The 288,358-nt window shown below is 36.4% G+C and overlaps 4 protein-coding genes and 1 pseudogene across 4 annotated transcripts in view; 4 read left to right on the forward strand and 1 right to left on the reverse strand.

The window, feature by feature from the left end:
• Positions 1-70,300: 70,300 nt before the first annotated feature.
• Positions 70,301-207,286, reverse strand: GLRA3 (glycine receptor alpha 3). Its single transcript, XM_036424940.2, has 9 exons — positions 207,201-207,286; positions 178,488-178,615; positions 168,276-168,343; positions 144,979-145,202; positions 136,879-136,961; positions 112,208-112,345; positions 108,603-108,817; positions 92,334-92,477; positions 70,301-73,324 (listed from the first exon to the last, which is right to left on the reverse strand). Exons 1-9 carry the CDS (start codon positions 207,269-207,271, stop codon positions 73,052-73,054), a joined length of 1,344 nt encoding a protein of 447 aa, XP_036280833.1. The 5' UTR covers positions 207,272-207,286; the 3' UTR covers positions 70,301-73,051.
• Positions 207,287-249,500: 42,214 nt separating this feature from the next.
• Positions 249,501-251,929, forward strand: ADAM29 (ADAM metallopeptidase domain 29; the record flags this gene model as incomplete). The annotated part of the gene is made up of 1 exon (XM_036425203.2): positions 249,501-251,929. A coding segment is annotated over one exon (2,331 nt), but the record flags the coding sequence as incomplete, so codon positions are not given.
• Positions 251,930-265,871: 13,942 nt separating this feature from the next.
• LOC118711815 lies at positions 265,872-268,292 on the forward strand (annotated as a pseudogene).
• A 14,571-nt stretch (positions 268,293-282,863) lies between these two features.
• Positions 282,864-285,071, forward strand: LOC118711816 (disintegrin and metalloproteinase domain-containing protein 20-like). The gene has a single exon (XM_036425204.1). The coding sequence runs from the start codon at positions 282,864-282,866 to the stop codon at positions 285,069-285,071; it is 2,208 nt and encodes a 735-aa protein (XP_036281097.1).
• A 2,160-nt stretch (positions 285,072-287,231) lies between these two features.
• LOC118711817 (disintegrin and metalloproteinase domain-containing protein 20-like) overlaps positions 287,232-288,358 on the forward strand; it is a 2,184-nt gene continuing 1,057 nt past the window's right edge. Inside the window, 1 exon segment of the mRNA XM_036425206.1 lies at positions 287,232-288,358. This exon segment is cut by the window's right edge and continues 1,014 nt beyond it. Within this exon segment, the coding sequence (XP_036281099.1) occupies positions 287,246-288,358 (1,113 nt within the window). The 5' untranslated portion in view covers positions 287,232-287,245.

Here is a 288,358-nt window from a genome sequence, read left to right on the forward strand (position 1 = left end):
CAATCAGGCAAGCAGGTGAGAGGTTAGGGTTGATTAGGCAGGCAGTCAGTGTGGTTAAGGGCCATCAGGCAGACAGGCAGGTGAGTGGTTAGGAGCCAGTGATCATGGGTTGCAAGAGGGTACAGGCCGGGCTGAGGAATCCTGCCCCTCCCCCCCATGCACAAATTTTGTGCACCAGGCCTTTAGTTATTGGATATTTTCCTAGCACTTTTCTTAGCATCCTTTCTAGATCATTTTTTTGATTCACTATTACTGACAACTCACTGTCCTTCTTGTATAGAGATTGTTTTCTGTAGAAGAACCTTCATTATATACATTTTGCAATTTTCTTTCTATACGTTTTTTTAAATAATTTTTTGAAATGTATGCAAAGGTGACCTGTATGAAGAAATGATTTTCAGTGTTGTTTCATAATAAAAATAGGAGCAACATAAATACCAATAATAGGAAACTGGTTTCAAACTGTTATGCAGCCACACAATGAAATAGAATGGTACTGTTAAAAAGTGTATTATCTTAACTTGTTGGTCTCAAAATTCTTTGACCCTCTTACAAACTATAGAGAATGCCAAATAACTTCCTTGTGTGTGAATTATATCTATCTAGTCAATCAATCTTATTGTTCCAATGGTATAGTTCAACTCTGCTTCCTCTTTACTGTACCCTGGGGCCAGGTCACCAGGCATGAAATAATGGTTTCTTAAACTTGCAGATAAATACAGAAACATACCAACATGTACTTTCTAGAATGAGGAGAAAAAAAATTAGTATAAAGGTTAAAAAACTTCCTACACAACTTACTACCAAAAGTTGACTCTTGAGAATTCCAAATAGACTGTATGAGTTAAACTGCCTCAAAACCTCAAAATCAAAATGTAAAATAATATACTCTATTTTCTTTTAGAATCTACCAAGGTGGTTCTGAGGAATTTATAAGTTTTTACATGAGAACCTATTTCAGAATAAGGACAGATTGTAATAAACGTCCTGTGTTTGCTATTTTATTGTGGTATTTTTGTTTCTTGTTTAGCAATAGCTTAAGTAGGTTTTGCAAGCTGCAAAAAAAAAAAAAAAAACAACAACAACAAAAAATTGTTTCATGGGTGTAGGGACAGGCTAAACAGGAATGCAGAGCAAAGAACTACAACAGGCCCTGCTGGTTTCTTATAAGTGGCCCTGAATGTTGTAAAAGACCTTCTCATTAGGAGACATGCACCTCCATTCCAATAAACTAACTATAGGGCCAAACTTGCTTCCAACTCATTCCTCTACATGGCAGGATTTAGTCAAATAGTCTTGGCGCTGTAAGGATTATCTTAATGCAATCATCCTGTACAATTTTTCATCTAATGCTTAATCTCTTGGGCAGCATCCCTCAATATCATTGCCTAGGCTTTCTTTAACACCTTTAATAATGTACCTAGTCAGGTAACCCCTTCTTTTGTTGAACAGCTCAAACAGTTATAAAGTTGTTTGTTATGTTGAATATTAAAGTATCTCCTAAATAGAAAATAATCTTTTGTTCTGATTCTATATCCTGGTATGACATAGAAAAACTTTGCTTCCTCTTCCTCATGTCATTCTTTCAAATACTTGGAAGCAACCATGATATTTTGCCTAAATATCCATTCATGTCTTTTTTGTTGTTTAAAATCTCTTACAAATAGTAGTATATATGTCTCCTTTTATTTCTCTATTGACCTTCCCCCGGTCTCTCCTACCCCCTGGCACATGCCCATCCCCAACCTCCCAGTGTCTTGTGTCCATTTGTTATGCTTATATGAATGCATACAAGTCCTTTGATTGATCTCTTACCATTCCCTCCAACCCTACCCAGCCTTCCCTCTGTAATTTGACAGTCTGTTCAATGCTTCTCTGCCTCTGTATCTATCTTTTTGTCCATCAGGTTATAATGTTCTTTATTATCCATAAATGAGTGAGATCATGTGGTATTGTATTTTTCTTTCACTCGAGTGGCTTATTTCACTTAGTATAATGCTCTCTAGTTCCATCCATGCTGCTGCAAATAGTAAGAATTCCTTCTTTTTTACACTGAGTGGCCAGATTATTATGATCTCTGAATGCATAATAATCTGCCACTCAGTGTATATCCTATATAATAAAAGGCTAATATGCAAATTGTCCCCTTGTCCAGGAGTTTGACCAGCAGGTAGGCTGGCCAACTGCTCATGTCCCTTCCCCCTTGGCAGGCTGGCCAGACCCCACCCATGGACAAATTCATGAACTTGGCCTGTAATACACACACACACACACACACACACACACACACACACAGTGGTCAGATTATTATGTGTTCAGAGATGATAATCTGGCCACTCAGTGTATAGCATTGTAGTATTGTGTAGATGTACCAGTTTTATAATCCACTCTTCTGCTGATGGGCATTTAGGTTGTCTCCAAAACGTAGCTATTATAAATTGTGCTGCTATGAACATAGGGGTTCATATATTCTTTCTGATTAGTGTTTCTGTTTTCTTGGGATATATTTCTGGAAGTGGTATTACTGGGTCAAACGGTAGTTCCATTTTTAAATTTTTGAGGAAACGCCATACTATTGATATTTTTCATAATGGCTGCACCAGTCTACATTCCCACCAGCAATAAAGTAGAGTTCCTTTTTCTCCACATCCTCTCCAGCACTTGTCTTTTGTTGATTTGTTGATTTGTTGATTATAGCCATTCTGACAGGTGTGAAGTGGTACCTCATTGTTGTTTAGATTTGCATCTCTCAGATGATTAGTAACTTTGAGCATTTTTTCAAATGTATCTCGGCTTTCTGAATGTTCTTTTTCAAAAAGTGTCTATTTAGGTCCTTTGCCCATTTTTTGATTGGATTGTTTATCTTCCTTTTGTTAAATTGCATGAGTTCTCTATAAATGTTGAATATTAAAACTTTATTGGAGATAACATTTGCAAACATGTTCTCTCATGCAGTGGGCATGTTGTTTTGTTGATGGTTTCTTGTACTGTGAAGAAGCTTTTTATTTTGATGTAGTCCCATTTGTTTATTGTATTTTCTCCTTAGTCTCTCTTGCCCTAGGATCTATGTCTGTAAAGATATTACTATGACATATGTCTGAAATTTTGCTGCCTATGGAGTCTTGTAGCATTTTTATGATTTACTGTCTTACATTCAAGTCCTTTAGCCATTTTAAGTTTGTTTTTGTGTATGGTGTAAGTTGGTGGTTTAGTTTTTTGGTGTTTTTTTTTTCATGTATCTGACCAAATTTCCCAGTGCCATTTATTAAAAAGACTGTTTTGACTCCATTGTACGTTCTTGCCTCCTTTGTCAAATATTAATGGAGTATAATGGCTTGGGTCAATTTCTGGGCTCTCTATTCTATTCCATTGGTTTATATGTCTGTTCTTGTGCCAGTACCAGGCTGTTTTGAGAACTGTGGCTTGCTAATATAGCTTCATGTCTAGTATTGTTATCCTTCCAACTTTGTTCTTCTTTCTCAGGATAGCTGTGGCTATTCAGGGTCTTTTTTTTATTCCAGATGAATTTTTGGAGAGTTTATTCTAGATCTTTGAAATATGCCATTGGTATTTTAATAGGTATTGCATTGAATCTATAGATTGCTTTAGGTAGTATGGACATTTTAATGATGTTGATTCTACAAATCCATTAACATGGTATTTTCTTCCATTTGTTTATGTCTTTCTCTCTTTTTTGAATATCCTGTAGTTTTCTGAGTACAGGTGTTTTATACCCTTAGTTGACTGAAACGGATCATTGTCTCACTAATAGAAAGATGTGGAGAGAAAACCCACAAGGCTGATCAATCAACCTTAATTGCTATGAAAGGTCAGAGCTAATCACTCACTGTTTAGTTGAAACATTGTTAGCTGAAGCAGCCTCCACCTGTTTGTCTTATGTAAATTTCTGTTATTGGAATTTCCTACCTAAAGGCTATGAGTATATCCCATAGTCTTAATAAAAAGGGGTAGCAAGGCTAGAGAGGGGTGTAGTCCTCTCTTGGGCTTCTGTCTGGTCCCCAATATTCCCTAATTTATACTTTTCTAAGTCTCTTTCATTTGTGTGCAGCCTTCTCCAAAACCCAAACCCTGAACCAGTACCCTGAACCATTTTGGATGTGAAAGGGGTTCCCACACTTAGTTAAGTTTATTCCTAGGTATTTCTTTTGTTCTTTCTCAACTTGCCTTTAGTTGTATTTACACAAGAGTCAATTTGTGATTCAACCTCTGGTTGGCAGTGTTTCTGTATTGACATCTGAGGCTATAAGTCCTCTCTACCCAGTATTTAGATTTTGTTTTCCCTGCCACACTTAATACTTGTTTGGGGAAATGGACTGCCCCATAGCTGGTTTTCTGATTATTTCTCCCTCCTCTAATCTCCAGATTCCACAAAAACAACTTCCCCTGCAGTCTCTGAGAGTATTTGTAATTGGGTGATCCTATCTACTGGGCTTAGTAGTCAAAAGCAATGATTTAAAGAGAAATAAGAGCCAGAGTAAGCATGAGAAGTCACAACTTTTTAGCCCTGGCACTGCACGCAACTCTGTTCATGTCTCTGAGCATGTCGTCTTCTCCTGACATAGCGCAGCTGGTTTACTGGTAAAATTTCAGGCTGCTTTTTGTGCCCAGTCCAGCTATGGGTTAATTTCTAGATCTCCCTCCTGCCAAAGCCCTGTGCACCCCCTTCCACATTCGCAGGCTAGGCTGGCCCAATGGCCACAGATTTTTGTGGGGCACAGACTTTCTCTGAACCTCTAGATCCCACTGTACTCATTTCTCCAGCCTGGATCACAGACCTCACCTTTCTCTGGACAAAATCTGACCTTTCTGTGAGAAGGTACAGAGCTCGTCCAAATCTGCATATTCTTGTTGCTTAAGACCCAGTGTTCCTGGGTTCACAGCTGGTCCCTGGGTGTTGGTTGAAGGGTCCCAGCAGGTATCCGGTTCTTCCTGGTTGAAGGTAGGTTAGGCTTCTGATCACAGCCACTCTCCCCTTCAAGGTGGCATGGTCTCTGTGGCAGAGCTGGTCACTCCAGGAGAGATTTCATCAGCCGTGGAAGCTGCCTGGTCAGGGGAGCCTGGTCCTGCAGTCCCCAACAGTCCCTTGGAATATAGCTGTCCCTCACTCACAAATAGACACTCCCTGTAAGTCCACAAACTCTCCTTTTGTTCCCTCACTCACACACTATCCTGCAGCCTGCCTTCCCATCTGTAGCCATCTTCCACATATCTCATTCATGTTTTCATCATAGAAATTTATAGCTTATTCATCACAAGGTTTCAAGTCTCTTTACAATCCTTGCCATTTTTCTCTGGACATATTTTAAATTGAATAGTTTTTAAGATCTCATTGACAGAGTGCAGGCCAACAGCTGTGTGGGGAGGGGAACTGGGTGAGGGAGAATAGAGGGATTGAGCTAAAAAGAAAAAACAAAGAGAAAGAATTCATGGACCCCGGCAACAATCTGGTGATTACTAGAGGGAAAGGGGTGAGGTAGAAAAGGGTATGAAGGACATAAATGGTGATAGATGAAGATTTGACTTGGGGTGATGAACACACAGTATAGTGTACAGATGATGTATTGTATAACTGTGCCCCTGTAATCTATGTAATTTTGTTAGCTAGTGTCACCCCAATAAATTCAATACATAAATAAATAAATGCATAAATATATAAATAGTTTCCTAGATCTGAACAAAAATTTTTAGTTTGTGCACTGTATGTAGGAATGAGTAGTCTCATCAAATTATGCATTTCTCTGATGCTTATATTTAAATATATTGCAAATATTTTCAGATATATTGTTATCTTACCTCCTTCTCTGAATTGTACTCTTTTTGGTACTTATTTTTACTCAATATTTGAATTTTATTTTTAGCCCTGTGAAATCTAACAGTTGATACAATATGACAACACAAGGATGCTTTTTTGATTTCAGATTTTTCATGCAAAACCTATCTTGACCAACTCACAGAAATTTGTTTTTCCTTTGTATTTGAAAATAGTACTGAAAAAACACTCTATCCATTTTTCACGGGTAAAGTTATGTTGCAGGCTTGTGGTTGGTGCCTATTCTGATTTCTTAATGCCCATAACATCCACTCCTGTGTTTAGATATATGTCAAAGGGATTGAACATACTAAGAAATAGATTTATTATAAAGCACTAGAATTTTACCCATATGTGCCCTCCTCTCAAACAATAGCAAAAATAAGCTCATAAAGCTAGTTTGTCTATAATATACTCCTTAATGAAAGACTTGAAATTTTATTCTAATTAATCAATATCTCTATTTTTGGAATGGTGATAGTTACAAAAGCCAAGTATTATCCAATTTTTAGGAAAATATCTATTAGGTAATTTTTTAAAGTTTATCTCTTTTGGAAAATCTTAAAAGTAGCAAGAGAAAAGTAATTAAATACTATAAGGGAGCTCTTGTAAGACTGTCAACTGATTTCTCAACAGAAACCTTGTACTTCCTTCTCTGTATTGTACTCTTTTTGGTACTTATTTTTACTCAATATTTGAATTTTATTTTTAGCCCTGTGAAATCTAACAGTTGATACATTCGACAGGAAACAAGTGATTAAAAACAAGGACCTACAACCAAGACTACTCCATTGAGCAAAGCTATCATTTAGAATCAACACCACCAAACCAATATTATATGAAATATTAAAGGATCTTCTTTAAGAAGAAGAAAAAAAAAAGATTAAAAATATGAACAATAAAGTGGCAATAAATACATACCTATCAACAAGTAAATCTCAAATAAATAAATAAATAAATGAACAAACAGATTCATAGATACAGAGAACATTTGGAGAGTTGTCAGTTGGAGGGGTGTTGGGGAATGTGTGAAAAAGGTGAAAGGATTAAGTATAAATCAGTAGTTACAGAATAGTCATTAGGATATAAAGTACAGCATAGGGAATATAGTCAATAATATTGTAATACTTAGGTATAGTGTCAGGTGGGTATGAGATTTATCAGGAAGATCACTTAGTAAGTTATATAATGTCTAATCACTAGGCTATACACCTGAAACTAATATAATACTGTATGTCAACTATAAATGAAAAATAAAAAAAAATTATATTACCCAACTGGTGTGATTGAGCATTGACATATCGATGAGAAACATTAATTGATGTCTCTTGCATGCCCTCTACAGGGGATTGAGCCCACAGCCCATGCATGTGCTCTGACAGGGAATTGAACCAGTGACCTCTGAGTTCATGGGTTGAAACTCAACCACTGAGCCACACCTGTGGGGTGCTAGCTACTTTTTCATTATATCATCCTTTAATTCCTACTAAAGAAGATGTTATCTATAATAATAAAAGTGTAATATAATATGTTAATTAGACTGGAGAACCTTCTGGACCAAGCCGGGGCTGTGAGGGAAGCCCAGGTCATGAATGCCAGAGGGAAGCCAGTGCCGGCAGCAGAGGGGGGAAGGAAGGCCTACTTTTGCATGAATTTTGTATTTTAAGCCTTTAGTATTTTAATAATGTTCCAGAAATCTTAATTAGTATAATTAAGTAAGAAAATAATTTAAGAATTTAAGTACTTCTTAAGAAGAAGAAGGAGGAGAAAAAGATGAAAAGGAAGAAAGGAGAAGAAGGAGAAAGAAGAAGAAACTGTCCAGAAGTCACAGAGTCCACAAGAGGCTCTGACCCAAGCAGAGAGGTCAGTGGAGCTGTGTCTGGAGGGGTGCCTTTGGAAGTAGATGCTTTATAGGTGAGGAAGGGGCAAAGGAATTCATCTATCTTGGCTCTGATTACCCTGTCACTCTCCCTCTTCCAAATCCTTAAAGACCTTGCATATCCTGGCCAATCATTTAAAATTCACTAAATGGTCTTTGAATTTAAAATATTACCAGCCGGTACCAGATTGGCTCAGTGGATAGAGCTTCGGCCTGCGGACTCAAAGGTCCCAGATTCAATTCCGGTCAAGGGTATGTACCTTGGTTGCGGGCACATCCCCAGTGGGGGGTGTGCAGGAGGCAGCTGGTCGATGTTTCTCTCTCATTGATGTTTCTAACTCTCTATCACTCTCCCTTCCTCTCTGTAAAAAAAAAAATCAATAAACTATATTTTTAAAAATATGTAAATTCACTTATAGTCTTTTAAGACATTTCTAAGCATGACACAAAACCCAGAAATCAAATGAAAAATGATTGATTCATTTGCATCAAAATTAGCAGATTTTATAAAATACCTCATACATGTGATAATAGTATCATAGTTCTATTTTTTAAAAGTTTTACATAGTGAAATACTTGTAGCCAAAATATATGATGTCTGGGATCTATTTCAAAATGACTTGGAGCGGCGTGGAGGTGAAGCTTGGAAATGAGTACATGGGGTACTTTTCTATGTTTTTCTATGTTTGATTTTTCCAAAATAAAATTGTTTTTATATGCCAATCTTATATCTTTAGATCCCTCTTTATTTTACATGCTTCCTTAGATGGAGTTTGCTCACTAAGTTATAATTATTTTTTAAAAATACATGCAGTTTATCTCTTTTAAGGAAAATGTGCTATTTGAAATGAGTCCTTTCTATATAGCTTGGTCAACATGTAAAACAATGCATTGTTCTCAGCTTCAATGGTTCTCTGTGACTGTCTTCTTTGGATCTCTGTCCTTCATCCATGAATCCGGATACAAGACTTTCCTGCCAGAAGTTAATGTTTATTTCTCATTTGTTTTCATTTCCTGTTGCCTTCAGAGCTCCACAGAGGGAAGGTGCTGATTCTATGATATCCAAGGTATGTGGCTTTCCCAGGCAGACTGCTTATTTAATAAAAAAGATAGAAGAGAGGTGCACTCTATTTGTTTGGAATTATATAAATATTGTTTAAAAAGAGGATTTCCTCACTTATTCCCCTTTAGTCTTCCTGTTCAGGGAGAGTTTTAAGTGTACCTTTCATCACTATATGATGACAGTTATAATTATACCAAATACATTAAAGACATTGAAAATAAGTAAAGAAAAATGAAATAGCAATTTCTGAATGTCTCTTCATCTATATTTCAAATGTAGGATTACTACATCTGTATGTATTCAAAACCATTGATCATTGTAAACCCAACAATTAAAGCAGCAGACATAGTGGTGTGCAATAGCTCAACTTGGATGGAAATTGTGAAAGAAGAGACTGGTAACTAATTGTTTTACATGTCGATCTTATAATTTTATTTCCCTCTTTATTTTACATTCTTCCTCAGATGGAGTTTGCTCACCAAGTTATAGCTGAAGTTGAAAAAGTCTTTAAAAGGTAGCAAAACATATTTTCAATGAGAAATAATTTGTTTTATATACACCCTGACAACATCTTGTGATTCAGGTTTTAAAATAAACATAGAATTCAATAACATTATTAATAAACCTTACAATATTTTACATGATATTAAACATAATTAGTTCTCAAATATATACCTATGGTGGGACATGTGGTAGCACAGAGAGAAGAGAAACCGCAATAATTAAAAAATAATATTAAGAATAACCTATTAGCTGTAGCCAGTTTGGCTCAGTGGATAGAGTGTTGGCCTGCAGACTGAAGGGTCCTGAGTTCAATTCTGGTCAAGGGCACATGCCCAGGTTGCGGGCTCAATCCCCAGTAAGGGGAGTGCAGGAGGCAACTGATCAATGATTCTCTCTCATCATTGATGCTTCTATCTCTCCCCATCCCTTCCTCTCTGAAATCAATAAAAATATATTAAAAAATAAAAACATTTTATAATTAATGTCAAAGATTAACATAAATGTGATCCATAATATTTCTATAAATATATTACACATTATCTATGTTGCATATAACATTACATATATATTTATAATATATATGCTGTAATTATATTACCTCATATTTTAATATATATGTTTGTTTTGTGTAATACATAGTATTTATAGAACATACATATTTAATATAATAAAATGACAATAGTATTTTATTTTTATTTATTTCTTTTTAAATTGCCCAATAGTATGTCATGTTTCATGTTATTATCTCACTCATGTTTGTGCCTCTCAGTGAGGTCAGTCCTACTTTATGTCCATTTTCGCATAAGGAAACAGGAGGAAAGCTATCAAGCAATATGCTCGTGGCAACAGAGATAGTAAGTGGTGCACGTGGGGTAGAGCCTACTTTACTAGAACCTCCATGTTTGTGTATTATATAACCCCATTATATTAAAAAATGGTATAATAATACTGACGTTGTAATTTGTCACAGGACTTTGATTTTTGTATTAGATTTCCCTTAAAATTATATTTAGCCTAGTATTATAGAATGTTGAAATGGTTCTGCTATTTCCAGAGCAGAGACTTAGCTGAATGACCAGCACTAATCGTGGCTGGGATTTTTTAAATTTGTATGGGCTATCTAACCTATAAAGTAAGTGACTGTGTAGTAGACAATAACAAAGACTCACATTAAAAACATGAGGAGAGGATATTTTGAAAGATTGTTTTCACAGGACTTCCTTGGTCCCTATTAAAATGTTATTTGATTTTATTAGAAATGACACAATATCAGTTAAAACAACTTTCTCTAAGAGTAAATCAAATTTACTATAATTATTTACTATACTGTCTATTATTATTACTATCTATAAGAAGAAAAATAGAAAAGAGAATAAAGTAATAAGCAAGCAGAAGTTATATAATGAGATCACTGTTAGTTTAATAGACATCAATAGATGCCATGTTTTCTTCTTTATTGCAAAATCTCTACATTGACTGATGGCAAAATTCTTTAATAATAAACTTGCTTGAAAGGATAGGTGTTAAATCATTATGCAAAACCCCTATGAGTTACTTACCAAACTACATTTACTTTACAAAAAAGCAACTATAATAAAAGCTAGCATACAAATAACTTTGATTCATCATTGGGTAGAAAGAATAAAAAAGGAGACTGAGTCAAAAGAAGCAATTCAGTACTCACAAAATTATATCTGGTTTCTGTTATTTAATAAAATGCTTAACAATCTAGCATCCCAACTGATAGTATAAACACTGCTTAGACAATGTTTTTATTACCTGGTCAAACTTTAACTTCTACTTTTTCATTATTGAGGCAATAAATGTAATTGAAATTTCTATCCAAATTGAACAATTACAATGAACATTGGAATTCTTAAGAGAATAAAGACATGTATCCTTTTACATCAGTTTTGTCGAATTTTGAGGCTAAAATGTTATGGTAGTAACCTGGATGTGTGTCAGTTGGGGCATCGTTTCATATGATAGGATGAATATTCATACATCAGTTACTGATAATTTTTTCTCAGAATACTTTTATAGTATGGTAAACATTTCTGTATAAAAGTAGTGAAGTAGCCCAGCCAGAGTGGATCATTGCCGGTCAATGAACCAGGAGATCTTGGTTTGATTACCAATCAGGGCCCATGTCCAGGTTGCGGGCTCAATCCCCAGTAGGGGGTGTGCAGGAGGCAGCCAATCAATGATTCTTTCTCATCATTGATGTTTCTATCTCTCCATCTCCCTTCCTCTATGAAATAAATTATATATATATATATATATATATATATATATATATATATATATATGTATATATATAGTTGTTGTTAATAAATAAACAATAAAAAGTAAAACCATCAAAATGACTATTCTAGATCAACATAATTACTTCAAAGAAGGCAAGATTAATATAAATTCCTATCTAAATCATGATATCTAAAAATATAGATGACCTTATTTAAGGAGAAAATAAATGTATTCAAATTACAATGAAACAGCAGAGAAAGAAAATGTCATAAATTCAATGTTATGCAAGGGACACATCATATTCTTGAAACAGTAAGAGGTTATCAAGTATTTAACCACAGCTTCTTAAAGTTGATACTTGACCTTTAGATTTGTCATGCATACTACATGATTTTCTTGTTTGGAGTTGCACTGGTTTTGTTTTGAGGTGAGGTGCATTAAATATTCTGCTATTATTTTTTTATTTAGAATTTTGGATATTATTTCCAGGAGATTCAGAGTTGGAAGTGCCTCAACACCTTTGAACTCAGAAAAGTAAAGGAAGTTTCTTTATGCCAAATATTATGATAAAAGCAAAGTTAAAAAGCAAACAAGCACTGACTAAATGTTGGATAGACTTGACTGGTTTTCTTTGTCTTCACCTTAAGCATACATTGAAAGCTTATTAAAATGTATCAACTTGTGTAACAAATGTTATAAAAAAAATCATAGCTCTGGAATCTTCTTGGGTCCTTTGGCAGAGCCATCTAGGAAACAAACTCTTGAAAGGAAGTATTATTGTGCAAAGGAACAAAGAGTTCAGAGTATTACACATTCCCTCAACAATGGTTCCTATTGTGCTCAGCTATACTGTCAGGACATCTGTCAGTCTTTTTCAGTTTCTTCCTTTTACTGTAAGTTAAGACAAGCTATTGCTTTCTCTTTTGTCCTTGGTTTTGGGTGACATTAGTTCACCACTGTTATGTGCCAGATATGTCTTCGACCAAGATGCCTGGTTCTTCTGTTTTTCTCTTCTAGGCGAAGAATTGTAATTGTCTGAGCCTGTCACCATAGTTCTTTTGTGTCAAAACTTTCATCGCCAGGAAGACTCCCTTCTCGGGCTTTCTAGAGTCCTCTACAGCATTCAGAAACCAGAGTTAGTTATCACTGATATAATTCACTGTATTTATTTCCTAGTTAGGATTATCTCAGTAAGATTTTTTTTCTTTACAGCTTTATAACTCCTTTGATATTATGACCAAAAAAAAAAAAAAAAAAAAAGGATGCATGGATGAATTGAAACAGTGTAGAATAAAGCTAAGAGTGTTTTGTTTTAATTTAGAAGTCTTTTTTATTTGTTTTATTAATCCACACTGAGGATATTTCCATGATTTTTAGAGATTGGAAGCATGGTGGAGAGACAGAGAAAGAGACAGAGAAAGAGAAACATCAATGTGATAGAGACACATCGATTGGTTGACTGGGGCCAGGGATCAAGCCTATAACTAAAGTATGTGCCCTTGACCGAAATCGAACCCTGAGACCCTTCAGTCCAAACGCCAACACCCTGACCACTGAGCAAACCTGCTAACGCTATTTTTAAAATATATTTCTTATTGTTGATAGTATTAGAGGGATCTCCCATTCACCACCTCCCCCCCCCACCCCCACACACACACCTTTTCTCCTCCCAGCCCCTACCCACCATTACCCCCAGGTCTTCACTACCCTATTGCCCATGCTCATGGGCTATGCATGTAAGTATATAAGTTCTTTGATTTATCTCTTCTTGTTCGCCCAATCCCACGTTGAGGTACATCCGTCTATGGCTGTTTGTTCTTTTGAGAGAAAGAGAGAGAGAGAGAGAGAGGAGAAAAAAAAAAAAAAAAAAAAAAAAAAGGAAGAGGGAGAGAGAGATAGAAACACTGAATTTGCCCTGACTGGAATTGAAATGGTGACCTCTTCAATTCTCGGTCGATGCTCAACCACAGAGAAACACCAGCAGGCAAGCTGAGACTGATTTTAAAGAGAAGGCTTATACACTGCTGAGCTTCTCCGTAGTCAGAATACAAAGAGTCTATTCTTTCTTTTGAAAATCTGAGATCATGGGATTTTCATTACCTCAGTAAACCTCAACTTAACAAAATATTTGCAACTTACTGCTATTCACAATCAGAGTATCAACAAGATAGATTAATGATTGTTGCTATATAGGTAAATTCAGAGGCTTATCAGAAAACTCCAATTTCAGATCCAACTTATTTTGTCCCAAGGTTGCTTTGAAAATTTTGTTTAGATTTCCTGTTCTTAATGGATCTGTGAGTGGTGTTTATCTCTATAACCTATAGCCTCAGGGAATAGTGGGGATTCCTTATAAACTGGTTATCCTCAATCAATCAATAATAAGATTCACATTTTAGGTAGGTGTTTTGTTCTGTAATTAGCCCATAAAACAAAAGCCAAACACACTGAAAATTACTGAGAGTATTTTACATAGTCCTTGACGTACACTGAACATGGTTTCGTGTACAAAAATGCCACAGAGTTTTAGTATACATACACTAAAAAAAAAAAGGAAACTACTAAGTTAGACTAATTGTTGGATATCAAGAAGAAATCCAAAAAAAGATCTATGAAGTGTATTTCTATTCATTCAAAACAGTCATACTTTAAGACAGTCATAAAATTTCTAGCAGTGAATTAGAGATGAATGGAAGAATCCTGCTTCCTGGTACATGTTACTGTATTCTGTTTTCACAGTAAGCCTTATTAGTGCCAATAGTGTTGTGAAGAATACAGGAGTTGGTGATGCATGCAAATGAGATGCTGGTCAGATTTTAAAGTCAGGGTGGAGATTAATTGGGTAGTTACAACTTTAATTTCTCTTCTGAATTGTCATATCTTTTTATTTATAACTCCTATATGGGTTACTATAGTTTCTCTTTCAGTTATTCATTATTTTTGTATTTATATAGCTCTTCTGTAGAGTCTAGATCATATATATATATATATATATATATATATATATATATTCAATAAAATAATTGTTCCAACTGGCATAGCTCAGTGGTTGAGCATCAAGCTATGAACCAGAAGGTCACAGTTTGATTCCCAGTCAGGGCATATGCCCAGGTTGTGGGCTTGATCCCCAGTAGGAGGTATGTAGGAGGCAGCTGATTAATGTTCCCACTCATCATTGATGTTTTTATCTCTCTTTCCCTCTTCCTTCCTCTCTGAAATTGATATATATATATATATGTATATATATATATATATAAAACAGGTACCAAATAAATGCTTGCTGAAGTGCTGAATTAATTTCTTACCCACAACTTTCTATTCTTTTGCATCTTAATCCAGGTCCACTCAGGCAGACTGCTGATTTCTTCCTTTCGTCATTTCTATTTTTTTTTTTTGGTCATATTCATACATGCCACCTCTATCTTTTCACCCTCCCTCCTTACCACTTGTGATCATCATTCTAGCTATTTATAACAGCCTACTTGTGGATGGATGCCTGAATGAATGGACAATGACACTAAAATCAGCTCCAGCCAACACTTGCTGGTACTGTTTAAAATGTTTTCAATTTATGTTTATTTGATCCTTTCTCTGAAGTCATGATTATTTCCATCTGCATTTTCCAGGTGAGGAAATCAGGATTCCTGGAAGTTTAGCAATTTACCCAAGGTTCTGTTGTATTCTTTTTGGTGCATGGAATAATGCTCCAACCAATTGAGCTGCCACACTGGCCAGGACTTTTTTTTTTTTTTTTTAATAAATTACTCTTAAACTATTTTTAATTGATTTTTTTTGAAAGAGAGAGAGAGAGAGAGACAGAGGGAGGGAGAGAGAGAGAGAGGGGGGGGGAGAAACATTGATATGAGAGTACAACATAGATTGGCTGCCTCCTGCATGCCCCCTACCAGGGAATGAGCCCATAACCCAGGCATGTGCTTTGACTGGGAATCAAACAGTCAACCTTTCAGTGCATCGGATGATGCCCAACCAATTGAGCCACACCAGCCAGGGCACAATGGCAAATAATGTCATCTGTTTTTAATGCTTATACTCTTATGTCCTATGTTTCTTTAATAAGAATCAGACTCTTAGATTTTAAAGACTCTTAGAACTTAAACTATCACCGAAATTGAGAACTGTGTATATTTTGTTACTGTTTGATTAAATATTTCTCCTTTCATTTCAACTGGTTGTTTTGGCATCAATTCAGCTCTGATACTTAAATATGAAGAGCTGCTATTGACTCGAAATCGAAGAGTTTGTTTTTCAGCCTTACCCTTACCTTATCAGGGAATTTAATCAGCTAGGAGCTTGCTACTGATTACCATTAGAAAATTGAGTACTTTTTTTTTTTTTTGTCAGTGGTGAAGAGATTATTTTCTGAATATATGTACATAAACAAAGAATAGACTTCCAATTTAGCTTTACAATTGCTTTGAGAATAAATTCAAATGCACTTACTAGAGGTTTATTTGTTTTAAAAATTAGTTTTAAACTTCAGCTATCTATATTTAGTTATTCTTAGTTTTGTTATTAGTTATTTATTTATTAATTACAAAGTTCAATTGGAATTTAAGTCAAATCCCCTAGAGGCAAGTGCAGCAAATGTGTGAAATCAAGAGAAACTACTAAGTATAAATTATTAACAGTAATTATTCTAGAAACAATTCTCTAAAGACCACGTTCTCCACAGAACTATTTATTTTAGAAAAAATTAAGTGGAAAGATTAAATGACCTAAAATTACCTCAACTTCTTAACTTCCCTATGGCATTTTCTTTTATAAATTATTTATATATATCAAGACTAAAGACTGGGTAGGAAAATTGCTGAAGTCAGATAACAGTGTTTTATGAATCTTGTGATTACAAAGGGATAAAAATAACTGTTAAAGAGGTTGTATTTATATATCTTCAAGAATATCACCACCCTTTTTGAAACAGACTTGATTCCTCTCTAGCAATTAAAATAATACAACTCTAATTTGCTTTATAAATAAAACGTTGGAAGACAAGGCTCCAACAATGATAAAGTTTACTTGAGTTAATGAATATCTTGTCATTTATTTAGGACTCTTTAATGTCTGTAGTCTGCACATGTATTACACATGTGTCAAATAATCATTATAATAGGAATATAAGTGTACAAAACAAAGGCTGTTAAATTGTTCTGCAGGGCTCAATCTCCAGCCCTTGTTGGGATGCATGTGGGAAGCAATCAATCGATGTTTCTCTCTCTCTCTCCCCTTCTCTTCCACTCTCAATGGAAGAATGTCCTTGGGTAAGGATTAACACACAAAAAATACCATATTTTCTGGCGTATAAGATGACCCCTTAATTTTACAGGTTTAGGCCTATATTCGCTGTATAAGACTACCCCCCACTTCCGAGGCAACACCAGTTCTTTTTTTAATAGACCGCCTCTCTGACTCTGGCCAATCTGAGCAGGCTTTTTTTTCTGTTTCAAAAGTCGTCTTATACGCCGGAAAATACGGTAATTGTTTTTGAAGTGTCAGAGACATTTTTGAAGAGAAGGTAAGCTTTCTTCTGACTTGAAGTAAATAGGCAATCATTAGGTGAACAAGTGATGTCAAAGAGAAAAGAAGTATAAAAGTACTGGGGTGTGAGTTAGGATAAAACATTTAAAAATTTGCAAGTAGTTCTGGTTTGACATATTTGGTTTGACATTCTGGTTTGAAATCATTGATGCATATGAAGACAATGGAGGAAAATATGTAGTTAAATCCAGGTTTTTTTGTGCTCTTTGAAGATAATTGGTCTTTTTCCGGTGAGTAACAGGGGCCACTGAAGGATTTTAAGCAGAGGTTAACAAACATGTTTTAAAGGTTACTCTGATAGTTGGATAACTTGTTTAAAATTTTTACTTTTCATTGTATTTACTTATTTTTATAAATGATAAACATGCTTTCATTCTTTAGTACTATGTATTAAGATGAAAAGGAAGAGAGAAAAGGAATAACGCGGGGGGGGGGGGGGGGGAATCCCAAAATTTTCTCTGAAAAATACCTTGACTTTAAAAATGGATCAATAACTACTTCCAGAACTTGTTAGTAAATGATATTTGGATTGGAAGCAAAGACATTCTTGAAAATTTTCTCTTGTATTAGTGACAGTCTTAATTTATTTAATATTTCATTTGTTTATTTATTTTATTTAACAGTTTAAAAGATGTGTATATTTTAACCTGTATAAATTCCCGGGGAGGGGTTATCTTCATATTTGTGGACTATCATGTGTACTGTATAAATATTTAGCTTTGTTTTGTTAAATTTATCTCTTTTTTTATAGCATTACAAAATGCATTTTAGTTTTATTGACATCAGGCTCTGATGAGCAAGTTTAACCCAATCTTGTATACCTGAGTCTAATGGTATCCATATGTGTTTTTTAAAATATAATTTCTTTTCACCATATTCTCTATTTAACTCAACAAAAGAATTTCATCATTTTTCTTTTCTTATTATTGTTGTTTTTGTTATGCTTAGTTAAATGAATGTAAATGAGTTCTACAGAAACTAATCTCACAGATGATCTGATCGTGAATTTGTAACTGGGCTGGTCATGGTGGGTAGGCACAGTAAAAGGCTTATCTTTTCCTTAAGCAATCTCTGTCCATTCTTCTGTGCACGTAGGTAACACACTTAGGACCATACTCAAGAGAGCACATAGTCTTAACTCTCCTGTAATTTCTCCTACCTTCATTTAATCCTTCTTATGTCCTCAATATGGGAGAGGAACAAACTTTTCTCTATATGCAAGGTTCTTCTGGCTTGTCTAATAATCAAATAGACAAATAGACATGAAATTAAAGAAACACACAACTAGGCATAAAATAGATTAGCAAGAGAAAATAATCAAATTTAATGCATATGTATGTATTGGAACCCTGCATACATGAGAAAGTCAGAAACCCCACATGCAGGAGATGTTCAGAGATAGAAGGGAGATCAAGTACATAAGACATCCTGAGCTAGGGATGAGGTAAAGATGCCTTGGAGGCTTTCAAGGGTCATTTGTAGGATGATCAGAAGAGCAGATACTTTAGTAAATAGAAGTGTTTTTTTTTTAGATTAAAGAGGTTATCTCTAATAACCTTCCATCATGGGAAAGGCCCTAATTCAAGTTCTTCCAGTTAGTCAAGGGAGGGGTGGAAGTTTCTCTTGAGTCTGGGTTAAAGTTGCCTTTAGTTCAAAACAATCTTCATGGCACAGAGGCACATCTTGGATGACTTGGTCTGAATCCCTACATTTCCAGCCTCTGAAACTTCTCTGGAAGTTTCATATTCCAGAAATTGGGTTGGTTAGGTTGTTCTATATCTCATTAAACCAGCCTCCGTCTTGAAAAGAGTTCAGTTCAGTTAAAAAAACTGCATTTCAGTCTCAGTGGTTGAGCAAGAACCAGAAGGTCATGGTTTGATTCCTTATCAGGACACATGTTTGGGCTGGATCCCAAGTGGGAGCATGCAGGAGGCAGCTGATCCATGTTTCCCTCTCATTAATGTTTTTATTTCTCTATCCCTTTCCCTTCCTCTCTCTAAAATCAACACATACACACAAATTATATACTAACCACCAGGGGGGCAGATGCTCAATGCAGGAGATGCCCCCTGGCGGTCAGTGTGCTCCCACAGGGGGAGCGCGGCCCAGCCAGAAACCCTGAGCAGAACTCAGGACTGGTGTGCACAGTGGCAATGGCGGGAGCCTTTCCTGCCTACACAACAGTGCTAAGGAAATGCTAAGCCAGCAATTAGACATGCCCCAAGGGCTCCCAGGCTGTGACTCCCGGAAAGGCTGGGCTGAGGGCCCTCACCCCATACACCAATGTTGTGCACCAGGCCTCTAGAATATATACATATACATTTTTTTTTTTTAACAGCTGTGTTTCATTTCAGGCGGAAGTGATGCATTTTGACTTCTGAAGTTAAGCCTATGGTGCAAGCAGTGGTATTTAAGAAGAGGCATCTCTATAGAGGCAAGGAAAACAAAGATTAATTGTTGGAAGCAGACTATACTCTTAGTTACTGAGTTCTGAAGGCAAGCAGTCAAGGTTTCTAGATGTCTATCTCAAATGATTTTCAGATGGGGTGAAGACAGTCAGGTACAGTCTGATAGATTCTCCTGGTCTGAAGTTACAATGTCTCTGGTGATATTTCTGCAGCAAGTACAAAGATTGTCCAGAGATGATCTGTTGTGATGATTTCTCTGAAGTCCTAGATCAAGTTGTCCAACTTTACCCTTCTAGCCTTTGTGGCCTTGGAAAGGGCAGTTTTGGTTCTTAAGTCCAACCAAAGGATGAAAAATGAAAATGTTAGTTTGGAGGGTTGCAGCCAAATATTTAAGAAAGGTATAAAAATTCAGGATCTAGTCCAGGTTATAGGTAGAAAATTAAAAAAAAAATCAAAAGACAATCAAAGCCCTAGAATATAATATCCAGAAAGATCTATTATTATGGTTTCTATTGGAATATTTTTCTCTCTAAAATTATCCCCATCTTTACCAAAGATAACCAAAGTAAGACTAATTTATTTGCAAAATAGTCCCAATAAACTTGACCTGATTATTTGAATAAGCCCAGTAAGAATTGTAACAAATTAAATAGGCTCTTTTAAATCTGCTTTACTGGAATTTTTCATAAGAAATCTTCAATCTTCAGTCTTGAATTTAAAAAGGCCCCTTGAGGCTAAGAAGCTAAGTCACAGAATTCACCTGAATACCTATGTATTTAGGGTTACTTCCTCTCTTCTTGAGGCCCCCAATGTATCCAGAGATAGAAAGGGGATGCTGACATGTAAGCAACCTTACCTTCTGCCAGTCTGTGTAAGATGGCCCAGAATCCCTTCATCTGCAGCAGCCTCCTGGGTAAGTGGTTTCAGCCCTCTGGAATTATTTAGGTCTAAAGAATTCTTCTGCTTATATTATAAACAGTTGTGAAGAGATTGAAAAATATAGGCATGTGTGTAAAGGAAATAAGCAGTTCAGTGTTTTTTTTGTGTTTTTTTTTTCCTTCATGGTATTTTGCATAAAACTCAAGCTAGAGCGCTTAGTTTAGTGAGTTCATAATCAGAGTAATATGATATTTGTTGCAACTTATAACTAAATGAGACAAACTAAAATACAGAATCAAATATTGTTCTACCTAAGACTAAAAAAATCCAGGTCAATAATAAATCAGCCCTTTTCTCTTGATTATATGTTTCTAAACATTACATTTTATTCAAACAGATGTATTATTATTATAGGGACCCAGTCTAAACATAATAGGAATATATGTTTCAGAATCTCTTGAAGTATGCAAAAACATTTTAGAGTCAATTGCTTAAAACATAATCAAACCATGACAAATTTCTACTATGAATACAAAACCATTTTAAGTGAATCAACATTTTATGAATCACAACAATACCCTAATATATTTAAAGTCATGACATACCTAAATGAATATGTATAAAGCATACATTTAACCATCAATGGGCAATGTTTGGAGCAAATGTAAGTTCCGAGATACGCAGAAAACGCTGTGGGAAGGTGATGCATGGCTATGTATTCTAACTTCTACATGTGAATTCTTTGGTCTCTGGATAGAACCAGGGATTGCAATACTCCTGGAGATCTGTTATAAATTTGATCGTATTTTACTGTTTTCTCTTCTTGGTGGAGCTCTTACTCGCCTTAGCCCCAAAGAATTGCAGCTAACCAAACTGACCACAGATGACATTTTGCTACAAAGAGTTCAGGGTATGGCTCAATTAATGAAAATAGAGTTGTGGCGCCTCCACATAAATCCAAAGAATTCTAGAAACCAAGCCAAGTCAACTAATATGAGTGTGAGCCAATGATAAGTGAAAATAACTCCTTAGACCATTGAGTACTACTTGGCATTGAATAGCAATACTTTGATTTATATTGCCTTTCTGCTTTTACAAGATCAAAACTGCTTTTTCAAGAATTTGTTAAAATATTCTTTGAAGAACAATTAGCAATTTCTTTAAAAAATAACTGAGGAAATGTTGGGAAAGGTATTGTGCCAAATTATTCAAGGCAAAGGGCATATGTTTTTTTGTGTGCTGTTGGCTGTTTCATGTTTTGATCCCAATAAGCCATCTATTTTTTCCATTTTAGGCATTTAAGTTAAAAAGATTTAACTATTTCATAGTAAATAGTGTCCCTACATCCCTGAAATGTTCAGATACTATTCCTTGTCAATTTATTCTTCCTAAGATCAATCTATTAATTTTGATTTGCCCATCACCATGCATTTAAAACAAGATAATCAGAGAGAGATTAGAGCAATTGAGATCAGGATAATCTTCACAAATACTCTTATATTCATAATATATTCTAACATACATTTTGAGGCACTCTTAAAAACAGGTATTTTTTTCAATAATATAGGAGCATAGGAAATACTCTCTCAAAATATTTAAGTTCTAGGAAAAAATTTTATTTAAATAAGGTGAATAAGATATAAAACAAATATAAAGCAGTGCAATGGGCTTTAAGGAAAAGGCAAAAGTTAAGATTATATTTATGTTGTTTATTGTTTTGCAAAAAAAGTATAAATTTTAGGAATTGCTAGGGTTTAAAAATGTTAACAATTTGTTTTAGTCAAAGCAACATGTGTACAAATTAAAAAAAAAATCAGGCAAGTACTATATAATAAATAATGTCTTGCCCCAATATTCTTCTCATACAACTTTGTCACAGAAACACACTGTCAAGGTTTTCAGCTATTTTCAAAGCTTTTCTTTTGTGTTTATATATATGCTAGAGGCCTGGTGCATGAAAATTCATGCACTGGAAGGGAAGTCCCTCAGCCCAGCCTGCCCCCTCTCACAGTCTGGGAGCCCTCAGGGGCAGGAGGTGACCTGGCAATCAAGAGAAGGCAATGACCCATCACACCTCTGCTGCTACCACTGCCAGCAGTGCAAGCCTCAGCCAGCCCTAGTTACTTGAGCCTCAGGTGGTGTGGGCAGCTGGGCAGCTGCCATGTGAGGCTTGCCTGTGCCTTGGGCAGACCCTAGGCAGCTGGGCAGCCAACATAAAGTCTTGCCTACACCTCGGGTTAGCCCTAGGTAGCTGGGCAGCTGCCATTTGAGACATAGGCAAGCCTTGAGCCAGCAGTAGGTGGCTGGATAACCAACATCCGAGGCTTGCCTGTTCTTTGGGACAGCCCTGGGCAGCTGGGAGCTGAGGGTAGGTCTTTCTGCACCATGTGCCTGCCACCTCCCCAGTGGGGCTGAAAGGACTGGGGGACTCAGGCGGGGCTGAGGGGACTGTGTGTCCCCATCTTGTGGCTATGGGTGTTGCCATATTTGTGATGGTGTGATGTTCAATTTGCATATTCCCTCTTTATTAGATAGTATATACTAAAGCATGAAATCTGTGAAAAGTAGGCCTTTCTTTCCCCAGCTGCCAGCATTGGCTTCCCTCTGGTACCTGGACCTGGGCTTTCCTCACAGCGCTGGCTTTTTCTAGAAGGATAGAGGGACATGTGGAAGGATGTCTGGTCTAATTAGCATATTGTGCTTTTATTATTATAGATGTATATATATAGAGAGAGATATATATGTATATATATGTATACATATATATCTATGGACAGAGAGAGAGAAAGAGGAACTACCTCTTATGATATTAGGTATTTAGATGTTACATATTTCTTCATGCTAGTGGTGTGCTATCCATAGCACATTGATAAAGCTCTGAAACGCAATGCTGAATGAAAAAAGACAGAAACAGACTAGTACATTTTAGATGATTCCATTTGTATAAAGTTCAAAGACAAACAGAACTAACTACAGTATTAGAAATCAAGGTGGTGGTTACCATGAGGAAGGTAGTGACTAGGAGGAGGCACAAGTGGCAGATCTGATTTGCATGTTGGTTACATGGGTGCATTCATTTTGGAAAGTCATCATGTATAGCCTTTTGATTTGTACACATTTCTTCGTGCAAGTTATATGTTAGTAAAGAGGTGTGATTTTTTTTGTTTTTGTTTGTTTGTTTTTAATCCTCACCCAAGGATATTTTTCCATCGATTTTTAGAGGGTAGAAGAGATAGGGAAAGACAGAGAGAAAAATCTATGTGACAGAAACACATTGATTGGTTGCCTTCTGCACGTGCCTCGACCAGGGGGAAGACCAGGGAAGAGCCTGCAATGTAGGTATGTGCACTTGACTGGAATCAAACCTGGGACCCTTCAGTCCACAGGCCAACGCTCTATCCACTGAGCCAATGAAGATTAAAACAACAACAACAACAACAACAACAACAAAGTAATTCACTACAGCATAGGGAATATAGTCAATAATCCTATATAATAAGCCGGACCGGTTTGGCTCAGTGGATAGAGCGTCGGCCTGCGGACTGAAAGGTCCGGGTTTGATTCTGGACAAGGGCATGTACCTTGGTTGTGGGCACTTCCCCAGTAGGGGGTGTGCAAGAGGCAGCTGATTGATGATTCTCATCGATGTTTCTAACTATCCCTCTCTCTTCATCTCTGTGAAAAATCAATAAAAAAAATATATTTAAAAAAAATAAAAATAAAAAATAATAATCCTATATAATAAAAGGCTAATATGCAAATTGTCTCCTCTACCAGGAGGCAGGACTGGCTAGCCAACCACCCATGGCTCCTCCCCTTGGCCAGCCCTGCCTGATCGGCACCTATAGGGGTAGGCCAGCTGGGACCCATCCCTGCACAAATTTGTGCATCAGGCCTTTAGTATTGTAATAACTATGTATGGGCACAGGTGAGTACTAGACTTATTAGAGTGATTACATTGTAAGTTAAATAAATACCTAATCATTATGTTGTACATCTGAGACTAATATAATATTGTATGTCACTGTATTTTAAAAATAAAAATTGTTTGTGATACACATGATGTCTGATTTTAACTGGCAAATCATGAATGCCTACATATTTGAGGTGAACTGCTGTAAATAGCACTTGTGCCTGTGCTGAGAACAGTGGGTCTCAGCGTTCTTCCCATCACACCTAGGGAAGGAAAAGCCAAAGCTAATGTTCTATTTTTAAAATACATTTTTTATTGATTTCAAAGAGGAAGGGAGAGGAAAAGAGAGGTAGGAACATCAATAATGAAAAAAAAAATCATTGATCGGCTGCCTTCTGCATGCCTCCCACTGGGGATCGAGCTGGCAACCACGGCATGTGTCCTGATGGGGAATCGAACCATGACCTCCAGGTTCATAGGTCGATGCTCAACAACTGAGCTATGCCAGCCAGGTCAAAATGAATGTTCTGGGCAAACTCGCTGGGCTACACATCAATCTTATTGAAAACAAGTGTTCCGCAGCTCAGGGCATTGCATTGAAATGTCTCCTTTTCTCTACTTTAATCATCCCTCTCTGGTGTGCTCTCTCCAGTTGTGTCCTTTGCCCATCCTCCTAGAAGTTGGCTGGGATTTGGCTTTAGAGTTGAACTGTTTCCTCTTTTTATGCCTCAGCTTCAAGCTTGCTAACACTTGGGGAGCATCTGAATCAATACCCATAACCTTCCACCATCATGTGCCCAGGGGTTACATGATCACCTCAGTCCTCTCTGTAGAATTAGAAGAAAACTTCCAGTTCCTTTATAGGCAGTGTTTGTGCCCCTGGCATAATAATTTTCATTGCACTTAAGTAATTAATGCACCCTTCAAACTACAGATGAAAATAAAAAACACTGGCATATCTATGAGTCATCCAATGTAACAGTTCCCTGGGCTATTTGAGTCAAATGTGTCTGGTTCATTTTGTGTGAACAGGGTGAACAGGTTGTATTTGTTTCAGGGACCTAGTGTTTTTATGGCTGAGCCTTATGGTCCATCATATTTATATATGTATATAAGTTCAATAAAAACTGCGACATTGTAAACAGATAGTTCTGAAAGCAGAGAACAACATTTTCTCAAAATGTATTGTCTCCCTTGATGACATTTTCGGTTGTTTTTGACCAACAAAAATTCCTGGAGCAAATTTCGTCTGATATTTTATAGAATAAGCGTCTTTTCACTCTTTTTGTAATTTCTGTTATTTGAAATGTTTTGTTGTTAACAGTGCTTATGTAACCAGTTTATAAGATCAGCAGAATTAAAATGGGCACAAACATAAAACAACTGTGTTCCTTCTTCCTAAATGCTCTTTTTGACTAATCCGTCAAATTGTTCTATTCTATCCTTGGATGAAGATTCCAGCTTTTCCACAACTCAGAGGATTGAATGGTGCATTTTTTCAGCTAGCAGAAAGTGCAACCCAGCCCAGTGTATGATCATCAATCTTTCATCAGATTTAAATCTCTCTTTCCCCAACTCAGACTTGCTGTAGAAAATCCAACAGTAGGAAGAGGGATACTGTTGGTTTTAGCACTATTTCTCTAGTCTCTTCTTTTACTTCTTTCCCCTCACACAACGCCCCCCCCCCCGCCCCCCATCCACCAATCTCTGACTCTCCAAGGGTTGCATGTGAGAATGAGGATTGGATAGTGAAGGAGTGTGAAGAACACAACAATTCTTACTTGAGTGAGGCAATTATCTATATAATGGGGCCCTCTGTTGTGGCAGAATCCAAATGCTGGTTATTTCTCTCATAAGCCATCTTGTGTGTTCTCTGAAATTCCCCTGTTGGGGAATCCCACGAGCAGTTTCCTGAGGGGGCAATATTTATTTCAGCTGGCCCCTTTTGTCACTGGCCTCAGTCCCTGGCTTCTGGCAGCCACCCTCTATTTATTGGGTCACTTAATTCTAGCCAGTGCTTTTGGATACCTTTTTTCAGGGTGACACAAGCTCATACCTTTCCATTCAGCCCATAACCACAGCTCTGGAAGAACATGTTCAAAGCATCCCATCTTTTTTTTTCCCCACAGCTTGCTCTAGTGAGCTTCTTGCCTCTAGTCTCCTCAAACATGAGTCAGGTACCAGACCCTGCTTTCCTTAGTTTCCCAAGATCACTGCATCATCCCCAATTCACCCTCCTCACTTGTCATGGGGGTTTGGGCTAGAGGTGGGAAGAAAAGCATCTATGTGTTCTCATACTGGAAACTGTTTCTATGAAGAAATCCATGCTCTGCTCTCTCTCAAATTTCATGCTCCTTTTTACATACATATATTTGAGCTAACAATGACTTTTAAGGATCATGAAACTTTTTTTAAACATTCTACCATTCTTTAGATGGTATGGATCCTTGAAATCCTTTATTCTCTTTGTGGTGGCTCAGCTGAGAGTAAGACAACAAAAATACACTGTACATTTATAACAAAATGTATGCTGTGCATGGCAGAAAAGTCTTAAATTTCTGATAAGTAAATAAAACAGTAATCATAATATATCTGAAGTTTCAGAGACAGGGAAGCATTGATCAGACTATCAAACCACAGAGGAAAGGTAGGGGAGGGTGGGGGTAAGTTGGAGAGATCAACCAAAGGACTTGCATGCATGCATATCTGCCTAACCAATGGGACTCAGGCACCAGGGGGTGAGGGCATGGCTGGGACAGTTGAGTGGGGTAACAATGGGGGGCAGGGAAGGACATATATGTAATACCTTAATCAACAAAGAAAATTTTTTTAAAAAAGTAATGGTATATCAATTGACTGAGCTATACTGTTTTTTCTTTATTTTTTTTAATATTTGAAGATCCTCCCTTTTTATTAATGTTACCATATTGATGTGGATGTCTCATAATTTTCCTTTGTAATGGAATAAACAGCAATAAGGCAAGCCAAGCTGTAGTTATCAATTGAAACACTCATTCTTGAACAGTATAAAAATGTCACTTCAAAAGTTATTTGTAATAACACTTAAAGTAGATTTGATTATAAAAATAATAAATGTAGATTATAGAAAATTGAAAAATATAAAATACATAAAGAGATGGAAATCATTAAGAATTCAAAAAATCAAAGATACTTAAAATTTTTTGATATATATTTTTCCAGTTTCTACTTTTATAATATGTGTTTTGTTTCTATTAATGTGGTCATATTGCATATGTGCAGTTAATCTTATTTTTTAATTTAATACTACACATTAATATTAAATAAAAATATCATATAGTTCTAATATCATATTTTTATCACATCTTTACTATTAAACATTTATGTAGTTCCCAAGTTTTACTATAGTAAGCACATCAAGAAATTTCCTTACACATAAATCATTGCATATAGGTATTATGATCTGCTTAGAATATATACCTATACTAGCTAAATCAAAATCAAAGTGTGAACATTTTTAGCTTCTTTAATTAACGTTCTAGATTCCACCAGCAATGGTGAGTGCAAATAGTATCAAATTCTACTAGATTGCATATTGATTTAAAAAATGATTTAATCCATTGAGGTAAGATTGTTAACAAAATCATATAGGATTCAAGTGTACACACTCTATAACACATCCTCTGCTTGTTGCATCGTGCACTCATCACCATACTGTTTTCACGGTGGCTGCACCAATCTGGATTCCCACAAACAGTGCACAAGGGTTCCATTTTTACCACATCCTTGCCAACAGTAGCTGTTTGTTGATTTATTGATAATAGCCATTCTGACAGGTGTGATTTTTAACTTTGGTTTTAAGTTTCTTTCTTCTAATGATTAGTGACATTGAACATCATACTACCTGATATCAAATTATACTGTAAAATCATAGTAATCAAAACAGCATGGTACTGAGATAAAATCAGGCATCTAGATCTATAGCCAGAACAGAGAGCTTAGAAATAAACCCCTTCTTAATGGTCTATTCATATTTGACAAAGAAGGTGAGAACATATAATGGGGTATGGATAGTCTACTTAATAAATAGTGTTGGGAAAATTGGACAGATACATGCAAAACAAAACAAAAACTAGGTTACCTCCTTAAATCACACACAATAATAAGCTCAAAATAGATTAAAGACTTACATGTAAGCCAGGAAACCATAAAAATCCTATTAGAAAATATAGTCAGTAAAATTTCAGACTTTTTATATAGCAATATTTTTTCTGAAATATCTCCTTGGGCAAGAGAAACAAAAGAAAAATTAAACAAATGGGACCACATCAAACTAAAAAGGTTTTGCACACAAATGAAACCATCAACAAAATGAAAAGATAACAGCCCAGCCGGTGTGGCTCAGTGGTTGAATGTCCACCAATGCACCAGTACTCAGGAGGTCATAGTTTGACTCCTGGTCAGGGCACATGCCCATATTGCAGGCTAATCCCCAGTGTGGGGCATGCAGGTGGCAGCTGATCAATGATGCTCTCTCATCAATGATGTTTCTATCTCTCCCTCTCATAGTCCCTTCCTCTCTGAAATCAATAAAAATAATTTTTTTTTAAATGAAAAGACAACCTGCTGAATGGGGGCATATGTTGGCCAATAATACATCTGGTAAGGGGCTAATTTCCAAAATTTACGATCTATGTTTTCAACCCCAAGAAAAACAGCAACTCAATTAAAATAAAAATGGACAAAGGACCTGAATAGACATTTCTCCAAAGGGGACATACAGATGTCCTATTGCTTTTTAAATTTCAATAATTTCACACATGAAGATGGTATTTTATTATTTGTGGTGGGTTTTCTCTCTGATAATTATGCTTTTAAAGTGGCTTCCATTTACAACATTTAAAAGTCTGAACCATTTGGAATATTCAATCTGAAGCTTCCTTACTTGAAACGAAATAGTTACTGAGAATTCTTTTCTAGTAGTATAAAAAAAATTGACCATTATGGTGGATAACTGTGTCTGAAAATCTGAGCCAAAACCATGTCAATTTTGATGTATATTCCAGAACTCTGTGGCCTTTCCTTTTTGTTTATTTTATGTGCAGGAGAGAACTAAACTACCTTCTAAATGCAATTCTGGCTGAACGGTGAGCCCTACTAAATCACTTCCATATGGCGGCAACCCTGTGCCTCCCATCAGCCTCTCTTTCCTGTGAGTGTCATCCTAACAGCAGCTTTTACCTCGGGGGGGCGCAAGTTCTTCCTCAAAGCAGCAGCTGAACCCACTTGGCTGCTTTTCCAAAACTTGAAGAAAGAACCAGCTCATCACATCTCATGACATTGATTTCAGTACATCAGGAGTCCAGGCTGCAGAAGTTGGGCTGCCAGCCCAGGAATCTCTTCTCCGAGCTCACAGGCAGTGCCATTAGTCAAGCGGCAAACTCTGTTTTTGAGAAGTGTCACCTTCATGAAATACCTATCTAGGTTAAATTTTAATAATGCCAACCTATCTTCTTTATTTTTTAGCTTTTTCCTGCTACCCCCATGGTACCTTCCAATTCTGTTTTTACAATTCTGTTAACTACTTAACAACTTCACATCTAAAAATTATGTATGTTAAAATTATTTTTTTTCTTTAAATAAATAGTGAGATTTCTCTCTCCAGACTAGACCCTGACTGATGCATTCAGAAAAAAAGCAATAGCAGAAAATATGGACATGTTCTCTTGAAAATAAAGGGCCAAATGTCTACATGAAAAAAGAGCCAGGTAATTGATATTTACTAATGTGCAGAAACCTTTGAGTTAGATTTGGATTTTATTTTTAAAATGTGTTGAAGTTCAGAAGATAAAAACGACAAAGGTAAAAATCAGGGTCTTTAAAAAAAATTATATATATATATATTATTAAAATATATATATTACTGACTATAGAGAGGAAAGGAGAGGGAGACAGAGAAAGAAACATCAATGATGAGAGAGAATAATTGATCTGTTGCCTCCTGCACACCCCACACTGAGGATTCAGCCCGCAATCCAACCGGGTCATGTACCCCAACCAGGAATCCAACCATGACCTCCTGGTTCATAGGTCAATTCTCAACCACTGAACCACACCAGCCAGGCAAAATCAGGGTTTTTGATGGTTCTATGGACTGAATTGTGTCCTCTCCATCTTGATATGTTGAATCCCTAACCCCCAATGCTATGGTATTAAAAGATGGAGTCTTTGGGAAGTAATTAGATGAGGTTATGAGGGTGAGATCTTCATGATGAGACTAGTTCTTTTTAAAGAAAAAACACCAGAGAATTTTCCTTCCCAGTGGTATGAAGGCACAGTTATAAGGCAGCTGTCTGAAAGCCAAGAGGAGAGCTCTCACCATGCTGAAAACTACCATGCTGACTCTCTGATGTTGGACTTAGCTTCCAGAACTGTGAGAGAATAAATTTCTATGGCTTAAGCCACTCAGTCTCTAGCATTTTGTTACAACAGCTTAAACAAACTGTAATTACGGGACAGAACAATTTCCATTTCATTTGAAATAAATTATTAATGTTTGATGGCGTGTGAATGAAAGCATTTTTAGGGGGAAAACCAAAGGCGAGGAAATGTTCTCCATGCTCATTGGGAAAGAAATTCCATGGTCTGAGATGCCAGAACCCCAAGTAATTCTTACAACAGAAAGTTATTAATTTTAAACAATGATGTTTCTTTCTTTAAAAATATATATATATATATATATATTTTGTTGATTTTTCACAGAGAGGAAAAGAGAGGGATAGAGAGTTAGAAACATCGATGAGAGAGAATCATCGATCAGCTGCCTCTTGCACACCCCCTACTGGGGATGTGCCCGCAACCAGTGTACATGCCCTTGACCGGAATTGAACCTTGGACCTTGCAGTACGCAGGCCAACATTCTATCCACTGAGCCAAACCGGTTTTGGCTAAACAATGATATTTCATTCACCTATAAAAATGATAGGTATCATTTGCCTTCTGATAAAGTTTTCCAGGAATAGTGTTTAATTTTCCCAGACCCACTCTCATTCCCTCATATGAATCAACTCCATGACCAAGATGCCATAAAAACTTTTTGGAGAACAAATGGAAGAGAAACTGGCCAAGCATTGGAAACCATCATGGCAGCTTGGCAGAGGAGGGTAGGATTACATGGATGAGTGATGAGTAAATAAACACAAGAATATAAAGGTCAGGCTTGACCACTGTTGTTTATCTAGAGCAAGTAAGCAAAATGCATTCTACTTATTGAAAACTTTTGTGATTATTCCTCTTAAATGAAATTTTTAATTTTTTGTTTAAATTTGATCTACAAATACATAAAGTGAGTTGTGTTTTCCTACATTCCTTTGTTTATTTCCAGTAAAATGACACAAAAGGATGCTTACAAACTTGAGGGAAAATTACCTGCAATCCCAGGAAGTAACCTACTTCTTTATTCCTTTCAGGTTGCTTTGGTGTATTTTTTTTCTTTCATAATTGTAATTTTAGTGAAAACAATTTTTTTTCATTGTACTATTTTAAAAATTATTGAATAAACATCTTATGTAAATATTTTAATGATATAACATAACTATATATAATATTATACATATAGTATATGTAGTATATATTTGACAATAATTATATACTCTATTCAACTGTTTTTTGTTAGAAAATAAGATTTTTCACTTTTTCCTGTTGGCAACAATATGCCTATGAATATCTTTGTTCATATACTTTTTGGGTTTATGTTTTTTAATTGTTACCAAAGATAAAAGGAATGGAGCCTGTAGTGTGAAACTCATTAATGAAATTAGTCAATATAAATTAGCCAGAGTTGCTAATGTATTTTCATTAGCGGAGTCGGTGCTTTCTTTATTTAATTTTATTTATTTACTTATTCATTTATTTATTTTATTTATGTAATCCTCATCCAAGGATAGTTTTCCATTGATTTTTAGAGATAGTGGAAGGGAGGGAGACAGAAAGAGAAACACTGATGTGAGAGAGACACATTCATTGTTGCCCTGACAGGGCTGAGTATTGAGCCTGCAACTGATGTATGTGCCCTTGACTGGAATGGAACCCAGGACCCTTCAGTCCATGGTTGGATGTTCTATCCACTGAGCCAAACCAACTAAGGCAGTTGGCGCTTTCTTTCATTCGGTCGTGGGAAACTGGAAATAAAGCAGGGGCACTTCAAGGTGGTTCTACTGCCTGACTTCACTTTCTGCATCTGGATCGTTTCATCTCAGCCTGGTTGGGGACCTTTGGAGGAATGTGGTAATTTACTGTTGTGGATAATAAAACATGGCAGTGGGGGCTCTGAAGTCAGTGGATTTCAGGGGCAGGATACCAGTGCACTCATTTTATGAACTGAATGTGTTTGGGAAAGGAAAATGTAAACAAACAGAAACCAAGAAATTCCAGTAAAGGTAGAGAGAGCCTGTGGTAAGAAAAACAAATTCTTTGAAGGTTTTCCTCAGAGACTCTTAGATTTCATGACCAGAGTGGTACAAGGAAGACAACATTATTGGTTGCATTTTATCATCTCCAACTGTATTGAGTATGGAAAAGAAGTGTATTTTGTGAAGTCTAAGAAAAATTAATTTTGATTCAGTAGGGGCTATTTAAAACAGACATTTGCCTACTTTGTAGTGACCTGGGATTGACACAATCTGTTTTTTGCCAGTTTATCACTAGCTCCATTTGAATCAAACTGCCAAAATATTATTTTAATGGACATTATTGGTCAGCTTCAACTCTAAGTTAAATACAAACATATAAATTAATTTACTTTCAATTTGGTCTTATTTATGATATATCAATACATATGATTCACACAGATTTTTTTCAAAAAGGCTTCCAGTTACTAAATATATTCTTAAGATAAATTGAACTTGTTGACTAGATTTTTCCAAGAAGGGTTTCCATGGATTTTTTAAAATAAATTTAAATGTGCCCACAAAAATAGGACTTATTAAGATATTCTTCCTGATCCTCCTCTTGACTCTTTCCAAAACAAAAATTGAAACTTAGTTTGACCTCTGGTACCATGGTGCTTGCCATGTATTCCCAAACAAAATTACAATTATCATCACAAATCAAATAGCAGCCATGGAAAACTGATTTTGAATGAGGCATACCAGAGTTTAATCTTTAACATCAGCATCAGATAATACTGGAGCTCTCATAGGGTGTTTGGTATGCTAATTGGCAGTACTCTAACATATATATATATATATATATATATATATATATATATATATATATATATATGTATTACAGTGTATTTGTGGGATATATTACAATTTTTGTGTTCCCATCTTTTCTGCAGTTGCAAACAAGAGATTGCCATTGTGCCATAGGGTACTTCCCTGTCCATGCTTTGGCCTCAGGGTGCTCACATGGATGGACTGGACAATGGTTTGGACACCGATCCTCCATTGATGGCAAGTCAAAAGCCAGGGGAGCCATTCACTGAGGCAGGGTTATATTCTTTCCCCTTTTCAATGATGGGGTAAAGTTATAAGCAAGAATGTGTTTTTTTTGTTGTATATTCCTAGATATAATCAGGTCACTATCTTATTAGACATTAGACAATATTACTATAGACATTCATTTAATCTAGGAGTATCAAATTTATTCTAAGTCAAACAGTATCAGCTACCATGTTTTTTCATGTATAACACACTATTTTTTCTAAAACTATTAGACTGAAAATTGAGGGGCCTCTTATACACGGAAGCCAGCCAAGGAGGTAGCTGTCCATACCTTGTCAAATAGACTTCCTCCAATCAAGAGCCTTATTGTTACTGATGTTAGCTGATACTGACATAATTAGAGGTGGAGGTGGAGAGTGTGCAGATTCCACAGGGACTGGAATGTTCTGAGTCTATAAAGATGTCAAAGAATAAAAAAGATTATACCAGAAAGCAATAGTCTTACTCTGCAAAATTCAAACTAAATGCAATCAGCTATGCAAAAGAGCCTGGAAATAGAGCTGCCCAGAGACAATTTCAACTCCTCCCACTGAGTGTATGATCAGACAGTGGAGAAAACAGGAAGAACTCCTTGAGTGCCAAAAATGAAGAAGGTCTTAAGAAGAAAACCAGCAAATGCTTAAAATATTGATTTCTTAATTTTGGGTTGGAAAAGTGGGGGACATCTTATGCATGGGGCATCTTATACATGGAAAAATATGGTAAGTATGTCTCCTGGAAAGAAGCATTGTTACTTCATTTTGTACTTGAAACAGCTGAGGCTCAACTTAAAGAGATTTAAATAACTTCTCCAAGATCCACAGAGACTAAGTAGCAGGGAAGAGATGCAAACACAGATAGTCAGGCTTTAACCTAACACATTGTGAAGATCATTACTCTTTAGTAGTATAATATATCTCTCTGTCACAAACAATTTCCAAAATAATCTCAAATTTTCTGTCTTTGGTTTTCAAGAATTTAAAACTATGGACTTTGTTATTCAGGGCTGGTTCAGTCTCTTAAGCCAAAAGCATGATATAGTCAAGGCTGTCTGAAAGCTGTGCCCTCCCCAAGAGAGTATTTATTATACATGAAGTGATTTAAGAAGCTATAGTTGAGAAAGAAAAATGAAGAGGCAAGTGTGGTATTTGATCTGTGATCTATGGATTAATGACTGACAGATCTGATCTATAGTTAAAGGTGCATTTCCCTTGATTTCTCAGTGGAATAGTAGCTATTTATCTGTATTTGCTAAATGCCAGGCATTGCAGTGAACCTTTGATAGTAAGATATCATTTAATCATTGCACTTTGATAGTAAGATATCATTTAATCAGAATTGTTTGAAATTTATAGATGGAACAGCAGAGGGTCAGAGGGTTATGCAAGTTGCCAACTCCTACACAGCTAACAAGCGGCATAGACAGGATTTAAATCTTGGGCTGTCTGAATCTAGAGTTTGTGGTTTTAGTAATTCTACCAAAGGTTTTCACAGCATAGATCTGATTCAAGGAAGACAATGTAATGGGCACTTTGGTGCATATGGATCTTAGAGCTTTATAAGCTCTGGGATGTTACACTTATGGAATGGTAATATTTTCCACAAAGATGTTGGCAACTTAAGCCACCAGCCTTATGTACTTTGCAGTAACAGATTCCAGTGTGTTATAGGAGGGAGGAAAGCATATATGAAACTGTCCAAGGTAATTAGGCCTTTTCAAAGCATTTTGTTGATTTCAGAGAGAAAGGGAGAGGAAGAGAGAGATAGAAACATCAAGGATGAGAGAAAATCATTGATTGTCTGCCTCCTGCACGCCCCTTACTGGGAATCAAACCCACAACCCAGACATGTGCACTGACTGGGAATCGAACCGTGACCTCCTGGTTCACAGGTTGGTGCTCAACCACTGAGCACACCGCCTGAGCTCAAAGCTTAATATATTGAAGTGAGAAGAAGGAACACACACCCTCCTAGTTGAAAGCCGGATGCGAAGGCAGATTAGCAGGACAATGATAAAATCTTCTTTACTATTTCACTTTTTGGGGATTTGTCACATTCACATATTATTAATGAATAAGAATGATATAATAATACTTTTACTTTTTAAGTAATTTTTTCATAATAAGGTACTTAAAGGAAGCTTGGCACCTAGTGGCATTCCTTCCCAGTTGGGGGGACCCATCTAAGGGCATTCCTCATAATGAACAAGAATACGCCTGGGTCAAGGGCTGTGGCCACCACTAACTAGGTCAGCTTCCAGCTTTTATTTTCAGCACATGACTAGAATCACAAAGTAATGTTGTAAGTCTGGGTGAGTCATGGTTCACTAGCTGATAGTCATTCCTTTGCTACAATTTTCCGTCCTGTAAATGTCAAAACTAGTGCTCAAAAGTCCCTAGAGATTTAAGAATGAGTTCCCAATTAAAGTTTAGCGTTCACATGGGTTAGCAAGAGAGGAAGCACTCTCCAGGGAACTAAAATGCTCTCATTTGATAAAGTATAGACAGTTTGAAACAGCAGACATGTGGCATTTTCAATCTTTTTTCTTTGTTGTAAAACGCTAAGCCCCAATATCCAGATTGCCTCCCTGCTATGTAAATCTGCCATGTTAAGCCATTTCCTCACTTATCTTAAGTGAAATTATATATTCAGCTATTTCATAAAGAAAAAAAAATCATTATTTAAGACACTTGCTCTCACTTCAGTGTCTCTAAAATAAAAAGCACTAATTTTAAAAAGACATCAAGACCTTCCATTATTGATCATATGTTATACTTAGCCATCAAATTAATATTGATTAAAAATAGCTTCCAGACTGATTACTCAATCATCTATTATATTCAATAACATTTACCACCTATATAATTTAAGCTCTGAAAGAGACAGACATTTGTATATGTAAGCTTGTGATAAAATGCCTGTATTATTCTCCAAATAATACAGAAGTATAATTCTCATCTCTGACCTTAACCAAGAAAATTTTGTTTTATTGCTCACGATTGTGGAAATATTCTGGGTTCTGGTTTTCCTTAACTCACCCCTTGAGTACATCATTTGCTTAGGAAAAATGCCCTTAACATGAAATAACTTTGCTCAAGATGCCATCACCTGAAAAACCAGCTGTGCAAAAACTATCAACATAGACTTCATTAAGTCACATGTGTGAGGTCCATATCTTAGTGAGCTTTATTGAGACCATCAGGAGCAATACGGAATGGTCACACTCTCTTTCGGGCTTCTGGGATAACTTCCCTAGCCACCGAAGTTGACTCCTTGGTAGCAAATCAGTAGAAGAGACAATGAGATGTGCACACCCTGTCTTATTGACAAAGGGTTACTTATATAATTTTCATTTAGTCAGATGAGAGCATATTTTTTTCATTGCATGTGTTGTCACTTAAAAGAGGGACCAGAGATAATCCAATAAGAACTCGGCCACTCTTTGTGACTCCAATGTGGCAGGTAAAGAGGATATAATTTTTCTGTCCATTTTTTCAGCCTTTTCTCCATTTGTAGTATCCTGGCATGTACATGTCATGTAGATACATGCTTCCATCATAGCTATGTCATAATCAAAATTCCTTCTGGAGGAAATCCTCCCCACCCCCTTGCTGATTGCATGGGAGATGGAAACTGACAATCTTAAACATGACACATAAAAATTAAAATCAGAAGGATAGCTTATCTGGGTGATCTCTTTGTAAGTTATATGCATGTCTAATCACTATGATTTATACCTGAAACAAATATAATACTGTACATCAATAGTAATTGAAAAAACAAGCAGAAGGATATCAATTTCTCATTCATCTTTTTAAAAAGTAATGTAAAGCAATTGAACATTATTTTACTTTTAAAATATATCAATAAACTAAAGTATCCTAAGTAAAATTTTTATCTTTACATTCATTTTCATCATTTATCCATATGCAAAAATATTACATATAATTAGAAAAATGCATATTTCCTTATTCTATAATCATTTTTAATCAGTTCATAATTATTTTTATATGGAATATTTTAACTAACTGATGAACCATAATTGGATTTGAACATTCTCATAGAGATGTGTAAATTTGTAATGAGATTTTGCTCTAATGGATACTGCTGATATTAATAGCTTTATACATGAACCTCTTTGGCTCCCATAAAATGAAATTTCCAGAAGGTTTACTAAATCATAGTGAAGATAATCTTAATTTCTTTTGATACATATTTGAAAATAATTACTTCATTTACATGCTTCAAGCAGTGTGTGAATATTCTGGTCTCACCACATGATGGTTAATATTTGAGTATTATGATTTTGCAATCACTCACCAAATATTTATTTAAAGTCTGGGATACATTAGTGAACAAAAGTAACCTAAAACATATGCCTTATTTAGTATGGGCTAAAACAGTCCATATCATTGTTTTAAGTTTACATCCTTTTAATTGTCCATGAGGATGTACATTTATCTATGTGTTTACTTATAATTTTCATTTTTGTGTGTGTGAATTTTCTGCTAAAATATTCTGGAGTCAGTTTTCAAAGCAGAGATTCCATGGCCATGTGGCCTCAGTGACTTAAATAAATTGTTCTACCATTTTAGATGAGTCAGGATGATCGACAATCTTCTCAGATTCTTATGTTCTCATCCAAGTACCTGGTAGCAAACATTTCTAGTAATGCCTCACATCTAGTTGTCACTTCTGGAAAACATTGCCACGGCAATCTGATAAGGAATGTTTGTTGCCACAGCTATCAATCATCTGGAAGAATCCACAGCACCAGGCTTTCATAACCTGTTCTGTCAACCTGTGGAACTCACCAAATACGTGGAGAAGGTTAAATAGATGAAGCAGCCTCCCATAGCTTAAAAATATCCAATTCTGCCACATCTGCTACCTTTCCGATTTGTGTTGAGTTATTTAGTTGTCATGACAAATGAGTTTGAACTATTCCTCTCCTGAGTCATGATACAGCCTGGGTGTGGCTTGTAAGGCAAAGGGCACTGCCTCAAAAGCTGTATTATGCAATGCAGGATCTGTATGGACTGAAGGATAGCAACACTTCCTTGTCAGATGGCTTTGCTCAGTTGATTTCACTGTGAGCACCTAAAGAGGAAGAAATAAGTGCCCAAGGCATAGAACTTAAAAATGAGGACATCATATTAGTACATTATGACAGAAAAAAAAATAGAGATAATCCCAGGGGTCAATACTCAAGTTAAGGCATGTGGTTTTGCTCAACACCTTTCTCAGTTTTCAGCACTCCTAGGCTTATAGATATTTTATGAGATAGCAAGTCCTTGGGAAAATCCACTATGATCTCTAGAATTAATTTCTTGCAGAAATGCAGTGACCATCCACATGACAAATACCTTGCAAAGTCAAGACAAGAGACCAATATATAGAGTCTGAAGCGATTTCCCTAGCCTTTGAGAGTGTGTTTACATTGGATGGCTGAGCATTGTTCATATTTGTTTTGTTTCTAATTGGCAACATGTGATCTTTGAAAGTAAAAGTTTAATAATGTCTTTGACAAGCCCTGTAACAACATTTTCTGCCTTGTACCATGTCCAGCTACTTGTGATTCTCGGTTGCCCCTCGTTTCCTACATCTTTGCCTTTTATTCTGCCTGTAACAATGTCCTTTTCTTCCTTTGCTGGGTAGTTCCTGATAATTCTCAAGTTTGGGAAGGTTTTTCTTTCTCCAATTCCAACCCCCAGCTTTATTGAATATACCTGACATATAATGTTGTTTAAGATCTAAATGTAATGATTTGACGCATGTATGTATTGCAAAATGGTCACCACCATAAGATTAGGCAACACATCCATCACCTGACCTGGTTACTACGTTTTTGTATTATTTTGTGTGGTGAGAACTTTTAAGATTTACTCTTTTAGGAACTTTCAAGTATGAAAATACCAAATTGTTAACTCTAGTCACCATCCTGTACATTAGATCCCCAGAACTTCTTCATCTTACATCGGAAGTTTGTATTTTTTTTTTTTTTTTTATCCAACATCTTCCATATTTCTTCAACTCCAGCCCCTGGAAACCACCAATGTACTCTGTTTCTATGAGTTTGGCTTCTTTAGATTCAGCACACATGGGAGATCATACAGAATTGATGTTTTTCTGTCTGACTTATTTCACTTAGCATAATGCCTTACAGTTTATCCATGTTGTCATAAAAGGTGGGATTTCCTCCTTTTCTCCTCCCTCATTTAATGGTTCTATAATACTCCAGTATACATATATACCACATTTTCTTTATCTATTCACCAAGCATTCAGGCTATTTCCAGGTCTTGGCTACTGTGAACAAAGCAGCAGTGAACTTGATATCTAGTTTAACAGTGATTTTTTTTTTTTTTTTTTTTTTTTTTTTTTTTTTTTTTGTAGATACATACATTAAGTGAGGTGCTAATGATAGGGTAGTTCTCTTTAATTTTTTGAAAAAGCTCTGTGCTGTGCCAGTTTACATTCCCTGAAAAGGTTTTTCAAATTCTTTCCTCCTTGCTCTGTCCTTGTCAGCTACTTTCATAGAATTTAATAGAGCATACTTTAATATTTTATTTCCTTGTCTCTTTCCCTTACACTGAGCAACTTGAAGGAAGGTAATATTTGTTTGATCAGTATGCTTCCAATAATGCTTGGCATCTACTAGATTCTTGATAACAATTAATTGAAGGAATAAGTGACAGATAAAAAAACAAAAGAAGTAAGAATTTTCTGACAATAGAGACATTTGCACAATTGAGGGAGCAGGGGCACAGTAACAAAAAAGAGAGCACAGTGTGCCCTTTCCAGTGTTCTCAATGGTTAGAGCATCAGCTTGGACACATTGGGGTAGCAGCCAATTGATGTCTCTCTCACATGGATATTTTTCTCTCTTTCTCCCCACCCTTCCTTCCACTCTCTCTAAAATGCAGTGGAAAAATATCCTCAGGTGAAGATTAACAAAAATAATAAGAAAGCACAGTGTAAAATGATTGGCAGTTCCTATTTGAATCTTGTCTTAATTTTCTTAAGGACCTTTTAAAACAATGTTTCTATGCTACCATCATTCATGACCTGCTTTATGAGTCTACAATTTAGCACCGTGGTTAAAATGAATAGGGAGTCATATACAGTAATTTTTGTTTGCTGTTTTAATAATTGATCTGTCCATTTTTATGCAAATGAGATCCAAATTTGCAGTTTGATTGCTCAAATAGCACTGTCCTGATTGTTTGGAATCTTGCATTCTCATTGGTCATTATGGAGCCGCTCTGATGCTCTGATTGGTTGGTAAATATGTAAATGAGAATATAGCTGTGCAGCTCTGATTTGATGAGGCAGTTCTCAGCCCAGTGGTCAAAATATGGTTTCTTCACAAGGTCGGGGTGGGATGGGCAGGAATCAGTGCAGGAGCCTCCACAGCTCAGTCTGCTGCTCCCCTGATGTGCAGTGTGCGAGAGGCCTCTGTAAACAATGGTTGCTGGACTCTGAGTATGAATCTGATTAACCAGAAGGAGTCCTTTTGGCAGGTATATTCCTTCTCAGAGTCAACAATGGGAAATGACAAGTATACCATATCTGTTAGTAAATACACAAATGCCTGTTAAAATTGTGGTGGACATATTGAACTGCAGCTGATTTATAATACAGTGATGATGGAATGAAAACTAATAGAAAGTGATCAAGAAATCTGATCAAGTATTTTAAAGGGAAAAATACAAAAGACTAATAAACATTAAAAAATGTTCAACCATTCCATCAGTAAATGTAAATATGAAAACAACTTTTTTTTTTTTAACTTCCAGATAGACAAAACTACTGAGATTGATGATTTACTTATTTAACTGATAACTTGGTGAGGATGTTGGTGAACAGGCATTCTGATACCTTGATGGTGGGAGGCTAACGTGGTGCCATATTTCTGGTGAACAATTTGGCATTAGCTATAAAAATAAAAAATGTACATTCCCTGTCATGTGGCAATCTCAGTATTAGAATTGTTTTCTGTGTACATATATGGAGATGTCTTCCAATATACATGTATTTTATAGGGTGAGTGCTAGAATGACTGTCAAAAAATAAAAGTTGCTAATTGATGAGCATTGATCATCTGGGTCACCACTTTTTCTGGCCAATCTTTGTAATAAATATCCTGGATTTATTGGGCAAGCTGCTGCTCAGCCCTGACTTCCCACATATCTGTTTATGTTTTCTCTGAGAAGTGGGAGGTGCCGGAGCTGTGTTTTCAGTATCCAGGACTCCTTTTCAGAGTACTGCCCTGAGGCTACTAAAGCTGACTTGCCAGCAGACACGGAGAAGCGCCTTGAAAGGTACTACTGGGTGTGCCCGCTGCTGGTAAACAATGACTGTTGGTGAGAAGAATTCATTAAAGCCTGGCTCCCTTACCTCTGGTTGGAATGCCTCTAAGGGGTAACTTAAGTTCAGGCTGTTAGATGGGGTCAGGTTGAAGCCTATCCAGTTGTGGGACACATACCTGTGGGCACATCCTTGCTTATCATGTCATTTCATATTAAAGTTGTTTGTAAGCATTCTTGGATGTTAGACTTTTGAATGCAGGACTTGTGATCTATTTACCTCAGTGGGGCCCACGGAACAGAAGAATAATTTTACAAACAAAATTGATTCCATAAACACGGAACTGACAGAGTTCTTTTTGTTTTACTTTTTCTTTCCCACAAGGATGGCTGGATGGTTTTTGTTTTGTTGTGCTTACGCCCATCCCCCCCCCCCTCCCCGCTTTGCTTATTCCTTTCTGTAAACTAGGGCCTGGATTTGTTGGCCAGCTTGCTAAAAGGAGTGGTGCACCACTTTGCCGCAGGTGAACATATGTCCTGAAACATATGTTCTCAAATAGATAGAGCTACCTTGTCATAGTTGACAAAGATTTTTCTCCCTCACCAAACTCCCACATGGCTTCTAGCAGCCTAAGGCAGTGTCCCTGGGATGACCCAGGCCCCTGGAGTTCCCATGTGGAAAAGCACCAGGCAGCCAAAACAATTTATCATGTGTCCCAGCTAACACCTGAGGATAGGCCCCAGACCTCCCAGTCTGAGAGCACTTATTAACCAAAACAAACTTACTATTGTAAATTCTTCCTCTGTCCCTTGGAGGTGTGTATGTATCTCCTATAACCAAGGACTTGAAAGCCATTCCTTTGAAATACAATCATCAGGAAGGATAGGGGCCCTGTCTCCTGGTCTCTGTGGGAGGAGCCTGGCTTTAGTAAGTTGTTAGCAGGCACAGATAGCCTAGAAGCATTGACCTCGACCTCTTACCTAGCTTTTTTGTGATTTTTCATCCTGCACCTTTCCCCCTCCCCCCAACACAAACATACTGCGAGGGCCTCTGCTCCCTTCCTCTCCGTCTCTGCTTACTTCCCCTCCCTCTGCACACCTCTGCACATCAAAATAAAGCGCAGTTTACACTGAACTCTTCCTACTGCAGTGCTTATCACTAAGCGAAACCTCTCTTTATGCCTTTAACTAGGCTCCAGCTTTATCTTTGACAACGCTTCAGAATCTTGTGGAGAGCAATTTGCTTTATTGTTATTAGGCTAAACTCTAAGAGCCATTGAGAGTTAATCTGCATTGTTTTGCTTTCTAGTTATGGTCCTTCACAAACTAAATGTATACATAATTACCATAGTTTTAGATCTGTCCTGTTGTCCAAACATTACTCTGGTTACTGTTATGCCCAGACTTTGTGATCCCCAAGGACCAACAGGGAGCCGAGTCCAATGCAATAAACAAAAGAACCTTTTCCATGCTAGCATGGGCTCTCTCTCACTCACCCTGGCAGCATGGCGGAAGAGAGCAAACTTCGCCAAACCCTGGGGTTTTACTCCGGTCGGTGGTGATGTCACTGCCTCAGCTAACCCTGATTGGTTGGGTGAGGGCTAGGGTTCAGTTACAGAATGGAGGATAACTCTGCCCTGCCTCACAGTGGAGTCAAGAGTCTGTCCTCTCAGTTACCTTCCAGTGACAGATTTGCACAACGCTGAAATATTGGATGCAAAATTATGTTCTCTCTCATTGAATGAGCATCTGAACCATCATCTCACATCATTTAACAAGTTGTTCTGTCCATGGTTTTATGGCCTGTACATATTTCCTATTTTAAAAAAATATATATATATCAAAATATATTATTGATTTTTTTACAGAGAGAAGGGAGAGGGATAGAGAGTTAGAAACATCAATGAAAGAGAAATATTGATCAGCTGCTTCCTGCACACCCTCTCCTAGGGATGTGCCTGCAACCAAGGTACATGCCCTTGACCGAAATCAAATCTGGGACCTTTCAGTCTGCAGGCCGGTGCTCTATCCACTGAGCCAAACTGGTCAGGGCCACATTTCCTATTTTTAAAACCAATTGTTTATGTGCTCATAGCATGTTATGTATTTACAGGATATTTAGGATGACTATTTCGTTTCTAAGACCCAATATTTTCTAAATGTAATAAACGTAGATTTATTTTATATTATTATTTAGATTATTATTAAAATGCAATAAACACTATTTCAAAATGTAATAAACTTAGATTTGCTTTGCCAGCCTAATACTTGCATTTTGAAATATTTATAGCATGACCCAAGAGAATATTTATATAGTATTATGTAAGTATATATGTTTGAATGTGTTTTCGTTTGTTGTGGATATAAGCAGAAAAGAACTTGTTAAGTGTTGGGATTTACTATAATAACATATGTATTTATTATTTACTTACTATGTGTTAAGAAGTTTATGTTCATTACTACAAACTTCAAGATAGGCAATATATTTCCAATTTCAAAATGAAGGAAAGGAAACTCCAAAAGGCTTTGTTTTATGAAATTTAAACCTAAGTCTGTGTCATTCCCAAATATGTGCTTTTTCTTGAGTATATACCCCCCAAGTATATACTGTACTTCCAAGGTATGTACAGTTGATGGTTTGGGGGAAAAAATGTTTTTGCTGAACTATTCTCACAAACTGTCTGACAGCAGACATGTACAGGAAAATCTCCAACTCAAACTTAGAGATAAGAAAAGTGAGTCTTCTAGAATGAGGTTGTTTACTCCAAATTTAATAAATTACACAAAGGAACTGTATAGAAAGATGGAAACTTGTCTGTTTTGCACAAGTTAGAATGAATACATTGTATAATGTTTTTTAATGTTGTGAAGAACTTTCCTGGGAGGTACAATAAATTTATATAAACAAAGGAAGGACAGCTGCACAAAAGGAAATTGGCAGGAAAATATAATAAAAACAAAAATATCCTCCAGAAATACAAGTTAAATATTCAAACATATTAAATTATAACTCTTTTATGATTTGCAATTTGTTTTTTATTTATCTTTTTTGTCTGATTTTTTGCTAGGGTGGAAATAACTACTTTATGACTTTTTAAAATATATTTTATTAATTTTTTATAGAGAAGAAGAGAAAGGGATAGAGAGTTAGAAACATCGATGAAAGAGAATCATCAATCAGCTGCCTCTTGCACACCCCCTACTGGGGTTGTGCCCGCAATCAAGGTACATGCCCTTGACTGGAATCGAACCTGGGACCCTTCAGTCTGCAGGCTGACGCTCTATCCACTGAGCCAAACCGGTTCCGGGTACCTTATGACTTTTTAAAAATATTTATTTTTATTGATCTCAGAGACAAAGGGAGAGAGAATTAAAAACATCAATGATGAGAGAGAATTATTGATCAGCTGCCTCCTGCATGCCCTCCCTGCACTGAAGATTGAGGCACAACCTGGGCATGTGCCCTGACCAGGAATTGAATCTCTTGATTCATAGGTTGACGTTCAATCACTGAGTTACACTGGTCAAGCTGTAACTGCTTTTTTTCTTTTGTGTGTGTGTGTGTGTGTGTGTGTGTGTGTGTGTGTGTGTTATTACCTATTTTTGCCTCTGCTGTGACTTCCATCTGTAGTTAAGCTTCACTAACATTTAATATGCACTGTATCAGAGTATACTATATAGTTCATCAGGCTCACAGTGACATAGCATTTTTCAAATCATGAACTAGATTTTTTATCTCTGAAATTACAAATTCCTGCTAAAGAGGATATAACCTTATGGATCAGATTACATTTAAAATCCATAGTAAGACCCTAGCCAGTTTAGCTCAGTGGATAGAGTGTTGGACTGTGGGCTGAAGGGTCCCAGGTTCATTTTAGATAAAGGGCATGTATTTTGGTTGCAGGTTTTCCAGCCCTGGTTGGGGTGCATGCAGGAGGCAACCAATCCATGTGTATCTCTCACATTGGTGTTTCTCTTTGTCTCTATCTCTTCCTTCTACTCTCTAAAAACCAATGGAAAAATATTTTCTGATAAGAATTAATAAAAAAATTTAAAATAAAAAATGCACAAAATTCATAGTAAGCTCTTTTCTACCTTCGCATTAAACATAATTGCGGTGAAGGCCTGGGGAGGATGGAGTGGGTAGAGAGGGTCAATGGGAGAAAAAGGAGGACATATGTAATACTTTCAACAATAAAGATACCTTTTTAAAAAAGAATTGAGCATTCTTCTGTATGATTGTGGAACTTCTCATTTTAGCTTTGCAGGGAAGGAAAAATGTAGTTTTCTTAGGTTCATTGGCTAAGGCCCTATACATTTTGGCAACAGATTGATTATCAAGTGAAAAATTAACAGGCATGTTATCAACTCGTGCATCACGTGTACACATGGGAGCTTCCAGTGGTAAGTAACGCAAATGGATGGTTAGAATTGGGTTTATATATCAGCTTAGGCTAAACAAAGGGAAAGGGCTTTCCGATTTGGGGCTTCTGGGTGAGGGACACAAATTATGGGAAGGTGACCGGAAAAGTAGTGTAAACAAAGGTTGTTTAGCAACTTCTGGTATGCAGATTTAAGTCAGAGCCTTCTCCTCTGGTAAGAGTTGTTTAAGAGCCTACTTCTTCCTGGTCTAGAGGAGAGGGAGACATCTTTACAAATGTAAGTTTCCTCCTAAAGCTTTTCCAGAGTTTGCTGGTGCTTCTTTGCATTTAGCTCAAAATAATCTATTTCCCAAGGAGGCATATTTTAAGGTGGCATTTACTGGTACACCTCAGTGTCTACTTTTTATGTCAAACTCTTTAAGTCTATCTTTTGTCTTTCAACAATTTGGTCCAAAGAAAGGTTTTAATATCCCCAATTATTTAAGAATAAATCCTAAGTCGTTAATTCATATATTTTAGTACCATTTAGACACAATAGTACCATTTAGTTTCAGAAACAAACAAAAAAATTGTTAGGGATTAATCTTAAATCTTCAGAAAAATCTAAATCAGTTGTTATTGTCCCTTTGTGTACAAAGTTAAAGGCCTGGAATAATGGGACTTAATGAGGGGCCCTTGGTACCTGTCAATGCTCCTTATTATAGGGCTCATGGATTAGGACATGCAGCTTTGGTTTGAGACCAAAAAGTACAATTGCACATTTGTTTGCCTCTTACTTCAATAATAACTTTTAAATTTTTATTGTTAATAAAGAGCTTCTGCTTCGTCTCAGAGTTCCTCTCCTGATGCTTTTCTTTGTTCCTTAATGCTTTATATTTTTACTGTATTTTCCTATTAACCTCTAACGTGAAACAATATGGTTGATGCTGAAAAGAAAACCAAAAAGCTTAAATAATTTTCACTTCCAAGAAGATTGTTTTCTCAGTCTGGTTTTCTCCCTCCCTCCGTGCCTTTTCTCTCCCTTCTGCTCTCCATCCCTCTTCTGCTTCCTTTCTGGTTTCTTCCCTTTTGCCCCTCCTTGCTTCATTTCTTTCCCATCCCAACAAGTTTAAAAATATATTTAAATATATTGAATATTGGCATCTCCTTCCCCATCCCAGGAATCTAGTTTACTCCTGAAGATTTCTTCCACTTATCCTATTTCCACTTATAATATTTCTCCTAGTTCTCAAGAACACATGATAAATATAAGAACTAAAAATTGGGAGAGCAATACAATAGAAATTGGCACTTAGTGATATATGTTAAAAAAAAAGCATAACTGATCAATGTTAACATGGTTAGAAATTATCTAGGTCTTCTAATTGATTACTTAAAATATTACCATTTATCTTTGTCCTTGAAATGTTTTCTCTCCTGCCCTTTGGACCTATTCTACTTTTCTTGTTCTGTGTTCTATATTAACTATAAACCTATTTTAAGAATAAAGCTAGCTGCTACTGAAATCTAAATTATAAAACAGTTATTTTAATGAGCTTTTTTTTCATATTTTTTTTTTCATTAGTGTGGTTTCTCAAACATGGAAACAAAGTTCTGGTCCAAGTTTCTGAGTTTGGCAGTATGGGGGCAGCAGACTTGTGGGACTCTGGGGGTACACAGAGGGACAAATTTGACAGAGTATGAAGAATCATATTCTTTTCCCTCCTATTGGTTTCTATGGGAATTTGTTCTACTCAATTTCTACTCTATCCATTTCAGACTGTGTGTTCTTACACTTTCCAGAACATTGAAAGTAATTAGAGATGAAAGGGAGGGAAAGGAGAGCACTGATAAACATGATCAGGGCTAAATTACGTCTTGAGCAGAAGACATTGTGTGGAGCTCAAAATCAGAATTCTATTGATTTTGAAATGTTTAGCTTATTTTTTCTTTCTCAGACTCTGAGGAATGATGTAATTTACTTCTGCTCCTTCAGGTATATATTTTACTTATTTTTCCATTACTTTTTTTTAAATGGGACATATTTGACTTTATAAGGTTTCTTACTTCACCTAAACACAGTTTCATGAACTACAAAGAAATATATTTCGGTCATATCAAGTTACTATGTAGGAGGAAAACACCTAGACACCTAATTGGGGTCTTTATAAACCTTCAAAATTTGACCTCCAGTCTTATCATGTTTTTACCAGTTCACTTAAAGAAAAACTTACTATCTGTTTGAGGAGGCAGAAGATGAAGAGAGATTAATTTTTAACCTTAAAATGTTGGCTTGTGCTATTATAATTTTTTTTTTGTATCTAAAAAAAAAGAGGCTATATTTGTATGGGGCTTTAAAAGATGGCTAGAATTTCAATAAATCTTAGTAGCTGAATACTCTCTCAGGTGGAAAAAGCAATATGAGCAAGTTTTTTTGTTTTTTTGTATGATATTTTGGCAAGATTTAAAGTTTCCTGGTCTAATTTTTTTTTTCCAGGGTGGTTTTGGAAGAGGAGTAAAGAGAAGTATTACTTAAGGTGAGTCATAGAAAGCCTTACTGTGAAAACATGCTCCAAAGTTATTTTTTTTGTTTCCAGAAAATCATCAAATATCTAGAGTGAATAGAATAATATGATAGGTCTGCCCTTTAATTTTTGTTTTTTTTTTCTTAAACCCTATCACCTCCTAAAAGACTAGGCAGCTTATTTACTATGGCTTTTGGTTTTCCACAAGAGCAGGATTTTTGTTTGACTTTTAAAATAATGTTTCCAAATGGCTAGCATGTGCCTGGTACAGAGCCAGTACTTAATATTTATTAATACATATTTGGTGAATGGATGAATGGATGCATACTTTGGAAATTTAACTCTGGTAATAATACAAAGCATACCTTGTTGAGATATCCTGCTTTTATTTAATCTCAAACTTCACTGGTCCACTCCTAAGTCTTACACACACATCCTACCTTACCTTTCAGTGAATCTCTCCTTTTTACATAGGGTATTTTCTGTGAGCCAACCTTTCTCTTCACCTGTTTGAGTCTCACCCGTGAGAAGGAATGGCATGAGCATCACAGACCAAGGTCCAAATGAGGTTTCTTTGGCTTCGTCAGGACAGTTACCTCACCGACTTATGTGTAAAATGTGCATGAAAATACAACTTCATAGAATGCCTGTAAGACTAAAAGGAGAAGACCTATAAAATTCCTGGGACAGTGCCCACTGTATTATGGAGGCTTACTAAATATTAGTTTCCTTAACTCTCCATTCTTCAAGACTCAGGTTTCTATCAGGCCCTTAAAGTCTTTTCTAATCACCAGAGCCCATAATAACTTCTCTCATTTTTGAAATGCGTACTCTTTCATATCCTCTGAGATTTTTTTATATGTCACTTGGCTTACATCTGTACCTCTCTTTTTGATGCACAGCCATGCCCTGCCTTGTATGTGTATTGTTCTGGAGGTGTATGGCTTCAAGATGTTGCCACATCTGCTTCTTACAAGGTCATAGAATAAAGTTTTGTTTTGTAACAAGTTACTCCTAATGCAATCACTTTGTATTATATACAAAAGATTCTCTGGAATGCATGCCTTGAGATTCCAATAAACTTGAACCTTGCTGAGTTTTATCTGAATGACACTGTAAGAGAGTTGGATTGTGCTACTATAAATTCCTTTGTATCTACTTTCTGCCCTTATTATGTAGTTTTCAGATCTTTTGGGCTATCATATAGGTATTCAATGGTACTAGTTTTACTGTCTCATAGATGTGGGATTATTATGGCTTTTATTAGCCAAGTCTTAAAAATATTTAAATAAGAGTATTTGCCAGATTAATTCTGTCATAGTAAGTTATTCTCCTTTTTTCTAGATACTAAGTTAATATATGTATGTAGCTATTTAAGCATGTTCATATTATATGAATTTGTACATATACATATTTTATATTGCATGTTTATAATTTGTTATTTTTCTTTAAATTATGAGCTCTTTAAGAAGTCTATTACTTATTTGATAAATTATTTTAGTTTTCTGCCTAATGTTCTATTTAAAATGGTTTGTCATTTCTTCTTAGAAGTTTATAATGAAAGCTAACAGAAAATTTATCTTTTCTTTAGAATCAGTATTTTAGCTCTGTACTTGGGTTTAGGAACATGAAGATGAGTATGAATGTTTTTTTCCCCAAAATATGCATTTCTCAGAGTTAATTTGGAATCTACAATTCCAAGTTCACAAGTCTCCTTTATTTTATTTACTTGTGTATCTGAATATTTGCAGAAATATTCAGAAATATTGTGTGGCACCATTCTCTAATTTTTAATAAGAGAAGAAAAATTAGTCTCTTCCTCTTTTAAAAATATACTTTTATTGATTTCAGAGATGAAGGGAGAGGAAGAGAGAGATTGAGACATCAATGATGAGAAAGAAGCATCAATTGGTTGCCTTCTGCATGCCCTCTACTGGGGATTAAGCCCATAACCTATAATCAGGGCATGTGCCCTTGACTGGAATCAAACCCTGGACCCTTCAATTTGCAGGCTGACATTCTATCCACTGAGCCAAACCAGCTAGGGCATCTCTTCCCTTTTTTAACCAGGTTGTAACACATACAAAACTATGCTTTGAAGCATCTTATTATATGTTAGTGTTAATATCCTAATTTTCTCAATTACCTTTTAATAAATCCAAATGAGAGAATTATTTTAATACTTGAATTGTATTTTTAAAACAAATGTAATAAAGCTCTCTAAGAAATAATGATAGGTGTTTTTAATCATAACAGTGTATACATCTTTTGACATGGCAGATCTATCAATTATTTATGAGGAAGTTAATGTAAGATTACATTTGATGACTTTTCATACCAAATATTTATTTAAATATTTGGAAAAAATGACAGTGTCTTAAAAAAGAATATCCTGTTAATTGACTTCTCAAAATTATATATACTTTTCCTGTGTGTATATGTAACTATGTGTTTATGGGTTTGTTTAGAGATTATATATATATATATATATATATATATATATATATATATATATATATATTATATAAAAATATATATATCTTTTGTGAGCTGGCCTTTGGTTTTATCAGACCCTGAAATAAATTATAGAATTCTGAGGCCTATTTGCCACCTCCTAAGTAAAAGTCTACTCTGATTTTGCAGGTGGTTAGAATCAGGTGGGCCTGCTTACATATTGATCATCAATATATTTTCAGATATGTTCTTGCTGTGTTATCTTAAGCATTTTAGTTAACTTCTCTAATAGCTTTCATTTTCTTATATATAACACTGGGATCTGGATATCTATCTCATAGGGTATCATGAAGATTAAATGAGATAATGTTTTTAAATAGTAGTACAATATTTTTCAATAGTAAGAATTAAAAAATGGTCACTATTATTGTCATTATTTCTTACCTTTTTCTACAGAACACTTTTAAAGTAGAATTCATGACAATCACAATAGAGGTGGCTGGGTTTTCTTCCAAGTTGTTCTTTATGTAAAATTATTTTTGATTAGTATAGTTACTAGTGGCTCCCTCTATCTTTAGGTTATCAGTTTCTTTCTGATTTATAAAAATCATATTGCAGAAGCCACAGTGACTAAAGAGAAAAGAGAAAAAAAATGTTGGGGCCACTTTCTCATAAAGTGTCAGGGCCCATGGCAGGTACCCGAACTTCATGAACTCACTGATGTTCACATCATTGGTAAAATGGTAAAAAGAAGGAACACTGGGCATTATACTGCTTTCCAGTAACCATCCAAACGTCATTTTTTTTTCATTGGCTTACATGTAAAGTCATCTAAAATACACCAAGTAAAACATTTATAAACAATTATTTGGAGCAGCAGAGGTAGTCTGAGTTGTCCAGTTAATCTGAGTTGCTTGATGTTAACTTCCCTTTCAGCAGATCCACTCCTTCACCTGAGCCAGGTGCTCTCATCTTCTTGCTCCGAGAATCATGACTTGGATTAGCCCTTCTAAAACTTTCTTAAGAGATGAGAAGCAGAAGCAGAATGGAAGTGGGAGCTCAGCTAGTGGAAGATTCTGGACATTTTCTCTTTTTAAAAAATTACAGTTGACAGGAAACACTGGATTTGTCAGGGTGATCACTTTTGAATTATATAAATGTGGGAACTCTTTTACAGGAAGAACTACATGGGATGTTAAAGCCTAGAAAGGTGAAAGATACCTGGAACCAGAGACACACAAGAATTGTTGAAAGCGTGTGTTCAAAGCCAAGAATTGTAGGACAAAGGAGGCAAGGAAAGAAGCAAGTTAAGGTGTCCCAGTCTATATCTTGGAACAGATTTTATTGTTTTATTACTTCCTTTTATGTGTAAGCAAAAGTGGTATGTGTGTGTGTGTGTGTGTGTGTGTGTGTGTAAGGAGTGTTGATGTGAGGTGTGTTCATTACAAGAACCATGGATGAGACAGACACTTATCCCAGCAATAAACAAATGAGGTAAATCAGATGGAAGTGCACAGGGAGAGTCATCTCAATTATTGATATCTTAATACTAGTGTTACGCACTTGTTTGTTTTCCCAAATTTTGTGCATTTCCCATTTTTCTTACTTATTTACATTGTCCTTTATTTCTTTTTATCTATTTGTTTACTTTACTTCATGTCTGCTTATTTGACATGTCTTTCAGGGACCAACTTCACTTTGTGTTTTTATCTGATCTATTATTCATTCACACTATTGTCTATTTTTCAGTTTAATTGTTTTCACATTTTCTTTTGTTCTCATATTTGTCAGATGTTGATTTCCTGTTCACCTTAGAAGTTGGTTTCAGCCTGTAAGGTTGCCTGAGTGATGACTCACTTCCTGGATCTTGGCACAGGGATTGGTGTACTTTTCAACCCCTCAGTAGGCAGCCCAAAGAAGTCAAGAAGTAGCATGCATAGTTCCTGAGGAGAAAGAGGGAGAAAGTGCTGAAGGGAATAACTGTCTACAAATATTTGACTTTTATATAGTTTTATCCAAATATAGCCTAGCTGATGGTTTTAATTGTGCACTGACCTCTTAAGTGGTTTCTCTGTCACCACTCTTTCTAATTCATTTACCCACCACAAATAAGCCCTGATTATCTTTCTTAAAACAAAGCAAGTTATACTGGTATTACTATATATATATATATATATATATATATATATACACACACACTGAGTGGCCAGATTATTATGATCTCTGAATGCATAATATATATATATATATATATATATATATATATATATATATATATATATATATATATTTATATTTATATATATATATTATGTAATATAATATATATAGAGGCCTGGTGCATGAATTTGTGCATGGGTGGGGTCGGGCCAGCCTGGCCAGGTGGTTGGCCAGCCTGCCTGCTGGTCAAACTCCTGATTGAGGGAACAATTAGCCTTTTATTATATAAGATATACACTGAGTGGCCAGATTATTATGCATCCATAGATCATAATAATCTGGCCACTCAATATATATATATAAAGGATCACCTATATATATAAAGGATCACTATATATATGGTGATCCTTTATATAAATATATTTATACACATACAGGGTAGAGCAAAAGTTGGTTTATAGTTGTAAGTACATAGAACAGTTTATTCTTGTATTATTTATTAATTATTGAATTATTTTCTATGTGAACAACATAAACCTTCTTTTGCCCCACCATATATATAGTATACCTTCCCATTACCTAAGTGAAAACCCTCTTATCTCTATGAAGTCCAAGCTTGACTAGGAAGATCTTCACAATTTTGCACCAATAACATCTTTCAAACCTGACCGCTCACTATCCATCACTCTTCTTTATACTCCATTCCAGCAGCATTTCCTAGATTTTGTGTGTGTGTGTGTGTGTGTGTGTGTGTGTGTGTGTGTGTACGTGTGTGTGTGTGTGTTACTTAATGATTTTACAGCATTGCATTTATTCCCTTGGCCTGGGATAGTTTTCTTTCACTCTTCACCTCATCTTTTAAAACCCACTTTTAAATATCATCTCTTCTTCCCAGGCTATTTGAGATTTTCATTCTTTAAAAAAATTTTTTTTATTGTTAAGAGTATTATAGATGTTTCCTCTTTCCCCATATCCCCCAATCGCCCCTCTCTACCTGGTTCCTATCCTGCTGCAGGCCTTCACTTTAGATGTGTTTTTAAATGTGTCTTCTTTAATAGTTGTTCTCATTCTCTCTTCTTTTCCCTTCTTTCTTTCAACAAATATTTTTGGGGTATGGACTCTGTGCCAGATAGTGTTTTAAATGAAAATATGTGGTCTGTGTGCTTAAGGAGTCACAGTTACAATGCAATCTCATTGTTTGTGACTTATGTTCTACATGAATCATAAACTACTGGGAATGAAAACTCACCTGTCAACAAATTTTCAGTAATTTTATATAAATACATAGGAGAGGGCATAGAACAGGTTTCCAGAAATGTTTTTTAAAAAGAATGAACAAATATGGCAATAACATTTTTAAATAAAAATATTTTCTACCTATTATACATATTTAATTTGTCTCTATAATCTATCTGCTAAAACAAACAAACAAAACAACACTACCATTTCTACAATAGACTAAGTTCAGTATATACATGATCTCATTTATTCTTCACAACCCTATTTTATAGCTGAGGGAGCTAAGGCTTGGAATGGTCAGTCATAGAGTTACTAAGTAAATGGTGCCACTGAGTCTGCATCAGTCCTGATGGACTTTAGCATTTGAATTCTTATTTCTTCTCTCAACTCTCTCCAGTTGTAGTTGCTTGGTCTCTCATAGTAATCACTGGAATTATAATAAACAGATTTTTTCTCATGTTTATACATTAAAATTAAAATGGCCTATTATTGTTCATTCAATGTATTATAATTTTTATGAAAAAAACAAACACAAAACAACCCCCCGCCCTGTTCTATCTCAAAAACAAAAAAAGTAACATAGGATGTTATTGTAAGGAACATCACATTTAATTTTTAATATTAAAAACAAGTGTGTCATAGTTTCTTTAAGGTATATATCAGAGTTTGCTTAAGGCTTTCTCAACTTGGTACAAAATGTCCCTACTTTACATTTCAAACAGAATCACAATTAATTTCACAATAATTTGTCATCATGATTAAAGTATGAGCTTCTGGAGGCTTGCACGCAACTGGGTATGTCCTAATGAGAACGAAAACCTCATGGAAGTAAAATAAATATCTACCAATAGAGGTTGTGTGTTGTGGAAGTGCCATCACTAGGAGATTGGTTTTATAATTTATTCTGCATTATATTCTCTTTAAATTTGGTTTGCACTTTGGTAGAAAGGTAAACAAAAGCCATATACTCATTTGTAGCCTGCTTAATGTTTTTAAATAGTCAAATCAAAGTACGAAGAACATTGTTTAAAACATATTGAAATTTTGTTCATATATATAAAGTTTTTTAGCCTTTTTATTGAGGTATAATTTGATATACAGTAAACTACACATATTTATTATTTTTAAAATATATTTTTATTGATTTCAGAGAGGAAGGGAGAGGGAGAAAGAGACAGAAGCATATAGGTCAGATAATTATTGAGTATTATTAATCAACATGTGTGAGTCACATACATACAGAAATTAAAAAATAATTTTAAAGAACTCAGTAAATTTTGGGAGGCAATCAAGGATAAAATAATAATAGCAAAAGGAATAGCTATTATGATAGATGTATACAAAGAATATTCTGGAAGAAAAAAGAGTCCAGAAGAAAAGCTCGAGTTTATTATAGTTAGCATGCTTCCATAATCTATATGGTAATGTTTTCCAAGGGGAACTAAATATTGTAAAAATGGTACGTAGTGTTAATCGCATATATTAATCAGAAAGAATGTTATGTACAGAGGTACCCGTGAAATACGATAAGGTTTAGAAATTTGTAAGTAAATATGTTTGGAGCAAAAAATATTAATGGGCCCAGGTAAGAGACAGTGCGAGAGTAGTAGATTTCCAGACCATCAAAGGCTTTCTAAGGACTTTGTCAGTCATAGAGTTCCACTGGGAAATTTTCAGGAATGATGGGACATGATTGAACTGTGTCTTTCTTTTTAGAACTAACCCTTTGGATTGAGTCCTCAGTATGGAAACAGCTTGGAATCCATGACATCTGATGTTACTTCCATACAGTTTTACCTGATTCTATTTTATTTTGGGGACAGACTGATGAATAATGGGATAACTCCTCCTAATGAATATTTCATCCCTCTTACAACTACTCCTGGTGGTTGAACTATTTATAAACTACTAGAGTCCTGGCGCCCTCTCACAGTCTGGGACCCCTCAGGAGATGTCTTCCTGCTGGTTTAGGCCTGATATCCCTGGGGATTGGGCCTAAGCCTGCTGGCGTACATCCCTCTTGCAGTCTGGGATTCCTCTCACAGTCCGGGACCCCTCATGACTTATCACCTGCCTGCTCACTGCTCTTACCACTCAGCTCCTTGGTCCTTAGCACTGCTGCAGAGGCTGGAGAGGCTCCTGCCACCAGCACTTCGCTTGCCAGCCATGAGCCAGCTTCTAGCTGAGTGGAGCACACTGACCATGAGAAGTCAGCTCATGTATTTAGCATCTGCCCCCTGGTGGTCAGTGCACATCATAGCAACCTATCATTCCACTGTTGAGTCAATTTGCATATTAGGGTTTTTATTATATAGGACGAGTGGTCCAGTGCACAAAATTCATGCATAGAGGTGGGCTCCCTCAGCCCAGCCTGCACCTTTTCAATCGGGGACTCCTTGGGAGATATGGGGCCTAAACCAGCAGTCAGACATCCCCTCCTCTCTGGGACTGTTGGCTCCTAACCGCTCACCTTCCTGCCTGATTGCCCCAAACTCTCTACCTGCCTGCCTCATCGCCCCTAACTGCCTTTGCCTGCCTGCCTCATTGCCCCTAACTGCTTTTGCCTGCCTGCTTTGATCACTCCTATCTGCCTCTGCCTGCTAGCCTGATCTTGCCCCCAACTGCCTTCCCCTGCTAACCTGATCTTACTCCCAGCTGACTTTGCCTGCCTGGTTGCCCCCAACTGTTCTACCCTGCCAGCCAATTTGGATCTGATTGGTTGGTGTCTATGCCAGTCAGGGTCTCTGGGCCTATCCCCAGGTTTAATCAGAGAGACAGGGCTAATTTGCAGCCCCTGTGGAGGCCCAGAGAGAATCAGAGGTGTAGCTGCTGGTGAAGCTAGGAGCGAAAGAGAGAGGCAACAGCTGATCAACAGTTGTCATGGAGGCTGCAGATTAGACCCTGCCTCTCTCTTTGGGCCTCTCTCCAGGCCTGGTCCACAGCCCCCCTGGCAGTCAGTGCTGATTCACCACGGCAACCCAGCACTTACTTTAAGACTAACTTCCATTGTTTGGTCGAGCCTTCAGTCACTTGTTACAGACCCTGAGTTTTCATATATTAGGATTTCTTTATATGTAAGTGATTGTATCTCACCAATGACATTATTATTTAGTATACTTTGGGGTTCTCCTTCTTTCCCAAATAAAACCATAATGTGTTTTTTTTGTTTTTTTTTTAATTTGTCTTGGATAAGACAAGTAAGCTTTTAGCTATTTATATAGTTTCTTTCTAGTAAACTTCCAAATTAATGCAATTCTTATACCTTTTTTAAGTTTTCTTACACACAGATTACATGACCTATACTATCTTTATACTAAGGAACATTCCTATCTTGGCCACAGCTAATGAAAACTAGGAATAGTTACCTAATTCAAACTAGGCCAATTTATGAAGTGGTTAACAGATTATGAGGTAACCTTGATGCAAAACTTTGCCCAATAGAAGCAGACTATATTAGAATCTGACTACCTGAACCAACTAAATTCTTGCTTTGGGGGTGTTTACTAGGGGACCTACTGAGGAGGTTAGTAGTTGGTAATGGGAACAGAAGCTGAAAGACTGCAGAGAAATGACAAGTCCAGAGAAGCCTGTATGCATAGAGAAAAAGCTAGGGAACACTCAGCAGGTGAAGAAGTAAAGAAAGCATATGTTTGAGGTCCATAGCCTAGAAATATAATAGTGAGCTGCTGAGAGTAGGAAGCAGAGTGCCAGCTGAGAGGGTGTGACCAGGTAAGAGTTACAGTGCCTATTTTGAATGGTTTCCCAATGTTCAGTAATATTGCAGTGCGTCACTCACTACTCATTCCACAAATACTTATCAAGTGCCTGTGTGCCAAGTGCATACTCTAAGTGGAGGATTTGTTAATGAACAGAAGAGCTCTTACCTTGTGGAATTTATATGCCAGTGGCCAAGATTATTTTTGTAATGCTCTCCATCCTATATAATAAAGAGCTAATATGCTAATTAGGCCAGATGGCAGAATAACCTTCCAGAACGACCTTCCTGAACTACCAGTGGGTGGGGGCGGGGCCGTGGGGCCCTGAGGTGGCCGGGCCTGCAAGGCAGCAGCTGAGTTGGCCAGGGCTGTGAGGCAGCAGCCAAGGCAGATGGGGCTGCGAGGGCTGAGCCCCTTGCACATGCTTCGGGACTCTAGTCCCTTTATAATAGACCCCTATCACCTGAATGAATCCAAGTGTGCCTTTGTTCCTTGCAGCCTGAGAGTCTAATAAAAATGCTGTTTCTATTTTATGGGCATTATTTGAAAGTTATTTTCTTTTTTTATAAATATCAACTCAGTAAGTTTTTATGACAATTCTAAAAGTATCTATTGATTTTAGGGAGAGAGAGAGGAGAGAGAGAATTTGTTGCTGCTCTTATTCATGCATTCATTGGTTGATTCTTGTATGTGCCTTGACCAGGGATCAAACGCACAACTTTGGCATATCTGGATAGCACTCTAACAAATTGAGCTACCCAGCCAGGGCCAAAGTATCTAAATTTTACAGAACAGAAAATGAAGGTTAAAAAAAAAAACTTAAAAAAAATTCCCTGGATTAGATGATCTCAATAGTACAATCTACTACTAGTAGATGATGCAATCAAGTTTTTAATTCAGTCTGTTTTTCACCATTTTTCTATACTGCCTCTTAAGGCACTTGTAGAATTCCCTTTGAGTTCTGTGTAATCACTAGTATTCATCTTGCATCTCCTAATTAATTTTACTTTTCTCAAGGGCAGGGTTTCTATTCAGTATTTCATATATATCATCACCAGTAGGGACAACTAAGGGGCTAAAAAGGTAATGTGATGAAGTGATAATGCTGCTGATCACTTTGGTCACAAATTATATCAGAAGGTAATAGGCACTCTTTCTTGATATCTTTAATCATTATAGAATCACATGTTACTGTATACAGTAACATCATGGTGAATCACAGTAATTCTCAGAGGGATGTACATATTAACATATCTTTTATATGCCATAAGCTCTGAGTCACAGGAGTGAATTGACATAACATAACTAGCCTCCAGGTACTACAGTAATTCTTCTAAAATATGACTTACTTCATTTGTTTTCTATAATAATAAAAGTGTAATATGCTAATTAGACCAGATGACCTTCCGGATGGAGCTGCAGAGATGGGGCCAAGGCAGAGGCAGCCACTATGGCAGCGGGGACTGAGCCCCTTGCATAAATTTTGTGCATTGGGCCTCTAGTATAATATAACTGAGAATGTTTCCATATTATTCTTATCTTTGATACATGGTAAATCTCTTTGTGTTTAAGTACACATTTGTTTTAAATATATTTTTTATTGATTTCAGAGAGGAAGGGAGGAGAGATAGAAACATCAATAATGAGAAAGAATCATTGATCAGCTGCCTCTTGCACACATCCCCCCAACTGGGGATGGAGTCTGAAACCAGGCATGTACCCTTGACTGGAATTGAACCTGGGACCCTTCAGTCTGCAGGCTGACACTCTAGCCACTGAGCAAAACTAGGTAAGGCTAAGTACAATTTTTTTGTATCTTCTTTATGTTGTTTTATTATGTAGATTTGAGCAAAATGGTTGAAAAGCTATGGGTACTTGAGAGCTATATATAACATCTAGTTAGACTTTACTTTTTCAATTTACAACAGTGATAGGCACCAAAAACAAAATTACTTAAAATTTATTTTGAATATGATCTATCTTCTCATTTTTTGTTTCAACATATTGAATTTTGATGTAATTCATCAAGATCCCCAAATATTGCACAAATGTTTTTGATATTTACCCAGTACTCCCACTTAAGCAATGTTTGCTAAAAAAATAAAAGTTGAACATATTGCATTAAAATTCACTACTGCAAAAGAATTAAAATGTTTGAAATACCACAGGTACTTTATGAATTTATTCCCTGAGGTATGGAACTGTTACCAAGGAAACATTTTGCAGATGTAAGCAAATCTCTCACTTGATTTTTAGAAGAGGCAAAGGAAGACAACATATTTTTCTTGGAACATTTCAATTAAACTCAACCTGACTTTATTGTAATAGTTTCTAACTCCTCAGACTCATATAAAAATTATTTTGTTAATTGAAAACTCTTATAGTTTATTTCAACCATGATGATGGTTTGATATATGAGCTTGTTATTCAGGTTTTGAAAGTGCCTGATAAGTAGAATTCATAAACTGCAACAGTATCTTAAGGGAATTTTATTAGTAGTAAATATATTAAACATGAAGCAATAAAATTATCATGAATTTATTGAAGAATAAACATACTTAAAAAATACATAAGGGTAGCCCTAACCAGTTTGGGATAGAGCATTGGCATGTGGACTTAAGGGTCCCAGATTTGATTTCTGTCAAAGGCATGTACATTGGATGTGGGCACATCCTCAGTAGGGAGTGTGCAGGAGGCAGCTGATCGATGTTTCTCTCCCATCAGTGTTTCTAATTTTCTATCTCTATCCCTTTCTCTCTGTAAAAAAAAAAATCAATAAAAAATATGTTTTATTTTAGAAAAAAGAAAGACATAAAGGTGAATAATCAAGAGCACATGTTCACTTTCTGATTCATGGTTCTCTGTAATTTTAGCAGGTTTATCATTGTCTTTTAAGGCTGATACCAATTCCATTAGTTTTCACTTATTCTAAAGTTGAAGAGGTAAAATTAATTATTTATAACTTTTCTAAATTATTGTTTGACCATGTATAATAGTTGATTTATAATGTTTTCTTTTTCTTTGGAATGACATAGAATAGATATGAATAAACTAGTTCTATACAAATACTTTTCAAAACTAAAGAGTCTTGGATGAAATGAAAGTTTTAACTGTGTAGGTAATTAAAATAGTTCTATTTTTATTATTAAACAGAAATTAACATTAAGAATAAAATTTAGCCATACATTAAAAGCCAGAAAGAAATAGTTAAAGAAAACATCTACATTAACAGTTTTGCCTTGTGGTTTAAATAACAATTAAGCCATTATTGCTTCTTTGAATTTATGAATTGTATTTTATTTTTTAATATATAAATTTTATTATTAGTTTTTATTGATTGCAGAGAGAGGAAGGAAGCAGGAGAGAGAGATAGAAACATCAATGATGAGAAAGAATCATTAATCAGCTGTCTCCTGCATGCCTCTTACTGGTGACTTCCTGGTTCATGGGTTGATGCTCAACAACTAATGGCACTGGCTGAACAAATATATATATTTTAAATCATACATTGAAATAGGTAAACAACATGATAGTTATTTGGACTAAAACTTAATCATGTTGACATTATATTTTAATTGCCCATAAATTATCTATATTGGACTAAAACTTAATCATGTTGACAATATATTTTAATTGCCCATAAATTATCTATTTTAAATATTTCACATATTTGGCTATATCTTCTGCAGTAAAGCCAGTCAAAGAAATTAAATTGTTATTTCTGCTTTAAGATGAAGGTTTTTCATATCCTGGGATTATGGAGAGATTAAGTAAGAACTCTCTTTGTCTCTTCTTTCATGTAAAGTTGCCTGTACATTGAGCATTTCCAACCTTTCGGATTCCAGTCATTTGTGGCAAAGTTGACATAAGATAAAACACAGGGGAGTGGAACATGAACTTAAAGTTAGGATATAAATAATGAGGGGACCCTCATCAAATATCTTCTTGATTTCAAAATTAACATATATGCTCAGCAATGTCAACCCTGTATTTATACTTTTTAAATTAGCCCAAGAAAGAATGCATTTCAACCAACAACCCTTAATGACATTTTAATGGAACTGGAAAACAAAATGAATACCCATAGCAGATTTTCTTCTATTGTATAACACTGAAATTTCTATTTCTATCTCATACTTTGCATTCCTTTACACTTTGCATTTCTTTCAGGATATAGTTTACTCAAACTTTATAGGAAAATAGGAAGATGTTAATTTTTATATAGTAACTTCTGATCTTAGTAAACCTGGGCCCTATTACATCCACTTAAAGATCAAGAACAAAGACCAGCTGAGAGTGGAGCTCTGGCTTTAGTAGTTGCTAGGATCAGTAAGTAGTATTGAGTAAAATGGCCTTGTATCTTTAGGCTCCATTTCATTACTTGAAAAATAAAAGTTTTGAATAAGTTTTCCCTGAAAACCCTATTTAATAAAGCTCTTAAAGGATGGGATTATATTGACTTTCAAGATGTTTGTTCACTTTCATACACTCTTATGCCACAGTATTGCTCTCAATTATTAGTGAAAATAGCCTCATAATTCTAGATGACACTTACTAGTACACTTCCCAAACCAATAAGAGGGAGCCATCTTGTGGTTTAGGTTCAGAGTGACTTACTCTTATAAAGTAAAAGAATGTGTAATTTTTGAAAATATAATAGTTTTAAATGTGTTATGAATGTGATCTAAATGTTTAATTTACAGATAATTTAAGAAAAACTCCAGTTTTTGGTATGAGTAATTGTTAGGTTAGAAATATCATTTTCATATTATCTGTGAGAAAGTTAACTAATAAAAATATTAAAATAAATGAAAAAAAGTTATTTTATATTATAAAATAAATATAATCAAAATATGAACTATAGAATGTAAAAGATAATATTCAATGATCTATTTTATTTTCATTATTCTGTCCTTTGAGTTATTTTTCTGAAATTGCCCAACCTTTTGTTATCCTTCGTAAGTGTTACAACTACTAACTCAGAAAATACAGAAAGATTTCCATCATATAAGAAAATAAATCACAAACAATGACATGCTAGGTGCTGTACACCCTTAATTTCAAACAAGTCCCTAGAATTGTCTAGAAAACAATTACTCACATAAAGAAATGGAGATTTTCTAGATTCAAAGTAAATTATAAGAATGTATTATCTGCATTTTTTCATTATTTTTTAATTCAAAAAGGGAAAAAATCAATAACCTGAATTGAAAAAATATTTTAATTTACTATGTGCAACACACTAATTTAAACCCCATAATTTTAGAAAAGGTTGAGTATTGTTAAGAGATTATTGATTACCTAAAAATAGTACTAACATAAAGTAAGTCCATGACTTATGGTTACTACAGATGTTATTTCCTTCCTGCTTTGCTTTTAAAGATGGACGAAGCCTTCCTGTTTGCTCTCCTTGAGATTTTCATGGCCTAATTCTAGGCGAGCATGTCAGTCTAGAATTTCTGCTAAGGTTATGATACGAATCATTCAAGTGCAACTCAATTAGGGAAGGGCCAGCTTGTCAAGGAAAATTCTAATGCTAGCTTAGCAAGGAATCCTCAGTTTATGAATTTTCCTGAACCGTATACAACCAATAAATATAAAAAGAGCCCTGACTGGTTTGGCTCAGTGGATAGAGCATCGGCCTGCGGACTGAAGGGTCCCAGGTTCGATTCCAGTCAAGGGCATGTACCATGGTTGTTGCACGTCCCCAGTAGGAGGTGTGCAGGAGGCAGCTGATCGATGTTTTTCTCTCATCAATGTTTCTAACTCTCTATTCCTCTCCCTTCCCCTATGTGAAAAATCAATAAAATATATTTTAAAAATATATATAAAAAGACATAAATTACAGGTATTCCAAAAATGAAAGACAAGTTATCATATATCATATTGAAACATTTTTCTTGAATTTTTAAATATTATTTTTCCCCTTCATCTTTGCTATTATACTATCACCTAACTGTGAAGAGGAAAACAACAAGCTGGAATTCCAGATTTTAAAAAAAGCAACCCAACATTCCATTTTGAAATGGTCTCAATGGGCCAGTTAAGTAAAAGTGATTTATTTAAAAAAAACAAACAGGTTTTAAGGAAAAGGCTTTCAAATAAACAAAAAGTGTAAATACAATAATGCCAAGAAATTTTTCTAGATAGTATCACACATCCTCTCATTCTATCCCAGTAGAAATGGACCATTATTGTTCTTTTCCTATAACAATGTATATACAATATTAAGCCTTCTCTGCAATATATAATACTGGTTTACAATCTAGATGTAATGGTTTCCATCAGGACAGAAATGTACTATGACTTTTGCCAAGAAAACAACATAATCCTCTGATAAACATACTCTTTATAAAAAATGAGACAAGATAGATATTTTGTATTATTGAAAAGCATTAATTTTTATTGTTTTTGATCAAATTATCTACAGTTACATGATAAATGCCACATATTGTATGTGAGTTAATGACTGTTTAAATAGCTTGTTAGTTGCAGAATTGGACTAAAGATTATAAAAGGAGAAACAAGTTGTTAAAATCATGCATAATTTTTAAATATACTTTCAGCATAATTTCCTTAAATAATATAACATCATCTGGTCAGGAAGACATACATACAACAGACTCAGGAAGATATGTTTTAAATCTACAGAAAAATAACACCATAAAATAGCAATGCTTTTTTTGGTAGTCTTTTAAACATCTTGGCTCATGAATAATAAATCACTGTATACGTTATGAAGATGGCAGTACATTAAAAATATATGGCACATTTTCTTTTCCACAAAATGTTATATAATGTTCATAGAATGGCAGGCTACTTCACGCTATTTTTCCCCCAGCAGCATCATCATCTATCATAGTTAAAATATAAACTTAAGGAACAGCCATTGCATAATTCATAGAGCTGAAAGTGGAGGAGTACAAAATTATTCAAGCATGTTCAAACACAATCTTACATCCATCCAAACCCTTTCCTGGCCTTTAACCCACCGTTCCTCACCTCTGCATTTACAGTAACAAGCCAAACTGGATAATGTGAGATTATCCAGTTGCCTGAAGGCACCTTTGCCAAAACTACCCTGGAGAGAAATCAACGATTAAAATAAAACAAGTGAAATCATTACATTTTTATTAATTTTAATCTATAAATGTAAATTGTTTGGTTTATAGTTTTTTAAATTAATATTACTTTGTAAGGTTTTCTATATCTTCATATTGTGAAATATATTTTTTGTTTTGTTTAATCCTCACTTGAGGATATTTTCCTTTTTTTTTTAAGAGAGACTGGAAAGGAGGGGAAAAAACAGAGAGAAACATTTATGTGAGAGAGAGACATCGATTGGTTGCCTCCCACACACCCCACCCAGGGCTAGGGATAGAGCCTTCCATGGACAAGAATCAAACCTGAGACCCTTCAGTCCTCGGACCTATGTTCTATGCACTGAGTCAAACCAGCTAGGGTTGAAATATATTTTTAAATACTGAATTTTAAAATATTGCTATTTTTGTAAGAATATATTTAAAGTTATGTACTGCAAATAATGTGCATAGAAATTTTTATCAATTTACATTACTTTATAAATGATTTTATATTTCATTATTTTATCCACCTGAACACATCTCATCATTGTTTAACACTTGATATACATTTATGAATAGCTTAAAGAAGAATAAAGCTAAAGATAAGAGTTGAAATGGGTATCCATTGAGCCTAAATATAGGCAGCAGATATGAATAAATATTTGATGTGCTATCTTAAGGGAGTGGAGTTATTTGGAATTTATAAAGTAAAAGTCATCTCCTGACAAAGAGAAACTTTTTTAAAAATCACTTAGATCTATGTCACAATGAAGCAGGCTGTCAGAGTAACAAACTACCTATTTCTCTTAGAAATTTACAAAAATATGGGTAATTTTTACCAGGAATGTAATAGTAAAATTTCTGGCATTGAACTGAAATACCTCAAATACTTATCTTCAATTGTAAGAATATAAATAGGAAAAAAGTTAAAATGAATTTGAAGAAGGAAAAATTATAAAATGTTTAGAGTTAAATCAAGCCTTACCAGAAAATAATTTTACATATGTTCACATCAATTATTTTCTCTTGGGGAACTTTGTCGATAGTCCAGAATGTCATCTCTTATTTCAAACATACTGAGTTTAACATTTAGAACAGAGCCAGATGGGTAGAAGATTCTCTACAAACATTTGTTTAATCAATGATTAAATCATTATCTCCTACATTGAATACAGCATGTATATATTTTTAAAAAATGTATTAGAGATTCTGATGTTGTCAGAATCCAGAACCACCACTTTAAAAATCATATTCTACCACCTTTAAAATTTTCCTCTTTTTTTTGCTTATGTGTAACCATAAAAAATACTGAGAAAACTGCCTATGACACTACAAAATTATCCAATATTACTAGTTATTAGTAGCTGTCTTGTAGAGGAACTGTTTGAAAAAATAGTCATTCTTCAAAGACAATCCAAGTAGATTTTTAGAATTTTTTTGTTAATAGTTGGGAAAATAATTTGATCCATAGAGCTTTATTCATGTGTTGTTGAGGCAAAATATGGCTTTGTAATTAAGAGATGGCCAAATCAAATGATTGCACTGCTCACATTTCCTATTTATATTGCAAAACATACCATGGAATCATGGACCTTTGCCCAGAAAATTGAATTATTTTGCATTTTCAATTTGAAAAAATTTATTCCATTAACAATAAGTGTGTGTGTATGTGTGTGTGTGTGTGTGTGTGTGTGTGTGTTGTGTATGAAGAAAAAGGAAAGAGATGAGGGCAGATTAAGCTGGAAAATGCAGAGGGAAAAAGTAAGACAATCCCAGCTATTAGTTCAGGATTTCTTTCTTTCGGCATGATTCCTGGGAGAAGCTTCTCCAGAATAATTTCCTGGCCCACTTATTTTCAAATCCTAGAAAGTTATATTTTATGCCTGGGCTGCAAGCATCTTTGTCATGAAGAATGTGCATACCTCCACTTTTTAAGTATTGACAACAGCAGCTGTCTCCCTTTGGAAGTTTACTTGTTAGTATCAGTGTGTTTTTGGAGAGGAATGGGGGCTGGGATACACGTTTAAATTTAATTAAATTACTACAATTCTTCCTGCATGCTGATTATTTATTCATGAAGAGTTTATGAAACAGTGAGAATAAAATGGGAGTGCTTTATTTTACCACTTTTTGTAGTACATGGACGAGAAAGTAGAAATCAACATATGCATATGCCGAGGAAGAATAAAAGTGCAGCTGGCATTATGCGTATTCCATTTGCACTCAACCGAGAAGGAGCCTGTGTGTTTATCTATAAACACTTTATTTTCTAAAATATTGTATTAAACACCACCAAACTGTCTTATAGCTACAAGCTGTAAGTCTTCTTATCATTTTTAACATCTCTTTACAATGTCAAAGGATGAGCTGATAAACTTCAAGGTCTAAAATATGACATGGAAACTGGAGAGAATGACATGTTTAATTAAAGGTTCTATTACACTGTGATCATTGAAATCGATGTGATAATTTCTGCAGTGCTTATGAATGGAACTGTGGCCCCAGAGAGAGAAGGCAATAAGGACTAATGAAGGAATTGTGGAGAACACATGTGGCTGACCGTATATTCCAAATTTCAGGCTTAGCTAGAATTCTAATTTTTATGGCCGCAACTTTCCATTGCTCATTATTCAGACAGGCTTAGTTACAGAAAGTGATCTTGTCAAAATAGTTAGAAAAACTGCACTAGAAACTCCTTTAATATTTCTTGAGCAGAACAGACAATTTTGGGTACATTTTTAAGGGATATCAAAATTTGTCACTCAAAAAGAATTGTGCCGATTTTGCAAATAAATTCTTACCTGAAATGCACATGAAGTCAGCAACTGGCAATGCAAGTTAAGTTTATAGTCTGTCAGAGCTAATGGTGCTAAAAGTTTCAATACCTCTCTGAAAGCATGTAACTCAGTCTAGAAGTCAAATACAGGCAGTAAAATAATCTAGTTCAATAACTGAATACCCAAATTAACAAGCAAGATGTGGCTACCGGAAACTGTACTTAATAGGTGGGTACAATTCCAAATAAAAACTTGCAATGATAAAGATGCAAAAATTCTGAGTTTGTAAGTCTATATCTGACTAATATATTTCAATAGATTATATTTCCATTGATTATATTTGCCTTGAATACACTGTTAAAATAAAACTGTCTTATGGACAGAAATAATACTTATTCTCTTAATGTGCTTTAATCAAGTTATTCTGTAGTCTTTGCCTTGTCAACATCAATAAATACTGACAGGTTGTGTATATGTTTATGTCATATATTTGGAAAAGCTTCTTTTCTTTACTAGTTCGCCATCAACTAGATGAGAAATATAGGTGATATATGCTGATAAATTTTGAAAGTGTTTGCTCTATTATCTACTAGAGGCCCAGTGCATGAAATTTGTGCACTGTGGGGGGGAGGGCCTACCCCTCAGCGCAGCCTGTACCCTCTCCAATCTGGGACCTTTTGGGGGATGTCTGATTGCTGGTTTAGGCCCGATCCCAGGGGGACTGGGCCTAAACTGGCAGTTGGACATTCCTCTCACAATCTGGGACTGCTGCCTCCTGATCGCTTGCCTGCCTGCCAACCTGATAACCCCTTAACCACTCCCCTGCCAGCCTGATCAATGCCTAACTGCTCTCCTGCTGGCCCGGTAATCCCCAACTGCCCTCCTCTGCCAGCCTTCTTATGGTGGCCATCTTTGACCACATGGGGGGTGGCTATCTTGTGCAAGGACACGAAGGTCAATTTGCATATTACCTATTTATTACATAGGATATTGCAAATTATGTAGAATCTATTTTGGAGTGGGAGATATGACCTTCAAGGTGGTTAATGGTTGATTGGTCTAGGACTCCAGAATGCTTTCATTCTGTTTCTTTCTCAGTTGTTAGGGGGCATACCTGCAAATTTAAATGTTGCCAATTTCTTACTTGCAATATTGAGAGTATTTTCTATTTTTAATATGGGTCAATCCCATATTCCCTTGAATCTACTTCATGGAATGTACACTGTGTACTTTATAGATGAAAGAAAAAGTGAGCTATCAATATAATACTCAGTTCTCCAAAGTGACTAGCAGTTTGAGGTCTATTAAATTCAAAAAAGAAAAGTATATTTTAAAAAAGATAATGGCACCAAAACCCTATTTTTCTCTTAAAATCATAACTACTTATATTGCACAGAGTGGTAGAGTAGTTAACAACCTGCTTTCTTCTGTGAAATATGTTGACTTATTTTTTCACTTTATTTTTCTAAAATTTCCATTATTTTCTATAAGATCTTATAAATTCATAAACCCAAATATATGTGTTAATATTTTAGGGCTATTTAGATTTTAAAGCAAAATTTATAATTCAAGAATTATAATTCAAAATTCAGGTAAAGATTATTAAAATATATTCACAGAACAGGACTAAAAATTGATAATAGAACAGTCATAATAATTCCTTAAATACAGGAGCTAGGAGGTGGATGGGCTCTCCAGGTGAGTAATTGTTATGGAGAAACATCCAGAAATGTTGAAGAAGGTTTAAAGACTCTGGCTGCCTTATCAGGTTTGGCTCAGTGGATAGAGCAATGGCCTGTGGACTCAGGATCCCAAGTTTGATTCCCAGTCAGGGCACATGCATGTGTTGCAGGTGATCCCCAGTAGGGGGCGTGCAGGAGGCAGCCAATCAATGATTCTCTCTCATCATTGATGTTTCTGTCTCTCTCTCTCTCCCTCTCCCTTCCTCTCTGAAACAAATAAAAATATATTTAAGAAAAGATAAAAATATTTCAGAATATCCATATTAGAACTGCAACTTATGTGTGGGTAATTAGTGTATATGCACACATTTTATTTTCAGAATATTAATAGTTTTCTCATTGGCTCAATTTGAAATATTAGGGTTTGACACAAGAATTGTTCAGGCACCTACTACCTCAGGATGCTAATTATAATGTGCTTTTCTAGTTTGAAAAGATCTATACATGTTCATGAGAAGGGGCACATTCTTTTAAAAGTTTTGGATACAGCCTTGTCACTGTGGCCACATGAGTGAAGGCTGTCATAATATTTTCCTAGTGTGATAAGACAATGATAAGTTTACATACCTAAGCAAAGGATAATACTTTCTAAATAGATCCCTATCACCCCAAGACCCCTGCTGACAATTTGTCTCATGGCTAGTATTTTTATATTAAGTTTAGAAAAGACATTTTTAATATTCTCAAATATAAACATAAGTAATGCGCATGAATTTCTTTTTGGGTCATAAAATTCATTATATCTCTGTTTGCTTCTGACAGAATTCACTTAACTTAAGCAATGATGGAGAACTTTTGAAATAAGACATGTAAAGTATAGAAAAATGCATTCAAGTATTTCAGAGACATATTAAGACCATGTAGTTTATCATTACTTTAAGCTACCTAGCTTATCCTCAGAGAATACAAACAACGTATCTTGCTCTTACCTACCTTTAGTACAGGAAAATATTTCTGTGCTTTTATTTCATCTACACCAAATGAGGAAGTATATATGTTTAACTTTTAGCAGTCTATCGCCTTAACCACTCGGCCACCTTGTCAGCTGCATATGTTTAACTTTTAAGTGCACAGTCCTCAAAAATAACTAAAGCACATAGTACTAACTTCCTTCAGTTGTGGCATTTATATTTAGTGGCAAAGATGATGATTTTTTTTCTAATATTGTTTTAAATTTTTATAAACAAGGGGAATTTGTCCTTTTAGTTACAAAAAAATTGTTGAACATACATTAGTTTTTAAAAGTTATTTTTAAAAGTTAGAAGTGGATAGACCAGAGTTCAAAAACATTGAGAAATTTTTAGCTTTAAATGGCAGTTCTTACTTTTAGTTTGAAATGGTTAAAGGTCAGAAAAGATTGCCACCTTGTTCAAAACTGGCTTATTTCTCTCTCGGAATTCTGAGTTCATCGTTTTCTTAATGTTTAAACCTTCCTCTGTTAGTAATTTGGCACACTGAGTTTCCATTTAGTGAATCTGATCAATAATCATGCATATCTAAGAAGCATTCCAGGGCTCTTTAAAAATACATTAATGATAAAAATAATGCAAAAAGAGCAAAACTGAAAAATAAACAGAATCTGGTTCGTTTTAACCAAGAACTCTGTTACATAGTTGTACTTAATTACACTGCACAAAATAAGTTAATGCCCCATTGTAGTTGAAATAATTCCATGGGGTTGTTGATAAATTTGAAGTAAAAATTTTATTCAAAATTATTCACATCTAGTGAATGACTTATATATTAAAATCACTGATTCACAATTATATAAACTGTCAATCCTCACTTTATAGAAATAATTTATTTTTATAATTTAGAGTTAAAACCTTCCTTTCTCAAATTTTGAGCTAAGAGTTTGAAATCATATAACTTTGATGGGAAAACATTTATTATTAAAAATCTCTCATAAATCCAATTTTATATTCATTAAATTTATTTTTATCAAAATGTAAATACTATAATACCATTGAATTTTAAAGTCTCATTCTGAGTTAAAATTTAAAAATCTTAATGAACTGTATTCAATTATATCAAAACCTTAAACATAATTACATGCAGACAAATAAGGAGCTATTAAAAGTCTAACAAAACAAGGGCTTGAGTTTTTTAGTGTTTGTCAATAATTAAAAACACATAGATACATAGCTAAAACACTTATTTAAACACAAAATGCTGTTTTCAGTATTTTCACATTTATTCAAAGACATATGAAGTTAAAAAAAAGTAGATATTTATAAAATGTGATCTCTTGTGCCATTCGTTTTAAATTTCCAAAGAGCAAAATGTAATATTCTAAACAAGTAAAGCTATTATCTAAATAATAGAAGTTCTTTATTTTAATCATCTAATTTGAATTTTTTTGTTATTACATAAGTTGGTCTGGTAGTATTTGTATGTATAATTTTCTATTACTACTAAACAAGTTTTCCATTGAATCAACTTATTATTTTTCCATCTCTAACTACAGTATAAGAAAATATTTTAAAGCCTCAAGCTTCTAATTTACCTTCATCATTTCCCTTTTCTCTTGGTATAAAGTTCATTGTGCAAATTTTACTTTATAAGATTATTATTAAGTTAAAAATAAAGGAATCCCAAGTAGTTTTCACATGTGCTATTATTTGACATTATATAATATACAAACACATTGGCAGTGATACTTCCACTTATGTGATTTACTATGAAAGAACAAATAAATCAATATGAAATAGAATGTCTATAATACATAAATATATATTTTGTATCCATTAAAAGAATCATAATTTGCCTTATAAGTTTGCACAGCAAATTATAATACCTTCCTCTATGCATTTTAATACAATGGTCATCATTATACACCACACACACACACACACACACACACACACACACACACACACCCTATGGTGATGACACTTCCTTTTGAATTGACTGGTTGCACTTGCATGACCCCAGAGACTTAATCTCATTGCTGATGGATATCCTCATGCCTAAGAATTTTATAGATAACCCAGTAGAAAATATTAAAAATCAAAAAGGCTAATGGGAAGCAGGCTCGGGAGATGGTGTCAATCTTCTTGGCCCGGTCGACAAAGATCTTCCTCATTTCATCGGGGCTTTCTGGCATTACCTGGGCAGGACGGTTTGGGGCCTTGGGGGTCACGCTGTCCTTTGCTTGCAGACACGGTCCCATGCCATAGGCTGAGAAGCTGAATCGACTTTCCCTGACCTCATCATCCTGACATAAGAAAAACATAAGAAAACACTTTAGTCATGAAATAGAGCATAATTAACAGCAATTCGGAGCCTTAACTTAAGCTTTAGCATGATAAATGTTAACATCATTAAAATGAAAAGACAAATCTGTAAGTATGAGTTGCTTTATTCCCCTCTCAAGTTTTATTGATTGAACGTGCATCACATAGACACATAGATGTGCCCATTAAAGAATATAAGACTCTCAAATTATGTTTTAATGGAAAAGTAACAATTCTGGTATTGTCTATATATGTCTAGAATATCTAAATAAATGGAGCAAGAAAAAAAAATCTATTGGGTATTATGTCATATATATTCACAGACTAAATATTTTTTACATTATGTATCTAAATGGTTAAATATGATGTCAGAGGAAAAAATACGTGCCAGGATCATTGACTGAAATTTCATTTTTCATGGAGGCAAATATTTTAATGCTTATTTCCCACACTTTTATGTTACTTTGTTTCAAAATACAGTTTAGCTCAATAACTCTGGTTGATTTTTGTTATCCTTAATGCTACTCATATGTTTTATACTAACCCATTTGGCAGACTATAAAATAGTCCCATAATCTGGCTTATATATAATTACTTTTCAAGAGCATTGATTTAGTTGAAATTATTAATGAAATTTGTCAAAAGTTTATTTCATGTTAAAGAATATTATGAATTATGTTCTAAAAATTATTACTTTCTTTTAAATGTTATAAATTGAAGAGAATTCCCTATGCATATACATTGAAGAAAAATATAAACTTAAAGAAAAAATTATTAATAAAACTATAATAAATAAACACTGTTCATGATAGGAAAATATGGTACTTATTAATTTATAATAAAATTCATTAATGAGTGATTTAATTTGACAAATTTATTAAAATTGTAACAGTATATGGCTGACAATTAATTGATTTTTTTGCACTAAGATTGAAAGTTTAAAAGATGACATTTTACAAATTTATTATAGCTTGCCTCTTATAGAAGTAATTTTTATAGTAAAACAAGAGGTGAAAGTAACTAAGTACTCAAACTCTTGAAAAATATTTTGTGTTTTGAAAGTAGAAAGCCAATGAATTGTATATTATGAAATATAAGAGTAATAAATAAAAATTAAAATAGATTCTAAAAATGAGATGATCAAAGTTGATGTAATAATTATAAAATAAGTTTCTGGTGAATTATAAAGTAAGGCAATTTCATCTGAAAGCAGAAACATATAATTACTGGAAAATATCTCAACGGAAGATATACAAGGAATTAAATTTTGAGGAAACCGGTATGACATAAAAGCTGATGATCCAAATCCCATTTAATTACTACTGTAATCTTGCAAAAAATGGAAGTTGATTTTTAGTCGTCTTCATAAGAATGTTCATTTGTGCTGGCAATTTGTTTTGCTTCCATCGAGATGTTAAGGCTATATTATTGTTTGTTTTGAATTTTTTATTACAAAAATGCTAATATTTTAGGATTTAATAGCTGTGGTTAGCAAAGCAGTATCTATTGACTCTCCCTTTTTTCTAGTTTCATTGAGAAATGGTTAATGTATATCTCTGATTAAGTTTAAGGTGTACAAACTGATGGTTTGACTTACATTTATTGTGAAATGACTATAATAGGTTTACTTAACATCCATTATCTTATAGATAAAATTAAAAATATATATTCTTATGAAGAAAACTCTTAGGATCTACTCTCTTAACCACTTTCTTATATATCATACACCAGTATTAGCTATAGTCATCTTGTTGTATGTTACATGCCTAATGCTTTTTTAACTTATAACTGGAAGTTTGTACATTGTAACCACCTGCTTCAATTACTATTGTACCTTTCTAATCATCTGTTCCAACCATATTTTCAAAACTTTGGAGACCCCCGTCCCACAAAACAGAAATAGTCACTTAAGATTGACCATATTTAGTGAACAACTGTAATTTTCTCAACCGTATCTTTTCAGATAACTGACTGTGAGTAAAGGGTTAATGCCAGACCTCCCTGGGCTGTCTCAGGACTGCTGAGAGGGACTTCTGGTTCTTCCAGCATCACTTCCTTGAGAACAATAGAGTTCAGCTAAAGGGGGAATGTGGATTTTGCTTCATCTGCATTGAAGGAGGCACCTGCTCTGGGGAGGCCATGTGTGACCAGTGGCTATGTGACCAGACAGTATATAGGCTTGGTGGGAAATAAAGGCTGTGGCTTCTCTTGGTCAAGGTGACCACAGCCACATGCCTTGGCTGTTGTCTGGCAGCTGTATCTACATGTTGTGTGGGTGAGGGGCTAAAGAGCCATGCTCTTGAGTGTCTGCCAGGCATCCCACTTTGAGGAAGATGCTGTGTCTGATGGGAGGCCTGCCTCCCATGCCCCTGTAGGACTGAATGAACATTAAGTTAAATTCTACGGTGCCTGAAGGGCCGGCTTGACCATGCGACCTCCAAATTTCGGCAGTGGAGACAGAAGCTGACCTCGCTCTCAGATCATTGAAGATGCCAAAGGTTGGAAGGAAATTCTGAATGAGAATGTGATACTGATCCACCCTGGATTTGAGTAGCGGAAACTCTTTAGAAAATAATGGGATAAATCTTACTATTTCATATCTTGTTGAGTTTGTAGGTGGGTGATTAGTAAAATTAAACAGGAAGGAACAAGGGTGAGAGGACAGAAAGGAGAGTGGCTCAAGATACAATTAATTCCTTGTCTCCTATTAATTGATTATCTTTGAAACCACTCAGGGGTGGGGAAGAGAAACAAAAGCAAGGAAAGCAAGCAGCTTCAGGGCCTGCACTCAAAACAAAAACAGAGGTGGTGGGACTTAAAAGAACAGTGCACTTAACCTGATGTCACTTCTCCGTTACCCCAGTGGCACTGGAAACTAGTAACTATCATGCAGCCCAGTCTGACATAATGTAAACCACAGATAGAAGCCCTACGTGTAATTTTAAATTTTAAATTTATATTTACTACAGTTTAGTAAGTTAAAAGAAGCAGGCACAATTACTTTTAGTAAGACATTTTCTTTAACTCTGTATGACCTAAATATTCTTTAAACATTTACTGAAAGTAAAAATTAAAGAGATCTTTTACATTCTTTATTTCTTACTGAGTCCTTGATGTCAGTGGATATTTTAACGTGCCTCAACTCAGACTTCATATTTCTAGCATTCTATAGTGCCACATGTGGCTGGTAGCTTCCATATTGATTAAAGCAGTCTATATATATAAAAGCTTAAGCGACCATTATGACCAAATGACCAGAATAACAAAATGACCAGCTGATCAGTCGCTATGATGCCCACTGACCACCAGAGGGCAGATGCTCAGCACATGAGCTGTCCCCTGGTGATGAGTGTGCTCCCACAGGGGGAGCACCACTCAGCCAGAAGTTGGACTCACAGTTGGCTAGTGCAGCTCTGCAGCAGGAGCCTTTCTCAACTCTGCAGCAGCACTATGAGCAGCAGCAGGCGCAGCAGGCTGGGATAAGTGGGAGTGGCATGGCACCAGGCCCCAGCTCAGGTTCCTCCTTGGCCGCCTGCCATTTGGTGCACTGCTATATTCCTCGGGGGATGTCAGACTGCAGGTTTAGGCCTAAGGATTAGGCTTAAACCTGCAGTTGGACATCACTCGAAGGGTCCCAGATTGCAAGACGGCACAGATCAGGCTGAGGGACCGCCCCTGCTATACATGAATTTGTGCATTGGGCCTCTAGTTCCAATATAAAGGAGCTGGGTCTCCATGTTTTTCAGGATCATGAAGTTGATTGACCTAGAAGCTGATTTTTTTTTTTTTACTTTTTTTTTGCATACTGAGGCACAAAAGCAATGTTTAGTGTGAATGCTAGCTCCTAATTCGCTGAAGCGTTGCCATTCAGGAATTATTGGCAGGTGTATAATCAATGACCCTTTTTTGAGTGGGTGGAGCCCTGAGTGGTGGGAATCTATACTGAGGAAGACTGTTGCCTGGTTCTCTCACTGCTGTGAAATAGAACAGCCCGTTAGGGGAGTTGCAATTCGATAATTTAAAAAATGAGCCTACCAAACCTTATCCTCTGGCCTCCTCTCTGGTAGACACTGTGATTAGGAGAGTCCCTCAAGCACCAGTTCCCCAGATGGCTTTCTTTTTGGGAAGGCAGCAGGGAATATATAATTCATGGGTACATTTGCTTTTGCAGCTGCCACGCTAGATTTTACTGATGGAAGAAAAAAAAACAAGAAAAAAAAAAAAAAACCTGGGCTCTTCAGAAGAAAGGTCATGGCCAGAGGTGAATCTATTAGCTCTCTTTGGGTGGCTTTTAAGACACAGAAGAAAATTGACAGAATTCCTAAGACAGATTTCCTAGCACATTATTGCCCGCTGGGAGGAAGGAAATCTGTTCCAGTTCCGGCAGCTGCTTCCCTTAAGAATCCCTGTTAAATCTGCTGCTTTCATCTCAAAAAAAAAATCCAATGATGCCAGTGGGGAATGGAAACAAAAGGCACTTATATGACTTGCTGAATTTACTCCATCCGTTAGGTCAGCTGAAACAAAGAACATTGACTTGAAGGCCAGGATCTCCCTGCCTAATTCTGAATGGGGTTTCCAGGCTACCCTACAGTAAAAGTTGGATATCCAGGAGTGGTGAACATATCTTTGGGTGCCAGTCACATGTACAGTAATGCTGCTGGGGAATGAGAAGGCTATACAAAGACCAAATGAGAACCTGGTGGGGCCGAGAAGGAGGCACAGTGATGCGGTGGTAACAGGTATCATGGTCATAGGAGAAACTGCAAATAGGAAAATAAGGGACTAAGATATATCCAGTAGGTGGCATTGTCTTTGGCTAAATGTATAATCAGAAAGGACGTGACATGTGAAGGAATGATCTTGCCAAATCTGGCTTGAGCCTAATTTTGGGCAATTGTTCCTTAGCCCAGATGTAGTTGGATATATTAAAACCAGAGCCCTTAGAATTGCCTGAACCTTCCTCTGTAGTAGCTATTAAACAGTACAAGATTCCAGGCAAATAAAGGAAGCTTTCAGCTTTGAGTAAGGGAATGGTGGTGGCAGCATTAATTTTCTCTAGAGCATTCGTGTCTACCCTATGTAAAACTAAATGAGCCCTGAAGGCTGACTACGTGGGTTCCCTAGAAACTCAAGAGTTTCAGAAGAACAAGGGAGGCTGGTAGGCTTTGACAGACTTGACTAACGTGTTCCTCTTCAGCTCAATCTAAGAAAAGTCAAACACAGTGTGTCTTCTTGTGGGTAGACCCAAACTATATAACCTAACTGTCACCCCTCAAAGGAAACCAGAATTCTCCAGCACATTGCCACAACCTGGTTGGAAACAGTTTGATTGGGGTCACTGTCAAAAGTAAGTTGGTTAATGAGAAACGATAGTTTCCCTCTCCAAGGAGAAAGTCAAGAGAGGTTTTGGAAACTGCTGTGGCACATGTGACTAGGTAAAGGTGACTAACCTTAACTTTGACAAACTATTGTACTAGAGACAAGTCACAAACAGTGAAGGGCAAACTGCTGTTTCTTCTGGATCCCACTTGAGCAAAACAGCTTTCAGGTTATACAACCTGAAATCTGGCAGACAGATTTTGGATTTATGCTGGCCACGCTATATAAAGTGACTAGAAGACAGATGGAAATTGAAAGGAGAACAAGAGATTTGAGGCAGGCCATAACCCAAGCTGACTTTCAGAGGCCTTAAAATTTATCCATTGCAGAGGTATCTGCTACTAAAGTACATGTGGCTGGAGGGTTTGGAGAAAGCTCAATAGAGGCTCCCTAAGATAGCTGCTAGGATTGTAGACTAGAAAACTCTCTGATGCTGTGAGCAGGTATAGTAATGTATTGGAATGGTGGCTACTGGCATTCTCTTTTGTTCTAGAAGGATCAATTCCCCCAAACTGAAGGAATCTGAAGGGCATCAGACTATATGTAAGCCTAAAGTTTCTACCATGTTAGAGTGATGCCAAAAAGGCATGGAACAGACTAATGAATCTCAGAGGGAAGGTGAAGGTGGATGGGTGGGTGGAGAGAGATTAACCAAAGAATTTATATGCACATATGCATAGGCCCTAGACACAGACAATAGTGTGGTGAAGGCCTGGGGCGGGGGGAGGGGGGGGCCAGGTGCAGGATGGAGGAGGTCAATGAGGAAAAACAAAGGGGACATCTGTAATACTTTCAACAATAAAGATACATTTTTAAAATTTTACAGCAAAAAAAAAAAAAGGCATTCTAATTTAAAATCCCTGATAAAATGAAAGTGCTATATTCATAAACAAGTTAAGGGGAGTACCTCGGGCAAAATACTTTATGTTCATGAAAAGGTACCTAGCTGACAATAAACCAGTGATGGAATCTCTGGTTGAGCTACCAAAGTGGTCTAAACATCATGATTCTCTTTCCACTGAGGCAAAACAGGCCACCTGATTTACCAATGGAAACTCCTAAATGGAAGGTCAGGACTCAAACCATACATGCAGTGGAATGAATGACTGTAGTTGAAGAGAGCAAGCAAAGTCCACACAATGGGCTGAGTCGAGAACAGAATGTGTGGCAGTATGGGAAGAATTGGTTCTTGCTCTCAGAGCAATATCTGGATATTCAAAGATGCCCAGGGTGCAAGCTATATTTCCTAATAAAAATTCCAGGGTGGAATTAAATTAGGTCATTTAATGCCTCCCATGTTGCTAGCTCCAAAGAAGACAAGAGTGCCCATACAGATATCTTGGACTGGCCATGGATGTAGCCATGGTGGTATCCAGGCCATGCAGCAATGTGCAGAACTGTGGCATATTCCTCTGTTGCACAATGAAAGCATCAATGTGGTGAGAGCTTGTCTTGAATATTAACAAAAGGAAAAAATGCCTGAAAATTGTTTTGGGTGCAAGCTCCCAATGATAAGCACTCACACACAGCCGGCAGATGGAATACTTAGGGTCTTTGCCCATGGCTCCAGGTGGATGTAATGGATTTTGGCAGAAATAGACAGCTAGTCCATCTTGGGATTTGCTTACACTGTAACAAAAGCCACAGCTGACAATACTATTAATGGCTTGGAACAAAACATTTTATATCATTTTGGGCCCCCACAATAGATCCCATTGGACAAAGAAACACATTTAAACATGACCAGTGCATAAAATGGCCCAAGAACACAACATAGGAAGGGCGTCTCATCTGCTGACAGAGCAATGGTTTACACAGAAATTAAAATGAGCAATTAAAACATGCATTACTAAAGACAGGATGAGACTGACATGATGGCTGGCTAGTGCACTAGATGAGTGTGTATGAGAGTGAATATGAGTGAGTTGAGGTAGGAACGCCTTTAGAAAGGTGCCTGGTTTCTGGTGAGGAGAGGGTATGGGGTGGAGTGTTACTGATATAATGACTATGGTTAAGATGGTAATGATCCCTCCTGAGGGAAAGCTGCTGTTTGAAACTGCTGTTTTAGAATTCTCTGCTATTTTGAAATTCTGTTCTTTTTCTAGTCTATAAAATAACTTTGTTTTTTAGCTTGAATAATAGAAGAGATAAACTTAATTGTCTGACCTTGCAAGCTAGCCATCTAACTGATATGCTGATATTGATGCCAGGTGTCTGTATAGATGTGATATGATACTCAAGGTTACAAGTTGTCTGTATAGATATGACAGGTGTTTGCTAGATATGAGATGTACTCAAGGTTACAAGTTGTCTCCAAAAATAACTTACACAAAGAACCAGAAGGATATAAAAAAGGAAATACTCCTAATTATGTTTGTTCAGAATTTGACAGAGGTAATCTTCTCTGAACCTGCGTGCAGTAAAGATGATTCCTAATTGGCTCATTAAGGCATCTTGTCCAGCTCACCGATTTGTGATACAACATCAGTCCACAATTGTATTTGCATTTTTTAGCTGTAGGTATCATTGCTGCTCATGAATCTATTCCTTTAAACTAGAAGCCTTTCATGCCCTGTGCAGGTGAGGGGAAATAAAAAAAAAAACAACCTATGTGCTGAGTAGCTTAGCTGCAAGGCGCCCAGTTAAATGAAGCTACATTATCTGCTATTTCTCTTGCCTTTTTATCCTTCTAAAAAAGTTAAGTCAATGACATACAAGATGAAAGATTATTTCTGTCTTGTAAGTATGTTTGTGTCTGTAAGCCTATAATCAGAGCTATGGTGTTGTACTGAACAAAGCTTACGTCACATTTGGACACTGGTTTTAATAGAAAATGACACATTGGAACAATTTAAATTTAACCATCTTTAAATAGCATTGGTCCATCATAAAAAATGGCAACAATTTGTAAAACTGCCATCATTCTATGTGCGTGCAGTGATGATAGTCTTGGCAGGGCCAATGTTCCTTGCACTGTGGTCTACATAACTGTCTTGGAATCCATCTCTGGGAGGGATTATTGAGACTGGTTTTGCAGGTCTTCATGCAGAGATTCCTTCTCATTAGCACCTAAGCTGTCCTGCTTATCTGCACGTCCAACAGGGTTTGTGGGTGATTACAATGCACAGTCAAGTTTCAGAAACAAAAGTTTCCTGGAGGCACAATGCAGTATCCTAATCAGCTTGAATTTGTAAGGTTGTAAAACATTTTTTTAATTTCTCTAACTTTCTAATTTACATTTTAAGTGGTAGCTTATGAAAATACAGTATATCCTTATAATGGCCTTTGCATTAGTATGAACTATTATTTTACTTTTTAGCAATTCCTGTTTTTAAGTAAGGCTATTTCTACATATAGGCTATATGTAAGACTATTCAACCTGTATCTTTATCCATTTTAAAATGTACTACAAGACACAGGTATATGTTAGAAAAGAGACTTTGAATAAGTATGTCATATAATATGATTTATTACATTATTGTTTTCAAAATCACCTGGAATATGATGTCACTTATAAATTCATCACCAGTGGCTTTCCTATTAATTTAGGTGTTGAAGAAACAGAAACCTTTAGTTTCAATGAGAACACTTTTCTCATTAAAATATCTTGTTGAAATACATATTTCATGGCAATGGTAATAGAAAATAAGAGGTTGAAGAACATTGTCTGCGTAATAAAAATATGTGTGTAGTATAGCAAATAATTTTAAAATATTTTATATAGTCATAAATATACTAAATGGTCCAAATTTAAATTCTGAGTCAAGATTAGTATTCAAAATGAAAATATTTCATTACAGTTAAGTGATTGCATGGCTTCATCATTTGTTGCCAGGAATCTGCATAGTCTTAATTACTTAGCTCTCAGATTTTTTGGTTTTTAGTTCCCCCCCTAAAAAAAAGATTATAGCACTATCTAGCAGGATTGTTTTTTTTGTTTTGTTTTGTTTTGTTTTTGGTGTGTTTTTTTTAGGGTGAGAGAAAATATATAAAACACCCAAATAAGTTACTCAAATTATTGATAACATATTATTAATATTGTGTTCATTATAATTGTAGTATTATAAAAATTGCATAACTACATAATATAAAATAAAAATATGAATACTGACTTGAATCATTTTACTACTAGGTATTTTAAATCCACAGAAACTAAACTAGCACTAGAGTGCTTTGTAAAATAGACCTACCCAGTTGCTTCCTTTGCAGTGGTCTTGCACTTGTGTTTCCCTTAAAAATTAGTCAACGGCAGCCTTGGTCAGTATTACTCAGAGTTTAGAGCATCAGTCTGTGCACCTAAGGGTCATGGGTTCAATCCTAGTCAAGGGCATGTACCTGGATTGCAGGTTCAATCCCAGCCCAGTCAGGCCATGTGCTAAAGGCAACCAGTCAATGTGTCTCTCACATATTGATGCTTTCTTCTCTCTTCCTCTCTTTCTCTCTCCCCTTCCCTCCCTTCTTCCCTTCCACTCTCTCAAAAAACAACAACAACAACAAATGGAAAAATATCCTCATCTGAGGATTAACAACAACAACAAAAAATTAGCCAACAGCATACATTTGAAAAGAACACTTTGCCTCTCTATGCCCCACTCTCTTGTCACAATAGACGGGGTTTGCTATATGTTAGAATTCTTTGCAAATCTAATTTCTGCAATCAAGAAGTCTTTAGCCTTGTCAATATGTTCCATGAAACAACACAAATGTTTCAGGTGTACCCATTAGGTGAAGCACTTAGAATCGTCTTATAGCTTCAGAAATAAGATCTCAGCTCTGTTAGATCAGACGTCATGTAGTCAGAGGCTGAGAGAGAGAGAATAAGGACTGCTAGGCCTCACAAAGGTCATGTTTTAAAAAATGACTGGCCTATTGGGTTCTTTTTGAAAGGCTCCACTTAAAACATTAGTTTCTTTTTCTCTAACCCTAATAGCCTACAGAAGATGCCCCTCCTCAAGGATGGTGACTTTGTTTTGAGTGAATGTACTCTCCTTCCCATTCACCTTCTAAGCCCCCAGCCCACTGCACCTGGTTCTCCCCCTGCAGGCCATCCCAGACTCCACAAAGCACTGAAGGCCAAGGAAGCATTAATTTTAAGCATGGTTGAAGCTTTTCTAACAGCTCATCATTAGATTATTATATTAAAAAGTGCATTAAATAATTTTGTGACTAATTTCTTTGTTTTGTAAACTCAGAGACAAAATTATCCTGTTTGTTTGCTTCAATGAATTTTCTAAAATGACTATCACTTAGAAAATTCTAAGGTAAAATAAACATGAAAGATTTTAAAATATTCTTTATTTCAAGTATTGCTCAAAATATTTCTTTGATATAATTCCATTTTCTAGGGGTATTTTCAACTTAAATTTCTAATGAACTGAAGGCCCAAAAGCAAGGTGGTTAGAGAAACATTTAAAATTTTTGACACTATGTGTTAACCAATATTTAGTGTTCATAAAATTAAGGTACTTTACAACTAAAAATATAAGTATAAGTAGAAATTAAATAGAATAAGCTGAAAATAAGCTTAAGAACATGGCTGAGTAAAAAGGTAAATTTGAATAGTTAATTTTCCCACAAGTAAATCTTCTTAATATGCTTCAATCAAGTTAGAAGGGTAGGCATTAAAGAAGGTAAAAAGTTATTTAAGCCGAGACCGGTTTGGCACAATGGATGGAGCGTCGGCTTGGGGACTGAAGGGTCCCGGGTTCGATTCCGGTCAAGGGTGTGTACCTTGGTTGCGGGTATATCCCCAGTAGGGGGTGTGCAAGAGGCAGCTGATCGATGACTCTCCCGCATCGATGTTTCTAACTCTCTGTCTCTCTCCCTTCCTCTCTGTACAAAATCAATAAAATATATTTTTTTAAAAAGTTTTAAAAAAAGTTATTTAAGGTACTTAAATGCACAATTCTTTCTACAGGAGAGTCTGTTTTTACTAAATTTGGAAATGAGACAAATATTTCAGTTATTAAGCATCAACACCATATTGTGAAATATTTAAAGTGCTTTTTATTTTATTTAGAGAACTAGAGACTCAGTGCTTGAATTCATGCACAGATGGTGTCCGGCTGGCCTAGCCCCAGTTGGGGCAGATTGGGGCAGATCCGGGCTGGGCTTGTTGGGAGGAGAAAACAGCAGGAGGTTGGTCAGTTGGACCATCCTGATTGGGACATGATTAGGGTTGGACCAGCTGTGGGGAGGGGCCTCAGGCAATTGGCCAGCCATGGGAAAGGGCTGTGGATAGTTGGCAGACCAGCCCCACCACTGATTGGTTGTGGGGTGGGGAGGGGAATGATCAGGGTGGTAGAGGCCCATTAGGGGCAGGGCCAGGCAGGGAGAGGGGCTGAAGGTGGTTGGCCAGCCTGCCCCACCTCCTATTGGGGTGGGGGGCAATCAGGGGTGGGGCCAGCCCAGGGGTGGAGTTGCAGGTCAATCAGTGGTGAGGCCAGCCTGGGGGAAGGGCTGAGAGGGGGTTGGCTAGCCTCCCCACCCTCCCCACAGCTGGCCCTGCCCTTGATCAGGATGGGAGAGGCTAATAAGGGGCAGGGCCTGATGAGGAGAGGGGTCATGGGAAGTTGGCTGGTAGCCCTATCCCCTGATCAGGCCAGTTTGCTGGCTGCAGTGGGCGTCACAGTGACTGGTCATTCCGGTCATCACAGCATTTTGGTCGCTGGCTTTTTATATATATATATAGATTCTATTAAAGACTAATTCCCATAACGGGAGATAAATTGAAAATTCAAGTGTAAATATAGCTATTCAATTGAATTGCTTCATTCATCTCTATCATCAACTATAATATACATAAGAGGTAAGAATTTTCTATCCTATTCTTAGCTCTCAAAAATGACCAAAATAAAAATTCTTATGTGGTGAAGGAGTGGTGAAGGCATGAAGATTGTCAGTGAGTGGTAAATAAACATTAAGAATCAAAGAGTATGCCAAAACCGATTTGGCTCAGTGGATAGAGCATCGGTCTGTGGACTAAAGGGTCCCAGGTTCAATTCCGGTCAAGGGCATGTACATTGGTTGCGGGCACATCCCTGGTAGGGGATGTGCGGGAGGCAGATGGTCGATGATTCTCTCTCATCGATGTTTCTGGCTATCTATCCCTTTCCCTTCCTCTCTGTGAAAAATCAACAAAAATATATATTTTTTTTTAAAAGAATCAAAGAGTTTTGGTAATGATTATGTAAATTGCTATGAGATACAGCTGCATTAAATATGTTCTTTTTATCCTAATGTTTCTTCCCTAGTAGATATCTTTGAGGTGCTTTTTTCTTTCTTGTTCTTTTGGGGTGTTTCTATATAATGACAATGTTAACTAAAGGTCATTTTGTTAAAATAATTTTCTGTAACTTTTAATTGACAAACAGGAAAGTGACAGATGGAGAAAATATGAAATGCTATTAATTTTTAGTTACATGATTTCCAAGAGTGTGGATTTTGAAAAAAATTACTAATAAAAAATAATTTATTTTTGTTGGGAAAAATTACAATCACTTAGACAATTCTAAGGTAAGGTAAAAAACATGAATGATTAAAATATTGTTTTTTAAAGTATTAGCCTAAAGTAAAATATTCAGTTTAATATATCTGTATACATTTATAAATTATTTAAAAATAGAAGTGTTTAAAAATGCAATTATAGATGAGGTTAAAATACTTTATTGTTGCAAGATAATTATCAGTATAAAATTCTTTAAAACCTCACTTCTGTGAAAACCTTACATTTATTATAGATGATATTTTGAATTAGTTATGAATTATGCTTGGCATATTAAATTTAGATTCAGAAATGGTTTGGAGATTGTTGAATGGTAAAATGTCAGCTTAAAATGAATGTTTTACATGAAATATTGTGAAAATTTAATTCAATCTTCTATGTTTTAGATTGATAAGAAATTAATTAAATAATTTTAAATTATTTATATATCTATTTCTAGCATAATATGATAGATTATTTCAGTGCCAAATCATAATCATGGAGTGAAATAATATAATGTAGTAGATAGCATGTGTAAAAAGCAGTACTATAAGCCTATTTTAGTTAATTTTGAGATGGTAGTCCCTACAATGCATATGAAATTAGATTAAATAAAGAATATGTTACTTTATTATTGAATAGTAGAGGCCTAATGCACAAAATTCGTACACGGTGGGGGAGGGAAGATCCTCAGCCCAGCCTGCACCCTCTCACAATCCAGGACCCCTCGGAGGATGTCTGACTGCTGGGTTAGAGGGATCTGACCTAAACCGGTAGTTGAACATCCCTCTTGCAATCTGGGACCTTTGGCTCCTAATTGCTCGCCTGCCTGCCTGAGTGCCTCTAGCCCCTCTGCCTGCCTGCCTGATCACCCCTAACTCCTCTCCTGCCTGCCTGACCACCCCTAACCATCTCTGCTTTGGCCCTCACCATGGCAGCTTCATCCAAAAGGATGTCTGGAATAACATTCAGAAGGTCATTTGGCTGTCTGGTCTAATTAGCATATTACACTTTTATTATTATAGATTATTTTCCTAAATAAGTATTTTAGAGGCAGAATAGCTCTAAAAATAGCTCTGTTGAACCTAATCTCTGAGTATTTGTTTTCAAAAAATAATTCTTACAACTTTTGTTTTACTAGAGAGGATGAAATTTATAACCTTCATATATCAGAATTATTGAAATAGAATTTGTTTAAAATTATCTGAAAAAGATTTGTCTTCATATATGTAACAAAGAAATTTGTTGGAAATATTTACCTATTGAAAGAATATCTTATACTCTGGAATACAGCATAAACCGACCTATAATGAAAACTATTAAATAATAATTTAGTGTACATGGGTGCCAAATTGCTTTCACCTTTGGCACGCCATCCATTCAACCAAAATAGAGTACATGTCTATTTGTATTTGTCCTTAGATTATGGAGCTGACAAAATGCACAAGGTAGAAAAATCAATTTTTCACTATTGTATAAATCACCTTGAGTTATTTTTAAAGATAACACATAAATTCTTAAGTGAATGAAATAATGATGTTTTTGTACAAGTAGTCAAAATACAGTCGATGATATCTTTATTATTAAAAGATAACTATCATGTCTAGCAAATTATAAACTTGGTAATTACTTTCAAAATCTAGAACTAATGGTCCATGCTTATCTCACCTGTGTATATAAACAATAGTCAATACCATAATAAGTAGGAAGATGGAGGTGCTAGAATACTGAGTGAATGCATTTTCTCTCAACAAACCATTGCATCATTACATTGTATTGCAACGCAGAAGAAGCTACATGAAATACATTAAAGCAATCCCATATCATCCATGTCTCTCAACAAATCACATATGTTCAGAAATATTTTGGCATGTCTCAATAACACTCCAGTACTAATGTAATGATATCATAAAGGGAAAAGCAACTAATACTTTCATGCCATGCATACACCCACGCATACATAGTACTGGAAATAGGCAGTATGAGCAGGTGCGGTGGGTAATGCGCACACAGCAGGCTATGCACACAGCAGGCTATGACAGTGTGGGGTGGGGAAATTTGCACACAAGAGCAAACTTTTATTCTTCCACAGTAGACAAAAGGTTCACTTGAAACTCCATAGAGGAACAAGTAAGTTATTAAAGATTATCTGCAATGCCTAAGTCATTTGCCTATGCCAAATTAAAACTTTTCTAGGAATAATATTTACATCAGTATAAGGTCCTCTGCTGTGACAGACTTTTTTTATATAATTAGGCTATTGTATTTTGCCTATTCTGACAAATTAGAGCTAAAGAAAAAAATATCAGGTAAATCAATAGTACTCATGAAAAGAAAGGGCACAGAATTAACTTTTAGACTCATTATGCTGATTTAAATATTTAGATTGATAAGACTGTTTCCAAATAGTTTTTGTTTGTTTGTTTTTAATGAGGAATTTGGTCAACTGAGAGTTATTAGGTTCATAAAATTGTCTTTTAAAAGTTAAAATGATTAATCCAAAATTTTCATGACAATTATTATAAAAATAAATGGAATGCATTTAATTTTCAATAAATTTGCTTGAAAATCATTTTGTTTAAAAAATAATTCAGTATTGACTGTTACTATGATAAACCTGATTTTTCATCAAAGTTCTTTTTTTTGTATTTTTAATAAAGGAGTATTTATCGTTTATACTAAAGCTCCTATAAACATTGACTATTTAGTGACTGGAAATTGAAATATATACCTCTCCCAAAGAAGCTATTATATGTGATTATTTAAATTTAATGCAAATAATAATATTTCAAATTTACAGTTAAAATAATTAAGTAAAGGTAACTGAGTCATGTAAAAAAAGAAGTAGCTAGCTATGTTGAGAACAAATATGCAATTTTAGTAGGAAAGAGAAAGAGTTGAGAGATTATATATTATAATATAAGAAAACTTAACTACTTTAAAATAATATTGGGTCTAGATATCTGCTATAAAATTTAGATTACTTTAATATTCATCTAATATTATGTCTATTGTCCATTCATCTAATATTATGTCTATTCTTAACTAAAGCATGTGGTAGAAACATCTGCAGAGGTTTTTTTAAAAATACTTTTTTTTCTCAGAAATTTTAGTTTAGTGGACTGGACTATTTGTATATGATTTCCTAGACTAAATTCTTGGCTTTGGTAGGTTTAAATTCAATCACTGAATTTATTCCTGTATCCTTGTAATCTCTTATCAAACATGTCAATAGATGCCACTATCAAAACCAAAATTATTCACTTACTATACTATCTTAACATATCTTAACATTCAGAATATGTCCTAAAAGACAAAGCTTTTTATTTTTGCCTGATTTTTAGATTTCTGTTTTCTGGTAAGAGGAGCTGCTTTTCAATTTTTTTTTATATAAATAAATTTTCCATTTATTTGAAACTTATTTTGTCAAAGCATTCTTTTATGGAGACTACAATAAGGTATATGTAATACTTCTGTTTAATATATATTAAAAATTTTTGACTGATCACATAACTTAGTTAAATAAGATGAAGGCGAATACTTACATATCCTCTTACTGAGTGAGGGAAGACAAATAGAATTATTAGAAAAAGATGGTATTCTTAGCTGAAGGGGGATGGTGGTGCTTTTGCTTTAAATACACAAAGGGATGTTTCCCCACCAAACACTGCCTGCGTGCAGAATATGCGCTCTGCTTTTTTACTGATGACCACATTCCTCCACTTAGAGTTAAGAAAGTGCATTTACCGTGTCTGAGAAACGGTAAAACTTCTCCAGTGCATAAGCTTCTGTCTGGGATTGAGAAACCAGAAAATCAAGCATACATGATTATATATAATTTCACAATCGGTTTTAATTACATATACCATTTTAACAATCATGTATCAATTAATAGATTTTTCACATATGCAATGTATCCATTTCCCAAAATATGAAATGAACTAAACAAAACAAAACCCTGGATTTTATTATTTTTTTCCCTGAACCAAATTTTAATTACAATATTTGCACGTGGTGTATTTCAAATAGTGGTTAGAAAATAATAAGATATTATTTTTGCTTTTCTGCATTTTTCTAGAGTGCCAATTATTAGAAAATTAATCTTGCTGTCTTTCTTTGAGCTGAAGAAGGAATGTCAAACATTTGTATCCCAATAGTCTTACAGGTGGTAAAACTGAATAAAGAACTTCTACGGATAATTTTTTAAAAGGAGGAACCAGAATTGAGCAAGTAAACTTGTAGTCTATTATGTTATCCACTGGATATTGTGACTGTTTGACATGAGGTGGGAGTAGAAAATGTCTGAGCTCTTAGCCCCCATGTGGACACCACATGTGTAATACTTCTCATTTCTAGAGTTTGCAGTACAGGGTTAGACATTTTAAATTGTAGAAAGGAAGAGAAAGGTAAGGAAATAGAAAGTAAATGTGGAAAAGCAAACAAAAATGAGAAGGGAAAATAAATCAATATTGCCTTATTTATGATTAATGAGATTAGAAGAAGAAATTGTCTTCAGCAACCATTAAAGGGAAACACAAGAGCTTCAGCCCTGGGATTCAGTATTGTTTTGTCCTGTGACAGTGTTTCAGCCAGTACCAGGTCTCAAGAGAGAGAAAGGGGGCACAAACAGCTAGTAAGGGAGGCAGAATAAGGGGAGGAAAAGAATGAAAAGGAGAGTGAGGACGAACTAGAAAAGTCTAAGAAAACTAGCTGACAGGGGCGAGGTCTGGGTAAGGAGATGAAAAAAATTACTCTCCCATCAAAATATGTTTTCATGTATAAATTATATGCTTTCCTTTTCATAACAATTTCATCAAATGCGAGATCTAGCATTTTTTTTTGTCTAGTGAATTAATTACTCAGTATGTCCCAATGCTGATGTTTCTTCCATGCTGCACTGAATTGGATATTTATTGGAGTAGTGATGATTCTCGGGAGTCAATTAGACAAGCCTGAGTAAGTTATTGCTTTAGAAGATGACTAATACTGAGTAGGCTCAGCACTGACAGATCATGGCTTAGTGCTTTGAAAGGTTTTATGAATCTATAAATCATAGTCAATAATTCAGGAACCAGAAGGAATCCTTTAAAAAATTAAATTCTTAAAAATGTGCACTATAGAACTATGAAATTTTTCTATTGCTTAAGACTCCAATTTCTTTAAAAATATTAGCTGGCACATTTTCATTAAAGAAGTAAATATACTGGCCAATAGAAACTCTTCCACACAGAAGAGGAAAGGGGTTATGGCATTGCAAGTCTTCATACGGAGGAACAACCCCATTCTATACATCCAGATCCAATCAGGAGATCACTTCCACAACTTCCTGTGGTCTCCCAATGATGTTTTAAATAACATTTCTTCTAGGTTTAAATTATTAGGTTGATGGACAAAAATAACACTACATTGTGTTTCCCATGGGAATTCAGAAGAAATGTCTTTAAAACATGAAAGTATGCATCAAAAAAGACCTCTTAGTTCTACATGAACATTGAAGTGTTAATAAACAGGTAATATTTGATGGAAACAAAATAATTCATTTAAAAAATAAACAATTTTAATTGCTATATTTGATGACTTGTGTGAAGTAAAACCACCAAAAACCCTCTAACATTGCAAATAAGAAATGATACATTTTTGTTAATGAAAGCAAAAGCTGGTGTCTTTTCAGGAAATACACTAGAAAGAAGTTGAGAAAGCTCTCTTGTCAACAGTATAGCTAGATGTCGCCATTTTCTTCCTGAAGCTATTTTTGACAACTTAAATTTCAGTTGGACAAAACCAAAGGAAAATCATATTACTTAGTCCCCAGTATCCACTTCCTCTCTTCACTTCCTATTAAATATAACAGCCCTTGCTGGTTTGGCTCAGTGGATAGAGCATCAGCTCGTTGACCGAAGGGTCCAGAGTTTGATTCCAATCAAAGGCACATACCTGAGTTTCAGGCTTATCCCCAATAGGGGTTGTGCAGGAGGCAGCCTAACAATGACTTTCTCTCATCATTGATGTTTCTATCTCTCTCTCCCTATCCCTTCCTCTCTGAAATAAATAAAAATATAATATAACAAATTCACTTTTTAGTGAAAGTTGATATCCCAGTGAACCCAATGCATTTAATTGCTTACCTTATTCTTTCTCTTTCGTCGAAATCTCAGAAGTTCTTTGTGCTGTCTTGATACAAAATTTACAGCTGCATATTCCAGAAGTGCTGAAAACACAAAAAGGAGGCATACTGCCATCCAAATGTCAATAGCTTTGACGTATGATACCTAGCCAAGGAAGAGAGAGAGAGAGAGAGAGAGAGAGAGAGAGAGAGAGAGAGAGAGAGAGAGGGAGAGGACAAATTGATTTGTATTATTACTTCCATTGAGAATAAAGCCGAATATCTTATTCTAAAGTATAGCATGTATATACCAGCTTGAGGGGAAAGGGGAAATGGCACCAACACGGTTTTTTCCCTTAAGAATTTTTTCAGACTTTGCAAGTTTTATATATTAGTCATACATCAAAACACATATTTTTGTTAATTTTTTTTTTCAAATGAGTTATTAGATAGTACATATGATGGGAAAAAATAAGATGAAATGTAATTTTACTTTCAGATTAGTATAGTGTAACTAGAAGCCCAGTGCATGAAATTCGTGAACTTGGGGGGAATGGGGTCCCTCAGCCAGGCCTGCGCCCTCTCGCAGTCCAGAAGCCCTCAGGGCATGTCCAGACCATCAGTGGGACATGGACATCCTTAGTGCTGCTGCGGAGATGAGAGAGGCTCCTGCCATCCAGATGTGCTCACCAGCCATGAGCCTGGCTTCTGGCTGAGCAGCACTTCCCCTGTGGAAGCACAATGACCACCAGGGGGCAGCTCCTGCATGGAGTGTCTGCCCCCTGGTGTCAGTGTTTGTCACAGCCATCAGTTATTCCGCCATTTGGTCGATTTGCACATTAGCCTTTTGTTATGTAGGATACTTGAAAAGTATGAAGTCACATTGACATATACCATCATGGTAGTATAATGCTGTTTTCCTTTTTAGCTCCATATTTTCTTCATGAAAAAGTGTTCTATTTTGAAATTATTTTAACCTTACAAATGTTGCAAGAACAGTAAAAAAGAACTCCCACTTCTGTAGTAAACATTTGGTTACATTTGTCTATATATCTCTATCTCTGTTATAATATCTATGTCTATTTCTATATCTGTTCCTTTCTCTCTAAATTATTTGAGTCTAATATTCAGTCATGATGCTCCATTACCCTCAAATACTTACATATATTTTCTAAAGAAAAAAGAACACTCTCATACATGACTCCAATACATCCTACAAAATTAAGAAATTAATATTGATAAAACACCACCACCTAATTTTAAAGCCCACTCCCATTTCACCAGTTGTTTCAATAATGCCCCTTTTAGCAGAAAAACATTTTTCTTTTAGTTCAGGATTTTTGAAAATATATATTTTAAGTGATTTCAGAGAGGAAGGGAGGGAAGAGAAATAGAAACCTCAATGATGAGAATTATTGAGCGTGAAACTCAGGCATGTGCCATGACCAGGAATCAAACCATGACCTCCTTGTTCATAGTTCGATGCTCAACTACTGCACTATTTCTGCAGGGTAGAAATTGCTTTAATCTTGCTCTCAGATTAACTGGACAGTGATTTACTATATATGGCAACTGCTCAAGAATGAAAATTTCCTTTGAGTTTTAGTATAATTTCTTGTAGTATATGTGTATGATACAGCTAAAATGTTATATGTAAGCAGTTTCAGTAAAACCATTACTTTTTGTGGAGTAAGCATGAGATCATTCTTTTTATTGCATACTTTAGGCATGCCAATTAGATGTAGGAGAAAGAATCTCATGTGCCAAGAATTAGGAATAATAATGAAAGATATTTATGATAACTATTTTTTAGGTTTTTCTAGGATGGACAGTTACCTAGAAGTTTGTTTTTCCACTAGTAGAAATAAATGTCCCTTCTCCAAGGAGATATAGTCACAGGAAAGCAGAAAGTGAGGCTAGATGTAGGCAAAAATGCACTAGTTACTTCTTTGGACCAGTGTGTAGCTACCATAGGGAACAAAACGTGACACTTTGGACATCTGACTATTTCAATGTTGCTTATATCTTCTGTATTTTTTCCTTTCTCCTCATCTTTAATATTTGGTCAAGTTATTTTTATCCAATATCAGTCAGTGGAAATCTTGATTAAATACAGGTTGTGGTTTAAAAGAGGAAGTGGCTCAATATTTGGGGAAAACTTATGGTGGAGGGAGAAGCAAAACCAGGGAGAAAACACGTTTCTGCTACCTCTCTCAGATGGCTTTTCTGGCCCTAGGCTAGCCTTTGCCCAAATCTGTTCAAAAATCCCCTGGCACTTGTGCTTACCTGAATATGTTGCATTGTAATTGCTTCTTTCTCTTCCTTTCTTTCCTTCTTTCTTTCTTTCTTTCTTTCTTTCTTTCTTTCTTTCTTTCTTTCTTTCTTTCTTTCTTTCTTTCTTTCTTTTTTCCTTCCTTCCTTCCTTCCTTCCTTCCTTCCTTCCTTCCTTCCTTCCTTCCTTCCTTCCTTCCTTCCTTCCTTTCTTTCTTTCTTTCTTTTTTTTCTGCTTAAACTGTGAATTCTTTAAGGGCAGATGGATCTCTATTTTGTTCACTATGACGAGAGTGTTTGGCATGTGTATACATATTTGTTGAGTGAATAGACAGGTAAATAAAGGTGTAAAATATTAAAATGCAAGGGAGGAATGAATCATAGATGATGATTCATATAATGTTTCACTTTCTGGAGAAATATCTTAGATTTTCATAATTTTCTCTCAAAATCAGGTCATTTCTTCACATCTCTAATGGTGTCAACTTACATATGAAATATGCCAACAAAGGAGCTCTCTGCATTGCCTCCTGTATCTTACCATAAGTGTGACTTCTGCTGGTCAGAATGACCTCTATCAAGCAAAGGGAAGTATGCCCTCATTTTATTCCAGTGCTATGCTAAGTGGCCATCTGTTTGTAAAGCATACATTTAAATCTCATAAATTGTGCAGTAATGCCAGAAATGTCTGTTTGCCTTCAAATGCATGCTTTCCCTGAAAGATGTAATTCTGCTTCCAAAGGTCCTGCCTCAAGCTACACCATTCCTAGAAGAGAATGAGTCATAAAGCACGTGTGTGTTCCTTACCAACCGGAATGTATAGTGACATGACACAGAGAGATTAAATCAGAAGTTTACTTTCCAGATGAATCCAATCAATGTTTTCCATGACAGCAGACATATGCAAACATCCTTCGTGTCTGCCAGGGTTCTGCTGGTTGTGAACAGCTCCCAATTATTGAAGCTTCAAAGCCTACTTTCCTCATTCTCTCCTCTTACCTCATTCATTTATTTCACCTCTTTTTTATTCTCCTTTGCCCTCCCTGCTCCTCCGAGTACAGCAAACTCTGGATCTGGGTAGTTTGGAACTCTAAGCTCAGTAACTTTATACTATAGAGATAGCATTTCTTACTCCAACAATCTGTAATATACTCATAACCTAAAACACACTCCCCATGGGATTCAGAATTATCACCTTTCCATCCCCTAATGCCTCTGGGCATTTTCATTCCAATTCGCTTCATCCTTCTGGAGCACCTAGCCAACAATCCTATCATCCACTGTGCTGTTGGAACCCTAATTCTATGTTAAGCAACCATCTCTCCTCAGTGTTACCCATTAAATACACGTCCAAAATCTGTTTCATGGTGTATAAATTCCTTCATGATTGGCTCCCAAGTTACCTTTCTTACTACATGCATTCCATTCACTTTTTTTTCCATTCAACATTTACTGAACATCATTGATGTATCCAAATTCTGTTCTTAGTGTTGTAGTTAAAGAGATGATCAAGACAGATAAGATCCATTTTAAATTTCTCACTTTAACCCAATGTGCTGCTACTATTCATTTACATATCTTTCTCCTTTCTCCTTTTAGGCTACTATATCCCATGAGCTAAAAACAAGGGTCAGGTCTTATTCATCCTTGTATTTATAGGACCTACCATGGTGCTCATTATACTACAGGCTCTCAAATAATGTTGATTTGATTGAACAATGTGGAGTGATTTATAATCATTGGCCATTTATGATTAGAGAATTAGTTTTAATAGCTAAGATGCCAGGGAATGTTTTTAGTAATGTCCATAGAACTACTTAAGTGTTTTTAGTAGTTGTCCAAAACTAAGAATTTTAATCCTCATAACCACTGAGAAAACTATTCCCATTTTAGAGATGTGGAGACTTAGGCACAGTAAAATAACTTGTCACGTAGCTACCATTAGAGACTAAATCTGAATAATGAAAGGACAGATTAGTGCTCTATAAAAAGGACCCCAGAGAGCTCCCACATCCATCCCACCATCAAAGAACACAACTAGAAGATCCCACATCTATTAACCAGGAAGGGGCCCTCACCAGATACCAAATCTGCCAGTACCTTGATCTTGGACTTCTCAAATTCCAGAACTGTGAGAAATAAATTTCTGTTGCCTCTAAGCCACTCAGTCTGTGCTATTCTGTTATAGCAGCCTGGACTAAGACAGCTACCAAATTGCACAGTTAGGACTTAAATACAACTAACCTAGCTCCAGAGCCTATGAATTTAACTACTATTCTATGTCTAGTTATTAGGCTGCTTCTACTAAAGCACCATTATAAATTTATAACTATGAACACACTATGGGAGAACACACTATATATCAACTTTCCAGCCTCTTTAACTTTTATCTGACAGGTAAAAGTCAAGTCAGTACACAAAATACATATTGTAAAGTCCTCTATACTTTTTGGGTTTGATCCTAAAATTGATAATCAACTTCCTAGCATTGTATTTATCACATAAAAACAATCTAGTTGCTCTAGGGGAGCAACATTAGATCAGGGAAACATTTTTATCCTTTGAAGTACAATGCAAGTCTTTTCAACACCATTCTTACATTAATTACAATGAAGTGTTTTTGTGAGCTAGATCATTGCCTGCTTGTCATATGATAATTCAAGAGGAGATCAGCTTGATAAATTATTTGAGTGTGCAGATTACTGCAAGGCCTTGTCTTTTTTATTCTAAAAACATATTTTATAATGCATGCAAAGGAATATAAGTATTATATATTATGTAGAATTCTTATATCATACTATTTCTCCCCCCCCCCCCAAAAAAATGCATTCATTCTACTTTGCAAAGTTACATGCTTCTTATTATATATATACATATCATCATTATCAATCATCCTAACTATAAAGATTGGAACCAAATCACCTTGGCCCTGGGAAGCAGACATGCTCTGGGAGCTTGTCTGAGCATGGCTTTCTCTACATCTACTCATCCACTGTTACAAGGAAGTGTGCATAGGAGGATTCAAGCTAGGAAAAGATACAATAAAAAAAAAACTCCCAAAATATCACTGGCTTGAAAAAAGAGAAGACATTCCATGTCCACTTTGAGTCTAACGGAGACTCTGGACTATTGCCATTGTCTTCCTCAGTTGGAAAACTGGCAATGACCACAGTTGAGGAAAATCAGGGCACTGTTGGGCCTCACATTTGGTAATAAGTACTCCAGGTCACTGTTCAAAACTCAGCAATCAGAACTACTCACAGTCAGCCCCAACAACATAACAAAGATGTGGAACCCTACCCAGAGAAAGCCGGCCTCAGTGGCTGAGGGAGTGGATGAGGCAGGCACTGGTATTTCTGAAACAAAACACGGGATCCTATAAGCACAGAATTGAGGACAAGTGTGGATTATAATCTGATCACTGCTCAGGATATCTTGAATAGAATAATAAAGCAACTTTATGAGAGAACAAAACCCACTGCTTTACAGAAAGAAGCGGGTCATTATTTCAGTGTGACAGAAAAGGAAACTTCCCTGATCTTCAGCCAAAAATTTGCTCCCACCATAGTGTCAAGTCAAAGTTCTGTAAAATCAATTGGAAGAAAGTGTGAAAAATAGAGTCCAGATGGCCAGTGGGATTGGGCTAGCTGGAGGCAGGCAAAGGTGGATCAGGGAAAATGGGAATATCTGTAATGATGTCAAAAATAAAATAAAGAAAAAAAATTAAGAAAAAATAACAGCGTCCAGATAGTGAATCTCTGAAGTCATTTAATTTTGTGCTCTCTGATTCAGAGAGATACTTAGATTGCATATGTCTGAGGCACTCTTTCATCACTAAATTGACTTTTACACTAGTCTGTGATAAGATTACTGGGCAACAACAGTTTTAGTTTATATTCTCTTACAAGTATGTTGGATGAGCCGTGTTAGAAGTTCAGCACCATACACTATTCTGTAGTTGAGAGGCCTGCCAATATGCATGCCTTTCCCCTACTTCACTCAAAGGTGGTCAAACGTTTTGCTTCCTGGGACCAATAACGTCCTGTACTACAGCCCGAACTATAAAATGATAGTAAATTACACTTACTAAATTATAAATTATAACCCAGACTACTGCTCATCAATCCAGAAATACAAATTTAAAAATGCATTTACAAACATCCACAACTTTAATTTAATAATAAGGAATTGATTACACCAGAACCCAGACATAACTATGTATGGTGCCCAGTGGGTAGCAGACTTATTGGGGGGATCACTTCGAACATTATATAAATGTCTAGCCACTCTGCTCTACACCTGAAATTCATATTATATTGAACGTCAGCTATAGTTGAAAGTACAAAAACAAAACCAGGAGTTTACAAAACAAAATATCTCGTGTAAACCTGTCAACCAGGTTTATTATCAGGTGAATTTTCCAGGAATCACTTGAGAGTGATTACTTTGTCAATTCTTGGTTCAATTTGCATTTTATTTAATAAAATGGTACAAAAATCACAGGGCATTTCTTTTGATTAGCTAAAATAGCCCTTTGACTAGGGTGAGGTGTTTTCCCCTTACTGACAATCAATCCTGGCAGATTCTCCCAGTTCTGTAGAATTGTCTCATACACTATGATAAGCAATTCTGGCTGTGGAATGGTCAAGTGACTCAAGTATACAGCTCAATGCTTTTCTGAGACAGGCTGAACATTGTATTACTTTTGTTCTGGGTATTTTATTTCAGATCACATTGGCTATTCATTCATCTTTGGCTTTGTAAAACCCAAATTGTAGGACAGTTAATACCACCTTTCTCCCTCATATAAAACCTGTAGAAGATTTTTGCCCTTTGTAATGTTTATCGGAAAAATAATATTAGTCTCAAAATCATGTTGATCTTCATTTAAGACCTAAAGCCAGAGAGAGAAATAATATAAACAATGGCAAAGGATGAAATAATGTTTTAAAAACAGGTGGTGAAAGGGAGTAAAGCTGATATCTAAGCTAAAGGAACTGTCAGGAAGACAGTAATTAAAGTTTGAGTAATAAACAGTGAGTCACACAGCACAGGATGCTGTGAGCTTTGACATGTATCATCCTGGAGGGCAACACAACAGCACAGTCCTCCCGATGTCACATTCATGCTGGCTAGGATCCTCCTAATTCTTCATGGATGAAGGATGCTTAGAACACCAAATTTATTTTCCACATAAAAGTTTTTATTTTAAGGAATAAAATGTGCCTGGCTGGCATGGCTCGGTGGTTAAGTGTTACTTTATGAACCAAGAGGTCACGGCCATGCCTGGGTTGTGGGCTGGATCCCCAGTTTGCAGGAGACAGCTGATCAATGATTCTCTCTCATCATTGATGATCCTATTTCTCTTCCTGTCTCTTCCTCTCTGAAATCAATAAAAATGTATTTTTTAAAAAGGAATAAGATATAATAGGAATGCATAAGAACAGAACTGCATCCAAAGTGATAAACTTGGCTAATTCCTCCAGCCACCAGATAAGACAAGTGTAACCAGAATGGCTAAGGGAGCCCTGGCCAGGGTGGTTCAGTTGGTTGGGCATAGTCCCGTGCACAAAAAGTTGCAGGTTCGATTCCCACTCAGGGCACATGCCTGGCTTGTGGGCTCAATCATGTTTCTTTTTCTCCCTTCTTCTTCTTCTTCTTCTTCTTCTTCTTCTTCTTCTTCTTCTTCTTCTTCTTCTTCTTCTTCTTCTTCTCTCTCTCTCTCTCTCTCTCTCTCTCTCTCTCTCTCTCTCTCAAAAAATAATTTAAAAAAACTTTAAAAAAAACTGAAAAAAGGGACTAAGATTTTGAAAGGTTATCTCTCATTTCTGTTGTAGCTATGGGAGTTTTACAATCATCAGTTTTATAGGATATGACTCAAGTTTACACTTAGATGAAACTGTAAGATCTAATTGTTGGAAATGATTCTTAGCTACATGCTGTTACTTATTGGCATTTATTAATATAGTGTTTGGTTTGGTTTTTTTACCTGCTCCGTTAAGTTGACTTCTCTCTCTTCTGCATTTTAATATTGGATATTTTGTGTTTCCACAACATCATCTTTATTGTAATAATCTACTTCATATGCCTGTGTTTTCTGAGTTCTAAGGCCTTCATTTATAACTTCAAACAGAAATGAAAAAGACATAAAGCCTGGTAGGTGCTTTTCCACACTGATTTTTGGATCAAATTCTTTATTCTACTGGGAAGGGGGAATTTTGTAACCATTATTATCTGTCAGGAGTGTTTGTGGTATGGTTCTAGGATATACGCGGATGCAATAAAGGGAGTTTAAGACATTATTTAAGTAAAGTTATCTCAAAGTTGCATATATACATATTTTTGTTTTTAAATTTACTTTAATGCTAAAGCTAATGCATTATGTCATTTCAAAAATATTTTAACTTTGTTATTGATAATATTTTTTTTTCTAATTATGCCTTCAGATTTAAGAATTTATGTAGTGTTTCTTTGTCAGTGTCAACTACAGAGGACATGCTTAATAACTGCTAATTTTCAGCTTAATGAGCTCTATTAAGCCCATTAAATGTAGGCTTTAAAGTAAAATGTAGAACAAGAGATACCTATGAATACCCATTCCTCTCATTGTAAGACTCACCTATGTTTAGGAATTATCTGTTTTAAAAAGCACTTATCAAATTGGATGATATTTGTGTGCATTGTGTCTTATGATTTTAATAAAAAGGTATGAATAATTATTTCATTTCCTGTGCCTTTTTCTTTTTCTCTTTTCCACCTAAAGAATGTAATATGGAACCAAATTATTATGTTCAATGAAAATTTTAAAAAATTAAATATATTGCCCACCTCAAAAAATGCATTATAAAGTATATTTACTTGTTAACTACTATCACATTAATAAACTTTAAATGAACCCACTTGCATCACATTTGTACTAAAGTTTATTGAAGTATATTTTGACTAAATATTAGAATCTTGTATTTAAATGGTGAAGACCACAATATTACTAAGAGCAATAGTTACTAATTGCGATGTTAATAGGAAAACCCAACTGCTCTGTAGCCCCTCCCCCTATTTCCATCATTGCTGACATTTATAACTTCCTCTTCTTTAAAACTGCAGGGTATTTTTGAGAAGGATAATAGCATATATTTTGAGAACTAATTAGATAAGAACACAATTGTGAATAGAAGTCCTTCATTTTTTTATTTTTTTAATGTAATGTTACTTATAGATCTCTGTGCACCCACACAATGATGCTATTCAAATAAAAAAATAACCATTCAATTTATATTTTCTAACACCTGTAATCACTTGTTTAGCTGGCATCTTTGTGAAAAATAAAAACTTAATATGTTTTCTAAGAACTGATATTTTTATTATGCTGTGAGATAGATATATGCAATATTTAAATTCTTTTTCATTAATTTGGTGACTCTAAGGTGAAAAACAGTGCTCTGCATTAATAAAAAGTAATTTAAGTTCTCACCTTCTTTTAGAGCGATGAAAAAATTACATACTCTTGCTTTTCAAATTAAGTCAATATTTAAAGGCTCAGTACTAAGTAAATGCTTAAAAGGTCACGTTGTCTTTAAATATCTGCATGACATTTACTCAATAGACACATACTGTGGACTGAGTTACATTCTAAGGATCAAAATACATACAAGATAGTTTGTCCTTTCAAAAAACTGCTCCTCGTGAGTTTCACAGACAAAGTGAATGGGAGGAAAATGAGAGGAAACAATTTAGGGTAAATTTTCATCAGCTACTGGCTTCCATGAAATATTTACTTGAATTGGTTAGCCACCTTTGAAATTTAAGATGTTTCTTATTTTTTAATGATTGGTAACTCTAGGCCAAAGGACATGGCCATGGTGGTGGGGCAGAATGGAGAGATCACATAGAATCTTCCCACTTTCTTTTCTCCACCCTTTTGTCCCTTCTTGTTTTCCTTGGTTTTTGTTGATATGACAGATTCAGGTCTAAGAAAGGAGATAGGAAGTTTTAGCAATAGTAGGATCTGAGGTAGATAAGACTATTTGTTGACAAACCCTATTTTCCTCTGTTTCTCTCCTGGGCTTCCCTGGGTGGGGAGTAGAGTCCCCCACTTGTTATGACTTGGAATGAGGACAGAAGTGACTGTTTACCTTTCATATCTCTGCTCACCCCCTTGCTTTCCTGCACTCCTCCATGGGAAAAGCATGCTGTCAGTATCTGAGGTCCCAAAATGAGATGACCCAGGGAGAGGACCTGCACCCACTTTGCAGCCTAAACCCAAGCCCAGCCTAAATCAGCCAATCTCAGACAAGCCCAGAAGAGGGACAGGCAAAGCATAGGCCTCTGAGCAAGAAAAAACCTGATAAGTCATTGAGATTTGGAGATTGTTTATAATGCAAAATAATTGCAGTATACCTGCATTGAAGCAGTGCCTATAGCCCCATGAATCTCATAATGTATTGTGTTAAGAGCTAGGGTTTGGATGAACTTGGAATCTAGAGATTTCCCATCCCTGCCAAGTTTACGTTTGGGTGGGTGTGCGTGTGTGTGTGTGTGTGTGTGTGTGTGTGTGTGTGTGTGCATGTGTATGCATGCACATATCTTTCTGTTTAACATCCTAATTTCAAGAGTCTCTGATATGATAATGACTTTGAAGCTCATTTCTAAAAGACTAAACTAGTGTGTACATGGTGACACTCATCTATTTCTGTGAATGATACAAAATGGAATACACGAACCAGAGCTAGACCTTAGCTGGTCCCTATGAAACAGAATGAAAAAGGAATGGGAGTAGATCCCTAATAGGAAATAACTGATCTTTGGAAGGAAACAGAAGGGGTAAAGTGTATGTAATATTGTAGAATACCCATGCTTTCCCAGAGTTCTTTCTAGAATCCATAGTTTCTAAATTAAAATAATATTTTGTCCCTTCTCTTTTATTTCTAGCCATCCCCTTGCTTAATAAAGAATATAATTCCCCCAGTTCCAAGATCTTAACAAGGTATTAGTATAAATCAAATTTATACTAAAAAATAATTAAATAAGCCGAAACTGGTTTGGCTCAGTGGATAGAGCGTCGGTCTGTGGACTGAAAGGTCCCAGGTTCGATTCTGGTCAAGGGCATGTACATTGGTTGCGGGCACATCCCCGGTAGAGAGTGTGCAGGAGGCAGCTGGTCAATGTTTCTTTCTCATCGATGTTTCTAGCTTTCTATCCCTCTCCCTTTCTCTCTGTGGAAAATCAATAAAATATATTTTAAAAAAGAAAAAAAAAAGAATCAACCAACAAATCATAACTAAGTAGAACAACAAGTAGATGTTTCTCTTAAAAATATATATATATATTAAATATATATAAATATTAAATAATTATTACCATCCCCTTTTTTACCCTGATTAAACTTAACCCTTTCAGGAAAGACTTTTACATCTCTTTAAAATACCACACAATGTTGAGATCTCAAAGAATATGAAAGAAAGGTTTGTGGTGAGTAGCTCTTACCTTTAACTAAACTGAATACTTGTTCTGCATATGGGGTAGATATGGCCATAGGAAAAGAAAGGAGAGAGAACACTTTATATCAGTGTTTTCAACCTTTTTTGGGCAAAGGCACACTTGTTTCATGAAAAAAATCACGAGGCACACCACCATTAGAAAATGTTAAAAAAAATTTAACTCTGTGCCTATATTGACTATATATAAAGTAATTCTCTTGAATAGGAATCAAATAAACACAAAGAAAGTATTTTATAATTACTTTATTATGAAATATTAAGTAAACAAAATAGTGAAAAATTATAAAATTCTTGTCTTGTCTGCACCTACGGCACACCAGGCAACATCTAGTGTGCCGCGGAACAGCGGTTGAAAAACGCTGCTTTATATGTTCAAGTCTATTTCTAACAGAGGAGGAGATCTTAATGTCCAAGTAGCAGATCTTAAGGTCTAAAGCCACAAATACATCTTTTCCTCCTCTTCCTGGGCTTTCATTTAAACTAAGGAAAATTATCCAGTTTATTCTCTGAAGTCTGAGCCCTTGGTCAGAAATTTAGAAGTTTTAACTTTTTTGACAATTCCATGCGGTTACCTTATAAGGATATCAAGATTAAAATGTTCAACCAGAGATCAGTCACCTTCACCAAACTCCCCATCAGTATTTATCCCAACTACTTGCCCAGCTACTCGCCCAAATGTTATGCTTCACTCCTGCCTTTTCTTCAATCCTCAATGTCCAGTTCATGAGTAAATCATGTCTATTTCACCCCTAAATACACCTTCACAAAAAAAATCTACCTGTTTCTAAATCCATCTGCTACAATCTATCTCTGCTGCTACCAGTCTAGCTGAACCATCATCTGCTCTGGACAACAACAATTTGCTCTCCTTCCACTTCCACCCCTTCTATCTATCTCCACGGGGAAGTCAGAGTGATAGCACTGCTTATTGAAATCCTTCCAAAACCACCCCAACTAAACCTATTCTTTACCATGGCCCACAGTCACCACCATTTTCTCATTCACTCTTCTTCAGTGTTAGGAAGTGTTCATCAAAATATACAACTTTAAAAAGTTGATTTCCAAGAGAATGCACCATCACCCTCACTGGGCCACTGATGAAGGTACTACAGAAATGCCAAGTAGTTTCAAGTTCCAAGAAATGAATCACAGGAGTTTTCTTGCTTTGGGTTATTACATGCTTCATTTATCACAACACTATAGAGGCCAGTGTCAGAGAGAGGTCTCAACTCTGTAGTTAAGGTGCTGGTTAAGGTATGTTCTTTGAGACTCTCTACTCTGAGTCCTTTGTATTCTACAAGAGATTACTGGCAAAGAGCCAGGACAAAACACTAAGTAGTTACCATAAACTAATGATTTATTGTTTCTTCCTCCAACACCCGATAATCCGATTGTTTTCCTGAATTTAATTTGTTTTCCTGCTTCCTAGATTTTGTCAGTAGGACAATGGTGGTTGTTTTAGTGTACGTCTTTCTGGCATCTAGGAATTCTTTTGTGAGGCTGAGAGCAGCAGATCTTAAGGTCCAAGGTTTCAGACATCTGTTTTTAAATGCAAATGTGAGACTCTTGCATCTAGCCTTTCTAGTCCCTCCCCATCCCATCACAGAATCAGAATTTTAAAGAAATGTTCTACTTTTTTAAATGATTTCATCACAATAGGTTAATTCTTGTTTATTCTGGCTATTTATCGTCTGCCTTCCCTGACTTCTAAAGTATTTAATTAAATTAAATATGCTCAATCTCCCATTCCTCAGCTATCACAAAGCCTAAAATGATATGGTCACCTTCTCTTAAGATATCACCTTACTAATCAATTCTTTTTTGTGGCTTGGAATGAAATATTACCAAATTTCCAGTGGTCATTGTCCCTATAATTTGAGAGATGTAGAAGTTTTCTACACATTTATGTATATAATTAAAAAGTGCATTCTTTCCCTGAGATCACAGTGAAATAAATGCCTTAAAAATCTTTAATTTTTGAAAAAAAGTTTGTCATCCCAATCCTTCTTTTTCTTAAAAACAAAACAAAAAACAAAACACAAAAAAACTCATGTCTCTATTTTTTATAATTTACTGCTTTTTTAAAATCTCTGCTTCTTCCACTTAAATAATCTTATGGTCTCCCAATTGTGCCTTAGTCTCAGTATCCAAATATCTTTATGTTGTGCCTCTTAGAAGCTGAACTTTCCTAATATAAAGCATTTTGTGTTCCTCTTTCTGATTGGCAACTTACAGAGCAAATAAACTTTGATTTCTGTTTAGCTCATGAGGAAAATCAATGAGGACACTGGCAATTTCCTTTACAAATTACTCAGAGAGGCCTTGAGACATTGAGACATATACAGGAGTTGGCAAAAGTAGGTCTACAGTTGTTCCTATGGAAAAAGACACGTAGGATATGATGATTATAATAGCTTTAATAACTCAAAAGAATGTCACAATGCAACTGTAAACCTACTTTTGCCCACCACTATATAAATAAGCTTTGAGAATAATTAGTTTAACCTTATATGCAGATTTACAATTTTAACTAAGGCAGTATTTTACAAAACACTAGTTGATATGCATAATTTTGAAAATACCATTAGGTGTTTAAAAAACAAACCTCATTTTGAAAGGCAACCATTAGATCTTAGCAAGGCAGAGGGAGCATTGCTAAATATCAAGTTCTTCCCATATTAAGTAACGTTTTTAGTAATAAAATATTCTGTCATCAACTTTTATTTATTGGAACATTTTAATCTAATAAATTGAAACATAGAATCCAATTCATAGGAAGGATTATGGGAGCCATGACTGTATATTTACAATGTACTTGGCATCGTAATTAGATTGCATCAAATGCACACAAAAAGTGAATACCATTTTAAAAAATATATTTTTATTTATTTCAGAGAGAAAGGGAGATGGAGAGAGAGATAGAAACATCAATAATGTGAGAGAATCATTGATCGGCTGCCTCCTGCTCACCCTACACTGGGAATCAAGCCCGCAACCAGGCATGTGCCCCAACTGGGAATCAAGCTGTGACCTACTGGTTCATAGACAGATGTTCAACCACTGAATCGCATCATTGGGGTAAATAAATATTGTTTTATTATATCTCTGTCATTGCAAAGGAAATAGAGAAGCTCATTGCAAGTTATAGTTACTTAATTTGGAGAGAAGAAATATCTTTCTTAGAAGACATTGGGAAGAAGAAAATAATTTTCTATTGTTCTGTTGCCAAATAGATGAAAAGAGAGACCATGTTTCATTTCAACATATCTTCTGAAAAAAATGGGGTCATTTAAAAAAAACTCATAAAGAAAACAGCTTATTTTAATTCTGGAAGCTCAGCATAGCCTAAAATTGTGGTATTAAATAAGCTTTCTTTTTTATTGACCTGTGGCTGCCCAAAATAATATATTTAACTCAGAGTACAGCAATATTGGCACTCCCATATAATACTTGTGAAATACAAGTATTTTAGTATACATTTTGCTGATGGGAAATTTAGCAATACATTTCAATATTTACAGCTATTTGAGCAGCAATTCCAATTCTAAGAATTTATACTAAGAAAATGACACAAATATAAAATTATATATGTGCATGTATATGTGTGGGCACGTGTATATATTGTATAAACACATATACATGTATATGTACATATATTTATAACATTCATTACATGAATGTTTATTATTGTGCTAATCCTAATAGTAAGTATATTATTATGGTACGTCCATACAATGGAGTATTGTGCCATCATTTAAAATTACTGTATAGCCTGGCTGGCATGACTCAGTGATTGAGCATCAACTTATGAACCAGAAGGTCACAGTTTGATTCCTGGTCAGGGCATGTGCTTGGGTTGTGGGCTGGATCCCCAGTGTGGGGCATGCAGGAGGCAGCTGATCAATGATTCTCTCTCATCATTGATGTTTCTCTCTCCCTCCCTCTTCCTTCCACTCTGAAATCAATAAAAATATTTTTAAAAGTAAATAAATAATAGAGTTACTGTATAGATTTACTATATCTATGTATTTGATAGATTTCTAAATGTAACACCATCTATAAATGTAAAATTCTATAGTGTATCAGAGTATTATTGATGTTTAAATAACTGGGGGTTATAACTATAAATATATGATATCATTGGTTTGCAAATTTTTTTTCTTTTTTTAACTTATCTTTGCTGTTGAGAGTATTATAGATGTCACCCGTACTGGCCCCATTGACCTGGTTTCCAACCCTCCCTAGGTCTTCATCACACTATTGTCTGTGTTCATCAATTTTGCATATGTGCAAACTGTTTTTGTTTATCAATTTTTATGTTTTACAAATGTTTCTGCCTTGGTCATTACTCAAAAATCAGTTATGAATAATAAGTACTAGTGAAAAAGATCTGACAAAAACTAACGATGGTATATATATATATATATATATATATATATATATATATATATATAAAATACACACACACACACACACATATTTGGGCTAATTAATATATTTGTATGTCTGTTGTGTGCACTTACCTTTGGTAAGGAAGCTCGGGATCCTGAACTCTGTGTGGTCATAGTCAGCACAGTAGTTATTCCCAAAGCTACCCTGGCTGGAGCAGCATCCATATTGATCCAGAATGAAACCCATGACAGAATAACAATCAGGAGACTGGGAATATACATCTGGATCAGATAGTATCCCATTTGTCGTTCAAGATGAAATCGCACTTCTATGCATGTAAACTTTCCTAATTGATTGCAAAATAAAGACAGTAATTGGTAAAAGTAGGTCTTTGTTTTGGCATCACATCTTGCAGGTTTCCCCCATAATTTTGACCTAAAATTTTCCATTACAACAAAAAGGGATCCTAAATCATATATGCAAATCCATTTCTGAAAAGTATTTTTCTTATTTTTCTGCTAGCATCTAGAAGAAGAGAATGTCGCTTCTAGATGCTAGGAAGCGAAATAGTATAGTATTCTTATTACTTTCAGGAAATAGTCTAGTATTCTTATTACTTCACACTTGATTAACACTGCATACTTGTCAAACTACTGAAAGGTCCATTATTTCACTTGATTCTAACAAATACCTCTGAGATTGATAAGAGAAATTACTCAGTGACTGTGTTGTTGTTTTCTTGTTCATTGACTGTTTCTGGTGCTTTCAAGTATTTATTTAGAGTCAGGTACTACTATTTGTTCCAGAAGCCTTTACATTGACTTTAAAGTCAGTGCTAAAGAATAAATACAATTAAAGCTGAATAGTTCCTTAAATGCAATATCTGTAATTTATTTTATGCATTGATAGTTTAGAAACTATTAATGCTAACAAATAGGAAAACATATTATTTCCCATTGATAACTTCAAACATAACTTAAGAACACACCTAATAAAAAGAAACCTAAGATACATTTGTTCTATATATTCATGCCTTTGTGTCTCTATTAGAGTAATTAATAGAGGCATAAATTGTGGTTTAATTAAACATTTTGTTGACATTTATGCTTCTCCCCTGGTTCTATTCCCTACTCTATTGCCATGTTACCTCTCCTTAAAATAGTTGTTTATCTGAACCATCTAACTCTTGGTTTTATTCTTTCCGTATTCAAACTATTTTAAGAAGGATAAGGTTAAGGAGTTAATACACTGGTATTTCTTTAAGAGACATTCTCTAATCTTATTATAAGAGAAAGAATCAAAGAGCAGAGCTGGGAAAATTGCTAGTATATATATTGCTAGTGTAGGGTTCAGTACAAAATTTCTATTATTGTGACCTGAGCCACATGCTCCAGAATTGCATGGTCTGGGCTGCAGGAAGAAGGGATGGATGAGATTCCAGAGCTTAAAGTTTTAACAGAGTTTCATAAACTCTGGGAAAGTTGGATTCCTCATTTAAGTGTTTAGTAGTCAGAAATATATATGTGCCAGCTACACATGATCCTTTTATCAATTTATCAAATACATACAGAATGCAGAACTACTCTTGAAGTATATGAAAATACTTTAGATGTTTAAAACTCTTAAAATATAATTTTAAAAGTTTTTTCTTTAAAATAATGAAATAAAATAAAGCAAGGATAATAAGGCATTTTCATGATATAACTGTTAAACAATTCAAGTAATCTCATGGTATAATCAGCAACAATTGCTAACCATTTGGGTACTTTGAATACATTCTTTACAGTTCATATGATTTTCAAGAAAAAGAAGCCCTCATTGTGAGGATATGTTTAACAGGGTGACTATAGTTGGTAACATCGTACTGTACAACTGAAATTTGCTAGGAGTCTAAAACTTAAATGTTTTTGCATGCACACATCAAGTAAATATAGGAGGTGATGAATATGTTAATGAACTCAATGGGAGAATCATTTCACAGTGTATACTTATATCAAATCATCACGTTATACACTAATGATCTTATAATTTTAGTCAATTATCCTTCAACAAAATTGGAAGGGAAGCATTTTTGCTGATATATACCTAAAGGAAAATTTTCCTGTTTAGATTAAAATGGTTCCTCTCCCCCTTCTTCCTAGGGTGGACAGGCTTCTTAATATTCCCAGATGAACAGACAAATTTATCCACTCTATTATTTCCCTCAGTAAATATTTACTGAGCATCTGTGTACTTCAGCAGATCCTAGAAATACAGAAGTGGATACAATCCTTAACTTTATTAATGTATGGTAATGAGAGAAACAAATAACATATAGGTACACATGTCAGTTGAAGGTATAATTCCAGACAATGAGAGCAGGAGGAGGAAGGGAGTAGATTTGGGTGTTTAACATGTGCTGGTGATGAAGAGTCATTGGAAGAGCAGCCCTGAAGTATGTGAGAGTACAGGTTTGGGTTAATTTGGGGAAAGAGGCTTGGGAATAGAAGAAAGAGTAAGTACAAAGGACCTGAAGCAGGGATGAGTGTGGTGAATATAAGAAAGTGATCCAGTGTAACCATGTTCAGAGCGAGGCAAAGAGAAGCAGAAGAGGGTCTGGGCCAAGTGACACCACCAAGTTTGTGCCGCCTTGTTACAGCAGCCTGCAGAAACAACCCACCACCCAAAACCTGCAGAAACAACCCACCACCCAAAACCTGCAGAAACAACCCACCACCCAAAACCTGCAGAAACAACCCACCACCCAAAACCAACCCTAGATGCTTCTTAGTATTTTTCGGAAAGTTCTTTGTCATTCAAACTGCCCCTAGAGGGTTGAGCAAGGACACTGGTGTTGTCCTGTCTGCCCGTTGTTGTCTTGTAGAGGTGTTCAACTTGAACTCTCTGCTAAATGAATATGAGCCTCCCTCCTGAGGAACTGTAATAAGGGGTGAGAAAAGGGCAGCAACTTTCTCACCTGATGGTGAATGGGTTAAGAAGTAAAAAAGATTAAAGGCCTTTATAGTAAAAAGTCAGATCACAGTTCTGGGAAATGCTGAGCCCAAGAAGAATCAGTTATTGTAATAAAGTGATAAAGACAGCCCTGATGAAGGGGGGGGGATGCATTAACCACACAGGAGGGATGGAGGACAATTTAACAGAATGTGTAGGAATAGATTAGACAGTTAGTATAGATATTATGGAATAAACTGTATCAGTTGAGAGAGGTGAGCAGATCTCATGAATGTACTGAATCTATCACTTCTTTATGTGAATAACTATCTTTGGCTTCTATCCTCAAAGGCAAAAGATACTGTGTCTGTGTGAATAGTAGGTGCTTAAGTAACCATACCTTAAATGCATAAAATTGTGGCCAAAACTTTAAGCAACTGATGTCTTAAAAATTTTTTAAAAGCATTTTTTTTCCTTTTGTTAACAAACACAATGTTTTACATCCCAAGAAGCGTTAAAAGTAAATTGTATTATTCACATAGAAATTAAAGAACTTTTTTTGGAAACATCATTACTATGTAATTATGAGTTTTTCACACAAACATATTTAAAATGTAATTAAACACCAAACATTTCTTTGGTCCCATACAAACTGGTTATATAACAAAAAAGCACCTCTAACTTTCCATATTCTGTTCCATTACTATGGAAAACATTGAGCTATAAATAGTAAAAATAATTAACCTAGCACCATAATTAAGAAGCATCTAACTACCATAAAACCACAAGTTGTAATGCAGCATACCTGTGTTGTAATGTTTAGTGCAGTATCGTAAATCTTTCTCTTCTTTCAACAGAAATTGGGGCAAAGTGAGTCCTTCTGCCACTTGTACAGGTGCCTCATCTTGCCATTCAAAAATGAGGTCATTCATTGTGTATCCAACTATAGGCAAAGCATAATAAATAAATAAAATATATATAGCATTAAAGGGCATTCAAAGAGATGAAAAAAGCACACACTCTACTTGTACTACTTGTACAGTTTACAGTACATGGAATGGGAAGACCAAACACTGTCATCTTAACTCTATCCATTGAACTACTCAATCTCACAAAATTCTACTGAAATCTATTCATATAGAATACTTATCAAATAATGTAATAAAGTGTAGTAAGCTACTAATAAGTACAACATACATATACATTCTTTCCTTGGTATGGGTAACTACTGGATTAATTCAACAATTCATTTTGGTTCTACTCCATTGGATTTCTGCTCACCATCTCTCAAATTATTCAGGACTTTTTCCAACTGAAATGGAAATTGTCACAGGTTAGGGAATAATCTCAGCTATAACAATAAGAGGGTGGGGTAGAGAAGTACCAGAGCTGATACCTTCCTTCGTTTAATAATTAACTATTTTAGTTTATGGTAGGTTCTAAGTCCCAAAATGAAGAAAATAATATTTTAAATAGAAATGTCTGCTATTCAGAAAAAAATCAGAGTACAAAGAAAATCCACAGGAAGAAACTCTTACACTTACAAAGAGTTCAGGAGAGAATGAACTAATGTATTTTGCAATAAAGAGGCACCTTCTAGCAAATTAAATTTCACATTTCTATTGGAGAATTACTTAAGAAAGAGCAGAATTGTATATTTTCCTTCCTTCTGAGTGAGAACTTAATTAAATGTACATTTGGAAGCTGCTGCAGAGAGAGCTTGAAGTCAATGGAATCATAGGGGAGTCTTGTTACAATGCACAACCACCACCGAGGCAGAAAGAGAGAAGCAGCAGATCTGGTCTCCAAACTAAGTCAAGTGTTCAAGTAAATAAAGCAGAAGGTCTAGGTCCAAGAAGCAAGGGAAACTATCCCCAAGAAATTTTCTTGTAGCTTGTATTGTAAGGGAGAGGCCATAAGCATGATTAAAGTCAGTAGGCTTGGTGCACATTAGGCCAAACAGAATAATGGGTAAGGGAGGGAACTGATTACCTTTCCTCCTTCCTCCAATATCTGGAAAAGAATAGGTCTAGCTGTGGTGGGAGTGGCTTAATTCAGAGACCCAACTGCACCCACTGACTCTAGGGAATACCTGGCATTGGCCACCCACCTAGCAATGGGGATGGTAGTCACAAGGACATCAGTGATTAGAGGATCTCTTTAGATTATCTGGATTTTGCTGTCAAATTTAATAGCAGTACTACCATCAGTGTAATAGATCCTTCATGGAGCATGCACTACTTGGTAGAGTTTGTAAAATCATCCAGATTGCAGGGGTCCATCTGAATTCTGGTTCCAGAGAGATGTGGAAGATAGAGAGTCTGCAAGACTATGCTCTGGACCTCTGGATGTAGCACAGCAAGGACTTGATGGACTCACTCATACTGGAATACATTTCATTGAACCCTTCAAGTAATGATTTGGTTGCTAATCATAGAAGGTTTTACTTATAAATCCTTTGATGTATTTATTATAAATACTATCTTACATAGAGAGAAAATAGATGCACATTTCTCAAGGATCAAAAGATAGTAAAATAGGCACCAATTCTTATTTGCTTCATGTACCTTTATCCTTCCATACCTGAAATATCTAAAGACACAATATGTGCAGTTTTGTCCCAAGTTAGACAGATAAATGGAGAAATGAACTGAACCTCATTTTGTTTTTACATTCTACATTTTTCTTAAGCTTCTGTGAAAAAAAAAACTCACCCTCTGAAATTGCTTCAAAAACAAACTTTCATTAGTCTCCAATGCCATTAATAGGGCAGCATATTTAGCTTGCTCTTGTATTAAATAATCATCCACATGAAATGATTAAGGTCTGGGCATTTCGTAATCAAACTATGCTTCTTCATTATGGCCCATACTATATTTAAGTTGGAAATCATTATGGTCCGTACTATATTTAAGAGAAAAAAATAGTACTATGGCATGTTTAAGGGATAATTCATTATTCTGAGCAACTTACTAGATATCCAAGGAAAATAACTAAATGAGAATTTTACTTCAATAGACCTTCAAACGTAGCTTAAAAAAATATATCAATACTCTTCTACACAGTTCAAAGTGTTTTAGCAACCTTACACTTTCGGCTGACAGACTTTTATACAAGTCTGAGATTGTTAAGGAGAACAGACTGGCTAAGCTAAGGAGATCAATGTTGTGAGTTGAATTGCCTTGTACTGTAATAAGCTTCATACCAAAAGGAACTTTATTCAGGGAACATTAATTTTAACTTCAGCTAGAAATCTCATAGGGCAGCTGCAGTGAAACATGTAAATGAATAGCTTGATGCAACCAATAACTGCTTCTTCAACAAGTATTTATTGAGCACCAACTGCATGTAAGGCATCCGGCTGGGCATCAGGGAATGGGAGGTCTTGTTGCCAGGTAGAAAATAAGTGACATGGGAGAGGTACAAAGTGGTGTGTGCCTTGAGAAGGCGGAATCTATCATGCCCACTTGAGTTACATCTTAAGAAAAGGCAGGACCCCTGTATCAAGAACGTGAGAAGGCAAAGGAAATAGCATCATCCATTGAAAGAAACTGCGAACTCCCAAGGTTTATAACAGATCTAGCAATCACTTCATTGGTCTGGAGCCAGTTTGCATAGAGGAGCATAGGGGATGAAGAGATACATTAAAGTCAGGTGGTGTCAAGTTTAAATTCAAGGTTGAAAGTTCAATCTTTAAAAATTCCCCTGTGGGCAATGATACACAATTGAATCTCTTGAGCAGGGAAGTGACGTGACAAGAATTGTGCTTTAGAAACATTATTCCAGCAGGATCCTTTCATGGAATTCACAAGGTCTGAAGTGCTTTATAATCACAAGACATAATTTACGCTTTTCACTGTGTTGACGTTTGCCCAGATGGTGAACAAACAATGGTGGGTAAAAGTTCTGGTGCGCTAGCACAGTCAAAGGCAGTGGCACCAAACTGCTGGCGGTGATTGTGCTCCCTAGCTCCATAGATCACAGCAAGAACAATGCACTTCTATTTAAGAATGTTCTTGATCCTTGATGGATAATTTTTATCAAATTTTGACCCTTTATATAAATAACTTTCACAATTCTGTGTGTCAAAATCGGAAATGCGTAGCAAGCAAGTCAGCTGCCTACTGTACTATACTAATTCTTTTAAGGAAAAGCACAGGCATGATTGATTTGCAGGGTAAACCAGCTGTTTTTTTTTGTTGTTGTTGTTGTTTTGAAACATCATTTTCACTTCAAAACAAAACAAAACACAAAACATGCCATGCCTGGCAAGCTGTGAATATTATGATTAAGTTTATGGCAAACTGTTTTCTTAAAAATAAAGGAAGTAAGTGAAACTATCACACCCAGGTCACCGACTGATTTGTTGTCAATGATAGATTTGTGCTTTCAAGTCGTAAGTAGAATTCTGAAAAAGTTATTATCCCAATACTTAACGAGTTTTTGATGAGCTTCAAGGTGACATTAACAAATGTGACCTTTCAATATGGTACAATGATGTGTGTCAATGTTTGGAAAATATGAATAACTCATTAAGCTTCCATTTTCCAAATGATCAAAGCATGATGTTAAAAATCATACATAGAGTCAGGCCAATGTGGCTCAGTGGTTGAGTGTCAATCTATGAGCCAGGAAATCACAGTTCGGTTCCCAGTCAGGGCACATGCCTGGGTTGCGGGCTCGATCACAGTGGGGGACATGCAGGAGGCAGCCGATCAATGATTCTCTCTCATCATTGACGTTTCTATCTCTCTCTCCCTCTTCCTTCCTCTCTGAAATCAATGAAAATAAATATATTTTTTAAAAATCATGCATATGTATTATAAAAGGTCCACTCAAAGTGCAAGCTAGAGAAGTTGATTTTAATTTATAAGAGTATGGAAAGTTTGTTGATATGTTTTCCAATTTCACATGCAACTAACCTTTAAAGAACTACCACCTTCAGAAAATATATTTGTGTATTTCGATGGATGTTGTGTGTGTGTGTTTTGTTTTGTTTTTGCATGTTACAGAATTTCCTTCTTTTAAAGGTTGAATAGCATTGTTTTGTATGCATATACATTTTTTTATCCACTAAACTGTCAATGGGCTCATAGGTGTCTCTGTACCTTGGTTTTTTTGAATAAACATAGGAGGGCTAATATGTTTTTGTGATCCTGATTTCAATTATTTTGGATAAATGTCCAGATGTGGGATTACTGGATCACATAGTAGTTCTACTTTTAATTTTGCAATAATAGAAATGAAATTTGATGATGTAATACTAATTTAAATAAGCCACTCATTGAGCGATTTCACTTATATGAGGTATCTAAAGTAGTCAAATTCATATAATCAGAAAGTGGAATAGTGGTTGCCAGGGGCTGGGAAGAAAGAAATGAGTCAAGCATAAAGTATTAGTCAAACAAGATGAATACGCTCTAGAGATGTACTGTTACAACCTTGTACTTACAGTCAACATAACATTCTGAACACAAAAAATTATTAACAGTGTACATCTCATGCTACATGTTCTTAACACAATTAAGATGAATTATATGTTAAAAGGTTTGTAAATCAGAGCAAAATAATCTGAAAGAAAATTTTTCCACCAATTTGTGCTGAAATGAGGATTTTAATTTATTGAAATATTACCTCTACTTATATTCCTAGTGGACCATTGCCAAAGAATAAGAATTTTTTCCTTTGTTTTCTCAAGTATGCAAACAAACCTTTTCAAAAAAAATTTTTTTTTATTTTTGTCAAAATTAGAAAGTAATTAAATGAGAATAAAAAGTTAAAGAAATTTTTAAAGTTTTCAGTCTAAGCCACAGACAAATAGCTTATACAGTCTTTGCTTATAGCTCATGTCACTACAGTAGCCCTCTCTGATGATCATATAAAATACTTATCCTCCAATAAGTTGATCGTCACCCTTTCCTCTTTATTTTCCCTATAAAACTTATCTTTGCCTGAAATGGTATTATTTTTGTTTTACTGTCTTCATAGCAAACTAAGATTTAAACTTTATTCTGTTTTGTTTAATTTTGTTTACTGTCTTCATAGCATCCTAAGATTTAAACTTTATTCTGTTTTGGTCACTGGCATGTTTCCCAGTACCTAAAATAGTATGTGGCTTATAGAAGGAGCTTGAAACTACTACACACCTATTGGTATGTACGAAGTCCAGAATAGCACCACTATCAAACACTGATAAGTTTGTGCAGCAAAAGAACTCTTTCATTGCTGGTGTGAATATAAAAATGATAGGGTAATAGTTTAGAGGTTTCTTACAAAAGTCAACATACGCTTACCATTAGATAAAGTAATTGTTCTTTAATATTCACCCAAATGAGTTGAAAACATGTCCACACAAATTTATAACAACTTTATGCATAATTGCCCAAATTTGCAAACAACCAAGATGTCCTTCAGTGGTACATGCAGACAATGGAATGTTATTCAGTGCCGAAAAGAAATGAACTAGCAAGCCATGTAAAGACATGGAGTAAACCAACATGCAAATTACCAAGTGAAAGAATCTAATCTACAAAGGCTACATCCTACTACGACTACATGACATTGCACAAAAGGCAAAGCTATGGAGACAGTAAAAAATAAATAAATAAATAAATAAATAAATAAATAAATAAATAAATAAATAAAATAAAAAATAAAAAAAAATCAATGATTACCAGGGGTTTGGGTAGGAGGTGGGAAGAAAGAATAGGCAGAAGACAAAGCACTTTTAGGGCAGTGAAACTATTTTGCATGATACTATAAAGGGATCTATGCTATTATAAATTTGCCAAAATTTAGAGAATTTATACCACCAAGAATAAACTCTGATGTATGTTTATGGATCATAATAAATGTACCACTCTGGTGTGGGGTATTGATATTTGGAAAGGCTGTGCCTGTGTGTGGGGCAGGGATGTGATTGGAAAATCTGCACTTTATGATCAGTTTTGCTGGAAAACTAAAACTGTTCTAAAAATAATGCCTACTTAACAAACCAAATCTCACCAATAAAGACATTCAAATATTACAAACAAGAAAAAAAAATAATATTATTGAAATGTGGCCCTAGGTTCAATTTTACCGATCCATTAATTTAACAAATAATTACTGAGTGTCACTCAATTTAAGTACATAGGTATATTAAGGTGCTAGAACCACAAAATGACCTGGCTCCAATCAAGACTCTCATAGTTTAGTGGTAGCTGACAGTAAAACTGACAAGTTGTGGAGGCCTATAGAAATAAGCAGAGACATTGATGAGAGCTCAGGAAAGGGTCCTAAGCTAAACTGAGGGGTAGAGTCAGATAAAGTTAAAGGGAAGACTGTAGGGATGAGTAGTCATTATCCAGGTGTAGCAGGGTTAAAATAAATATTTACCAAAAAATAAAAGAGCATTTGTTTTCAACTCCTTGACAATGCATCTAAATGTGGCCCTCCATTCCATTTGATTAGGGTTTACTTCAGGAACAGCAACTCAAATCTCTTTCTGGGAGCTTAGTCTTAAGAGAAAATGTTCAGTCTTTCAAGATTTCTCTTTTTTCTTCCTTTTTTTTTTTTTTTTCTTCTTGTCAGGAAGCCAGTTGGCTATAAGAAGGCTAACCATACATCTTTGTTTGCCAAGAAACCTCTAGATTACTTCTTTCCTTGTGGTCTCTCTGACTTAGCACTTGTTCTAGTTTTTGTTGGTCTTTTATAGATTATCATTGTTAATCACTGCTTTAAAATACATCATTATTGATTTGATGGGTCTTCAATTTTACTTCTAGATTCTCCCATGGTATAAAGAGTCTGAGACTATTTTAATGTTTAAATGTTAGGCTAAATTTATAAAACAGCCAACATTAGCAATGGTCCATATGTCATTACCAGACTCTTTAAGTAACAAAGAAACTAACATCATTTTCAGGGCAGCTAACTCCTGATCTGAGTAGTGGCAGAAGTTTTCTCAACTTTGTTCCCCCAGCTGGCCACTTGGTATACAAAACGGAGACATCTGTGAAGTATCCCTGAGTGTTAAAGGGTGGAAAATTATGTTAGTTGTAAGTGAAGGTTGAGTAGTGCTGCCATGGACTATATATAAAATAATCTGAATGCTCTGAGATCAACAAACATGTATTTACTTTATGATTGGCAACACTCACATTTTGTAAAAACAAAACAAAACAACAACAAAAAAAAACCTTCAGGCAGCGATGGGCTAAAAGAAATGAAGGTTCATATTTATTTAAAACTTTAAGCACTAGGTTTACATTTCACAAGAAACTTGAAGGTGAATGTGCAACTTGAACATTTAACATTTACGAAAGGGGGCTACATGAATAGCATTATCCACGTAAAAGCCAAAAGACACAAATGAACTGAAAACACATCAGCATTTATTTCAGAATTTACAGTCCTTTAAAAAATACTGAGCAAAGATGACAATCAGTATGTGCATTTGCAGGGGGAGCATTTACATATCTATAATAATAAAAGCATAATATGCTAACTAGGGCTCTGAGGGAAGCCAGTGTCAGCAGCCAGGGGAAAGGAAGGTCTGCTCTTGCCCAAATTTCATGCATTGGGCCTCAAGTCACTTTATAAAAACAAGTTTTTACTTAGATCAAATTATTTCTTCTGAATTAATTTCACTTTTTTAATAACAAGTTTTCTTGGAAAAGTGCATAACAGAAAATTTGCATGCAACTAAGATTAGTCTCATTCCCTGCTTCAGAGAGAAAATTGGCTAAATTGATTTTAAATGAGTTTAACTTTTAAATTCAAATCTTTAACCCAAGTATGCTTTTGGAATTGCATTTGTTGAAAGTAAAATACCCGATGGCCTTGTAAATCCTATTGTAAAGTATCTCTTAAAATAATTTAAAAAGTTCAACATTGAAAATAAATGTCATTTATTTGAGATGGAGCTGAATAAAATGTTTGTTGGAACTCATCACTCTGGTACAAACTATGTGCCTTGTAAATTAAAAAAAGAAAACTATGGAGATGCAATATTTTTGGAATTTAGTTGTGATACATTTGATTTATTTTATATTCATAAACTCTGTTACATTCTACCAATTGAAGAGAAGCTGTAGCTGTTAAAATTTACATTTTAATGTAAACACAGTAACTAAACTATAATTTTTGTGTGTAATAAAGCTGATGTTGAATTAAAAATATCTCATCATAACACAACATGTTTTTTCTATTTACTGCTTGTTATTAGTTAATTTTTTAAAAAGTTCAACTAATTAAATAACTATTTGTAAATATTTGGGAACTCATCATTGTAATACATATTAATATTACAGATATATTTACAAATATTCCAATATATTCTGTAATGATATTGAATTTTTGGCAAATGAGTTTTCTAAATTTTGGTTGTATTGTTTGAAATGGATTGGAAATATTTAATCAAAATCGCTTTATAAATAGAGCACTAAATTTTTAATTTCTAAAGGTTTTTAGCAAATAGGATGTATTAAAATGAATTTTATAAATAGGAACACATTGAGATTCATCCCTATAATAGAAAGGGAGAGACAATGAGGTTTTAAATAATGCATTTATATTTAAAATTTAAGAATTGTGCTATGGAATACATTAGCTTAAGGGGAGATTAAATTGATGTATTGCTTGTTGTTTTAGGTAACTTACATTGAAATGAAATTAAGATGACATATTTTCTAGCATCTATATTAGCAAAAAATTTAAAAGTGTTCCTAAATAGAAGCACCTACTTTAATTGAGTAGTGTCCCATAAACATATTCATTGCTAAACAGTACTCTTATTCAAGACAAAGACAATATCTATAAAAATATATGTGTTGAAATATGTTACCTATTTCACAAAAAAGTTAAACCAGACTTTGGAATTATCAAATATTTTAGCTATCACAACTTTATAGATTATTTTCTCAATTAAAAATTTATAGTCTACACATTCAGATCAATTGCTAGCATGAAAATTTGAAAATATAAACATTAAATAATCATTATTGGAAGACAGAAATGATTGCAATAAAGATACAGACATGCTATGGTCTTAGGTAAAAGGACTCATTATTGTGAAAATGTTATTCTCCCATAATTAATCTATAATATTAATTCAATTTAACTAAAAATCCTTCCCTAGCCAGTTTTCTCAGTGGTTAGAACACCAGCCCTTTGACTGAAGGGTACTGGGTTCGATTCTGGTCAAGTACACATACCTTGGTTGTAGGCTCAATCCCCAGTCCTGACCAGGCCATGTGGAGTAGGTAACTAATCCATATCTCTCTCTCACATAGATTTTTCTCTATCTGTTTATCCCCATCCCTTCCACTCTCTCTAAAAATCAATGGAAAAAATCCTCAGGTAATGTTTAACAAAATAAAATTAAAAATCTTAATGTAATTTTCAACTATAAATTAATCTGAAGTATAAAAGTGCATGCACAGCAATGGCAATTTTGAAAAATAAAAAGTCAAGAAGCAAGAAAATGGTGATGGAAGGAGACTTGCTTGAGGTGGTGAACACATAATACAATATACAGATGATGTATTATAGAATTGAACATCTAAGACGTACATAATTTTATTAACCAATGTCACAGCAATAGATTCAATAAAAGAGAAAAAAAAAGTCAAGAAGCAGACCTGCCTAAAAAAGGACAAGTTATATAAATAAAGCTATGGTGTTTAAATAGCTTCAGCTTTGGATCCTCTGTACCCAATAGGTAAGTGGTTCAGAACAGAGTACAGAAGCAGACGCATATATGGAAATTTAAGGTAAAAGTGACATTTCAAATAATATGGAAACATTTTTAATAAGTGATAATGGGGGAAATGGTCTACCTTCTTAGAAAAAGATTTATACAAAATGTAGTCTACTTGTGTTTAAAATGTAAACATGACCTGTGCTATAAAATTCCTGTGTAAAATATATATTTTGTATTTTGAGTATATGGGAGGCATAATTGATTAATAAAAAGATTTTATGAAATATATTTATGTATTTACAATCCTCTGTAGTATGAAAGGTATCATAAAGTTAAAATTTTGAGGACATATACAAAGTAAGACATATAAATAAAAATGAAAAAATAATCTCATATAAAATCAGAGACAATTTAAACAGAAAACAGACTGAAGAAATAGTAATGGCCACTAAGTATGCAGAACAAATAAAGCTCAACCTCAGGGAGAAAAAGACATAATGGAATACAATTTTATATTCATCAGATCCGGAAAAAAAAAACAAAAAAAAAAAACACACAACTTTAAATCTGAAGCAAGATGGCCATGGTAATATGTTTTGTGAAAAATACTATTTTTAAATTATCTATATATTTATGTTTGAAATGTCTTTCATATTTATGCCACAGAAAGAATAAGAAAAGGAAAAAAAAAAAAGGTCAGGCAGCAAATTTGAAAGTGGACAACAGTAAAGAGGATTTTGAGTTGAGTTTCAGTTTGTTTTTTGTTTGTTTTTTAGTTTCTAGTGTTTACATTTTCTAGTACAAACATGTTGATTTTTTAAGACATCATTCAAATGTATTGTCTTATCCTCTTTAAAAATTAAATGATCTGTAGTCTTTTTAAAAATAGCTTAAAAGACTACAAAAGTGAAAAAGAGTTATTGCTAAGTATTTTATATCACATGTAGTATACTATAAAATAAATACTCATTCAAAGGAAAATGTGGGCTGTGAAATTAAGTTTAAAATGTGTTTTGAGATTTTTTTAATATTATAAATTCACATTTAGTTTTAAAAGTGAACAGAATCATATTTGACCCAATTTATTCAATTGAAAGAGAGAGAGAGAGAGAAAGAGAGAGAGAGAGAGAGAGAGAGAGAGAGACAGAGAGAGAGAGAGAGAGAGAGAGACAGACAGACTAAGATTTCTGGGTTTGACCCAGCTTGCAAATTCTTAAGTTCTTAACTAGCAGCTGGAATTTTAAAAACAAAAGGAAGAAAATGCTCAAACTTGGCACATGCCTGCTGATTATTGCCAGGAGAAATATCACTCAAGTAAATTTTATTGACCTGACAAGGAACAACTACTATGTCAAAATGTATTTAATTAAAACATTTTATTCATAATTTATACACTTAATTTGAATAAATTTACCATAGCTACAAGTTGTTACATGTGGTTTCATTTACATTATAGGCCTGTTAAATTATCTTTTTAGTGGTTGCACTTCCTCTAAAACTCTCTGCGTAACTAACCTATGCTCATTATTCTGCTAGCACTTTGGATACATTTCTCTTTGAAGACCTAAAGCACTTTATTATAGACCACAGATGTAATCTTTTTTCCTCTTTCTCTCAGACATAGGTGGAAATATAATTTGTGACTTAATTGTTTTTTTCAAATGACAATTACACTGAAACATTTATTCACATTTCTCAAAACTTCACAAATTAGCACACATTGAAATCCAGTGTTTTAAAGTTCTTATGAGAAATCTCAACTAAAATTTAAAAAAAAATGGCCTGATCATGAGCCCTGTTAATGAGGATTGGATGGATTTCTGCCCTAGGAGAGGATATATGAGGGCTTGTCTGAGTCCCTCTTTGGAATAAACTCCAACTTATGGAAAAATATTGTCTGGCTACCAGAAGGCTGGAGGTTCAGATCTGCTCATATTTATGAAATAATTTATTTCATAGCAAACAGATTCTACAAGCCAACATCAGTTTGGCAATATCTAAAAGTTGTGTAATGTTTTGAGTATGATAGAAAGGCACTATAATAATCTTTTGATTGGCCCCAGGGCGTTTTGATGCCTGATATTTCAGGATAATTAGTAATTTATAAGGACCACAACTACACTAATCCTTGGGAAGAAAGTTCTGAATAATATTAGCAAGAAGACCCATTTCAAATTCTTATTTCCAGAAGATTCAAAGAATATTATTATCAAATAGCAGAAATTTTAACATGACTACATAAATAACAGAATTAAATTATAGACTTCTCTTCAAGGTGAAATATTATAAAATGTCTCTCACTGCAATACATTCATTAAAATGCAGAAAAGAATACAATTAGGTCAGAGAGAAGACAACTCAGTTTGAATTACCCCTATTTTATTTTAGAGAACTAATATTTGTTAAATAATTCACAAAATTATCTGTTAATTAATTTTCAATTGTGTTTTAATTCTAATTATTGAAATGTTTTTCTTTGTGATCTAATTCACAGCTTACTTAATAAATGCTAATTATTTCAGGGAAAAGTGAAAAACAAACTAGAACAGAAAGTTATTGCAACCAAAAGATATATCACGGCTAAATTTTTAATAGAAATGACAAAAACAGTGATTATAATAAGGTTGAGGATGAAAGTCTGATCACAAATGAGCATGTTAACTACCTCCAGAGCTATTTTTGCCATTGTCTGTGAGCAGACTATTCATGGATATAGTCCATCAGCTCCAAAATACAATAGCAATGTTGGAAAAACTCATGAAACTACTGGTGACTTAGAGAAAAAAGGTCACTATTTCTATAAAATATTGTAATTTCTATTGGTGATGCGTTTGTATCATATCTATAATAATAAAAAGGTAATATGCTAATTAGATCGGATGTCCTTCCGGATAAGTGGGAGCTTTGAGGGAAGCCCGGGTCCTGGGTGCCAGAGGGAAGCTGGTGCCGGCAGCTGGGGGAAGGAAGGCCTACTCTCGCACAAATTTTATGCATCAGGTCTGTAGTTAACATATAAAGGGCATATTTGCAGAAAATCCTCCCATATATGGGTTCATTATAATCATAATTTTATTTTTAATGTATTATTTTACTCATTTCAGAGGGAAAAGAGAGATAGAAACATCAATTATGAGAATCATTGATTGGCTGCATCCTGCACGCCCTCTGCTGAGGATTGAGCCTGCAACCTGGTTAAGTGCCCTTGACGGGAATCGAACCTGGGACCAATCCTTTATCCAGTGAGCCAAACAGGTTAGGGCTATTATTTTAAATCAACAGTTCTCTAGCAGGCCTGGAGACTAGAAATAATATAAATCCTCCTTACTACAACTAACAATTTGATAGTTTTTTTTTTCTTTTTTTCAGATCTGCATCTGGACTTTACCTCCTACACTGATTCAGACTTGGAGACATCAACAAATTGCTAGGAACCATGGTATACAGGTGGGTATGTTGTGAAGAAACAGGTCAAACTTGAGATTTCTGAACTAGACATTCTATAAATAATGTAGAGACTTTAAAATCTCCTGGAATGTGAGCAGGATACTTACCACACAAGCAAAAGTTCATTTGGAAGAATCTATGACCACAGATGCCCCAGAGGAAAGGGTATAAATTTAGCATCAATGGCCATTGTTTTGACCTCAGTATTGTAATCAAATACTTTTAAAGCCCATCTCACCAATGTATTGATGTAAACTCTTTAATCACACTCTTATGTGCCTTTAAAACAATAGATTACTTTATCCAAACTTACATTACTTATTTTTTTTTAATCTTATTCTAATTTTCTCGTTTTCTAGTTGTTGACTTTCATCATGATCTTCATTACAGGTAAATTTGTCACATTATGTTTGTTTACTTGCTTGATTTTGTTTTCCTCTTGACCCTTTTATAAACACATTATAGTTTCTAGATGTTATGTTTTTAATTTTACATGTCAGGTTTGTGGTCTTATACATTAAAAGAATTTCTTGAATTCTAAAGTTAAGGCAACTTTTGCTGTCATCTAAAATGTAGCTCACTTATCTTACAAAAGAGAAAACTGAGTCTCTGAAAAATTAATGGATCTACATAGTTTACATAGTTTCTTAATGAATAATTTAAAGTTATGGTATATTTTCCTGAATTAGTTTTCTTAGACAGGAAGCAGAAATAGAGCACATAGTTTAAAGAATTATTGAGATTAGAGATTGGGAAAGGTGCTACCCAAATTTTGAAAGAGCATTCTCTAGAAAGGTCCTCTGAAGTAGGATGCAAATATGAGAGTTGGGGAAACTGGGGTTATTTGGGGACTTAATTAAGAATGAAAGAAAATGGTGACAGCTCTGAGCAGCAAAGAATAAATGGAAGGATCACAGAAAAAAAAAAAGTCATAATCTTATTACCAAGTATGCTGGAATATTAAGATAAACCATATAGTCAGCAAGATATTTGAGGAATGCTAATATCTTTTACAAACAAGGAATCCTTTACAAACAAGGATTTCAAATTACCATTAGTGATAATATGTTTAAGAAATTTGTGACTGATTTAAAGAGCAGTTGCTAATTTTTTTCAGGAGTAATTGATCAAGAGGAAAACCTCTAGTGCATGGTGCAGACTTTTCTCAGGCCTACCCTGTCAGGAGTGCATAAAGGTATGCTGTCCAATTTTCTGAATAATTAACCAGGAAAGATGTGGATCATCAAGTTATAATTATGGACTGAATCTTACAAGATGATATTTAACTGGGGCAAAAGCAAAATACTTTGCATTTAGTTAAGCAAACCACCTGGGTAAACACGGAATGGGCCACATAAAACTTAGTTGTAGTGCTTAGCCAACTGTAGATGGGGTCTCTTCAAGAGTGTTTTTGCAGCTACCTCTAATGTATGAGTAATCTTAGGTTGCAAGTCACAAAATGATTGGCACTGTCACCATGAGGGGATGACCTACACCACATGTCTTGGTTTAGGCCAATGTGTGGAAAGACATCCAGCCAGGAGGGAATAAGCAGAGGAGAGAACTGGAGGTCTTTCATATATATATGAATATATAATTCATATATATAATGAAATTACTGGATATATTTAACTTGCAGAGCTTAAGAATAGCAGAGTCACAATTTATAAATATTTGGAAATCATCAGATAGATTTCAAAATGTCTGATGCTGGTTCTAATTTTGTGAGCTATTAATTCATAGGAGTTTACTCCGTCCACTTCTTAATTGTGTGACTTTGGGAAAGGCACTTAACCTTTCTTACCTTAATTTGCTGATAATTTTCTGAAAAAGACCTACCTCGTTAAATTGTACTTATGATTAAACCAGGGACTATGTGTGATGGATAGAAAACTATGGTGACATCATCTTTTTATAAGACTTGTAACTATATTATATTTTTAGCATATTGTCACACAGTTAGAATATTTCATAATGGACAAAAATTCAACCTGCAAAGAAGTGGACAGATTGGGAGACAATGGTCCTTAATGTTTAAGTGAGGACTGATTTTATAAGTAACTAGTGCATTAGTGAATATTTTTGTTTTAGAAAAACTTAGTTTCTAATCAACATTGTAACTGCAGAGGCTTAAGTAATACTCAGAAAACAAGAAGTGTCTGTATCTCTGACTATTTAAGCAAAAGGCCCTATATTATTTTGAATAACATCTACACTGTATAAATTATGAAAGAGCTTGGATAACTCAGATGATTAGGAAATAATCATTGCTCAAATCTATCATTTGCCTTAACTAATGTTAGCATAAATTCCAGAGTAACCAGTCAGTTGAATCACATGTGGTTTTGAAATGAATCTGAAAAATTAAAAAGCAAAAACTTCCCATCTCTCTTTATCCAAGATGGGATTTTTATCCAAAGCCCCAACAGAACATATTTTGAAGGGTTTTTAAAATTTTTGTAGGAACTTTTTCTTCAAATTGACCCTTAAAAACTTTTTTTCTATAATTTTTGGAATTTAGACTGTTCTTTGTTGAAAAAGTCCTTTCTATACCAAATTGTTTTCTTATATTTGCTTTTCCAACCTGAATAATTAAATTTTCTTCAACTTTCTCACATGGGTGATGTCTTACTTTTTTGTTACCTACTTTCTTCTTTAGATATGAAATACATAATTAGACCCTTTATGAACATAGTGATAATTTATGTATATCCTATGTCATATTTGTCTTTTAATAAACAACAAATCTTTATTATGACTCTAAAATTATTATGCAATATTCTTCCATGATTAAAAATATCCTCTGTTTCTTTTTATCATCTGGAGGAAAACTTGCTATTGTAGGCTGACACACCCAAAAAAGGTTGAAAATAAATCTTTAGGGTTTTTTTCTTACCTCTATTTCTGCACATGGACTTGCACTTTATAGTTTAACTCATAATATAGCTGTTTCCTTCCCTCGTAGATTAGCTATTTATGAAGCAACCAAACAAGATACATTTATAAACAAAACTGTGATGTTAATGAAAATTTTTCTTTTGAAAAGATAACCTTCTGTTTTATTTCATTCATTCAATTTTAAAATATCATGCCATGGATCCTGAACTTGAGTAAACTAATAACAATCTACTTCAGAGGAAGAAGGTTACATATCACTTTGATATTTAATTTACCTTCTCTAGACACATCACTCAATTTTACATCTTATCAGTAACAATTGCACATGAAAATTACATAGTGTGTTTTTTAATTAAATAAAACACTTTATGAAAAGCATGACTTCACTGCAGAATTCCCTCTGTAGCATATGAGTTAACATTTTTACTGATATTTTATTAGGTGATATGAATTTTGAGGATGCAAGTTGTCATGGTAATTGGCCTGTGTATTTTCTGGCTGCGCTTGAGAGTAAAAAAAATATATATATTAGAAGGAAAGAAAAATAAATGAAACTAAGACAATTTCTGACACCCAAAAGCAAGCATTCACTGTATTTATTCTAGAATTCTTTTGAATGAAGAATGTTCTAGACCAGAGAAAGAAATGGTACATTGAATCTCTAACTTTTATAAAAGTGGTCAGGTAAAACTTTGCTGAGATTTGAGGATAAAGCACACTGTGAATCAGGCCTTTAGATGTGATAAAGGAAATGTCAAACAGGGACATACACTTTCCTTTTATTATCTTAGTGGAATTCTCGGTGATGAGATTTAGCTTTTAGTTTAATCTAAGTTTCAGTTTTAGTGTGATTATTTCATTTTTATTTTAAGTGGCAGCAGAATAAGTCATTATGCTAATCACCATTTAAAGTTAATAAATTTTTACTTATACTTAAGTATTGAAAAAAAGTAAATTAGTTTCCTTTTATATGTATATAAAAGTGCAGAGTCAGTGCAAGTGCTCTATGACTCTGTCTTCCATGAGGAAACTCAATTATTCATATCATAAGGAGCATCTTACTGTCTTTCTCTCTTATACTCTTTCTTTCTGTTCCCCAGTTTTGCTTAAACTCAGTGATGCTCTTTTTTTTTTTTTTTTTTTTTTTTTTTTTTTTTTTTTTGGTCTTTATTTTAAACACTATCTTCAGAAATTTCATGTCTCCAAGCAATATTTTTAATTTTCTCTCTATATATTTACACAACTATTCTTAATTCAAGCTCTATTCCAAAACACCCATAATCTAAAATAAATTTCTAATTAAATGTGTATTTTCACAAGAAACATGGCATTTTTAAGCAGATATCAGCCTCTGCACTTCTTTTTCCATGAATCACCTGTTCTCTTCTAATTCACGTAAATGAAACAACACCAAACCCCATGATTGAGAAAAATCTTGGCAGACTCATCTCTGGTTTTTAAATTTTAATTGACGAGAGAGAGAGAGAGAGAGAGAGAGAGAGAGAGAGAGAGAGAGAGAGAGAGAGAGAGAGAGAGACATCAGTTTGTCATTCCACTTATTTATGCATTGACTTATATGTGCCCTCATGGAAAATTGAACTCGCAAACTTAGTGTATAGGGATGATGCTCTAACCAAGTGAGCCAGGGAAGGGAGCCTTATCTTTATGCTTCATTCTTATATAAATCATTGAGAAAGTCTTCCCCCCCATTATTATCTCAGCTCTTTGAATATTTTATTACTTTATCATGATGAATTTAGCTATCTGGATAGATTTCTTCTGATGCTCTTAAGTTTTTTGCCTTAGGATTTTTCTTTATTCTAGATCAGTGGATATGACTGGAAGAGAAAGTTGCTCAAATTTTTTTTATTGTTTTTAATCTAACATATTTACTACATTTCTAACATTTTTTCATTTTGTATTTTTTATATACAACTTAGTATTTTTCTGCTTAAAGAGTTTCTCCCAAGTGTGCCTGGCTTCTCAGACTTTTCAAAGTACCAGCTTTATATTTTTATGTGATTCTTTGAATGTTCTGGGGTTTTTTTCCTTTTTGGTCTTGAATGGAATGCCTAGCTCAATGGTTTTTTAGGATAAAAAACTACTTTGGTTGTATCTCAAAATTTATGATACTTAGTACTTTGTCATTTAGTACCAAGTTTTTGTGTTATTTTTTTTTTTACTTCTTTAAACTGTCATTTAGTATATGGTATTAATAGTTTCCAGGCACATTACTGTATAGTAATGTATAATAATTCATGTTAATATCTAGAAATTTATAGTAATTTTATATTGTTAATGATTACATTGCATTTTAGTCAGAGATCACATTCCAGCATGTGTTGATTCTTAGGAATTTATTGAAGCATCTTTTATGACTTACTACAGAATCTTTGTAAATCTCTTATTTGCTAAAAACAAATGAAACTGAGTTTTCTCTCTATCTGCAAATTAATAAATTATTCTGTTCAAATATTTGCACCTGTACTTGGAAGTTATTGACATCTATTTTTAAATTGTAGTTCTGGCTGCTTTATATACTTTGAAGAAAATGAAGACATTTTTATAACCATTATACCTTATTTAAGCATTGTTTCTTTACCAGCATGTAACCCAAGTGTTTCTCTTATGATTTTTTTCCTATAATTTATTTTTTCTAATATAGAAATTATTATTTTGAGTTTTTTAAAACATATTTCTCTAATGTGCACTTTTCTTATATCCCCCAAGTTTCTTTGCATGGTATTTTTAAAAAGTGTTTAATTGACAACATACTGTAGAGTTTTAATATTTGTTAATATCTAGCTTAAGAATCTATTTTGATACATAGATTTTACCTTTGCATCGATTTTAATTATGATAATATTGAGAGCTATTTTTGCTCTCTTCCCATGCTTTATGTATACTATATTTTTATTCATTTTATTTTTCTTCTTTCTCACATTACATTTGATGAATCAGTGTTTGTTTGTTTTTTAGCTCTTGTTTGAAAGTTATTTATTCTGCTTTTATATTTTGATGTTACCCTTAGCTCACACTTTTGTTGTTGTTGTTTCCTCATTAATTTCTGCCATAGAACTCTTCCTCTGATTCCCCCCACATACCTTTTTTTGGTGACTTTTCCCTACACTAGGAATTAGTATCAGCCAGGGTTTTAAGTCCAAGTCATGATTGTACTCTTGTAGGGGTGTAGAGTTATTGCTAGTTAAGACAAAATAATTTTCTAAGTAAATTGCTACGTTTATTCAGTCTTAGTATTGTTCTTCTTTGTCACTTTCTTCTTTGTGCTAACGGGACAACATTAACATATGCTTGCCATCTTTTTTTTTTAATATATTTTATTGGATTTTTTACAGAGAGATAGAAAGCTAGAAACATCGATGAGAGAGAAACATCGACCAGCTGCCTCCTGTACACCCCCCCATTGGGGATGTGCCCGCAACCAATGTACAGGCCTCCGACCGGAATTGAACCCAGGACCTTTCAGTCCACAGACTGACACTCTATCCACTGAGCCAAACCGGTTTCGGCTGCTTACCATCTTTAATGGAATTATTATATTGAATAAATAACTCCTCAACTAGTTCTTGAAGTCCTTCAAAACAGGGGCTTTGAGGTTTTATTTATTGTTGTAGCACCCAACATATTATGTGAAATATATTAGGTACTTGATAGATATTTTTCAGTTGATGCTTAAATGAATGAATATCCCCTAGGACACTTAAAACAGTCCTGGCCATTATCATACACTTAATGAATATTTATTGAATTAAATAAAGTTGTATCACAAGCTACTAAAACCTTTGCCTTTAAATTCTTTTTCTTTTTTTCTTTGCTTTCTTTGTTCTTGTTTCTCTCAAACCAGTTTGTTTTCTTTACCCCCCTTTTACAATCAGAATTTATTCAACTGTAAATGCTATGTTCCTTACAGGTCTTCTTCCCAGTAGATTAAACTCTTAAATCTTTTCATTTGTGATTTTAAGCCATTGTTTTTAAAAAGATGTGGGTATTTGCTATGAGTTTAAGAAAAACACCTTGAAGACTTTGACCTCAGTAACTTCCACTTTGACAGGATTTTAATGTCCACTAAAGAGGTTAAACACTCTCTCTATTTTGAGCCAAATTAATTTCTAATAAATAAAAATAGTAGGAAGTGCTAATGACTGAAATATGAAAGGGGCACTTGAGGCAATCTACTCATTCCTGATAAAGGAATTAAGAAGCAAGGGGGAGGGGGCAAGAGGCTCTGTTTTCCCTAGTTGAGTTTTTGATTAATTTGGAAGTGTTCTGGGAAAGGAGAAACAATGAAAGGTCATATTATGTCAACACTGTGTCCAGCAAATTAGCCCTTTCCTTACTTTAAAAAAAAAAAAGTCCAGAGACCCAGCTATCTCTCAGGTGCTATTTCCTCTCTCATTTTTCTTTAATAACTAACTTTCACAAATAACAGATTTTATTCACTGCTCTCACTTTCTCATCATGCACTTTTTGTAATTTTTTGAAATCCAAATTTGACCCTCATCATTTGAATCACATTTGTCTCTGTCATCAATAACAATAGCTTTTTTTCTTTTTTTAATTTTATTTTTCAATTACATTTGACATCCAATATTATGTCAGTTTCATGTAGACAACATAGTAGTTAGACATTTATATTACTTATGAAATAATCCTCCAATGAGTCTAGTATACAACATTATTGACTATATTCCCTATGTTGTCCTCTTTTCAATCACCTTTTAAAAGACATTTCACAGCATTTGATACTGTTAAACATCTCCACATTCTCTTCTCTTTTGAGATGAAATGACATTGATTTGAATTTTCCATCTATGATGACCCTTTAGCTGAAATTCCTTCCAAAACCCTCTAAATATAGACATTTCTTATGGATCTGTTCTTGATGTGTCTGTTTTCCTCTCTATATTTTAACCTTCAGAAATTTCATCATCTTATTTGAATCACTTTCCATATGGCTTCGAACAGTGTATCCCCAGTTCTAACTCCTCCCTTTGGCTTTATACCTAAACTTCCCAAACCTCAACTATATTCAGGTTTAGAGTTATCAATGTTCCCTTCAGCAATTACTTCTTCATCCTACGTTTTCTTTCTTTATCAATAGTTCCAATATGATTCTACTTATCTAAGTGCTTTAACTCTGACTCATCGGGGTCCAGAGCCTTTATATGGACTTTGTATGGAAGTGAATGAAGGGTGGCAAAATATGCCACCCCAAAGTATACCACACTACCATAAGGAGTATTTGAGATAAAGGCACTTCAGAAATAGCAGGTGCAGTGGAGGGCATTCTAATCTTCCCCTTTCTTCCTGAAAATAGGAGCTAAAAACTCCCAGATGAAAGATGTGCTCTTTGGATCAAGAAAAAAGAAACATTCTTCAACAGGAATCAAAATCAATAGAACCGTGTACATACAGACCTTGTTAAAATAATTCTTATCTTCCCACACATTAGCCTCCCACACAGTTTGGTTACTTTTCCACAATTGCCTCTCTTTGTTCAACCTAGTATGAAAGCATTTAGGTTTTGCCACTTCTTTGAGTCTTTATTTCTTTATGAGGGATCCCATGTTACATAAAACTTATAATAAATAAATATGTATCCTTTTCTCCTGTTAATCTGTTTTATCTGTTTAATTTTAAGGCCCAGCCAAAAATATGTAAGAGGGTAAAGATAAAATTTTGCCTCCCCTACAGTTTCAACCTCTAATGTTTCTACCTTTCTACATTATTCTGCTTTGGCCCAATTTTTATTATTTTTGGTTGGAGCATTATGAAACTTTTTACTTTAAAAAGTTTTCATTACACATTTAATATTATTTTATAGTAATTTCAGGTATACAACTTAATAGTTAGAAACTCATATAATTTACAAAATATTCCTCCTGATATTTCCAGTATCATCTGGCATCATACATAGTTATTATAATATTATTGACTATGTTTTCTATGCTATACATTACATCCCCATGATTATTCTGTAACTATCAATTTGTACATATTAATACCTTCACTTTTCCACCCAACCTCCCAACCCCTCTCCCTCTGACAAGTGTCAGTTTGTTCTCAGTATCTATCAGTCTGTTTCTATTTTGTTTATTTTGGTCTTTAGATCCCACATATCAGTGAAATCATATGGTTTTTTGTCTTTCTCTGACTTGTATATTTCACTTAGTAAAATACCCTCTAGGTCCATTCTCATTATTGCAAATGGCAAGATTTCATTCATTTTTATGGCCAAGTAGTATTGCATTGTATACACATACCTCTACTTTTTTATCCACTCATCTACTGATGGGCACTTGAAATTTCTTCCATATCTTAGCTGTTATAAATAACTGCAGTGAGCATAGGAATACATGCATTCTTTCGAATTAGAGGTTTGGGTTGCCTGGAATACATACCCAGAAGTGGAATTGCTCCTCAACATCACTAATCATCAGAGAAATGCAAATTAAAACCACAATAAAATATCACTGCAGACTTGTCAGAGTGGGTATTACCAACAAATCAAAAACAACAAGTGTTAGCAAGGATGTAGAGAAAAGGGAATGCTTGTGCACTGTTGGTGGGAATGCAGATTGGTGCAGCCACTATGAAAAACAGTATGGTGGTTCCTAAAAATTTAAAAATAAAACTGCCATATGAAATTTTCTTAAGCAACCTTGATTCATTTGGCTAAAAGAATTATTATTCTCTTTAAGAGAATAATACCGACCAAATCATGTTCTTGCTCCTAAATCTTGGCCAGCTCCTCACTGCCTGTTCGGTAACATCTGGCATCTCTGGTTTATTAATTAGGGCATCGGTTTGCCTTACATTATTTTGCATGTGATTTTTATCTCAATATCTTCCTATACACCTGCAACCAGGATATAGAATCAGCCTATCCTCGAAATGCTGTTAAATATGAATTTTTAAAAATCTACATTGCTGGGAATCCTTTGTTGTTCCTTGCCATTTTTATTGCTAAATAGCTCCCCACCTAAAACTTTCTTATCTTATTTTTAATCTAATTGAGTACTTTTTCCATGAGTATGCTTAATATTTACGAACTACTTGTAAAATTAACGCATTCAAATTTAACAAGAAAGTATTATTATCAGAGAAATAGCTATTTTCCTTTCCTTACATTAAGAGAACCCAACAACACGGATGGACCTGGAGAGCATTATGCTAAGTGAGATAAGCCTGTCTGAGAAAGATACACATCACATGATCTCACTTATTTGTTGATTTTTTACAGAGAGGAAGGGAGAGGGATAGATAGAAACATCGATGAGAGAGAATCATTGATCAGCTGCCTCTTTCACACCCCCTACTGGGGATGTGCCCGCAGCCAAGGTACATGCTCTTGACCGGAATCGAACCCAGGACCTTTTGATCCACAGGCCGACGCTCTATCTACTGAGCCAAACTGGTTTCAGCAAAAAAGTATATATTTTTTTTTAAAAAAGGGAGAACCCAAGGTAGAGGGTAACCTCATTCCCCCATGAAGTAGGCACGCCATCTAGTGACAGCTCCACCACACTACAAACCTTGCCTCTGAGGCCTGCAAACCCTAAGATCCACCTTTAAATTTTCCTCAAAAAATAGATCAAAATGAAACTTTAAAAAAAGATATAACATAGTACCATAAGAAAAAGTATTGAATAATATTTTTGTATGGCATTAAAATTAAACATGCATACCAATTAATTTAGGGTCGACTAAATATAGATAAGTTCAGAGAAACAGAAGGACCTAAAGTTTTTAGATGTTGACATTAATCAGTGATGTGTTTGGATCCACTCTGAAAGAAGAAAATTTTTAAAAAAATGTCTGTTAGCTTGGCTGAATCTCTGATAAACTGTGAACATTTTCTTTTTCCCCAAGATGACATATATAACAAACCCTACAGGTGTACTCTGAATAAATGTTAGCTGAAGAGCAGCATAATGGTTCAGAGTAGCACAGACTTTGGAGCCAGGTGATTTGTTGTGAAAACCCTCATGAACTGGAGCACAAACCTCAATTGCTCAGAATGACCATCTCACATCTGGAAACATGGCAATGACAATATCTTCGTGGTATGAGAAATAATATATGCAAACTATTTGATCTATAGCAGGTACTCAGTAAAAAAAGTGATCGTTTGGTTTTAATGATTATTACCCTGTTACCTTTGATAATTTGTATAGAGAAATAAAACTGCTTTTCAAGCTTAAAAACTATTATTCCTAGGTCCCCGATTTCTTTCCTTATCATAGCATAGAGTGCACCTATTGATAGACATCATGACTCTCAATACCTGGTGAGAGATACCATGCTTATTTAGTAAATATCTGACAACAACAATTACAAAATAATTTATCTATAGAACACATTAAGAACCTTTTATATTGACTATATGTTTTAAAGTATTCAGAAAAAAGTAAGTTGTTCATACTTACAACTCTCCAGTTGCATTATGCATGTTTGCACATCCATCGGAAAATTCTTGAGATCCATCGGACAGGAAAGTGTTAATGTCAATCTGAAGAAATTCAAAGCAATTATTCTTTAAAAAAAAAAAATATGACACCCTATGAATGTCATATTGTTCAAAGGTACAATTGGAAAGCAAAATTGCTGTCGGTAGTGACTAATGTTCAGTCAAATAAAATTTGTCCCAAGTTGGCTGTTATTTATCCTTAAATACCTTTATACTGAGTGGCCAGATTATTACGATCTCTGAACACATAGTAATCTGGCCACCCTCTCTATATATTAGAGGGCCAGTGCATGAATTCGTGCATGGGTGGGGTCCAGCCAGCCTGGCCAGAAGGAGGGGCCATGGGCGGTTGGCCGGCCTGCCTGCTGGTCGAACTCCTGGTCGAGGGGACAATTTGCATATTAGCCCATTATTATATAGGATATACACTGAGTGGCCAGATTATTATGCGTTCAGAGATCAAAATAATTTGGCCACTCACCTTATATATAAATCTGATGGGGGGGAGGGGTGGGAGGAGAGAGAAGAGCTATATATTTAAACATCCAATCAGATATATTTATCTATTGATATATTTTTTCCTCTTTCGAGATGGCTATGGCATCTGAAAGAAGTCTTTATTTCCAGAAGAAACCTTCAAAAAAGAAATTTGAGAATGAGATCAATAAAATAAATACCACATACCAAAGAACACACTTCCCCCAAATCACATGGAGCATATTAGAGGAGGCAAGTATATCCTGGGAATTGGCGTTCTAAATGTGGTAAGTTGGAGTGCAGAGAAGCAATCCTGTGTGACAACTCCCTGTCATTTTGAAACTGCATTAAAGAAGTTGTCACGAATATCCAGCAGTATTCAGCAGGGAAATATACTCTGAATCTACTCCCTAGAATCGTCAAGTCCTACCTTGAACTAACCATTCTAGGTGATAGAATGGGGTTTCCCCTGTGGGACTAGAGCATGTCACCAGGTCTTATCAGGGCCAAGTAACAGCCTTCTGGAATAGGTGTGACATCTTTCCATGCTCACCAAACAAACTTCTGATTTGGCTTCTCGCCAAGTGACTTGGATGCTGTACACCAGCACTCTCCCTCTTCCAGAAAGTATTTGATTGTTGGCATTCCAAACCATTCATCACTCTCATTTTTTTTTTTTATTGGAAAAGTTTATTACCAAAATATCTTCAGGGATTACCAAGACTTTGTAATTCCTGGACCTGAGAAAAATACACCCAGATCTAATCAAACCCACGTTTATTCAAAGCAAGTTCTTTTCTGAGAACTCTCTGGCCAGCCCCTCTCATTGCAAGTATTCCCAATGAAATTCGGTATATTAATGAGCGCATAGGCGGAATTGTTTACTTAAGCTTTATGACCATGGGCAGATTACTTCACCCTATAATGGTTCAGTTTTCACCTCTCTAACATGAAGAAATGACAGTATCTGTTCTGGAGAGGTGTGAAAAATATTTTAGTAATACATGTAAAGCACTTAGATAAGTGCTTACAAGCAGCAACCACTCAATAAATATTAGTAACTAAGGATTACTAGTACATTCTACCACTCTCAGCCTTCCCTATCTTCCCCTCCCCCCAAATTATATAGGATGGCCACAAAATGACTGGATTGAATCACATATAAAAATGTAAGCTTTTACGAGAGTAATTACCAGCTCTATTAAATGGAACCACATCCTCCAAAATGGCATAACAATACAGACCATGCATTAAAGTTGTGATGGTGTGTGTTCTACAGTGAATACTCTTGGTGAGATCCAATGAACATAGTCTGAGAGACATAAATGAACAGACATGTGACACTGTTAAATGTTTAAGATTCCCGGGAGGGTCATTTGACAGTTCACTCAAGTCAGAGTCCATAACACACGAGCATAAGTCATAGAGTTTACAATTCAAAAGCAATTTTCTCCTGGCTCAGCTAGATTGAGTGGGTCTGTAAGCATGATTTTGTAAATTTGCAAAGTTCTCCCTTGAAATGGCAATTGTAAAATCAGTTGGACACGATGTTCTCTGTCTTGAGAAAGGGTTTATTAGAGGTGTGTGCACAAGTTCGTTTTGAGTGTATGCACATTAATTTTCCAGACATCCAAGGCCCACTGGCCAGCCAGCTCCAAATTTTGGCTTGCAGAATGAACTCTGTGACCTTTTGTACGGAAGTAAATAGCATTCTGAGAACCTTTTCCAGGCTCTCACCATGCGTGTGATGTCAAATTCGTATCCTGGCTATTTTTCTGGCATAAAATGAGAGACATTACATAATTCTTTTTTTTTTTTAAGTGCTTGAAAGGAATTATTTGGGAAAGAAAAACACTAGAACTCATCATAAATCACATCCTGAAAAACATTTATTTATTGATACTTGTTTTGTTTAAGACAGGACACAATTGCTTCTTTAACAGCATATGAATGAAAAAATATGTGTCAATGTGGTGGGTGTGATATTGAATTTCTTCATCAAAACATTACAAGTAAATTGTGATTTGTCCTGACCACATCAAAAGAAAACGAAATCAAAAGGTAATTAATCACATTCTACTGTTTTGGAATTGAGAATCTTCTTTGTGGTGAGAGAGGACACCGAGTTCTCATTCTGGGACAAGACACATAAACAGGATATGGCGTTTTTAATTTTTTCCTAAGAAGTCTTGGCTTAGTGAAGTAGTAATGTTAAAAAGGATGACTAAAATCTGTGACAGTTGACCTCATTAAAATTGACATATTACCCATTTTTTTGAGCAAGCACTGCCCTAGAGTATGCTGTCTATCTGAACCATTAATTGAAGTATTAAAAAAATGTTTTGTCACTCCATTTTATGCTCTTCATGAACATGAGAAGTATTTTTATGAGTTTCTAATATTTCTAAATTTAGTGTTATAAGGACAATGGCAAGAGTCCATATAAAGTTAATTTGGGGATTCTAGAAAATATCAGAATTTAGGCTTTTTTTGTGGTTTAGCTTTTTATTGTTGTGGTTGTTCAGTTTAGTTTTTGTTCTCTTTTTAGAAATATAAAATTAACAAGTCAATGCCTATTATATGCCAGGTAGTATGCTGGGTGCTTTACATATATTACAATATTTCAGGCACACAGACTCATCTACAGTGACAAAAAGCAAATGTGTGGTGGCTCTGAGATGGGGGAGTAGGGGCAGGGTTGTGAACAAACTTTTGAGAGTGATACATATATCCACTCTCTTGATTGTGCTGATGATTTCATGAAAATATAATTCACATGTTGAAACTTATCAAATTGTACACTTTAATTATTTGTAGTTTGCTACAATTCAATAAAGCTGGCTTTTAATTAAAAACAAAATATTTTTGTTTTGCTCCAGGTCACAGCTAGTAAATTGTAGAGACTTGGTTGGGGTCAGGAGACATCTTGCCAGGTGCACCAAGACCACAAGGCTTTCACTATTCTTTCTACCTTTGTCATTTCTTAGGGTTTGTTGATGCGGATGCCAATTTTGAGGGATGTGATCATGTTGTTTCACAGGAGAAAGAGAAGGCTGACTTGTATTTTGCTATAAAAGTCCAAAACTCCATGTTTCATAGCTGTGACACAGACCCTTGGTGTACGTTATGTTCATCTGGGCCTGTTGTATGGTTCCAATGAGAGTTGAGAACAAGGGACAATAAGGCAAATATGGGGACACTTGTGTTGCATGCTAGCAGTGAGTAATAAATTCCTTTGTCTCCAACCCAGGAGTTTTGTGCCTCAGTCAGCACCCACTAATCATATATTGGACTAGAACTGATGTTCTGCTTTTCAACTCATGTCTCTGTTTTCTATTTATTGGTATCTTGCTTCTACTTCTTGGGAAACTTCTTCACTTCATCATTCCAAGTATTCTACTATCACAACCACCACCACCCCACCACCCGCCCACTTTGGTTTACTATTTGTTCTTATTATGTTCTGAGTGACTCAGTTTCCTTTCCTAGGAGTATCTTATTTCATGTAACCAATTGTCTCATCTGTTCAGAGATTATCTTCATGGTCTCTTCTGCTCCCTGTATTTCCCCATAAATCATTCATCTCCTTTTGTTTCCTTCATTTTCCTCTTTTATCTTTATTTCCTTTGCATGTTTCTTCTGACATCTGCTTCTTTTTTATTCTTGTTAATATTATAAGATGTCCTCAAATGTCTGTTTATATATAAGAACAAAGCACTAAAATCTATTTGGAGCTCAATTAGTTAGTAGTGGATGGTTCATTGAGTAATAAATAGTCTTATCTGTAAGATGATTACATGACTACCATTTTTCATTGGAGGTTCTCCAAATGTTAATATTTGTAAATTTTTTTTTCTGTTGGGCAAGTTAATTTCTCCAGAGGTATATTTTTCTGACTTCTGCTCAGTAAAATTTTTTATCTTGTTTTCAGCATTTTAGGGAGGACAAGGGTATCACCATTTAGTGTATCCCTTGCAATCCTTATTTTCTTGGTAAGATGCTTATGACAGACCCAGCTGTGCCTGAAGTCACTATTTGTGAAGTTCTTGGCACAAGCTCTCTGAGATTTTTCTGTCTTGCTTTCTGCTCTGGTCAGAAGGCAAAAAAAAAGGGTAGCTCCTCATCTAAAGGATATACTAGTAGATGAGGAAAATTAGAAATAGAAAGCTCGCGGATGTTATTACAAAGTTTAAGTTGATTCTTTTTCTGTGATCTCTTGTCTAGTTACTACTTTCTGAAGTCCTTGCTGCCTCAAATTTCTGAAAGTTTGAGGGTAATATTTCTTCCTTTTGAATGTTCTCACTTTGGTTTAGATTTCAGCTACTTCTGTCTGTTAAGTCAGTTTTCCCCAGTGCATTCACTTTCAAGCTTCCTAAAGTATGTTGTCATCATTCATCTGTCACAGATTTCTTTTCCATTCCTTTCAACCTCCTGGGTGTCAATGCTGTTTTATTCCTTATTTAGTTTATTTCTTTGTTTTAGTGGGTTGAAGGAGAAAGTACAGATAAATGGATAAGTTAAATAGGTCAGGTTTGCCAGGACATTCTGCTTCTTTCTTAAAACAACTAGAAAAGCCAGATCTCTCATGAAACATCACAGATGCTCCATTTGTAAATTGAATGAGATTTTTTTTTTCTAGCACAACTTTTGTTAACAAAGAAACTGTTTGCCAATTGAAGATTTCAAAGTACTGTGAGATTTCCAAAAACAACTCATAGAAAAACAAATTTAGTCTTTGATCATGTGAGCCAGGATATAGCAAACAAAAACTGGGAGCTGGGAGACATCATCCTGTTTCATCTGAATTCATACTGAAAAGACAAAAATGCAATTCTGAATTATTCCATAACTTTTCTCAAAATATTAGAAGAAATGTGAGCAAGTCATATTGGATAGCATAATTTTCCAATTTCAATAAGATGGTAAAAAACTAAATATTCATAATCTTATAGCACACACACACATTATATTTCAATTCTATCGATGAAAATATTCTAGACATCATGATTTTATTCCTACCCATATTCAATCACTTATTTCCATTAGTTGGTTATTTTCTTCCAGTTGTTAGGCATCATTCTGAACTCTAGCATGGATGTACATAGATGTGTATTTTTACATACACAGTTATGTTTACATATATAGAGTGTTTTAAGTACAAATAATCATAAAACGCTTCTTGAATTTAAATATATTTTGGATGCCTTCTTTTATGAATAACTTTAGATCTATCTCATGCAGAATATTTCATGATATGGGACTATCATTGTGTTTTACTTTGTTCTTATTAATGAATATTTAGGGGACCTTTTTGCAGTTGCCATATCTGTGGTGAAGTGGGCATCTTTGTAAATGTATCTTATGTGTACATAAACACGTAAGTAATACTAATTCCTACAAGTAAAATTGCTGAGTTGAAGAATAAATGAATTTTATATTTTTATATATCATAAAAAAAGTATCTCCAAAGAGTTAATGTCAAATTATATGCCCACAAAGAAGGTATTAGACAACACTAAATATTACCTGTCTTGTTAATTTATGCCCATACATTTATTTTTTTAAGTTATCTTATCTTTTGCTTTTCATTCCCCCCCACATCAATGTTATAATTCTTGCTTCAACTGTTAAATATGAAGAAAACTCAAGATGAAAAGAAACATCTATCATTGTATTTACTTATATTTTTGCTTACTGTTTCCTTTCTACCTTCTATATTCCAATGTTTCTTCTTTTTCTTTTTTCTTTTTATTCCCATTGCCATTTATTCTTCCTATACTATTCTCCAATGTTCCTTCTTTTATTATTTCCTTTCTGTTTGAAATACTTCTGTAGCTACACATTTAAGATAGGTCTACAGGTGACAAATTCTCTTAGTATTCTTTTATTTAAAAATACAATTTCCCCTTCATTCTTGATGTATATTTTCAGTGAGTTCAGGATCCTAAGATAACAGTTCTTTTCTTTAGCACTTAAAAAAACGTGTCAGTCCTTTCTGGCCTCCATGATTTCTGATGAAAACGTCTAATAGTTTCCCCCCCAGAGGTTAAGTGTTGTTACTCTCCAAATTCTTTCAAAATTTTTATTTAGCTGAAACTGGTTTGGCTCAGTGGATAGATCATTGGTCTGCAGACTGAAAGGTCTCAGGTTCGATTCCAGTCAAGGGCATGTACCTTGGTTGCGGGCACATCCCTGGTAGGGGGTGTGCAAGAGGCAGCTGGTCGATGTTTCTCTCTCATCGACGTTTCTAGTTCTCTATCTCTCTCCCTTTCTCTCTGTTAAAAATCAATAAAATATATTTTTTAAAATTTTTATTTAGTTTTCAAAAGTTTGTCTATAATGTGACTTGATATATATATTTGGGAGTCATTCAATACCTGGAATCTGGAGGTTTAAGCCTTTTTTAGAATTTGCAAATATTTCAGCCTTTAATTCTTCTAATATAATTTTAGCTTTATACTCTATTCTTCCTCTCTATATGAGACTCTGATTACATGAATGTTAGGATTTTTATTATACTCAATGGATTATAAAAATTTTATTTCCTCAGGTTTCAAGTCCTTACTTTTCTTATAGCTACTATTGCGAGTCTTTTTAAGTTTGTTATATATATTGTGTGTAGGGATCTTAGTTATATTTAACAGAAGGAATAGAGACCATATGTATGTTCCATCTTCCCACTATCTTTTGATTCTTATACTTTTAATAGTAATTTTCCAAAAAAATTCAAAATTCTCTTGCTTACACCTGGGATTCGCCATTAAGTCATTTATTCATTTGGGAGAATAGGGATAAATTACTGATGAACTCTGAAAGCTTCCTTTATATCTTATATAGCAATGAATTATTCAGGATTATGTTAACACATATTAGACAGTTTTTAGCAATGTGACAAAAGTGTCAGTTAGAGTAGAGTGATGTTGCCTTGTCACCCTTAGGAAGTAATGTATTTATTAAAAGAAAATTTATTCACATGAAATATGAAAATATGAAAAACATAATACATTAGCTTGATGTTTGTGTTTTGGAATTAATTATAGTTATAGTTTGGTATTTATTTTAAAAGGATGCATGATCTTCTAAGAAAAAACTTTTAAATAATTAAAGTGCAAATAAAATCTTTTCTAAAAGATAGTAAGAGAAGCTCAGGAAATCTAAAAAAAAATAACACATGTATTGTTGAAAAATATTTTATGGGAAATGGATCTCAGCAAAACAAATCTCTATATTTCTTCACCTATAAATATTACAAGAGTATGCATATATAAAAATATCATCACAATGTATGATTTGGCTACCATTTTCATTTGCCCTTAAATCACCCATTGACCTGGCTGATTAATAACCTGGGCTACTTGTTAAAAAAGCGGATTTCCAAGAATTATTCATGCAGTTTCTGGATCTAAAACTTGGGTCTGCTATTCTTGATTAGACATATTTGTAAATAGTACATTAAAGGAATTTAAGTGGAACAATGAAAGCAGTTAATCAAAAATTTCAAAACACTCAATAAAAGCAAATAATAAAAAAGAAAAAAACAATTCTTTCCCACCAAAATCAGGAATTTAAGTATGTGACTCACCTTATTGAATAAAGAACATTTCCATTCTTGAAAATTCTTAACAGTTTGTTGTCTGTGGTAACTTCGTGAAAGTTGGCACCCTTTTCATTGGCAAAGAACAGGTCAGGTTTCCAAATGGAATCCAACATGGAAGGGTCTAGGTCTAAAGAGTCATCAGGATATTCACTATATGCAAGGCGAGGATCGTTCCATTTCTGACGAAGAAAGATATTCACTCTGTAATCCTGCAATAAAAGAAGGGAAGAAAAAGGGGGGGGGGGGGTCTTCTGCTTTAAAAAGTTTAGAATCTTATGTGCTATTTTGGGGGGCTTCTCTGAATTATAACAAAAGCTACTGACATCCTTGTGAGTCTTCTATCCCACACGATCATCACTCATTACTACCGATAAGAGTCACTTTCTTTCTGAGGCTTTCCCCGAGTTCTCAGTGGCCTATACGCCTCCAAAAAAACAGCTACAGAGGAACACAATTTTATCATACGTATGTTTTATGGTTCTATTCAACACTCACTCTCCTGGTTTGTCAGAGTAAAATATTGGTCTGCTTGCTACCTGACACCTGGAGTGAAATATATATTCAGCTTTGCATTGATTTTCTAGAACCATTTCTTTTAGTGGGTATCTAATAGCATCTGGAAGGCCTTTAGTGAACTTATCTTGGAAGCTCCTTGCTTTACAAAAATGACCATACATACTTTTTGATAATGAAGACACATATTCTCATGTTTAATATAGCATGTAAATTCTATAAAATAGGTGACTTGGGGAAAATAACAGGTGACTTTATAGTAATAAAAGAATAATAAAGGCACATTATTGCTAACAACTCTTTAAAAAGATTTCACTTATGAGATATCCAAATTAGACCTTTAATAGTTAAGTTAAAAAGGGAAAGAGTTACTGATTTCAGCCAAATTCTTGTTCACAAATTCTGGACTGATGTATAAAATGAAAAGACCGGTAGCTAGGTGTTATAGGTAATGCTTATATCCATATACTGTGTACACATTACAAATATAACTTTTGCCTTAGGTTTTTTGAAATGAGCAAATAAACATGTAAATTTCATTACAAGCATGAGTAATGTGAACATTTTTAGAAAGCTTCATTTGCATGAAAAAATAAGCTGAAGACATTCAGAGAAACTGAACACTAATTTTTATCTATTTTTTTATTCCTTGAATACCAAATTATTACTTGTCAGAATATAATAGCCAAGCAATCACAAAGGATGTTTCCATAATATTAGAACCGATAGATGGTTTATCTTTCAGGTAGATCTAATTCAGAGTGCATAGTGAGTGTAACACATCTGTATGTTCCCTTAATCATTTTTTGTGCCCTGAATCCTCTATCTTCTAACTGTAGCTGATGTTACACACCAAAGAATATATTTTCTGCCTGCTAGGTGCCCCTTGTATCTTGAAAAGTACCAACGGAGCAGAGTCCACTTTTCAGCTTCTTTACCATAAATCTTACCAACCCGAAGGGTATGTAGAACCTGTAAATGGAATATATGCGAGAGCTCAAGTCATTCTTTCTTGCTAGAGTTCAGAGTACCATGAAGCACACCTTCATGGTGGCCAATTCTTGTGTCCCTCGCCATTCTGCTGTCTTTGCCTCAGCTCTAACCACCACCAAAAGAGTTGGTGATCAGACTAAAATCAGTTTCTCTCTGACTTGCCTATCGGAGAAGGCTAAAGCAAGACAAGTGATACCTACCAGGATAAAAAATAACTGACTAGGAAAGAACTTCCTTTTGGACTAGATATAATTGAAGTATTTATATGCTGTAACTACGGTAAGTTATTAACTGAGAACACTCTGTAGTCATTCAGACCCTGAGGATAAAATAAAACAAATTTTAAGCTCAGAATGTATAATAAAATTTGGCTCAATCTCTTTATCCCTATGTTATTGATTTAGTGATAAACTTTATAAACACAGTCTCAGATCTTCCAGAAACACTCTGCTTTAAGAGTGAGCTAAAAAAGTCACCACGTATCCTTCAAGAAAAAATCAGCTGTCACTGTAACCAAAGCCACGTGTTCACCTGCATCCCTTGTGCTCTTTCTTTCTTAGCCAGAAACATCTTTGTTTCTGAACACATTTAAGTGTTTGAGTTAGGGCCATGGACCAATTCAAAACTCAAAAATAACCATCTCCTGAAAACCTAGAAAGTTAAGTTCTAACACTCCTCATAGTTGGGTTTTGCCCTGCTTGCAAATGCACATTATGCTGAGAAGCTTCTCTCTTACACAACCTAAGTCAGCATTTCGAAAAATAATTTTTAAGGCTGATTCTTTCTAGCCAACATATCCCATTTGTACCCAGCAACCAATTAGAGTAATTGCTTTTGAATCCTGATTGTGAAAATGCGCTAAGGGTACATAAAATGACATAGTAAAGTGATACCACCTTAAAAGAAGTCCTTGCAATGCAATTTGAAATAACTTGCTTATAACAGAAAGACCATGGACTGGAGAAGGAAACAGCTTTGCAAAGCAGAGACTAACAGATGCATGAGCAGCTTATGCAAAAACATTTTAAGTGGACCTATGGAGAACAGTTGTATGTGAGTACAAAAAAAGGCAATAATAAATATGAGATAATACATATTGAGAGTGAAATCAATATTTATAGTTCTCATTTCTAAAATCTAGACATATATTGAATTCATAATTCATGATACTTATATAGAATCATAATTATTTTAGGACACAGATATTAATGGCCTTCAGAATCATGAGATATACATTGGTGTTGCTTTTAAGCCACCCAATTTGAATCTGTGGCAGTTTGCTAGAGCAGCAATAGCAAACTGATACATTTATATTTTTGAATGGATTTTAATACATACACAGTCTCATTTTTTAATGAAATTCCTACAATAATACATTATTTTTTGTCAGATAGTCTAGAGGGCAGAACATTTAAGGCAAACATTCCTGGATTCCTAGCCAAATAGAAAAATTAACTCAAAATTCTTCCTATTTTTAGGAGTCCTAATAAGAGACACTGGCTAATTTCAACATGATTAGAAAATAGCTTTCTCTTCTCAAAGAAATAAGAACAGAGGGCAAACTCCCTGACCACTACATCGTTAGTTTACTTTTTGAAAGATTTTCTAATTCTAAAGTACTACACAACATAGGTTTACCATGCAACACAAAGTGTGTAATACTAATCTCAGCAGTGGAATAGTTGCTCCAATGTCATCTCCATAATATCCCCCATGTTGCCTGTACCATCTGTTCTATGATCCCCACCACAGGGAGGGTGGTTGGCTGGGGCCACTGACTGAAATAATGGCCCATTGGGAAAGTGCCTTCCAGTTCTCAGTTACGAAGCCAACAGGGGGAAAAGCCATTTTATAAGAACTATTTAAAAGCTCAGAAAGGTTATTTCAAATCTCTCCTTGACTGCTTCAGTATCCATATGTTTATAGATTCTCTAGAAAAGGGCATCATCACTTTTTAATTATGAAGATTTTTTTTTAAAGGAAACCTAATTATGTGCCACTTATGGGAAATACAACGTGAAGAATTCACAAAGAGTAGACTCTCAAAAATGTGTAGAATATTAAATATAAATAAAATGCATCTGGGTTTTCTAGAACTTGAGAGCATTTTTATAATAATAATATTTAAAGGAAATAATCATTATTAAAATTTCATCAAATCTATATTGATGAAAGGCTAGATGGTCGTCATGCACTCATGCCGTCACAATCCATCACCAGTATGGTCAGGGCTTGACACTGAGTGCGTGGTGCAGGGGCAGGTCCAGGTGGCTGCTTAGCGCAGCTTCCTCTGGGGGTCCCGGGGCCCCTCACGCACATGGAGGCGGGACCCCAGGCTCTGGTCTACCTCATTGAGGCAGTCCATTGAGGAACCCTGAATAGGTGGGCAGGACCCACCTCTTTGGGTCAATCGATCGAGGGTCTCCCATGCTGTGAGAGGGCACAGGCCAGGCTGGGGAAATATTGCCCCTTCAGTACACGAATTTTGTGCATCAGGCCACTAGTTTACTAGGATTGGTCAGAACAAACATGTGTTAAATCAGTGAAATGACATTCTATATGTCTCATCCAGTAAACTATGTTAAAATATAAGATTGATTCTAGTCCTTTCAGGATGCTATAACAAAATACCATAGACCAGGTGCCTTATAAACAACAAACATTTATTACTCGCTGTTCTGGAAGCTGGAAGTCTGAGATTAAGGTGCCAATAAGTGAAGGTTCTCCTCTGGGTTGCAGACTTCTCATTGTATTGTCCCATGGCAGAAGATGATGGGAGCTCCCTGGGGTCTCTCTATGAGAGCATTAATCCCATTCACATGTATTCCAACCCTCAAGACTCAAGCCCCTTCCAAAGGTCACACCTACTAATAATACCATGCCCTTTGTGGGGACTAGGACTTCAGCATATGAACTGAGGGAGACGACAAACAAGCAATAGCAAGATAGAAAATTAAACCACTGGCAAAACAATAAAAGGATATGCAGTTGATTCTTGAACAATACAAAGTGGTAGAGTGCCAACCCCTGTAGTTAAAAATCCAGATATAATTTTTTACTCCCCCCAAACTTAATAGAGACAGCCCTTCGCATCAGCAGGTTTTGCATCCACAGGTTTTGCATCTGCAGATTCAACCAACCAAAGATCAAAAACAGTATTTTCCATCTGTAGCTGGGAATCCACAATTGGAAACAGTAGTTGGGGATGTGTAAATACTGGTTTTGATCCTGAGTTGGTTGGTTGAATCCACTATGCGAAACTGGGTTAGGAAGGGACAATTCTATTGGGAAAAAAAAACTGTGTTTAAGTGCATGCACTCAGTTCAAGACCATGTTCTTGAAGGATCAGCTTTATTTCATTCAGAACACTGTGCAGTGCTTGATTTCTGGAGAGGTAAACTTAGTTCATTGGATTATTATTCCAGAAGTCAGTAGAGATTTATTCCAAGTAATATAATTTATTCAGTTTGGGTATGCCTGGGTTTAGAGGTAAAGGCTACATAAAGCCAGTAACTGCTTCCTTTTATTTAAAAAAAAAAAGTAATCTATGCAGCTCTTTGGGTTTAAGGTAACAAGTTATTTCAGCCTTAATGTGCCCATGGCAGTGCTCCCTGAGACCCACTTATCTAGAGACACCCTTCTGCCTCTCAACGCTCACTTCTTGCATTCCTACTCAATTCCCCTTGGCAAATTCCATGCCCAGTTCTCAGCCTTCTTACAAATGGGGCTAGATAGCCAGGAAGAATGTTCCCTCCTCCCTTCATAGCAAGTTGTGTTAACGAACCTATAGATAAGGGGGTGGGGTGGGAGGGATGACATGATTTTCTGCCTCATATTTCTGCCCAAATCAGTTCCTAAACTTCTGTTCATTTCATTTTGTATTCTAACAAATAGGAAAAGAAAGTTTATATGTTTCCTCTGGTTTAGGCAACATAGACTTAGAAATTCTGTTACTACTACTTTTATCTATGACCCAAAATTTATACTGAGTGGCCAGATTATTATGATCTCTAATTGCATAATAATCTGGCCACTCAGAGTGTGTGTGTGTGTGTGTGTGTGTGTGTGTGTGTGTGTGTGTGTGTATGGGTGGCCTGGTGCATGAATTTGTGCATGGGTGGTCTGGCCAGCTTGGCCAGGGGGAGAGGACATTGGCAGTTGGCTGGCCTGCTTGCTAGTCAAACTCCTGGTTGAGGAGTCAATTTGCATACTAGCCTTTTATTATATAGGATATACACTGATTGGCCATATTATTAGGCATTCAGAGATCATAATAATCTGGCCACTCAGTGTATATCAACATTTATATCTAACATAGAATGTGTTCACTTGTTTAGATTGGTTTATTAAAATGAACATAACCATTTATTTACACAGAGCACTTATTAATTTGCAATGTGTGTGTTTAATGACATGTTGGCAATGATCCTCTTATAAAGTAATTATTATTATTTATTTGGGGGACTTCCATTAAACAATTGTTCCATTACTGGAATGTATGATTTGGATCATAAAAAAAGATTTTGGAAAATGAACTATTATTTAGTCTTTGTAACATCCTACTTTCAATTAATGCTACAAAAGCTCTTTAAATCAAACAAGAAATTCTAAGAACCCACTATTGGAAAGAAAACTTTTCTGTGGATAGCTGAGACACACTTCATACTTTAAAGGACAGATAATAGTACCATAAAATAATTTCTGAAGATCTTCCAACTAGTGTGTATTCTGAATGTCTGGTGTAAACTGTGTTATGTGTCTTATCTTATGTGCCTTTTTTTCTTTACTTTACTAGTAAATTTGGTCAAATATATACATATAATCTTTACAATTAGTGACATTTAGTACATTCACACATTGTGTTACAATCACCACTATCTATTTTCCAGACCATTTCATTACCTCAAAAGGAAACCTTGGCCTAAACTGATACTTCCCATTCCCCCATCCCTCCAGCTGCTAGCAACCTATAAAATGTTTTCTATCTCTATATATTTGCCTACTCTGAATATTTTATATCATAAAATCATATAGTAATATGTGGTTTTTATGTCTGGCCCTTGTACTTAGAATTATATTTCCAAGGTTTATTTTTCATCTGTTTTTAAATTGTTTTAAGGATATAGAGACCATCTGTTTAATATACCAAAAAATTGAAAGGTCTCATTGAAAGAATTATAAATGTAAATTGATATAATTTCAAAGAAAAATGTTTTCAGAAATAAATAGCATCTACACTAATAAGATGCAAATTAACCATACCTTTGTGATGCCCACCAGTCAATCAGGAGTGAGGATACACATTAACCCAACAAAGATGGTAGATTAATTTGCATATGCAGGCCCCAAGCAGCCAGGGATGGGGCTGGATGGGGCTGGATGCTTGCCTCGTCACCATGGCAATGATGCAGGCATTCCACACTGCCCCTGCTGCTCCAGGCCTCTGGGCAGCATGGGAAGGCAAGAAAGGCAGTTCCAGGACTGCAGCAAAAAGGCGGCTCCAGCCAGAACAAAGGCAGTGCAGGCCCAAAACAAAGCCAGCAGAAGGAAGGCCCATTCTTGCACAAACCTTCATGCATTGGGCCATATATAATAATATGTAAAATCACAATCCACCATCAACATAAAGGATGGAGTTAACAACTGCTATGAATTGAATGATTGCTAACTTTTGGGCATGAAGCTACATGCCTTAAATATAATTTGAAATTGGAAAAATGCTGATTTAAAATTTGCCCTGTTTGTAAGTTTTCAAGAATATTTTTAGACCTAATAGCTTCATCTTACATTACAAGTATTTTTCATGATAGCAAAATCTGACACTGTCAGACCATCTATATTGTTTCCCACCAATCAGGTCTGACTTTATACTATTATATGTAACTAGAGGCCCGGTGCATGAAATTCGTGATGAAATGAGGGGTCCCTCATTTCATCCTGCACCCTCTCACAATCCAGAACCACTGTCTCCTAACCACTCACCTGCCTGTATGTTAGCCCCTAACTGCTTGCCTGCCTGCCTGATCTTCCCTAATTGCCTCTTCCTGTGGTGTCTTCTCTGGAAGGATGTCCGGAAGGTCGTTTGGCTGTCCGTTCTAAATTAACATATTATGCTTTTATTATTATAGATTTGGGACTAGTACTAGAGAACTGAATAATAAAGGTAAATTTATTCTGAGCTTATATAACATCAAATATTACTAAAGTAAATAAATTATACAAACTAGTATAATTACCTTAAGTGTTTCCAGTTTAAATATACTAAGATTTTTAGTTGTATACCTACAAATTTATTGATTTTTTACAGAGAGGAGAAGAGAGGGATAGAGAGCTAGAAACGTCGATGAGAGAGAAACATCGACCAGCTGCCTCTTGCACACCCCCTACCGGGGATGTGCCTGCAACCAAGGTACATGCCCTTGACCAGAATCGAACCTGAGACCTTTCAGTCCACAGATCGACGCTCTACCACTGAGCCAAACTGGTTTCGGCCCTACAAATTTTTTTTAATTATATACCTACATCTGTTATTTTTTGGTAAACTTCATACTTCTCTTCACAGCTTTAATGAACTATGAAATCACATTTTAATGGCACTAGCAGTTTGGAATTTGGGGGAAAGGAATGCTTTAACAAATAAAAGCAAAGGAATAGATGTTATTGGCAAAGGATTTTTTTATTGTATTTGTTTTTACATTTATCTTCAGCAGAAAAAAATGTTCATGCAAACAAATTATTTTAATGAGCATTTTCAAATTGTTCTTAACACTGAGGCTTGTTACCTTATCACACCTCTACATTTTAATTGATGTTTACATTTCCAGTGGTTTTTCTGAAAATGCTTTATAGTCTTTTGGCAAGCTTTAGATTCATGAGAGTTCATATTTAATATTATTTACTAATACAGGATGAATATTAAAAGGAAAAAAAACCTCCCATTTGAAAAGTTTTAGTGAGTTAATTATTATATGTTTAAGATTAAATTAAATTGTCTTTAGAATAAGCTTTCCTTCTGAGCAATCCAGATAAATTTTAATTAGCCATTTGTTGATTTGGAGATTTGCCAAGAAGCTGTGCAGGGGCTGTTAACTACATTTTAAAACTGTAGAGGAATTAATTTCTTTTAGAAACAATTATTGATTATTGCACGGTTATTTAGGATAATTCTTGAGAGTAATAGATAAAATTTTGCTTCTTCTGCATCAAATAAAATAACCACTTTAAAAATCTACAATTTATTTTTAAGTACATTACCTAAATAGTACATATGCAACCCACCAAAATCAGAATTAAAAATAAAGTATGATCAATTATTAGGTATTTTACCTCTTGGTAAAGAAAACCACACATTTTAATCCTATCTAATAAAGAGGGAATATGCTAATTGACTGCCACACCCTCAAAGATGGGGGTGCCCACAACCATTAGATGGTGGTGCCCAGTCCCCTCAGCCCCAGCAGGGTGGCAGGCATGTGGCAAGGCTGGGCCACCATCCTCCAGAGTCCTCCAGTCCCCTCAGCCCTCCAGCCCCCCAGGGCTGGCCCCAAGGTGCAGGCAAGCCTCGGATGTCAGCTGCCCAGCCACCCAGGGCTGCCTGTAGCTCAGGTAACCAGGGCCGGCTGAGGCTTGTGCTGCTGGCAGTGGCAGCAGCAAAGGTGTGATGGGCATCACCTTCCCCTGATCGCTGGGTCACCTCCTGCCCATGAGAGATCCCGGACTGTGAGAGGGGGCAGGCCAGGCTGAGGAACCCCCCCACCAGCGCATAAATTTTCATGAACCTGGCCTCTAGTGTTTCTATATATACAGATATTTGGGATTATACTGACACATTTAAAAGTAGTTGGGTATAGGGTATCATCACAGGCAAAAGATAAGTTGTCAAATTTCCATGAGTTTTTACTTTTCATGAAATAGTTGGCAACCTGTAGGTATGCTTTTCTATTTGAATTTATAAATTTGAGTACATGCATATTTTATGAAATGCAAATTCTATGGTAGTTTTAGCACAACATAGATGTAAAAACTTCCAGAAATACTTAAATGTGATAATTTTATTTCTACATTATAGTTTTGTCCTGTCCATTTCTGAACTTATTGATATATTATTTCCTCTATAAAATTATCTTTCTATTTATACTTGGATATTTTCATGATGGAAAAATCATTTTAACTGAAGAAAACATGTGAAATAAATTTTCTTTACCAATCCCATTTTACAGGGCCAGAAACAAAAAGTGAGCTCCCCCTAATTTTTATCCAGGCCTTGAGCTGTCACTGCATGACACACAATATACTGCTTACAACAAATGATACCATCTCAAAGTCAAGGTTTCTTTGAAGGTGGCAGATTATTTTCTCCCAGGCACTATGCCCACTCCAGCTGAATTCCACTGAGTGACTTCTGTTGAAACTATGTACAAAAGTTCCAGGAGATCTGCCCAAACCCCTGACCTACAAAATTAGGAGCTATACTAAAATGTTTGTTTTACTCACTTTGGGGGTAATGTGTTATGCAGCAACAACTAAAGTAGAATTAGGTAACTGGAAATGGGTGCAGTAAGAAAATAACTAAAGCCGCTGAAGGCGGTTTGGCTCAGTGGATAGAGCGTTGGCCTGCAGACTGAAAGGTCCCAGGTTTGATTCTGGTCAAGAGCATGTACCTTGGTTGCAGGCACATCCCTGGTAGGAGATGTACAGGAGGTAGCTGGTTGATGTTTCTCTCTCATCAATGTTTCTAACTCTCTGTCCCTTTCTCTCTTCCTCTCTGTAAAAAAATCAATAAAATATATTTTAAAAAAAGAAAGAAAATAACAACCCATGTGCAATGGACTTTGGGACCAAGCAGCAGGCAGAAGCTTGAAGGTTTTGGAGACTTTGGGAATAGCTGAAAGGATGAGGAGGAAATTGTCATTAGAGGATGAAAAAAAAAGAAAAAAAGAAAAAAAAAACACACAACACCTTTGTTTTGTGGTGGCAGAAAGTTTGGCAACACTGTCATCTCAGTAAGGTGGGAAATAGATAATGCAACTAATGAACTATTATATTTGGTTAAGGAAATTCCAAGCAAAATCTTACTATTTTAATGGACTCAGGGTCAAGATCTCCAGGGTATGACTATGAAACCCCTGTATATAGTTCAGAAAATTGAAAAGTTACTTCATGAATTTTCTCAACCAGGAAGCCCACAGAAATGGTAAGATAATTCAATTGGTAGAAACACCATCAGCTTCTATTAAAAATGGATATGGACAGTTCCAGTGCAAACAACTTGTAAGTTTCTCAAATTTCTACTGGTAGGTAGAATGAAAGGAAAATGAGCAGCAAGAAAAACCCAGTTTTGTTTTTACAGAAAAGTAAAGATTACTCAGAACAAAGAGCCAGGAGCCCAAATGGTAAGTCAAGGTCCAGGAAAAATCATTTGCAGGAAAGGGGATTGGATCCTGGTCATGTAACTGGAGGGATATGCTTGCCCAGAGTTTATAATTGCTCTGAATCGGTTGATTCAATGACTACAATGTATTCTCACACCCACTCCTTTTTATTTATTTATATATTTATTTTTAAAATGTTTTTATTGATTTCAGAGAAGAAGGAAGAGGGAGAAAGAGATAGAAGCATCAATGATGAGAGAGAATCATTGATTGGCTGCCCCTCCCCCCACCAAGTCCACAACCCGGGCATGTGCCCTTGGCTGCAATCGAACCTGGGACCCTTCAGTCCACAAGCTGATGCTGTATCCACTGAACCAAACTGGTGAGGGCTCAACCCCACCCCCTTTTTAAATAGGAGTGTCTATTGCAGTTATCCTAGGCTTGCATAACCTTTACATGTTGACTGTATGAGATATATACAGTCAACCTGCCTCTAAAATTAACAGATCTTTTGATCAAGAGGAAACATAATCAAGCTCTTCTCTTTGGGAGCTTGATGTTAACTTAGACCTGGACTTTTTTCTTCTTCTTTTTTTTAATCCCTCACCATGCATCTGAAGGAGATATTTTCATAGATTTTTTAGAGAGAGGAATTAAGGAGGAGGTGGTAGTGGTGGTGATGGTGAAGGAGGAGGAGGAAGAGCAGAAGGAGAAGAGAGGGTAACATTGACAGTAGGGGGATCGAACCCAAAACCCATGTATGTGCCCTGACCAGGAATTGAACTATGACCTTTCAGTGCAAGGGATGGCATTCCAATAAACTGAACCACACATGCAGGGCAGTGAAATAGTTTCTGTTTCAGCCACTGAACACCAGCTGGACCACTGTTTGCCACTAGTGGTAAGCTGAAAGAATGAGAGCCATGGATTGTTTGACCTGCTTGTCTTTGAAGGTCATGCATATTTCAATCCTTGAAGAAGAGAACCCAAGTTGTGCATAGAAACCAGTGGTGAAATTTACTAAAGTTTTTACCTAGGACCATCTAAAGTGAAGTATATCATTTTGCAGACCATGTGCTAAAAGTCTATGGCAAAATATAGTAATGACATAGGCATAAAGGATTCAAGAAATGAGAAGTGGGCTGTCTGCTTCTGTCTGTACTGGGAGTTAAAAGAAAAAAATATCCAGCTCAGAAATTTAAATTTGTAAGTTAAGGTATGGCTGGAGAGCCAAGGATTCGTCATGATTTTCCTCAAAGAGTGTCTTCTTTAGCTTCAGGGGTAATGATTGTACGGTTGAAAATTAGAGTCAAAGAATGGCCCTCTTGGCTACTAAACTAGAAAGTGAATTATATTCACTCACTTACAGGGTGACATATCTTAATGTTAGGGTCCAAATTGGGAAAGAGTGAGATTTCTAGTGAAAGACTAGGGAGGATTTGGAAAACTTCAAGCATCTGTAACTGGCAGCATGTTTTTGAAGAGTACCACCAAGCCATATCCTGGTTTACGGGGTGGGAATGAGAACAGACAGAAGCCAGGTGTCTGGGCCTTGGCATCTGTCTCCTGGAAGCTTTACTAGTAGATGGTTTCGTCCTCAAGTTCTTGATGAAGTTTTCAGGAAGTTCTTAGAAGTGTCTTGCGAAGAACTTTCCCCCTCAGGAATCTGCCTGAGGCACAGTTTCTTCTTGATAAAAATAAGTACTCTTATACAACCTTAACAAGGAAAAAGAGAATCTATCTATCTATCTATCTATCTATCTATCTATCTATCTATCTATCTATCATCTACTAATCTATTTTTTAGTAAACTACATCTTTACAGGACATTCCTGTGGCTAAGCCATGATGATAATGTCTTATGTATTATGTGTATTTCTTAAAAGTTTGTTGCCACTGGACCAGGCTTGAGGATGAACTCCATGGGAAATATTTTGAGAATGAAAGACATGATGCAATGCTTTTTATAGGAGTAAAATGAAAACATGAACGTTATCACAGAAGCAGAAAAGGAAACAAACCTGGCCCATGTGTCAAACATGAAAAATAAATTTGAAACACATCTGAATGTCCTTGCAATTAGTATAGGTGTGTGTGGGTGAGGAGGGGGGCACACATAAAGCTTGGAAAATAACATCTTATAAAAATTAGATTCATATGTTAATAAAGAGAGAATATAATTTAGTATCCAATCCACATGTAATAATAGTTTTGCAAATAGCTAGGGGGCATGAAAATATATCTCTTTTCTTTTAGAATACCCAGTGCTTCTGACCTATTTTCTCCTATTGTTCCATATGCTATCAAGCAATGAGGATAGAAATATTGGCCTTAGGCAAGTGTACTCAGGAGCACCCCTAAAAATATGTACTTTGGAGTACACATTCTCAACTAGAACAATATTTTCCCCAAGAGAGCAATAATTGGTTCTCAGTGGGTGAAAAATATCTTACTCCTTGTATGTATAATTCAAAGATCCACATAGAGTATATAAACAGATATACACTATAGAGGAAGTATTAAAACTTCATGGAGAGGGCAATTAAGGGAAAAATGTAAAAAAAAAAAAAAAAATTCCTTGGAGAGGCATAATGAAAAAAATGGTTGAGAAACACTGCCTTAGAGAAAACTAAAGCAAAAAAGGAATGCAGAGCATATTCATTTCTGCTGTCATGTTTTGATTAATCATTTTATAGTGCATGGGTGAAGAATAGCAATTATCTTTAGAACAAGTTTAAGTATGATAAAGAGTGAAATATATTTAGAATCAAAATTTTCAGCCTTTGGGCCTGGGTGAAAAAATGAGGATTAAGAAAAAAAATTTAAAAGAAACATAGATAAAAGCAAGAGTATGGAGATTATCAGAGGGGAAACGGGTAGGGAGGAGTAGAAGATGGTATAGAGGGGATAAATGGTGATTAAAAGAGACTTGGTGTTGGGGAGTGAACACTCAATACAATATACAGGTGCTGTGTTATAGAATTGTACACCTGAAAATTATATAATTTTATTAACCAATGTCACCCCAATAAATTCAATTAAGAAAGAAAACTGTTTAGTCTTTTTAGTAGCTGCTTCTGGGATGAGTATGTAACAAGTGTATTATACAAGGTATATTAAAATGGTAAATGTTTGTCTAGAGACTGAGTGAGCAGAAACCCCTAAGGAGGATAAAAAATTACTCTAGAAAACAAAAACAAAAAAACGGTAAAAGAACAACCTACCATAAAGCAAACAAAATGGCTCCCACCAAAGAAAAGAGTTAAATCTTATCAACTTAGAGAGGGGTCTGGCTGTTCTCATTACTTCTGGGGGAGGGTCGCAAGCCAGGCCCCTGGATTCCTGGAAGACTGTAAGTGAAGCCACTTCCTGCCTAATATCATTAGGGGGATAGAGGCAACTCCAGCAGAGAGGAGATGAGAATTCTGTTAGGGAAAGTAGAGAGGAATTCTTCACTAATTCCAAAAGTCTGTGGAGAGAAGAAGTCCAGTAAGGGCTGGAAGAAGCAAGAACTCCCAAATGTCTTCCTTACCCTGAGAAGAAAAATATGTCTTTGTTATCATCTGTATATTAATTGAATGGGTTCCACAGATAAAGGTTGCCCAGGACTTATCTGTGAATGTGTGCAGTTTATCTGCTTAATGTTGATATATGTTATAAGCTGATTTTGGTTAATTAAAGCTAAAGAGACCATTATGGCAGGATTATTTGTTTTAGGCTTTAGCTAGTCCCTGGAGTGCTGGCAATGGTCCAAGAAAGTCCTAAGGAGTTTTAAGAAGAGCAATGTATAACTGCTAATAAGTCTGTTTCCTCATACTGTCCCATAAAGCAAAGTTTGTTCTCAAGCCTCCAAGATGAGATTGAGAGAAAAACAATCTTTCTTTTATTTTTAAGACAAAATCTTAATATATATGTATATATATTTGTGTGTGTGTGAGTGTGTATATATATATATATATATACACACACACACACAGTGGTGCCTCACACAACGAACTTAATTCGTTCCAGGAGCAAGTTTGTTATGCGAAAAGTTCGTTATGTGAAACGTGTTTTCCCATAACAATACATGTTAAAAAAATAATTCGTTCTGTAGCATAAAATATGCTAAGATGACATAAAAAAGATAATTTTTTTGTTATTATTTTTATTTAGATACATCTAAAAACATATTTTTTTTAAAAAAAACACACACACATTTTTTAAATTTTAAGACAGACTAAGTAGAGTCTACCGAATCTTGCACATCTTCATCCATTTTCTGCTTTTTGGCCGATGGTTTCATGAAAAACCTGTCCAAAGTCGTTTGTTTTTCTCTTTTCTCCAACATCTGCCGGAAATAACGGACAAGAGTATCGGAGTAAAGATCGTTGATCCTGTTTGCTTCAGCTGAATCCGGATAGTGGGCATTGGTAAACTCCTGAACTGCTTTCCATTTGACCAGGATGTTCTTGATGTCAGCAGTTGGGATTGGTTGATTGTTTGATTGTTGCTCCTCGTTATCAGATGACGCTTCCCTTTGAGCATTGTCCTGTTTCATTTCAACAGAAATCACCTTCCTGCTTTTTTTAGAAGCCATGATATAAAAAAAATATTGAGTTTAACTTAAAAGGACGACTGCCGTGATACGTGCGTGATTTAATTCGTAATGAAGAACGATTGCCGCGATACGTGCTTAAGTTAAGCGCAGTGACTAACGACTGGCGGAAGGATGCAATACATCGGCAGCGATCGTGGAAGCTCGGGCGAAGCAGTCGTGGAAGCTCGGGCAAAGCGGTCGTGGAAGCTCGGGCGACTTCGTTGTGTGAAACGAAGTTCGTTGTATGAATCATGAAATGAAGTTCTTTGTGTGCAGTGTTCGCTGTGCGAGGCGTTCTTTATGCGAGGCACCACTGTGTATGTGTGTGTGTATATATATATGTATATATATATGTATATATATATATATATATATATATGTATATATATATAATATATATAACTATCAAATGGGAATTTTCCATATTCTGACTCCCTAAACAACAGGACTGCTTAACTCTTTTGCCTGAATCTGTTCTCTTTGACAGGGCACTTGTGGCACTTGTGCCCATCAATCTGGCTTGTTTGAGCGCATCTGAAGCATGGTTAGGATGGCTTGTTTTGTAAATAGGCTGCTAGTTTTATCGCAGCCACAGAAACACATCCTCTAACTGGTCTAGAGCCTGTCAGTGTTAATGTTCACTCATTTATCAGTCAGAGATTCAGCATCACAGCTGAAGAGCTATTTGCAATTTTAATTGATTGCCGAGTACTTAACGCTAATTGACATGTTAAATCCACTAGTAAGGAACAAATTATGACTAATGCCAATCATCTTATGGAACACAATTTCCCATCTTGTTGCCCATTTTCTCTTTAGAGCTCAAAATTACATTTTGGAGTGTGTTCTTTCAGAAAAGCAAATTCTCTGAGAAAAAGGGTGCAGGATGATGAATTCCAGGAAGATGAGCACCATTGCTAGGAACCATTCACAATAATCAGATCATTTCTATGTCATGGTGAGTGGCCAACAAACATGCTTAATTGAACTGGTAACAGTGAATGCTATCTCCCGTCTTCCTCTTGAGAGGACTGTGTGCAGATAACAATCACGTGGCATTGCACACTAGCTTTACAGAAGGTAGAAAGAGGAGGTTTAAACTAAGTGACATATGTTTTTAGCACTATAGTCAGCCCTATAATCTTTCTCATTTTTCCCCAACTCAAATGTTTCAAATACCCAAACAAAATACAATGAACCTTTTGATCGGCTTAGCTAGAATGAATGAAAACTCTACATAGACACGTGGCCCAATAAAGAAGAGAAGATGCAGAAATATGTGCCTGAAAACTCCCTTCTCCGCATATACTTTTCTTCTGTTGTTTATTAGCATCTGTTTCTCCTTGGCATTTTTCCCCATAGAACTGAAAATATGCTTTTACACATTTTGTTTGTTTTGACAACACTGTGACACCACAGCACAAGTAGACAATTGTATTCTGTGTGATATGCTTGATAAGAAATTGCACCTGTGTGAGCAGGACCTGCAGAGTTTCTTTTTGAGAGCCAGAGATTATAAAGATGGCCCTGGGGACAACCGCACCAGGCAGAGATTTATTCACCTTTTTGCTGGGGTCACCGAGATGTGTTACCTTCATGCATACCTGTCTTTCCGCACCCTTTCCCATAAATAGGCCCTGATTCTAATTCATGCTTATAAGAATAGTTCAGAACACATTCAGACAGCCAGTTGCCAGTTACTCATGCTTGAAATTAAAAAATCTTCCAGACCAATGTCATCGTTATATTTGGCTGGGCTTCACCTATTACTCAAAGTAAGAAAAATAGGACAATGAGGCAAAGATCTTAACAGACATAATCTTAAATTAAAAGGGTAGCAGGATGCTTTCAGGCTATTCCAATAGATGGAATAGCATCTAGCTAATCCTAGGCTACATTAACATGATTGAATCTAGAAATATGAATTACGCAGGAATAGTCCCTGAACACTATTATCACAATCATAAAATGAATGCATTTTTACAAGAACTTAAGCTCATTGGTAATAGATACAATGGACCAAATTATTTTGAGGAAAGTTTACAAAAGGACAGAAAAGATGGAATTTCCTTTAAATTATAGACATTTCCTTTCCATTATCATGGGGAAAAAATCCATTACTGTGAAATCTGGTTGATACCTGAAATAATTGCATTTTAATATATTTTTTATTTTTAAATATTATTCTTCAAACATCATAAGCACTTTATAATAGGAGCTCTAATTTCTTACCATAGAGAACTATCCATACAAAATCTTAGCACTTTTAATTAATTTATCTCTCTATCAATATAGCTGACAGAGTGAACACTTTTTGAGAAAAGATTATAAAATTACATGCGAAGATTTGAATTATAAAGCCAAGTTCACCTGGGTCAGTGGTCAACAGAGCCAAATAACAGTACAACGATTGAAATTTCTTTTGAGAGCCAAACTTTTTAAACTTAAACTACATAGGTAGGTACATTGTTAGTAACTTAATTAGGGTACTCCTAAGCTGGCCTTTGCTAAAAACCCAAGGGCTGCATGTAGCTCTCGAGACGCAGTTTACCGACTGACCACTGATCTGGGTAATATTAGCAATACTAATAAGATTGTACAATTAGATACTTAGCTCATATTTTAGAGACTAGCACCAATTTAAGACAGTGACCAGGACTCAGAACTGCAAAAACAGACCATATGACAAAGCAGGAAAAACAGTTTATCCACTTGTGTCAAAGACACAATAGCAGAGATCTCTTTCTGGAAAAATACTCTTTGTTAGCCAGAATATGTATGTGTGTATTTGTGTATTCCATAATCAATATACTATACTTAAGAGCAACTTTGTTCTGAGAATTCTCCTAGTTGTTAATGTTTAGTGATGAACATATCAGCATGGATTACTGCTCTATGGAGCCTATAATTACCAATAATAATAATAATAATAATAATAATAATAATAATAAATGCCCATGGATTTAAACAAAGTATTTTTTTAAAGATAGAACTTAAAGGTAAATTGGACTAAAATTATAGAATGTCAGTGGAGTCTATCTGATAATCAGTACAAGGAGTTAAATGTTATCCTAACATAACCAAATAAAGTAGCATTTAAAAAAGCTTGTCATCATCATATATGCACCTATCATTTGTGTGGAAAATTGAAACATTGTCCAGTTTGAATAATTCTTTGAGCTCAAACAGACCCTCAGATACTCTCACCCAACCCCACCATACATTGCTCTATACAGGCACCTAAAAAACTCATACCAAAATAGCTCAGCTGTTTTTGTTTCTGTTTTAGAAAAGCACTTTATTCTAAGGGAACTGGTGAAAAGTAATGGTGCAATGAGTAAATATTGACTTAAGGCGCATAGCAGAGCAATTCTCTATTTCTTATTTGTAACAAAATGGAGAGCCATCTACCCCAAAAATAAGACAACCTCTGAAAATAAGACCTATTACAACTTTCCTTCTGAGTGAAATATAAGGCATCCCCGGAAAATAAGGCCCCCCTAGGGTCTGTCTCAGAATGAAAATTAATTTCACAAGAAATTCACCAGGAAACTCAGGAATTGGATTGTTATGATGATGTTCCAGAAGATGATGACATGATTGTCAGTGAAACAATGAGTAAATTCTTGATACTGTAGGATTCACAGTTTGTCTGGTTTGTGTTGACAACTACCGTACTACCGTACCATATACAGGTAATAAATTTCCTTTTTCATTTAACAATAAATGTGTACTGTATTCTTCTTCATGGAAAAATAAGACATCCCCTGAAAATAAGACCTAGCGCATCTTTTGGAGCAAAGATTAATATAAGACACTGTCTTATTTTTGGGGAAACAGGGTATTTCCTGAAGATAGATGATTTGGCCAATTTATTCATTTTTAAATACTGCTGTATACAGTGTACACACCCAAACTACTATGAGGTTTTGGTATTTTTTAAATGCAACTTACAAATGTTTTCATCCTGGCATATAAGCCTTATCCACAACTCATCACCGGTTTGCAGGAGTGTGTTTCACTTACTAATAAGTGTCACTTAATGTGGAGATCTTAAGCTTCCCTCATAGAAGCAATGAAAACACTCCTGAGCTCTTTTGGTCCCCACAGATTTAAAAAATAAAATAGATGCACCTCTGTCATCAAGGCCAAGTTGCAGAACAGGAAACAGAATGACCCCAATGATGGTAAACCAGCTTTATTTAATATTTTTAAGAACTATGGTTTCCAATAGTTTTGCTTAAAAAGAATGTAAACTCGGAATAATGGAGACTGAGCACAGCCTTAGAGAATCACATTATATATAATGGCATACAACTCAAATGTGAGGGAAATAGGGAAGTCTAGAATTTTGATATTTATAGGAAAAAAATTTGATGACAATATGTCAAGAATAATAAAACTGTACTCAAGTGAGAAGGGTTGGTACTATAATAAGTTAGAGAAACATTGGGAAAGGATGGACTTAACAGTTAAGAAATTTGAGTTTATGCTATTAAAAATGCACATAAATATTTGAAAGATTTGGTGTAAAAAGATACAAAATAGGTTCAAATTTGAATTTGTTCATTTTTAAAGTTACTTAGTTTTTAGAAAATGGCTAGAATAAAAATATCTACTAGAGAAACTTTCTCAAGAATTAAATAATTACCTCAAATGGGACTAAAGCTGGGTATTATAATAAAATGGGAAGAAATATAATAGAGACTAGATAATCAGAGGAAGCTTAATATATTTGGTCAGTAAAAACATTCAAAACAGTTAAGAATGTTGTGAAGCAAATATATGTAAATTGGAAGAATTATTTAATTTTATTTGAGATATAAGTTCTCATATCTAAAGGTATTCATTAATGATTATAGGTAATTTGAAATTCTGTCCTCTTAATTTTATTATGCTATCTTAAATGAATTAATTTATTTGTATTTTAAAAAGTAAACTACATTTGCATAAGAAATGAGCATGTTTAAAAATATTTTGGTGGTTTTATAAAAATTAAGCAATATTATGGCAAATAAAACTTAGTTTGCAGAGCTGTTATGGTGGGAATAATGGTTAAATTATATTGATTTTATCAAGTGGTAGCGAAATATTTTATAATTCTTTTTTATATATTTTATTGATTTTTTACAGAGAGGAAGAGAGAGGGATAGAGAGGTAGAAACATCGATGAGAGAGAATCATCAATCAGCTGCCTCTTGCATACCCTCACTGGGGATATGCCCGCAACCAAGGTACATGTCCTTGACTAGAATCGAACCTGGGTCCTTTCAGTCCACAGACTGACACTCTATCCACTGAGCCAAACCGGTTTCAGCTATTTTATGATTCTTAAGGTAGAAATAAAATAACAAGTTCAAATTTTCTCTATTCCTATATAGAGGGACACCATATTATAGCTAATCTATCTGATACCATTAAAATGTTTTACAATGATTAAATCTAGTTATAAGAATAGCAGTCATGTCATATATTTAACAGTTTGGAAGACTAAAAAGAAAGATACCAACGTGGACATCTTAATTTTATAATTCTTAGCTTATTTTATAACTAGAGGCCCGATGTATGAAATTCATGCTAGAGTGGGCCTTCTCCTGGCTGTGGGCACCGACTTTCTTCTGGCATACGGAACTTGGGCTTCCCTCCCGCTGGCTGCCAGCAGGCACCTGGGACGCGGGCTTCCCTCGCAGCCCCAGCTTCATCCTGAAGGCTGCTGGAAGGATGCCCAGTCTAATTGGCATATTTTGCTTTTATATTTATATATAATTAACCTCTGCAGTGTTTAATGTTCATTGATGCTGCTTGTGACTCTGAAAAGGAGAGTAATCGAGTCTAAAATTATTTCAAAGGAAATCCATTATGATGGAATATGTTGGACTGGGAAAGAATTTCTACAGTAGAGTTCGGAAGAAATAAAACTGAGTCACTGTGAGAGTGTATAGAACAGTATCAAGCTTTATGTACAATACTATTCTCTAAAGAAAATCTGTCTAAAATGATTAAGGGTAAGAAATTTAGCTGGTGTAGTCATCTATTGATTGTCTGTTATAATCACTTAGTGGTTATAACCATTTAGTGGTAGACTGATGTATCATAAATGTCAATATATGTCATAAAAAGCAGAGGCCCTCATGAATCTGACAATTTTTCAGATTTTAATAAGGAAATCTGACTATGTCTTCTCTTGTTTCCAAGTCCCTTCCTCCATCCCACAAAGATAAGTAAGGCTGTAAACCTTTCTGACTGTCACCGTCAAAAATATTTTGTGGAAATGATCTTGCAAAAGAAAAAAGCATAAACATGTTTTCCAGGTTTTCAGGATTGTACAGTGTATATAGTAGCAATTAAAATGAGAAAGTTGCCAGGGCTAGAAATACAATTTGGAGAGTCTATTAATATATCGAAGAAAAAAAAAAAAAAAAGGCCAGAGATTCTTTTATCTTTACTATAATTTGGGGTGGTTATGTACAATTGCAGGATATAAATTGGCCAGCTATTCAATCAGAATCCAAAATATGTCAAGGTCTGAAACAGAACTATAGTCACTTTAGGGTCAGAATTGCACCAGAACTAGAAGGTGCTTATACAAGCAAATACATGCACGGTCTTTGTGTTTGCACAAAGACAGACACTCACATTAATGTTAATTATATACTATAGTTAAAATAACTCTATATAATGCCCAAATATGTGAAGTCAGGGTTTTTTTTCGCTGATGCTTTCAATGTTTGAATAGAACCTCAGAGATGCTGCTAAATGGCTATATATTACATACATGATGAAAAGACCATTTGTTTAGATGGTGCCTGAATAGTCTTTTCCTGTTGAGAGAGATCCTTTACACACACACACTCCCCCACAAAATAATTTACAGATTAGATTACTTTTCCTTAGAAATTCTCTATCAAATCATTCTGAGATATAGAAAGTAAACATAATTCTCTACTTAATGGTTTTGGAAGCTAATAAATCTTGAAGTATTTCATATCCTATTTTCACTAAAATCAACTTTGAAAATTAATGCAAATTACACTTGTTAAATTTAGAAATGGAGTATAATTCTAGGTAATTTAAGAACCACCATACATACTTTCAATTTTAAAATGTTGCCTGCTAGACACTTTTATAGCTATTCAGTGATTCATATGCCTATGTCTGCATATTATTTTAGCTAAGTGCACAATAAAAGCTATAAGGCAAAGAAGAGATACATGATCTCTGAAGAAAGTTATAAAATTCTAAACAGGGAAAATCTGTGCTATAATGATATATTTTTAACTTTAATAATTATGTAAAATGTTTTTAATTACATGGTAATGAAGTCTCTATTCATTGAGTTTAGTTAAATTAAAGCAAACACTATAGTTTGCAAAATATTTATGATGTTTGAGTTAATGTTATAGTTATTTGAAAAAGCAATCAAATAGAATAGTACTTAAAACAATATTATGAACACATTTATAAGTATATTCAATAATTAAAAATGAAATTGTTTAATCCTATGCTTATATCTGATTGTTAAAAACATTGGAAAGGAATAAATAAGTCACATAATAGAATTTTTTTTTTTGAGATTTGGTATTTAATTCCTGAAGTGTGAAAAACCAATCTTGTTTTCACTTACATTTATTCTACACTATACCGTCTCTAAATGAAACATTTTTACTTGCAGTTGATTACAATTTAATTACACCATTCATTTTATCCTTTAAAATCTTATTATATTAATTTTGTTTTTAAATTAAATAACATTAGTAGAAAAATTGCCATTAATGTGACTATCATTTACTTTGGTATGAAAGTTGTTACAAAGGAAACATGCTTACCATGGTTGTCTCAGCAATAGAGCCAAAGCTGTTTATGAATATGTTGCATGTGACATTAACTGGAGGACCTGAAAAAAGAGATTACAACATAAGGACTATTTAGGTACTTATCCAAAATATTTTCAAATAATCTCATGCTTCTCATTAATAGTTTTTTTAAAAAATATATTTTTAATATATGTATACACACTGATGCTTAAGATTGAAGGCAATCATTCTGAGAAATAATCTGGATCGCAAATCACAGTTCCTGCTCTCCCTTGAACACTGATGCTGGTCAGTTGTTTACCTCTTTTGGTCCGTTTCCATAATATAGATATCTCTAATAGCTCTGTATATTTAATAAGTAGATTTAGTAAGTCCAACATTTGAGCCTCTAAAGAGGAGTTTCTATTGATGTTTTCCCACATTTATGGACCATATTTTTCTGTTTCCTTGCATGTCACATACTTTTTTATTTAAATTCTTTATTATTTAAAGTATTGCATAATTCTCCTTTTCCCCCATTGACCTCTCCCTGGCTGCCCCACCCCCCCAAACATACCCTCCCCCATCTGTGTCCATTGGTTATGCTCATATGCATGCTAAATACCACATGACCTCACTCATTTGTGGATTATAATAAAAAGCATAAACTGATTAACAAAAATAGAACCAGAGTCATAGAAGCATCCTATGAGGGAAAGCAGGGGGATTGGGGGGGTTGGAGGTGAGGGGATAAGAGATCAACCAAAGGACTTGTCATATACATTTTTTTTTTTTTAGAAAATATGTGTCAGTTCTGGAAACAAGACCTTCCACTTCCACCCCACAGTGTTTTGTCATTGCTGCTGTTTCTTTTACTTTTTTATAAAAGATTTTTAAAATTTATTTTTAGAGAGAGAGGGAGAGAGAGAAACATCAATGTTAGTGCAAAACTTCAAAACATTAATCAGTTGCCTTCTGAAGGCACCCTTCCAGGGGCTGTGCCCTGACCAAAATCAAACTAGCAACCTTTCCATGAATGGAGGACACCCAACCAACTGAGCTTCACTAATTGTTGTTTCTTGTTTAATAACTTACTGGACTAATACTGTAAAATCTGTATTCCCCTAGAATATGCAGCCAATGAGTTTACTGCTTTGTGAGTTTACTTGTCAACAAATGATTCATCAGAGATTTCCTCAATGAATACTAGTAAGTCTCCCACCCTTTGCCCAGGGACTTTGTGTTTGTTAGAGGCACATTTTTGATGTTCATGCTTTACCCATCACTTCCTGCTTGCACAGGATCTCAGGTCAGCCAGAGGTGAGAGACTGGGGTCCCTCCAGAACTTCTCTGAAAACACATCCAACCCTACACATGTGTGTAGCCTCTCCACAAGAACATATCAGAACTTTTTGAAGCTGCCTATCGACATCTCATTCCCAAAAATCTTCTAAATTTTTGTTTAGGCTCTTGTTTGCCCAACTGGTGATTTTCTATTATCTTTTTCCACAACTGCCCTGGTGATAGAATTTTCCCACTCAGGGAGTTCCCAGGTAAAATAAAATAACAACAAGCCTCTGAATGGGACTCTTGAGGAAGAGCCAACACTAACATAGTTCTGGGATGGACTTCCTGTGGAGCTCCAAATCTTGCCTGCCCTCTAAGAGCTGCTAGGCTGCTGGAATTCACAGCTCCTGTGGTATAGATGTAGCTGGTTTTCAAGGCTACTGGAAAGAGGGGCTATATTTAAATGCCCTTTGTCCTTAGGAGAAACTCATCAGTTTTTTGTTTTTTTTTTCATTAGCATCCTCATAGTGTTGCAGGGTTTTGGTTAATTTTTAGAGTTCTAAAGGTTAATTATAACAGTTTTGCCGGTGTTTTTGTTGCTTTTTTGTTGTTATTGTTAATTCTTACCTGAAGATAGTTTTCCACTGATTTTTAGAGAGAGTGGGAGGGAAGGGGAGAGACAAAGAGAGAGAAACATCAATAAGAAACTATTGGTTGCTTCCTGCACATGCCCACTCTATCCACTGAAGTATATGGACTAGGGCTTGTTGCTAGAGAGGCCCAGGGAGAGAGGCACAGATGTTGGTGAGGGCCAGAGAGAAAAGCAGGGTCTGATCTGCAGCCTCCATGGCAGCTGCTGATCAGCCCTTGCTTCCTCCTGCCCCTCTCTCTCTCTTTTTCTCTGAGAGGTCAGCAGTTCAGCCTGCTGGCCAGCAGCCTGGCGTGGCTACTGATCAGCTCTGCCTCTCTGATCAGGCCAGGAGATAGCCCAGAGATGCTGACCGGCATAGAACAGACCAATCAGAACCAAATCTGAGTGAAATGCGAGGAGCCAATGGCTGCCTAGGAGGTCCTTCGTAATGGCTTTTGACCTTGACTGGCATAGAAACTGACCAATCAGAACCAAATATGGGTGAACTGTGAAGGCAGAACCTAAGGTGAGGGCTGAGAAGGAGTTTTAAAGGCAACAGCTGTTTGATGTAAGGTGTAAGAAATTGGTTCAATTTTTTAATGACTGGTGGGGTATGGCAGTATAGTGCATCAGTCCAGATATAGGAATAGGAATTAGGTAGTATATAGTGCATCACACTCTGCATTATATAGTGCATCGGTACAGATATAGGAATTAGGTATTTTTGTCTGCCAAGAGCATCTCTGCCTGCTGAAAAAGGCTATTTCCCTCCATTTAAGCAATCTTATCCTATATAATCTACCTATGCTAATAAAAAGGTAATATGCTAAGTAGACAGGGTCAACGGGCCATCTTCCAGCTTCCTTCTAGACAAAGCCATGGTGGTGGGGGCCAAGGCAGAGGCAGTTAGGGGCAATAAGGCTGCCAGGGGATTAGGGGCAATCAGGCTTGCAAGGGAGGGCAGTTGAGGGTGAGATCAGACTAGCAGGGAAGGACATTTAGGGGAAATCAGTCAGGCAGAGGCATTTAGGGTTGATTAGGCAGGCAGGCAGAGAGGGTAGGGGTGATAAGGAAGGCAGACAGAGGGGTTAGGGGCAATCAGGCAAGAAGGCAGGTGAGTGGTTAGAAGCTAGTGGTCCCAGATTGTGAGAGAGATGTCCAACTGCCGGTTTAGGCCCGATACCACTGGGGGTCCTCAATCAGACAGGGTGCAGGCTGGGCTGAGGGGTCCCCAACCTCCATGCACAAATTCATGCACCGGGCCACTAGTTTGGAAATAAAAACCATTGTTCTTAGCTTTGGCCCAGGTCATGGAACCTTTTCAATGTTACTCCAAAGTATTTGATGTTTACTTAATGTACATGAGATAGCCATTACAGATTCTTGATCATGAGAGTGTGGTGAACCAAGACAACATGGCGAATGGTTGAATGGATAGCAAAAGCTTAGAAACAGAGACAATATTTAGGAATGTATTGTAATAGTACAGATTGGAAATGGAATGGCTGTGATCAAGAACAGTGACAGCGGAGAGTTATTATAGGAAATGAAATAATTATAGTACTATTATGTTTATAAAGCACTGTATTCTATACTGGAAGCTCTGGTCTGTGTCAGTTCAGGGCAGCAATGTTGGGGTAGTCTTTCTTCCCTAGCTATTTATATATATAACTCAAAAATTATGTAGAGAATGAAGGTCTGAGAAGATTGTAAATCTTCTATTACCACTACAGAGAGCACCTGTTTGGCCAATCTGCTTCTTCTCCATGCCAGTGCGAAAGCTGTTATATTCATCTAACACACTGCTATGTTTAGCAACAGAGCAAATAACTGTTATACCATCCATATGGCAAATTGTGCTTTTAAATTGTTCATTACATTAGCCATCGTTGGCTGAAAAGCAAATGACACTAGTTGCAGATGTTTTTAGCAGTATGTTTTCTTTTAGATGTTTCTTAAAAAAATAGAACATGGCTTTTAAGTTCAGAGGTGGAAATGGCAAAGCCCAATGCAAAGCCTAGACAATTGTATTATTGCTATTCACATTGGGGAAATTGTTCACTGGGCAGACCTAGAGGAAACAAAGGGAAAAACAAGAGCCCAAGTGTTCATTAAAATGACTCTAAGTAATTCTTTACATAATGTTGTATTAAAGCCTCACCCTTTTTAAAGACGAAGAATGCAATTAAAAGATGAACTCTCAAATATTATGTTTCATGAGTTGTTTTTATTTTGAATATGTATATATTTTATGTAGTCATGTCACAAAGAGAGAGATTTTATTTTTTAATAAACAAACGCATATTTGATTACTTTAAATACAGATTAAAAACTACTTGTTAGATACTTGAAAAAGGTTAAAAAATTATGGGAGAAAAATAGGATTCAGGTCATTTTTCCCCCTTCCTCATCCCCTTTCCAGTCCTAAAGCCCAGTCGAGCCGTGTTAATGAGGCTCCCATGCTGGGGCTGGCTGCGGGAGTGTGATAACCTGCACAGGATGAGAAGGACATGCTTGGAGAAGGAATACATAGCGTGGGATGATGGAGCCAGAGTGAGTGAGAAGAATGTTGCCATAGTGATGCAGCCTGGTGTGGGTAATTAGAACCAGAGAAGAGTAAAGACAGTGTCCACATGGGGACAGCCAGGCTGGGAGAGTCAGACTGAACAGGACCCTAGGGCTCTTGTGTGGGAGAGGAAGTGGCAGCAGATAAGAGAGATTCATTACATATTGATCAACACAGGATTATATGAAGGAGAATTGGAGCCAAGTTTCTTACTATCTGATGAGGAAGTTAAAATATGGAAACTCAGAAACTAGAATAAACACATAGGATTGGAAATATCAATGTGAACTTATGGTTTTTCAGTAGATAGGGAAGTACCCTAGCCAGTTTGGTTCAGTGGATAGAAAGTTAGCCTGCAAACTGAAGGATCCCAGGTTCAATTTTGGTCAAGGGCACATGCCTGGATTGTGGGCTCAGTGCCCAGTAGGGAATGTGTAAGAGGTAGCCGATCAATGATTCTCATCATTGATGTTTCTATCTCTCTCTATCCCTCTCTCTTCCTCTCTGAAATCAATAAAAATATATTTAAAAAATTAAGAAGCAATTATTTAAATAAATTAATATATATGAATATGCATATTTGTGTTTGTGTGTATGTATATGTGTGTATTTATGCATATATGTATATGTATAAAAATATATCCTAGCAAGCATCAACCTAACCAATTAATCTAAGTAAATACCACCATTTATAGTAAAAATTAATATGGTCCACCATCTGATAAGAACATAGTATCTTTTTTGTGCTATATATGACAAAATGTATTACCTAAACTGGATCATGAGGAAACATTAGATTAATGCAAACTGAGATACATTCTGTTAAGTAAAAGGATAATTTTTTAAGTGCCTAGATCATGACAGTCATAGAAAGAGTAATCTTCTGGTTCAGATTAAAGGAGACAAAGTGATAAATGATGAATAAAATATAAGATTTATTCTAAATCTGACCAATTAGATTTAGAATGAAGCCATTATTCAAAGAATTGATAAAATTTGAGTGGGGTCCATAAATTAAGTGGTAACAATATATCCATGTTAATTTGCTTGTTTCAGTGGTTAGATGGTGGTTATTTAGGAAAATGTTCTCATTCATATGATACACTCAAGTATTGGGGCACCAAGTCAACAAAGGAGTTTGGGGGGGGAAATAGCTAAGTGCTATACTTGCAAATGTTCTGTTAGTTTGAGAGTGTTTAGAAGTAAAAAACAAAACAACAACACTTAACTACTACAGAAAGTATACACTAAAAAATAAAATTAAAGAAAACCTAAAATTATAGAAAGCAGAATTTAAATCTGTGAATATTCCAGTGAACATCTACAATTTTAGAAAGGCTTATTACTAAAGAGATTCTTCTTGGTGGAAGGACATATATGATGTAAAAATGCAAGTAGGAGACATGCCCTTAAAAATAATTGTGAATTGTATTCAAGAATAACTGTGTCTGGGTAGATATAAATAGTTAAAATGCTAACACTTTCATTGAAAAAAAAAATACAAGCAGGAAATGAGTACTGGTACACATGCCATTCTGTGGATAGAATGCGTTGTAGCAGAAATGACTATTGAAAAACAGAATTTGTGATGTGGGAGAAAGGGATTAATATAGAGAACTATTACAGATGAAAAGGCATAAACCACAAAGACACTGGAAGGCAAACAATGTTATTTCTAGATAAAGGCCATTGGAGATAGAATGAAAAAATGCAGTCAGTGTTTGGAGGAAGACATAATCAAGTAAATTGCCAGCTGAATACTTTCTGCCTGGATCCAAATTGGACTCAAGGGTTATCAAAGATCAACTGAGGGCCCAAACACGAGGGCCAAAGGAAAGAAGTAAAACCCAGGAAAAGCTGGTACAGTAGTCTAGTGAAATAATATTTTATCATCTATAGATGTACTTTTATAGGCTTCTAATACCAAATGACTCCTGGACGCTTCTATTTCAAGAGAGTGATTAAACAGTTTTCTTTCACTCTGAAGACATAAAAATTTTATTAGCAAATAAAAATGAAACAAACATCAAGTACTAAAGAGCATGGGAGGAAATTCATCTTCAGCTAAATGACAAAATATAAAGGGAAGAAGAAAACAGAGCAAAGCCTAAAATAAATGCAGGTTAGGACTACATGGAGAAGGGAGCTAATTTGCTAAGAATGACCCAGTGATCTTGATTTTTTTTTTCTCTGACTTATTTCACTTAGCATGGTATTCTCAACATCCATTTATGTTGTCAAAAATGGCAGTATTTCATCTTTTCTTACGGCTGTATAGTACTCCATTGTCTATAATGTGCCACATATCCTCTATCTGATATATTGACAAGCACTTAGGTTGCTTCCATGTTTACTATTAATAATGCTGCAGTGAACATAGAGGTGCATATCTTTGTGAATAAATATTTTCAAAAAATTTTAGGTGGAAATAGGCAGGCAGAAAAACAATCAAGAAGCATGATTTCACTTATATGTGGGATATGACTGAAAGCAAGAAGTGAACAAACAAGGCAAATCAACAAACAGAGACTCATAGATACAGACAGTAGTATAGTGGTCACCAAAGGGAAGGGGGAGGGAAAAAGTAAGGGTAAAAGGGACAAATATATGCTGACAGAAGAAGACTGATTTCAGGTGGTGGGCATACAATGCAATATACAGATAATGTATCATAGAATTGTATACTTGAAACCTATATAATTTTATTAACCACTATCGCACCAATAAGTTTACTAATAAAAAGAATGACCCAGGGAGGCACAAAGCTTAAGGTCATCTACAGGAAAGGAGGTGAGAAGCTGGAAGGGCCTGTAGAGAGAAATCACAGGCACCTGTCTCAGAAAGCTCTCCTACTCCCATCCATATTCCTGTAGGTCAGGGGTAGGCCTAAGGTTTAGCCCTATAGCATTTTTGAAGGAATGGAAATAACTTTTTGGTTTTAGTTTTGCAAACATAGTTTATTAAGGTAATTGGAAATAGTATGATTCTGTTAATGAGTGCTCAATTTTTGTCTTCTTTTTCTAACATTATTGAGATACTAGAGGCCCAGTGCATGAATTCATGCACAGGTGGGGTCCCTCAGCCTGGCCAGCGATCAGGCCAATCTTGCCCAGTTCTGATTGGAGCCAATCATGGCTGGCCTGGGGGAGGGACCACAGGAGTTTGGCTATGGGAGTACACTGATGACCAGTGGGCTGCTCCTGCATTGAGCATCTGCCTCCTGGTGGTCAGTGCATGTCATAGTGACTGGTCAACAGGTCGTTCTGGTGGTTTGGTAGTAATGGTCACTTAGGCTTTTATATATACAGATAATTAACATATAACATTGTGCAACTTTAAGGTACACAATGTGTTGATTTGATTCACTTTCATATCACAGTATGATTACATCATAACATTAGCAAACAGCTCCATCACAGCATATAATTACTTCCTCTTTTTTTGTAGTGAGAATATTTAATCTCCTCTTTTAGCAACTTGCAAGTATATAATGCAGGGTTATTAACTGTAGTCTCAGTGCTGTGCCTTAGATCCTTAGAACTTAGTCATCTTCTGTTTGTAAGTTAAAAAAAAAAAAAAAAAAAGGGAGGGGAAATAACTTTTTTGATTGGGGAAAACATGCTCCATGACAATACTCAAAACTAAAGCCTTTTCTGTGTTGGCATCTGGAGGAGCTCAGACCATAGCCTCATCAGCACTCAGCACTCACTGAGAGCAGAGCACTGGCCAGGGTAATGATGTCTCTGTCAGATTTTCCTTTCCAGAGAGAAAACTCCCTCCCTAGACACACACACACACACACACACACACACACACACAGAGAGAGAGAGAGAGAGAGAGAGAGAGAGAGAGAGAGAGAGAGAGAGAGAGAGACTAAACCTGTGTTAGCACCCTGCACATCAACTCAATCTTTCCTTGAACTACACATTGTTTTCCTTAAATGCTCTATAATAAAACTAGGGGCTTAAAGAGAGCTAAGATGAATTAACATAATTGTTCCTGCAGAAAGAAAAGAGATGATTGTGCAGAAAAAGGAAACAGAAAAGGTGAAATTTAAGACATTAAATTAGCAAGTCTACTTAGTGCAAATGCATCTCATAATGCCTTGTTTGTAAAAGTCCCAGAAGCAATCAAACATATTTCACCAGAAATTAACCAATTTTACTTTTGGAGTGTTTACTTCAAAGAAGTAGACCTGTGCATAAAGATTGTCAAGGCAAGGAGCTGCTGCTTTTCATCATTAATATCTTTAGATAATTTCATGTTTACCATGTTCAGGTACATGGTTTTCACTATTTTCATAAATAAAACAAACAACTAAGCATAGAAAATAGTATCTGCCTAGCAACCTGTGATATCACCTCCATGACTTCAAGGAAATGGTTTAGAATAAAGAGGACTGTGAAGAGACCATAATACAATTACAGAATTAAAATGCTCCTCAAGCCGGCACTGGTTTGGCTCAGTGGATAGAGCGTCGGCCTGCGGACTGAAAGGTCTCCGGTTCGATTCCGGTCAAGGACATGTACCTTGGTTGTGGGCACATCCCCAGTAGAGGGTGTGCAAGAGGCAGCTGATCGATGACTCTCTCTCTTCGATGTTTCTAACTCTGATCCCTCTCTCTTCCTCTCTGTGAAAAATCAATAAAAAATATATATTTTTTAAAAATGCTCCTCAACATTCCCAAAGAATACAGAGGACACTGTGTCATGTACAAGAGTGACTTAGAGGACAAATCTAAACAATTCTCCTTAAATCTAGAGGAAACAAATAAGAGTGAAGGACATAAGTGGGAGAATGTTTGAGCGATATGATAGAAGAAATCAGATTTTTTTTTTTTTGTAAAGAGAGAGAGAGAATTGTTTTTAGAGAATGACACAATACCAGCATAAGCAGTAATAGTAAAGACAAATTTAAATAAGAGGATACTGCTTTTGTAAAATATCCTCATAATCCTGAAATTTCTCATTTTTATTTGAATATGATGTCCTTTAAAACTCTTTCCTATAGCCGAAACCCATTTGGTTCAGTGGATAGAGCGTCGGCCTGTGGACTGAAGGTTCCAGGTTTGATTCCGGTCATGGACATGTACCTTGGTTGTGGGCACATCCCCAATACAGGGTGTGCAAGAGGCAGCTGATTGATGTTTCTAACTCTCTATCCCTCTCTCTCTCTTCCTCTCTGTAAAAACTCAATAAAATATATATTTTTTAAAAAAACACAACTTTTTCCTATAAATTTAGGTAAAACATTTGGTAGGTAGAATAATTTTTTAAATGCTATCAATGGTTTTAATTATCCAGACCCTTACCCAGTACATAAATTCAACAATGATACAGTTCTCCACGATATAGAAAATCCTGCTGTGGAAGATTTAAAATATGGGAGGTTTATCGTCAGCTCTAAGGGAGCTTCTATTCCAGTTAGTGAGACTATTCTATTGTAGTTGGTGAGAATATTTTATGTCTTCAGAATTTTTGGTGGAATCAATTTTTAAATGTATCCTGTTTAATCACATTTAAAATACATTTCATGCCCAGCCAGGTGTGGCTTAGTGGTTGAGCATTGTCCCAATTCCGGTCAGGGCATATGCCCGGGTTGAGGACTGGATCCCCTGTAAGGGGTGTGCCGATCAATGATTCTCATCATCAATGTTTCTATCTCTCTCTCTCCCTTCTTCTCTGAAATTAATGAAAAATATATTTTAAAAATTTTAATAAATAAAATACATTTAATATAAAGTAGAAAGCAGAACAATTACCTTTAAAATTGGGTCTGATTCTTGCATCATATCCTGATGTCCTCCCCATTAATTTATCCAGGAAGTCAGAAGGTGACATTGGAGCACTTCTAGATCTTGCACTATCTGTTTCCTTTGTTGCAACCAAACTAAAAATAACAATAAGAAAAAACACTCCATAGATTTTAACAACAACAAAATCTTCCTAATAATTGTTACCTACAAATATAAAATTAATATGCTAAGCAAACATACTTCTGAAAACAAAAAGGAAAGCTTTACATACTAGTCAATGAGTGTGATCATAATGACAGGTAGGTATTTTAAGTTTACAGTTAGTATTTATAAGGTTTCATAAGTTTTTAGCCCAAGGGTCAGAGGTAATAATATTTTCTGTTGAGCCTAAAAACAACCACAAATTAGGCTTTCAAACTTTGCATGTACCCAAGTCTGATTTCTGATTGCAATGGTTAGCTAAAAGTATCCTTAATGATTCAGGCACCGGAAAGTACAAAAATTCATCTGTGCAATAAAATTCTTACTGCTTTTATTGAGGGGGTTGGGGGGATCACCCATATGATCTCATTTTACCTTAATTATTTCCCCAAAAAAGTCACATTCTGAGGTATTGGGGGTTCGGACTTCAACATACAAACTTTGGAAATTTAGCCTATGACACTGGGCATGCTCACATGTGTGTGACCCTGAAGATGCCCAGGAATATATGGAACTTTTCCAAACCTCTAAGGACCTATTATTCCCTGGCTTTCTCTTTTAAGCTTTTTACTTAGTCTGTTGTTTGACTCCACTAATACCCTCCAGTAACTGTGAAGTAAAAAAAATCTGCCTCTTTATGTTTGACAAACATTCCTAGGAAAAACTTTTCTCACTGAGTAAGTACTCTCTAAGTTAGCTCAAATAAAAGCAGTCTTACAAAGTGGAGTCTTCCAGAAAACCTCACACAAGTCAAATAACAATCCTTCAAGAATGAGGCTTTAAAGGAGTTCAAACTCCATTCTGCCCCTCTCGGAGCTTTCTTATAGCGATTGTTGGCTATTGGTTTGCAATTCTCCCTTGAAGCCTGAGAAGGGGGCACAAGCATAAGGTAAGTTATAATGAAACAACTATCACTGTTCTGACCAAGATTCAGATGTTTTTCTTGATTATATTATTTCGTGGGTTTTTGCAAATCTCTGATTCATTGCCAAAGCTCTAAAAAAGTTGGTTGTCACATTTTTGGAAAGTTTTCTTACTGCTTTTATGGAGGACAGAATTTATAGAAGTCCATTGTTTTTGCTGACGTCACCACTCAATCGATGTCTTCGTAGACTTCTTTTTATGGTCATTTTATTATATCTGTGCTTTAAAGACCCACAAGCTTCCGTGGCATCCTGGAGTTGCCCCTCTTCTCTCTCTCTGGATAATTGTATTTACTCCCATGGTATCAGCTACCTCCCATATGCTATTTTGTAGAAACTAAATATCATTTCTCATAAATAGTGTTACTATTTGCTTTTAAAACAAAGGATACAGGTTTACCTTTGGGTTTCCCCATAATGAACCCTATTACTAAGCACTATTTGTTTGCTCTAACATCTCAAATTATTTTAATAATTATATAACAAAACAAGATTATTATTGTTTCAGTAAGATTAAAGAATTGTTGATCCTTTTAAGGTTAATAATTTATTATTACTATTAATCTTTTTGGTCTTCATTTCTTTTGATATATTCAAAAAAAATATTTGAGCTACTACAATAATCATGCCCTGCTGAAATTTGATTTGAAATTGGTTCTGTTTAAAAGTTTTTAATAATTTAATTGTAGTTGACATTCAATATTTTGTAAGTTTCATGTGTATAGCACATAGTGGTTAGATGTTTATGTAATTTATAAAGTGATCCCCCAATAAGTCTAGTACTCACCTGACACCATACATAATTACTACAGTATTATTGACTAACTTCCCTATGCTGTACTTTACATCCTAATGATTATTTTGTAGCTGCCAAGTTTTACTTCCTAATCCCTTCACCTTTTCTACCCAACTCCTCAACTCCCCTCACATCGGGCAACCATTAGTCTCTATATTTATGAATATTTAACATTGGTACTTTTAAAATTCCATTTGAATTATGCTTTTAGTGCCAAAAATATGTGTCCAATTATATTATGCAAAGATCATGACACTGATTCACTAGCAATGGAAATATATAAAAATTAATTTTATAGGAGACTAGAATCTTACAACTAGAAGCTCACTCCTTTATTCATTTAACAACTATTATTACCATATTGCTTCCAAAGAATCTAAATCATGTCTCTAATAATTCAAAAAAGAAGGGATAATATCTATAAACATATATATAATATGTATTTAATCTTCTTAAAGGTTAAATAAATGTTAAATAACTTTTTAAAGGTTATTATAAAACCTTTTAATGCTTATGAAATAGTTTCCCACTAAAAATAAAAATTGTCATTGTTTATACAATTAGTAATTAAAATAAGCTGATGGAAAGAAAACACAACCCTTATCACTACCATAGTCAAGGATAAAAGATATATATTTACTATATATAGTAAATAATCTTAGAAAAGCAAGCTATTTCATTTCATACCACAAAATCTATTAAAATTATGTACTTTCTATAATAAATGCTATATATTTTACAATAAAATATAGTATTATTTTTTATTTTAATACTAAAATAAAAATTATTACACATTTATATGAAACAAAAAATTATTATTCTTTTGGCATGGTACTTAAAATTAATAAAATTACAAGTATAATTTGATCATTGAGTTGAAGGAACACATGAAATACACATTGGACTGGGATAGAATGAAGATAGGTACATGTATTTTTAAAATACAATACACAAATTTTTATAAGTCTTTTGTGAACTGAGAGACATTCACTAAAAATAAAATCATAGTGTTTTCATAATATAAAAGTATTTTTTATCACATGAAAATGCATTTAAATGTCTGTTAAATGTTGAAACAATAAATTAAGGTGAAGAGATTAAACAAAGAACAGGTATGAATAACCCATATACACAGATAATAGTGTGGTGAGGGCCAGAGGGAAGGGGGTGAAGGATGGGTAGAGGTGGGCAAACATAGGGGAAATAGGGAAATATGTAATAGTGTCAACAATAAAAACAAGCTTTATACAAATTAAAGTTTAAAAAAAAAAACAATGCATTTTGAGTTCTCATATAATTTATTCCATGCAAAGCACTGTACTAAGAACACAATCTCAACATTTAAAGTGTTCACAGTTTAATAGATGTCTCAGTCTAGACTCATCTGGGGTCTACAGGGAGTCCTTGGAAAGTATCCATGAGCTGGAGCTGGGCAGTGAGATTACAGTGAAGATAATGATTGGCCAGCTCCCTTCTTTCTATCTGTGTGTGTGAGCAAAATCTTCACGTTTTGTAAGATGGATTCACCACTAAGCTCTGCAGAATGATCCCTATCAAAAATGAGAAAATTCTGAGCAGAAAACTATTCTAATAGTCTTTATAAGTTGTGTTCCCTTCAATCACACAGAGCCATCCAACTGCTTCTGGACAATTGACTTTATTTCTGAAGATTCATAATTTTGACACAAAATGACTTATTGTCAGCAAAACAACACTGAGTAATTAATCAGCATTTCTACATAGTCTCTCCCTTCTTCTTCTGAAAGGGATAGAGGGCGTGCATATGGAAAAAATTTCCATTACCTACAACCTTTGCTCTGGTATATTTCTCCTAGAGCTTTCTTCCTATTTATCTGAGATCTGCACCAAGTGATCATTGCTAGACAATCTTCAGAGAACCATAGTGATTTAAGAGAACTCATAGTAAGTCATACATAATGTGAAACTCTATATATATAAGACCAATCTGGAATTGTTTTTTAATTTTTAAGTAGTCCACATCATCTGTACATACATATTCAAACACTTCATTTTATGTTGTGTTTTGTTTTTGTTTTTGTTTTTACTTTATTGAATTTATTGGGGTAATACTGGTTAACAATGCTATATAAGTTTCAGGTACATGATTCCACAACATATCAGCTGTACATTGTATGGTGTGTTAAATTGTTAAAATTCAGCATAGGAGGAGGCAGTTGGGAAAAAAAAAAAAAAGTAAAATAATTTAGAATGGATTTTGGATAAGAAACTTTGCCATCAAGTCCATTTTTTATCTAAACCCTCTAGTTTTAACAAAACTCATTATATTTATAGCAAGTTACTTTTGAAAAAGGCAGACTTGAATGTTTAAAAAGTCCTTTATTTAAGAAAATCTCAAAATCTGTTATAATTTGCCTGCCTCCCACACTTGGCTCTTCTTTTATATGCTATATCAAACATGAATTTACTATTAACTTTTTTTTGAAACTGTGTGTGGGCTTAAACACATTCCCATCAATGAACTTTTGTTTTAAGTATTTTTATTCTTTTTTATAAAGACAAGCTACATGAAAGTTCAGAGATTTCATTTACTAAGAGGCTAGCATAAACCTATTTTCTGAAGCATTAAAATCAAACATCACAATTTATCAAAAAAGGTAAGTTCCTTCTCACTTCTCTTCTCTTCCTTCCTCATCAATGAGACAAAGAGGTAAAATAAATCTACTTTTGGAGGACTGAAATAACCACTAAATATGGATGCTTTTATGATAAATCCTATATAATAAAAGCCTAATATGCTATGTCCAGTCATCCAGTCGGCCATTCAACCAATCAAAGCATAATATGCTAATGATATGCCAAGGCTGCTCAACCATTCACTATGCCGTGCACTGACCACCAGGGGGAAAACTCTCTGACCGATAGGTTAGCTTGCTGCTGGGGTCTGGCCAATTGGGACTGAGCAAGACAGGTCAGACACACACTGGAGCCCTCCCTTGGTCCTTCTCTGGCTAGCCAACTCTGCCCCCCTCCCAATATCCCTCCTCGGCCCTGATTGTGCACCAATGGGGTCCCTCGGCCTGGCCTGCACCCTTTCACAATCTGGGACCCCTCAGGGGATATAGGAGAGCCAGTTTCAGCCCAATCCCTGCAGGCCAGGCTGAGGGATCCCACTGGTGCACAAATTTGTGCTCCACACCTCTAGTTTAATATAATTGTCAATACCTATTTACCTCTGATAAATGAATCTTAAAATGGAGAGAAAATCATGTAGCTAGGAAACGAAATGTGAGCAAAGTCTCGACACCTGGGGCCACAAATCTCCATGAACCTATTTTCATAAGTTGATTTGCACAGAGGGAAGGGTGACATGTAGGGAATAAGTCAGTGTTCTGACTCCTGAGCCAGAGAAGGCCTAGGCTTTGATGGAGAAACAACAGTTTTAGCATGTATTCTATAGCTCCATAACCCTACAGTCCAACTGTAGGGTTACAATTCCTTGTGGGAGAAAAAATTCAGTTATTATTATTTGAAATTTTTTGTAAGAATACCAGCAATTGATATGTCTAGTCTGAAAAATAAAACACAGATTGGAATAGTTGGGCATTCTTCCAATTTTTTATTTACTCTTTTTTTTTTTTTTTTTTTTTTTTTTTTATTGCTTCAGCCTCTTTAGGAGGTGAACTAAAGAGAAAGAAACTGGGATATCTGGGGACAGGTGAAGTTTTGAGCATTTCACAGGAAAACATACCGCCTTGGAAAAGGAACCATTGTTGGCTCTAAGGCATGTGTAGTGAAGCAGGCTTCCATTTGACTGTGTAATAGTAATTACTTTAAAAGGAGGCCAAAGTAGAGGATTATAAAAGGGCTATTCTAGAATATCTCCGGAGACTCAGAGAAATAACGAAAAAGTAAAAATTCTCAGGGTACTAGGATTTGATTCTTGTCACTGTGAACAACACGCCTGTGAAATATAATTATCATTTTATAAAGTGATCTCATTTCTACCTTAGTTTGATGGGGTGTAGTGTAAACAACCTGACAGGGCTGGTTGTTTTTTGTTTTTTTCCTTTTTGTAATGCAAGTGCCTGACTTAAGCTTTGATTGCTGAGGCATCCATTTCAAAGAAGAAGCCACTTCAAACACTATCTGGGATAAACACAAGGCCAGCCACACAGCTAGAGAAGAGACTCCTTTGTTTCAGAGACCTTACTTGATCTCATAACTGACCATTTGCACTACTTGTTTGTTTTCTCTCCTCGTGCTTTAAAACCCTCCTCTAGTGTTTTAAATTCACCAAGAAATTGTGAGCCTTTCAAACTCTAGGCCCTCACCCTCAACCCTGATAAAAGCAGAACCCCAGCCACTTTGCTCTCCTTTTTCTCCCTCTCTCTGTGACCTCTCTGTGACCCCAGCTGTCATTTCCTTATCTTGTAAGTACGAAAAAAACACACTTTTTCTAAGTTTCCTGACCATTATTGCTGAGGGGCATTTTGCAATCACACTATGAACCAAAAGTGTTGGTCCAGTTGTAACATTGTTTTAAGCAAGGGAGGCCTTCTGTGCAAAGCCCCCTGGTGCCTAGGTGAGCGCCTCCGGGCATTTCTAGCTGAGCGCTTTACTATGAATAGACTGAGACCTGATCACCAACAATAAAAATGATAATTGCTTCTTGATTTCTCAGGAAGAGGATCCATATACATGATGTAATTTTTAAAATATTTGTATTGATTTTTTACAGAGAGGAAGGTAGAGGGATAGAGAGTTAGAAACATCAATGAGAGAGAACCATCAATCAGCTGCCTCTTGCACACCCCCCACATGTGCCTGCAACCAAGGTACATGCCCGTGACCGGAATCGAACCCGGAACCTTTCAGCTCACAGGTTGACGCTCCATCGACTGAGCCAAACTGGCCAGGGCAATATATACATAATTTAATAGTCATAATAATCTTGTTAGTTAGATATAGTTACATATGCATTACAGATGAAGAAGCTAAAGATTAGAGGGTTGTGTTTTGGTGTTTGTTTTTTTTTGCCAGGCCATTCAGATACTAAATGTATAATAAACCTGTATTTTAAATGTAATTAAACTTTCCACTGAAAACAACTAGACAAATTGAAAAATAAAAATCTGTGCATTGGAGAGCTAAAAATAGTGAAAAATCACATGGCTAAAAACAAAGGGGCGGCGGGGGAATCACAGAACTAAGCCAAGTATTTAAATTTGCATTTCCCTTAAGGGTGATAATAAGCTTCATAGCAGCTCAGTGGTTAATCTGTGCACAAATTTTGAAAGCTTTATGGATTTAAGGAGATAAAATTGTAATCAAGAACCCACCAAAGAGTGAATACCTCTAAGTTGATTTGGGGTCACAAATAATGACAACTTTTAAGTAAGAATGAATCAGAAATATAGAAGCATTAGGAAAAAGCTAAGCATGGCTTGGAATCATCTCAATTTTTGAAACTAGAATAAAATTATCTCAGATTGCTAGCAACCTAGTACTCCAATAAAAGCAAACATAAATAAAAGTCCTCCTATTACCACGCACTTATTCCTTCACCATTCTTTTCTAACTTGGATAATGGTAACTCAATCTTTTTATTTCTCAGGGTTGCAATCTTTGATAACCTTGAGCTCCTTGTCCATTTCACACATATCCATCTGGTTGGTCCTACCTTCCAATTTCTATCCATCATCCAAACCACATCTTATTATGTCCTCTTCAGCTTCTCTGGTACAACCTACCACTAACTGTGGTAGGATAATAAGAAGGTAAGAAAATGCCTGGAATGAAGAAACTGAGACAAGAAAATTAACAGAGGCCAAACACTTGGGGCAGCTTGCAGCTGGCCTGTGAATCCCAAAAATCTTATGTGCCCCCCACCAAGGACACTGGAGAACTGATGGTTTATACTTCTCTTCCCTAACCCGAGAATTCACAGCTTAATCACCTTGGCCTGGGAAAATAGAGAATACAAACTCAATGAATGCCATTTGTGCCAGGTAAACCCAAGGACAAATACCACGTAAGGAAAGTTAGGGCAGGAAAGGGTAAAGAGGGAAAGAGGGGGACTTTATCTCACCCACTAAACACAGAAGCCAGCCACCTTAGGACTTGCCATACAAGATGACCATGTTTGTACAAACATTCTGAGATAAGCCACAACAATGTAGAAGGGGACTTCACAACCTAGTCTGCTATCCAAGATATCTGTCAGGAAAGCTTTGAAACCTATAGGGAGAAGGTTATAAAACCCTTTGAACCTCCACTGGCCAGCATGCTAAAACTAACTGAGTTGCCAGCTTCTGTTTTATGCCAAGTGTATTCTTTTTTATAAAATATATATTTGTATTGACTATTTTTTAATATTAAAATATATTAAGGAAGAGGGAGAGAGAGAGATAAAATCATCAATGATGAGAGAGAATCAATCATTGATCAGCTGCCTCCTGCAGGCACCCTACTGGAGATCGGTCCCACAACCCAGCCATGTGCCCTGACCGGGAAACAAACCATGACCTCCTGTTCATAGGTTGTCGCTCAACCATTGAGCCACACCAAGTGAATTTTTAATAAATCTGCTTGCTTTGCTTCAATATGCTGTCTGTCACTTGTCTGAAATCTTCCTTGTGAGATTAATAAGAGTCTAAGAGGGAACAGGCTTCCTCCAACTTGGGGCTGTTCAGTAACAGAGCCACATTGCCTTTGCCTGGAATGCTCATTGGTCCTCTATTCATCTAATATATATATATTAGTAGCATTTCTTCAGGAAGCCATAGCTATTCTCTCTGAATTTATAAAGTATTTCTCAAGTTTGTGTATCTCATTGGTAGTACTTGTTACAATGCAACTATCATTTTTAATAGGATTGATCATTGTTTTATCTCCTACTTTGTAGGAACTACTATTTAAGCAAAAATCATGACTATTTTAATGGCCCCAGAAGTAATCTAGAGTATCCAGAGTAATTAATGAATAAGTATTTTTGAAATGGATTAGCTAAATGTAATGATGAAGAGGTCAAACATCAGACTATGACCCGCTAACTATAGCCGTAATCATCCTTAGAATATATGTTTAACGCTAGAGAGAATCCTGCCTTTCTCTCTTTCTTTACTTCTAAGATAGAAGGATGCTAATAACCAATCAGGAAAGATCATAGAACAAGTATTTAGAAATAGAAAAAAAAGCCAGAATATAAAAATCTGGGAGTGTTGTGTCAGAAAATCATCATTTAATGGTAGAACTGGAGACCTGTAAAATGGACTTTCATAGGTACCTTTTTAACTGATATTGCAGTAATGTTTACATTTAGTGCTTACATAAATTAGTGCTTATTAGAGGTCTATGCTCAATGCTTGCTAGGTATCAGTGATAAATTACATAGTGTTTATAAATGAAGTGTTAATATAAGGTTATAGATGGGGGATTAGTGGGGAACGGAGGATTCCATTCAACAATAAAAATAGATGACAAAGGATTAGCTAGTGTACTCCTGAGGTTTCTTTCTTTTTTTTTTTTTAATATATTTTTATTGATTTTTTACAGAGGGAAAGGGAGGGTAGAGAGCTAGAAACATCAATGAAAGAGAAATATCGATCAGCTGCCTCCTACACACCCCCAACTGGGAATGTGCCCGCAACCGAAGTACTTGCCCTTGACCGGAATCGAACCTGGGACCCTTCAGTCCACAGAACGACGCTCTATCCACTGAGCCAAACCGGCTAGGGCTCCTGAGGTTTCTTAACCCTAATTTTTATACAATCCTTTTGTCTTATCTACAAAGTATTTTTATCATAAAAATCACTCATTTTTTACTAAACACTCAAAATGCTATGCTCAAAATTCATGGTAATTGCTATAACTTCTATACAAACTTCTATTAACTTCTATGCAGATTGTCTATTCTCATGGGTAATAGCTCATAGTTTTGGCATCAACTTATTTCAACTAAAAGAACTAACAGGCTATAACAGAGCTAATTAACTCACTGATTTGTAGCTTCTTAATGACATTTCTTTTAAAGAAAACTAATTAAGTATTTCAGATACATTGAAAATTGCTTACAATAGACTTAATGGTTCCAATTGTGTGTTGAGTGCACAAGATAATTAAGTGGAAGCCATCATGGTACAGTGGGTGAGGCTTCAGATGGACAGCCAGGAGGCTTACATTTTGTCATGAACCAAATGGCAAAATGTGTTGTTTCACCTTGGGAAAGTCATAAATAATTTTGCCAATATAAAAATGGAGGTTTAAAGTAGCACCCATTTGTCACAGGTAAGTTTAGTAAACCAAATGACAATCTATACATATGTTTTAACACATGCCAAGTTCTAAAGCCAGTGTTGGGATTTTGCTTTTGATACCATCACTCTCAATCAGGGATATTATTAAGTGAAATAAAGAGAAATTCTCTCAAGCCAGGGCAGTTATAGTAGTATCTCATAAAACATGAGTGTAGAGAATACAAACAAGTATCAAGAAAGACTAAGCATCATAAAAGAAGAAAAAAGTCTGATTGACCTGTGCAAGTTTATGGATTCAACTTGTGATTGAAACCACGTTAGCAAGAGAAGTTGAAAGTCACATTGCAAATATGTAATTTTAGGGGCCATACTTGTTCACTGCTTATTCTTCCCTTAAATAACTTCTGTTCAGGACATTCAGTCTTTCAGAGCTCAACTCCTGCATAATATTTAAAGCAAAAAGCACCTCATATACCCTTAAAATATGCACAAAGGTTGTTTTAAAAAAATTCTTTTAATCCAATATATGTGCATTGTACAAAAGAAATAATAAAAATATAGTAAAATTAAGGGGAAAGCACACCTTTATCCACCACTCAGAGATACAGAAACCATCCTTTCACTTGTGGTTTTAACTATTATATCGATAGATATTTACAAACAACCACACTAAAGCAGTAGTACTAATTTATTCTGAATTCTCTACTTTCTATTTTCAATGAATTGTGCTGGCATCAATGCCTGCTAATGAATGCATCTGTATAAATCTCCAGATCAATAAGACTCAGGATATAAAAGCATGATATTCTAAAGCACCAATCTCTGGAGTCTCTGAACCTGAAAAGAGATGGACACCTAATATTAAAATGGAGCCCTGGTAAGCTTTTCCCCTCTAAATAATATTAAACCTGCAGAGCACTGACTCATTCAGATTATGGTAAGATAGTCCCATTGGTGTGACTACAAATGTTTATGCAAATATTTATGTTTTTGGTTTACATTTATTCAAGACAGGTTAAACCTTTACTTCCTGTGGCACAGGAAGCTCCACATTTGACTGGTCATTCCATTCCTTAAAGGAAGAAGAAATGGAGCAGAACAAAGGCAGGAATCAAATAAAAAAGAGAAAAAAATAGAGCTTATAATTGGAAGTGGTAAGAAAATATAGCAATGAGTCTGGTGTTTGTTACTCAGTTTCCCTTTAGTGATATTAGACTATACATCAAGGTTTTCATTGGACTATATATCTTTTAAAAATTAAGAGACAGAAGAGGTCAGCAAAATGTATTCCTTATTATTAACATTACACTTAAAGCTACTATTCAGCTGAGGTTACTCACTCTGATTCTTCTTCCCTCTTCTCCCCCTGTCCCACCTCTGTTTCCTTCTCCCCTCACCCCTCTTCCACCTCCTTTCTTTGTATATGCCTAAACTATTTGAGGGAAAATGTTTACAGTTTCCCAGTAAACAAAAGGATTCTAAAATCTCTGGATTACAGAAGTTATTTCCTATGGCAGTAAGAGGAAGTGTTTTCCTTTCATTGTGCATAACAAGATCCCTAGAAACAATGCTTTGTAGGAAAAGCCATTTTCAAGATGTAAAGGAAAGGGTTCAAGGTGAGAGTGCAAGATGTATGCCAACGCTGCCAAACTTGGTGCTCATGGATGAGAACAAAGAGTAACATTTTGAAAGTGGGTCCTATTTCTATACTCTTTGATAAAAGTATTAATAAAATATTCTTACTGTGATTCTAAGAGAATGGATCATATTTCAGCTTTTAAAGAGTAAAATGATCTTTTTTTTTCTCATTTAGAATATCTTAATTGCAGTGTTTGCAAAAATAAACAGTTTATTGGAACCAGGTGATGTGGGTTCTGCCTCTGGCTTTGCCACAGAAATTAGTGCAGCCTGAATAAAGATCAGGTCTCTAGCCCTAACTGGTTTGGCTCAGTGGATAGAGTGTTGGCCTGTAGACTGTAGGGTCTTGGGTTTGATTCCAGTCAAGGGCACATGCCCAGGTTGCAGGCTCAAACTCGTGTAGGGGATGTGCAGTGGGCAGACAATCAATGATTCTCTTTCATCACTGACGCTTCTATCTCTCTCTCTCTCTCCTGCTCCCTTTCTCTCTGAAATACACACACACACACACACACACACACACACACACACACTAGAGGTCTGGTGCATGAAATTCATGCACAGGTAGGGTCCATAGGCATGGTCAGTGGTCAGGGCCAATCTGTGGGGTGACCAGTGAGGCAATTGGGGGGTCCTCCACTGGCACCTACCTTGGCTTGCCTGGGGCCTGCAGGCTGGGAGTAGCTCCTGCATTGAGACTCTGCCCCCTGATGGTCAGTGTACATCATAGTGGCCAGTCATTCCACCTGTCGTTCTGCTGTTCGGTTGATTTGCATATTAGGCTTTTATTAGATAGGATATACAGCCTATCTAATAAAAGATAAATATGCAAATTGACCATCACCCCAAGACACAAGATAGCTGACCCATGTGGTCAAAGATGGTTGCCCCCATGTGGACACAAGATCGCCATCTCATGATGGCCAGCAGGATAGGGTAGTTGTACGCAGTTAGGGTGACCAGACCAGCAGAGGAAGACAGTTGAGGGAGACTAGGCCAGCAGGGGAGGGTATTTGGGGAGGGGGTGACCACGCCTGCAGAGAGGATAATTGGGGGGGACCCAGGACTGCAGGGAAGGAAAGTTGCAGGGGACCAGACTGGCAGGGGAGGGTAGTTAGGGGTGACCAGTACAGCAGGGGAGGGCAGTTAGGGGCAATCAGGCTAGCTGGGCAGGAGTTAGGCATCAATCAGGCTGGCAGGGAAGTGGTTAGGGGGTGATCAGGCTGGCAGGCAGAAGTGGTTAGGGGCAATCAGGCAGAGGCAAGTGAGCAGTTTGGAGCCACCAGTCCTGAACTGTGAGAGGGATGGCCAACCACCCATTTAGGCCTGATCCCATGGCCTAAATGGGAGGTTGGATATCCCTCAAATGGTCTCAGATTTGAGAGGGTGCAGGCTGGGCTGAGGGACAACCCCTGTCCCACCTCCCATGTATAAATTTTGTGCACCGGGCCTCTGAGATAGATATATATCAGTCATCTCTAAAAATAAAAAGCCCTGGCTGGTTTAGCTCAGAGGATAAAGCATTAGACTGTGGATTGAGGGGTCCCAGGTTTGTTTCTGGTCAAGGGCATATGCCCAGGTTGCGGGTACAGTCCCTGGTGGGAGGTGTTCAGAAGGCAACCAATCAATGATTTTCTCTCATCATTGATATTTCTATCTCTCTTTCCCTCTCTTTTCCTCTCTGAAATCAATAAAAATATATTTTAAAAAATCAGATCTCTAGGGTTCATTCTCCTCTCAGGCAGAGTGATGGGGGCATTTGCTGCAATGGGGTCTGGACTGAATTCCCTAAGGGACTAGAAGCACAGCCCCTCCAAAGCTGTTCTGTGCTTTGTAACTGTTGAATCAGACAAAATGTGTCTGCTTCATTGTATCTTTATCCCAAATGATGACCTTGCCTCCTTCTTCAAAGAGATAATTGAACTTTCAATTGCAATTCTGAAATCACTACTCCCATGTCTATAGCTTGCTATATACTGCATCTATTCTAACCTCCTTCCCAGAGAAAGGCTGAGCACACTCTTCTGGTTCAAAAGCTACCCTTCAACTACTGCTCTTTAAATCTTATCAGTGATGTTGCCCTTTCTCTTCAGTTCCTCTCTGGTCTCTTTCTAGGCATTTCCTAATTCACTGACTTCTTTTCTCCAGACTGTAAACAAGCTTAAATCCTCTTCCCTTTTAAAAACAAAACTGAACAAGCAAGAACTGCCTATCTCAATTCTGTCCATCATTACTTCCTTTTTTAGGACTAGTAGCCTATTGAAAAAAGGAACCTAAATTTTCTTTTTAATTTTTACCTCACCATTCAATGTTATGCTAACGTATTTGTACATCTATTTTTATAGCAAAAATGCACTGGAAAAGACTTCTGATAATCTCCCATAGTTCTTTTTGTTTTTATGGCATTTGTCACTACTGATCATTCTTTCATTTCCAAAACTCTTCTTTTAGGTTCTGTGACATACTCTGGATTCCCCTTTTCTCTTACCATACCTCCTCTCTATTTTCCCCCCAATATCTCTTATTCTTCCCATCCCTTAGAGTTCCATGTCTTAAAACAGTGCTTTTCAAACCTAAATATGCTTAGGGTTTGATAAAATGAAGATTCACGTTCAGGAAGATCGTGGTGGAATTCAGAGTCTGTATTTCTTTTTTTTAATTTTTATTAAATTTATTCAGCATTTCTAATAATCTCCCAGGTGATGGTTATTTACTGGTTCAGGGGCCACATTTTGAGTAGCAATGCTCTCCAACGGGAGTGTGGGGGGACTTTTGACATCTGCAGACCACAGTGATTATAGGTATGCTGTGTTATTCTTAGCTCAGCCAACAGTGAGATGGGGCATGGGACAGCTAGAGTCAGGTTTGGTGGCTTTGTGACTCACCAGGCATGTTTGTTTATCCAGGTGGGATGAAATATCTATGAATGCTTAAGTGTAAAAAAATGTTGAAAAGCGCTGCCACAGAATTTTAGTCATCCAGTCTCATCCATTCTCAGGTCTTGTCCTCCCACCTCTATGCTGAAGTTTTCCAATAACTATATATCTCTTAGGCACCACCTACAAATATCTGGAACTTATGATACTTTGCTACATGGTTGTTCTTCTTTTATATTCTACCAGTGGCCCAGTGCATGAAATTGGTGCACAAGAGGGGAGTGTCCCTCAGCCCAGTCTGCATGCTCTCCAATCTAGGACCCCTCAGGGGATGTCTAACTGCTGGTTTAACTGGTATCCCTCTCATAATCTGGGACCGCTGGCTCCTAACTGCTCACATGCCTGCCTGCCTGATTGCCCCTAACCATTCTGCATGCCAGCCTGCTCACCCCCAACTGCCCCCACTACTGGCTTCCTTTCCTCCAACTGCCCCTCTGCCAGCCTGATTACCCCTAACCACATCTACTTTGGCCCTGCCACCATGGCTTTGTCAGGAAGGATGTCTGGAGGGTCTCCCCGTCTAATTAGTATACTACCCTTTTATTAGTGTAGATTCTAGTCCTGATCCTTAATGTTGACCCGGTTGCTAAAGGTATAAATATGCCCTAGATAATTCTCTCACTTTTTCTCACCTCCAAATAAGGAACAAGTTGTGTGTTTGTTTTGTTTTAGTTCTCATATCTAGTCCCTTCTCTCTAGTTTTGGATGCCCTGTTGTGTTGACTATGCATTCCTTTCACTGATGCCTATTTAGCCCCTCCCCACTGTCAACATACTTTCTTCTAAGATCCCCATATTACTTCTTTAGTGATATTTCTTTAAAAAAAACATATTTTTATTGATTTCAGAGAAGATGGAGAGGCAGAGATAGAACTATAAATGATGAGAGAGAATCAACGATCAACTGCCTCCTGCACACATCCTACTGGAGATTGGTCTCACAACCAGGGCATTTGTCCTAACAGGGAATCTAACCATGACCTCCTGGTTCATAGGTCAGTGCTCAACCACTGAGCCATGCCAGCTGCACTTCAGTGATATTTCTGAAACTTGATCTGCTCATGTTCTTTTCCTAAGAGAACAGTTCCCTTTTGCTGCAGTTAGACTGAGTTCCATAGCATGGGATGGAGTACATGACCTAGAGCTACTGGGCATCCCTCTGAAAGCACTTCCAAGTACTTGCCACTTCTGTTTACTGCTTCGTGGCCAGAATTTGGCCACGTGGACACACAGTGCTGCCAGGAAACTGGGAAATCCTTAACCTCTCAGAAGTACCTTTAGGGGAAACATTTTTCTCTTTTCTGGTGGCTGGAAGGCAGCTGTGCTGTCTAGAATCTGAACATCCATCTTAAATACCACACTGAAGGCAGAAAAAAATAGGATGAAAGAATTGGCACCCTGGCTAGGTAGCTCAGTTGGTTAGAGTGTCATTCCCATATGACAAGGCTGTGGGTTTGATCTCCACCCAATCAACCAATGAATGCATAAATAAGTGGAACAACAACAACAAAAAAAATCAATCTTTTTCTCTCTCTCTTCCTCCCTCCTCTATCTCTTTAATTAATTTTAAAAAACAGGTTCTTAAAAAAATGGATTAGTAAACTCCCATTCCAGACTTCTTGGTCTATTTATTTTCATTGCCTGTCTTCCTTCCTTCCTTCCTTCCTTCCTTCCTTCCTTCCTTCCTTCCTTCCTTCCTTCCTTCCTTCCTTCCTTCTCTCTCTCTCTCTCTCTCTCTCTCTCCTCTCTCTCTCTCTCTCTCTCTCTCTCCTCTATTTTTTCTCCCTAATTCCCTCCCTTCCTCCATCCTTCCTTCTTTCCCTCATTCCTTCCTTTGTAAAGGAAAATAAATATTTCTTAAACCAATATTATTATTTACTTTCTGTCACTTATAAATAAACCTAATCTGAACTAACATAGCAATAAAAGGTTAGTTTGTTCATCCCTTTTTATTTCCCTGACACACAACACCTTGCACATCTACCACTATAATGAATTTTTAGGGGAAAAATAGATTTTTGGACTAAGGACTACTAATATAAAAAGAAATGAAAAATTATAGCTATAATGCTAAGTATATATTTTTTGTTAAACAGAAATGATCACATTTTTGACTGTTATAAAAAATTATCCTCTATGGATGGATAGTACTCTACAAATTACATTTCTTAAGTAGCATATTAAATGCAGTCACTTAGTTTATAGAAAAGCCATTCAACCCTTCAAAGGCAAAACTTAGATGTGCCTCTGAGTCTCCTTTCTCCAAGTCCTTCTTATTTCCTCATGTGCACACAAATGCACTCACAGAGAAGACAGAATGCAAGAAAAGCTAATTTAGAAAACATTTGAAACACATTAGCTGTTTCCCGTAGAGGTATAATTCTCAACTTATTTTTACCATTATATTTTTTAACTTGGATTTTTATTTATTTTAGAAATTTAATTTTTTTCATATCAATACACCTTTCCAGTGTAATCTTTGCTGTGCATTAACATATATAACTGGATCTATACACACAGAGAATACTATGCACTTTGGCCTTTTAAAGTAGAGCAAAATTTAAGTTCACATGCTATTACTTAGGTGACAATATTTTGGCTCACAGAAAACCCAGTTCTTTGCTATACTCTCAGGAGTCATGAGCTGAGGTCTGCATCAGAGTCAGTGTCTTGGGTGGTTCTTATTTTATTTAAGATTTGTAGGAAGAAAAGAGATGCCCTAAATTTCAAGGATTTAAAGGGAGGGGAGGAGGACTTCATAATCTTCTTTAATATCATTACAAAGAAGCAACCTAAAGTAGAAAGAAGATTTCTAATAGTTTTGTCCATATAATCCTCTGTTAACTCTATTCTTTCCAATTAAGTAAGATAAGAGGCAAGTTAAGGATACAGACAGTTCATTCATTCTTAATAGATAGTGTGATATGATGCACAAAGTTGGGTTCCTTCAAGTTTTAATAGACTAGAGATGTCTATTCTTAAAAAGGAAAGTTTTAAGAACTGGTGGAAAATGTCATCAATACAGTTTAGGGTGTTTTATTATTTAATAAAAGTAATTTATAAAACTATATTGTTCATAAGTTTGGGAAAGTCAACATTTGATTACATATGCTATTCTTCTTTCCCTTATCAGAAATGTAATAGTTTCTCTATAAAACTATAAAAATTCATGTCTTCTTTTCTTGGGTTTTTGTTTTATTTAATATAGCAATACTTAAGTTTTAGTCCTCAAATTTCTAATACACAGAAAAAAACACATTTAAATTATACAAATGAACAAAAATATGTATATTGATGTTGGGAGCCATCAGAGTTGAGACAAGCAACTCAGTCTTAAGAAAATAGAAGAAGTTATGCGGTGCCCTGAGGGTTTGGCCAGAAGATAAGATTAACCTGCCACTTAGCATCTTTGCAACTTCCCCTTCCTGATCCCCCCCCCCCCCCCCCCCCCCCCCCACCCCCCCCCCCCCCCCAGATAGCCCAGCCTTGGAATGTCACACCTTGGAATGTTACACCGCCCTGGCAGTTAGCCAATCCTGTGTTGCCAGATACCTTACCACCTTGCCACTCAGTGCCTAAACCAATTACCGTATTTTTCGGACCATAAGACGCACTTTTTTTCCCCCAGAAGTGGGGGGGGGGAAAGTCCCTGCATCTTATGTTCCAAATATAGCCTACACATATACTTTAAAAAAAAAAAGTTTTTTTACTTGCCCGGCTCTGTGTGGTCTCTGTGTGGTTGCCCAGCTCTAAAATGGTTCTAAATGCTGCTGTTTACTTTACAGGGCTGATTACATGTGTTTATGACTGTGGTGTTGGGTTTTAATGCACATAAAATATTTTAGGACACTATTTGTTTCAGAATCTTTTTTTCTTCATTTCCCTTCTCTAAAAACTGGTAAGTCTTATGGTCCAGAGCGTTTTATGGTCCGAAAAATATGGCATACACTGCCAAAGACCCCTCTGCATAGGCAACCCTGCCCCTCTTTGTTTCTACTGTATATATACAGCCATTTCAAAGAATAAAGTCGAGGCTTGATCAGAACCTTGTCTTGCCTCCATTCTTTCGCGTTCCTTGTTTGCTTCATTCTCTTAGGTGGTTCCTGCGTACCCCCGTTGTTGCCCCGCTGGTCGGGACATATTGACATTAGCAGAACAAGTGAATATAAAGGAACTCATTTGAATATTTTCTTCTAAACAGAAGAACCTATTATTTTGTTTCTAAACAGAGGAACCTATTATTTTAATAAACATAGCCTGATTTTTTCTAACACCCTATAATAGTCATATACATTTTTCCTAGGAAGTTAGTCCTAAAACAACATAAATCATGATTTATTAGAAAAAAAACAAAAAATGTGGGGTCCCATGGTAGAAATGTCACTGTGAAATCTTCTGTAGCCCCAGTTTCACATGGTAACAGATTCATGCATGGAGCAACTACATAAAAAAGGTTATCAGCTCAAATCATACTCAAATAAACATACTTTCCACAAGCAGTATGGTCATTTTAAGTGGAGATTAAAACATTAATAAATAATAATGATAAAATATACAAAGACAAATATATGAATTTCACTTTGGACAGGAGAAAATAGAATGATGTTTTATTTTGTTAAATATTTTCCACTTGAGGTAAAGAGGTCCTTATTGTTGAAACATTTTTGTTTTTTCTTAGAAAGAGTGGAAGAGAGGAGAGATAGAGAGAGAAGCACTAATGTCACATCTATTGGTTGCCTCCTGCACATGCCTGATCAGGGTCAGGGATGGAGCCTACAACCTAGGTGCATGCTTTTGACCGAAGTTGAACCCTGAGCCCTTCATTCTATAGGCTGACACTCTATCCTCTGAGCCAAACAGGTTAGTGTTGTTGGAATATTTTTAAAGTTCATGGAATGACCACATGTTAGAGATATTTTTGAGATATTTTCATATATACCCTGTTTCCCAAAAAATAAGACAGTATCTTATATTAATTTTTGCTCCCAAAGATGTGCTAGGTCTTATTTTCAGGGGATGTCTTATTTTTCCATGAAAAAGAACACGCTACACATTTATTGTTAAATGAAAATAAAGGAAATTTATTACCTGTATACGGTACGGTAGTACGGTAGTTGTCAACACAAACCAGACAAACTGTGAATCCTACAGTATCAAGAATTTACTCATTTATGCAATGACAATCATGTCATCAAATTCTGGAACATCATCATAACAATCCAATTTCTGAATTTCCTGGTGAATTCCTTGTGACTCTATTTCTTTCAGAATCAGTGGACCAAATCTCTCATGTTTAGCCTGGGGGGGGGGGGGGCTTATTTTCGGGGGATGTCTTATTTTCGGGGAAACACCAGTAGGTAGGATTTTGGATGGACCAGTTACTTCTAATGTGATCCCAACCACCCTATGTCAGTAAAGGTTGTATAATGGTATCAGAAATATCCCAGGGCTAGTTAAAATTCCCAACTGGTTATGGCAAATGTTTGTATGCACTCATAGAAAATACTTCATCATTTGAATTGGAAGTTATTTCATCCAATAATTTCCAGAGAGTGTTAATAATGTTTAGATTTTATGCTATTTCTATTTGTACCAATGATGTTACTACTGTGCATTAAATAGTCTAAGAGGTGTTACTAATACTTCCTTCTAAAAGTATTTCAAGTATAAAAATTTCTAACAGTAATTCAGGAATTCACCATGATTGAGTCCTTCCTCCTCCTCTCCCTCTTCTTCCCCCTCCTCCCCCTCCTCCTCCTCCTCCTTTCCCTCTCCTTCCCCCTCCTCCCCCTCCTCCTCCTCCTCTCCCTCTCCTTCCCCTCCTCCTCCTCTCCTCCTCTCCCTCTCCTTCCCTCCTCCTCCCCCTCCTCCTCCTCCTCCTCCTCCTCCTCCTCCTCCTCCTCCTCCTCCTCCCCTCATCCTCCTCGCCGCCCTCCCCTCCCCTCGCTCCGCCTCCTCCTCCCTCCTCCTTCCCTCCTCCCCTCCTCCTCTCTCCTCCTCTCCTCTTCTTCCCCTCCCCTCCCCCCCTCCTCCTCCTCCTCCCCTCCTCCTCCTCCTCCTCCTCCTCCTCCTCTCCCCTCCTTCCCCCCCTCCTCCCCTCCCCCTCTCCCTCTGTCTCCCCTCCTCCCCCCCTCCCCCCTCCTCCTCTTCTCCTCTTTCCTCTTCCCCTCCTCCTCCTCTCTCTCTTCCCTCCTCCTCCCTCCGCCCTTCCTCCTCCTTCCTCCTCCTCCTCTCCTCCTCTTCCTACTCTCTCTCCTCCTCCTCCTCCTCCTCCTCCTCCTCCTCCTCCTCCTCCTCCTCCACCTTCTTCTTCTCCTTCTTCTTCTTCTTCTTCTTCTTCTTCTTCTTCTTCTTCTTCTTCTTCTTCACCACTGTTTTCTATCATCGAAGGATTTCAAACTCTGCTTTCTTAAAATATGTGTGATATGTGTGGTTGCCATGAAATTGTTAGCTTCATTTTGTGTAGCTGAATAACTATTTACACACTATCTGTTTGTGGTTAAATACTGCCTTAACTCTAGAACCAGTTCTCTGATTAGTCACTTGTCTCTCCTCTTGATTTTTTTTTAGTAGGGAAAGACTACCAACCCATATTTCCATATAGACATTTCCCTACATATGAATTTATCTTTAATAATTATGGTTAATTCAAGTAAAAGATAATCAATCACATGGACAAAAATAAGAGACAGTTTTGGTGGGAAAATCAAGGGGGAATACATATGTTTCATGAAATAAGGAAAAGGAAAAGATGCATGTCCTCCAAAATAATTTTCCAGAAATCTCCTAGGAGCTTATAAGTAAATAAAATGTATTATTTGTGATTATGGACTAATTTATGAGATTATCTGAAATCAGAGCTTTGGGGGTGTTTATAGAAAAGTGATAGAAAGATATATGCTATTGAATAAGAGTATGTCCTTAAGATTGAAAGGATAAACTGATAAATCTGTGCCTTTGTCATTTTTTTTTAATCAATCTCAACTCCACAGTTCAGCTCAGGGCTCTCAGTACTTCTTCTCTGTATCCTGCTCTAAATGTCCTACTTCCATTACATATAAATATGTCCTCTGTTCTTTTTTCTTTGCAAAAATATGATCAGCTTCATAACATTGTGATTGTTAAATCTACAGGTTAAACATTGTTTCTGCATTCCTAGTTGATAGCAAGATGTCAATATCTGCTGCTAGCATCTCAAAACCAAATCACTCCAAACTAAGTTCAGTATCCTCTTTTTCTACAAAACAACCCAAATTCCCTGATGGTGTTGAAAAAGACCATATTTTATACATGAAGCTAAAACACTTTTATAAAGCAAAAATACATCAACAAAACAATAACACAATCCACTGAATAGAAGAAGACATTCACCAATGACATATCTGATCAGAGGTTGATCTCCAAAATATATAAATTCATACAACTCAACATCAAAAAATTAAATAATCCAATTAAAAATTGGACAATGAACCTGAATAAACATTTCTCCAAATAGGACATACAGATGGCCAATAGACATATGAAAAGATGCTCAATGCTACTAATAAGCAGAGAAAAACAAATTAAAATCACAATGAGATATCACCTCAAACTGTCAGAATGACTATCATCAATAAATCAACAAACTACAAGTGTCATCAAGGATGTGGTGAGAAAGAAGATTGGTGCAGCGACTATGGAAAAGAGTATGGAGTTTCCTAAAAAATTAAAAATGAAACTGCCTTATGACCTAGTGATTCCACTTTTGGATATATATCTGAAGAAACCTAAAACACTAATTTGAAAGAATAATCACACCTCCATGTTCATTGCAGCATTATATACAACTAGAGGCTCAGTGCACGAATTTGTGCATGGGTGGGGTCTGGCAGGCCAGCCCTGTGCTGGGAGGTTGGCTGGCAGGCCATGCCCTCAATCAGAGGGTCAGGAAGGTGGGGGGGGGGGGTAGTGATTGGGGTGGGCCCAAGGGGAGAAGAGCCGTGGGCAGTTGGCCGGCCAGTTCCACCCCCGATTGGGCTGGTTGGCCGAAGTGAGCATCATAGGCACTGGCTATTCCAGTCATTCTGGCATTCTGGTCACTGGCTTTAGATAGATAGATAGATAGATAGATAGATAGATAGATAGATAGATGATAGATAGATAGATAGATAGATAGATGCATATAATCAACTTAAGTTGATGGAATCAACTCGAGTGATTATCAATAGATGAGTAGATAAACATATGGATGGTACATAATGGAATACTACTTGGCCATAAAAGACCTAGAAGCTTTATGCTAAGTGAAATAAGTCAAACACAGAAACACAAATACTGTGTTTTTTCACTTATATGTGGAATCTAAAGACCAAAACAAATGAACAAAATAAAACAGACTCATAGATACAGAGAACAAGCTAACAGTTGCCAGGGGGAGGTTATTGGGAGGCTGGGCGAAAAAAGGTGAAAGGATTAAGAAGTACAAATTGGTAGTTCCAGAATTGTCACTGAGGTATAGATTATAGCATAGGGAATATAGTCAAAAATATTATAATACTAATAGTAGCCCTGCACATGAATCCATGCGCCAGTAGCTCTCTGCTGCCCCTGTAGCTCTCCACCCACTGCCCCACACTGCTGTAGCTCCCCTAGTCCATCTCCCCCTCATAGCTTGTTTCCCTGCCCCCTCCTGTTGCTCTCCACAGGCTGCTTGCAGTTTGCTGACCCACCTTCCTGCAGATCCTTAATCTGGTCATTACATGGTCTTGGCATAATGGATAATTAGCATATTCCTCTCTTATTATATAGGATATATGATGCCAGATGGGCACTGGAAATATGGTAAAGAGCACTTTGTGAAGTACATGATTTCCTGACCACTGTGCTGTACACCTGAAACTAATACAAAAATAATATTGACTATAAACTGCGATGGAAAAATTAAGAAAAAAACATAAAAATTAGTTGATCCAATAATTCTTCTGAAAGGTCATAAAGGCCATCTTTGGGTAATTTTAATTGTTTTTTCAAAATTGTTAGAAAAATAAGATCTATGTAATAGACTTAAAGAAAAGGTGGGGGAATAAATATGATAAAAGATCTTATTTTGATGAAAGATTCAAACATGGTCTCCAAATTATAAAATAAAAAGATTATTCTTTCTTCATATAGTTTTATTTTTATTTTTTTACATAGCTCTTACTATTACTAATTATTATTAGCTAGCTTATGGTTAATTGCAATTTTGAGGTAAATTGCACCTCTGAAAGAGAAGAGTTTACAGAAATATTTTGAGCCAATATGCAAAACCTTCCCAATAATTATAAATATCCTGTTGTAATCCAAGCTAATAAAAGAGTAATATGCAAAATGACCATCATTCCAACACACAAGATGGACGCCCCCAAATGGTTAAAGATGGCTGCCCCATATGGACACAAGATGGCCACCACAAGATGGCCAGCAGGAGAGGGCAGTTAGGGGCAATCTGGCTGGCAGAGGAGCAGTTAGCCATCAATCAGGCTGGCAGGGGAGTGGTTAGGGGATGATCAGGCTGGCAGGCAGAGCAGTTAGGGACAATCAAGCAGGTAGGCAGGTAAGTGGTTGGGAGCCAACAATCTTGGGTTGTGAGAGGTATTTCTGACTGCCTTCAAGGGGTTCCAGATTGGAGAGGGTGCAGGCTGGGCTGAAGGACACACCCCATGCACGAATTTTGTGCACCAGGCCTCTAGTTAAAATTATATGCTTCTAAATTTTACACATATTCCATTGTGAAAGCAAGTAGTAACTCCTCCATATTCTATAGGTTTATTATTGTAACCAGTTCAACAATTGTTGCCATTAGAATATGATTTTAAACCATAAATTGGAATTCCCTCAACTGAATTTGACCATCACCACTCCCTAAGCATACTATAAGCCTATATCATTCCTTTGTATTTAATATTTTTTATTTTTCTTTAACTTTATTACATAGATCTTATTTTCTGCAGGTGGAGCAAGCACCTTAGAAGATCCAGCACAAGTACTAAGCTTTCTGGGTAGCTTCCCAATTTACATTCCCTAAACATTGCTGTGTTTTTCTTTTGTCAGTTGGCCCTTTGTATTTTCTTCCCTACTGGACTCTAAGTTTCATGTCAGGAAATATGGTAATTTCTCAATCATTCCTAGGCAAACTGTACCCATTGCTTAATAATACCTATGAAATACATATTTGTTGATTGAGTTGCCTCGGTACCTACTTGTGTGGTCAAGGGAAAGAAAAAATATATTTAAGAGGGAATATTGTATAAGCTATTTTATGAATCTGCAGGCAAACTGCTTGAGGCATTGACTAGAAAACTAGGCCATGATCCTTCTATATTTGAGGAAATGTATCACCAGAGACATAGAGGGAAAAAGTACATGCTATGTGTAGCATAATATTAAAAATCTATATAGAATCCTAATACTGTAATGTTTATTCCTTCAAGTATATTTTTACTTAATATCTTACTAAGAAAATAAAGCCAGCACTAAAAAGAGTTTTTCCATACTCTAAAACATACCAAAAGCAAAAACAAAAAATTTTGTGCCAAAAATTTTTTTCTTAAATTTTGAGGTAAACTAAGAAAACATAGTATTTGTGATTATCATGAAGTCTGACATCCACACATTCAGCTTTTGATAGCTGTACCATAATTTATTTGTCTGGCAGGTCTGTGTTGGTATCAAACAATAAAGATAAAAAACAAAATTGTATGTGGTGAAAATAGTTAATTTAAATAAAACTTTTTGGCATTTCCCCTATTTTTGAAATTTGTTCTTCAAGCTTTTCATAATCTCCCTCATCTACATTTCAAAGAAAGCTGGACACTGGTGTCTTGTTCTTTATTTTATTAATATGAAAACTAGAATCCAAAACCCATAGAAGAATTGTGCCAAAATTAAGCAATATCTGAGAAAAGTGTGTAACTTTTAAAAACTTCACTAATAAGGCATTCAAATTTCTTATGCCTGTTTACATAATTTTCTCACTTATTTTTTAAAATATGTTTCAATTCATTTTAGAGAGGGAAGGTGAGGAAGAGAAAGATAGAAACATCAATGATGAGAGCGAATCATCAATTGGCTGTCTCCTGCACACCCCTATTGGGGATCGAGTCCAAAACTTGGGCATGTGCCCTGACTGGGAATTGAACATCCATGGGTCAACACTCAACCAATGAGCCACACCAACCAGGCTTCTCATTTATTTTTATTACAAGAACTATGTTTTTTAATAATTCCCTTTAAAATTATATTTCTTATACCAGACTTACTCTGGTAATAAATACTTCTAGTTGCATTATAGTAGAAAATATTTTTGTTTTGATGTCTTCAACTTAATAAAACTTATTTACTAAAAAGTAGAAATTATTTCAAGATAAAAATAACTAAAATATCATCTATGGGCTCATAATAATAACCTAAGAAAATGCTAAAAATTTTAAAATAATATTTCACTGATCATATTTTGTAGTAGTAAGGGCAACAAAAACTCTCAAACATTGCTGGCAGGAGTATAAATAGGTGCAACTACTTTGGAAAGCTTGCAGTATCTACTCAAGCTAAAACCAGGCAGTATATATACTAAACTACCCCTTGATCCAACAATTTTTGCTCTAGATAAAGACTTGGACCCAACCCATATGGCCCCCAAAATGAATGTATTCACAAAAAGATATGCTCAAAGTTGTTCATCACAGCACTAACCAAAACCTAAAAAATACTTAAATATTCCATAATAAAACAACAAATAGTGATGTCTTCATATAATGAAATACCATATAGAAATGAAAATAAATAAGTTATTGCTATATGCAACTAAATGGAAAATCACATAAACATAATGTTCATAAAATAAAATGGACACACATGAGTATTTATATAATGTTCAAAAGCAGGGAAAACATATTCATTGTTGAAAAAGTCAAGGTAGCAATTATCTTTGGCAAAAGTAGTTCCTGGGAAAGAATACTGTGGTGACAGAGAGCAGAGTGAGGGCTTTTGTTACATTGGCAATGCCACATCTTGATCATGGTCTCTTAATACTAAATACTTTTGTTACTTTTTTAAGTTTACATGTTTCTTTTTTTGCTCAGCATATCATAAGTAGACTTAGTGAACAAAGAACAGCTTCCATAAAAATACTTATTTTATAAAATAATTTCAGTAGAGGGAGCTTCACTTTATTTTAGAAAATTTTCTTTCAAGGGCTATCAATGAAAATAAAAATATTTCATTTTTCTCTATATTATTAAAGTTCTTCATAGAATGATGAAGGTAAATCAATAAAAAAAAAGTGCTACTCTCATTCAAGACTAGTCTAAGATATATAGAAAACTTATTCAATTTATGAAAGGAGAAAAATAAACTTGAGGAAGAATACAAATGTTGATTAAACTTCTGTATTGGGTATGTCTTTTTCAAGGAATTACATTTTTAGAGTATTCATAAAAACATTTTTAACTTAAAGTATTTAATATTAATGAAAATAAGTTCTTATAACCATGATTATGAGTTTGTGATGAAGAATAATAAATAACTAAGAATATATTATAACAAAACAGAAAAGAATGTATTATAATAAATATGGTGAATTGCCATTATACAAATCTGACCACATTGACCAAAATATTTTAATTATTGATGTTAAGCTTCCTAAACCTGAATATCTATTAATTAAGCTATTATGGTTTCTCTTATAATATTAATTCCTTTCCATGAAAATTCCATAAATGTAAAAAAAGCTCTATACCCTTTGTTTTGATCACCATATATAAAATCTGTGACAATTGGAAAGTTTAAAAATTTACTGAGTCTTATTAAAATATTCTCACTGAAAATATTCTGGTTTTCAGTGGTTCAACACTTTAAGAAAAAGTCAATAATTTCATAATATAATAACCTTCACAACTGGCCCTTATTATTATAGGCTTATCAAAATAATATAGCTTTCTGTAAGTTAGCTTTTATTAAATACATTATGTTTTTCTAAGTTGTCCAAAGATGAAATTTTGACCTGGAAACTCAGAAAAGAATAGTTACTACTTCAATAGAAATCAGTATACACAAAACTTATTCTAATTACTTTTATTTCAATCCTCTTGTAAAGCTTGTAAGCTATAAGATGGAAATTATAACAAAATGAAATGTATATTGATGGTTTAAAAAAATCTATATGAGCAATATATTGCTTATACATTGTTCAGTTAAGAATAATGGTTAAATTATCTCATCTTTTGCCTAGTCTCATTTCCTCTTTAAAATAATTAAAAAGAAAAAATGAGGCCTACCAAATATGATTGGACATGATAAGAAAGTGTGATGTAATAGAGCAATATTATTGTTCTATGGATTTTTTATTATATTACTTTATCCAAGGAGATTATTCTTGACATATAACTTATCTAATTATTTATTTATATTTTTGCCTCCATTTATTACCTAAACTAAGCTCATTAGGAATAGCACTTCTTCCTTTATTTTTTATTCACTTACCTTAATCTCTAGATATATCAACAATGTTCAGAATTTTTCTAGTTAGTAAATGTTTATGTTCTAATTGTTTTCCTTTTAAAAGTTAGTAATGTTCCATTTCTAATTAGTAAATGTTTTTAACTTCCCAAAAGAGAATAACCCACAACTTATAATTTACTTAGAAAAAATGAATCTCTAACAGCAATTTGAGAAGGAATAACTTGGCTTTGGAAATAATTTTTCCAGGGTAATCTCAGTTGCTGCTAATATAAGACGACAGTTACTAAAAATGCATTATTTTCAGAAAATAGAGCAAAGTTACATATTTTCAGAGGTCTCAATAGATAGACTGCTAGGTACTTTAGACATAAAATAGTAAGATTTAAGGAGTGCTCTCAACAAGTCAATTTCTAATTGCATTCTTGGTCTCATCAATAACAGGTGGTTGCATTCTAGTACACAGGCTTTTTTAAAATAAGTTCTCCCACTGTTAAATACAAACAGACTCACCTGAGTAACAGTGCTGCTTCCCAGAAATAAAATCCCGAAACTAATGTCCGAAAGTGTCTCACGTGGGCCATGATACGGAGAGATATTCACGATCCTGAAATTGGTCTTATCCAAGGCATGGGGGGAAAGAGAGAAAGCCTGGAATGAAAATAAGCACTCTAACTCCGTGTAGTGGTGGAGACAAACGCTTCAGCACCATAGACAGCTCCCGGCGGTCAGCGGAGGCCGTCTGCCTTTCAAACCTTTGCAATTCTCTTTCTACCCTTCCCTGAGCGCTGAGCAGAGGGACATGCACAAGGTTACAAATGTGCAGGTGATTTACACAGTGAAAGCGGAATAATGGGTGAGATGAAATGTATGAAGTGCTCAGGTTCTGGGCAATTAGTTCACTGGAGCTCTAGCGGCAGAGAAAGAATCTTGTCCTTTCCTGACCCAGACCCACGTTTGAAGAGAGAACAGCAGCAACAGCCGGAATGAAAAAGCTTCTTCACCTGCTCCAAGCGCCGCCGCCGCCGCCAGCCCAAACCCCACTCTCCACCTTTGGGTAAAACCCAAAACCGCTAGCGCGGCAAAGGGAAGCGGGGCGGGGCGGGGCCAGACGACACTGTCTTGCCCGCAAATCACAACCGCACAGCGGGACGGAGTGACAAGACACTCATGATGGTAGGCGGTGCTTAGCACTTTATCCTTAAAAACAAAACAAAACAAAACAAAAAAAAGCGAGTAAAACTGATGCAGAGCCTAAAGGGCGACTGGAGTGTGTTGGGGGAAGGAAGCTTCAGGGCTAAGCCAGGGAGAATCAGGGTCTTTTTGTGGGTTAGTTAGCAGAATCGCTTTGGAGGGGCCATCCATTGTTCACTTATGAGGAAAGGTACAATTGAGTAACTGTCACTCCATGTCATTGACCTTACATGGAAATGTAAGAGTAAGCTTTAAGCCTATGGAAAGGACTAAGGAAGAGCAGAGAATGAGGTGCGTGGGCAGCAGCGGGCAGGAGAACACGCTGCTTCTAGAATCCTCCCATAACCCTGGCCAGCTTCTGGCCAGGAAGCATCATTGACTAGAGTGAGTTGAGTTCCCTTCAGTCATAATAAAGGTTCTAAAGAGATGAAAGCGGGAAATCTAAAGAGATGGCTACTTAGAGGCACAAGCTACCCACCATTTCTTCTTACATATTTTCCATAACTTAACAGTAAGTTCAAGCAAGGACAGCTAATTCATTTGTTATACCTCTTCTGTCATCCATCTCTCTATCTGCTCTCTCTTCTTCCCCTCTCCCCCTCCATCTTGACCATTTACATGGGGATGTGGATTGGAAAACTGAAAAGGAAAATTGTGTGTGTGTGTGTGTGTGTGTGTGTGTGTGTTAAAATAATGGAATTTTAAAAAATTAAAACCTATTGTTAGATCTTTACAGTGGTGTTTATTATTATCAACAAGGAGCAAAATATTCACTCACCTCTTCAACCTTAACTTTTCCCCAAAACTCGAGCAAATATTTATTTCGAGATTCCTATTCTAATCTCATAACTTTCTCAATAGCTAAACTAGATGCCGTCTTACTTTCTCTATTTTCTTTTAAATTAGATTCCAACAGCAATTAACATATCAATTACCCTGTAAATCTTTTTAACTGGAAAAGTAGAAATCATTACCTTCCAACCCTCTCCAATGAGAATAATGAAAAAAACAAAACAAAACAAACAAACAAACAAAAAAACACAACACCTCATCTCTTTACTCTTTAGCAGACATCTTTTCACATCTGTTTCTTATTTAAATCACAAACTTCCAGGAGCCCATAAGATCCTGCCTATGAATATTTGCATCTTGAGAAAGTTCATACAATTTTAGTTAACTCAGTTTTTCAGTGAGTCTTTTGAAAACTAATGAAGTACAAATGCTTTTTAGTTGGCCATTCTTTGAATAGCATTAATTGTTTAAAAAAAAACACAGATAATAAATTTAAAAAAAAAAAAGTGAAGTTTACTCTATTTCAAGAAGGCTTGGATTTTTTGCCTTGTTTCATCACTAAGTAATTGAGCATTTTTGGAAAATTGGTCTACTTTTAAAAATATTTTTACTACTTATATCTTTAAAATATTTATTTATTGAGATAATTGAATTAAATGACCTCTGAGATTCATCCTCTGCCCCAAAAAAGACAATCAATGTTTAAGCAAACAAATGTGTGGATGATATGATATTTAAAAGTCTATGTTACATTTATCTGGATAGTTACAAGTAAGTTATATGATAGCTTAACAGGCAGGATGATTTTAGCTATTTCTTCTCATTAAAATGAAAGCATACGAATATTATACTTTATCAAATAAAGATATATCTAGTCAGTTTCTTAGATATAAATACAAGGTAACTGGAATCCCCATGTTACTCATTTTTTCATAGCGCCATGATTATTTTCTTCAAATTACTTCTGACAAGCTATCATCCTCCTTGTTTATTTAACTTCATTACAATGAGAATAATGTTCATTATTTAGCATAGCACCTACCATGTAAGTTCGAAATGAAATTTCATGCATATGCATATTTGTGGTATCCTTGTAAATTTTACTCTTTTGAGAATAATAGTCCTGATTGGACCAGTAGATGAATGAATTTGTTTTGGGGGAAAAGACTATTCTATGGGTGATGACTAACTGACTAGTTCATTCATGACAAATTAATCTTTATTCTGATATGGCCAAATCTCTGCTCTTTTCTTTGTGTCCTTTATCATTTTTTTCTTGCACTAATGGGTTATATTTCACATTTTACAAGATATGGGGCTTCAGGGCTGGCTTGGATATTAATTTTCATCATATTTAATGTTCTCCTTTTGCAGAAGAAGTAATTGTAGCACAAAGCAGTTAAGTGATAATTATAACCCCTTGTATTCAGCAAGTTGAAGATATCAAATTTGACTTTGGTGCTTTTGGATTATTGTGTAGTATTATGTCCACTACCATGGAGCTATTTTTAATGGTATATTTCCACTATTGTCTCAAAAAATATAGACTTATTCCCTGTCTGGGTAACTCAATTAAAGTATTATCCCAATATGCCAATATGTTGTGAGTTGACCCCCAGTTGGGGCATACACAATGACCAGCATTAATAAGTAAAACAACTAATCTCTCTCTCTCTCTCTTCTCCCTCCCTTCTTCTTCTTCTTCTTCTTCTTCTTCTTCTTCTTCTTCTTCTTCTTCTTCTTCTTCTCTCTCTCTCTCTCTCTCTCTCTCTCTCTCTCTCTCTCTCTTTCTCTCTTTCTCAAATCAATTTTAAAAATATGCATATTACCTAAATTACAGAGAAGTAAATCAATTTCAATGTAATGATAAAGTTATTTTCATATGCTCAATTGTTACTACCAATGATCTTAAACAAACAATATTTTGTAAATATTGCTCAAATTACTTGCTATTTATAGAGGACTTATTTACTTGTTTGAGGTCAGTGCAATGTGGGGTTAGTAATAGTTTACTGAGAGTTGATTAGATTCAGTAAGATTAGATCATTCTAGCCATCTCATCAAAAGCTTATATAAAAATCAAAATTCCAGTTTGAAAACTTACAGACAGTAATGCAACTTTGCAATAATTAAGAATATTAATATCTTTAAATTAACATTCTGGAAGAGTAAAAGATTTAATGTAGGAATTAATCAGAAACTCACTTGTTCGACATAAATCAGGTCGAGAAGAATTAATCTTATGTCAATGAGAGATATTATCATTAGGTATATGAGCCTAGTGAATTTATATTTTGTACTAGAGGCCTGGTGCACGAAATTCATGCATGGAGGAAGGGTGTCCCTCAGCCCAGCCTACACCCTCTCCAATATGGGACCCCTTGAGGGATGTCCAACTGCCCATTTAGGCCCGATCTCAGTGGGTAGTCAGACATCGCTCTCACAATCCATGACTGCTGGCTCCCAACCACTTGCCTGCCTCTGCCTGATTGGCCCTAACTGCTTCTGCCTGCCAGCCTAATCACCCCCTAACCACTCCACTGCCAGCCTGATTGACTCCTAACTGCTCCCCAGTTGGCCTCATTGCCTCTGACTGCCCTCCCCTGCCAGCCTGGTCACCCCTAACTGCCCTCCCCTGCCAATCTGGTCACCCCTATTTGTCCTCCCTGCAGTCCTGGTTGCCCCCAACTCCCTCCTCTGCAGGCCTGGTCCCCCCAAAACTGCCCTCCTTTGCTGGTCTGGTCTGCCCCAACTACTCTCCCCTGCTGACCTGGTCACTCCTAACTGCCCTCCTTGCTGGTCTGATCACCCACAACTGCCCTCCCTGCTGGCCTGATCTCCCTGCCCTCCTCTGCCGACCTGGTCACCCTCAACTGCCCTCCCCTGCCAGCCATCTTGTGGTGGCCATTTTGTGTCCACCTGGGAGCAGCCATTTTGGGCTACATGGGGCCACCATTTTGTGTCTTGATGTGACAGAAAACTTGCATACTACTCTTTTATTAGATAGGATAGGGCTTTACTTAATGAGCAGATTATAATAATCATGACATTAAGCTGATCAGCTGACCCTGTTTTTTAGGAATAGAGGTAGAAATATCCAATAGTTTATCCCCATTTCCTTGATCAGGATACAAAATTTCTCACATGGATCTCAGAAGCATCCTCCTATTGTTTCTCCTGCTTGCTTTCTTATTCCTTTTGATTAATCCTCCATTGTAAATATCAAGGTTTTTTTGTTTATTTTAATAAATCAGATGATGCCACTTTTTTATTAAATTTGTTATGACATTGGTTAACAAGATAGGTTTCAAGTGTAAATTTTTATGATACATCACCTGTACATTGCATTGTGCTCCAACCACCCAAAGTCAAATCATCTTCTGTCACCATGCATTTGACCCCCTTACCCTTTACTACCCTCCATCACCTTCCCTCTGGTAACCACCATACTGTTGTCTGTGTCTGTCAGTTTTTGTTTGGTTGTTTACCTTATTTATTAATTTATTGCATTTATTTTTATATCTAAAAGCAATGAGTGAAATCATATGGTCTTTTTTTTTTTAATTTATTTTGTACAGAGAGGAAAGGAGAGAGATAGAGAGTTAGAAACATCGATGAGAGAGAGTCATCGATCAGCTGCCTCTTGCACACCCCCTATTGGGGATATGCCCACAACCAAGGTACATACCCTTGACCCTTCAGTCCCCAAGCCGATGCTCTCCATTGAGCCAAACGGGTCACGGCTCATATGGTATTTAACTTTTTCTGTCTAACTTATTTCCTTTAGCATTCATGATGTCACAAATGGCAGTATTTGATCTTTTCTGGTAACTGAAGTGGAGTAGTATTCCACTGTGTATATGTACATCTTCTTTATCCAATCATCTATTGAAAGAAAATATGCTCAACTTCACTAGATATTAAGGAAATACAAATCAAAACTACAATGATATATACCACCTCACACCTGCTAGAATGGCTATTAGAACTTGAAAAGTAATAATATTTGTTGGAGAGGTTGTGGGGGGAAAGGAGCCCTCATTCACTGCTGGTGGAAATGTAAACTGGCTACAGCCACTATGTAAAATAGATGGTGCCACTTCTATTCCAGAAACACTTCAATGCAACAGATTAAAATTCACATTCCTCTTCAGAGTGGATAAGGCTCCTATTTTCCATCGACAATCTCCTCAGCTTCATTGTTGATCGGTCCCTCTTTTCCCACTCTGTTCCAGTCACATGAGCTGTTTCTTGTCTCATTATTTCTCTGATCTTCCTCTTGGGCTTCCTATGTCTAAATTCCTTCCTGCATTACAATATCTCTTTTCCTTCCTTCCTTTATTTATTTTTCTTCTCCCTCTCTAACAAAATTTTCCCATTTACCTTTAAATCAGTATTTATTCCTTTTGTGGATTAAGTTATAATTTGGTGTTTGCCTTTGTTTGAATACTCACATTAGGTCCTAATGATTAGGCAATGGCAATGTGCATCTATATTTCTACCACGGTGCTTAAAACATAATAATAAGGAAATATTTGTTGAATGGATGAATGGATGAATGAATGCATAAATATTCTCTATTCTTTAGTTCTCCCTTTCTTAGATTCCATCCTTACAAATCTTTTAACCCATTCTTTCTTTGTAAAATTACTTAAGATTTCTATATTATAATGTTCTTTTCTGGTCAAACATAATCTTTCCCCAGTTAAAAGTAACCTTTGAGTTTATATGTGTGCCCCAGAGAATGACTTATTTATAAATAAGATTAATATTATCCACATACATTATGATTTTTACTATTCTAACTCTTGGACTCTCATTTTTTCTCCAAATTATGCTGATAATTTTCCCAATAATGAAATTATTTGAAGCACTTAATTGACTATTTCATTCTTTCTTTTGAAACGAAAAGAAGTCAACCGAAAATCGGGGGCAAAAGACCAAAATTGCACAAAAATTACCTGCAGATCTTGACGGCAAAGTAAGTCTTTTCTTTGAATTGGGGGGTAGTCTTATACAGCGAATATAGGCCTAAACCTATGTTTTAACTGTAAAATTAGTGTGTCGTCTTATACGCCAGAAAATATGGTATATCAACTTGTCACAAATTATAAAAGTTCCTCCAAATTATTTTTCCAAACAGTTTATTCATCAACAAATATAATTTATAATTATGCACTACCTTATGCACTTCTTGGAATACACTTGTGAATAAGAAACAAATCTTGTCCTAGAGGAACTACAATCTATATACTATGTAAAATATATATGAATATTCATAGTATTACATAGACTAAAAATATTGAAGGAAATAAAAAGAAATGCAGTGGGAATTCAAATGCATTACCTCAAAATGGAAAGTATGAGAAGATTTGAATATGTTCACAGACTAGGGGGTATTTAACAAAGCTTTGAAATCAGTTCACAGTTCATTTGTAGAATTTGACTGTGTGGAAATTATAGCAGATAACTTTGTAGAAGGAGGAGGGTAAAATATCTTGAAACACATAGAAACAGAAAAGTGGGATTTGAGTGATAATATTTTTGTGGTTAATTTTTACCCACGGTGATAAATTTGCCTTCACTCAATAGTGATAGAACTGATGGATGGTCTACATACCAATTCAGCCTGTTTTCAAACCAAAGATTATTTTTCATAGTAAATAGATACTATTGCAACAGATGTTCCTGAATTAGATGTCCAAAACAAATGAAAAATGCAAACAAGTGTTTCACAGTAGCAGTTTTGAAATCTGTGGTTATGATGGTTAGTATTCTCTTTGTTTGCAAAGCATTTTTATTAGTAATTTTCTAGATGTTTTTGAAATTCTAATTATACGGAATATTTAGTATGCATTTTTCCTAACTCATTTTCCCAAGTCAATTTATTGGGATTATTATTATTATTATTATTATTATTATTATTATTTACCCCCTAGGTGGTAGTGAAGGGCCAGAATGGGCTGGAGTTGGGTATTTTTCTTTCTTCAGGTCAGTTAAATGTTGCTAAGACCCAGAAGCTTAGGCTCTAGTTGAATGGTTTCTCGAGGGAGACCTTGTTAAGAATAGAATGTTCTGATGTATTTCAGAATGTCTCTTTTTTTTTCTCCTCCCCCTGCTCGAAGCACCAGGGGATTTTCTCTAACATTCACCATAAGAACCTGGTAGAGCTCCAGGAGGCAACTCACAGAAGAGTGTGCCCCTCCTATGACTCTGGGTCCCCTGGAGTTTTTATCTCTCAGACTTATCCACTCAGAGCCTCCCACACTCATCATTTACACCTCAGGGTCCCCTTCCTTGACACTGGTTCCCATGATATTTTGACTGGTGGGTTTCTGCTCCTGTAGGTTGTGATTCTCTATATCTATATTTGCCTGTTGTTCTCTTAAATTTGGGGGCATCAATTTGCCCTTCAACCTCACTTCTTTCTTAAAGAATCTAGGAAGAGTTGATTTTTCTGTTTCTCAGCTTTTATTTGTCATTAGGATGGAGTGGCAACTTCTAAGCTTCTTACCTGCTGGGGCAAAACCCTAAAGTTTCTTATAGTTCTATTTTTAAAGATTTTAAAAGCCTAATCTGATCTTAGATTTGGGGGATTTTCATAGCTTTGAAAAATTCTTGGCCTTTATAATTACTGCAAAATTTGGTCTGTAAAGAGGATGTTGCTTGACCTAAATCATACTTTTTTAAGCTACAGAAATATTTAAGATAGTTAAAGCATTTCAAGAAGAGAGCAGGGTCTATGTACATATATATGTAAGCAAGTATTAAGAAAAAGAGCCTTATTTTAAAGCCTTTTCTCTGCATTAACCCCTCTTGTCTCTTATGTCTCAGGTTAAAAACTCCCCAGAAAAGGCTTCCCTGACAGCCTATGCAAAGCAGCCACCACGTCAATTGCTTTCTATAACATCACCCACTTTATTTCCTTCGTGAATAATGATAATTTATTTATTAATTCATTTTCTGTCTCTCCTCCCCTAAGTTAAGGTCCAAGAGATAAATACCCGCTTTTGGCTTTCCCTGTGTCCTAAGATGCAAGAAAGATAGAGTGAAAAATACAGAAATGAAGAGGGAAGGAGTAGAGAAGGGAAAGGGAAAGAGAAGAGGGAGGGAGGGAAGAAGGGACGGAGGGGAGAGGAAGGGAGGGAGGAAGAGAGAGAGAGAGAGAGAGAGAGAGAGAGAGAGAGAGAGAGAGAAGAAATTGGTGTTTTGCTATAATGTAGATATTGAAAATTTGACAACACAGATCAGAAACAACACTTGTGCTAATTTTTTGAGGCAAAGATGGCAAACTTGGCAGCATTTCTGGCATAGTTGGTGGGGTCCTCAACATTACCAGTCAGCAATAATTGGGGCAAATGTTAGCACCAAGTTCAGCTCATGGGTCAGATGTTTCAATCTGTGACAGCAGGAGATGCAGCTGTGTTTCCAGTTGGTATTGGCAACACAGCTGATATTCGGGGGGCAGCAATAATTGTATATTCAGTGAGCAAAAAAAAGAGAAAGTGTTAAAATACATGCGGTAGTCATGGTGACAACTAGTTTCTTGGAGCATTGGGTATGACACTTCCAGGAACCTCACAAAATTACCTAAGAAGAAATTCAGAGAGGCTGGATTTCCTGAAGAATAAACAAAATCATGCATTGCCTGAGAATTTTTATTTTGTTCACTTGTTTTTAATCTCCTTTCAGTTTCACACTAATCAGGCCTTTGAAACAAAGGTTTCCTTCAGCATACAATTAATTTTATTTCTTTGCACCTTTGAGAGGGAATTCAAACATCAAAAAATCACCACCTATATAGGAGGATTTTCTATACACAAGAGAGTAGGAAAATAATAGAGTTCTCTTTTTAGTCATTCAATTAAAAAAATAATATAGATTTTTGAATACTTAAATTATTCTTCTAATCACTTGAGTTCAAAACCAAGTTCTCCAGTGCTTAATGTAGAAAATTTTTCATGGAAAACATTATTTTCTCACTTTTCCAAATGTCCCCATATTCCAATCATGTTACATAATTTTTCCCCAATGGAAAGCAGACACTTTATTGTCTTAACTTTTCTTCAGCATAGAGTAAAATTTGTAGCAATTCAAACTCGGCTTTGGCTATTAATTTCTATATTGCTTTTATTGTCTCTTCCCCTAAACAATGGACTACTGGTGTTTACTTAAATTCTTTTTACACCAGTTTTTCACACTGGTCTTAGCTTGGTCACTGACTTTCAAAATCAAATGCTGAATAGATCCATCTTAGTCATTGCTCTTGAGTTTTTTTCTCCTTGCTTTGTATAAATATTTGTGTAAGTAATTATGAGAGCTGTAATTGTGTCTTAGTCTTATGTATACCATATAAAAGATATTCCATCTCACAATGACTTTAATATAGTTAGTTGAATCTACCGTTTCTCTTCATAATTAATTACTTCAACAGTATTTGAAGTTCATGTATATTATCTTTACATCCTAGGATCCCATGAAATTGAACCATAATTTTTCATCTAAATCTTACAGATGCCCCTAATTTGTATTAAAATTGCATACTTTTTTTTAACAACATTTTAAGGCTGACAAAACCTTTAACATTTTTTAAGTAAAATTTTACTTTATGTGTATAGATTAATAATATTAAAATCAAATTTTATTGTTAAAACTTGACATTTACTCAAGAGCTACTGCAATTTAGAAGTAGCTCAAAGGCATTTCTGATATTAAAAATGAAATTTGAGAGTTAAAAACAAAGATGACGTTTTTCAGATATTTCAGTCTTTTTTTCCCCATTCCTATTCTGGGTAAAACAGACGCATATTATTATTATGGTTGGGTTTTCTCCAATTTATAATATTATACATTTCATATTCTTAAAAAACTACAAGGATAGGTGTTTTTTTTTTACATCTATAAAATAAGTATAATATTTATAAATCTATAAAGAAGACATAAAAACTAACATTTTTACTCAAAAGATGTCATAAATTATATATTTAGCATATACTTCAATATTTATTTACTTTCTTTTTAACTATACCCACATTAAAATATGAATCTTTAAACTTCTTTAATTTTTCCTCAAAATCTTTAGTAAATATATAAATGCTTAAAACTTTTAGAACAAATATCATAGCATAATATTATAAGCTAGAGGCCCAGTGCACAAAATCTGTGCACTTGGCAGGGGAGGGGGATCCTCAGCTTGGCCTGCGCCCTCTTACAGTCCTGTAGTCCTTGGGGGATGTCCAACTGATGCAGGCCTAAGCCATCAATTGGACATCCTTAACACTGCTGCAGAGATAGGAGTGGCTGCTGCACTCACCAGCTGTGAGCCTTGCTTCTGAGCTGACCACCAGGGGCCAGCTCCTGCATTGAGCCTCTGCCCCCTGGTGGTCAGTGCATGTCATAGTGACCAGTCTCTGCTGTTTGGTAGATTTGCATATTAGCTTTTTATTATCTAAGATATGAGAACAAGAAAGTATAACTATCAAAATAAATAAGTGAATTGCTATTCATGTGTATAGCACCATCTTTTAGGAAAAGAGAATATAAATTTCATATAAATTCAAATAAGTAATCATATACTATTCCAGAGCCATTTTAACATGAGGATTGTGATGTCTGAGCATTGACAGTAACAACTGTTCTATTTTAACAATCTGAAAGAAGGCTTATATATTTTTTTCCTCTTCAATCAATGGGAAGTGATGGACCTGAAAAGAAATATGAAATGCAAATTGGAAAGTGTGACCTGCATGCCTTGCTTCTGGATTTGGAAGTTTGGGCAGATCTATTTCCATAGTAAGAGTGCTATCTACCTGAGAGCTCTTTACTCAGTGGAGATCTCAACATAGCGAGTCCTCCCAACTAGGTGGACACGAGAACCAGGGTCTCCTTCCTCTTTCCCCTTGACGGCCCTGGCTGATGGAAGTCTACCACTCCCAGGACCTGTGTCTGTGATCATTTTAGCCCAAAAATGTGTTCACATAAGCACTGGACTTTAGGTGCTGTATCTAAACTATACAGTCGGTGTCCTTGCCCTGCCTGCTTGATAAACGTTTTATCGAGCCTCTTGATTTTGGCTGCCCGTGCTGTTTCTTGTTAAAACAACTTTGATCACAAATTTCAATCCAGTTGCATTGCCTCAAACCACTTGAAATGCAGCCCTAACACATGCAATGCCAGAACACATCTGACTAGGCACTTCCAAACTATCACTCTATTCCCTGAGCTATGTGTTTTTCCTTTTACTTTTTTTTCATGTTTTTAGAGAATAATTATTGACAAGGAAAAATGTTCACAACAATTTGTTAAAGGGAAAATGTAAGCTACAAGAGCATGTGTTTAGTTTGAATGTTTGTATCAACCCCACCCCCCTCACCACCACCAAAAGTCCTATGTTGAAGCCTTAACCTCTGCTGTGATGACTTTGGAGGTGGGGGCCTCTGAGAGTTAATTGGGTTTAGATGAAGTCTCAAGGCTGGGACACCATTTATGGAATTAGTGCTCTTATATGAAGAGCAAGCCAGACCAGAGCTCTCTCCTTCCACCATGTAAGGAAACACCAAGAAAGAGGCCATCTACAAGTCAGGAAGAGAGTCCTTACCAGGTACTGAATTTGCCACCACCTTAATTTTGAACTTCCCAGTCTTCAGAACCTTGAGAAATAAAATTTTAGGCAACCTAATCTATACTATTTTTCTGTGGCAGATTAAGCTGACTAATGCATAGTGTGTTCCCATGTTCTTCTATTATTGGGGGGGTGGGTGTGAATCTTCATTTAGGATACCTATATTAGAACTGCCTTTGATTCCTAGTAGTTTTATCCACTGGTGTTCTATATGATTGGCTTCACATATTTTTTTTTTTCTCTAAGATGTTTAAAAAAAAAAAAAATAAGAAAACTATACTTTTTATGGTTTATTTGAAATACATATGCACCTAGCTAATATAAAATTAGGGTACTTATATCATTATAGAAAGCACCATAATCTTAACATGTACTAGATAAGCTATAAAAATAAAAGCAAAGATTAATCATTTGTGTACCATGTTTCTGGCACAGAGTTAAAATTTCATATACCTTATCTCATGTTATTCTGTTAAGAACTCATGAGAGAGTTGCCAATATTACCTCCATGATATAGAAGAAGAAACTGAAACTTAGAGATGTTAAAAACAAGACAACAAAACCAAAATAGAGTTATCTGTGCCAAACTAAACATTAATTACTGTGTGGGCTTTCATGGAAACATAAACCAGTCAACCAAGAGTCACCTAATCAGCATTAATTAGTTAATCTTTCTAATAGACCCTGGCCATCTCATAAAGGAAAGTAACCTTGAAATAACCAACCAGTTCTTCTGCCAAGTATAAGTTCCTTGTTTTTACTTCCTTCTACTATAATTCTTTCATTTTGTATAGTTCTTTGGAACTCCTTTTAATCAGCTAGATTGGATATTTCCCAATTCATGAATCATTGAATAAAGTCAATAAGGTCTAAAATTCAGTTGAATTTTGTGTTAAAAGAGAGATTATGTAACTTGTTTATGGTAAAAAACAAACAAAAAAAACAAACACCAAACACAAAAAAAACAAAACAAAAAAACACACAGAGCAGATCTGCTTAGCCTCATTCCTGTCTGACTCTAAAGACCATATTCTTACATCACACTGAATCTGAGTATGGAATGTTAATTACATCTTACCATCTCTGAATGGTGGGGGGAAGAAAACAACCTGATTTCTTATTGCTTTGGATATGGTATATACATCCTAATATATTTTATAGCTTAATTTAGGTTTACTTATGCTTATCTTTTAAAATTATATTTAACTAGTGACCTGGTGCATGAAATTTGTGAACTCGGAGTGGGTGGGTGGGGGGGGGGAGGTATCCCTCAGCCTGGTCTGTGTCCTGTCACAGTGGGTGGGGCCTACCTCTTTGGGAGCCCCATGATCCATATCCCCAAAGAGGTAGGCCCCACCCACCCACCCACCCGTGGCTCTTCGATGGATTGTCCCAAAGAAGTAGGCTGGAGCTGAGGGAGGCCTGCAGAATCCTGGGCTGGGCCATGGTAGAGGCCTGTGGACCTCCATGTGTCTGTGGACCCACAGCCAGGCCAGTGGCAGAGGGGCCTCTCTCTGCACCTGTGGACCCCAGCTGGGCCAGACCCTCAGCAGAGACCTCTCTGCCACGGCCCTGCCCTTGTCCCCGACACTGCAAGACCTTACCCACCCACGCCTGCTGAGCATGCAGCCTGCTGATTGGTCTTTACTGTGACAGCATCCCAACCAATTTGCATACTATTCTATTATTAGTATAGACTAGGGGCCCAGTGTACAAAATTAGTGCACAGGGTGTGTGTCCCTCAGCCCAGCCTGTAACCTCTCCAATCTAGGACCTCCTACCCATCCTGGTAGGATTGGGCCTAAACGGGCAGTTGAACATCCCTCTCATAATCCAGGACTGCTGGCTCCCAACTGCTCACCTGCCTGCTTTTTTGATTGCCCCTAATAGCTTATGCCTGCCAACCTGATAACCCCCTATCCACTCCCCTGCCAACCTGATTGATGCCTAACTGCTCCCTTGCCAGCCCACTTGTCCCTAACTGCTCTCTCCTGCAGACCTTATCACCCCTAATTGCCCTTCCCTGCAGGCCTGGTCACCCCCAACTTCCTTCCTCTGCCAGCCTGGTCATCCCTAAGTGCCCTCCTCTACAGGCTTGATCACCCCCAACTGCCCTCTCTAGCAGGCCTGGTCCCTCTCCTGTGGGCCATCTTGTGGTGGCCATCTTGTGTGTTGGAGTGACAGTCAATTTGCATATTACTCTTTTATTAGATAGTTAGAGGCCTGGTGCATGGGTGGCGGCCAGCTGGTTTGCCCAGAAGAATGTCCTGGATCAGCCTGGGGGTTCCCTTGGGTGTGGGGTGGCCTGGGTGAGAGGCCTGTGGTGGTTTGCAGGCCAGCCACACCCCTGGCGACCCAAGTGGAGGCCCTAGTATCTGTGATTTATTTATCTTCTATAATTGAAACTTTGTAGTTTTGAATGGAGGCTAGGGCAGGCCAAGGAAGGTGGAAAGCTTGGCTTCCTCCATTCCTGGGGAAATCCAAGCTTCCTGCCCTTTCCATGGCCACAGCCATTTTTTGTTGGGATTTATTTATTTTCTATAATTGAAACTTTGTAGCCTTGAGTGGAGTCCATGACTGGCCAGGGTGTGGGGAAAGCTTGGCTTCCTTCATTGCCAGGAAAACTCAAGCCTCCTGCTGGCTCCATGGCTGTAGCCAGCTTGGTTGGGTTAATTTGCATAATTGCTCCTGATTGGATTGTGGATGTGGCTTGTCGGTGTAGCAGAGGTAAGGTCAATTAGAATATTATTCTTTTATTAGATAAGGTTTTTCAAACAAAAGGCTTGGGTGTGCGTAGAGGATAATAGAGATTGGGGTAGGGGAACGAGAGATGCAAGTATAGCTATTGGAAAGTGATTTGGGTGTTGTAGCAGACAGACCTAAGGTGGCTTCCCAAGCTATCCCATTTCTTTATGCATATGGTGGCAAAAAGCTTATTGTCTCCCTTTAGTGAAAAGCAGAACTTCTAAGTGATGAACTTGTTTGTTTAGCTAAGGAGATTTCGAAGCAAAATGTTGAAGGTACCATCTGGTTTCTTCTGCTTACAGTAAGATATAAAAGAGAAAAACAGGATAAACTGATAAACAAAAGGGAACCAGGACTTGATAAATTTGGAAATTCTCACCATATTAACATGGCAAAGATGTAAAATTCACACATCACTTCTGAAATCTTTGAATAGAGAAAAGGCCAAAGATGCAACTTTGCTAAAACTTAAGGAAAGAAACAGAGTGTTCATTCACACAAAGGACCCTTTGAAAAATTTAAGTGTGTGCTTCATGGATCCTCTTAATCAAACCAGCGAGCCTCCAGTGGATTTGGTGGCATTGACCCTTATCCAGCTCAGCATGAAGCTGAAACAGAGAAAGGATTAATTTTGAAAAAGATGGGTAGAGTTGGATTTTGTCAAGCAAAGTTATCCCAATTGAAATCCAAAAGAGACCTACAAAGCTTTGGGGATGTTTATTTAAAAACAAAAACCAAAAGAAAACCCACTGTTCATTGGTATGAAAGGGACAGAGAGTACAAAATGAAACTTGTCAGATCTCCAAAATTCTACTAGTAGAACTAAAATTACTCAGCTTCATAAGTGTGCTACCTTCCTTTAAAAGGTGGAGCTCAATGACACAAAGGGTCGTTCCCAGATCTTGAAGACTAATCAAGAAATGATAAACATTTGCCCAACTGTATTTCAGATCTACTGAACACTGATCACTTTGTACCTTCCATTGCCCTCCTTTTTTGACTGGGATTGTTAAAGGGTGCCTCCTTGGCATAAAGACCATTGAACTGGTTATTTTGAACAAACAAACAAACAACTATAGATGCAGGAGATCTAAATACAATAGAAGTTACCCTTTTATAAAGGACATCTAAATTTCTAAAGGAATTTACTTTAGAAAGAGAGCTTGCACCATGAAGAGATCTGTTATCAGAGACAACCTCTTCACTGAGAGACTTATGTGAATGACGAGGCAACCTTTGTTTACCAAACATTTCTTCCACTCACCTTGAGTTGCTTCTCCTCGCCTCAGCATCTTTATTTTGTCTTTAGCTGAAGATGGCATTTAAGGTGGTAGCTTGGGCCATTTCAGACAGTTACTTGGTTTTCTTGGGTATTTCCCATGTATATATGAGATATACACGTTAACAAATATATTTGTGGTTGTTTTTTTTTTTTTTCCTCAGGTTAATTTGTCTCTTATTAAAGGGGGAAATAGCAAAGAAATAAGAAGGGTAGAGGAAAAATTATTATTTTTTCTCTTAGTCTATAGCTATTATCCTGTTAGTTTCACTATTTTATACTGTTGTTTTAGATGGCTTTGCAGGTACACAGCAAATAATTGTGCCCAGAAACTGCACTTATCAGATCACAACCAGGAGTCTCATCTGCACTGGACCTGATATTGATGACGACGAGATTTTGGACTTTGGGCTTGATGAATGAATGAAACCCTTGAGAACCTTGGGAGGCAGTGAATGTACGTTGCATGTAGGAACAACCTGAATCATTTGGGGCCAGAGAAAAGATTATGGGGGACAGACTATAAGGTGGCTCTTCATAATTCCTTCCTCCTGGTGGACACTCCCTTGTATATTTTCTTTCCATTAGTTGTCGGCATGCCAAAGTGGAAAGCATGCTGCCAAAGCCACAGCAATCACGGAATGTATGGCATTAACATTCACCTCCCCTGTGGCTGTACAGGAAAACAAACTAAGAAGAATTATATGGAGCACAGTCAAGGTTCATAGCGAACAGTATTCTGGGTCATTAGTTTCAGAGAGCAGAGTTAGGGTCAAGGCAAGTAATTCCCATTGCTGTCAGAGCAGGTCTTCAGGGAGCCCTCCCACAGGATCACACCTTTGGTGTTTCCTTTCCCATTCTTTCCTTCTCTGAATGTTCAGGTGTATTTCATTATTGATATCTTGTTCCTACTCCATACAATGTCCCGTACAATGGATGGATGATGTGTTAAGGGCATGTAATCATCTCCTAGTTAGTACACAGGATATTGACAATATACAGGATGACAGCAAGGTTCTGGATTTTGAATGCAGAGCAGTGGTCCCTGAGGCCTTGCGGCCTGTCTGAGCCAACGCCGAGAAGCAATGTGAGATTCTGAATCATCAAGTCGAGGAAAGCAAGATCCACATATGTATAATTAATGAGAAATAGAATTCTATTAATTCTATTAATTCTAATGAATGAGAAATAGAATTCCATTGAAATTGGAAATTTCTCACAGGACTAATATAACCCTAAATTGGTGATTCAAAGTTATATTCATTTTTAGCTCCTAGAAAGTCTTTTTGAAACATTTTTCCCTTAATCACTGCCTGCAATTAACTTGTAACACCACAGAGATTATCTGTATCTGTTTATGTACTTACTATATGCCTATCTGCTGCACTTGATACATATTCACCCAGAACCAATTTTGTCCACTTGGAGGCGCTATTGCTCCAGTTAAGAATGCATGCCCTAAATCAGAGATTTTCAACCTTTTTCATCTCAAGGAACACATAAACTAATTACTAAAATTCTGCAGCACAAAAAAATATATATTTTGTGCTGATTTGACAAAATATAGGTATAATTTTGTTTCATTTACATCTGATGATTATTGTTATGTTGGCTGTTGTCATTTTTTTTATTTAACATTCTAAGGGAAAAGGAGTCAATGTCCTTGACTAAATAGTCAGATACCACATGTGTTAAAAATTCTTGCAACACACTGGTTGAAAATTGCTGCCCTAAAAGATTATCCTACTCATTTCTCCTGCTTCAAAAGACAAAAGCAAGGTGTGTGAAAGGAGCAATTATGTGAGGTTTCCAAGAAAAGCAAGGTAAATAAAGGTAAGGTTTGTTAAGTAGTTAAATTGGTGCTTTCTCTGCTAATAAAAGTTTTAGGTGTTTAAGAATCATCCTTCTCTTCCAGGTACAAAGAGAGAGACACAAGCCCTTACCAATGGATATTTTTTTATAAATGTGAATTTTCCATACCAAAAAAAAAAAAAAAAAAAAAAATGGGGTGGGTAACTTCTGCTTTTGGAGTTTTTTGTTTGTTTTTTGTTTTGTGTGTGTTGTGTGTGTGTGTGTGTGTGTGTGTGTGTCTACAAATTCTCAAAAACTGATCAGCTCAAAATAATTCATGTCCAAAGAGGCATTCTTTGAGGTGGCATATTCTGCTACACTTCACAACTTACGGTGGCTTGTTGCTAATGTAGCAGGAATTTAGGACATGATCGATCTAACAGTAATCAATACTTGATAGACAATTGCAATCCACACAGTCATTTTATGGTCCTAAATCCAGAAGTTATACCACAGTGGTATACAGTCTCTGCTGAAGATGGGAAGATCTTATTCCAAAACCCTAGTAGTCTGACTCACTTATTGAAGTATTCCCAGGACTTTACACAATGTTCTTTTCTATAGCAGAGTTGGCAAACTATATGAGGGCCACATCTGACTCAGGGCCTCTCTTTATAATTAAAATTTTGTTGGAACTTGGCCATACTCACTTGCTTATATATTGTCTGCACTACAAACATGGAGTTAAGTACTTCTGCTATAATGGCAGGATGGAATAGTTGCACTACATCAGCAGAGCTTGGTAGTTGCAATGGAGAGCCTATGGCCCTCAAAGACCAAGATATACACCATCTGGTCATTTGCAAAAACAGTATGCTGACTCCTAAACTAAATTATCATTGGTTCTGCTAAATTATATGACCCAAGTGGCAGAGCTGTTTGTACCACAGCCTACACCTGATGCTAAGTCTTCTGTTCTGGATGCCACTTGAAATCGGCAGCCTTCTAAGTCACCTGATAAAGGGAACAGAGTAATATTTGGAAGAACATTAGGGCACATGTTCTTCCAAAAATCTAAAAATGTCTACAAGCACTGTGCCTCTTTCTTTAAATATATATATACATATATATATATATATATATATATATATATATATATATATATATTGATTTTAGAGAAAAAAGGAGAGAGAAAGATAGAAACATTAATGATGAGAGAGAATTATTGATTGGCTGCCTCCTGCACTCTCCCTCCCCCCCCCCAACCCCCTCACTTCCCCACCCTCACTGGGGATTGAGCCTGCAACCTAGGCATGTGCCCTTGGTGGGAATCAAACCTGGACCTTTCAATCTGCAAAACAGCTCTCTATCCATTGAGACAAACAAGCTAAGGCTATGACTCCTTCTTGATAACAGAAAGTTCCAATATCCTGACATGCACTATATCATTAAGTTTCATGCATGCAAGCCTTCAGCTGAATAAGGTATACAAAGTATTTACTACTGAAATATGGTAGCAATCATACTTGGGTAAAAACTGTTGTTTGAATTTTAACCCTGCTATCTGACTTTGACCTTCAATTACTTGCTTAAATTGATTCCCACTGACTCAGTAGCTTCAAAGGTAGAAACTATAGGTAACCTTTAGAGATTAACCTCTGGGTTCTGCTTCTGTATTATCAGCAAGATAGGGCCACATTCCAATGTTCCCAGCCTTTAGAATTTACAACAAAGGGAAATTCCTGTGGTTTGAACCTTTAAAAAGACTTATCTACACTTGGAACAGTGCAATCCTATAGAGTGATTGCAAGAGAGAAAATATTCACAGTAGAAAATATATAATTTATAAAGGTACAAAATGGTTTTTCAAAGTTCAGAAGAAAACGAACAGCTTTGTTAATTTCTATGAGAAAAGAGGAAAAATTGGAAACTTAACAAAAGATGAAATTGCTTAAGTAAGAGTATATACTGGAGTATGCATTTTAGAATTAATTTAATAATTAAGCCATTTAAAGAAACCCTCAAATGAATAAAATGTGGATTATTACTCTAATGAGAAGGGGATAAAAAAATGTTACTTAAAAAACTTTCAAGAAGAAAAATGTCCCTCATTGTTTATTTCAGGTCCCTGCCACTGCTCTTTGTGTTTTACAAGATGACTAAAACCTATAGAAGATGATTACATTAGGGATGGTGGGAGTGGGGTTTGCACACTGTATGTGGTTCCCACATCATGCTCTGGGGGGCAGCACAGCAAACTAAAAGCATGGTCTTTAGAGCCACTCTCCCTGCTTTTAATCCCAGTTTAAGCAACTGTTTGATCTTGGGAAAATTACTTAACCTCTAATTGCTAGTCTAAACATGTGGATTGTAGGATCTACTTCATAGGGTTATTATAAGGATCATATGGAATAATACTTTCAGTACATATAAAACAATGCCTGGTGCATATTAAGATTAATATAAGGATGTATTAAATGAATATAAATAGAATTGCTCCTTTTACATTTCATATACTCCATAGTAGGGTGCAACTATCATATTGTTTCTGAAGCCCAATGATTAAGTTTGTTCAGCCTGCACACTCTGAACAGCAACTATACACACACACACACACACACACACACACACACACACACACACAGGAGTTTGCCGTAAAAAAGGAATTAGTTTATTAGATTTGGCCAATCTGGAGACAGGTGAGCTCATGTTCTACCAGTGGTGTGCAGACTACAGATTATATAGGGTGAAAATACAAGACACTGGATTAGGGGATCTGGGTCACGTTAGGAGCTGATTGGTCAGAGGCAAGATAAGGGTAATATGTGGATGACTCTGAGGTCAATGCCAGAATCCAGAACTGGTTTCAAAGAATGGAAGCCAAGGGATTCATCTATTCTTTGGGATCAGGAGCTGAAACACAGCTTAAACTAAGATGTTGTCTTGCACCTGTCAAGGGCTTAGACCTTGTGGCCATTAGTCAGAACCAGGCTACTGTCTCCTACTGCCTCTGAAATCAAAGATCTTCAAGGTGAGAGAGTAAGGTCAGAATAGTGAAGTGTGCTAAAAGAGAGAAGCTTCAGGGGGAAAAAAACTGTTTTGAAAGTACAGTTTAAATCAAACCAAAATTGGTTTCAATACCAACTTATCTGAAAGGGAATGATATGAAATTTTTTTTAACAGATCATAGAATTTAAAATAACTCAGCATGGAATTAGCCAACTAAATTTGTAAAATGTATTGTAGTTATATATAGACAATAGTAAGTTTTTAGTAAGATATTGTAGGTACCATACAGATAGGACACAATTACACCACACCTGGTGGTACTGATCAGGTTTACCATCATTTTAATTCTCTCTCAAAAGTGCCACCTATATGGATAGTGGAGACAGGGACCTCAGTCACATTAGCTGAACAATTTATAATCACTGTATCTAATGATATAAAGTCTCAGGGGAAAAAGGCACAAAAATAAAATATAAGGTGCTTACATAATTGTTTGATCTTCTTTATACCAAACATACTGTTAAGCTAAAAATAAAAGCCAAAGAGAGAGGGAACAAGCATTTATTTGAGATCTGAAAAAGAATAGCTGTCTGGGAAGCAGTGATTCAAACAGAAACTCAAATAATGTTCCAATTGGGAGATGAAGGCACAGGGTCTGTATAAAAAAGGGGAACGGGAACAATAACATCAATAGAAGGAAGAAATTTCGATAGGTGCAGATGAGCTAACATAGTGAGGCTAATTCTAAAGAACACTCTTAGCTTCCAGTCCAGTAGTCATAATATCTGCTTTCTTGTTGTCTTTGTGAACAGCTGTTTGGGACACAATGCTGCTTAGGCCCAACCTGAAGGTAACTTTGCCCTATTTTAACATTCCAAAGGTTTGAGGAGAAGGCCTGCAAGGCAGTTCCTCTGGGATGGCAGCTTCGACTCCATGTTAAAGTGTCCCCATTTATATTTATTTTTTTTAAATATATATTTTATTGATTTTTTTACAGAGAGGAAGAGAGAGGGACAGAGAGTTAGAAACATCGATGAGAGAGAATCATGGATCAGTTGCCTCCTGCACACCTCCTACTGGGGATGTGCCCTCAACCAAGGTACATGCCCTTGACCAAAATCGAACCTGAGATCTTTCAGTCCGCAGGCTGATGCTCTATCCACTGAGCCAAACTGGCTTTGGCTATATTACTTTTCATAACACAAATACTATCAATATCTTTGTGTATACCTGACACAGGATAATAAGACGCTACAAAAATTCCTTGGCAAGTAGATTGGGAAAACTGAGACAATAGCTGAACAAACTGGCTGAGCAATTTATAGCCAGATACAAAAGGTTACCAGAGCCTAAAGCCTCCGGTGCCTTGGAACAGAAGAAATTGGCACCAGACTTTTCCCCAAGGGCTGCCTTTCCTCACCCAGCATATCACTGGGCTTGTTTAGACCCACCTGACCGTTTCTCCCTAGAGTTAACATCTAAGCCTCAGCCGTACTTCAGCTCCAGGCCTAGAAGAGCAGCAAAACTAGTTGGGTGACCAGGACCAGCTGCAATGGCTAATGACCCCCTATCCTGATGCTGACTCATCCGTGGAGACCAAGACCCTGAAAAGATACACCTGGCAAAAGCTGATGAAGATGCTACTGAGATCCTCCCCTGAGATCTCCCCTAAAATCCCTGCCTTTAACAGCAGATAAAACTTGAATCTTCTTTTCCAGTAAATATACATATATTGTCTCCTACACTCTTAGGGTCCCCAAGAGACTTGCCATGGGTAGCAGTGACTGGTTTGGGGCTAACCTCCTGCTCCTGTCTCCAAGACCCACTTTGCTCTGGCTCTCCAGTGAGTTGACTGCAGCCCATGTTGACTCACTTCTTTCCCATAAGTTTCTAGAGATCCCAAATTTCCAGCATAGAAGAAGCAACAGGAGAGAGCCTAGGCAGGCCTACTTGGGATCTTGGAGACAGGAGCAGAATTTTAGGGGAGGTCTCAGGGGAGGATCTCAGTAGCATCTTCATCAGCTTTTTCCAGGCCTACTTGGGATCCCAGTTTGGCTCAGTGGATAGAGCGTTAATTTCTCCACAGCTTTAATAAACATACTCTCAAAATCACCCGGATTTGTATTATGAAATCTTTCCTGCAGGAAGTCAAGAACCCACATACTACTAGCTGGCCCAAGACCCACTCCAGGCCCAATCCCCTTCTGGTTACGTTATTTTTTTACAAACTATAGAGACAGACATTAAGAGCCTTGCAAATTTATAGGCATTGGGAGTGAACATTATTTCTGAAAAGTGTTTTTATTACATGTAACAATTGTTTGGTATCAACACTAAGCTACACTCAGTGCAAAACAAAAATTTAATCATAGCCTAACCCTATTATTTTCATTAAAGCTCCACTAATGAGCAACTGCTAAGGCAATTATTTTATTCTGAAAACAGGAAAGTTCTAGTTCCAAATGTAAATGTATTTAAATTGGCATTTAAATGTATCCTATAAACACGTATCATCATTTGTGGTGATTATCCTATGTCATTTAGTGAGTATTCACTGTGTATTTGGAGCCTACCTAACTATAGTGTATTTGATTCTGTCAATTTCTGATGACTTTTTTCCTATAAGAACACAGACTACATTATAACACCTCCCTTCTAGCTTAACATCTGATGATTTTTTAATTTTTATTCCTTAACTGTTTTGTCTATTCACTGGAATTTAGAAACTCAGAAAAATGTTTAACTTTTTAAAACTATAACTAATTGGTTGGTTTGCTATCCTTTGTGAACTTTATGAGGTTTATTTTGATAACATCTTTTTATTTTTTTAATATGTTTTATCTAACTGATGATCCATAATTGATTTGAACATTCTCATGGAGTTAGACATGTATATTTGTATGTGTGTGTTGTTAATACTCACTGGAGAATATTTTCCTATTGATACTTAGAGAGGGCAGAAAGGAGAGGGAAAGACAGAGAGAAAAGTCAATGTGAGAAAGACACATCAATTGGTTGTCTCCTGCACATGCACCTACCAGGACCAGGCTGGGACGAACCTGCAACTGAGGTATGTGCCCCTAACTGGAATACAACTTGACACTCTAGCTACTGAGTCAAACTGGCTAGGGCTGGACATGTAAATTTTTTAATACGTTTTATTGATTTCAAAGAGAGGAAGGGAGAGAAGGAGGATAGAAACATTGATGACCAGAAAGAATCATTGGCTGCCCCGCTGGATGCCACACTAGGGATCCAGCCTGAAATCCAGTCATGTGCCCTGACCAGGAATCAGACCATGACCTCCTGGTTCAATGCTCAGCAACTGACCCATCCTGGCCTGGCTGAGATAATATCTTTTTAAAACATAAAAATATCGTTTTATTTTTATGTAGTTATTTCATCTGTGTTCTCTTTGAATAATGCAATTTCCTGTTTTAATCTCATATTTATTACTTATAGTTTATAATTTTAATTTAAATATATTTTATTAATTTCAAAAAACACACACCATCTGCTTTACTACATAATGAAACTCTACAAAACAATATTGAATATCATAACTAAAACAATATTTTGCACATCCAAAATTGCTTTTTTATTTTGGTTAGACTAGAAAATATTTTAGTTGGTAATTTTTCAATGCTTTCCTTCAGTTACATCACTTGGATATCAAGGTATTTATTTAGACAAAACCTCATTAAAACAACCACACTCAACCATTTCTCTTGTTCCTGTGAAAGTCTATAAAAAATGAATTGAGAAATAAACAGGCAACACAGGCTTAATGTCATTGAACACCAAACACTGTTCAATATTTAATATTTTGGTTGAAAGTATGCTAACTGGAACATTTCTTCAAAGGGAGGGACTTTGCTAGAGCAAATAATTTGATTGAAATAATTAAAATTATTCTAAATCACATAAGTTATTACTCTGTAATACTTCACATACTATTATGTGATTTAGAATAATTTTAATGTTTAAAAATGTTTAAATTTTTAATTTAAAAAAGTTTTCTCCACTTGTATGTTATTTTAAAATATCACAAAAATGACATATTTTTAATATTAATTGTGCTATAACAATCTTACTTCTCCATAAAATAGAATCTGAGCTGACTTGTGTAAAATAACCTTGCTAAATACTAAACTTAGATATCAGCTAGTAAATATCAGTCCAGACAGAGCTAGAGAGAGCAAATGTTAAAATGGGTCATAGAAATTAATTGTTGGAGCTGATAATGAATAGGTGATATACTCCTCATGATAATTGCTTGTGATGCATTTATGCATTTTTAGGGATTAGGATGTTTTAAGTGTTTAGATGTTTGGGATGCCTTTCAGCTAAAGAAAGGAGAAAATAGACTTGCTTAAAAATCTGTCAGAATAGTGATAACTGATTTACTGATGCATTAATTGCATTGTGACATCAATAATGTATTGTATAAAATGCTTCTTACTCATTCTTTCAGTAGGACAGATATTTATGAATTTTTAACAAAAAAAATTTAAACACTGTATGTTTCTTCTGAAATTTAAATGAGGATATGTTTTAAGTAAGTTGGATAACACATTTAAATAAATTATACTTCTCACTATATTCAATGTTATTCTGGGCCACACATTATAACACTGGAGGGACTTTTTATAAGTATTTTAGTATCACAATAACACTAATTAAAATTATGTATGTCCACTTAAACATTCCCCAACCTCACAAACCAACACTGGACATGGCTTGATAATTAATTAGAAAGACCTCTTTCTCACACACACTTACCTCTTCTATTTGTCTCTAACTTTTTAGATAAGCTTGTGGGCTAGTCAAATGTGAGAAGTAAAATGAAATAGTTTTTTTCCTTTGAATTATTTAAGAAAAGGAAAATATAAACCTATTTGGATTATTATATGTTTAACCTGAGAATAACTCATAAAAATCAACCAGATCGATATATAGAGATTGACATATAGATCTACAGATATTTATATGTATACAGATGTATATAAAAATATAATTCAGTGGTAGAATCAGTAGGAATATTTCTCAGTGTGTAGCCAATAATTTCAAACTGAAATGATTCCCCCTCTAATATGAACATATGTTATTGAGGTTGCAATTTTAGTCAAACTCTGAGTTGTATAGTGTTATTAATTTAAAATTTTTATTATGTGGTTTAACACTATCAGAATCATTTTTTTAATATATTACCTACTACCAAATATGGAATGTAAAGTTAAAGTATAAAAACACTATTGCTGATTTCATGTAAATAAATTCAGTTTTTTAAATTAGTGTTATGAGTCATATTATTAATAAGATGTGGATTATTATTTTTATTTATACACATTCTTTTCCACAAAAATTAATTATAATATCATGCAAAAGTTGAAATATAAGCTTAGAATTCAGTATTATTTTCTAATTTGTTCTGTGATTTATTATAATCTCCCAACTATTCTACACAGGTAGAGGTCAACTGAATTTCCAGAGAAAATGGCTTTGTTTAAGATACAGTATTAAAAAATATTTTAGATTTGCTTCAACCAAAATGGTAGAATTGCATAAAAACCAGCTTGCTAGATTCTGATCTTGTTACAGGATTCTAAAGCAGGAGGACTAGAGAAACTGGGTGAGAAAAGTTAAAACAAGGCCAAAGAGTGTGGGCAATTTGCAGCCATCTTGTAACTAAACAAACTATTATCTTCCCTAGTTAAGGACACAGAGAAAATGGTTAAAAAAAAAACAAAAAACAAACAAACAAACAAAAAACTCCCTTATGAGAGAATGCAGAAAGGGATGTGGGAAGGGGAAAGGGGAAAAAAGGCTGTTTCACTCCCTAAGCAGAGAAGCCAGCAGTCGAAAGACTTGGTAACATCAAGTTGCCGAGGCCTTCTCATGAATTCTGAGAAGGCCACAACAAAGTAAAGAAAAACAAGGGAAGGGGGAGGGACCTTGAGAATTAATCTGTACCAAATAGTCTCAGGAATTTTGAAACCTGATAGATGAGAGGGTATATAATGCCTTAGACCCCACTCAACTTACTCTTTGGATTAGCTGAGAGCTGGTCTATGTGTCATGAGCCAGATAAAGAGGTTTGCTTGCTTTGCTTTTTTCCATAAAGATTCATGCTTTGCTTTAATAAATTGGCTTTTCACAACGCAGTCAAGGTCTCTCATATAAATTCATTTATATAACAAGACAAGGATTGAGGCTGGGAACAGCCCTCTCCCGTGGCTCAGGAGCTGTCTTGTCCGGTAACACTTCTCTGGTGTTGGTGAGAGGTACCTATAACAATGTCATCTCAGCGATGTGTAGAACTAGAGAGTGCTTCCCTCTTCCTTCCATCAAGAAAAAAATTTTATGCAAATTAATGATTAATCCTATTAGCCCATTAAACCAATGAACGTTGCAATGGATTAAAAATTAAAATAAAACCAAGAATATAAAAAGCACACTCAGGTAGAAAGAGGTCCAAGAATTTGCTCCCTGAGACAGAAGATGCTGAGTCACATATGAACTGATAAGAAGAATCAACTAGAAGATTTCCATTAATTGCTAAAGTCTGAATGTGTGTGAACATGGAAGCTGGAAGCTGGAAGCTGGAAGCCACATAGAGACTCATGCAAATTCTGTTTGCACTCTTTTCCTCCAGGAAAGATTGGAGAAAAATCCTAAGGAAGCTTCTCTCCTGGTGCTGTCTGGGAGAAACATCCTCCACAGCCTAGTATCAACCCTGTCTCACTTTCTCTATTTACCCCATAAAAATAAACCTTTCATATGCAAAGTCCTCAAAACGTGGTGTCTCCAGCCACAGATGGGAACCCATTGTAGTTGTGAGAGAGGGAAAAAAAAAGAAAAAAGAAAAAAAAGAAAAACTGGGCTGCACCAGCACAGCCAATCGTTGGGCAAGCCTAAGGGAGGGCTGGTGAAGGATGAAGAAAAAGACAGACGATAATTAAGTCTAGGTGGATCTTCTGCGCCTTACTCAGGCCACGGTACAGATCCAGACTGCAAAGCTGATGCTTTGTTTATAGTCAGGGGTAAACAAGGTAATTTACAACATTCTTGTAAGTTTCACTTGTTTTGGTAGCACTTGCTGCCCCTCCCACAGCCATTAGGGATCAGTCACAAGATCAAGCTTAATTATGCTTAGTGGATTATGCCCTCTAAACTGGGACTTGTTTGCCTCTTTGCCAGCAGGTCAGTCCGAGGCTTAACCCTATAACCGCTCCTTACAAAAACCCAGCCCTTGGGAAGAGCAGAATGTCTGTGAAGCCCAGCATCACCTGTGGAGGAAGAGCAGGGACATTACGGAAGGCCTCATATTGAAAGCCCGTGTTTACAGTGCCTGTTTAGGTCTGCAGCTTAACCCGACTTCAGAGAATGATCCCTCCTCTCTAGCTTCCAACCGCCATACTCACCTGATTCGAGTAAAATTAAAACTGAAATATAGCTGGGATAGATGCGTGGGAGATCCCTTCTGGTGACTAGCAAGAAGTGAAGGACCAAATAGGAAATTTCATATAGAAAAAGAGTAAAGATAAATTTGACTGTAATAGTAAAGCTACATTAAATCCTTTTTAGCCCAAACAGGAGACGATCCTTGCAAAATCTTCCTTACAGACTCTTCCTTAATTCCTTAATTGTATACATTGAACAGCAAAGTATTGGAAACATAGTTGCACTGTGTTAGCTGAGAAACAGAAGGGAAAACAATAAAGCTGGGAAATTAATGAAGTCTCACTGGGGGTTTGGGAGAAACCAAGTGACCAATTTCCCTTTATGATTTTCTCTAAAAATCAGTAAAGGGCCAATTTCTCTACATATTAAGTAAAAGTATTGTAATTTTTTAATTAATAAACCCTAGGACAACTGTCACATATCCTGACACGCCTATCTAACCTCTCCCTAGGAGCCAACAACTGTCCTGAGCCTTCAATGACCTTCACATGCTTTGCATGTCTCAGCCCACTGTCACCCTCAGACTTTTAACTGAGAAACATTCTTTCCTCTTTGTGACATCACATCCACTAAATGGGATGGTGTGGGGGACTGACTTTAAAATATGCTCTCCTAATGGCCTATTCCTGAACTGTCCTGAGGATGCCTTGATCATGATCAGGTCATAGATAATTAAAACATTGATTTACCTGTACTCTTAATAGAAGCTGGGGGTCTAAGAACTATTCATGCTTCTGGACATAAAGTATGCTAATTTTTAAATATTACTTGGGCTGAACCTATTAGTTTAAAATGTTTACTTATTGATTTGAGAGAGAGAGAAAGGGGAAAAGAGAGACACATCAGTTTGCTGTTTTACTTATTTATGCATTCATTGGTTGACTCTTGTATGTGCTCTGATCGGGGATTGAGTCCACAACCTTGGCATGTCAGGGCGAAGCTCTAACTAACTGAGCTACCCAGTCAGGGCCTTAACCTCTCAATTTAATACTGAATTCTCCAAATATCTACCCAGATTATCATCATACCTATTAAAACCATAACCAAAAGAAGTACTAAAGTCAATAAGATGAAAAACTAATAGAGAAATGTACTATTCTTTGTAATACTTTTATTGTGCAAGTTAAAAAAAGAAATAAAAATATCCAAAGGCAGGGACAGAAATTTTTTCAGAATCTCAGGAGTAGAAATCTATTATAATAATTATTCCCTACTTCCCTGTGGTACCAAATCCAAATATTCTTTTAACTTTGGTATACCGTGAAGCTAAATGTTTTAAAGCTGTAAATCTGTTTTCTGTTCTCTCTGCATCTTTTATATTCAAAGAATCATTTCTTTGCTTTCTCCTGGGAAAATCGACAAAGTCCTTAATTAGAACCCTCCAGGCCCTTAACATTTCCCTATGTTTTATTTTTATCTTCTTGACCACCTTTTGTTCTACTATAAATTTCATTTGAGCTCTGTAATTGACTCCATCTATCTACTTATTGTTCTATCTCCAATACACTCTGAATAGAAGTAAAATTTTTGTCCAAGTAAAGTGATCACTTGGGGCATACTTTATCCCACAGAGATGAATTTCACACTCCTGAAAAATTATAACAACTCAGAATTTTCTCAGGTTAGTAACTAAGAGATCACAGAGATGATTTCTGAGTCTCATTGGCTATCCCAGAAAATAGGCTGCCAAATATATTTATCTCCATTTGCTACGCAACAAATCAACACAAACTTAGGTGCTTAAAACAATATCCACTTATTATGTCACAACACTCCTGGGTCAGACTTTCAGGCACAGCTCAGAGAAGCCCTCTGCTCAGGGTCTTACAAACTTATATCAAGGTATTAGTCACAAGGTCTTCTCTGGAGCCCAAGGTCCTCTTCCAAGCTCATTAGGTTATTGATAGAATTTAGCTCCTTGTGGTTACAGTAGTGAGGTCCTCAGCTCCTAGAGGCTGCCCCTCTCCACTGGCAGCCTTCATTATAGCTTTTTTTCTTAGTGAAGTCAGCAGAAGAGTCTCTTGCTTTTATGGCTTGCACTTTATTGGACCAGTCTCACCCAGAACAATGTCCCCTTTGAATCATTTAAAGTCTACTAATTAAAGACCTTAATTACATCTGTAAGATATTTTCACCTTTGTAGTGTAACAAAAATCTAATCACACAAGTGACATTTACCATGTTCACAAATCTTACATACAAGGGGAGACGATTATACAAGGGTATGCACATTATCCAAGGGAATTTAGAGGGGTTTTATTTATTTATTTATTTATGCATTTGTTCATTTATTTTTATATTTTTATTGATTTCAGAGAGGAAGAGAGAAGGAGAGAGAGATAAAAACATCAATGATGAGCAATGATGAGAGAGAATCATTGATGGGTTGCCTCCTGCCACTCCACACTGGAGATCAAGCCTGACCGAGATTTGAACCTTGACCTTTTGGTTCATAGGTCGATGCTCAACCACTGAGCCATGTCAGCCGGTCTAGGGGGTGATTTTAGCATTCTGCTTATCACACTGATTTTCAGAAACTGGACCAAAACTGTATAACTTAACTGGGTCTTTGTTAACCAAATCTCTTACCTGAGAATTTAAACATGAATAGGAATTTTGTGCTTTAAAAATTAGCTTCTTAGCAGCCTCTTACTGTGATCTTACCTTATGAAGCTCAAGATCTATTTATACATAAGAGATTTGTACAAGTCTTTGGTGTTCCGACTCAACTTTATGGATTCATCACAAATCAATGTCACGCAATTGTTTTTTTCTAATGACCCCAGTACACAGTTCTAAAGCTGGTAGCAGCAGTTGCCACCTTAGTGGAGGCTTCCACTAATATGATGTCTTTTAGGGTTTATCTTAAATTTAATGGTTGTTCATATTGTCAGTTTTTGCTGCCCATTGAAAACATGCAGTATTCCCCGGTAACCAGGCTTACTTCCTTTGAAGTCTTATTTCTTTCTCCCTCCTGCATTTCTGTTCATTGTTGTGATACTTTTAAAAAATATATATATATTTTATTGATTTTGTACAGAGAGGAAGGGAGAGAGATAGAAAACTAAAAACATCGATGAGAGAGAGTCATCGATCAGCTGCCTCTTGCACACCCCCTACTGGGGATATGCTTGCAACCAAGGTACATGCCCTTGACCGGAATCGAACCCGGGTCCCTTCAGTCCCCAAGCCGACGCTCTATTCATTGAGCCAAACGGGTCTCGGCCATTGTTGTGAAACTTTAAATCCTACTTTTCTTCTTCTTTAGAAGGAGAGATCTTGGCTTCTTAACTGTCATTTGTTTAAAAATGTAATAGATTCATTTAAAACACCCTTAATAAGTTTATTAAAACATGCCAAGAAATCTAGATTTAATCTTGTCTACTTATAGGTCATATTTTAAAAACAAAACCAGAAAAAAAAATCATACAGAATACATTACAATGGATCTCAACTCACTATTAGAATATGACTCCTTTCCAGAGGCAAACATCTACTCAGGTTATAGAATTGGATGTGATTCTAATAGTTTCCTGTCTAAATAAAAAGAATTACATATGCAACAAAATAATATTTTTCACTTCTGAAAGTTTTAGAGAAAATCTAGTTACTTACCTAAGTAGGACTCCTACTTCAAAATTATCCTCAAATTAGAGGCTTTGTGTAACTCTAATGGTTTCCAAGAAGTTGGCTATTTTCAATATAGAAATCCATTCAAAGATATCAAAGCAAAAAGGAAAAGTTATGGGTGATCTTTGTTCCAAGCAGGTTGTCTTCACCAAGACCCCAATCTTTTATATATATATATATATATTATTGATTTTTTACAGAGAGGAGGAGAGAGGGATAGAGAGCTAGAAACATCGATGAGAGAGAAACATTGACCAGCTGCCTCTTGCACACCCCCTACCGGGGATGTGCCCGCAACCAATGTACATGCCCTTGACCGGAATCAAACCTGGGACCTTTCAATCCGCAGACCGACGCTCTACCGCTAAGCCAAACTGGTTCTGGCAAGACCCCAATCTTTTCAATAGTGATAGACACCAGTATCATCAGTCTCTGAAGGTGTTCAAAGAGAATACAATGCCAGCTTTTGATTCCACAATCAGAAAAAGGCATTTGTTACATGGAAATAATATCTCCCAACTTAGAGTGGCTGCTTGTGGCCTCAAATGAAATAGTGAAAAATTTTCATGGATAATCCATAGATCTAGGACAAACTTCCCACTGTTACCAATCAACATTAGTGAGAAAACAAATTTTATTGACTGTTGTTGATGAGTGATGGCAAAATTTTGTAATTCTAAACCCATGAGAGCATTTTGACCACAAACTGATCATTGGCTAGTCCCCCATAAGTGATATTCAGTTGGCAATACAAAATCCTACTGGCCATTATCCAAAAACTGGGCATGGATGTGTTGCTGCTCTGATTTCTCTTCAGATCGCATAAATTTTTGCCTTTGACCTACCGTAGTTAAATTGACCCTTGCCTTTAGGATGGTAGCCAAGGACATCACCTAGCATCTATTTGGCCCACCAGTATCCACTCCCAGAATAAGAATTAATTGTGTAAATTTCAGTTCAATTCTGTCACAATCCTATATAATAAAAGCCTAATATAAAGCTAAGTGTCCAGTCATATATGCTAATTATATGCTAATTATATGCTAAGATCACTCAACCGCTCTCTATGACATGCATTGACCACCAGGGGACAGACGCTCCAACTGGTAGGTTAGCTTACTGCTGGAGTCTGGCTGATTGGGACTGAGCAAGAAGGACCAAACACACCCTGGAGCCCTCCTGTGATCCTTCTCTGACTGGCCAACCGCTTGTGTCCCTCCCAGGCTGCAATCATGCACCAGTGGGGTCCCTCGGCCTGGTCTGCACTCTCTTGATATTTGGGACCGCTCAAGGGATGTCAGAGAGCCAGTTTCAGCCTGATCCCACAGACCAGGCCGAGGGACCCCATTGATGCATGAATTTGTGCACTGGGCCTCTCTCTAGTAATTAAATAACATACTACTGATGAAACAATAGGCCAATGAAGATATTAAAAGAGAAATTTAAAAAAGACTATATTGAGACAAATGAAAATAGAAATACAACATATCAAAAATTGTGGCATTCGGCAAAAGAGTTCTAAGGGGGACACTTAAGGTGATAAATGTCTACTTTAAGAAATTAAATTAATGAAACTAGGAACTGTTTTCTTTTTAAATAAACAAAAATGATGAAGATTTTGCAAGTCAGAACTACAATTAGATATCACAAACATCTGTTAGAATGCTTTTTAAAATATATATATTTTATTGATTTTTTTTTTTTTTTTTTTTTTTTTTTTTTTTTTTACAGAGAGGAAGGGAGAGGGATAGAGAGTTAGAAACATCAATCAGCTGTCTCCTACACACACCCCACTGGGGATGTGCCTGTAACCAAGGTACATGACTTTGATTTGAACTGAACCTGAGATAATTCAGTCCACAGGCCAACGCTTTATCCACTAAGTCAAACTGGTAAGGGCTAAAATACTTATTATAAAAAATAAGAAATAAGAAATGAGTAGCATGTTATTCTCAAGATCTATCCATGTTGTTCCCAAAGGCAGTATTTTATATTTTCTTATGCTGAATAGTATATGCGTACCACATCTTCTTTAGCCAATAATCTATTGAAGGACACTGGTAGCTTCCATGTCTTGGCCACCATGAATAATGCTGCAATGAACAATGGGGGACATGTATCTTTAAATGTTTTTAAATTTTTCAGATGGATACCTATAAGAGGGATTGCTGGGTCATGTGGTAATTCTTTTTTTTTTCTTTTTTTTTTTTTAGGAACCCCCATACTGTTTTCCACAGTGGCTATTCCAATTTACATTTTCACCAGCAGTGAACAAGGGTTCCTTTCTCTTCAGATACAAAAAGTATATGCAACCCTATGTTCATTGCAGCATTGTTTAAAATAACCAAGGTATGGAATAAAATGGATAAATATTATATATATATATATATATATAATATATATATATGATATTATATATATATATATATATATATGATATCTAAAAAATGTATACACACATTGAATTATTATTGATTCCAATAGGTTAAATCTGAAAAGACAGAAACCTCAATGGAGCTATTAGCTGTTAAGTGTGTATATACATTTTGGGGAGATACACTGAACATGTATACAGATAATTGCTTTGGATAAGCTTTCTGGTCCTCTCTTTTCCTGGGACTTTCACCATGTTTACGTTGATCTTCTTGGTGATGTTCTTTAAACATCTTGCTTTCTTCATTATTTTTCATTCATTTTAATTTCTCCTTGGGCTGAATAATTAGCAATGACCCATCTTTAAATCCACTGATACTTCCTTATGCTTGATCTAGTCTGATGTTCTTCCTGAACTACTTAGTATCATCAGGCCATGTTCAGATCTTGAAATGGGAGGAGTTGAAGTCAGCAGACTTGGATATCCTTATGCTGTTTGGTAGAGGAATGGGACATATCAGATTTTTTTGAGTGGCCCTGCTATCTCTAATATAAGCTCTGAATTCCCTGCCATGGTTGTCAAGATGAGGTTGGGTTAAATTGTTGAAAATTCACTGTTGCATCTTTAGGCAAATCAGTTAGCTAGTTACTGGGATAGTGAATGAGGGTTAGGCTGGTCTGCCAGGACTGTTATATTACCAATGTAGGTGAATTGAACAGCCCACCAGTGCACAAAGGTGGTGTGTATTTTGGGTTGGCCTATAAGTCATTAAAATTACCATTCTGAATGACTCAAGAGCAGGTGCTGGAGCACCTTACTGTTTCTTGTTCTGTCTTTTTTTCATTATCTTTTGTCCAAAGAAGAAACTATTCTTGTCCATACCAGCTGAAGGTTCTGTGTCAAAGACTTCCAGCACTCAGTTTGGGATATACATGAGAGATTAAGAGAAAACCCAGGGAAGTCACCCTATTGCCATTCCTCAAATCTAGAGGTTTCCAGCCAGTCTGTCCTTTTTAAAAAAAAAAATTGTTGTTGAAAGTATTCCATATGTCTTCTTTAATCCCTATTGTCCTCTCCCAGCTTATCCCTGCCTTCCAGCACAAGCTCCTATTTTTGTGTCCATTAGTTTTGCTTATAGGCATGCACACAAGACTTTTGGTTAATCTCTTACTCACTCTCCCCCATCCCACCCTCCCCTGCCTCTGAGCTATGACAGTCTGAGCTATGATAGTCTCTTTCTATGTCTCTAGATCTATTTTTGTTCATTAGTTTATGTTGTTCATTGTATTTCACAAATGAATGAGATTATGAGATACTTATCTTTCCCTAGCATAACGCTCTCCAGGTCCATCCATGCTTTTGCAAATGGTAAAAGTTCTTTCTTTTTTACAGCAGCATAGTATTCTATTGTGTAAATGTGCCAGATTTTTAGTCCACTCCTCTGCTAAGAGGCACTTAGGCTATTTTCATATCTTAGCTATTATAAATTGTGCTATTAACATAGGGGTTCATATAGTCTTTCTTATTGGTGTTCCTGATTTCTTGGGATATATTCCCAAAAGTGGGATTATTGGTTCAAATGGGAGTTCTATTTTTAATTCTTTTTTTAATATATTTTTTAATTAAATTATTATTTTTGTACATATACCAATGCCCCCCTCCTGTACATACCCTCCCTCCCCAGTTTTGTGTCCATTAGTTGTACTTATATGCATGTATACAAGTCCTTCAATTGATCTCTTATCTCCCCCAGATCTCCCCAACCTCCCTGCTGTAATTTGACAGTCTGCTTGTTGCTTTACTGTCTCTATATCTATCTTTTGGTTCTTCAGTTTATAATGCTCTTTATCATCCATATAAAAGTGAGGTCAGGTGGTGTCTCTCTTTCATTGACTGGCTTGTTTCACTCAGCATGATGTTCTCCAATTCCATCCAGGTTGCTGCAAACGATGAGAATTTTTTCTTTTTATGGCAGCATAATATTCCATTGTGTAAATGTACCATAGTTTTTGGATCCAATCAAATCCTAGCTATTGTAAATTGTGCTGCTATGAACATAGGGGTGCATATATCCTTTCTGATTGGTGTTTCTAGCTTCTTGGGATATATTCCTAGGAGTGGGATTACTGGGTCAAATGGGAGTTCCATTTTCAGTTTTTTGAGGAAGCTCCATACTGTTCTCCACAGTGGTTGCACCAGCCTACATTCCCACCAGCAATGCACGAGGGTTCCTTTTTCTCCGCAACCTTGCCAACACTTGTCATTTGCTGATTTGTTGATGTTGGCCATTCTGACAGGTGTGAGATGATACTGCATTGTTGTTTTGATTTGCATTTCTCGGATAATTAGTGACTTTGAGCATGTTTTCATGTGCCTCTTGGCCTTCCTTCTGTCTTCTTTTGAGAAGATTCTATTTAGATCCATTGCCCATTTTTTAATTGGGTCATTTATTTTCCTCTTATTAAGTTGTATAAGCTGTCTGTAGATGTTGGAGATTATACCTTTATCAGTGATATCATTTACAAATATGTTCTCCCATACAGAGGACTTTCTTGTTGTTTTGTTGATGGTTTCCTTTGCTGTAAAAAAAGCTTTTTATTTTGATGTAGTCCCATTTGTTTATTTTCTCTTTAGCTTCTATTGCCCTAGGGGAAGTATCAGTGAAGAAGTTCTTTTGGCATATGTCTGAGATTTTGCTGCTTGTGGATGCCTTTAGTATTTTTATGGTTTCCAGTCTTATGTTTAAGTCCTGTATCCATTTTGAGTTTATTTTTGCGTATGATGTAAATTGGTGATCCAGTTTCATTCTTTTGCATGTATCTGTCCAATTTTCCCAACACCATTTATTGAAGAGACTGTCTTGACTCCATTGTATGTTCATGCCTCCTTTGTCAAATATTAACTGAACATAGTGATTTGGGTCGATATCTGGGTTCTCAATTCTATTCCACTGATCTATATGTCTATTCTTGTGCCAGTACCAGGCTGTTTTGAGAACAGTGGCTTTGTAATACAGCCTGAAATCTGGTATTGAGATCCCTCCTACTTTATTCTTCTTTCTTTGAGGAAACTTCATACAGTTTTCCACAGTGGCTGCACCAGTCTGCACTCCCACCAGCAGTGCATGAGGGTTCCTTTTTCTCCACAGCCTTTCCAGCATTTGTCATTTATTAATATGTGGATGATAGCCATTCTGACAGGTGTGAGATGGTATCTCATTGTCATTTTGATTTGCATCTCTTAGGATTATTAGTGACTTGGAGCATTTTTTCTTATGTCTCTTGGCCTTCTGTATGTCCGCTTTCAAAAAGTGTCTATTTAGGTCCTTTGCCTATTTTATTGGATTATTTATCTTCCTTTTGTTAAATTGTATTAGTTCCCTATATATTTTGGAGATTAAACCCTTATCAGATAGAACATGATAAATATGTTCTCTCATGAAGAGGACTGTCTTGTTATTTAGTTGGTGGTTTCTTTTGCTGTTTTATTTAGTAGGTGGTTTCTTCATTAAAAAAAAAAATGAAGCTTTTTATTTTGATGTAGTGCCATTTGTTAATTTTATCCTTAGTTTCCATTGTTCTAGGAGCTGTATCAGTAAACATATTGCTAAAAGATTTGGGTGATATTTTGCTTCCTATGGAGTCTTATAAGATTTTTATGGGTTTCCTGTCTTACATTTAAGTCTTTTAGCCATTTTGAGTCTATTTTTGTGTATGGTGTAAATTTGTGGTTTAGTTTCTTTCTCTTTTCTTTTCTTTTCTTTTCTTTTTTTTTATGTCTAATTTTCCCAACATCATTTATTGAAGAGACTGTCTTGACTCCATTGTATGCTTTTGCCTCCTTTGTCAAATATTAATTGAGCATAATGACTTGGGTTGCTTTCTGGGTTCTCTGTTCTGTTCCATTGGTCTATATGTCTGTTCTTATGCCAGTACTAGGCAGTTTTGAGAATAGCGGTTTTGTAATATAATTTGATATCTGGTATTGTGATCCTTCCAACTTTGTTCTTCTTTCTTGGGATTGCTGCAGCTATTCGGAGTATTTTTGGATTCCATATAAATTTTTGGAGAATTTGTTCTGTGAAAGATGCCTTTGGTATTTTAATAGGTATTACATTGAATCTATAGATTGTTTTGGGTAGTATTAATGATGTTAATTCTACCAATCCATAAACATGTTATATTCTTCCACTTCTTTTATCCTCCTCTATCTCTTTTTTCAATATCCTGTAGTTTTCAGAATTATAAGTCTTTTACCTCCTTAGTTAAGTTTATTCCTAGGTATCTTTGTTTTTTAGTTGCAATGGGAAATGAGATTGGTTTTTTAGTTTCTTTTTCTGTGAGTTCATTATTGGTGTATAAAAATGCCATTGATTTGGGGGTGTTAATTTTGTATCCTGATACATTGCCAAGTTCAATTATTAAGTCTAATAATTTTTTGATGGAGTCTTTAAGGTTTTCTATGTATAGTATCATGTCATCTGCAAATAAGGACACTTCTTCTTTTCCAATTTAAATGCCTTATATTTCTTCTTATCTGATTGCCATGACTAGAACTTTTAATTCTATGACAAACAGGAAAGGTGAAAATGAACATCCCTGTCTTTTTTTATTCTTAGGGGAAGTAGTTTTAGTGTTTGTTCATTGAGTATGATATTGGCTCTAGGCTTGTCATATAAGGCTTTTATTATGTTAAGATATAATTCCTCTATTTCTACTTTGCCGAGAGTTTTTATTAGGAAGGGGTGTTGGATTTTGTCACATGCTTTTTCTGTATCAACTAGAGGCCTGGTGCACGAAATTTGTGCACAGGAGGTGTTGTCCCTCAGCCCAGCCTGCACCCTCTCCAATCTGGGACCCCTCGAGGGATGTCCCACTGCCTATTTAGGGCAGTCAGACATCCTTCTCACAATCCAAGACTGTTGGATCCCAACTGCTCATCTGCCCACCTTCCTGATTGCCCCTAACCACTTTTGCCTGCCACCCTGATTGATGTCTAACTTCTCCCCTGCCAGCCTGTTTGCCCCCAACTTCTCTCCTCTGCCAGCCTGGTCACCCATAACTGCCCTCCCTTGCAGGCCTGGTCCCTCCCAACTGCTGTCCCCTGCTGGCCATCTTGTGGTGGCCATCTTGTGTCCACATGGGGGCAGGATCCTTGACCACATGGGGGCAACTATCTTGATCTTCTGTGTTGGAGTGATGGTCAGTCTGCCTATTACTCTTTTATTAGATATGATAGAAGACTGGTGCATGGGTGGGGGCCAGCTGGTTTGCCCTCAAGGGTGTCCCGGATCAGGGTGGGGGTTCCTTTGGGGAGTGGGGCAGCTTGGGCAAGGGGCCTGTGGTGGTTTGCAGGCTGGCCATGCCCCCCGGTGATCCAAGCAGAGGCCCTGGTATCTGAGATTTACTTACCTTCTACAATTGAAACTTTGTAGCCTGGAGTGGAGGCCTGGGCTGGCCAGGGTGTGTGGAAAGCTTGGCTTCCTCCATTGCTGGGGAAACCCCAGCTTCTCTCCTACTCTCTGTGGTGGCAGCCATCTTGGTTGGAGTTAATTTACATACTTGCTTTGATTGGTTGGTGGGTGTGGCTGGTGGGCATGGCTTGTGAGTGTAATAGAGTGATGGTTAATTTGCATATTACTCTTTTATTAGATAGGATTAATATGATCATGTCATTTTGTCGTGTATCATATTTATTGATTTGCAGATATTGTACCTACCTTGTATCTCCAGAATAAATCCCACTTGGTCATAGTATATGATCTTTTTAATGTATTGCTGGATTCAATTTGCTAATATTTTGTTGAGGATTTTAGCATCTATGTTCATCAAGGATACTGGTCTGTAATTCTCTTTCTTTGTAGCATCTTTATCTGGTTTTGGGATTAGGGTAATGCTGGCTTCATAAAAGAGCTTCAAAGTATTCCTTCCTCTTGAATCTTTTGGTAAAGTCTGTGTAGTATCTGTTTTATTTCTTTGAATATTTTGTAAAACTCCCCTATGAAGCCATCTAGACCAGGGCTTTTGTTTCCTAGAGGTTTTTTGATTACTGCTTCAATTTCATCTGTATTTATAGACCTATTCATGTTTTCTGATTTTTCCTGATTGAGTTTTGGAAGACTGTATTTTTCTAGGAATATATTCATTTCATCCAGTTTGTTGGAATAGAGTTGTTGTTGTTTTTTTATAATCCTTTTTAATTCTGTGGGTCAGTTGTTACTTCACCTCTTTAATTTCTGATTTTGTTTATTGCATCCTGTCTCTTTGATTTTTGGTGTACTGCCAGTCTATCTTTTTTTCTATTTAATTTTCAGAATTTTTATTTCCAGGGCAATTAGTTGTATTTAGAGCATATATGCAAGAAAAAATAAATTGACATCACCTTGTTTTAAAAACTAAATTAGCCAAAGGTGTTGAATAATGTTCTACATTAAACATGCAACAAATATAAACATTTTTTGAATAATACTCCATGGAACAATAAAAATTAATTATTTGCTATGTATAGATATATTTACCATTATTTACTATATAAATAATTGAACTTCTTGTTATAAGAAATATTAACATTTGCAAAGGATGCAAACAATGATCCTGTATACTTCCAGTCTATATACTCTAGTGAGAAAGTAAGATAGAAAAAAGAAAAGAAAATTAAACTTTTTTCTCTAGGAGGTATAAGTACCATAAAAGAGATTTTAAAATTATAAATACATATATATATATATATATATATATATATATATATATATATATAAATATATATTGATATATATACATACATATACACATATTACATGTATCTTAGGAAATGTTATCAAATAATTTTATAGTTGTTTATTATATACTAGAGGCCCCGGTGCATGAAATTTGTACATGGGGGGTGGGGGCAGGTTTCAGCCCAGCATGCACTCTCTCCAATCTGGAACCCTTTGAGGGATATTCAACCCCTGTGGGACCCTTGCAGGATTGGGCCTAAATTGACAGTCAGACATCTCTCTCACAATTTGGGATTACTGGCTCCAAACCACTCACCTGTCTGCCTGCCTGATTACCCTTAACCACTCTCCCTGCCAGCCTGATAGCCCCCTAACTGGCCTGATTGATGCCTAACTGCTCCCCTGCCAACATGTTTGCCCCCAACTGCCTTCCCCCATGGGACAGAAGGGACTGGGGGGACCCCGGCTGGATGAGGCAGGGCTGAGGGGACTGGGAGACTGAGGCTGGATGAGGTGGGGCTGAGGGGACTGGGCACCACCATCTTGTTGCTGTGGGCACTGCCATCTTTGTGAGGGTGTGGCAGTCAATTAGCATATTCCCTCTTTATTAGATAAGATATCTATACATATACTATATATATATCTTAGATAATGATATTAAATAATTTGTCACTTGAGGATGAAAAAGAGGTGCTATTATTTATGCCAATTTAACATGTGGAAATTGGGACAATTTCAATAATATGAGATATGTGGTCATCTTACCCATAAGACTCTTATTTTAACTATTGCAGAAACATTCACATATGCATATACTTAGAGAATTATATAATGAACACATCATTCAGGCTTAGTAACTACAAATGGCTGACCAGTTTTCATTCTTCTATACACTTTTAATACCCCTCTGCCCTATCAATATTTAAGGGCAAATTCTAGGCACTTTCTTGAGTCATTCCATCATCAAAACATTAACCTCTTTTATTGCATACCTTTTTCTTGCTCTTCACCAACTTGTGTTATAAATACCCATCCACATGTTGTTTTTGTTTTACTTATAGGCCTAATGTTCTTCTAATGATTCAACTTTGCCAGAAGACTAATCCTTCATAATTAGCCCTGCACATTGACCAACTGAGAATAAGGATCGAAATCATCCCTGACCCATCCTTGCCTGCTTTGGTCTCTGTTTCCATAATGGTAGCTTCATAATTACTTCAATTGAAATCCTGTTGTATGTGAGGATCATGCTCCTACTACACTGGGTTGGGGTGTTTTTGTCCTTTTCTGGACACACTTGGGCTGAGCACCCTCAACATCACAGTCCTCCAGAAGTGGTGATTCCCTTGAGAATAACAAGCACTGGCCTTAGCATGAAGTTTCCAGGCTGGCTCTGTTATGGTATGCATTTTGGGGGTGAGAGGCACATTGTCTACATGAAGGTCAAGAAGCATTTGCTCTCCAGACACTTTCCAGTGTTCACCTATAGCGATCAAGGCGCTCTCCTTGAGGATCAGCCTTTTGTTCAGAATGACTGCTATTATCATGGTTATGTGGAGGGGGACCCAGAATCCCTGGTTGCCCTCAGTACCTGTTTTGGTGGCTTTCGAGGCTTGTTACAGATAAATGACATTGCTTATGAAATTAAGCCCATGATTTTTTCTACCAAATTTGAACATCTGATATATAAAATGGACAGAGAGGACACTCAATACCAAACCATGAAATCTGGTTTTATGCAAGAGGAAACTGTGCAGCAATTTGAGTTTCAAGAGATTGGTGATTCTACTCTGAAGCAAAGTTCTTATGAGGGCTGGTGGCCCCACAGTTACCTTATTGAAATAGTAGTGGTAGTTGACAATACTCTCTATCTTCAAAGAAATAAAAATGTCTCATCAGTGCAGGAAGACCTATATGTTATGGTGAATATAGCAGATTCTATTTATGAGGTAATAGGTGTTAAGGTTTTATTATTTGGCATGGAGGTGTGGACTAAAGAAAATCCCATTGAAGTAGATGATGTAAAGAGATCTCTGAGAATATTTTGTCGTTGGAAGGCTGCAAACCTTTTTCCCCGCCTACCACATGATGCTGCACATCTTTTAATACATAGGACATTAAGAGGATTGACTGGTTTAGGCTATGTTGCAGGACTCTGTAGACCAGGCCATAGTTGTGCAATTGTTACTTTTACAAGACAGTCCTTGAGCCTTATTGGAATTGCAATGGCTCATCATATAGGTCATAATTTGGGTATGTATCATGATCGTATTTTGTGTACGTGTGGAAAATATAAGTGTATAATGCATAATGATAACCCAGCAATAACTAAATTTAGCAATTGTAGTTTTGCTTTTTTGTGGGATTATTCCTTACGTCAGACAAAATGCTTGCTCTACACCATATACACAAGTGACATATTAAATCGAAAACGCTGTGGGAATGGTATTGTTGAAGATGAAGAGGAATGTGACTGTGGACCTTTGCAGCAATGCTCAAAAGATGCCTGCTGTCTGTCAAACTGCACTCTCACTTTGGGGTCTAATTGTGCTTATGGGCTTTGTTGCAAGGACTGCCAGTTCTTACCATCAGGGGATGTGTGTAGAAAGGAAATCAATGAATGTGATCTTCCAGAATGGTGCAATGGAACATCCCATATGTGCCCAGATGATGTATATGTGGAAGATGGAATTCCCTGTAATGCAAGTGCTTACTGTTATGAAAAGAGATGTACTGATCGCAATTTACAGTGTAAGCAGATTTTTGGTGAAAAGGCAAAGAATGCAATTTACAGTTGCTACAAGAAAATAAACACTCTAGGTGACCGGTTTGGTCACTGTGGTACCCAAAACTTTTCATATGTAAAATGTAATATGTCAGATATCTTGTGTGGGAGGATTCAGTGTGAGAACATAACTGAAATTCCCCTTCTAACAGATCATTCTACTGTGCATTGGATTCATTACAATAGTGTCGACTGCTGGGGTACTGACGCCCACATTGGGATGACCACACCTGATATAGGTGCAGTGAAAGATGGCACAGAGTGTGGTGAAGAACACCTCTGCATCCACAAGAAGTGCGTCCATATATCTAACTTGGACAGTGATTGTTCTCCTACATTCTGTAATAAGCGGGGGATCTGCAACAATAAACATCACTGCCATTGCAACTATCTATGGGACCCTCCCAACTGTCTAATTCATGGCCATGGAGGTAGTATTGACAGTGGTCCACCACCTAGGAGAACGAAGATAAAGAAGATTTATGTCATAGTGTTTTCACTTTTGTTGTTGTTAGTTTTATTATGTTGTCTATTTTGTCTTTGGATGAAGAGAAAAAAGAAAAAAGAGAAAATTGATCAGCCTCAACCTCAAATGAAGCCACAAGCAAGGCCAAATATTCCACCTCCACGACGGGGACCCTCACTAAATATTCCACCTCCACGACGGATACCCTCACTCAATATTCCACCTCCACGACGGGGACCCTCACTAAATATTCCACCTCCACAACCAAGACCCTAACAACCTGTTCTGATTCAACCTGTAAGACCAGATCCAAAAAAATAGTCAACCTAAATGTTATTCTCCCAGAGTCAACATGGGAAACAAAAGCAATCAGTACCAAAAAAAAAAAAAAATGTATCCAAACAGGGATTCATTAAAAATGGTAATTCCTAAAATGTTTCTAATTACTCTTCTTCATTTTAAACAATTAGAAGATTTTATTTTATTTTTTTACCTACAATTTGTTTCTTGATATTTTCTGGAAATGGCATGGCACATGGATGGTGTACCAGTATTTAAGTAACTGCATCTCAGCTCCAAAACCCCTTTCCGTTTTGAGCCCTGCATCGTTGAAACTACATTTTTGTACCAGCACTCTTCTTATAGGGATCTGCAATAGGAAGAATGAATGGGCGTTTGGCAATCTGGGAGTCTCTTTGTTTCCTGTAGGTTAATGTTATCTGAATAACAGATTTTACACTTGTAGTTATACTTGGGTTCAATATCCTTTTTTAAAAAGATCACTCCATACCAACCTCATTGTCAGCCTGAGAGATATCAGCATAGCTGTCTAATGTTACTTTCAGAGTTCTGCGTCCTCTTTGAGCTCTCTAGCAGTATCCCAAATCTTCTGCACCAGCTCAGCTCAGCTTTGCACCTACTGTCAGAGTTCTGCGCCTCAGATCCAAAGGCCAGCCCTATAATACTACCCTAAATAATAAAGAAGTGATATGCAAATTGACCATCACTCCAACACACAAGATAGCTGCTCCCATGTGGTCACAAAATGGCCACTACAAGATGGCTAGCAAGGAAGGCAGTTGTGGGTGATCAAGCCAGTAGGGGAGGGCAGTTGGAAGCAACCAGGCCTGCAGGGGAGGGCATTTAGAGGGGGGTGGGGGGGCAGACCTTCAGGGAGGGCAGTCAGGGGCAATTGGATTGGCAGAGGAGAAGTTAAGCATAGATCATGCTGACAGGAGAGTGATTAGGGAGTGATCAGGCTGGCAGACAGAAGCAGTTAGGGGCAATCAGAGAGGCAGGCAGGCAGCAGTTGGGAGCCAGCAGTTCTGAATTGTGAGAGGGAAAAAAGGCAGTTGAACATTCCTCAAGGGTTCCCAGATTGGAGAGGGTGCAGGCTGGACTGAGGGACACCTCCCCTACTATGCATGAATTTCATGCCCTGGGCCTCTAGTCTATAATAATAAAAGTGTACTATGCAGATAGACCAAATGGCCGAGTGGCAGAATGACCAACCATCTGGGTGACCACACTATGAACCCACTGGCTCCAGGCCAGCCAGAGTGGTTGCGATGAGATTGGTGGGGGATAGGCCACACAATCACCCCAAAGGGGGAGGCCCAGTTCACCCTCTGTTGGATGATTGATCCAGGGGTTCTGTGAAACTGGGAAGCCAGAGGTATATGGTGGTGGATGTGGGCAGCGCCAGGCCAAGGCAGGTGCAAGTGGGGGGGGGGGGGGCAGGGCTGTGAAATAGCTGGGGCCATGAATTTCATGCATCAGAACTCTAGTCTATATATATAAAAGCCTAAGCAACTGGCCAACTAGCTGGTAGCTATGACACTTCCTGACCACCAAGAGGCAGATGCTCAACACAGTAGCAGAAACCACAGGCATGAGAAACATGGAACCGACTGATGAATCTCAGAGGGAAAGGTGGAGGGTAGAGGGTGGGAAGATCTTATATGCATACTAGAGGCCTGTTGCATGAATTCATGCACAGGTGGGGTCCTTTAGCCTGTCCTGCAGAGCTGGTCAAAACCAGCTCTCTGACATCCTCTGAGGGGTCCTGGATTGTGAGAGGGCACAGGCCAGGTCGAGGGACCCCACTGGTGCATAAATCTGTGCACCAGGCCTCTATTAGATTCATATAACCCTAACCTTTTTCCTTTGCTTCTCAGTTCCATGAATGAAATTACCTTCTTACACTTAGTATTTCATGGTTACTAACCAACTAGTAGCACATTGTCTTCCTTAACTTGTTTTGTTCTTCAATACTTGTTTTCCCAATTCTTTATATTTAATTCTATACCTATACCTCTAAAATGTGTTTTCTATCACTAATGTGTTTTCTCTTTTCTGTCTGAATTGTGATTGTTACAATACTGATCTTAGAATAAAAATAAAATAAAATAAAATAAAATAAAATAAAATAAAATAAAAAAGCAAGAATGAGAAAGCATCAAAAGTAGTTGTTTGAGTTTTTCCTTACCACTTTACCATCTTAGAAAAGTTACTTGGTAAAGGAAAGTTATGCCTTTTACCATCTTAGGAAAGTTACTTGAATTTATAAGTTTCCAACAAAATAAGAAAAGACAAGATGGCAATAGCAATTATCTCCCAATTCCTGGGTTTCTTTGGTTATAAAATTAGATAAAAAATAACATATTTCCAATTCTGAATAGGCCTTGGTAGATAACTGACTTTTCTGAAAATAACTATGTAATGTCAAATTTTTAAAATGTATACTTTAAAAGTATCAGAGAATTGTGGAAGACATGAAGATTTTAATACAAAAATTATAGAGGAGGGAAAATAAGCTGAATTATTAATACTTTCTCCTCCTGGAACAAAATGACTGTTTCCCAGGATGTGTTAATGTTGAGTATACTAGTAAAATAAGGATCAAGTTTGGCCCATACAGTGTGCCTCTGTTAAAAAGAGAGAACCCAGAAAACATCTTAGTTTGTAGAAGAGTCTAGATTGATGTTAGACATCAAATTCAAAGTTAGTTTTCCCTACACATTTGTTAAGTTTAGGTTCTCTTTGGGAAGCTGGTAAGAAAGTGAAAAGTTTTAAAGGCAGAAATATCTAGAATCTGTTGTACCTAATGAAAGGGGCTTGCCTCAAAGATATGTATTGTTTTCCATTTAAAACATTTGCCTGATTTTGAAGGAGCTTGGAATAGATGCTAGAAAATTGAGTTTTTCAAGATTTGGGTATCAATATGTAGTCACCATTATTTTTCAAAACTGAGAAAATAGGGGTATATGGGCTCTCAATAGAAAGTCCATTTAGGTATATGTGTTTTACTAAAATTACAATATTATATGACTAAACTCAATTCCTAATTGTACTGAAGTTGTCATTAACTCTATCTTTCAGAGGAAATATGGAAATTCCTTAAGTCAAAGGTAATTCTACCCAGAAATTTTTGGCCAAAATAAGAAAACAACAACAAAGGTAGTAAAAGGAGTTAGAAGCCATCTAAAAGATCATTGAAGAGTGTAAAAAGAAGAAAATGAACAAAAAATCCCTATGATTGCTCTTTTAGAAAAACTGGGGGGAAAAAATGAACAAACTACATATGTGAAAGAAGGAAAAGTCTTTTTGCCAGAAAATTAATGCTTATGCAGTTATCAAATACATAATCTAGAGCTTAAAAATAAAACACCTAAATTCAGGAAATCAGTAAACAATTTGAATTACAGGCTGCATTGTGTGAAGAAAAGTCAGTGACAAATATCAATTACACACATTAGAAAAATGTTAAACATAGGATATTACATATAGAGCATATAAATAAACAATATCATTGGAGTCCCAGAAGAGGAGAAGAAAAAGAATTAAAAATAAGTAATAGTTCTGGTTAGCGGTTATAGTGTCAGTCCACACACTGAAAGGTCTCAGGTTTGATTCCCAGTCAAGGGCACCTATCTGAGTTATGGGTTCACTCCCTGTCCCCGGTTGATATAATGGATGATATTTCCCAAAGTACATAAACATATTAGACCAATACTTCAAGAAAAGAATTTCTAGCCTTAGCTGGCTTGGCTCAGTGGATAGAGCATCAGCCTGAGAAGTGAAAGTCGTGGGTTTGATTTCACTTAAGGGTATATGCCTAGATTGTGGGATGGATCCATCCTATCTAATAAAAGAATAATATGCAAATTAACTATCACTCCACTATACCCAAAAACCATGCCCACAAGTCAATCAGGAGCAAATATGAAAATAAACCCAAACAAAATGGCTACGGCCACAGAGAGCAGGAGGGAGACTTGGGTTTTCATGGCAATGGAAGAAGCCAAACTTTCCACCTTCCCTTACCGACCTAGGCCTCCACTCAAGGCTACAAAGTCCCAATGATAGAAGGTACATAAATCTAAACATAAATGGTAGCAGGCACAGAGATGGAAAGAACAGGAGACTAAGGTTGCCCCCAGGGATGGAGGAAGCCAAGCTTTCTGCACACCTTGGCAGGCCCAAGCCTTTGCTTAAGGCTACAAAGTTTCAATTATAGACGATACATAAATCCCAACAGAAATGGCTGCTGCCACAGAGCAAGCAGAAGGCTTGGCTCTGAATCAAGTTTCAATTGTAGAAGATAAATAAATCCCAGATACTCTGCTTGGGTTGCCAGGGAGCATGGCTAGACTGCAAACCACCACAAGCCCCTTACCCAGGCTGCCTCATACTCCAAGGGAACCCCCACCCTGATCTGGGACACCCTTCAGGGAAAACCAGCTGGCCCCAACCCATGCACCAAGTCTCTATCCTATCTAATAAAAGAGTAATATACAGATTGACCATCACTCCAATACACAAGATGGCTGCCCTCATGTGGTCAAAAATAGCTGCCCCCATGTGGACACAAGATGGCCACCACAAGATGGCCAGCAGGGGAGAGCAGTTGGGAGGGACCAGGCCTTCAAGGGAGGGCAGTAGGGGGCAATCAAGCCTGCAGGGGAGGGCAATTAGGGGTGACCAAGCCAGCAGAGGAGGGAAGTTGGTGGAATGACTAAGCCTGCAGGGAAGGATAGTTGGGAGGGACCCAGGCCTGCAGGGGAGAGCAGTTGGGGGAGGGGGGGACCAGGCTTGCAGGGGAGGGCAGTTATGGGCAAACAGGCTTGCAGGGCAGCAGTTAGGTATCAATCAGGCTGGCAGGGGAATGGTTAGGAGGTAATCAGGCTGGCAGGCAGAAGCAGTTAGGGGAAATCAGGAAGGCAGGCAGGCTAGCAGTTGGGAGTAGAGTCCTGGATTGTGAGAGGGGTCCCAGACATTCCTCAAGGGGTCCCACATTGGAGAGGGTGTAGGCTGGGCTGAGGGACACCCACCCCCCTGCACAAATTTTGTGCACTGAGTATGTGTGTGCACTTCTCAGGCTGATGCTCTATCCACTGAGCCAAGCCAGCTAAGGCTAGAAATTCTTTTCTTGAAGTATTGGTCTAATATGTTTATATACTTTGGGAAATATCATCCATTATATACGCACTAGAGGCCTGGTGCCTGAAATTTATGCACAGGTAAGGTCCTTAGGCATGGCTGGCGATCAAGGTCAATCTGTGGGGTGATCAGTGGGGCAATTGGAGGTCCCCCACTGGCATTCACCTTGGCTGGCCTGGGCCTGCAGACTGGGGACAGCTCCTGCATTGAGCATCTGCCCCCTGATGGTCAGTGTGTATCATTGTGACCAGTCATTCCACCAGTAATTTTGCTGTTCAGTCAATTTGCATATTAGGCTTTTATTATATAAAACAGTCATCTCTTTAAAAATAAAGAGCCCTGGTTGGTTTGGCTTGGACTGTAGATTGAGGGGTACCAGGTTTGTTTCTGGTCAAGGGCATATGCCCAGATTGAGGGTTTGGTCCCTGATGGGGGGTGCAGGAGGCAGCCAATCAATGATTCCCTCTCATCATTGATGTTTCTATCTCTCTCTCCCTCTCCTTTCCTCTCTAAAAATCAATAAAATATATTTAAAACAATAAGATCCGATCTCTAAGTTTCATTCTCCTCCCAGGCAGAGTGATGGGGACATCTGCTGCAGTGGGGCCTGGACTGAATTCCTTAAGGGACTAGAAGCACAGCTCCTCCAAAGCTGTTCTGTGCTTTGTAACTATTGAATCAGACTAAATGTTTCTGCTTCATTGTTATCTTTATCCAAAACGATGACCTTGGTTCCTTCTTCAAAGGAAAATGCATGTGGAGGTGGATGTGAAATATATAAGAAGGAGTAAATATATGGGTAAAATAAAAAAAAATAACTTTAAAATAATACAAATAGTATATTATTCTATATAATAAAGAGCTAATATGCAAATGGTCATCACTCCCTCACAACATCATGTAATAATGGCTCAGATACTCAACAATGGGAGATAGGAATGGGGACCTGCCAGGATGTGGCCCAGGAAGGGGACAAGCCATCTGCCTGCTGTGTTAGGCACCAGCTACTGTTGCTCTGGCAAAGCTGCCTTCCCACAATTGCCTGCAACTGCAGCTGGCCCCGGGTGAAGCCAGCCTGTGTCTTGGGTGCCTGCAGCTGGTCAGAGAGAGGGAAGCCTTGGTCCCAGGTGCCTGTGACCAGCCAGAGGAGAGAATCCTAGGCCCCAAGTGCAGGGTGAGGCAAAGGCAGTTAGGGGTAACCAGGCCAGCAGGGAAGCTGTTAGAGGCAATCTGGCAGGCAGGCAGGCAGGCAGGAGGATGTGGTTGGGGAAATCAGACAGGCAGGCAGGCAAGTGGTTAGGAGCCAGGGGTCTTGGATTTCTAGAGGCATATATCCCCCAAGTGGTCCCAGATTGGAGAGGGTGCAGGCAAGGCTGAAGGACCCTCCCACCCCCATGCACGAATTTCATGCACTGGACCTCTAATTTATACTAATAAAAGGGTAATATGATAATTATGCCATATAGACTGAATGTCTTCCAGATAACCTTCCGGAACAACCAGTAAGTAGGGGGCAGGGCCAGTGAGCCTACACTGCCAGGCCAGACATGGTGGTCCTGGCGATCCCCTTTCACAAAGGCAGCATTGGAAAGGTAGTTTTGCTGGAGAGGTGGCAGCGTAGGAGAGGCCTGGTCCAGCACTACAGCCCCTGGGTGTGAAGCAGTGAGCCCAGCTGAACCACTGAGCCCTGGATGGGTGGTTCAGTTCATTAGAGCAGTGGTTGTCAACCAGTGGTCTGTGGGCCACTGGTGGTCTGTGAAGTCCAAAAGGTTGACAACCGCTGGATTAGAGCATTCTCATTTACATTAGAAAAGTTGTGGATTTGATCCTGGTTAGGGCACATACATAGGTTGTGGGTTTGATGCCCAATCAGATTGTGTACAGAAGGCAATATGTTTATCTATCACATTGATGAATTTCTCTCTCTCTCTCTCTCTCTCTCTCTCTCTCTCTCTCTCTCTCTCTCTCTCTCTCTCTCTCTCTCTCTCTCTCTCTTTCTAACCAATAAAAGCATATCCTTGGGTGAGGATTTAAAAAAAGGCGAAGGGATTGAGAAGTAGAGATTGTTAGTTACAAAAGAGTCATGGGGAATTAAAGTACAGCATAGGAAATATAGTCAGTAATCTATACTAATAAAAGTGTAATATGTTAATTAGACCAGAGAGCCAAACGACCTCCTAGACATAATTTTGGATGTCCTTTTGGACAAAGCTGCAGGGGCAGAGGCAGTTAGGGACAATCAGGGTGGCAGGGGAGCAGTTAGGGGATTATCAGGCTGGCAGTATAGTAATTAGGGGCAATCAGGCAGGCAGGCAGGCAGGTGAGCAGTAAGGAGCCAGCGGTTAGGACCTGGTTTTCCTTCTGAGCCCTGGCTTCATTTGGAAGGTCATCTGGAAGGATGTCCAAGAGGACATCCAGTCTAATTAGCATATTACACTTTTATTATTATAGATGATGTCATAGATGCATGTTACAACCTCTAGAGTAGCCATTAAAATAACAAAATTTGTGTAATATAAAAAATTGAAGGGGAAAAACATAATAAATTATTTTTTATTATTACAAGTATAGACAAGTAAGGAGGAAAACAAGGAATGCAAACATGAAAATGAGGAGCAGTAAAATTACTTTGTATTATAACTAGAGGCGTGGTGTACAAAATTCATGTAATGTGGTTGGATGGTCCCTTTGCCCGGCCTGTACCCTCTTACAATCCAGGAGCCCTTGGGGGATGTCTAACTGCTGGCTCAGGCCAACTTGTGTTGGGTAGATAAGATATCAATTTGTAAAAGATACATCTTTATTTCTACATCACGCAGCTTGACTTCATATCAAAGTGTCAAAGTTTGATGGATAAAACTATTAAAGGAAAATGGAAGTAGAACTTTATGATAGGACAGATAGATCTTCGAATCAATGTGAAGCAGACATAGAGCTCAAAAGAAGACTAGCAAAGAGCTTCAACAGTCATTACTAAAAAAGAGGCTATCTAATGGCCAGTAAATGTATAAAGGATGTTCAAATTATTAGTAATGATGGAAATGCAAACTTCACTAAGTCTTATACTATTTTCCTTTCAGGAAGAGATCTATGACATATTCATCTTGCCTTCAAGAAGATAAATCCTATGCTTACTATCTATGCTGTGAACATTATCGAGCTTGTGGCTATGGGGGTAGGGAGCCCATGGCCAAAAGAATAAAATCTTGTTAATATGACACTTAGTGGTATTCTCAATAATCCTCTGCCTATTTTTATTCATACCACTCAACTCTTCTATTTGGAAAGACTACAATATATTTGAACAGCCCGTCAATTTGTTACCACATGAGCAGTGTGTTTACTAAAATCTTAACTTTTGAAAACATTATGTTTTTGCTTAGAATGACTTTCTATATCTTTAAAAATTCTTCTGAACCTCTTAAAATTATTATATGTCCATAAAGATGGTGAATAGGAGGTCCTCTGCTTATATCCCTCATAATAATAGTTAGCCATTACAGACAAAAGTGCCTTTGTTCCTATAAAGGAATCCAGATAGAATTTTTTTTAATTTAAATTCTATATTGTTGAAAGTATTACATATGTCTCATTTTCCCCATTGACTTCTTCCTGCCCACTGCTGCCCCCAAGCATATGCCTTCCCCCTCTCCCTACTTTCTGTGTCTGTGGGTTATGCTTGTATGCATGCATACAAATCCGTTGGTTGATCTCTTACCCCCTCCCTCCCTGCCTTCCCTCTGAGGTTGGATTGTCTGTTTAAAGCTTCTATATCTCTGGATCTATTCTTATTCATCTGTTTATGTTGTTCATTATGTTTCCACAAATGAGTGAGATCCTGTGATATTTATCATTCCCCAACTAGCTTATTTTGCTTAGCATTATAGTCTCCAAGTCCATCCAGGCTGTTGCACATGGTAAAAATTCTTCCTTTTTACAGCAGTGTAGTATTTCATAGGATGGAGATCAGTCACATTTATACCTATTAAAGAGTAGCTAGAAGTAAAGTTTGTTGGAGATGGTAGAGTCACAATGAAGAGGAACTTTAACCAGTTGCCATGGTCTGTAGCACTGGGAGAGTCTTGCTGCTAGGTAACTACATCTATTATAGAATGTAATCAATCCAGAAACAAAAAAAAGGGGGGGGGGTATTTATATTTCTTCTTGGCATGTGAGGTCTCAAAGGAAAATACAAACTATCAATGAGTATGTCTTTAGCTAGAAATGACCTCAGGAATCATTAATTCTTCTGCTGGTAAGTCACTCAAGAATTTTGTGTAAAGGAAAGAAGCAGTAGAATTTGTTTATACATGTACACACCACACACACACACACACACACACACACACACACACACACACACGTACATGTACATGTACATGCACACGAATAGACAAGAGTCTTTACCAAGTATTCACATCTTGAGGGGGATCTCTGAGACTTATTATTTCCTATTAGTATCTTTTACTTGGTTGAAAGGAACAAAATTGAGCTTTAATAGATTATAAAAGGAATTTATCAATTGTATTATACAGGTATTACAATGTACCATAGTGTTCAGTCAGCAACAGGTGATGGTGTTACTGGAAGGAAGAAGTACCATGGGTTAGATGGATGTTACTTAAATGTGTTTATATTTTATTATATTCTTAGGAAGAAGAACAATTTTTATTTGTTGGGGCTGACCAGCAGACCCTGAGCAATAGATGAATGATTACTCTGACACAGGATTGCTGTGAAAAAGAGGGCTAAAAGAGCCAGACAGCCTGATTGTCTGCCTCTTCAGGCTTTTATTGTAGCAGCAATTTGAGATAAAGTTTATCTTGTAGATACAATCAGTAGGGTAAGTAATCTTGGGAGGACATATGTATCTGCAGTGTCCTTTAAGCAAGGACACTAATATTAAGCATAAAGATTCTGGTAAACACCTGGGGGCTCAGACTTGTTTGGAAAAGTCAAGGCAGGGTCTGCTGCCTTTTGCAAGGTCACCCTAAAGGCCCCCCGACCTTTCAGAGATTCCTTCTTACAGATTTTTCAACCAAGTATCCTGTGCTCCCCCACATTTAGCACCATGTAAAATGGAATAAAATCAAACTAGAAGGGTAGCAATTGCAGGTGGGAGTATATGGAAGACAAAATATACCTTCACAAATGCAAAGGAAATAAATAATCCCAAAGGGATGGAGGAAGTCTTTGGGGGATTGGATACTATTTTCTCACAAGGCACAAACATCCCACATTTTTAGGATTGCAAGATCATTTTCAATTTCAGTCTTCATGTAGATGCATTTATGTCATAAGCTTGTATAAAAAATTGAAATACAAAAATATTTGCCTCAATAATACAAACACATTAGCACATCTTTATGCAAATGAGAAATCTGGTATAAGTATAATGCCTTTTGATGGTACTGATTTGTTACTTTTTCCTGTGAACAAAATATGAATAAAACCACATAATGTTAAGATACTATGCTACACACTTGGGAAACATAAATTAATAATACAGGCCTAAATAAATGGTCTCAAGCACAAATTTAGACAGAGTGGTTGGGGCAAAAATACACATTTAGAAATTAGTCAAATTGCATTCAATAATTTACATATTCATGTCAACTTTTATTTATAACATGAATATCCATAGTTAACATAAGATCATTAAATATTGAGAGCACTTAAAGTAATAACAACATTGTACAAAAAACAAAACAAAAAAAACACAAAAAAAATAAGAAAGTGAAATATGCTATGAGAAACATAAAACACACTGATCAAACCCACTTCCTACAGCAGTTAATATAAAAATGAAAACGCCTAATGAAGGTCCTTTGATATACTGGATCATGTACTCATTTCTGTGTGATTTTTAAAAATATCTTCATTTAACATAGCTTGATATCTTTTCTTTGGAATCATTGTTTTCTGTTACTTATAAAGTCTTCATTTCTATTCACACTTTTCCATAGAAAATTCTTTTTTCCTACTTATGTATACTAAACCTATGTATCAACAATGATTAAAAAAATGACAAATTAGTTTACCTCTTTTTACTTATGTAGACATGTTTGTGTAATTAAAATGAAGTATGTATGAAAAGTTTAATTTCACAATACAGTTTCCATAGTGTATTACTGTAATTGTAAATTATACTGAATAGGTCTAGTAAATGCATGCATTCACCATTCACACATGAGTTAACAAATGCACACAGCTAAGGCAATAGCTTATTCACATTGGAATATTGGCTGGTATATGTTAAAACTATTGCAGAAAGTCAGTCCAAGTGCCAATAAAACCAATTACAACATGCAATTTGGTGTGATTATATGCTAATCATTAGCCAAACACTGTTTATAAGCAATGACTCTTGAATTTAAATATGTAGGCTATAGCTGTTGATATGTAATATTCATTTCTATTGATGAAATTACTAGTGTTTTTCCCCAACATATGGCCTATTCATTAAAATTTGTTAAAAATAACAGTGAATTAATAACAAAGTCTTAACCTATTGGTTTAATTATAAGCAAATCTTGGTTTAAAGCAGTTAAAATTAACAAGATTTAAATTTTCACAAATTACACATGGACCAGAAATTTTGTCTGTTAAATTCAAAATTCTTTAAATCAAGGTCTGCAAAATTGAGGGTTTACTGTATTGCATTTGCTGATGCTGCCATCTTGATGTAAATTCTTGACTTCAATTTCTTATTTGTAGAATTGGATTTTCTTTCAATCTTAAATAATAAATTATTTGGTCACATTGCACAAGAAAAATATTTTAAACTACTTCCATATATTATTATTTTTATTATTATCTCTAATATATTGGGGTGGTTAAAAATAGGTCTATAGATGTGAGTGTAAAACTCAGAACTTATTCTTATACAGTTATGTAAATGTTTTACTGTACTCTTCATTCTCCACAAACACATTAGAAATACAACTAAACAAAAGAAAAACAATCATCCTGATCAGCATGAAATATAGCTTAACAGAAATCCTACCACTAAGGATATAGGGAAGCCACTGACACTGGTAGGAGGAGCAGAGACACTGCACAAGCTGGCCCCACATACATGTGTGGCAGATATAACTTCCCTAACTGGGTGAAGGAAATAGAATACAAATCCAGGAAGTGCAGAGAGTTTCAACTAAGATGAACCCAGAGAATCCCACACCAAGACACATCATAATTAAAATTCAAAAGGTTAAATACATAAGAATCTTAAAAGCAGCAAGAGAAATTGCAGTTACCTACCTACAAGGGAGTGCCCATAAGACTCTTCGCTGATTTCTCAATAGAAATTTCACATGCCAAAAGGAATGACAAGAAATATTTAGAGTGATGAAAAGCAAAAACCTGCAATCAAGATTACTCTGCCCAGCAATGATATCATTTAGAATTGAAGGACAAATAAACAGTTTCCAGGAAAAGAAAGAGTTAAAAGAGTTCATCACAACCAAAGTAGTATTACATGACATTTTAAAGGGGGAAAGGAGGAAGAGGCAAAGGAGGAGGAAGGAGGAGGAAGAAGAGGAGGAGGAGGAAGAGGAGGAGGAGGAGGAGGAGGAGGAGGAGGAGGAGGAGGAGGAGAACAATAACAAGAGCAAGAGCAAGAGAAGAACAAGAATAAGAAGGGATTAGAAGTATGAACAATAACGTCAGTAAATATACAGCTATCAACAATTGAATCCACCACCCCCTCAAAAACACACACACACACACACACACACACACACACACACAAACATCACACCCACAAAATAAAGAAACAAGCAGAAAAGAAATAAACTCATAGGTATACAGAACATTTTAGTGGTTATCAGATCAGAGGAGGGTTGGAAAGTTTGGTAAAAAAGTTGAAGGGATTCAGAAGTACTGATTGGTAGTAACAGATTAGTCATGGAGATGTAAAATACAGCATAGGGAATACAGTAAATAATATTCTCATTATGTATGTATTTTGTTAGATTGGTATAAGATTTATCTGGATAATAACTTAGTATTTTATATAAAGTCTAATCACTGGGGGCACTCCTGAAATTAATATTTAGTATTATGGCAGCTATAACTGAGAGATAAAAAATATTTCAAAAAATAATACAAATAAAATGGAAAATATTAATATTTATAACAAGTCCACAGGTATAAATAGAAACTCCCTCTCAAACATTTTATATAAGTTTACTTTCCTTTGTTTTATATATTTATTGTGAAAATATTTACACATATTCATTCAGTTAAACCATAGTATCATTAATCACTAAGTCTCATTCAACCAGGTTCAAAGGGTGTCAATCTATGACCAATCACCATTTTCTTGTATACCCACAATCTCACACTGCCATACAATTTCTTTTGTTTTCAATACATTTTAATTGACTTTGAGATAGGAATGAAGAGGGAGAAAGAGATAGAAACATCTATGAGAGAGAAACCGTGACTGGCTGCCTCTTGCCTGCCCCCTAATGGGAACAAACTCACAACCTAGGTATGATCCCTGACTGGGAATTGAACCAGTGATCACTTGGTGCAAGGGACAATAGTCAACTAACTCAGCCACATGGACTGTGATGCCTTAAAATTTCTTAAGGACAAATGTGTGAAGTATTCTGAGACTTGTCTTGAGTCAAACATTAATTCATTTTAACACTTGTCTTTTTCTTCCTCCTCCACCTTGGCCTGCTCATAAACCCAAACACTGTCTCTACTCTGCTTTTTATTTTCTCTTCCAGTGTGCTACTATGCTAGTAAGAGCCTGCCAGAGAACAGATTCAAAGTCCATGCTGAACACCCAGCTCAGAGAAAACAGTGATACTTCTTGCCCGTCCTATTTTGCCCTCAACAGTGTCTGTGTAGGGTGGCACCATGATGGCTGTGAGTAAGGTTCTGGTGTGTGTGGGGAACACTTTCCTGCCACTCTGGCTGGGAGTGATTCTGTTCCCATATAGATGGTCCTATGTGGTACACTCCCAATGCCATGGTCCCCCAGAAGTGGTGATTCCCTTGAAGGTAACAGGCATGAAGAATGGAGACTGGCTCTCTTACAGAATGCATTTTGGGGGCCAGAATCAGATCATCCACATGAAGGTTAACAGGCATTTTCTATCCAGACATTTCCAAGTGTTTACCTACTCAGACCAAGGTGCTCTCCTTGAGGACCAGCCTTTTATAACGAATGACTGCTACTATCAGGGTTATGTGGAGGGAGACCCAGAATCCCTGGTTGCCCTCAGCACCTGTTTGGGGGGGTTTCAAGGAATATTACAGACAAATGACATGGCTTATGAAATAGAGCCCAAGGCACTTTCTACCACATTTGAATATTTCATATATAAGATGGACAGTGAGGATACACAATTACCACCCATGGGATGTGGAGTAACAGATGAAGAAATAGCACGACAACTGAAGTTTCAAGAGAGTGCTAATGTCACTTTGATGTAGAGTGGGTATGAAGGCTGGTGGACCCACAACCGGATTCTTAAACTGGCAATGGTGGTGGACCACAATCGCTATCTTCATCACGGAAGCAACACCACAGCTGTGCAGTATGAAGTATGCTTTATTGTCAATGACGTAGGATATTTTTTGAGTTCACTAGATGTTGATGTGGTTTTAATGGGAATTGAGATATGGACTGAAAAAAAAACATTAAAATGGATTCGATAGGTGGTGTCCTGGGCACATTTTGCAATTGGAAGCACACTAGCTTTAACAAGCGCATTCCCCACGATGTTGCACATCTTTTGGTAAAGCATGTCTTTGGTATTTTAGTTGGCCTAGCCTTTATTGGAACAGTATGTGACTCTTTTCATAATTGTGGAGTGGAAATTTTAATGGACAATAGTTTGTATCCTGTTGCCTACACTTTTACCCATGAGATTGGTCATAATTTTGGTATCAATCATGATGACAAAACTTGCACATGTGGACATAAAACGTGCATAATGTTTTCAGTAAGATCAAATGCAACTAGATTCAGCAACTGTAGCTATGCTAGCTTCATGAACACCATTGCCAGTTGAAATTGCATTTATGTTTCATCAGATACAGAGAACATCTTCACACTTGCACAGTGTGGGAACAGTGTGATTGAAGAAGGAGAAGAGTGTGACTGTGGCGCTTTACAATTGTGTATGAAAGATCCGTGCTGTGAGTCCAACTGCACTCTCAGGCCTGGGGCTGCTTGTGCTTTTGGGCTTTGTTGCAAAGACTGCCAGATCCTGCCAACAGGCGAAGTTTGTAGACAAGAGGAAAATGACTGTGATCTCCCAGAGTGGTGCAATGGGACCTCCCACCATTGTCCAGAGGATGTGTACTTGCAGAACAGGGTGTCATGCAAGGGTGGTGGCTACTGCTATGATATGAAAAGAAATGCAATAACCGTGAAGAGCAGTGCAGGAACATTTTTGGCAAAGCGGCCAAGAGTGCAGATCAGAGTTGCTACACAGAAATGAACACCAAAGGTGACCGATTTGGGAACTGTGGTTTCAGACACGCTAGATATGTAAAATGTAACCTCATAGATACCTAGTGTGGAAGGATTCAGTGTGATAACGTGATACAAATTCCCCGCCTAAGGGATCATTCTACTGTGCATTGGACTCACACCAATGGTGCCACCTGCTGGGGTACCGACTACCACCTTGGGATGACCATACCTAATATTGGTGATGTGAAAGATGGAACAGAGTGTAGGGAAGAACATATGTGCATCCAAAGGAGGTGCATGAATAGCACAATTTACACAATTTTTTTTTCACCTAAGTCCTGCAATCTGAAAGGAGTCTGCAATAACAAACATCACTGCCATTGCAACCCAGAGTGGGACCCTCCCAACTGCCTGAAAAAAGGCAGTGGAGGTAGTATTGATAGTGAGCTACCCACTTTGAGTGAATGGATAAAAAGGGAGCAAAGAGCAAAATACCTGCTTCTACTTTGGTTCATTTCTTCTATTATATTGTTATGCTTATTAATTTTCTGTTGTCTAATATGCAAAGAACAGATGAGAGAGAAGGACCAAATGTACCACCTACAGATGAGTACGAAGAACAAAGACTTTACCTAAAGAAAAAGAGCAAGATGTTCCAATTTCATCTAAGGAAGAACAGTGAAGTGCTCTACTACATTTTTGAAAGAAAAGCAATAATTTATAATTTCAAAAATGAAGTCCAGTCTTTTCAAATTTCCCACATACGGAATTTCAGTCTCCTGGGTGTAGAAATGGTACAGCATGTGTCACAGAACATTGGCATAATGCCTGAAAAACTTTATTATTTGGGATCATAAAGCATTGCCCATTAAACAATTAGCAAAATATCCTCAGTTTTACATCATTACTATTTTTTATTATTTTAAATAGGGAGTATTTAATTGTTCATGAAAGTATTCTAACTAAAAAATAAGGGAAAACAATTTTAAAAATTTTTAATGAAGAGATAAAAATAAAAGATGGCTGTACATTTCATCTGAGTTTTATTGCCCCAAGGAGGCTGGTTTAAGATCCAATTCTTCTGTTCTGTGTGATGTTTCCCTGTTTCCTGTTAGTTATTCAGCACTATTTTGAAGTTCCAAGTGATCCAGCAGTCCTCTGTGTCTATCTTCACAAATTTGGCTGCAAGCAGGTGAGACCAATCTGCCCACTTAACCTGTCTGTTGTCAATCTTAATCACTCAAGCAGCTCTTTCTCATAAGGCTATAAGTAGGGAGGGTGATGTATCACTTTCTGAAACTGAAAGGCCTGTCTTCAACCCAGTCCCTGAGGGCTCTTTGGAATAGTCACTGTTTTTGTGACCTTGGGGTACAGCTCAGGGTGCAGTCTGGGTGTGGCTATATTAGTTTCTCTGAGGCTGCTGGGAAGTGCTGGCTCTTCAGGAGAAAAAAAATGGCTACTTAGCTTTGGAGGGTCTAGAATGTCTCTGTGGTGGATTCCTGATCACCTCTCCACAAGCCACGTTCCTCCACAGCCTCTCCCCAGACTCCACAAGTCCACTCCTCCATCTGTACCACAGCCAAGGGTGCATGTTTCTGAAAGGTCCAATGAACTGGGGTTAGCATATAAAAATTTACTCAAAACAGAGGAAAAACCGCCGTGTGACTGCTAGCTTCTCTAACTCCAGCACCACACAGCTGGGGCAGTTCTTCAAGCGGAACTTCTGGGGCTGAGCCTCTTTCAGTTGTGGACTTAGATCTAGAATCACGGAACACCAGACTGGCCAAACAAGCTCAGGTGGGCGGGGACTGGCAAGCGGGGCGGGGGTAGGTGGGGGGGGGGGGGGTGTTGAGACCCAGTAGAAAGAGAAGCAGGGTCTTCGAGGCTACAGATCAGACCCTGATTCTCTCTCTCTCTGGCCTTGCCAGCAGCCTGGGATGGCTGTTGATCAGCCCTGTCTCTCTGATCAGGCCCGGACATAGACCCAGAGATGCTGACTGGCATAGAAACCAACCAATCAGAACCAAATCAGGGTGACCAACAAAGGCAGAGCCTAAGGTGGGGGCTGAGGAAGGGTTTAAGGGCAACAGCTATTTGGTGTAAGGTGTAAGAAAGCAGTTCAATTTTTTTAGTGTCTAACTTCCTTTCAGACAAAGCCATGATTTGGCAGTATAGTGCATATGGTTGACTATCAGTCTAGATATAAGAATTATGTATTTTTGTCTACCAAAAACATCACCTTCTGCTGAAAAAAAACCCTCTCCCCCATTTAAGTAATCCTATCCTATATAATCTATCTATGCTACTAAAAGGGTAATATGCTAATTAGACTGGGTCAACTGGCTATCTTCCAAACATCCAACTTTCTTCCAGACAAAGCCATGGTGGTCGAGGCCGAGGCAGAGGCAGTTAGGGGCTATCAGACCGGCATGGGAGGGTAGTTGGGGATGAGATCAGGCTGGCAGAGGAGGGAAGTTGGGTGCAAGATCAGGCCAGCAGGGAAAAACAGTTGGGGGCAAGCAGGCTGGTAGGGGAGGGCAGTTGGGGGCAAGATCAGGCCAGGAGGGAAGAACAGTTGGGTGTGAAATCGGGCCAGTAGGGGAAGGCCATTAGGGGTGAGATCAGGCCGGCAGGAGAGGGCAGTTGGGGGAAACCAGGCTAGCAGAGGAGAGCAGTTGGGGTGCAATCAGACCAGCAGGAGAAGGCAGTTGTGGACTAGATCAGACCAGCAGGGGAAGTCAGTTAGGAGCAATCAGGCAGGCAGGCAGGTGAGCGGTTAGGAGCCAGTGTTCCCAGATTGCAAGAGTAATGCCCAACTATCCAAGGGATCAGGACTAAATCAGCAGTCAGACATCCCCTATGGGGTCCCCAATTGGAGAGGGTGCAGGCTACACTGAGGGAACCCCCCACAATCCATGAATTTCATGCACCAGGCCACTAGTCTAGATAATAATTAAAAAAAAAAAAAAAAAAAAGCCTAAGCAACTGTTACAATGGAACGACCAGAATGACCAGTGGCTAGGATGTGCCCTGACCACCAGAGTGCAAATGCTCAACCCAGAAGCTACCCTCTGGTGGTCAGTGTGCTCCCCCAGCAGGAGCACCGCTCAGGCAGAAGCAGGGCTCACGTATGGTAGCACAGTGGTGCTGGCAGGAAGCCAAAAATCTGATTTTATTTGAAACCACAAAAAAGCAGAAAAAGTTACAAATTCATGGTACATGAGTGTATGCTGATATGAATATATGATTTAATAAACAAAAAATGAGGGAGAAGAGGCAAATCATTTTACAGAAATATTTTAAAAATATGTAAATACTCCTCTTGAGTGTAAACTCCAATTCATTGCTCACTTCTAAATAACAGAAGATGGAAAAGAGAAAAATAGTAACTTTAGAGCAAAGAAATATGGCAGGTGCTCCTAACCAAGGGATCAATATTAACATCACCAGTGATGCCATATTGATGTCCTGACCCATGGTATGATGTGCTAGAAAGGTACTTCATCTTTGTGGTATCCTTTCCAAAAATCCACAACTCCAGTCTGATTATGATTTAAAAAAAATGTATTAGGTCTAGTAATAATTAATGTCGTTTTCTAATACTTTTTTAAATCGAATTTATTTAAACAATACAACAAAATTTAATCAACAATATAGTTGCCGTTGTTTTCTACTACTTGTGCCCAATGCTCAGGAAGCATTTTAATCCCTCTGTTGTAAAATTCTTGTGATTTTGATGCAAAAAATTCGGTCAATGCATTTTTGAGGCATTCTTCATTATTAAATTTTTTTCCAAGAAGAAAGTTTTGCAAAGAACGAAATAAATGGTAATCGGAAGGGGCAATATCAGGAGAATATTCAGGTTGATGGAGAACTTCCCATTCCAACTGGCGCAGTTTTTCAGCAGTGATTCTTTTTTTTCTCCTACCTTCCCTCCCTCCCCACATTCCTTCTTTCCTTTATCTTTACTCCTTCTTTCCCTCCCCTTTTCCTTCCTTCCCACCTTAATTTTTTTCTTCACTTCCTCCTCGGACCTGCTTTGCTCCCTCCCCCATTACTTCCTCCCCATTCTCCTTTTAAGCTCTATCGGCTCCCCTTTAAAACTTTTCTTCCCTCCCTCTTTTTCTCTCATCCACATTCTTCCCACTTTACTTTTTACTCACCTCCCTCTTCTAAATTTCCTTTTCCTACTGACAGTGGTTTTCTTAACAAATGAAATATATTTCTATGTAGACATGAAATGTATCTGTGTTGTTTTATTGACCTTAAAGAGAAAAGTTACTGATGTCTCAATTCCTTGTAAAATATTCTAAATTGGGTTAAACCTTCTCTGGAGCTTGAAATACTTGAACAACGCTATGGTTCATTACTGATGAAATTATCTGGGATTAAGGCAACAGTTTAATCAACATTACTGAAGCTAAAGTGTTTATACTGTAGGAAGCACATAGGAAGGAGATCAGTCACATTTATACCTATTAAAGAGTAGCTAGAAGTAAAGTTTGATGGAGATGGCAGAGTCACAATGAAGAGGAACTTTAACCAGTTGCCATGGTCTGTAGCACTGGGAGAGTCTTGCTGCTAGGTAACTACATCTAGAATGTAATCAATCCTGAGATAATAAGAAGATGGTCTCTATATTTCTCCTTGTAATGTGAGGTTTCAGAGGAAATATACACCATCAATAGTATGGCTAGAGCTACAAAGGACCATAGGAACCATTAATAATTCTGCTGGTAAGTTATACAAGATTTTCGTGTAAAGGAAAGAAACAGTAGGATTTACTAGTATGTACACTTGAACACACACACACAGACAAGAGTGTGCTTAAATACTGTAGATTATTAGTTACATTTTGGAAGTGTGACTTGAGCTATCAATAAGAATGAAAGGGGAGGTGGTAATTAAGGTACAGAGATTGGTCAATTTGACAAAACTTCGGGATTATAAAAAAGTATTTATCAATTGTCTTACACATATATTAATATATATATATATATATATATATATATATATATATATATATATTTAAGTGGCCAGATAATTATGATCTCTGAACGTATAATAATCTGGCCACTCAGTATATATATATTAGAGGCCCAGTGCATGAATTCATGCATGGATGGAGTCTGGCCATCCTGGCCAGCGGGAGGGGGTGGGCAGTTGGCCAGCCTGCCTGCTGGTGGAAATCCTGTTCTAGGGGACAATTTGCATATTAGTCTTTTATTATATAGGTTATACACTGAGTGGCCAGATAGTATGCATTCAGAGATCATAATAATCTGGCCACTCAGTGTATAAAAATATTTGCCTCAATAAAATTAGCACATATTTGAGAAAATGAGAAATCTGGTACAAGCATGATGCCTTTTGACAATACTGATTTGTTACTTTTTTTCATGAACAAAATATTAATAAAACCACATAATGTGCAAACACTGCCCTAAACATTTGGTAAACATAAATGAATAATGCAGACCTAAATAAATTAATGGTCTTAAACACAAATTTGGACAGAGTGGGTGGGGCAAAGATACACATTAGGAATTTGTCAAATTGCATTCAGTAATTTATATGTCTATTCTAGCTTTTATTTATAGCATGAATATCCACAGTCATCATCAGATCATGAAACCCAATGGATATTTTGACCCTTGCAGTTTGGCAGAATTAGATGTAAAAAGGACACAGGAAGGAGTTAGGACAAGTAACTATTTGTTGCATGAACATAGACAGGAGTGGGCAAAGGTACATTAATACTACTAATAAAAAAGCAATGATTAATAACTGATTAATGATTAATAATGATTTACTAATGATATAGTAAAGCCTTGATATAACTGACTAATTCATCTGAAGGGATATTTGCTAAAGCCAAATTTCCATTATATAATAAAGTAGGTATTCTTAATATGTTAAAAATTTGACAATTTTGTTAGTTTATCTCTTTTTACTTATGTAGACACATTTGTGTAATTAAAATCAAGTATGCATGAAAAGTCTAATTTTGCAGAACAGTTTTCTATATGTATCATGTAATTGTAAATTTATACTGAATAAGTCTAATAAATGTGAGCATTCACGAGTCACCATGAGTTAACAAATGCACACAGCTGGGGTGTTGAAATATGGGCTGGCATGTGTTGAAACTACTGCAGAAAGTCAGCCACATGCCAATAGAACCAATTACCACATGCAATACAGTATGATCATATGCTAATCCTACGCCAAACACTGTTTACTACCAGTGAGACTTGGATATAAATATGTAGACTATAGTAGTAGACATATAATATTCATTTCTTTGGTGGCATTACCACAATGTTTTTCCCAACATATGGCCTATTCACTAAAATTTGTTAAAAATAACAGTGAATTAATAACAAAGCCTTAACCTATTGATTTAATTAAAAGCAAATCTTGGTTTGAGGCAGTTTAAAATTAACTTGGTGTTAATTTTCAAATACAACATATGGACAAGAAATTCTGTCTGTTAAAATCAACGTCCATTAAATTGAGGTTGGCCAATCGAGGGTTTACTATACTGCATTTACCCATGCTGCCTTCTTGATGGGAATCTTTGGCTTCAATTCCTTATTTGTAGAATTGGACTTCCTTTTGATCTTAAATAATAAATTATTTGGTCACATTCTTCAAGAAAAGAAAATTAAAAATACTTCCATATATTATTTTTCTTATTACTACAAGTAATAAGTATGCATGAAAAGTCTAATTTCACAGAACAGTTTTCTATATGTATTATGTAATTGTAAATTTGTACTGAATAAGTCTAATAAATGTGTGCATATTAGTCTTTTCATATAGTCTTTACTATACCAAGGTGGACAAAAGTAGGTTTACAGATGTGAATGAAAAACTAAAAGTTTAATCTTACACAGTTATATCGAGATATTAGTATACTCTCATTCTCCACAACCACATCAGAAATATAACTAAGCAAAAGATGAGAAACCATAAAAATATCAAAGGAATCGACAGGCAGCAAAATCTCAGACATATGCCAAAGCAATATATTTGCCAATATAGCTGATAGGGGAATGGAAACTAAAGAGAAAATAAACAAATGGGACTGCATGAAAATATTTAAAAAGCTTTTCACAGCAAAAGAAAACAACAAGCAAGTCCACTTCATGTGAGAACATATTTGCCAATGTTATCACTGATAATCTCCAACATTTACAGGGAACTCATACAACTTAACAAAAGGAAGATAAACAACCATATCAAAAAGTGGACAATGGACTTAAATAGATACTTTTTGAAAGAGGACATAAGGAAGGTCAAGAAAAATATAAAAATATGCTCAAAATCACTAATTATCTGAGAGATGCAAATCAAAACGACAATGAGGTACCATCTCGCACCTGTCAGAATGGCTATCATCAACATCAACAAACAATAAGTGTTGGCAAATATGCGGAGAAAAAGGAACCCTCGTGCAATGTTGGGAATGCAGACTGGTGCAGCCACTGTGGAGAAGAGTATGGAGTTTCCTCAAAAAACTAAAAATGGAACTCCCATTTGACCCAATGATCTCACTTCTAGGAATATATCCCAAGAAACTAGAAACACAAATCAGAAAGGATATATGCACCCCTATGTACAATTCACCATAGCTAAGATTTGAAAACAGCCTAAATGCCCATCAGCAGATGAATGGATTAAGAAGCTATGGTATATCTATACAGTGGAATATTTTGCCACTATAAAAAAGAAGGAACTTTTACCATTTGTAATAGCATGGATGGAACTGGAGAGCATTATGCTAAGTGAAATAAGCCAGTTGGATAAAGATAAATATCACATGATCTCACTCATATGTGGGATATAATGATTAGCATAATTTGATGAACAAGAATAGATACAGCCTACTGGTTTGGTTCAGTGGATAGAGCATCAGACTGAAAGGTCCCAGGTTCGAATCCAGTCAAGGGCATGTACCTTGGTTGTGGGCACATCCCCAGTAGGAGGTGTGCAGGAGGCAGCTGATCGATGTTTCTCTCTCATTAATGTTTCTAACTTTCTAGCCCTCTCCCTTCCTCTCTGTAAAAAAAATAAATAAATAAAATTATTTTATATATATTATATATAAAATTATATATATTATATATAAATTTTATATGTAAAATTATATATATATATATTTTAAGAATAGATCTAGAGACAATGGTAGGATAGTAGGGTGGGGGGGGGGATAGAGAGGAGTTTAGAGAGCAATCAAAGGACTTGTGTGCATGCATTATTAGCATAACCAATGGACACAGACACTAGGGCATTGGGGCTTGCCAAGGGTGGAAATGGCTTGTGGGAGTGTCAATTGGGAAAAAAGGAGACATATGTAAAACTTTAGAAAATAAAAATAGGTTGAAAAAAAGATTTGGATCCAGCCTAAGTACCCATCAGCAGATGAGTAGATTTAAAAACTGTAGTACATCTACACAATGGAATACTACACTGTGCTAAAAAAGAAGGAATTCTTACCATTTGCAACAGCATGGATGAAACTGGAGAGCATTATGCTAAGTGAAATAAGCTAGTCAAAGAAAGAGAAATATCACATGATATCATTCATTTATGGAATATAATGAACAACATAAACTGATGAACAAAAACAGATCCAGAGTCAAAGAAACATCAATCAGACCATCAAACCTCAGAGGGAAGGTAGGAAAGAGTGGGGGTAAGGAGGAGAGATCAACCAAGGGACTTGTATGCATGCATATAAACCTAACCAATGGACACAGACACAAGGGGAATGAGAGCATGAATGTGTGGGAGGCAAATGGGGGCATAAGGACACATATGTAATACCTTAATCAATAAAGAAAAATTAAAAAAAAAAAACAACCAGAAAGCACAACGATCATTTTCAACCACATGAAATCTAGCTTAACAGAAGTCCTACAACTAAGGATATAAGAAAGCCAATAACACTGGTTGGAGGGGCAGGGACACTGCACAGGCTAGTCCCCCACCAACATGTGGCAAATAAAATCTCCCTAACTTGGTGAAGGTAATAGAATACAAATCTAGGTAGTGCAGAGAGTTTCAAACAAGATGAGCCCAAAGAAACCCACACCAAGATATTTTATAATTAAAATTCAAAGGTTAAAGACATAGACTCTTAAAAGCAGCAAGAGAAAAGCAGTTAACTAGCAATAAGTGAACTCCCATAGACTGTCAGCTGATTTCTCAACAGAAATTTTGCATACCAAAATAATTGGCAAGAAATATTTAGAATGATGAAAAACAAAAACATGCAAGAAAGATTGCTCTGCCAAGTGAAGATATCATTTAGAATTCAAGAACAGTTAAACAACTTCCAAGAAAAGAAAAAGTTAAAAGACTTCATGATCACCAAAGCAGTGTTATTAAAATGTTAAAGGGTCTTGAAGAAGAAGCAGAAGAAAAAGTGGAGGAAGAAGAAGGAGGAGGAGAAGGAGGAGAGATTAAAAATATGAACAATAAGCCAAAACCGATTTGGCTCAGTGGATAGAGTGTCGGCCTGCAGACTGAAAGGTCCCAGGTTCGATTCCGGTCAAGGGCATGTACCTGGATTGCGGGCACATCCCCAGTGGGGGGTGTACAAGAGGCAGCTGATTGATGGTTCTCTCTCATCAATGTTTCTAACTCTCTATCCCTCTCCCTTCCTCTCTGTAAAAAATCAATAAAATTTTTTAAAAATATGAACAATAAAATATCTATACATACTCACCTATCAACAATTTAATCCACCTCCCTTAAAAAAATTCAAAATAGGAAGGATCCAAGATGGCTGCGCCCAGGTGAACACCTAGCAGCAGCCGCACACAAAAATTTCAATAAAATACAACTAAAATATAAAACGGACATTGCCCAGAACTACAGGAAGGTTGACTGACTGGAAATTCTACAGCGAGAAGCAAGGAGAAAACCAGAAGGAGGCGCGGAGGAGCTGGAAAAGCCTGAGGTACAGAGAAGCGGCGTGCGGAGAGGACGGAGCTGGAGAGGAGGGAGGCCGAGTGCCTGGCGGGTGTTCCCTAGCGGAAAGGAGATAAAACTCCGACTGTGCTGGGCCCCCAACTGCTCTGAACCCCGGTTCTGGGCCAGACCCCAGGGACTCAGGCTCAGCCATAGGGAGCCGGGCTGTAAGGCGGAACCCTGGGGAGAGGCGAAAGGAGGTCCCGGAGATGCGCACACTGCGCGCAGAGAAGGGACGGTCGGCTGTGCCGCGGGATTGCCCTGACGGGAAGGAGACGGGCTCCAGACTGCTCTGAACGCCACCTCCAACTCCACTTCCAACTGAACTGAACCCCAATACCGGGCTCATTGGGGGAGAGCATAGACTGTTTGGCAGCAGGCGAAAATCGAGGGCACCTTTCTCTCAGAGGCGCCAGCAGCGAGCACTGAAGGACCCTCATAGGGCGGGGCTGACGGAAGCCAAAGCTGCAGGCTCCACCCTGAAACCCCGTCCCATCTGTAACTGTGAAATGCAACAACAAAATAGATCACAAACGAAAGAAATGGAGGACAAAAAGCGTCTGGATATAGAGTTCAAATCTACGCTTATAAGGTTTTTCAAGAATTTCCTAGAAAAGATGGATAAGGCCTATGAGGATATGAAAAGAGATCAACTAGAATTAATAAGGAGTCATCAAGAAACGATAAGGGATCAACAAGAAATAAAGAATACATTGTCTGAAATAAAAAATATTTTACTGAGTCCTAAAAACAGAAGGGAAGATCGCAAGAATCAAGTCAAAGATTTGGAACATAAAGAGCCAGAAGACACTCCTCCACAGAAGCTAGAAGGCAAGAGAATCCAGAAAATTGAAGATAATGTAAGAAACCTCTGGGACAACTTCAAGCGAACCAACATCAGAATTATGGGGGTCCCAGAAGATGAGAGAGAGCAAGATATCAAAAACATACTGAAAGAAATAGTGACAGAAAACTTCCCCCACCTGGTGAAAGAATTAGACTTACAAGTCCAGGAAGCGCACAGAACTCCAAACAAAAGGAATCCAAAGAGGACCACACCAAGACACATCATTATTAAAATTCCAAGAGCAAAAGACAAAGAGAGAATATTAAAAGAAGCAAGAGCAAAGAAGGTAGTAACCTATAAAGGAGCACTCATATGATTGTCAGCTGATTTCTCAACAGAAACCATGCAGGCCAGAAGGGAATGGCAAGAAATATTCAAGGTGATGAATAGCAAGAACCTACAGCCAAAAATAATCTACCCAGCAAAGCTATCACTCAGAATCGAAGGCCAGATAAAGAGCTTCACTAATAAAAAAAGCTAAAGGAGTTCATCACCACCAAACCAGAATTATATGAATTGCTGAAGGGGGTTCTTTCAGAATAGAAAGTAAACAAAGATAAAAATTATGAACAACAAATACGTAACTATCAACAAGTGAATCCAAAAACCAAGGAAATTAAAAAAATCTGATGAACAATATTAACTGTTGAACATAATAGAATCAGAGGTATGGAAGGGGAGTGAACTGACGATTCTTGGGGAAAAAGGGAGAGGGGGGCGTGGGAAGAGACTGAACATAAACTGTGCACCTATGGATGAGGACAATGGGGAGAGGGGAAAGGGCAGAGGGCGGGGTGGGAACCTGGTGGAGGAGAGCAATGGGGGGGGGGGGGGGGGAAGGAACATTTGTAATAATATGAACAAAAAAAATTTTTCAAAATAAAGGAACAGGAGGATCCAAGATGCCTGCACAGGTAAACACCTAACTGCAGCTGCACACAACAATTTCAATAAAATAAAACTAAAATACAAAATGGACATTATCCGGAACTACAGGAAAGTCAACTGATTGGAAATTCTACAATGAGAAGGAAAGAGAAAACCAGAAGGAAAAGCAGAGGACCTATAAAAGCCTAAGGTACAGAGACACCTTGCTCGTGCTGAGAGGATGGAGCCGGAGAGGAGGGGCGGCTGAGTGCCTAGCTGGCATTCCCTAGCGGGGAGATAAAAGCTCCGGACTGTGCTGAACTCCAGATCCGACAGCACTGAACCCCAGTTCTACGCCAGACCCTGGGGACACAGGCTCATACAGAGGGAGACTGGGCTGTAAGGCAGAAACCTAGGGGAGCAGTGAAAGGAAGTCCCGAAGGCGCGCACATTGTGCACAGAGAACGGGTGGTTGACTGTGCCACTGATTGCCCTAGCTGGAAGGAGACAAAAGCTCCAGACTGCTCTGAACGCCACCTCCAACTCCACTTCCAACTGAACTGAACCCCAGTTCTGGGCTCATTAGGGGAGAACCTAGACTGTTTGGTAGCCAGCAAAACTCGAGGGCACCTTTCTCTTAGAGGTGCTTGCAGCGAGTACTGAAGGACCCTGAGGAACACTGAGACTCAGGAGCCTCATAGGGCGGGACTAACAGAAACCAAGGCTGTAGGCTCCACCCTGAAACTCTGCCCCATCCAAGCTGAACACAGAGACTTTTAAGGCTACCAACTCAGGAAAGCTGCGAAAATGCTGAGACAAGGAAACAGATTACAAACGAAAGAAATGGAGGACAAAAAGCAACTGGATATAGAGTTCAAAACCACACTTTTAAGGTTTTTCAAGAATTTCCTAGAAAAGGCCGATAAAATAAATAAGACTTATGAGGATATGAAAAGGGATCAACTAGAAATAATAAGGGATCAACAAGAAATAATAAGGGATCAACAAGAAATAATAAGGGATCAACAAGAAATAAATAATACATTGTCTGAAATAAAAAAATATTATACAGAGTTCCTAAAAACAGAATGGAAGATCATAAGAATCAAGTCAAAGATTTGGAACATAAAGAGCCAGAAGTCACTCCTCCACAGAAGCAAGAAGACAAGAGAACCCAGAAAGTTGAAGATAATGTAAGAAACCTCTGGGACAACTTCAAGCAAACCAACATCAGAATTATGGGGGGTCCCAGAAGATGAGAGAGAGCAAAATATTGAAAACATACTGAAAGAAATAGTGAAAGAAAACTTTCCCCACCTGGTGAAAGAATTAGACTTACAAGTCCAGGAAACGCACAAAACTCCAAACAAAAGAAATCCAAAGAAGACCACACTAAGACAAATCATAATTAAAATCCCAAGAGAAAAGACAAAGAGAGAATATTAAAATCAGCAAGAGCAAAGCAGGTAGTTACGTATAAAGGAGCACCCATACGATTGGCAGCTGATTTCTCAACAGAAATCATGCAGGCCAAATGGGAATGGCAAGAAATATTCAAGGTGATGAATAACAAGAACCTATAGCCAAAAATAATCTACCCAGCAAAGCTATCACTCAGAATCGAAGGCCAGATAAAGAGCTTCACTAATAAAAAAAAGCTAAAGGAGTTCATCATCACCAAACCAGAATTATATGAATTGCTGAAGGGGGTTCTTTCAGAAGAGAAAATAAATAAAGATAAAAACTATGAACAACAAATACTATCAACAAGTGAATCTAAAAACCAAGGGAATTAAAAAAAAAAATCTGATGAACAATATTAACTGGTGAATATAATAGAATCAGAGGTATGGAAGGGGAGTGAACTGACGATTCTTGGGGAAAAGGGGAGGGGGGTGGGAAGAGACTGAACATAAACTGTGCACCTATGGATGAGGACAATGGGGGATGGGGAAAGGGCAGAGGGTGGGGTGAGAACCTGGTGGAGGAGAGCAATGGAGGGGGGAGGGAATGAGGAACATTTGTAATAATGTGAATAATAAAGATTTATTTAAAACAAAAAAATAAAAATAAAAGAACACATAAAACAGGAAAAAACTCATAGATACAGAGAACATGTTGATGATTATCAGATGAGAGGATGGTTGAGGAGTTTGGTAAAAAAGTTGGAGAGATTAAGAAGTACAAATTGGTAGTAACAGAATAGTCATGGAGATGTAAAGTATAGCATAGAGAATAAAATCAAGGATAAGCCGGGACCGGTTTGGCTCAATGGATAGAGCGTCGGCTTGGGGACTGAAGGGTCCCGGGTTCGATTCCGGTCAAGGGCATGTACCTTGGTTGCGGGCATATCCCCGGTGGGGGGTGTGCAAGAGGCAGCTGATCGATGACTCTCTCTCATCGATGTTTCTGACTCTCTATCTCCCTTCCTCTCTGTATAAAATCAATAAAATATATATTTAAAAAAAATCAAGGATAAAAGAAAGTCAATAATGTTCTAATAATGTATTTTGTTAGATGGGTACAAGATTTATCAGGATAATCACTCAATAATTTATATAAGGTCTAATCATTGGAGGCAATCCAGAAACTACAATAATATGTAATATTGTTTGGCAAATCTAATTGAAAAATGAGAAATGATTTCTAAAAAGAATAAAAATAAAAAAAAAATGAAAAGGGAAAAATATATATTAATATTTATATCAAGTCAATAAATACAAATAGAGACTCCATCTCAAATAGGATATATCTTCACCTTTCCATTAAGACCATTTGTTTTATATATTTACTAGAGTCCTGTTGCAAGATATTCATGCAAGAATGGGCCTTCCTTCCCCTGGCTTCGCTCCTGGCTGCCCAGGAGCCTGCAAGTCCTCGCTCCCAGGAGGAACACCACTCCTGTAGCTCTCTCCACCACCCACCTCCTCCTCAGAGCAGGCATCCCACCCCTCCTGACAGCTCCATGCCTGCATATGCAAATTAACCTACCATCTTTGTCAGGTTAATTTGTATACTCACTCCTGATTGGCTGTGGGCATAGCCGAGGTATGGTCAATTTACATGTTTGTCTATTATTAGGTAAGATTGTGAAAATTTTCACAAATGTTTATGTAGTTAAACAACAGTATCATTAATCACTAAGTGTAATTCAACCAGGTTCATAGGTCTCTTTCTATGACAAATCACCATTTTTACACACACAATCTCAAACTGCCTTACAATTTCTTTTTTTTTTTAATCATTATTTATTTTAAGAGAGATAGAAAGGAAGAGGTAGAGATAGAAACATCAATGAAAGTGAAACATTTATTGGCTGCCTCCAGCATACCCTCTACTAGAATGCTACCACAACCTGGATATATTCCCTGACTGAGAATCAAACCCTTGACCTCTTGGTGCATGAGACAAAGTCAACCAACTCAGCCACATGGGCCATGCTGCCTTAAAGTTTCTAAGGGGAGAATGGATGCAGTAGTCTGAATTATTTCTTGAGCCAAACACTAATCCATCTTAACTCCTGTCTTTTTCTTACTCCTCCACCTTGGCCTGCTAATAACCTCCAACACAGTCTCTACTCTTTATTTTTCTCTTTTAGTGTGTACTCTGATGGTATGAGGCTGCCAGAGAACAGATTCAAAGTCAATGCTGAACACTCAGCTCAGAGGCAAGAGTGATGCATCCTGCCCATCCTATTTTGCTCTCACCAATGGCTATGTATTGTGGTATCATAATGGCTGTGAGTGAGGCCCTAGTGTGTGTGAAGAACACTAGTCTACAACTCTGGTTGGGGATAATTTTGTTACCATATGGATTGTTCTTGGTTGTGCACTCCCAATACCATGGTCCCCCAGAAGTGGTGATTCCCTTGAGGGTAACAGGCACTGGCATTGGCATGAAGACTCAAGATAGGATGTCTTACAGAATGCATTTTGGGGGTCAGAATCAGGTCATACACATGAAGGTCAACAAGCATTTTCTATCCAGACACTTCCGAGTGTTTACCTACTCAGACCAAGGTGCTCTTCTTGAGGACCAGCCTTTTATCCAGAATGACTGCTACTATCATGGTTATGTGGAGGGGGACCCAGAATCCCTGGTTGCCCTCAGTACCTGTTTGGGAGGGTTGCAAGGAATATTACAGACAAATGACACTGTTTATGAAATTGAGCCCAAGACACTTTCTACAACATTTGAACATTTCATATATAAAGTGGATAGCGAGGTGACACAGTTGCCAGCCATGAGATGTGGAGTAACAGATGAAGAAATAGCACGACAATTGAAGTTTCAACAGAATGTTAATTTCACTTTGATGCAGAGTGGGTATGAAGGCTGGTGGACCCACAGGCAGATTCTTGAACTGATAGTGGTGGTGGAACACAATCTCTATCTTCATCACCAAAGTAACATTTCAGCTGTGCAGTATGAAGCATTTCTTACTGTCAATGGCGCAGCTAACTTTTTGAATTCACTGGATGTTGATGTGGTTTTCATGGGAATTGAGGTCTGGACTGGAAGAAACCCGACATCATTAGATAACATATCTCATGGTCTAAAAGGATTTTGCAATTGGAAGCAAACTAGCTTAAATAAGCGCATTTCTCATGATATTGCACATCTTTTTGTTATGCGTAATTATGGCATTGTTGCTGGCCTGGCCTATGTGGGAACAGTATGTGACATTGCATTTAATTGTGGAGTGGAAACTTCAATGGGTGAAACTTTACATACTTTTGCATATATTGTGGCACATGAGATTGGTCATAATTTTGGTATGAAACATGATGTACCAACTTGTATATGTGGACTTCGAAACTGCATAATGTTTCCAGTAAAATCAAGTGCAACTAAATTCAGCAACTGCAGTTATGCTAGCTTCATGAACACCATTGCAAGGCGAAATTGTATGTACGTGTCATCAGATAGAGGGAACATCTTCACACTTGCACAGTGTGGGAACAGTGTGGTTGAAGAAGGAGAAGAATGTGACTGTGGCACTTTACAATTGTGTATGAAAGATCCGTGCTGTGAGTCCAACTGCACTCTCAGGCCTGGGGCTGCTTGTGCTTTTGGGCTTTGTTGCAAAGACTGCCAGATCCTGCCAACAGGCGAAGTTTGTAGACAAGAGGAAAATGACTGTGATCTCCCAGAGTGGTGCAATGGGACCTCCCACCATTGTCCAGAGGATGTGTACTTGCAGAACGGGGTGTCATGCAAGGGCAGTGGCTACTGCTATGAAAAGCGATGCAATAACCGTGAAGAGCAGTGCAGGAACATTTTTGGCAAAGCGGCCAAGAGTGCAGATCAGAGTTGCTACACAGAAATGAATACCCTAGGTGACCGTTTTGGGAACTGTGGTTTAATGAAAGCTAAATACGTAAAATGTAGCATCTCAGATACCTTGTGCGGGAGGATTCAGTGTGAAAATGTGAAAGAACTTCCCCATCTGATAAATCATTCTACTGTGCATTGGGCTCGCATCAATGATTTCATCTGCTGGGGCACTGACTACCACTTTGGGATGACCATACCTGACATTGGTGATGTGAAAGATGGGACAGAATGTGGGGTAGAACATATCTGCATCCAACGGAAGTGTGTTCCTATGTCACATCTGGTAACTGATTGTTCACCTGAGACCTGCAATCTGAAAGGAGTCTGCAACAACAGACAGCACTGCCATTGCAACCCCCAGTGGGACCCTCCCAACTGCCTGAAAGAAGGCAGTGGTGGTAGTATTGACAGTGGGCCACCCCCTCAGAGGAAAATGGGGCAAGGAACCAATTACCTGCTTCTACTTTTGTTGATTCCTTTTATTATGTTATTATGCATCTTATTTTTTTGTTTTCTGAGACGCAAAAGAACAGATGAGAGAAGAGAGTCAAATGTGTCACCTTTAGAAGTGTCATCTTCAAAACTGTCATCTTCAAAGGAGTAAAAAGAACAAAATGTCAAGACTTTACCTAAAGAAAAAGAGCAAGATGTTCCAATTTCACCTAAGGAAGAACAGCGAAATGTTCTACTGAAGTTTAGAAAAGCAAGACACAATTTACAATTTTTAAAAAGAAGCCCAATTTGCCATGTAGTAAAATTTAGTCTCCTGGCTGTAGACATGTTACAGCATGTGTCACAGTCCATTGCGAATTTTTATTATTTGGAATCATAAAACATTGGTCATTAAATAATTGGCAAAATATCTCAATTTCTAGAATATTACTACTTTTACTTATTTTTATAATTTTAGTGTTTAATTATTCATAGAACTAGTCTCTGTGTTTCCTGAGTAAAAGTACAGCTAATGGATGCTGTGTATTTGTGTGTTCTTAATTTGCTGTCTCAGTTCTAGCCATCCTTCCCATTTGTACTCTGCTTTGTCACACAGGGAATTCAAACATATAAATTAAATGTCTTCTTTGCCAGTCCTCTCATTATTAGTTTCTGCAATAGTTGACAACTAGAGGGAGACTGGAAACCTGGGAAATTTTCTGATTACTACTCATGCCAGTCATGCCTCATTAAAAGCTCTAGTCTTTACAAAGATATAACTTTCAGTCTGCACATTATTACTACATAGAGGCCGGTGGATAAAATTCGTGCACTGGGAGGGAGATCCCTCAGCCCAGCCTTCCCCCTATCACAGTCTAGGAGTCTGATATTTTTCAGGGTAGTGTAAGCAGTTTGTTGTGACAGTAAAGGGATCAATTCAGTTTGGGTTGAGGAGTTGGACAAATTTGAATTAACAGATTCTAGAAGAAAGGAACATAAGAATGGAGTGGGAGCTAATGTGTTACTGAAAGAAATGTGGAGTACTAGTAAATGTTAAAAACAGTTATTTGAGTTATTTGTAAATTTGATGGATAACTTTAGATTAAGAACAAAAGCCATGCTAAATTACTTAAGGTAATAAATTACTTAAGAGTGTGATAATACAATGCAGGCCATAGTCACAGTTTATGGCTTGTCATTGAAGGTGAGTTGTAAAGATAAAATAAACTGAATGTTGTACAAGTTGTCCACATCCTTGCTAAATACAGTCAGAATGTAGATAAAATGGTAGAGAAGAAATTTATAATAGAGACTTTAAATTGTTTGAGGTCTGTGTAGGATTGATTTGGGAGTTTGGTGTAAGTAAGAAAGAAAAGTACATAATTGGGCCAGCCATCAGGTCTTTATATCATCAGGGGAATTTTAAGACTGGAAATCTTCCTCTTCTCGGTTTCACATTGTTGACATATAGGTTTTTGGAGAAATAAGTAGGAATAAGGAGGTCTCCATGAAAAAATGTAAATAGAGAGGCAGTTGTTTTTTCCATGAAAGGAAGTGAGAGGAAAATTATTCTAGAGAGAGAAAGTCCAGGCATACTGAGCAAAAGTTGAAGAAACAGAAAGCATCCAGGACATGGTAGCTCTATTCTTAAATTTTTAAGAAGCCTCCATACAGTTTTCCACAGAATATGCACCAATTTGCATTCTCACCAATAGTGCATGAGAGTTCCTGCTTAATCTCAATATTGCATAACTTGGCATATTTTGCTACAATAATCCTTTGAACTATGAAACTTTGTGATGTTTTAATTTTTTTATTTTCATGAAATTTTAAAAAAATAACACAATATACCTTCGGGATGAAAAAAAGCCTCACACCCAGTCGCCCTCCAGCAGGCCAATTTGCATGCCTCTGTACCTAGGCTCCTTAGCTTTTCAGCACTGGCACTCCTTTCTCTTCCAGCCACCCTTCCCATGGATTGGGTGATAGATTTCCTATATATTAGTATTAATTTTAAAGTTGTTGTGCGAGGTGGCAGAGCAGTTGTTTACCTATGTTACCATCTTGGTTTCTCCTTCCCTTAAGATTTCTTAAGGGCAAATGCAAACAGTATTCTGAGTCATGTCTTCAGTCCAACACTAATCCATATTAACTCTTATGTTTCTCTTTCTCCTCCACATTGGCCTACCCGTAACTGCCAACCCTGTCTCTACTCTTCTTTTTATTTTCTCTTGCAGTGTGCACCCATGGTCTGAGCCTGCCAGAACACCCAGCTCAGAGGGAACAGTGATGCTTCCTACCTGTCCTCTTTTGCTCTCACCAGAGTCTGTGTAGGGTGGCTCCATAATGGCTGTGAGAAAGGCCCTGGTGTGTGTGAGGAACATTCTGCTGCTACTCTGGCTTGGGGTGATTCTGTTCTCATATGGATGGTTCCAGGTTGTGTACTCCCAACGTTATGGTCCCCCAGAAGTGGTGATTCCCTTGAAGGTAACAGGCACTGGATTTGGCATGAAGAATAAAGATTGGCTCTCTTACAGAATGCATTTTGGGGGCCAGAATCAGGTCATACACATGAAGGTCAACAAGCATTTTCTATCCAGACACTTGCGAGTGTTTACCTACACAGACCGAGGCGCTCTCCTTGAGGACCAGCCATTTGTCCAGAATGACTGCTACTATCAGGGTTATGTGGAGGGAGACCCAGAATCCCTGGTTGCTATCAGTACCTGTTTGGGAGGTTTTCAGGGAATATTACAAGCAAATGACGTTGTTTATGAAATAGAGCCCAAGGCACTTTCTACCACATTTGAGCATTTCATATATAAAGTGGACAGGGAGGAGACACAGTGGCCACCTATGAGATGTGGAGTAACAGATGAAGAAATTGCATGGCAACTGAAGTTTCAAGATAGTGCTAATTTCACTTTGATGCAGAGTGAGTATGAAGGCTGGTGGACCCACAGGCGGATTCTTGAACTGGCAGTGGTGGTGGACCACATTCGCTATCTTCATCACCAAAGTAATGTCACAGCTGTACAGTATGAAGTACTACTTGTGCTCAATGCAGTATATCAGTTTTTGAGTCCATTAGATGTTGATGTGGTTTTAATGGGAATTGAGGTTTGGACTGCTAACAACCCACTTTCAGTAGATAAAATAAACAAACTCCTGTCAGATTTTTGCAAATGGAAGGAAACCAGCTTGAGTAACCGCATTCCCCATGATATTGTACATCTTTTGGTAAAGCGTTCCGATGGTATTCGTCTTGGCTTAGCCTATGTAAAAGGCGTATGTAGAAACACTTTAAATTGTGGAGTTGATAGTTTCATGACCAATGATCTGTATGATTTTGCATACATCATGTCACATGAGATGGGTCATAATTTGGGAATGTATCATGATGAAACAACTTGTACATGTGGACATAAAAACTGCATAATGGCTCCAACAAAAGCAAGT

This window comes from Pipistrellus kuhlii, unplaced genomic scaffold (assembly GCF_014108245.1).
Source record: "Pipistrellus kuhlii isolate mPipKuh1 unplaced genomic scaffold, mPipKuh1.p scaffold_m20_p_8, whole genome shotgun sequence".
NCBI classification, from domain to species: domain Eukaryota; kingdom Metazoa; phylum Chordata; class Mammalia; order Chiroptera; family Vespertilionidae; genus Pipistrellus; species Pipistrellus kuhlii.

Coding starts and splice junctions, on each gene's coding strand:
- GLRA3 (XM_036424940.2), bottom strand. CDS start 207,271: ATGGCCCACGTGAGACACTTTCGGACATTAGTTTCGGGATTTTATTTC. Junction 136,962..144,978: donor AATGTTCTTTATTCAATAAG/GTGAGTCACATA, acceptor GAATTTCTTCAG/ATTGACATTAACACTTTCCT. Junction 92,478..108,602: donor CCCGAGCTTCCTTACCAAAG/GTAAGTGCACAC, acceptor TTCCTTGGCTAG/GTATCATACGTCAAAGCTAT.
- LOC118711816 (XM_036425204.1), top strand. CDS start 282,864: ATGGCTGTGAGTGAGGCCCTAGTGTGTGTGAAGAACACTAGTCTACAA.